The sequence below is a fragment of the Aulonocara sp. 'chitande type north' Nkhata Bay genome, linkage group LG1 (genome assembly GCF_057382095.1).
Source record: "Aulonocara sp. 'chitande type north' Nkhata Bay isolate Kocher_YH1m ecotype deep benthic linkage group LG1, A_spYH_male_GT1.1, whole genome shotgun sequence".
NCBI classification, from domain to species: domain Eukaryota; kingdom Metazoa; phylum Chordata; class Actinopteri; order Cichliformes; family Cichlidae; genus Aulonocara; species Aulonocara sp. 'chitande type north' Nkhata Bay.
The window spans coordinates 7,182,393-7,433,041 of NC_141344.1; the positions used below are offsets into that span (position 1 = coordinate 7,182,393).

The following is a 250,649-nucleotide window of genomic DNA, read 5'->3' on the forward strand; positions in this document are numbered from 1 at the left end:
TCGAGGTTTTGATCCAGTTTCCAGACTTTTAAGACAGAACATCCTTAAGATATCCTGAAGCAAGTGTGATCTACTGACGCCCAACAAAGGAACCTAAAGAATGCGCTGCCAGTGTCCTAAAAGCCACAGGACACCCTCAGAGGTCATGTGTCTTTTAAAGATGTTCAAACAATTTTCATTTAATCTCACAATGTTTGGTACGATGCTGCATATGATAATCCATCAAAATTTCTAATTTTGTAATTATTCCTCCAGCAAATTTTATGTAGGAGGAAAACTTTTCATTTAAGTTGATATTATAAAGAAATGCAGATAATACTTCCATACTTTGACTTCTTTGCTGCCTTCTTCAGATAAAAAAAGTTAACTCTCTGGTTTTTAAACTATGTATATGTAAGTTGCATATTTGGGTATGGGCGGTTGTATAATAGAGAATTTTTTTTTCTAAATTGTTATGTTGAATTAAAGCTTCACAAACCAAAAGCCAAAACACACCGAGTCAAGCTGGAAAAACTTCCAAGAAGGCTTTTATAATGAATGCTCCAATGTCTGGGTTGTAGTATGATGAGTCAGTGGAGACGGAAGGAGCAGAATGAGATGTTTGGCAAAGCTAGAGCTGAGGGAGCAGGAAGACGACGGACTGATGTCTGAGGCTTGGCTAATGTGGAGTGAAACCAGAGTGAAAGCAGGTAGGCAGGTGGAAGTTACAGTAGTGGAACTGGAATGGGAACGCAGAGCTAGGCTGGCAGGTGATGTCATTAAGAAGCCTAAAAGCAAGAAAGCAGAATTAGACAGAATTAGATGCACATACACACCCACACACACATGCACAAAACTGACTGAACTGAGTATCTCTTTTAGCCTACAGTAGTTGGCAGAACAATCTGGTGGGAATGACTGTAGAGCCATGATAGATCTCCTGTGGGGTGGTGATTAATGGGCTACAGGTGTGTATGCTGATCGAAGCAAAGCAAGAAATGCAGAAACACACTTTTTTAAAAATTCCTCAGTTTGTACATTCTTAATATCTTTCCTCAGTTCTTCTCTTCATATCTTTTTCCTCTTAGACCAACAGGAGAGGCAGAGGGAGAGACATGATGGAAAAGGAGTTCAGGGTAGGAGTATAATGTAATATTCTTGCTTCTGTGGTGTGGTAAGTTTATCTATAATAATAATAATAATAATACATATACATATACATATACATATATACATACATACTTTCATGCATTTGATGTGAAATGAAGACAAACAAGGGCTAACAATAAAGCAAATCTATAAAGATTAGTTTTCAACAGCCACTTGAAACAAAGCACTAATTCTGCCAGCTTTACAGGCTGAATGAGGCTCTTCCAAAGTTCCAAAGAGCTACAATCTTAAAAGCATTGTTGCCTCTGGATTTCAAATCCAGATAAGATGATTGGAAAGGTTCACCATTTGAATAAGGTCTCAGCAGCCCTGACATATATAATATAGGTGCCTGACCATATGTAATTAGCTTATGTGGTTAGGCTTAACACAAATGTACAGCTGTGTATCATCAGCATAGTAATGATAGGATTGCTATGCTATGGTTTAAGTTGTTACTTAGATTACATTTGGTCCAAGGACTGAACCTCGGTGGACCCCGAGGGAAGGAGGAGCAGATTTAGACATAGCTATTAATATGAATTCAGAATTGTCTGTCAGATATGATGAAACCCATGTGAGAGTAGTGCCAGAGATGTGACACATGTAAATAATTTGTCAGTTACAATGTCATGACCATTGGTGCCAAAGGCTGCAGAGAAGCAAAACTAAAATTAAATATTATAATTGAATAGGAAAATCATTGGTAATGTTTTGATGCGTGCTCAATCATCCAGGTAAGTAAATCTCCAAAGGTTGATTCTGTTCATCTGGACGTAGCGTTTTCAGTGGGAGAAACGTTTCATCACTCATCCGAGTGACTTCTTCACTCTCAGCTGACTGCAGGTTTCCCCAATCTTATAAACAGTGCATTTGCATAATGACTGAAAATAGCACTGCTGGAGGAACAATGGGCTGGGAGGTCAATTCCTTCATCATAATTATACAAATTCTCATGACCGTTGATCAACAACCACTGATCAAAGGCCACTTATCAATGGCCATGTATACCATTCACAGAGAGTTTGGGAATGGCTGCAATCACAGCATTGTAAGATGGTGACAGATGTACCCTTAGGCCCCCTCCTCGATTCAGAGATGGTCTTTCCCTTTTCACGTAAATGACCTCCTTGACTCCGCGCTCAAACCAGCATTCCTCCCTGTTGAGGATGTGCACATCCTCATCACTGAAAGAGTGTCCACTGGCCTGTAGGTGTAAATAGACTGCAAAGTCCTGGCCTGACGAGGTAGCTCTTCTGTGTTGTGCCATCCGCTTCGCCACAGGTTGTTTGGTTTCCCCGATGTATAAATCCTGGCAATTCTCCTGACACTTAACAGTGTTAAGTGTCTGTTTGTGTTGGGAGACCCGATCCTAGGGGTGGACAAATTTTTGGTGCAGCGTGTTTTGGGGTTTAAAAGCCACAGAGACACAGTGTTTAGAAAAAATGCGTGTCAGCTGTTCTGATACTCCTGACACACACGGGATCACAGGTTTTCGCTTAGGAACAGAATCAATCTTTGGAGATGTAATGTTTAAAAAATATGGCATCATCTGTCAGTTGTTTTGTTAGCTCAATCCCTGCTGTATTTGGTTTTTTTTTGTTTTTGTTTTTGTTTTTTTTAGATGCCATATTAAGGAAACAATAGTCATTACACTAAAACATGCTGGGTATATTATTAAATTAAATTCACATCATAGCAGAATGTAATAAGATACATATACTGTATTTTTAAATCACACTGGTATACACATGGACAGTGAAAGGCAGAAAGTTCCTTTTCAGCCATGCAGCTGATCATCTTGAAAAACTGAAACTTGCTCATAGAAAGGAACATCTAGGTAGAGTTCTCCTCTTGCCATGGTTTGTATATTCCAACAGTGTTTCACACCTCTCCTTGATTATAGCTCCTTCAGAATGTTTCCTATCTCCTTTCTTCTCTCTCCTCCAGATGCAGTTTAAGAATCCTTCAACCTGGCATAACTGAGATTGATTTCCGGGTCACAGACAGGAGTACGACGGCTGAGAGGAGAGACAAAAAACAGAGAAAAAACAAAAGCCCACAGAAGGGGGCTACAAGACAGACATTGAATTTACAGGGAGAAAAAGAGTTCAGTGAGAAAACAAAGTGAGAGGTACAGGGCTAAAAATGAAATCCGATTTCTAGTGTCAAATTCTGCATCACTCCAAACTGTAAAGCTCAAATATACAGTTAAATTAGCAATAAAGCACAAATCATTATTTGAGTATATACTCAAGGTAGAGATTCTGTTTAATTATTCTTATACAATTTGTTTACCTAAGGGGTAATTGTTTCAACCTGCAGTATTTTCCAATAATGTGGCTCTAGTGGCTCTGTGAATCTTCAACTGGGAAAAGCTATCAAGCTGGATATTTCAGGAGACTACATTCTGTGTTTACCTTTAGTCAGACACAAAAGCAAATGTTTAAAATGGAAAATCAGAGAGCTGTCACTACTTGCCCAGCTGCTGATACTGTTTTGTCTGAGTCATAGTTTCTTTCTCTTGCTAGTATGAGCTATAGAGCCATAGTGGGCGCGTGGATGGAAAACAGCCATGTTGAAATTATCCTTCAAAGTCACTCAGTGACTCGTTTGGGATGTTTGAGCTTCACTGTGCAGAATGATGTACTGCAGAGTTTGACACTCAAATGCTCTTTTTTACATCCGTCGGCTGAAAGTGGAAAGTTTCTCCTAAGTTCACCTAAAATGTGACTTTTGGTGAACTTTTAATGCCTGAAGGAGTTCAGCTTGACTGATGAATGCTTGCATATTCATAGGTTCTGAATTTTTTAGTCAGGTGGAGGTGTAAATGCCATTTTAAAAATTTCTAACTAGCTATGTGAAGATTTTTAATGTAAAAATATCCGACAAAAATGACCATTTTAAGTGCATTGGGTGTTCTTATACAGGTAATCCTCAGTAGCTTCTTGGGGGAAATGTTTTGGGAATTCTTCCAACAAGTGGGTCTAATCTTATCTCACGAATAAAAAAGATAACATAAAATAACAATAAATAATTTATCTATCAATCCTCCAGTAAAATCTCTTGCAATTTTTTTGGACAGAATCAGCTTATCGCCCCTGCATTTTTACTTTTTAAATCTTATATCAGGCTACATGTTGCTCTGTAGTCCTGCAATCCTTGTATAGTGCAGTTGTAATCACTGTTGATTGCATGCAGTTTCTGCAGGTGTCAGTATGACTGTAGCCGGTAGGAGGGACTTGATGCTCCAACTTCTCATTTTGTGTCTCTCTGCTCTCTAGCCAGTCGTCCTGGTCCTGCTTGGAGAGAGGCGACGACGACATCAGAAGCACGGCATTAAGGGGAACACCATGCATCGTGTGCTGTCAAGACGAGTGGACGCTCACATTTTTTCGCTTTGTTGTTTTTGATTTGCGTTATTTTTGTTGCGTCTTTTCTTTCTTTCCTCCCCTCCTCCTCCTTTTCACCCAATCTCTGACGCGCAAGGACACTACAGCATCCATCCACGGCAGAAACGCTCGCATAGAGCATCCTCTGTATAGACGCACCAACCATCCTCCTCCTTCCTTCCTCCCACTCTCCTGCTCTTCTCTTTTGTCGTTCTGTTCTAACCCAGAGGACATCGGGACCTCTTCTATTTCCCCACTTTGCCCGGAGACATGGATCTATGGTTTCATTCGATCCGGATTTGCTGGTGGAGGGTTTTGTTTCTGATGAGCATTTTCCAGGACTATCTGAGCTCCATGCTGGACTGCCCGCCGACCTGCAGCTGCTCTCAAACAGAGATCTTTTGCAATAAGTCCGACAACGGCAGGTTTTTCCCTTTACTCGCCCTGCAAGATACTGGGAGCAATGGGACCAGCGTTGACATAGCGGAGTTATTCAAAAACATCACCTCTATGTAAGTACATTGTACGGATTGTGCCGTGCGTTTCGGAATCATTGATTGATCCCATTCCCTGTATGTTGCTTTCTTTGCATTGATCCGACTTGTTGGCTGATATTTTTTTTAATTCTTAGACTTTTTACACTTCTATTGGTCTCCTTAATGCCCAAAGATCCCCAAGCCATATTTGATAAATGGTCTTGAATGGAGGGTAAATGCGCTTGTTTTCCCTCACGTGCCCAATTAGTCAAATCACTTGCAGCTTAGCAATAAATTGCTCGGTCTTGAACCTGGGCAATGAATGTCGAATGTGTCTCTCCCCCCATCCCTAGTGTGTCCCCATAAAGTTGCTCCTCCGCAGCGGCACCGCAGGCCTACACGTCCAAATGACAGAAGGATGTTGCGGAGAACCTCACATCACCCATCCGCTTGATTTCCGTCGTCATGTACAGCAACTGTTCTGACAGATTGTGCTAAATGAAACAGAAGTAAATGGCGCAGTAAGGTCAACCAGTTACATTTTGAGCCCGCATCCTCTGAGAACGACGCGACCTGACAAACTTTATTGTGTCCAGATTATGCGGAGCGGATTGGGATGTGAAAACGTCACTTGTGGCTTTTTCTCTCCTTTCCACAGAGATGGACATGCAGAAATATTGGTTTCATAAAGGCTTTGCTCAAAACAGAGGCGCTATGTATGATGACGGCAGACTACCCCCCTCCTCCTCCCTCTCCTCCACCACCACCCACCCACACACCCCCAGAAGTACATTCTCATTCTGCATCCTACACCCCCTCGCTCTCCTCTCTCTCCCTCTTTCTCTCTCGCTCTCTTTCCCTGGCATCGATCCTCCCTGCTAACATCAAAGCTTTCTTTCTTGAAAAGTCAGGGGAGGAAGAAAAAAAAGCAGAGCTCGGGCCTTAAATAAGACCTCTGGTGTCGATGAAGCTGATTTGCATATAAAGTAAACATCTCCCGTTAACGCACTGGAATTCCCCGCACGGTTTCCTCCGCGTCGTCTTACGCCACAAAGGACTTTTGCTGTCATCAGTTTTGGTATCCCGTTTACCCTTTATCCGTCTGAGGCAGACAACTTATTTTGTGACACGGTTCATCGCTTCCCCGTGCCGCTAGAGGGTAGCCTGGTACCCTCTATAATCTGGGAATCAAGTGCTGTCTTTACAACACAGGAGTCATTTACGTGACTGTTTTATCGGGGGTACTTTTTCTGTAAGGAATAAGCACAGGTTTAAAGCTCGGCTGTATTAAAAGGAAAGGAAGGAAGAAAGGGTCAGAGTTCACGGCGCACTAGTGATTAGTGTGACCCTCGAGTGACCCTCGTATAAAGATTTCCTTGCCGTGAAACCTGCTCGTTTCACATTTATCTCTCCTCTCATCCACTGAAGTCAACAACCTCTTAGATTGCCAGTTAAAAATGCCAAATATTCAGTTCATACCAAGCACAAAGTCACGCATTGATCGCCTTTTTTGCCTTTGAGAAAACCTAATGCAACTGACCCAGGACTAATTGTGCATTTCATGGCCCCTGGCCAGCTGGCGGCTTTTTTTTTTTTTTTTTTTTTTGGCTGCTCAGTATGGATGGCAACCTCCACTAGCACCAGCAGCAGCTCAGTAACAGCATATCAGCATATACTGCCCAGTGTCACATGAGCTAACACGTCTGATTTAGCTGTGCATTCACACCACGCAGCAACAATAATTAGCTATTTAATATATAGTAATTACTTTGTATTCAAAGATTGTAATCATTTATGTTAAAATGCTACAGCACAATCATTTATAGCATCTCTACAAACATGTATTACCATAAATGATGTTCAAAGCTCAATGCTAATTTATTATCTGGCCAGAAGGTGTGACCTTAAAAAATAGTAACTGGTGCATTGTAATAAAGAGCACTCAGAGACTGGGGCCACATAAAATCCACGATCCCTTCTCTTTGCAAGTGGGGAGATACATGTGTTTTGATGACATGAATTCTATTTCATTCATCTCAGGAAATATTCAGAGGTGAGGGGACAATTTATGGAGATAGAAAGCTAGAGTGAGGGCTCCTAGCTGGAACTGTGGAGGGGATGGGTGGGTGATTGGCCAGCCAAAGAAAACTGCCAAGTCCAGATAATAGTTTTCCCAGTTCTCGCACATTAGAAATTCATCACAAGAGGCATCACTGCTTGAAGTGGATAAGATAAGGCCTTGCTGTTATGCTTGAGGGGGAAAAATGGTTCTCTGAGAGCAGCTGAAGCATTTGACGGGTTTGTGTAAGTGTGGCTCTGAGCACAGGTGCGTATTTGTTTTCAAAATCCAATCAGCTTTTCCACCTCGAGTGATGACATTTGGTCTCATTTTGTTTTGTTTGTTTCTTCTTTTTTTCTTTCTTTTTTTGCTGAAAGTGTGGTTTGTAAAGGAGAGGCTAAAGTGTCGGACCAATCTCTATGGTCATTACTGCGCTGTCAAACTGCTAAACGTCTCCAATGTATACTTGGAGAAAAATCACCCTTGCAACCTCCCCATCTCTTGCGTACTTAAGCTGATCCTTAAATTCAACAATGCATCCATGCAATCACTGTCATTACTGGAGTTGTTGCAAAGCGCTGAACTAAAGCCGTATTTCACGGCAGACATTTTGGCTTGTAATTGCAGGAAAAGCACAGACTTCAGTTATATTAATGATGCGTGCATTGCACTTAGAGATGATCCTGGTATTGTGCATGCTGGCTGACTAGGACAGCTTATAGGAACCTGTATTGTAAATGGATAATTAACGATGTCTTTAATTCCATGGACGCTTGTCCTGCTGTGGCACAAAATGTCTGTTGTGAAAAAAAGCTTTCAATCAGTTTGCCACTGTGAAGGTAAAAGTGTGAAAGGTCCATCTTTGATTGTGTGATAGTAATCAACCTATGATCTTGCTGCAGTTTCAATGGTAGTAGAAACGTATTCCCAGTCTTAGTTACAAACAGTTCATTAAGATATGAAAATGATATGAAAATGAAAACCGCAAAGCCCTAAAGTGCTGAAATGTGATGTCTGCTGTGCACAAGATAAAAGCACATCATCTGAAGATTTTTTTTGAAGCATCCGCTTTAACGAAACCGTTGGTATGATCTGAAATTTTACAGATAATTACCAAGTTCCCTATATCTGTTTGCAGTGTTCAAGTGTAGCATTTTACAATTTTCTACTTCACTTACTTAAACATGAGGGGAGAAAGGTAATGTTTTCCAGATTCTCAAAATGTAGTTTAAAGTTGAACTGCTTTTATATGGGTTTATGGCACTGTACTGTATTTTGCATGTCTTAATCCTGTACGGGTTTAGTATTTGTCCAATTCAAACATCTTTAAAGACATATAGCACATGTAGATTAAATAAGACGGCTCTGGTGTGTAGAAAAAACCTACAAAAAGATTTTTTTAAAAACCAATTTGACTCTTTCTCCTCTGTTAAAACAAAACTCTGCATATTTTTGTATTTTTGGCTTAAAAACTGTATAAATAGAGGTACTTCATTGAAACTTCAATTGTCAGTGAATAGTGATGAGCAATTTTAAAGTCAACCACCTAATTCTGTTTTAGTTCTCCTTTAGCTCATCTTTAGACACCTTCAAGTACAACCAAGACCTTTGTGTGTCCTGTGGTACCTGATACTGGGATCCTGGCAGCAAATAATTTCCCATGGGGTGAAACCCAGCAATTAAGATGTGGTTAAAATACAATCTTTCGACTTGATAGAGTTTTACAAAAATATTCCACGAACTGTGTAGGAATTAAAAAAAATTTATGCACACGGCCTCATTTTCAGATGCTCAAGTATAATTGACAAACTAGCTAAATCTCGTTTCTTCCCATGAAATACTCTGCCAGGCCATTACTGTGGCCACATTCAGTTGCTGCCTTTTGGTGGGTCTCTCTGTGTTTAGTTTGGCATGTTTGGGTTGAGATCTGGTGTGTGACTTGGTCTTTGGAGAAGATCCCATTTCTTTGCCTTTAGAAACTCTTCGAGTGCTTTTGCAGTATGCTTTGAATCATTATCCATTTGTACTGTGAAGCACTTTCCAATCAGTTTTGCAGCATTTGACTGATTCCGAGAAGAGAGGATAGCCCTGTACATTTCAGAAATCAACTGTTTTCTTTAATATGCAATAAACACTATTGACCTCCACTGCCAGGCCTCCACACTCCACTCGCTGTACTTTTCTCTTTAGTATTTAGTATTTATTTATTTATTGTCATTGTCAAGAACAATGAAATTGCGTTTGGGGCTTCCATACAACCCAAAAAAAAGAAGAAAATAATAAATACCCCTTAAAACCCAAGTGTACATATTTAACCCAGTGTGACTCCAATGCAATAAGACAATCCTTAGCAATAATGTTCGTAGAAATTCAGACAAAGACCTGAGAAACATGACAAAATACAACAATGCAACCCATTCAGTATTATTGTACTGTGAGATATGATATCAGATATGATAGTTATCTATTTAAGAAAGAGGGGGGGGGGGGGCAGGAGGGGGAAGAGAATAAAGATATGATGCACCAATGCAGACCAGTTCATTACTATTAAGAAGTTGGATATGGTTATTGTCCGTGAGAGGGGGGCAGAGAGTTCAGGAGCCTCACAGCCTGTGGATACAGGCTGTTGGCCAGTCTGGATGTTCTGGCCTGTATAGACCTGTACCTTCTCCCTGAGGGCAGCAGGCGCGCAGGGTGATGTTGGTCCCGCAGGATACTGTGCACCCTCCTCAGACAGCGAGTGGGGAAGATATTACTGATCTCTGGCAGACTTGTTCCAATAATTCTGCCAGCTTCTTTCACCACCCGCTGGAGTGCTTGCTGATCGGCCTTGGTGCAGCTGGGGAACCACACTAGAAATCCATACGTCAGAACGCTGCTGATGGCACAGTTGTAGAAGTTCAACATCAGAGATCTGGGAATGTGTGCGCTCCGCAGTCTCCTCAGGTAGTAGAGGCGCTGTTGGGCCTTCCGTACAACTGAGGTGATATGGTTGCCCCAGGACAGGTCCTCGGTCACAGTTACCCCCAAGAATTTAAAACTGCTCACCCTCTCCACCGCCTCACTGCCAATGAAGAGAGGCAGATGGTTGTTATGGCCCCTCTTCCGGAAATCTACAATGATCTCCTTGGTCTTTTTGGTGTTTAAGACCAAGTTATTGTCGTGGCACCATGACTCTAGTTGTTGCACCTCTGTCCTATAGTTTGTCTCATCATTGTTGGATATAAGTCCGAGCACTGTAGTGTCATCTGCAAACTTAACAATGAGATTGGACGCGCAGGAGGAAATACAGTCATGGGTGAAGAGAGTGTATAGCAGAGGGCTCAGAACACACCCCTGAGGGGCACCGGTGTTGACCACAAGGGTGGAAGAGGTGTTCTTACCCACTCTGACACTCTGTCTACGGTTAGTGAGGAAGTCCACAATCCAGTTGCACAGAGAGGAGTTAAGTCCCAGTTGGTGGAGTTTGGGACGGAGTTTGTATGGCCGGATGGTATTAAAAGCCGAGCTGTAGTCTACAAAGAGGAGCCGTGCATAGGTGTTCCTGTGTTCCAAGTGCTTCAGTAATGTGTGCAGCACTGTGGCGATCGCATCCTCGGTTGACCGGTTCTCCCTGTATGCAAACTGGTGCGAGTCCAGGGATGGTGGAAAAGCAGCTCTGATGTGTTTAATGACCAGTCTCTCCAGGCAGTGGAAACAGTCCTGAAGCATCGGAATAGCGTCCTGCGGCCATGTTCTCACGGTTTTGGTTGTAATCCCAGTGCTCTTGATCTTTTGTGTGTATATTGGGTGTAGCAGAAGGGAGAGATGGTCTGACAGACCCAGGTGGGGATAAGCCTGGGCTCTGTACGCATTCGTCATGTTGGTGTACACCTGGTCCAACGTTCTATCTCCTCTGGTAGCACACTTCACATTACGGTGGAAATTGTGAAGTACAGATTTCAGGTCCGCGTGGTTAAAATCCCCAGCCGCAATAAAGACACTGTCCGGGTGTGCTACCAGGCTGTTATTGATGCTGCTGCTCAATTGTGCTAACGCTAGCTTAGCATTAGCATCTGGTGGAATGTAAACAGCGCAGATGTAAACGGCAGAAAATTCCCGAGGGAGATAGAATGGACGGCACTTTAACACCAACAGTTCTACCTCTGTACTGCACAGTTTTTCCGTTACCGTGACGTTCGTGCACCAAAGGTTGTTAATATAGATGCACAGCCCCCCGCCAGTCTTCTTACCCGAGTCCGCAGACCTGTCGGCTCGATAGGCGGTGCGGCCTGCTAGATCGATAGCCGCATCGGGAATGGCGCTGTCCAGCCAGGTTTCAGTGAAAATCATGCACGAACAGTTATTAAAAGTCCGTCGAGTGGCGATCTGCAGTCGTATTTCATCCAGTTTGTAACGGATTGAACGGGCGTTGGAGAGGAATATGATCGGGAGTGGTGGTTTAAACGGACTAGTCTTTAGCCGTGCCCACAGGCCTCCCCGCTTGCCTCTCTTCTGCCTCCGCTCGCAACGTCTCCTCCTGCGGCTTGCTGTTGCGGGTAGCCCCAATCATTCTGGTACAAGCCAATCTTGGTTGTCCAACAATTTTCTTGGACACGTTTTCCTGGTGAAGTCTAATCTGGCCTTCATGTTCTTGGGTGTAACCAGTGGTTTCATCTTTGTTGTAAGCCTTTTGTATTTCTATTCATGAAGACTGTCCTGATTGTAGACTTTGACCCTTGAGCATGTCCTTGATTTGGCTATCTCATCCACTTGAGTTATCTTATGGTCTTTTGGATTTGTTGGTTTTGCAGAGCTGGCCAGTGCAATGGAAAATGGCCTGTATTTGTATAGCGCTTTTACTAGTCCCCCCTAGGGACCCCAAAGCACTTTACACACCCAGTCATCCACCCATTCACACACACATTCACACACTGGTGGAGGCAAGCTACAGTTGCTTCTTTTTAAGAATGTACCAGATTGTTGATTTGATCTCTCCTAACCTTTTTGCTATCTCTCTGGTAGGCTTCTTTTGGTTTTTCAGTAAATGATGGCTTCCTTGCCTTGTATTGACAGTTTTTTGGACCTGATATTGAGAGTTCCAGTGAAAAACGAAATGCAAGTTCAACACTCGAAATCAATTCTACATCTCTTATCTCCTTAACTATTCCTGGATTTGTAAGAGAACAGGCCACACCTGGCCTTCATGGTTTTTTTATTTTATTTATTCAGTTACTTATCTTAGTATCTTAACAGATCTCATTTTAAGTAGTGTAGAGGCCTGGTTATTGTCGTGGTTGATTTGTGTGCCTAGAACTGTTCCTGAACAGTTTTTTCAATGTGTTGGGGTGCATCGTCTACCTTGGCAGACTATTGACTTGTAGTGTTGTAGTGTACCATTAACTGGCTGGGACCCACCCAAGGGTCCTAAATAGAACATATCTTTGTAATTGTGGGATTTTTCTTTTTTCTTTTTTTTTTTTTTTTGAGATTGCAATTTTCCATTAGAAGCTGCATATTACGCAGTGAACGCGTTCCTATGGCACAATTGTGATACCATTTTTATTGGAGGTCGAGACTATAAAGCTGATAAACTGTGTATAATTGAATTTCTTCACAAAATAGCAGCAAAAATCCCTTCAGTTTTTCATGGATAGGTTTCAAACATCCACACGGAGATTTAAAACGTGTAATATTTGTTTTAATGTCACACCATATCATGATGTCTTATGATGTCATTCAAATGCACATTTTATGATGGGTTTTTGTTTTTATTGCTGGCAGTCATGTTGTCTCGTGTGAACGTAAAAAATCCAACATCCTCTATTTGCCTTTGAAATGAGAAGCCTCTTCCACAAGTATTATAGCATCAGCTTCTTTAATGTCAGCTCTTTCTTCAATCAAAGAGATTTATGTGGATTGTAAAATTGCCATCTGTTTATCTGCAAACAAACAGAGTCCCGCACTCTTAAATGATTTACTGTTTATCTGCTTTGCAAAATGCAGCTTGAAGTTTATCGTTTAATATCTCTGAAATCTATAGGAATGTGTGTAGTCTCATTTTCAAAGTCGAAAGCCCTTCCATCATAATGTTGTGTTTATCTTTATTAATCTCGTTACTTGCAGCAGGGGTCACTTTTAAATGTAATAAGCTGCCATCTCCAGTATTTATTTAAAAACTTTATGTGGATACTGCCTTCTTACTTTTTCAGTTTTTAAAACAGCACGGCTCAGCTTTAAACTATCGATCTTTGGACAACTTCAAGTACACATTTTCTATGAAACCAGCTTACAGATGCTGCCAAAGAAACCTGAATTACACAGCAAGGTCTGCTCAGGTGGCTTGTGTAGGCTGCAAGTGTCCCCTGGTTCAGACACTGTGTGTTACTGCATTACATAAACTCAGCGTTTTCTCTACCTCTTGTAGCTCATGTGCAGCCCACAGACTGTGTAACTGTAGCCAATAGCAACTTCAGTCCAGATATATCCGCTACAGAGATCTTGTGTAAGGCTTCTGAATGGGAATTTGATAAGTGAACATTTGTAGATTTTTATTGAAATCGTTACAAGTGGAGTATGTTCTGTTCAGCTGAGCTTTTGGAGTATCAGTTGAACCCATATTGAAAAAGATCTTGTACATTGAATCACCTGTTTTGAGGGGCACTCCAGCATTTTAGGGTTTGGCTTTCCATTATGTTGGAGGACTTAAAGAATGATTAAAATCAAAATCATAAGCAACGATCTACTAAATTTTAGCTTGTACTACTAGTTTAGCTCCAGAAATAGTAGAACATCCGTTTCCCATATTACAATTTCCTATTATGTTAGTATTTAGTATTTAGTATTTATTTATTTATTGTCATTGTCAAGAACAATGAAATTGCGTTTGGGGCTTCCATACAACCCAAAAAAAAGAAGAAAATAATAAATACCCCTTAAAACCCAAGTGTACATATTTAACCCAGTGTGACTCCAATGCAATAAGACAATCCTTAGCAATAATGTTCGTAGAAATTCAGACAAAGACCTGAGAAACATGACAAAATACAACAATGCAACCCATTCAATATTATTGTACTGTGAGATGTGATATCAGATATGATAGTTATCTATTTAAGAAAGAGGGGGGGGGGGGGGGGCAGGAGGGGGAAGAGAGTAAAGATATGATGCACCAATGCAGACCAGTTCATTGCTATTAAGAAGTTGGATATGGTTATTGTCCGTGAGAGGGGGGCAGAGAGTTCAGGAGCCTCACAGCCTGTGGATACAGGCTGTTGGCCAGTCTGGATGTTCTGGCCTGTTTCATTAGACCTTTGCTAAATGTCGTGTCTCTGCTTCCAGACTTACTGACATTTAATATTTGTCTCAACATTATTATATCAGCTTTCACATTCTGCTTATATCTCGTTGTGAGGAGTAAAGTAATTTTTAAAAAATGGATAGAAAAGAATGTTTTTATAAAGTTTGCATTTTTTTGTCATGGTCAGTGCATTAGGACTAAACGTTTAAAGCAATTTGTCCCAAATCATTTGGTACAAGACATCAGTTGTTTATCACCTGTGAGCTGCTAATACTATAGACGCTTGTAGGTGCTCAAAAAAGGTAAATGCTCAGCACCCACACCCAAAAACCACAATCTGCATCACTAGGTAATATAAACATTTGAAACAAAAAAGAAGGTGTACATCTTAGCAACATAAGAAATTTACAGGAAAGATCAACACATGCACACTACAGATTGTTCTCAAGTTAGCGCAAGCCTGAAATTGATCTGTTTACAGGATATGATAGGGCAGTTTGTATGAGTTTCACTACTTTGGTGGTTCCAAAGTTTTCACCCTGCCACATTCACAGAACTGCAACCTGTAGCTATTAGGGTTATGTTATGCTGATTTTAAGAAAAAATGTATAATTTCCTTAATTTTATATTTTAATATTTAACTGGATTAACTATTACAGTAATAATAGTTAATAATTAGTTAGTAATATTTTTTTACTTTAGTGATATATACCACAAGTTTATTTTTCAGCCTTGCAGCTCAATTTAAAGAAGTAGCATTAGTAAAAGATAAGAACAATATCCATGATGGGAAACATGAGAACTAACAGGAAATCAAATGACGTTTTAGACATTTTATAATGTTGTCTGCTTTATTTTATAAAAGCACCCTTGAATACTACAGTTGATGAGTTTCAGATGTTTTAAAAATTACTTTATATTTATGTCTGTTTGGAAAATGGTAGATGACTACCTGTTTCCAAGATGCAGTAAGCTGGAACAAATGTCATAGGGGTTTATAACTCCCTGTAATACGGAATGTCAGATGTATGCAGTGGCGTAGAACGGTACACACCTTCCTTCTCACTGAGAAACTCCTACCTTCCTTCCCCTCCTTAATTCTGTCATATTTATTCATTACCTTTGGACGTTACTCCTCTTTACCCACTTCTTTCTCTTTGTTTTCTTTGTGTTGTGATGTTTTGATGTCTGTTTTTCTGATGCCCAGTTCACCTGACTCTGGTTGTAATTTTGATTTATTTTTCTTTGTCATGATCATATTTCACTTTGAGGTTTCCATAATATTGATTTTGTTTTATTATTTAGGACCGAGAATCATTTTACAAGCTTGCTGAGGCTTCTCTTTGTGATCTGTGTTGGTATAATTTGAACACACAGTTAAATTCTGCCTAAACTTCTGTTATTAGCATATGAAGAACAATGAGCAGAGATTTACACCTGACACCAGCCTTGGAAATCTACTCAGCAAATATCACACTGTATTATATTACCGCACCATTTCTGCACCGTTACTCCCGATTTCTTCGCAAAGTGGTTGATTCATTGACTCATGATTCAACAGTTGATTTTTAAAATATACATATTAACATGTATTCTTTAGGCTTACTACTTATTCCCAAACCTTCCTTTCTCCAACCTTTGTTTTATATTACATAAATTAGGCAAAATTATATGAATTTAAAATATTATATGAATTGTTAAATATACTGCGTACATTGTTTATTTAAATACAATAAATAAAATAAAATAAATAAACTGTGCAGTATGGAGAAGAGAAGACAGAAATGTGATATCTGAGTCTTAAAAAAAGTAAAGCAAAAGTACTCTTACGTCATTTTCAGTAATATTAACTACACTTTTTTTTTATTACCATTTGAAAATAACCATGACGATTTAATTAATCACTACAGGGGTCTCGCTTAATACAGTTCCTGGCCACACTCTAGACACAAAATTTCACAATTACAAGGATCAAAGTATAAGTACAAAATAACAGAAACAATGATCACAAAAACTACTAAATTAAGCTCTTACAGTATAACAGTGTGCTTGCTGTTGTAGAGGTGTATAATATTGCTGGCAATGTTCTAAATGGCTTTAATTCCCCACTGCAAAACAAGGCTGTGCACGTCCAAGACTAGTTTGTTTTCAGTTAAGATAACTGCTATCACCTGAATAAGAATCTATCATGGATTTTTTTTATCAAGTCTCTTTAAAAATAAAGTCACGTGACTGCTGATGATCCTCTGCAGTGTTTGTTTGTTTGTTTGTTTGTTTTGTTTTTGCAAGCAACATTAAGAAGATTGCAATATACCTTCAATTGGGTTTGGGGCTGACACTATCCCAGCTGACACTGATCAAGAGTCTTGGGTCCAGTCTGGACACATTGTCATCTCACCCTTCATGCTCAAATCCACACCTGCACCCATTTTTTTCAACATGCATATCTTTGCACTTTGGGAGCAAACTGGACAACCCAGAGAAAACCCACACAGACGGAGGACGAACATGCTAACTTCATACACGTAGGCCCGAGGCATGTTAGGACCCTGAGCTAAACCATTGCAAATGGTCAATATAGAGATTTGCTTTTTGGTGTTTAAAACAGACGCACAAAAAACGGTGCATAATAAGTGGCCTGGTGTTTGATTTAAGAGGCTGCAATCTGCCCACTCAGCTACAAAAATAACTTCAGTATTTTAAAAGCAATTGCTGCAGTGGCTGCAGCACTCGGTGAAAGTACAGTAGCTGCAGCATAGATGCAACAAGGAGGACATTTTGTCTTCTTTTCACAAGGGGCCCATTCAGATTATTGCTCTGTCATCAGCTATGAAATGTCAAATGAAGCTGTTTGCTTTGGGGGTTTAGGTGATCTGACAACCTTTAAAAAATATTTTTATACCTTCAGGCCTGCTGTATGATCATCAGCGTCATTACCATTGATGCTGTTTAACCACCCAGGGCAGAGTTGCTAACACACGTCCTGCCAATTGGTCCTTACGATACAGACCCCCTGCTGCCTCCGCATTGCGAGGCTCACCTCAGGCAGTGCACGACAGGCTCCTCTGTTATAAGCATATCATCAAGTTTGCATGAGCCTGTCTTTGTGGAAAGTAGGTCACGGCTGCCATCTGAGAATTGGGAGGAGAGAGCGGCGCTTTCGTTCAGATCCTCTGCATGCAGAGTTTCTGTGAGAAGACCCGGCCATGTGGCTGACCCAGCTTCTCCCACGCCCCCACCACCTCAACTCCGGCATCTGCAGGCAGCCCTTGCGCCTTAAAAGATGCATACTAATGAAGCACCTTCCCCCGCTTTAACAATCAAAAGATGCATTGAGGATAGAGGGGTGAAAAAATACTGAAGGCTCTGCTGTTTTAGCCAGGATTAGAAAAACCCTTTAAAGCCTTGCAGCAGCGTTCCAGAGGCTTTCTGTTGACATTTAGTTGAGCTTCTGTTTTCTATACAGCAGATTATGATTCAGTGTCACCACTGTGTGCAACAGTTTATGATGTCAAACTTGTGAGATCATCTCTCTACCTATTTAAACTGAAATTTGTTCCAAAGTGGTATTTTTCCCCCCTTTTTTTTTAAATCAGTTTACATGCACTGCTTTTTGCTGTTTTATTTATTCCTAAGGTTGCTTTGTGAATGATCACTTGTAAGGAACGCTTATCAAGCACCTGCTCCTCTCAGATATCTACTTATGAACACAAGACAAGTCAGTTTTATGTCTAATTAGGTAACATGAGCTTTACTGAAGCTTTATTACAGTTAATCATGTTTAAACATGGTATCTGCAGGCTTAGTGAAGCTACATTGAAAGCAGCATTACTGCTAATTCCTTCTTCTGCGTGATATTGATGGATGATTCATAGTGTGGGGAGTTTGTGTGATGGTGGCGGCTTGGAAACTGTCTTCTTTACTCTCTGTCTCTCTCCTCTCTCCTTGGTACTTCTCTAACCAAAACACCACACACACACACACACACACACACACACACACACACACACACACACACACACACACACACACACACACCATTCATTTCCTTAGAGATAACCTCCTCCCAGGTGAGGATGTATGTCTGACCCTCGCAGTGTCCATCACAATGTGTCGGCTCCTGTAGAAATGCCACCTTCCTTCCTTTTCTCCCGGAACCCTAATAAGGCTTCTGCTTGTTATTCATGTGGGATGTTTAGTGTTTCAAAAAACATCAATCATGTATTATCAAGTAGGATGAGTCACCCCACTGTCCTCCATGTCAGCGATGACTGGCAGAGCTGTGTGAATAATGCAGCTGTCTCGATTCTCACTGAGCTTCAGCCATGTTGTCCTACATGGTGCGCATGTTGATGGGTGCTATTCAACACCATTCTCTCTCCTCTTTTGTGAAAAGGGAAACACTTATTATTACAAAGTTCTACTTTTAAAACAACTTCTTCATCTAAGTCCATATTTTATTCATCTGCTGTCCTATATCGTTTGAAATTTCACCCAGATGTGTCTAAGGAGATTCACTTGGAGGTTCGAGCTCATCTCAGCTTAATACTAGAGTAATCCTTATTTTAGTTATGTTTATTTTTTTGGCATTTTTAAGGCCACGGCATTTTGGTAAGCTCTAAATGGGCAAAATAGTTTTTTATTTTCATTACTTGTTGAGGACTTGTTGGCTCTTTTTTCCTGACAAAGCACACCAGTATATTACCGAGATAAGCGTGCAGTGAGGCGCCCTTTCCTGCCCGCATCTGTCCATCAGTTTTCTCTCTGCACAAAACAGTGAGATGTGTTGAAGGCAATATGTGTGCTAATGTTTGGTTGGTAAACACTCATAATGAATTATTGGCGCTGCAATCTCGGCTGTTTAGCTTTGACTACCAACGTCATTGGCGGTAAGGACATAATAAAACACAGCAGCACAGATGTTCCCTCATATTTCCCACAGAGCAGAAGCATGCACCACAGCGGCTTCTTTTTATCGATCGCCTAAGATGGTCTGATATCTGTATTTGCTCTGTTCTGTAGAGTATCGGTATTGCACTATATCAAACTATTATGGACCTGGCACACCATTCCGCCATGCTCACCAGTTATTCTCAGTGAGCTGAAGGCTCGGTAGCCACCCAGGAGTTGAGTACCAAGAGGGTTTTTTTTAAGACCCCTGACAGTGCTTTGTGTGGAGGCTGATGAGAACACATTAAAAGTAAATGGCCCACTGAGACTCAGCTCTTCCTCCTCCTGGCTCCCTGTTGCTGGAATGACCTTGTTACTCCAATCAGAATATCACAGTCACTCTCCATCTTCTCTCTTGGACTTAAAAAACTCATCGTTTTAAGAAGCTCCTGACATCACCCTCTCTTAGTGCTGAATCACATTTCCTCTCTCATATTTATCTCCCTTCTCCAATATGCTCTCTTTTTGAAGCATAAAAACCCATAGCCGTTATTTTTGATATTCAGCTCCTTCAGTGGTTCCTGTCCCACACATACGCCAGTGTGACAAAAACTCTACAAATTAATAGAAGTTTGTGGATTTTGTTAAATTCAAGTGGAGCCAAGCTAGCTTGTATGCATAACTAATCTAGGTAGCTACTTGCACCTTCATCTCTATCAAATATGTCAGAATGTTATCTGTAATTCTCTGCAAGAAAGAAAACAAGTTTCTTTACTGTTAATCCTACCAAATTAATATATTATATATAGATAGATAAAAGTCAGACTCTGAATTATGCTAAGCTACATTAGCCTGCTATTTCACTTGTAATAGTCATCAAATGTAGCGTAACCAATGTTATTGTGGCTCTATATAATTTTTTTAATCTAATTTTATTTTATTATTTTGATAAAAATAATTAAGACGTAGCCAAGCTTGTCTTCTCCTGTTAAGTTTAAGTTAAGTTAATTAAATCACACAAAGACAGAAAACAAGACACTTTCCTGTTAATAAGTAAATATTTTTTTCTTGGATAAAATGTGGCTTTCTTTTGTGAAAATGCTTCTAGAGATTACTTCATGTAAAAGACATCTTTTCCTTCAGGCTTTCTAAAACTGTTATGTTGATTTTTTTTTAAATTGCACTGTAAAAAGATAATTTAAGGTTCTTTTATTTATTTATTTTTTGTTTATGTTTGTTTTTTATTTTAATACGATGAAATGTCACTAAAATGGAAAGTAAAAAGAATGATAGGGGATTTATTCAGGAAACTGCATCTCTCAAACTTGCCCTTTGTTATTTGCTTAGTAATCCGGATTATAGTTATTCAGTTGCATACCAAAATTATGAAATGAATTGGGAGGGAGAGCATTGCATTGTTGAAGGAGCTGAATGGACATATTTTTGCTGCTGCTATGACTCGGATTTTCTTTAGAGATGAAGAAGAATGTGAAAGCAGAGACTTCTGCATAAGGATGTCTGCTGAAAATTGTCTTGCACGTGATTAATAATCTGGGACATGGGGTATCTGAATTAACAAACAACCTTGTAAGTGCAAATCCACTTATTATGTTATTTACTAGATGCCATTTATGCCAGATGATGCATGAACTTAATGTGGTGCAAAATGAACTATTATCAAGTGTATTTAAGATTTATTAGCGTGCATTTTTTTCCAAACAGTTGTCATTGATTATAGTGCAGAGCAGAATTGTGCATTGCTAAGTCAGTAACAGACAAACATTTAACAAATTTTGACCTCACGCAGCCATAATCAGGACACAAGAGATTTCAACAAATTTCATCATCCTGTATTTTATGCACTTCATGAAACACAGAGTCTGGTGTATAATTAATGAAAAATGCTGGGCTCCACATTATACAAGTCAATGTCAGTGGAGTCAACGGGGCTAAACAACAACAACAACAACAGCCGAGAATGCATACATTACCAGCAGCAGTGGCACCTGTGGGAATTGGATTAATTTAGGACTTTGGCAAAAAGCTAGCCTCCATGTGTAAAACTCGTGTCTTTTCTTTGATGAGACGTTGATGGAGGAACTGGACGGCACATCACTCCAGAGAAGTACCTTGCGTCTGCAGCTATCTGTGTTTGACATTGTGAACTGTAGCTGCTCTTTTTTTTTTTTTTTTTTCCCAGACGAAGTCATCACCTGTCAAGCATCACTAATGTGTTTATTGTTGCTGGAGAGATTGTCTCGGCTCCACAGAGAAACAGATTGTCAGCATTGTGCAGATTTCTGTTTCTGTGCATTGTTTTATTTTCTTACATATTTTTTCTACTTTTAATACAGTATAATATATAGGTGGACTGAAATATATATTAAAAATGCCAGAAAACCAGACTGCGTGACTTCCTTGTCATTTGGAGTTCATTTTGTTTTTCAGTTTTTCTGTCAACTTTCTGAAATGGTATTGCATCTTATTTGGAGTCGCTTTGCTTTTTCTTTGTTATTATGATCTATTTTTTTCAGTTGTTTTGTAGTAATGTGTGAGTTTTTTGTGTATTTCTATGATAATTCTACATTTTTTGTGGGTGTTTTGAGCCTTATTTGCAGTCACCTCACATATCTTGTTTTTTTTTTTTTTTGTGTTTGCTTGTTTGTTTTGTGACTTTACACCTAGAAGTTTAACATTCATAGACTCTGAATTGGGCTCCCCTGACACATTGTCCCCTGTTCAGTAATACATGCATTTGTATCACTCATGGCATGTTCAGTACCAGTTGTAAAACAAGCACACAGAGGTGACAGGAGACTGCCAAGGCTTCATGTCTGGAGGTAGACTGATGAAACGAGTCCTTAAGTTACCTTGTCTGGGTGGACAGATTAGAATTGGGCTCACGAACCCTCATTTTGATAAAATACTAAGTGTGTATTTTTGTAAAACAGTATGTGTACGCATGTGTCCGTGTGTGTGTGTGTGTGTGTGTGTGTGTGAGGGAGAGAGAGAGAGAGAGATTTCGTCTTAAAAGGAAGCAGGAAGGAAAATAGCAAACAAATCAAATATTCAACAACCTTGAGCCTCGTCTCTCCTTAGTTCCATCTCTTCTTCTAGAGGTAATTGGCTGACATTGCAGACTTGTGAGAGATTTGTAGTATGTGAGGACTAGATGTTATCACACTTCACATCTCAGTCAGAAAACAAGAAGACAAATTTGGGAGAAAGTTAACAAGAAACCTCTAAGACTTCCCTTTGTACTCAGATTTCACTAAAGCTGAAAAAGGTGATGTTTATTGATTCACCCAGAGAGTTGAAATTGTATAGGTGTTGCTTTTTTTTTTTTTTTATTCATTGTGTATTGGGTGATAATGATGGAATTCTTCAGTCAAACATCAACAGTGTCAAGCACATCTATTTTGTAGTTCAGTTTGAGATATTAAGACGGAGCCTGTGCATGTGTCAGCCTCAATGATAAGTGCTAAGGATTACTGGGGCAGTTCTGAGAGATTTGATATATTATTGTTGCACACCAATAAATGTTTTTTAAAGTTCTGATTAAAAAAACAAGCATTTTGGTTTAAATTTAAATTGAAAAAAATTATCCATTATTTTTATTTTTACAATTTTTTTAGAAGCATGATTCACAGTTCAAAATAGGAATTGAGATTGTGCAGCCCCCCAGTTCTAACACTTAATGAAACAAGACATGAAACTAGCGCCCTTCCTCTTTTCTTTAAGCAAACCTTCTGATTGCCTGCTCCCTTGCAAAGAAGAGATTTAATCTGTGGAAAGGCGGAGCATCTTGAGCTGAGATTAGCAAAATACATGTGCATATGGCGACCTCATAATTTGAAACATCATCAATGTTTAAAATGAATACCCAGCATTGTAGCAATATACATGACGTGAATATAAATGAAACACCTTCCTGTTGTTGAAGAAATGGATCTTTGCTTTGTGGATTAAAAACCACTCTTGCACCTGTAATAATAGACAGTTTCTTTTAGATGTACACATTTCCCCTTGATTCCACTCTTTTTTTCACTAAGCTAATTAACTCATGGCTCTACTGCCACCAGTCAATTATAGAGTAGACAATAATTTCAGCATTTTTTCTTTCTTTTTTGCTACAAGCCTGCAATTAATTTAAAAGTACATTACTTAATAATTTGTTCCATTTTTGGACTGCCAAACTGCTTCTAAGGCTGGTGGAAATTGTATTGTTGATCTTTCAGTCTGCTGTGCATGCAACTTTAACTGTTTTTGAAGGGAAATAATCTTTTTCAACATTACCAGAATCAAAATCAATAATAAAAAAGACACAAAAATCTGTAATAGAATATTGATGGCAGTTTTATAGTATTAGTGATCTGTATGAACTTTTATGGTAGTATAGGACCCATTGCAGGAACATTTAGTGATTAAGGAGCAGCTTATCCATTGTTTAATGTAAACATATGTTATATGAATTGGCCATACTGAAACAGACTACTTTTTGGGGAAAAAAGAATTGGTCTGATCAAATCTGGATGGACCTCTAATCTTGATAATCTCTTTTTAAGGTGAAACTTTAAATAACCCAAACCTTTGAATACAAAAAAATCGTTGATCTTCTTTTTTAAGTTTAGGTGATGATTGCACTGTGCTGCCTCTCTTCCTACACTTCCTTGTCCTTTTATTCACTAAAACAAGACACCTTCCCTCATTCTGGGCCCAGTTAACCAGTTGCTATGTGTAGAAACAGGGTTGTTATTTTGACACCTGGCTAAATATCACCATAGCTCAGTCTAATTCCAGCTGTGAGCGTCGCTTCTTTGCTGCAGGTGTGAAGTCCTCCCATCACAGTCCTTCGTCAACATGGAAATGCTAATCTATCTGGAGCTCTAATTAGCAGAAGGACTCAGGTGGAGAAGTGTCACACACATGATTCAACTTAACCTTTTGCTTTGATTTCCCTCAGGCTTGATTCCTGGTATTTGCAGGAAACAACTCTGTTTGGCCCTGTGGCTTCTAACACTGTTATATGGTCTTGTGCCATTTTCAAATTGGTGTCCAATTTTATGCACTTCAGTTGATATTGTCATGGTCGGCTGTGTGGCAGGCAGGCAGGAGTGGTGGACCCAAAATGCAGGATTCTCAGGACACGAGGTTTAGACAGAAAATGCAGCTTTATTGCTGGAGCAGAACATCAAGATAAAATAAAACTCACAAAAGCAAACAAAACTCTAAACAGAGATGCAGGAGGACTGGAAATCCTAAACACGCAGCAAGTGAGGGTGAACAGACGTTAACGATGCGACACCGAGTAGGGGAAGACACAGACACTAAATACAAGAGGTGAACGGAGCAAAGAGGAAACAGCTGGGAGACACGGCTGACGTTGATTACACTGACGAGACAGGGAGAGCACAAAGCTGAACGCACTGACAAAGGACACAGACCTACAAAATAAGACAGGAAGCACACGCCAGACAGAGACAGACTCGTAAACAGGCATAATGACGTCATGGACAAACAGAGGGACATACGGGCAGAGAAGACCAAGCACAGGCAACCTAAACCAAACATAAGGGCAAGATAACAAAACCTAAACCAGACATAATCATCATCGTCATCAACATCATCATCATCAGATAACTAAAGAATCAGAATATAATTGTAATCAAAACAGTATCACCAGAGAATAACCAATCCATAATGCAAAAATAAACCAAAACATAAGAAACTCAAAATGCTGGGTCGACCCGACCCAGGACCGTGACAGATATACACCCATATGCTGTGTTTATGCTGAAATCTTTGTTGTATTATTGTGATTATAGTCCGGTCATTTCTCAGAATTACTCTGACTTTCATTCCTTGTACTTTGTGCCTAATTCAGTATAATGTAATTCTCTAATGTAGTTTTAGACAGCATATTTTTCTCAATATGTTACAGTATAGAGTTGTCAAAAACTCGAGTTGACTGAAGAGACACCCAGTCACAGTTTGGCTTCTTTTACAATGTGACGTCACCAAAAAGAGTCTAGGAGTTAAACAATTGGAGACAAGAAAGAATGGCTGTTAACACTCCTTTGGGCAGCATTGTAGATGGGTCCACAGATTTCAACACTTGTCACAGAAAATTGTGGGTCCATCCATGGGGCAAACCAGCAGAGTCTTTCATTTGACCAGTGCAGGGAAGCACTCTGTCAATCAGACATTGTGTAAGTTGTCATTTAGGACAGGAGAAGTACTTCATCCAAATCTTTTGGATGAAATACTGCAAAAATCAAAACATTTTATAATTATTACTTGTGTGCAGTGTGCTTTGGTGTCTTTTCAGCAAGTTGTATACATCTGAAATCTTATAACTTGGCATGGGCTGAGAGTCAAATATACAAAATAGATGCCCTGATGTCACAAATGTGTGTGCAGCTCCATCTCTACAGGCATCGCTATCATCCAATTTTTATATATGGTAAGAGCTTGTGGGGAGAGATTGCTACAACAACTGGAAAAGATGAAGCTTTCTGTGGATAAATGTGAAAAAACACAATTATTTGTGTTTCAATGAGGTATGTCCTGTGCTATGCTCCTACTTTTTGTATGTCCTGTCCATTGGTGTGTATTTCTCACCAGTAACACCTATAATTCAAGAGGGCTAAGGCATGCCTTAGGCACGAGTACAACAATTTTTTTTAAAAATGTGCTTAAGCTTAAGATGCTGAACTGGTAAAGCAATTATTGTACCTGATGCCCATTTTCAGTGCTGACACCATATACCTTTCAGGTCATGTTATTTTGCAGTCAGAACCTGGCATAAAATTAACCCTTCAGACTTCTTTCTTCTATCAGCATTTCATCTTCTATCGCTCTACCCTCATGTTTTTTTTTAAAGAAAAAATTAATAAACAAAGCAGTAACTGATGATGATGCTGATGACTGATGTGGGATTTTATGCACAATGCACCAAAATGAGTGAAGATCAGTTTCAGAGGAAAAGGGTAAGAAAAGAGTAAAAGCTCAGTTTTTGGTAAATTATTTTTTCAGGTTTCTGAAAAAACTAAATAGGTGCACAAAAACCTTCGAGTTTGATGTGTTTAAAAAAAATCTCCCTGAAGCTCACATGTTGGGTTGATCATGTCACTTCTTAGCAAAAGGGAAAAGTATCAAAAGCAAGAGCTGACACCAACATGTTTCACCATGACAACAGTAGTAGACTGGCATAGCAAGTACATTTCTGAAAACTCCGTAAGGACTGACTCTTGACAGCAGTAATGTGAATGCACAGACTGAGAGATATGAAGGATTTTTACTTACAATATAATTAAACTAAACGCCATGATTATGTTGAAGAAATTACATGACTTGCATTGTGTAGGTTGAAAGTGAGAGTTTACAGAGTTTCTACACTGAAATTTGCATTTAATGCAATGGATCATACAGTTTTGGCAGCTTGCGGTTTGTCAGTGCTCATGTTGTATGTATGCACATCATTCTGCTTAAATAGCTATCACAATACTGCCAGTCTTTCAGTAAGACGTTGTAGTTGTAGAAAATACCACTGCTGTAGTGCTGAAAATATAGATTCATGAGATGTGAAGAAACTCCTCGACACACGTGGGTTGAGCAGACTAGTATCTATAATGCAGAAACATATATTACCTTTATTGTTCACTATTTATGGGTGTAGGGCTCTTTGGGAGATAGATTGCACCTGCAGTGGGCGTAAAATTCCTCTTATAAATATTCAGATTCCAACCGCTTTTCGACAATTCTGGCAAATTCTCGTAGCACTTCAGTGCCTTGATCATAAGAGGTATATACTCTTCTCTTACTTACTAAACATTTGCTGTTTAGTAAGTAAGGGATAAAATGAGCAGAAGTCATTTCTATTGTGTGTTAAACTTCTTGGCAGTCTCAGTCAAAATGCTGAAATTTGCATTTAATGATAGCTTTGAGTTTACTGCTAGATTGTTCCATGTCAGCGCTGTTGCTGGAAGTATGTGGTAATGTTGTCAGACTTACCACCACCCATAAGGCATGCAAAAGTTGGTCCAATAATTTATTTTTTTGTGCTCAAGTTTTCTTCTAGAAAGAGGTGTGTGTGTGTGTGTGTGTGTGTGTGTGTGTGTGTGGTGGTTTGGGGGTGGGGATGGGGTATGATTTTGCTGGAATGCGTTACCCTTATCTCCTATTTTAACATTAACCCACAGTTCTAATTGGCACTTTATGCATATAGCTGCTATTTCATTCTTTATGCATTGAACAATTAAAGAAGGATTATTTTTCAAATCACAAATGTAACAGTCAATCACGAACAGGACAACATCAGCAATAGGTGGTCACCGACTAAAGATAAAAGAACTGCAAGATAAAGAAAGGAAAATGAACAGAGAAGTGAAAGGATATTTTTACTGTAAACTATAAACTGGAAGATAGAGAGAGGCTGTGATGGAGTGCAGTGAAGTGTGTCTCAACTCAAATTATAGTTTTTTTCCCCAGCTGATGGGGACTGCTTGGATAATGCAGGTGAGACTCTGTTCATAGCTTTCAAGTCCCTAAATGCCCAGAATTTACCAAAATGGGGCTTTTGCATTTAAGAACTAATGGATAAAGTTGTGGAATGTTGAAGAATACTTTAATTTTAGCTGTGCAGCAAAGCTTTAAGTAACAGATAATGGTAATGGCTTGAATGCATTTGGGAATTTGATTTTCTCTGCAATCCGACTGTGATTTCTTTGTGAACAATGCAAAAAAGTCTGCAAATCTAGGTATTAGATATTGCTTATGAATGACATACTATGCTGTGTAGAAGCGAATGGATATCACAAGAGTGAAAGACAGACACATTTAACCCAGTTAATTTCTCTGTTTCATAATTATCATAATGGTCGCACCTTTGTCACGTAATGTCGTTATAGAGATTCTTATCAGATCCTATTTAAGCTAATTATCCTATTTATAACCACACAATTAGGTACATCCTTGAGACTCACTTTCACAACTGCAAACTGATCTCAACTTTCGATGGAGAATGTAGACATGAGCAGAATGTATAGATGAAACCAGGATACAGGGATGGGTCATCACAAAAGGGAAACATTTCAGGGCTGTGACTTAAGGCAGATATTTATTTAGTAGCCGTTAATATGAAATATTCATAGATACATTTTATTTGCATAGACTGGAATCAGAGACAGATCATTCAGGCTACTTTAAACTAATAATTGTGAGGCTTTTCAAGTCTAGCTCGAATTGGAGAGGATCATAAAGTTCCCTCGAAAGTTATCTCAACATGTTGGCAGGTGTCTGGAGTAAGCAGAGACTTCAGTCCTCCATCCACAAGCTTTACTCATATTTCAGTCCATTTCTAAATTTCGAACCTCTCCCCTCCACAATGACACCAAGCCTTTTTTTCTGAATTGCTTTAAGACGAGGATGAACTCTGAGCTCAGCTAGTCAAATCAATCTAGTCACGGTGGAGAAACGGAGCGGTTCATTACTGGGAGGGCTGAGGAGCTCTCCACTCAGCTCTCTAATATCGCTGTGATCCTCTTCTCTTTTCTTACCTAATTGAATTCTCCAGGAGAGATGCCCCTCAGCTGCAGATTTATCATATCCTGAAATTGGAGGAGTCTAGCTCCATGAAGGACGTGTGCAGAACATTTAATCCACTCCTCATGCTGTAAGCCCAGCACCATCAACTCTATGCCAGGGCTAGAGTTATCCCACAGTGGCCTTCAGAGAGGTGTCTGTATTCATTGTTGCCTGAGGTGAACAGGAGCAGCAACAGGAGGTGCACACAGCTGATATCAAATATGCTGCCTATCATGTACAGTGTGACCAGCATTCTGAACAGATGGCATCATAATCTATAATCAAAGCCCCTTAAATGCAGCTCAGCACACAATATGTCTGCACTCACTTTCTCTCCACCTCTAAATTTTCCTTCCCTGTAATGTTGCGTCTTTCCTTTGCCTTCCTTTGCTTTCGTCTCCATATTGTAGTAATGAATGGGTTTGACATAGAAGATAAGATAACCGGGAGAATTGTTTTTCAAAGCCACTTCATCAGAAAGGTTGTCGAAAGTAGGACAGGGTGTCTTGTTAACATGAAGATGGAGTGCAGATAAGTAGGTGAATTATAAAGAGGAGACAGTTGTAGAGGGCAGAAATCTACAGGGTGGAATTTAAAATGTTTAGCTTTATGTTACAGTGGCAGGATCACATGTCTGTTTATTTTTCTTTATGACACTGAAATCTTGCCCTGCCCTGTCTTTTTTGATCCCAGTTCTTACTCCTGTATCTGTATCTTTTCCTTCCTTATCTTTTTAAAAGCTTATTAAGTCCTTCATTATGTACTAACCTGGTCTATAGTCTTTAATCTGTTCTGTATCCAGTATACTTTCCTATTCCATCTTTGAGTTGGAATCTTAATCTCCCTAGTCTTCCCTTTCACTTGGATTTCCAGTTTCTCCAGCTCATTTTACAACAACAAAACAATCGTGTCAAACTCAAGGCACCGGAGCTTTAGCACATGTGAGTCACATCCAAGCCTTTTTTCAAGATCGTTTTCAGCGCCAGAGATAATTAAACTTTTTCATCAATGCTAAAAATCTTAGTAGTCTTGCTTTTTCAAACAGAAAATTGATCGGGAATCAATAAGAGAATCAATAAAGAAACTGACCTATAAGTAGAATAGATAATTGGTAGTTACCAGGGTGTTATCAATATCAGTCCTTAATCATCGGGATTAGATTTCATTATCTTATTCTGTCTTTAAATTCTATCAAATTTCTTACTCTATATTATTATCTAGCCTGTAACATTTCTTATCTTAACAATATCATCTACTCTGTATCAAATCCTATGTTATAGTCTTATCTTTTATGGGATCATATACTTTTCTACGACATTCTATTTTCTGTTAAAATATCATGTCGTATCCCACACAGTATTTTGTCCTCCCCTTTCTGTGCCTGTTTCCTATATCATGACCTATATTTTACTTTGACCAGCATACTGATAATGAATAAAGTATGTTTTTCTTACCTTTTATCGGTCTTATTTTGTCTTGTATTCTTACATCTCTCCTATCAGCTTATGTCCTACATCTTATCTACATTACTATTTTCTCGTCCATTCTGTGTCCTATCCTACTGTGCTTTTCCATCTGTACTAGGTCCTATCTGTTATCATTTTGCATATATTGTGTACTTACCTACCTTTTTTACTATCCATATTATTTCTCATTATGGCATAGCTTTTCATATTTTATCTTGTCTTTATAATCCAAACTCGTAAACATGTATGGCCTCTTCTTTCATTTTATCCTACTACCCTAGTGCAGCCTAGTGTAGCCTAGCCCTATCTGACCTGCTGTCCTGTCCTTTGTTTTATTCCTATTTGCATGTATTCCATTATCCTATATCCTATTGTTTTGCATCCTATTCCATTAAATCCTGCCCTGCTCTTTTGTATTTTTTCTAAATTATAATCTGTCCTATTTTGATATATTCTGTACTATATCCTTTATTTCTAATTACATATATTCTGTCCTGTTTTATCCCGCCTTTACCTGCTTTTCTTGTGTGCAATTATTCCATAGGAACTTATGTATTATATTATATATTAGTCTCCCACAGTCAGACTATTTAAGATTTTATCTAAGTCTGCAGATGGCAATTTTAAATAAAACCTAATAAATCTCCTTCCTATAATTATGCCTGTGCATCCAGATGGGATGTTCTTTAAGCAAACTGCATGTCTCTCTGCTAAAGGTCTGCCACATTTGCATGCAGTATGGGCTTTCTGGATAAAATCCAGCACTATACAATCACTTATTTGATTAAACATTATCGTAATCAGCAGGACATTGGGGGTGCTGAGAAACGCTAAACTATATCTGCTGACAACAGCAAGTCTTATGTATCATGCAAAGGTTGTGCTGTGGTCATGAACGGAAAGATTGGCCTCCACGATCTAGTTTTATATACACAGTAGGCTTGAACTTTGTAAAACATACCTGTGATTAGAGCCAGTGTGATTGATTTTGTAGGTTTAAAGAGATTTCCTGTCTCTATTTAAATTTTAAATGCTCTCTTCTCTTTTAATGTTTTGTTGATTTATTTATGCGCAGCATTCTTTCAAGCTTCCCTTTCCTGTCTAACACATGCAATCCTTAAAAAGAAAAAAAAAAAGCGCTTTGGATTTTTCTCATCTATTATTCTCCTTGTTCACACCGGTAACAGACGGTCTCTGTAATCGATCACATTATTTTATTTTGACTCAAGTGTTTCAGAAACTCTGCTGTGGAATTTCCTCAATCAGTTCTGAAATTAGATTTCTACTGAAGGAAAAACTGAATAACAGCAGGAGTTTTTTTTGTATTCTTCTACCTGGAAAAGCTGTTAACTTAAAGATCAATGTTTTTGTATTAAGAATGGCTTTTAGAAAATGGGCCTTGATTGTGACGAGCATGAATCAAATTACCACCCAACACTGCAGTTCCCTTCAGGGTTAGAGAGAATGATACCATTTTTTAGCTGTTATTATCTTTTTCTCCATTTACCTTTAATGTTGTGATTCACTGTGACTTTTAGGACCACTGAAATGAAGGCCCAAGCTGAAACATGTTGATATAGCCAAAATGTTGTAGACATTTCCAAGTACCACACGCGCTGCTAGCGCTTTGACCTTTTAAGACTTTTTCCTCTCCTCAAAGCACCTTAGAGGTAGCTTTAAAGTTATGTCAAAAAACACTCCTTTTCCTTAACAATGTTTTGATTAATTCTCACCATTCTCACCACTTTTATTGTTGGAAATAAAACCTGCAATACTGGGTGGCTAAACTGCAAAAAGGCAGAGTTTAACTGTTATGAGTGAGATTTGATATGAGCTTTTGGAAACACCAAACAGAACTTTAATGGGGGGTAAATGGAAAAATTTTTAGCTGGGTGCCTCAAATAGGATACTGCAACACATTTTTTCTGTAGTTTTTGGAATATGTTGCTGGACAGTAATTTCTCTCTTTTTTTCATTCAGATGAATATGATTCAGTTTATGCATCAAAAAAACTACTTAATTACATTTGAGAAATGAAACTACCCAGTCTGGCTGTAAAATAGCTGAGATACATCTAGATAAAGATCATAGTTTGGGTTAAATGGCTGTCAGTTTTTCACATTTTCACGTTTTGAGGAATCCCTCTGAGGAGTCTCATTCTCTACACTGGTTTCAAAGATCAAGTCTTTTCTTTGCACTACTTCTAAGAACTTTGCAACTTGTTCTCTAATGTGTGCCTTTTTATTTTTGTGTATATGACTCTTGATTGTATATATTTCTCCCTTATGCTATTTATTTATTATTCCTGCTTTCTAGTATTTATATTTTATTCCGGCACAATTGGTGTGGCGCATCCACAATTTTCTTGTACATGTACAATGAACATAAAGTGCTATTCTATTCTATTTGTTGTTTCTAACAAAAAAATTAGAAATGAACAATTCATGTCTATGAAAATGAAGAAATTAAATTCGTTTTTGTTTGCCTTGACCAGACTGGAGTCCCGGTTTCTATAGTGCTCCTCTCTAAAAAGTGTTAAATTGTCAGTGTTTTGTTTGCACTTTGTTCTGCTGCTGCTAAGTGACCCAAGTCTGTGCTTATTGCTATGAAAACAAAGCAGTCTGACTTCTCTAAATGATTTTAGGATTATTTGAATGGTGCACTGAAAGGGCACTGCTGCACTTTGAAAATGGTCTGTGTTTTAGATTGAAGGAATTTAATGGTGCAATAACTGTGACTTGACAGTGTTAATGTACTCTGCTTATTAACCCGCACAGATGGAGGTATACAGTGTTGAATGTGACATTCGTTGATGTGCAGATCCATTGCCTTCTGAGTTACTGCTGAGTAACTCCAGTATGGAGCTGAATCCGGAGAGGATCATAGCCTGATGACACTTGGCAAAATGGCATGCTAATTATAGTCATTTTCATTTTGGGCAGAAATGCTTGAGCTTAGTCATGTGCGAAGCGTTGATACCTCTCAGAGCACGGACCAATGCTCCCACGACGTTTAGCCCTGCCAAATCTCTGCTGCAGATTGGCTGAGCCTGTAGCGAGCAGTGACACTCAGAGGCTTAGGTAGCTTCCACCCAGGGCCGGATGGGCAAACTGGTGACACGGAACAGTCTGGGGGCAGCCTTGGGACAGCATCCTGGCTGGGAATATTAGCAATGTTAAAATACTCTGAGCTGATGGCCCTGGCATGGCATCAGAACAGCACAGCCCTCACCCAGAGAAAAAGCAACAGAATGGTAAACAGTTATTTTCACTCAACATAGAGGTGTACTTTTAGAAACTAAGTGGAAATAATTCAGTCTCCAGAGCAAATTAATAATGACCATGGTTTCACAAATCATTGTTTTTACATAAGAGTCAAGGTACTATACTTTGGATGAATGAATCTCTCAATAAGTTCCTAATGTATAATAGGCTGCAACAAAAGCCCAAGGCTGGAGTTGTACTTGTAATATGCAAAAACCCTTAAACAAATAGAACAGTCAAACATTGTAACTGTGATTTCGGGTATATCCATATGGCTTAGCATATTGAATTAACGATCAGAGAGATTAATAGTCTAAAAATATTATTTCTTTAATTCTCTGTCTGATTCAAGAAATATTTATTTGTGTAACACTTTGCATAGTCAGTGGTTACAAAGGGCCTTACAAAAATGAGTATCAGACAAAAATAGATTAAGAGTAAGAGAGAAAATATGTCTTAGGACTTATATGGTGATCCCAAGACTGCAAAACGATTAACTCTAAATGATAGAAGTTTTAATTTGAAGACTGTGCACATATACATAGATGCACACAAACTCAAACACACACACAGTATGCAGTGGGAGAGGTAAAGGAGGCTGTCTAGGCCCGATTACTATGATCGATATGCAGCATCAAACCATTGTTAGTGTCCTTTTTAAAAAGCACTGAAGTTTTGTAGCCTAAATAATCGGCAGGTCCATGGAGACGAGCACTTAGTAGAGGCAACTGTTTGGCTGATCGGACCATAGTTCAGGCCGATCCTTGCCCCTGAGGAGCACTCCCCGGGAAACCACTGATAACAATCAATGGGAATTTCATCCTTGGGTTGTTTTTTTTTCAGTGTGTTTCGTTTTACTTTTTATTGAACCAAAGTCCCTTTGTGAGACCCCTCTCAATCGCTCTCTCCCTCCAGTTGTCTTGTCCAATGGATTTTCAGATGCAGTTTCTGGGAAAATCGGGCTTTATCTTTAGTGCTGAATCCATCGTTTCTATGCAGGGGGAATCATTTTTAATATAACTGTAATTTGGTCAATTTTGCCTGTCACTTTTATATCGGTATCATATTCTCGAGCTCACACTCTCTGCAGTTAATGTAATTGAGACAAATTGTCACAATTTGCGAGCGTTTTTATATTTTTTCCAGTAAAAACTGTGGCGGGGAAAAGTACCAGAGCCCTTGTTTTTATGACGTTTCAGTCTGTCATATGCACACTCAAACATTTTTGTTTCAATTTTAACATTTATTTTACAAATATTTTAACGTTAATAATTAATGTGATCGTTTAGTGGATAACAATGTTGCTTCACAACAAGAATGTCTTGGGTTTGGGTCCACTGAGGTCTTTTTATAGTTTCCCCATGCCTCTCTGGGTTTCCCCCCACAGTCCAAAGACATACATAGGGTTAGGTTAAGTGGCAATTCTTAATTAACCATAGGTGTGAATGCAAGCATGGCTTGTCATCTGTCTGTCTGTGTTAGCCTTGTGATAGATTGGTGACCTGTCCAGTGCGTACCCCGCCTCTCATTCTATGACAGCTGGGATAAGCTCCAGAACCCCCACAACCCTCACTTGGATGAGCAGAAGAAAATGATGAATGGAATAACATTTATTAATGGATGGCTCCCTGTGCATGAATGCTCATTTCATTTCGTATGACTACCACAGAGATGAAATGAGTGGGGGAACATCAGGTTGTGCATTTCAAACCAATCTGTAATTATTCCCTAGCGCTAACCACCTAGCTTTTTTTATTTAACAGGTAGATTGGTGCATATACCAAACTAAGCAACATGCAAAAGTCAAACTCCACATGAATGTTCAGTTTACACGAACGGTGTCATGGTTAAAAGCTCAATAAATAACACCTTTGAGATCCTCCCTGCCTTATTATGCAGACATTTGTTGCTGCTTTTAGCTCATGTATCACAAGGCTCTGGTAACAACTGATTTTGGTTACTCACAAGTGTCAGTATAAAAGTCTGACAGTGTGTTTCAGGTGGAATGATTGATGGGTATGTCAAAGATAACAGCTGCATATGTTGAGTACTCGGGTGTTACAAAACTTCCAAGGGTTTAAAAAAGATTTTCTACTGAAAATTTTCAGCAATTTAATCTTTGCTCTTATAAAATTCCCATAGATTTTCAGCTCAAGAACTGTACATTCACTAGACTTTTATATTATTTGTTCTCATAATAAAAGGACAGAATTCCTTTAACTGAACTGGTAGCGACCTTGATTTTCCGTGCTGCCTGTCGGGGTGTTAAAAATGAGAATGTAATCATGGCTTAAAGTAGCCATGTTTATTTAAAGCTTGTGAAGTTGTGAAATCCTCAAGTATTTACTCCATTTTTCATTTCACCATAGTATCACAGGTGACTGAAAGTTTTTTGTGCTTTTATTCTATGTAGACTATGTAGACTCTTTCCCTCTGGTGATGCTAATACTGTATTGCTGAAGTTGTTTCCCTGCCCGGTGTGAGTCCAAACTGCAGTCTGGTTAATCCTGATCCCAGAAAGAACAAATAGTGCTGGATGACAGATACCTGCTGGTGTGCCTTTTAAGATATTGCTTTTGGTGGATAGTTTTTCATTCACTGTAAACTGACAACAAACATTATTTATGTGCTTTTGATTCTGACTAAAGATAACAATGTCCACATTAGATCATCAGTAAGAAATTTTATTAAATATTAATGTTTTGGGCCATATAATAACCAATCAAGCTTTTATTTTAGAACCCAAGCTTCCCTATTTACATCCAAATATGTTCACTCTGGCGCCAGAAAACCACACGGCTACAACCCTAAAACCAGACTCGAGGCTTCAGAACCTATAGGTGACATCATTTAGGGGTCAGTCTGGAGTGTAATAAATTGTATTGGCATAAAAAGCACGCTGAAAGGGTTTTGATAATTAAATTTCTTTAGTTCTTATAAAAATCATCATTTTATAAGAGCCCTTTGGTGTATTTTAGTATTTTTCAATCAGCAAACACCCCCAGAGCTTTTTCCCTGATCTTCACTGACCCTAGAACTGACTCTGACTCTGAACATGAAACAACAATGCTCTCTGGAGAAACAAAGGTGGAAAAAGTACACGGTATGCTCCAGTTGGCTTTGCCGATTAATATTGTTGTTGGAGGCCATTTTATAATTCAGACTCCGACCAACAGATGGAAGGTGGATGCAATTTCATAGGCTCATACATTAGGAGGGAAGCCGGTGCATCTGTCTGCCTGTGCATGTGATTGCATTTGCATAGAGTTAACAGGCGTGGGTTTGTCTCAGCGAGCGAAACTGGAGAGATTGTAATACTTGATTCCCATTTACAAGCCTTGAATGCCAAATGTCCCTCATGATTGGTTTGGAGAATGACTTGTTCCTAGCGCCCCCCCCCCCTCCACTTGCAGTAAATGTTGAGGGAAATAGCTTCTTTCTTCTGTTTTTTTCATCACCACTACTTCCTCCGCATCCTTTTCATGTGTCTCTTGCCTTTACAATGCAGAAACAGTTATGAGTCAGGCATAAAAAAATAATAAATAAACATAAACATAAAAAAAATGTTATCTGATTAATGTTAGGCGAGTGCTTTAATCTAGAGGAGTGCTACTTCACCACTGCATCACCTCGCTGAAGTGTTTGGGCTGCAGAAGAGTGCCTCTTTGCCTCTATGAAAACAGAGAGGGAGGCTGAATGTAGATCAATACCAGAGGAACACACCAGAGACATTCTATTTTATTAAACGTTTTCCCATTAAGGCTGTGGCGCGAGCATTGTAGATCATCCCGACGAAGTTGTAAATCAAAGACAGACAGCAGTATTGGAAACAATAGGCAGAATCAGAGGAGATTACCAAGGAACAGGAGCCATTTGGTGTTTGTGCCACAGGGAACCTCATGCATCTTGTTTTTTCATTACCACACATCTCAGGTGTGCTCGAGTCATAGTGTAGCATCAAAATGATATTGCATTCAAACATTTCACAACACACATATTGGTGTGACAGCCGTGACATAGCACAGCCCAGGAGCTAATGACCTTTGTCTCATCTTATTGACTCACAAAGACTGACTGACACACACAGACGGATGACAAATTAAAGGAAAAATCAACAGCGATCCTTTTGTGAAGGCAATCCATGCACTCACCTACTTGTCAAGAATGTAGTGACAGATGACTCATCCGAGTATGATGCATCTCTGTACATCATTACCTGTGGTTTCTTTTGAGGGGTTTTATGGGCCGCAACCCTACTAAAATTTCTCTTTTTGCACATCATTGTCTTGCAGTGGAATTCTGAGCCACCTGAGGAATGGTTGCTTCTTTTTTACCTTTACATGCTGTACTAATGCTGGAGCATTGCCTGCAAATGTGCATTGTGTATTACAAACCATATTTATTGATGTCTTTCCCCTGAATCTGAATGCAGATTTAACTGTAGTTCATCTCTGTGATTAAATCTCCTGATAACTGTGAACCAAGAATGGCCCATTTTTTCCCTGTTATTAAATCTACAATAGTTAGTTAGCCATCCAATCCTTTTCAGTCTACTGTTTTTACTTAAGTTTTTAAATGGGAAAAAAAGACCTACTTTGCTTCGGTCCACTATTTTTTTTCTCTCGATTTGATAATGCTTGAGTGAGAGGCTTGTCTTTCCTTGGTGTGTGTCTTTCTCTCTCTCATCATCCACTGAGACTAAATCTCAATTACTGGGCTTGCTTAACATTATACATACTGCAGACCATGATTAAAAACAGCAACATTGCTACCCCCCACTACTAGTCAGAAACAAAATGTGGGTATGAGACAGACTACCAGATGGTGAGATTGTTTCCATTTCACACTCTCTCTCACAAACCAGAAACTATTAATCAAAGTATTGCGACGACAAAACAATTTAATTTGTCTTTGTTTTGTTTTTTAAATATGTTGAATTTTGATTGAAAACATCTGCCTTTATTTAGTGTCTTTGGTTATTTCTTTTAAACTGTCACTTGCTTGTATTTCACATTGTTACCCCAAAATATTGTAAATGTGGTAATACATGTGTTAGTCAGATAGAAATAGTTTGAGGGGACTTTATTAATTACATTAAAAAGATGCATTCGTTCCATGGTAATTTTCCAAGAACATTACTCTACAAGACACCACACCACCAGCTGGTCAGTTTGTAGTCTACAGTTACATTATGTTACTAATGATGATCATCAGTTATCATTCATCATTTTTGTGAGGTGTTTGTGCTAGAAGAGAGCATAAAAGAACACACAGAAAGTTAAAACAGACCTCTGTCCTCCTCGTGTCACCCTGCGTCATGTCAATTTACAATTTAGTCTGTATATATACACAGAGATACGATGTAGCAATATAAAATGTCAAATATACAAAACTAAAGATTTGAGAAACTGCTTACAAAGATGAAAACCACAGTCTGGCATTCAGCAGAAGGCAACAATCATTTTCCTCCGATATCAGTTCCAAGAAACTGGAGTTCTGCATGCAGTGGGTGTGCACCTACAAAGAGCCAAAACTAGAAACGAAGCACATGCTGCTCATTGCTCAAAATTATTCCTCACAGTTATCTTACACAATTTGTTATGCAATTAAAAAAAACTGTTCCTTAGAAGTCAAGGTAATTACAACTCAAATAAGTTCTAAATTGTTTTGTCATTAATAAACTTCCATACATCAGTAGCAACAGCTTAATAAAAGCAGCTGATGTCTAATTATTTCAATGTTAGCATTGTTTCCTTCCCCTTTCAGTGTAATTTCTTGTGTTTAACCTATTGAGAAAAATTTTTCTTGATATTTTTTTTCTGGTGCTCATATTCACAGAAGCCCAGGACAAGATAGCAGGTAGGGGTTCAGTGCGCAGCCCAGGGCCACTTCAACACAACAGATGGCTGTTGCTGAGATCGAATCTGTTACTGTTTGGTTCCAGGGTGTTCTCCTCAAGCACCAAACAGCCCTGCCACCCAGTTCAGATTGTACTTTGTTGGAGGCCATTTTCTAAAGCAGATGGAAGGTGGCTGTAATTTTAGAGGCTTGTATGTTAGAGAGCAAGCTGGTAGTGTCTGCCTCTGCTGTTTGTTCTGATAGTATCCAGCTCATTTCCTTTGTACTCAGCAGTTGTTATTCAGGTCATGTCACCTCAAGTTTATATAGAGAGCCTTTTAACAAAACAGGATAAAACATTGTGCAGAGAACAAATAATTTAAGGACTGATAAAAAGGGAAGAAACAGAAATAAGAGACAGGCCTTTTGCTCAAATCTCCTTTCTTCTTTATAATATTCATTTTGACAAAGTAGCAATCATTGCACTCTGTGTCATTCTAAGTCAGGATCAGAGAGTCTACTTGAATGTCTGAAATGTAAAACACTAGTATCTCCATTACTTTTTGAACTATGCTGGTTTTACTTTTGCACCATTTCCTTTGACCATAATCAGAGCATCTATGAATAACAGAACAGAGATTGCATGCTCCCGTGTCGTCAAAGCATCTTTGTTATTCATACCATAGTTTCACAGCAGCCTAATCCACTTGCATATTCAGCACGGCGTGGACAATCAGGGGTTCTGAGCAGACATCGTGCTCAGGTCCACAGGGAGGTGTTGCCTGTATCCTCTGTGCTGTTTGTCGACAGCCATGTGAATGTGAATAGTGCAAAATTATATGGGAACCATAGAGCCCAACTGCAAATAAAAACATTTGATGTTACTTAAATTGCACTTTTTTCCCCATATAGAAATATTACATCAATGCTTTACAATATAATACTGCTGAAATCATGTGCCTGTGATGCAGGCTACTGTGCATTTAATCAATGTAATGCTGAATTCCAGAACCAACTTACATACAAATATTCTTTAAGTGCCAAACTTTTTCAAATTAGACTAAACAAATCAGCTGGTTTGCTTTTGTGTAGAATAATTATAATCTTCAGCTTTGCTTGAGCATTTTGCAATCTTACATTCATCTTTATTAAAGCTAATTCACTAATCAGCAAGGTACACGATAAGCAAGACTAGTGGTTTTCAATAACACAACTGCAGTTGCTAAGTGGCTTAATTTATTACAGAAGTTTCTTATATTTTCTTTGTCTTTCTAAAATCAGTGTTTATTTCAATGAACATTGGCCACTTCACTGAATGTGTCTATCTGTTAATACGAAACCTTGGCTGCAATAAACTGTTTGTTTGATGGTTACTGTTATATACAGTTAGATCCTTAACTCACATCATAAATCCAACTAGTTTAATGTTAATCTTGGAATTATAGAGAAGTTTAATGATGTATAAATGTTTTAAAAACTACAAAGACTAACACTTATCCAGCTGATTCTGAGCCAATTTGTGACACTCAACATAATAAGTCCTTTGTACGAAAGGTACATTTTTCCACTGAAGCAGCATTCGGATAACATTCAGGTGTATTGGATGATCAGAGACTTGCTCGTCGATGTAATCCACTTACAGTCATTGTTTTGTTATAAATATGGATGCGCCCAAACGTTTCTGAGACCACTGGGATAGCGAACGTGGCATCGGAACTAATTGAAAGTTTCAGAAGTTAAGCTTTTGTAAAATTATTCAGATTGATTACTGTCAAATTATTGCTGGCCTGAAGCTTTTCTCTGATAACCTGAATTCATCAGGCTTTCTTCACTGAGGCAAAGAAAAGCAACTTCATCATCAGAGACATAACATTTCTTAAGAAAAACCTGCCAGACTAATGGGTGTCAAGGGGAAACAACAGGAAACACTTGGAATGAGATAATAGATGCCAGCATTTTACAGTACAAATGGAAAACCACCCTGAAAAATCCATGTTTGACAACTGCATTGAAGTGACTGCACCCTGACCAAGGAGAGGTAGCAATTCAACCAGTGGCAACTAACCCGACCCCAGCCCCAATCGACATTTATGGAAATTACGGAAGATCAAATGCTTAACATTCCTAACGTCACATCAGCGTCTTTATAAGATGTCCAGATCACGCTATAATATCATTTAGTTAAAAAAAAATACTTGCACTGAATATTTTTTGGAAGACCCCCACCAAATATCACAGGAGAGCACATTATTTGTACTTACCTCCCTCCAAACCTGCTCTCTGATCCTGTCTCTGGGGTAACACAGCAGTACTGCGACCATGCAAAGCCTTGCGAGGGGAATCCATCTCTGCTGCTTGCAGGTCACATTAATGAGTCAGCTCTCTGCCTTTAGAATCAGCTGCCCCCAGTTCAGCGCTAATCTGAACATCAACAGCGTGACTCTGCCGGCGTGAAGCACTTACAGCTGCCACACGTTTTCAGCAGTGCTGTCACATTTACACTCAGTGGTCAGCTTTCAGTGCCTCGACAGCTATATTATGAATGTCTACATGATAGTATCTATGAATAAGTGACGATGTATAATATCAGTATGCCTACATAACACATCAATACCGACTGTGTCTGTTAGCACCCTCTACTGCACTCTAATGCTGTCAGACTATTAATGTTGTCTCCTTTCTTTATATAGTGCTGTTTGGTTTCCCGTTTACATTGTTTTAAATGTAATGAATTTATGCTTTCAAGACAGATTGAAAGCCAGCTGTAGACACATGTTCTGGCCAGATGCTGGAAAAGAATAATTAATTAGCCCTGCAATTATGTGGATATTAACCATTGTTCTCTTCTTCCTTCAGTAATTCCGGCACATTCACAGAGGAGCTCCAATGACTTTTTAGCATTTATCTGATCAGTATAACATAATTATCTGTGTGGATAAAAGAGGAGAATGAAAGACAGCATTTGATGAGTTTGTAAAAAAATGTATCCATGTTTGTGTTAGTTTACTGATACTAGTTAGCCTGCTAGCTATTATTGCTAGTAGGATATCAAAGAGAAGCGGATAGATTGATCAATGATCACTCCCATTGAGGGACTGGACTATAGAAAATGTATATTAATTCAATATTAATTCCATAGAACCCAGTTGTGTAAGAACAAATTCTGATAACTGAAAACGTTATTATGCAAGTTTGAGTAAAAAATAAATAATTTTTACAATTTTACAGTTGCTCTTCCAGTGATGGATGATTAGCACAGCTGTGTCTCATGATTAATGCTACAGTTTAGCAGTAATTATTATTTCATTTTATTAGTGGTTATTGGACAATTTAAGTACCATCTTATTATTACCACATTACGGAGTGAATTAGACCTAACCATGTGTCAAGTATATGTATTTTTCTGGCTGTACAATGTGGATCAGAACAGCAGGAGCCTAGTGTGACAACATGTAGATATGACAGAGTGAACTTGTCCATTTAACCAGTTTGCATTAATATCTGAAATTTCCTATCTCCTCTTTGATATTCCTTGCCTCATTCTGTATTAACATCAGAATGATACATATTCTGTCTGTAATATAAACGCTCATTTACTGTAAAAATATCACACAACAGTGTCACTCGTGATCTCATTGCCTACTGCTCCCATCTGGCAGCCAAAAAAAAAAAAGCTGGCAACCCAGTTAGCCATCAATAAAGTCATGCACAGCAGGGTACCAGCAGTGCTGGTTGCATTTGGCAGGTCTGTATCCTCCCCGCCACAAAAATCAGGTGGTGCACCCCGGAGCACAGGGCTCAAATAAACAGAATGTCTTAGATGCTGCTTCATAATTGTACACCAGATGCACAAGACCCACAAGATATACTGAAGCTCAGGTTTTGCCAAAAAACAATTGCAGGAATGTTATTTTCCTGCTGTTGTCATAAAATACAAGCTGCTATGTGATCACACAACTCTTGGGCTTAGACTGCATGATTGTGTTGTGCTTCAATGTTAATGGATTTGTGTTTTTTAACACAACTCCATGTGTCTGAACTGTATATGGACGTAGGTCAAGCCAGTTGTCATATTTTCACCACTTCTTTAGCTTAAATGTCAAATTTCAAATCTGTGACATTAACCAAAGTTCCCATGAGCTTCCAATCTTATTTTCTTTACTCTGACACAAAGCAATAAAACCTTTGCCATGTCCTCTCCTTCATCTCCTCATTTCCCCCAGCTCAATTGAAACCCTAACAAACAAATCATTTATAAATGCAGTTTTTTTTTCCTGAAGCTAATTTAAAGCCACCAGCTTCTCCTTTTATCCCACCACATAGACATCCCCTGGGACTGTGATAGTATTAGCAGAAGTAAAGTCATCTGCTGTGTTTATTTGCTGTGTCCCCCTCACACTTCCCCTCGCAGAGATTAAGGTTCAGAAGCTGCCTCCTGGCAATTAAATCTATCAGAGGGCAGCAGAGAGCGCTCTGTCAGAACTGTTCCAATAATTGCAGTTTAAATGAATATGGATTCAGAAAACTTTTGACAATACACAGCTTGTTAATTTGCAACTTGCGACTATAAAAAAAAAAGTTTTCTTCTGTCATGTGTCCTGGTTTGTTTTTCTTTTCTTCTAGGATGAACCGGAATATCTCATTTACAATTCTCTTTCTCACTGTTTACAGACATATAGAGAACTGGACAGGATTGCAGACTCTGAGAGACGTCGATATGGAGCTCTACACTGGACTACAGAAGCTGTGAGTGTTGATGCTGTTATCTGTGGTGGTGGTTGTGACAGTGGGGTGAGAGACACTTCAATGTATTTTAGTCCTGCTGTGTTGCAGATCTGGAAAAGCACAGTAGAAACTGTACCACTGTTAATCCCTGTTTTCCATCAGGTTGCCCGCCTGCTACTGCAGAGAGGCCGCGGTTTCCTCCTAGCGATCAGTGCAGTAATTCACCTCAGATCCCAAGTTGCAGCATCTGGATTAAATGTCACATACTTCTTTGGGGGCAGAGTGTTAGAGAGAAGCATGGGTGAGGGGTGTCTTCCGTATCCTAACACTAGCTGATGCTTAAACAAGCTTTTAATTCTTGACAGTCACACGCTGGTGGAACATCCCCTTCGCTTTGCTTAGCCACTGATCAAATAATGCTAAAAAGCAGCAGGGAAAATTGAATTAGGAGTCCCTGCTGTAGCATTGTGGGTTTTTTTTATTCTCATCTCTTCACATATTAAAGCAATGTTACGCTCTTTTCCTGCTTTGCAACCATGCACTATGAGGCCACATCCTTTAATTTCTCTCACCTCTTCCACTCCCCAGCCTCCTATTCCTCTTCATTTTTCCCCCCACTCTACAGAGAATCACATTCTCCTTTGCCCTCCAAAGTCAGAGCTGGCCTCTCCCCTGATCCCCTTGATCCCTTATCAGGGAGGCCAAGTGCAATATCTCCACGGCTAAATTAGCATTTTTCTCATTACCACTGCTTCTCTCCTGCTGCCTTGTCTAGGGACACTGGCTCCTCCCCACCTGGAGTTGAGTCTTCACAGGGAAAGCTGTCGCGATGCTGCCTTAAGGGGCTGTTAATGGTGTGCGGGATAAGAAGGGAAAAAGTCACTATGGCATACCTTCCATCATCTTATTTTGCATGTGACCTCATCATCACCATCTTTATTTGAATAAAATGAAAAAAAAAACTTCTCTGTCTAAAGCACAGGAAGCTGCTTGAATTCCTCAGCACAGTTATATTCAATATATATACATTTATATTCTTACATTTACTTACCTATAAATAAACTAAAAGTAGACTACAGAGTAGATTAAAATAACTGAAATGAGTTTTGTTGTAGCACAGTGAACACTGTAGTTTCGTGTAATTGACTGGATTCATTTACTTTATAAGGCTTTTGACATTCATTATTCAATAATTTCTGAAACAGCAGGAACTGTAGCTTTTAGCAAGTACTTCTCGTATATGGAGCTAATTTCCTGCCAAAACAAACAAAACATTTTATAGATGCCTGACTATTCACTAACAAACCCAAAGTGGTCTTCAAAATGAAAGCAGCATTAACAAATGAGTGCTATTCATTTTGCACGTACTGTACAAAATGTCCCTATCGAACCAATGCACACCATATTTCAAAGAAACCACACTTCAGAAACAAGCTTATCTTACAGGTACGACAAATATCATACAAAGGAAAAACAAGTATTGTGGATTTTAACGTAATCTTTCTGCTGTCTTATGTTGAGGATTTGTTCGAAACAATTCACTCTCCACAGCAGCAGCTATGTTTTTAAGTGTTATTAAATGTTGTGAGGGCAGAATATTATCCAAATAATGTAATTTTATATTTAGTGCAGCTGAGTGGGTGAACTTTTTTGAAAGGCTGACGTCAAAATACTTTATAGAAGCCTTCTGCCAACTTTTCATTTTGTTAACCAGCCTCGTGAGCTCACCTGTGTTATTTTTCTGCCCACATATGCAAATCTGTTGTTGGCTGCTTTTTAATCTCCAGTCCACCTCACCTCAGACTATCTCAGTTGAGCTCCTATGCTTCATGGTGGGAAGGACCTGATGGTTTTGACCTAAAAGTCTTAAATTTGGACTCGTAGCACATCATTATATACCAGCTAGCCCAACTTCAGTAACCCTACAAACGGCACTGCTGTTTAGTTTTCTGTCTTCATTTATGCTGGAAGTGATAGCAGAGCTGTACGTTTGAATTTGTTTCCAAAACCCCGCAGTCAGGACATGCTATATTGTATTTAGATAGAAGCTAGCGAGCTAACTCCCTGCTAACTTCTAACTCCGTTAAATGTCATAAATTCGGTTTTCATGGATGCCTGGATGTTAAACTCAATTGTTACACCTGGTAGAGCAGAACACTGATCATTTTATTAAAGATGAAAGACTTTAGACAGTTTTTCAACTCTCAGTAATGCCATAGTGATCGTTTGATATATGGACCTGCAGCGGAGTTTAGACCCAGACACGGCTAGTGACGTCAGACTGAACAACCGGATAGTAAACGTTTGACCTCTGTTATTGTCAACAAAGGTTATGTTACAAAGTATTGAGTTGTATTTTTGTTATTGACCAAATACCGTATTTCCCGGACTACAAAGCGCACCTGAATATTAGCCGCACAAGCTAAAATCAGGGGAAAATCCTGTTTTGTACATACATTAGCCGCACCTGACCAAAAGCCGCAGGTGTTTCAATGTTGACTTATCATATGTAAGAGAATGTGCACAAAGGGAATTGTCAGGAAAGAGATGGCTGTTTGGAGACACACCCCTTTTATTAATATTTTGAAAAACAAGTTATGGGTACATATTTGCATAACTTTTTAGGTATATGTACAAGTAGCGGTAATTACAAGTACGAAACATGTACTGTGCTTCATAAATGAGTAACGAATGTAGTACATAACAATAACCTACAGCACACCAGAAAAATAGATTCAGACTACCTTTTAGGCTCAGGTGCAGTGACACGGCTTTAACAAGAAGAAAAGTCAGTCATTCACCACCATCTTCCTGCGCACTAAAACCACCAAAGTCCTCTTCTCCAGTGTCGGATACGAACAGGCTCAGGATGGCTACGTCATCCACTCTCAGCTCCTTTCCTTCGTTGTCACTTACAAAACCAAAGAAATCCTCGTTGTCAGTGTCAGAGTCAAACACCCTCAGAAGGGCCGTGGCGGTGTCCTCCTCTCCATCATGCAGCAGTGCAGCCCTTCAAAATCCGTTGGTGATCGTGGATGTTTTCACACTTTTCCACGCTGTCAGGTTCCACCGGTGGAGTTGAGCATAACTTGCTTTTCGCAAGTTTATCGCCGCTCGTCATCCACGACTCCCGCTGAACGCGTAGCGTTAATTTGAAGTTTGTTTTTCGCGCTACTTGTACGGCACTATGTTGCCTGGCGGATGGACACGTGACCAACATACCACTCTTGAACCCAGATACTGTGTGTCTGATCACATGCCCTTCCGCCAGGCAACGTAGTGCCGTACAACAGCGGAACAAACAAAACAAATCGTCTTACGATATGACAAAAATCATGGACAATCCATAGAAAAGCCGCACCTGACTAAAAGCCGCAGGGTTCAAAGCTTGTGCAAAAAGTAGCGGCTTATAGCCCGACAATTACGGTACTCGTTTTCCACCCTGATTTACGAATAAATTCTTTACAAATCCTACCATGTGGATTCATGGATATTTTTTTTTTCACATTCTGTCTCTCACAGTTGAAGTGTACCTCTGGTGCAAATTACTGACCTCTGTCATCATTTTAGGTGGGGGAGCTTGCACAATCGGTGGCTGACTAAATACTTTTTTGCCCCACTGTATATTGACATTACATAATAATAGTCTGTTTGCTTTCACTAAGTTCAGGTGTTGGATGTAATATGGATTAGTAAAGTGTCTGAATGCAGTTATTGGCTGTATGCCGACACATTGTCAGCACACCATAAACTGAAGAAACTTCACCATTTAACTTTTAACAAGACTCGCTTTATATTGAAAATCATTTCAGGTGATGAGTTAATGATGCTGGTTAAGATGCTGTCAATAGAATCTGAAAAGAATCAGGAAGAATCTGAAAAATAAACCATGCTTTACTTTGTTTGCACTTTTTCATTATTTAGCTACCATAGTGTTAGCCTCAGTATAATCCGGATTATTCTGCAATGTAGCAAATATGATAAAAACAGCACTGGTGTAATGTTTACTGCATTTACCAGACTCTGCAAATGCAGTTGTTACTTTGCATCTTCCACAGGCATCTACACCTTACAGTAGATTTCTTGCTGCCTCATCAATGTCACAAAGGAAGCGTTGTTGACAGTTACATGTTCAAGATAGGTTTAAAGCACCCATAATTTATACACTTCATGGAAAAAAAAGCATGCTTTTTAATTTTTTAATTCAGGTGACATCAGTCCCATTGCCACAAGTATACAAAATCCAGCACTTAGCTATGCAGTCTGCTTAAGGCTTTGTGAAAGAATGGATCATTCTAAAGAGCTTAATGAATTCAAGCGTAGTACTGTAATGCCATCATTGCACCAAGTCTGTTTGTGAAATGTCTTCCCCTATTACACAATAGGTTGTAAGTAGTAATTTTGTAAAGTGGATGCATTTAGGAAACACCTAACTAAGCCACAAAGCCACATAAAGTTACACAATGGGGTTGCTGTTTACTGAAGTGAATAGTGTGAAAAAGTAACTAACGCTGTACTTACAGATCTCCTCTGCCATAAACATCAGCAAAAAAATGTGTGTGCTGAGAACTTCATGGTATAGGTTTCTTTGGCTGAGCAGCTTCTGCTGGTGTAATGTCGAGGTGGTCCAGTACTCTTGCCCATATAGGTTAAATGTTTTGGTCAGCTCTTACTGCCTTTCATTTAGTTTGGTTTTATTTAATTAAGTGATAAAATAAAATAAAAAATATAATAAATGAAAACAAAAATGATCCTGCGGCATTATTTTTCATGTAATGAAATGTTTTAGTGTGCTGAAAGCTGAAAATTTCAAATCTAGCAAACATTAAGGGGACACACATGCTTTAGATTACACTGGTTACTTTGGATGTTTTCTTCCCATCCACATTCACTACTCAAAGGCATAGAATAAAGCACTGAACAGGTGAATGTGGCTCGTAGTAAAAAGTGCTCTGAGTGCTCAGTGAGAGTAGAAAAGTGCTATACGAGTGCCAGTCCATTTACTATATCTTTGGTGAAAGATTCGCTGGAAAATTGTGGGTTTTTCCCCTTAAAAATATGTGAAATTTTTTGTGTTCCATAATTTTCGATCATACTATCTCAAAATTATTTTCTTCATACTTTGAGCCACAAATCACCACTTCAGTGACACACGTGCAAACCCAGCTTTCCAGTTGTATTTCTGTGTATGCAGGTTAATGGAGATATTATTAAATTAATGTTAAATGTATGTCTAGTTACATGGTGAAAATCTGCTTTTTCTGCCTTTTGATAGTGACACCCCAAAATTTACTTTGTAGAAACCTTTAGATCAAACTTTATCTCATTTACAGATTTCCATTCTGCAAGAAATATGTAATCAGTTTTAGATAATATCTTGTTTGCATATTTAAACATAGATTCTTTTCTGAATGTATTTAATACAAAACATCATTTTCACCTAAGCAATCGACTGGGGAAGTTTCCTGGTGATATCCATTAGGTAAATGTTTACCCCATTCACCTGTAATGTCTCCATTTAATTCACTGCTGTTTAAGGAGATAATTGTGTTGAGTATAAATGCCTTTGCTCCAGTCATTACTGCTGGGAGAACAAAAGCAAAAGCAGTACAGTCATCTGTGTATATGGTTGTGCTAATTTAATGGATATGAAATAGAAGTCGAAATATTGCTGTTCATTTTTTGTGAGGGAATCTATTTGTAAGGAATTCCCCTAAACTCTTTGAAGGACCCTTTGAGGTCCCAGAGCCCCTCTTTGGGAACTTGTGGGCAATGAATCACCGCATCCTCGCCAAACACCACAGAGGCATGATCAAGCTTGTAGAAGGTAATTGGCGCCAACAGCTGGATGTAATCAGCACACAGCGTTATGAGGCGCTCACTGAAGACGTCAGTGACGTCTTTGGAAAGAGACATCTGTGATCACAAGATTAGAAGTCATTACCATTGTAGCCCAGAACAGTGGTTTCCAAACTGGGACGCTGGGAATTCTTGGAGTCGTCGTGAAGAATCCACTGGGTCCGCAGCAAAATGAGTATTAGTTTAATTTGACTGTTAACACAAGGAGGGAATGCATGTTCTAACCAGAGGTTTCAGTCATTTCAAAGTAAAGACACACAAATTCACAAATCTTTCATCAAATGGCGCATCAAAGTGAATTTTCATTTGGCTGTCAGCTCTGCGGGGTGTGCCAGAATACAGATAAATGTTTAAATATGAAAAACTGGAAAAGCTAGAACCCTTCTTGTTACAGTGCACTGCAATGGTAAAACAAACATGCAAAATGACTTGAAATGGACTGCATACAGTCGCATGTGAGCATACTAGGAAAAAACAAATGTCTTTTTTCGCAGGTTTCCACACAGTCTGATCTGTATTTGATCTCTTTTCATTTCAGAACTATCATGAATTGTAACCTGAAGTCTATCCAGCCTCGAGCGTTTGCTCAGAACCCGCACCTAAGCACCATGTGAGTAAACACTCCATCTTTGAGACCATGTTTCCTGTGCCATGAAAAGATTTATTATGTTATGTGACGTTTGACAGCTTGTAGTCGGCTGTATGGCTGTAGATGACTTAGTGTTAAACAGCAGATGATGCAATTGATAGAGGTTGGCTTCAGGAAAATTGTGGCATTGCCATTACTGTCGCAACTGCTGCACATCTTAAATGAGACATCCATTATTTGCTTTGGATAATTGGATTCCTATCTGCCCCGGGTTCTTTGTGCTTCGGTAGAGCAGCATGCCGAAGACGCAGTTCCATTTAGTCTGCACTCGCCAAATGGACAATTTGTCCAGGAGGCCGAGCATCAGAGAGCTGGGCAAAGTAATTTCTTTAACAAAGGCTGATGTGTCACCATATGACAGCCTGTTATTCCCCAATTTTCCAGGAGTAAACACGTTGAGGAACTCACTCACAGTATTTTACCTGAACACGCTGCCATTTGCAATTTCCAGTCATCGACTGATAGGCAGCTTGGTCTCTTTTCTACTGCAGATGACTGCTGTTAGGCTTAAATCTGTGTGTGTGGGAGAGAGAGAGAGAGACAGCAAGTAGCAGTTCATAATATGGAAACTAAAAATGCAGCATTTTTCATTTGAGAACTTAATCATACCTGTTACTGAGGCGGAAAAATACTGGTTGGACTATGCTGTCATACAAGCTGACTTTTTGGCATCTGAGTATGTGTGTGAGTTCCTGGGTGCACACACTTTTGTCTTTTTAGTGTGTAGACTGCTTTAAAAAATGTTGACATTACTGGTGTCTTTATCTAGTTAGGTGTTTGGTTGAGCTAATCGAGCCCATCAACATTTAATGAAAGTTATTTAAATCCTGCCTTCACTTTAATTTTCTTTCGAGAAGATGGATTTGCTTACACAAGACCGAAAACAAATAAATGATTGTAACCTTCTCACCTCTTCCTCCATTTCTCCCGCTAAAAATAATTGCTGTGCAGTGGTACGGGACTAAAAAAAGATAGAAGAGGTGTAGAACACATAAAAGAAGAACAGGTGAATGAATATTCATGCTTCTTTCCCTTTTATTCTCACTTATGGTGTAATATAAATAAATGAGTGTGAGGTTCAGACCCACAGTGATAATTAAGATGCAAACAATTTGAGCTAACATCAAAATCTCACCAGAGATGTGTTAATTAATGTGTGTCTTGAAAAAGCCTGTCCCAAATATATTTTGAAATTCTATTACGTTTCCAATCCAACAATCTATAAAATGTTGTTTGACAAGTTTTTTTTTTTTAAAAAACCCAAAAAAGCAAGTGTTGATCATGTTATTTTAGCCTCCGGTACATTCCTACTGTTCCTACATGGAGGCATTTGGATTCCAACCACTGAACACCCCCACTTCAGGCAGTCCATGACAGGCCTCTATTGTGCTCTTGTTAATGCAGGTGGACAGTTGCTAGGTGACTCTGAGGATGATGATGTCAAAGAAGATTAATTATTATGCCTGTGCTTAGCCTCAGAAGACCGACCTCATTGATGTCTGTGTCAGACAGGTCTGCTCAAAGCCCAAGCCATCAGACACTCAACTGGTTGCTGCTTTGTGAGGAGAATTGAAGCTATTGTCTTCATCACATGTTCAGGCCAAAACAGGCTCAATTAGTCACAGCGAAGATATCATTAATCCCGTGTGCTACAAACGTGATGACTGTAATTAAAACCCACCCTAGTTATGTTCTCTTTTCAATCAGTATTCTTCTGCTCTGTTTTTGAAGACGTGTAGCGTCCATTATTTTGCATGTATTACAGTATGTCTTGGTGAAAACGAGCACATCAATACAAAGAGGTGGGATCGTGTTTACTTTTTTAACCATACCAAATCCAAACAAGATACACGATAGAAGTGACATGGGTTGCACTGGTTTAGTACCTTTGCTTCACAGCAAGATGGTTCTTGCTTCAAACCCGCTGGCTAGGGCTAGGGAGTTTCTATGTTCTCTCCTTGTGCCTGTGTGGGTTCTCCCTCTTCCCATAGTCCTAAGACATGCATGTTAGGTTAAGTGAGCGTGAATGTGAGCATGAATGATGCTTCTTGGTCTAAGCCTTGTGAAACCGGCGACATGTCCAGAGCATACCTTACCTATCGCCCAATGATAGCTGAGATAAGCTCTAGCTTGTACAATTTAGTTGATCATGAATTGTAAAAGTGCTTCACAAAACAGATGGAAAAAACAGAAATAACAGAAATTGAAGGAATTGATAGCACACTGGATATATCTGCTGAAGTGGATCCTCCAAACATTCCCATGTGTAGCGAAGTTATAAACTAGCTTATTATGTGCATTTATAACAGATCGGCGCATCAAACACCTTCCACATTTGCTTTAACTTAGTAAGGTCTGATACCTGTGGCTGTAAAAAGAAGTCTATATGTATAATAAATCATCTTAGTACTCCCTTGATTTTTGACCTAAGTAAACACATTTTCTTATGAGTTTTTGTGTCAAACTCTAATTTAATGGTTCATTTAATAAACATGTCTTGTTTTTAACAAATGGTTACATCTAGATTAAAATCAGCAATAAAGCAGGGTACTTTAGGACAGGGCTACTTTGTAGTTGACAAGACACTGCTGTATGAGCATGCAGTGTCTTATATGAAGTGAAAAATGCTGCTGAAAACACCCCACAGCAACAGCGATCTTTATAACAGCTAGTAAAAGTATAATACAGCTTTAAACCATGCTGGTCTGAACTGTGTCCACCTCTTTCAGTAGAAATGAATTTAGCTATATTTAAAATCCTTTCCTGTGGCATTGTTTATTTTCCTAACAGCACTTGTCAAAGCATCAGTGTTGTCATCGTGAGATGACCTCTGTGGGCCCTCTATATTTTATGTGAGCCCAAAATAAACCTAATTACAATATACCATAGCCTGTGAGAGTGCTTTATTCTCATCAGTGGGATTCTGCAATTCATAACAGAGGTCCAAGAGATTTTATCCATGAGCAACCAATGCATTCAGTAGCCCTGCAGATTACTGATGTGTCCTTGGGCAACACATGCAGTCCTTAATTTCTGCTAAGACGATTAAGACGAGCGCTTCAACTGAGCGACATGTAGGTAAATATAAACTGTGCAAGGCTCCAGAATGTGATTAACTCTCCAGTATTAAATATGTGTAACATCGACAAATATTTGTGCAGCACTTTGAATTAATGTGCTTACAAGACATAAACATGAAATCAACAAACTGTCATAACATTTACATTTTAAACATCAAGCTGATGCTGGAAAAATTTACAATTAGTGGTACAGTTAAAAAAAAAAAAAAAAAAAAAAAAAAAGATTTCCAATTGAACATTGCATAAGTACACTAAATGTGACCCAAAAATTATACAGCATGGCGGGGTGGTGATGAGACAAAATATTTAATCAATGTATTACTGACACTTACAGTGCTTAACAAATTTAACCACCTGCCATAAAAACAAGACAGAAGAAAAATATAGAAATAAAATATAGGAAAACTATAGAAAAACTAGAAATCTATAAAAACTAAAAGTGATATTATTTATTAGGAAAGTTCAAACTTGTGAGTCAGAAATGAATCAAGCATAACAGTCAAACACTAAAACATGTTTTTTCTGTTCATCACTGTAAATAAATAACTAATATGGCATCTTAATCAAAACATAATAATGTGCTTTACTGTTTTTTTCTTTTAAAAAAACACTATATTTGAAAAAATAGTAGATAACAATTAGGGGATAACAATAATAATTACATATCACAATATATCATATCATAATATGATTTTGATTAAAGTGCTTGGGCATATGATGGGTTAACCATTACAGAAACATAAAAAAAATTATTTTAGTAATTACCAGTACTGTTAATTGCAGCTGTGGCATAAACCTTACACTGAGTAGTGATCTTGCGTTTCCACTCTGTGGTCTTGAACACTACTTCGCAGGCAGAAATCGTATCTCTTCAGCTGCACTCAATTCATTTAACTCAAATTTCAAAACCCGCTCAATTCTAATTACTCCTGGAGTGCCCCAGGGATCTGCCCTGGGGCCTCTTTTATTTATCATCTATATACTTTATCTTGGTCATGTCATAGATAAATTAATTCTTACTTTCCATTGTTGTGCTGATGGTATCCAGCTCTACCTGTCTACTAAACCTACTACCACTATCACACCTGCTCTCATCTTCTCAAATAGCCTTATCGATAAAACGGTAGTTCTCCTCATTGGCATCAAATCCAACTTGTCTAAATGTAACAGTTTTTCACTCCCCATTGCCATCCTTGCTCACACCTTGGTTATGTCCAACACTGACTACTGTAACTCTCTTCTTATTGGTCTTCCTCTCCTATTGTTATTTATTTAATTCTTTCTTTGTTTGGTGAGTGAAACTTTTAAGTAAGCCTCATATTCTAGCCTCTGAGGTCAGTGAGGTCAGATTTATGATTACACCTCCCTTCATCTTAAAATAAACTATCTTCTGTTTTCCAGAAAATACAGTGGCTTGCAAAAGTATTCGGCCCCCTTGAACCTTTCCACATTTTGTCACATTACAGTCACAAACATGAATCAATTTTATTGGAATTCCACGTGAAAGACCAACACAAAGTGGTGTACAGGTGAGAAGTGGAACGAAAATCATACATGATTCCAAACATTTTTTACAAATAAATAACTGCAAAGTGGGGTGTGCGTAATTATTCAGCCCCCTTTGGTCTGAGTGCAGTCAGTTGCCCATAGACATTGCCTGATGAGTGCTAATGACTAAATAGAGTGCACCTGTGTGTAATCTAATGTCAGTACAAATGCAGCTGCTCTGTGACGGCCTCAGAGGTTGTCTAAGAGAATATTGGGAGCAACAACACCATGAAGTCCAAAGAACACACCAGACAGCTCAGGGATAAAGTTATTGAGAAATTTAAAGCAGGCTTAGGCTACAAAAAGATTTCCCAAGCCTTGAACATCCCACGGAGCACTGTTCAAGCAATCATTCAGAAATGGAAGGAGTATGGCACAACTGTAAACCTACCAAGACAAGGCCGTCCACCTAAACTCACAGGCCGAACAAGGAGAGCGCTGATCAGAAATGCAGCCAAGGGGCCCATGGTGACTCTGGACGAGCTGCAGAGATCTACAGCTCAGGTGGGGGAATCTGTCCATAGGACAACTATTAGTCGTGCACTGCACAAAGTTGGCCTTTATGGAAGAGTGACAAGAAGAAAGCCATTGTTAACAGAAAACCATAAGCAGTCCCGTTTGCAGTTTGCTACAAGCCACGTGGGGAACACAGCAAACATGTGCAAGAAGGTGCTCTGGTCAGATGAGACCAAAATGGAACTTTTTGGTCTAAATGCAAAACGCTATGTGTGGCGGAAAACTAACACTGCACATCACTCTGAACACACCATCCCCACTGTCAAATATGGTGGTGGCAGCATCATGCTCTGGGGGTGCTTCTCTTCAGCAGGGACAGGGAAGCTGGTCAGAGTTGATGGGAAGATGGATGGAGCCAAATACAGGGCGATCTTGGAAGAAAACCTCTTGGAGTCTGCAAAAGACTTGAGACTGGGGCGGAGTTTCACTTTCCAGCAGGGCAACGACCCTAAACATAAAGCCAGGGCAACAATGGAATGGTTTAAAACAAAACATATCCATGTGTTAGAATGGCCCAGTCAAAGTCCAGATCTAAATCCAATCGAGAATCTGTGGCAAGATCTGAAAACTGCTGTTCACAAACGCTGTCCATCTAATCTGACTGAGCTGGAGCTGTTTTGCAAAGAAGAATGGGCAAGGATTTCAGTCTGTAGATCTGCAAAGCTGGTAGAGACATACCCTAAAAGACTGTATGCAGCAAAAGGTGGTTCTACAAAGTATTGACTCAGGGGGCTGAATAATTACGCACACCCCACTTTGCAGTTATTTATTTGTAAAAAATGTTTGGAATCATGTATGATTTTCGTTCCACTTCTCACGTGTACACCAGTTTGTATTGGTCTTTAACGAGGAATTCCAATAAAATGGATTCATGTTTGTGACTGTAATGTGACAAAATGTGGGAAAGTTCAAGGGGGCCGAATACTTTTGCAAACCACTGTAGTTAATATCTGAGAGGAGCTTACAAAGCTTTTCCCCTCCCCCACCTCGGCGCCTCAGACCACATCACTGTCATGCTAATGCCTGCTTACAGACCGCTCGTTAAAGCCACCAAACCGGTTCGTAAGCAGATACAAGTGTGGCCAGAAGGGTCTTCAGAGGCTTTACAGGACTGCTTTAACACCACAGACTGGAACATGTTTAAGCAGGCTGCCACCTACAACAACACCACTGACCTCCAGGAGTACGCAGAGACTGTTACAGCCTACATCAACAAGTGCATTGAGGATGTAACAGTCACGAAAACCATAACTGTCCGGGCCAATCAAAAACCATGGATGACAGGAGAGGTCTACAGGCTGCTGAAAGCTCGGAATGTTGCCTTCAGAGATGGAGACGAGGCAAGCCTGAGGACAGCTAGGGCCAACCTTTCCCGTGGCATCAGAGAGGCTAAGAGACAGTACTCCAGGAAAATATCCCATCACTTCAAAGACAGCAGAGACTCACGGAGCCTGTGGCGGGGCATTCAGACCATCACAGATTACAAGCCCCCACCACAGACTTGTGACAGTACTATCCCCCTGCTGAACGAGCTGAACACTTTCTTTGCTCGCTTTGAAGTCCGAAACAGCACCACTGCACAGAAGACCCCACCCCCTCCTGGTGACCAGGTGATGACTCTGTCCCCGGACAGCGTGAGGAGATCCCTCAGCAGGATCAATGCACGTAAAGCTCCGGGTCCTGACAACATTCCTGGTCGTGCACTGAGAGACTGTGCAGTGGAACTCACTGATGTCTTCACAGACATCTTCAACATATCACTCATCCAGGCTGTCGTCCCCACATGTTTTAAAGCCACCACAATCATTCCGGTTCCAAAAAAGTCATCTCCCTCCTGCTTTAATGACTACCGTCCTGTTGCACTTACTCCCATCCTGATGAAGTGCTTCGAACGACTAGTCATGCAACACATCAGGACTGTCCTGCCCCCCTCCCTGGATCCCTTCCAGTTTGCGTATCGGCCCAATCGCTCAACCGATGATGCCATCTCCACTCCACTCAGCACTCACACACCTGGACAAAAAAGATTCATATGTTCGAATGCTGTTCATAGACTTCAGTTCAGCATTCAACACTATAATCCCCCAACAGCTCACTCAAAAACTGGTCCAGCTGGGGCTCAACACCTCACTGTGCAACTGGCTGTTGGATTTCCTCACCGGAAGACCTCAAGCAGTACGGGTCGGCAGTAATACATCCAGCACCATCATTTTAAACACGGGGGCCCCGCAGGGATGTGTGCTGAGCCCCCTCCTCTTCACTCTGCTGACCCATGACTGCACTCCATCACACAGCTCCAACCTCTTCATCAAGTTTGCGGACGACACAACGGTGGTGGGTCTCATTAGCAACAGGGATGAGACCGACTACAGAAGTGAGGTGAGACGCCTGGCCACGTGGTGTGCTGACAACAATCTCTCTCTGAATGTGGAGAAGACGAAGGAGATTGTTGTGGACTTCAGGAGAATGCACACCCAACATGCTCCTCTGACCATTGACGGAGCGTCTGTGGAGAGAGTGAGCAGCACCAAGTTCTTGGGTGTGCACATCACAGAGGATCTCTCCTGGACGTACAACACCACAGCACTGGCCAAGAAATCACAGCAGCGTCTCTTCTTTCTCCGCAAACTAAGAAGAGCAGGAGCTCCAGCCCCCATCATGTACACTTTCTACAGAGGCACCATCGAGAGCATCCTGTCGAGCTGCATCACTGTGTGGTTTGGAGCCTGCAATGCGTCCTGCCATAGAACCCTCCAACGCATAGTGAGAGCTGCAGAGAGGATCATTGGTGTCTCTCTCCCCTCCCTCCAGGACATTTACAGCACCCGTCTCACTAAAAAAGCCCTTTGCATAGCGGCTGATCCCACGCACCCAATGCAAAGCTTCTTCAAGCTGCTGCCGTCAGGGAGGAGACTGCGGAGTCTCCAGGCCAGGACCAGCAGACTGAAGGACAGCTTCATCCATCAGGCTGTCAGGAAGCTAAACTCCCTCCCGATTCTGCCCCCCTCTCCCCTCTTCTCCACCACGGTCTCACTGAACTCTGTCACACACACTCACTCTCTGACGCACTCACTGGCCTGCTCCAGTCACTTTGTGAAGCATTGGACTGCTTAAGCATTGGACCTCATAAGACTTTGTTGTTACACTATCTCTTACCGTACACTACTAAATCTCCATTTGCACTATTTGCCTATTTTGCACCACTATGCCTTCTTACTTGAATATTGTATATTGCATAGCTTTTTTTGTTATACGTAAAATTGTATTGTATTTATTTAAATTTTTACTTTTTAATTATTTTATTTGCATTTTTCTAATCACTAGGGTTTGAGAGTAATGCAATTTCTATTCTGTGTATGTCCTGTACATGTGGCAGAATTGACAAATAAAGTTGACTTGACTTGACTTGATAACCTAATTCAATGATGCTGAGTTCAGAGATACCAATAAAAAATTCAGTCACATACACTTTTATTACAAAATGCAAATGACTTTTTTTTTCATTGTATTTCAGTTTCCTTAACACAATTTGCATGTTTTCAGAGGTTTCTTTTAAATGGACAGAATGACCAATCAGTAATTGCTGCCATCCCAAAGTGGATAGCATTTTAGGCTGGCTTTTGAGTTGTCAATGAACAACCTCCACTCATCTGCATCATACTCACAACCTATTGCTCTCAAAAGATTTTCATAATCCCCACTATAGACAAAGTCATCATCAATTTCAAAGAATGGAATAAGATCCTTCTCACGATGCCTATAAAGAGAAAATTTAGATGCTAGAGCAAGGAGGTTTTTCCTCGCTGAGGCTAGACCCAAGCGACTCAGTTGCTTCCTTTGGCAGATCAAAATCTCGTACTAAATCATTTAGCTCTGAGAGATGAGGTACTAGAAGACAACTTTTTCAAATCTTCATCACTTTGCATCTGGAGACAAAACATCATCATACTCATCTCACTCCTCATCTAAGCCAGTAACAATGGGAGGTGGTATTTCATTTAAATGTGTTACTGGTCTCATTGCTGATGGCAGGTTAGGGTAAGTAAGAGATTATTTGGTTTTGGAATGGTATCCAGAAATATTGACTAAATAGAAGTAGCAGTCATCAAAGTGTTTCAGTGGCTCCCTTTATTCCATTGGAATATGAAACCCAAGCTTTTGAGTTCGGCTTGTCTTGGTCGACCACAAATATGCCAAGCAAAAAAAAAAAAAAAAGAAAAAAAAAAGCTGCCAAAAAAACATCTGGATCACACTTGCAAGTGCTAATAGTGAAACATGCTATGTGCAAAATAGAACAAAATAGATATTATTGTTGAAATCAGCAAACCAAAATTAGGGAAAAGAGTAATCAAGCGTTAAATTTCATATAGCAAATGTGATTTAGGGCAGTGGAGAAAATCACACATCAGCATCACCTGATAAGGATTTTAAAGTTCCTTTTGCAAAGGATTTTTAGGTTGTAATCCTGCAAAATGACTCACTGGTTGTGCTGGTGCATTCGGAACAAAAAACAGCAGGGATGCTTCTTGAAGTTGCAGTAAAAGTAGAACAGAAGATGATCAAACTAATCAGCATTCTACACCAACAGCACAACCTCTCGTTTAAAGTGGCTCGATTGTTTTGTTTTGATGGTGATCTGACAGATGTTAAAGTACCACCCATGAGTGTAACATCAGTTTTTAAAGCTGACCAGACAGGACTTCTGTCATTAGTGGATGAGAGAGGACATGGACCAGAATGCGATTTTGCTAATTGTTCAACTGTGTGCACTTAGAGGACTTTAGCACTTCAGTGTGCAACGCTGTTGTATTAAATGCTTGTAAGTATTCTTTCTGTCATATGGCAAAAGCAAAACCATAGGAACTATAAAGGAACAAATACACCAAAACAGTTTTAAAATATTTACATTTTTTATTAGGCTTCTTTGATTATTATATAAAAACAATAAAACCATTCTCCAGTTTATTCACTTAAAGTCACAGTTCTTAGGTGGTTGCTTCAGCTTAGAAAATAGGCCTTAAACATGAATGCGTGTTAGTCTGCTACTTTTGGAACGCAATACTCCTACCAGCACATCTAACTTTATTTACTATGTTCTGATATTTCAAACTTAGAAACAAAAGCAATAATAAAGGAGTAACAGAATGCATTAATAATTGATGGGCACTTTGTTAACTTGTGGCTATGGTTTGCATACAATATTACTACATGCAGTTTTTAATTAGTCAATATTCAAGTTGAGGTATACAGTTCTGTAATTTCTAAAGGCTTTGAGTGTAATGGGCTTTTTTCCAGAAGTCTCAGCCCAATCAGTTCAGGAAAATGTGCTGATTGTGCAAATTATTGGAACAAGTTTCTATTTTATTTAGATAAACATAAAAACTTTCCTCTGGTGAAGCAGTTTAAGAATATCTCTATGGGATATCTGTCTTCAAAAAGACAACTCATCAAGTAAACATATTACTGTGTTTGTCTCAGTGGCACCAGTGACGCAGCAGCAAATCCCATCTCACCAATTGTTGTGGCTGGAGAAACTCATGAAACGGCCTCAATCCTCTTAAGTACCACAAAGGGACATTAAAGGAACAATCAGTAATATTTTGCACTGTTGTTGCAGATAATGACAATTTCCGGTGCCAGCAAGTCAATGGTTATCAATGCCTGCTGATATTCTGAGCTTCATAAACAAGCAGTCACGTCTTGACTCCATATTTCATCACATGCATGTCCAGCATTTGCTCCCCTGATGACCCTTGACGTGTGTTACCACACTTAGCTCAGTTTCATTCACCAATGTATGGATAAATATGCAACAACCATACACCAAAAGAAGTTAATTTGCTTGGCAGTTTCTCCTCTTAATTTTACACCACATAGGATTGTTTTGATGTTTCTAGGCAGCCACTTATTCTATAAATAATGTATGAATGACACATTATCACATTATCATAGCTGACTTTTTATTCATCTTCTACTTCACTTCACGCCATGAACAATACTCACCTGTAACCGCAGCTTTTGAGTGTGTCAGTAAATACTGTAAAATGATGTGGGGAAGTCTAAAACGCATAGACATGACATACAAAATTTTACTTAGTAAATCACTGAATATAGGCATTTGTTACACTACCCATTTCATTATTTTTATCTTAACTTATAACGCCGCTTGAGGTGCACTCTTATATAATTACCATGTAACGACATCTAATATATCTATATTTGTAATGGTATATATACTTTAGGCTACAGTCCCACACACCAATACAAAGATAATGAGCACACAAACACGATATTTCAACTGTGACTCTACTGTAGATGTTCAAGAAGAATTCTGTTTCTGTTACCTGTTGAAGATCGGGTTCTTGTTGCTTTGCTGGGGTCAGCAGATATTCAGCTGTTGCAACATTCACAGTCTTTTCTTCTAGGTTTGTGTTAGCATGCTGCAAGATTGTGTTTTCTTATCAGCAATAGATAGTTGTTTCTATCCAGGATGCATTTTGCACTTTACTGTAACTTTCTTCTTCTGGTTTGTGACCCCCCCTGGTAACCACTGTTTGCTAGAGAAAACTGTGTATTCCCTAACCTGTTAACAAGTGCTTTGCAGGAGTTTCCAACAGCAGCGCACAACTTTTACTTTAAAAGCAAACATTCTCGACTTTGACAAAATGCACAATTTTCCCTATTGACTGGAGATCCCCTGGGAAACATGATACATGGTGACCTGTGTAACTGATGCCTTAGTCAGAAGCATTAGGCTAATGAAGAATGCATGCTTGCATGTGTTGTAGTTTTCATAACATGTATGACACTTAGCTAAAAAAAAATCCATGGGCCTGTTGTTGAGGGTGACATGTACTGCAGCATATACAGTTAAACAACAAGAGGAAAATATTCCACATAGTCTTGGGTTTATTTGAAATGGATACACTGGTCATGTCTGTTGTGATTGCTGCAGTGGCCTGTATTAGTTTTAGAAAAATAAATAAATTTGAGTAGTCAGAGTAGGCATGCTATGTCACTAACATGGCTGTTTTTCATGAAACACAAGGATTATGGTTACTTCCTTTCCTTTTAGTGCATTTGTGTTTAATGGGCTTGACTGATATAGTAGGAAAAAAACAGGCTTTTGAAATATACTGCTCACTGACATTATCAAATGGCATATTCAAAAGTAAATTGAAAGAAAGGATAAAAATAAAAGATACAAAAGATATAGTATATGATACAGTATAGTATAATATAAATAAATGTATAAACAAGTACCGGTACAGACAGGTTTAAATCAGGAAGCATGAATAATTAAATGATAAAATAATAATGCTAAATTCCTTGTTTTGTTTTCTGGTTAAAAACAAATGATTTACTGGCTATCCAGAGTTGTTGTTTTTTTTTTATGCATATTTTATGCATATTTTATATGAGCTGACAGTTTTTGAAGGCGATAGGAATTTAGGAGGCTTGTTTCACAGCTTAGCTTAGTTTTGATCCTGTGAACACTAACCAAACCTGTTCCAGATAACCCAAGGGGTCTGAATGGTTCAAAAAGACTGTTCAGTGCTTTATAAACAAGTAATAGGATTTTAAAATCCATCCTTTGACACACAAGAAGTTAATGCAGTGATTTAAGATCTGGTCTAGCTAGGCCACTCTATCGGTGTTGGTGAAGACTTGCAACAACATTGTGGGGGGGTTTTTTTGTGCTTTTATCTCTGGCCAACTAAAGATAAAAGTGCAAACATGTTTTTACATCCCTTGTTTAGAGAGACATCCTTTACCTCTTGTTATTTTTTATGGTGATGAAATAGGCATTGATGTGCTTTCAGTGAAAAAAGTAAAAACTAAATGGTTTATACTTTATAATTTGGATAATATCCCATCCATTTGAATAATCTACAAACCTGGTGATGATCGGCTCACTGAACAGAAATCAGTTAACTTCCCAGTGCCTGGTCTGTTTATTTCAAGCACAATTAAAAGTTAAAACAGTCACACTCACTATTGTGTTAAATAAATTAGTAACAGAAAAGCAGGGTGTCTGGGAATTTACTCTAACTAGGAACCCTAAAAGTCCCCTTCAGCAACTCCTTTGTGAGTCTTCAAAACACATAAAGTGATATAAAATGATTGTGCAGGTCGTAGACCTCACTGACTATACTGTGTAAGGACTTGTCAGAAAGCAAACTCCCCAGAGCTTTCTGTGGAAACACTCCACATTACACAAGAATATCAACAGTGCACTTTTAGATATTAAAAAAGTGAAAAATAATAAATCACAATGCTAAAGAATTTTTAAAGCAGTTCCCTGGACAATAGATTAATAAAAATGGTTTAATTTGGATATTTTGACATATTTTACCACTTTTAGCTCAAATATTACAATTATTCAATATTTTTTCTATATCTATTCAATATGAATTACTAACGGATATGCTTTGTGGTGTTATTTGCATTCTACTTCAAACAGAATCAGATATATAGAAAATTATGGCATAGCTGAATAAAGGATACACCTAACTAAGTGTACAAAATCACTTAAACAGACTTTAGTCTTCAATGTCCACACTTACTTCAGAGGCACATGAGGGAATTAATTCCATAGGTTCTGTGTATATGCTGTGAGATTTACCCTGCTTTTAAAACTAATGACAATTTTCATTGTCTTTCTCAGGTAGTGTGACCAAAGCAATGAAGCAATGTGAGGAAACGTCTCATAACTCAGATATTCAAAACTTATATAAACGTAAAATTTGCAAGTGAATCAGGGCCTCTACTGTATGAGTAATGTTGTTAGAGTGCTTTATTGCCTCTTTGGTTCACTTAACATATCAAGTAGCCCAGCAGAAACTCTGCAGTGAAGCAAGGTGATTGAAAACTACTTTTACTGAAGCCACAAATCACTGTGGAGCTTGATGCTTGATCGAGACCCCGTGACATCACATTAGCTCACCATCCATCCATCCGTCCATCCATCCATCCATCCATCCATCCATCCATCCATCCATCCATCCACCTCCACCAGCTGTCAAAGGATGAGAGACAGTGTACACAAATACACTGTTAACCCCTCTCGCTTAACAAGAAACAAACCTGTCCACGATTTTTTGGTTAATACACATTCTTCAGTGGTAGCAACCAGAGTAATGTGTTACCTGTAACGCGTTACTGTAATCCGATTACTTTTTTCAAGTAACGAGTAAAGTAAGGGATTACTATTGCAAAAACAGTAATTAGATTACCGTTACTTTCCCGTAAGCATGCTGCGTTACTGCGTTACTAAAACCGTGATTTTTTTTTTTGCCAGAATGTCTCATGACAGTGACGTAAGCGAGTGCGACGTTCATGACAACAGCTGTGTGCAGATCAACAATGGATAAAATATCGAGTCCGGGAGAGAGTATGAGCGTGTAGCGTTTAAAGCGTGGAAGTACTGACCTTACTTTGAGTTTGATTCCATAAAAAGTGACAAAAACATTAGCGTCTGTTGTGCGTGGGAAGAAAACTTCTTTTTACATCGAAAAAAACCCCCTAAACTTCCAAGCAAGCACCGAGTGCGCTACGACGTAATGGGAAATTCACAGAAACCTCCGCCTACCCAACTCCTGCTTTACAGGTGAAAATAGAGCAACAGGGCCGCTAGTCTTTGATTTTATTTATTTTCTGCTGTGTTTTACTTGCATCTAGTGCGTGTAAACACAAAAAAATATTTTATTTTATGTGCTGGAATGTACAGACGCTTTAATCTCCTTCAGAATGTTCATTTCTGAGTTACATTACATTGCAAAGCGGTCACAGTGAAGGACATCATTTGGTGCCATGCAGTTATATTTTAAAGAAGGTAATTCCGTTAACACAAAATGTCAGTGGGACTGTACAGTGTTAGCATTGTTATTTTTAAATCGTAGTTGTTTATTGCCCGCGATAGCTCATTCCACCCACTTCCACACTTGCACATTTCGAAGTGCCAAAAAACTGGTGATGTGACCCTGCTTTATTTGTACCCAGAATAGAAACACCACTTTTTCTTCTGCTGAACTGGACCAGTTGTACTTGCTGCATGTTTGTGGTTTGACCTGAATGTCAGAGGACACTGATTAAGAGTATATGCAGTGATCAGCTACAACATTAAAACCATTAATAGGTGATGTGTTGTTACAATCCAGTATTCTTTTGGGGAAAACTTGTGTCCTGGCATTCTTCTTCAATGAGAACTGACACATATGCCCTTCCCTTTCCAATAGCACAGTGTGCTCTGCTGCAGTGTAGAAACTTCTCAGGAATGGCCCAAGATGCTGAACTTGCCTAATGTGATTAAAGATATGCTTTGTGAGCAAATCACAGAAGGCCCCAAATTGCAACCCGCAGGATCCACAGTATCCTATGGCAGTATCCTGGTGCCAGACACAATAGGACATCCAGAGGTCTTGTGCTTCCATGCCTTGATGAGCAAGAGGAGCTTTTGTAGCATGAGGGTGACCTGCACATTATCAGGCAGGTGAATGATTATCCTGTTGGAGAAGCCTTTAATGAACCACTGTGTTATTGTTGAAGCCTTCCTCCTTAAAACAAAAATGTTTAGCATTTTTTTATCAAACCTCTGTTATTAGCTTTGTTATAGTATACTGCACACACGTATTTTTCCCTTGTCAACAATAATTCTTGACTGAAAAATGTTCTGAATCTTTACTAAATATGAATATGTTCTTTTTGTTATTTATTACTTTATTTTCCAGCAAAACACAAAACACAAGTCATGAAGCAGTTATGGGTTAAACTGTGCTAACTGAACACTTATTAGGATGATTAAGACAGATAATGAATGGATTTTACCCTAGCAACATTGGCTCTACAAACGGCCCACACAGCAACACGCTGTGTAGGAGTTGGTGTTATGCAATGGTCACACTACAAAGTGACATTCGCTTTTCGCCTTCTCAAGAGAGCCCTCTGATCACTCTGATTTCATTGAAGTCACTTGATTTAGCTGTGAAATTAAGCTGAAAAGTCCTGGCGTCTTTTGTATCAGTTCTAAAGTATCTCCAATCAAAATTATTACTTGCTATTGTGAACACATAATAGTCTAATCATCAAATATAATGTAATCTACAAAACCAGTTTTCTCATACTCACATTTCATTTTTTTTTTTTTTTTTTTTTTTTTTTTAAATGACATCAGAAACAGCAGTATGCGACATTACGTGATGGCAGAGCTTCAGTTCATCCTTTGTCATTTTTTTTTTTTTTTTTTTTTTTTTTTATAAATAGGACAGGGGGAATGAATGAGAGAAAGAGGGGGAGAGAAAGAAAGAAAACCAAAGGGGAGAAGAGACGGTGAGAGGGGGGGGGAAGAGAGAGAGAAAAAAAAAAAAAAAGAACTCCTGGGTCACCTGTATGGAGAAAAAAAAAAAAAACCAAACAAAAAAAACAAACAGAGGAGACAGCAAACAACAAAGAGCAACATAATAATAGAGAAAACAAAGCACCATCACAATAAACTAGCTAGTCATAGATATCAATATTTACTAAATAATAAACGATATTGTGCAGCACGCAAGATAGACAGCGCACAGTGTGCTTTGAGGCAGCAGCCAAGAAAGCTTTAGTCCGCGTCTGTGAATACCCATGTGTGCATACCTGTGTGGATCAGCATGCTTGCATTCCAAAGGTTTCTCCATGTAATGATCTGCTAGGGAGTGTGGGGGGGCCACAGCCCCGTCCTCCAGGGTGTGAAGCGTGTATGGAGGAGATCAAAACTCCAGACATCCAGAGGCCCCCAGAACACAAGAGACCAAGGAAGACCAACAGAGGGGCAGCCGTGCCACTGTTCCAGTAAGAGCTGAGGAGAGTCCCAGATGAGGGCTCGCCCAGCAGCCGCGGAGCAGAAGTCAGGGGGAGTTGCAGTGACGCGCCCGTGAGCTCCGCCGGCCCCCAGCTGTGCCTGAGTGACCGAGCCCCAGGCCGAGAGGCCGGGGGCACCCCACCTCCAAAGGGGCCCGAGCGAGCCCCAGGCCCCAGGCCCCAGGCCCCGACAAGCGGCCGCCAAGGAGTGAGCCGGTGTGTACCCGGACGCCCACCCCCAGACACAAAGAACCACCAACACACCGACACCTGAGGGAGTCTGCCACCAGCAGGGGAAGTGGTGGTGGGTGGAGATAGGCCTCCAAACCTTGGAGGGCCTGAGGTGTCCCCAGAGAGGTGGCGTCTGATACCCAACCTGACATATAGACACAAACATCCATTCCCACCCTCATGCTCTCATATGCACTCACTCCACACTCAACCAACGTGGAGACAGACATAAAGAGACGCTGTACACATAATCACACTCCCCAAGCGTACTCTACAAACCGGGTCTAGGTACCCTTGCCCCTGGAGGGGGGAATTGCACCCAGACCCAGGTGGTGTTACCCTTTTCCCTGCGGTGGGGAGAGGCAGACCACCCCGACTCCGCAGCAGCAGGGAGGCCCCACACCCCAGACCGCAGTCGGACGGCCAACTCCTCCTACTAGCCCTCCCGCTCCAGCAGGCCGCAGAGAATGGGAGTGGGAGAAGACTCCAAACCTCCCTCCACCCGCTCATTGTAGTGTTGATGCATATGTGTTCTAAGGTGTAATTAAAACCCAGGAGGGCATGGAGCTACCTGCCAAGGAGCAGCAGGTAAGCGCATAGTCCCTCCTGCTAGCCCTCAATGACTAAGTGTATTTAAAATTGAGAGGTGGGCAACGACGTCAGGGGTGAGGTATACACCCTGATGGTAATTTGGACTCCGTGATTGTGCCCACCCCCAAGATCCTATATGTATGTGTAATGAGAGTGTGAATAATGTGAATGTCTAAGTTGTGGGATAAAATTGAGGCAGAGGCAGCCAGAAGGGGACGGGGGGGTAGCCTCCTCTGCACCCTGGTGACATACCCCCACTCCAAGGCCCTGCATGTGTGGGTAAGACATGCTGTGGAAGAGAGCCAGAGGTTAATAGCAGATATGATTCAATGCAGAGAGGTCTGTTAATACATAGTGAGTGAGAAAGGTGACTGGAAAGGAAAAACTCAATGCATCATGGGAATCCCCGGCAGCCTACGTCTATTGCAGCATAACTAAGGGAGGATTCAGGGTCACCTGGTCCAGCCCTAACTATATGCTTTAGCAAAAAGGAAAGTTTTAAGCCTAATCTTACTCACATTTCATACCTTTAGCTATAAATCTTGGGCAGGATATGCCAAGATTGGCAGAAGGAACAAAACTCTGTCCTCCTTCTTTGAACTGCTCCCTTTAGGGGCTGCCAGGGCAGATCATAACCCTATCTCTAGCATCGTCATTTATCTCACACCAGTCCTCTGCATGCTCTCCTTGTCCGCAGTTAAAAACAACAAAAAAACAAAACACCTAGTAGCGTTTTTAAAGCTCACAAAATCCATTCTGCATTTCTTGCCCAGGAGCCCCTTGAGGTTGCTCAGTGAGCTGTAGAGTTGGTGCTGGGTGCATTTTTTTCTGTTTGCCTTTATTCATGCTAAGACAAGCTAACTGGCTGCTGGCTTTGGCTCCATATTGACTGTACATAAATAAAACTGCTATTCATGCTGTCATTTCATTTCAAGAAACCAAATAAGCTCATGTCCTAAAATAATGCACTTTTCCTTTCAAATTTGTCACCTAGGTGTAAAACAAGGAAGCCATAATCTGTACTGCTAATTAATACTCTAAAACAATAGCTGGCTACTAGTTAGGTGAACACCCATGAGTGTCATTCCAGCAGCTGTTCTTTTTGGTCCCTCTATGTGTGTGGGTGTGAATAACCTACGACTTTCATCTTACGCATGTTTATCCTGCACGCTTAGCACCAGGTGGAAATGAAGGCAATCAGGAAAGGTGCCACTACAAGGTCTTGGGTTTTCAAATCATCGCTGCCACTGCTGAGTCTAGTTTTCTCTTTGATGCTGCTGGTCAGCCAGGCATTGCACGCCATGCTTGTCCACACCTGTGTCAAATTAAAGGTCAGCGTCTGGATAGGGAGGCGACTCTTCTCTTTATTCCAGTGCAGTCAAGGGAGAGGCCCGGTAAATCTGGAGGGAACGTTGTCACCTGGGAGTTGGAAAGGTCACTCCCCACAGGGAGAGGGAAGTGGAGAGACTCGCTCTCATTAAATCTTCTTGGCTATGTCTTTTTTCCCCCTAAATGTCACTTTCATACTCGGGTCATCTGGCCAGCTAGCCTGAGACCACCTTTAATTAGAAGTCTGATTATTCTCTGTTTATTTTGTCAAGGCTTTTAAACTCTCTGCTTTCTCTTCAACATTCCTTAAAATAGACTTCCTTTGCTTCCTCCGTGTCTTTTAGAAAGAGTTACTTGTTCAGGTTTTTCAGCTAGCTTGTTCACCTCAGGCGGTGGCTGAGTTAGATGAAATGATTACCCAGATGACACCTGCAGTCTCTGTTGTATTGTGCCTGGCTCCTCCATGGACTTATAGAGGGGTGATCTGAAAGTTACAAATGAATGCTAAACCATGAGTCACTGTCTGTGTCAAGCAGCTTTACATTCCCACTCAAGGCAGTTAGCCACCGCTCTTACCAAGAGAAAGCTGGTGGGCTTCAGTGCAACACTGGAGGTCATTGTGACTAAATGTGGTGCTGTCATGACTCATATGCTGTTGAAGGGATTGAGCTTGTGACCTTTTTTAGTGAGGTGAGTTCTGCAGCCATAATGCTAGAATGACTAGACAGGTGAATTTTGAAATATGCATGGAATCTGTGCCTTTTAGCTGGTCTCCAAGCCAAGAAAAGATGCTTTACACATGTCAGATTTGTGTAAGGAAAGTTGCTGATGAAAGGTAAACTATCATTTATCTTGTCATTTGGAAACCTGAACATAATGACGAAAGGTATGAGGAAGTATTGAGACAGATTTTCTCTTAATGTACACAAATACTTCAATAGAGACACCAAGTTGTACTGGAGAGCTCACAGGGTGAGTTTATGTATGTAACAGTATGAATCTCAAGTGGGGTGCTGTGAAGAAGCGGCTTCCATGCTGAGCGCATGTTTGCAAAAAAAACCAAATTAGTTCTCTGGTAAAGCTAGTGATGGCTTTAGATGGTTTATTAACAAGTAATGCACCTGCTATTGCAGCAGCTGTTTCGATCTGTCACTGAGTCTCTGTCACTGGAGCATGTCATTTCATTCGTTTTCAGTGATTATTGAACAAAGCCTCATTATGCCATTTTATGATAAAACAGCTTTTGTATTCTAAAGAAGGAAAACGTTTGAAGAAGGTAGCTACAGTTGCTGCAATTACAGTGTATTAATATGTTTTGCAATGCATTTTATATCCCTTATTTATTCAAGTAAAATTATTGTTGAGATTAAAAATCTTTTTTTTTTCAAGAGTCACCGACTAGAAAAGAATTAAAATGCATCTGCGTTGATTGTTACTACAATAAGAAATCTACTACTCGTCTCCCATGTGATACGTTTAAATAACCGTTCAGCCATGTTTGCAAAGCTGTAAAAGTGAGTTCAGGATTGCGGGATACTTTAAATGTTTTGCTTCTGTGGGAGTGATCATATGACTTTTGATCCTTTAAGAAATGTAGAACTGCTGTTTTTCTGTCCTTTTTCAATTTAGCATCACTCTAGAGGAGGAGTTCCTCCTACACTCAGGCTGAACCTTTTGAAGGCTAACACTGTTCATTCTAGCGGGCTTTCATTTCCATCAGGATATGTATGCATTATTAAGTTGGGTGTGTGAAACATATGCACCGGATGCACATGCTTTTATTGTACTGCACTGCAGAACTCATCCTTGAATCAACAGTAATTTAGAAAAGATCCCTCTCTAACGGACCCTGTCCACTGTGCTCTGTGTGGGCGAGTTTCTGCTTTCCGAGTGTGTTAAATTGGAAGTTGGCGTTGCTCTGTGGGTAAAAGTTGCGTGGACCTGATTTCCTCCCACAGGCCGCCCTGCCGCTTCACTCTGCCAGGGCTGACGCCATGTGACTGTTGGAGATAACTAATGGGGAGGTGAAGAGTACTTCAGGATCTCCCTCTAACAGTAGACTTCATAGTAGACCACCCCCGCCATTTGTCAAAACCTCACCACCCACAATGCACCACATGAAATCACTCTCCAGTGTGGACATGTTGTTGCTTTGCCTGTGGGTGAACTGAACTGGTGTTTGATAATGTTGGTTGCCTGGATCTCTGGTTGGTAATTGTCAGTGGGGGTAATGGATTTTTCCAATAGAAAACTTGGGGACTTTTCAAGAAAACAAATTGCAAACTCAGTGTCAGAAACCCACACATTAGATTCGCCAACTAAACAGGGCATATAGCAAGGCTTATTTCCCAAATGTGGAGGTTAGAGAGAGCAAACAAGCAGTTCAAATTGAATCAGCACATTCATAAATTCATACCGAGTTCAAATTTACATTCCATCCTCATGCTCTGGTGCTCGTGTGTGTGTGTGTGTGTGTGTGTGTGTGTGTGTGTGTGTGTGTGTGTGTGTGCGTGTGTGTGTGTGTGTGTGTGTGTGTGTGTCTCTAATCTCACTGTAAACACAAACACGGAGGCTTACCACCCTCTGATAGTGGTATCATGGAGCATGGTATCTGCTGGCTGTGTGGGCTGCAGGGAGAAATGCTCCACTGCTCACCTACCAACTGTCTGCTATGGCTTGACCAGTGGGATGCTTGCTGGTTGTGAATGGAGTTCATGCTTTAGGTCTATAGTGAGTACATTTATAGTCTCTATAGAAGAAGCTTCGCAACAGGCAGAGATTGCACTGAGCTTAGACATACACAGCTCAGAGTGCAACATGGTGTTGTCTGAAATAGGAAGTGTTGTTCTACTCCAACCAGCAGTGCCGTGTGGTTCAGCCGGTTAGAAGGTTAGAAGGTCAGGGTCTTGATAAATATTTTGCTCACTGCTAGCAAACCAACTGAGGAAATCAAATCCAGCAATTAAATAATAAATTCATTTGGATTACTAAAAAGCTTTGCTTGTTGTTCTCCAAAAAGGGTTAAAAAACAAACACAAAACAACTGTATGTCACTGAGCTATACCTAGAAAACTTCATTATGAGTCCTTAATATTTAATACTTACTAGAGATTTAATCTTTAAGGTATTTAAAATCTATCTTTACTGTGAGTATCAAGAGCAGTTTAGAAGTTGACTTGTTAGTCTTTCAGTATTTCTTTATTCTTTGCATCTGAATGTTTTGCAGTAAGTTTTCCTTTTTGTGCACATAGTTTTTCTATTCCCTTCTTTTCATTAAGACATTGTCACTATTTGTTTCATGGCTATTCCAGACAGAATAGGCGTGAAACAAATAGAAACATGGTTACAGGGTTGCAGTTTGCCAGTCACACAGTAGACCAGCCCTTAGGCATGCTTTTTTCACTCTCACGGACACCTTAATTCACCAAATAAATATATTGCAGTAGATACGAAATAAGCGATTCAGATCACAAATTCTCAGGAAAGTCGAGTTCTATGACAAGCAACTAAGGGCTATACATCCCCATGGATCAGTTGGACTTTGGATGTTTTAATCACAGAAGTCACCACCCCCATTAGAAAATAATAGACATCTAATGGATTTCACTTCTTGGAGATGGAAACTATACCAAACTATCTACCATCTCTTATATAGGTTTACAACTAAAGCCACTATGACCTCATCTGTTTCTACTTTATTGTATTTACATCTCTGAATAAATATCTAATGATGATTAGATGATCTCCAAAACAAGAAAAATAAGAAATTAAAACCTAAATGACTTGCATGTTTTGTTTTCTTTAGGTCATTTTTGAATCTTATTACTTCCTGTTAGTTCAAAATCATTTAATGCATCTTTAAGGCAGATACCTATCATTGTGTGTTTAAGTGTGTGTGTGTGTGTGTGTGTGTGTGTGTGTGTGTGTGTGTGTGTGTGTGTGTGTGTGTGTGTGTGTGTGTGTGTGTGTGTGTGTGTGTGTGTGTGTGTGTTTAGAGTCCTAATTACTTTCTTTGCTTCACTCCATCAACGTCTGGACAAATTGATGTGGGGTGATGCATGACTGTGAAATGCCCCGGCATATTTTGCATGCAATAATCCATTGCTCATAAAGCATTGTTCTCTGATTTGACAGATGGTCATTTGACACTAAATCAGACTTTGATACGAGATCACAGGGCCGTGTTAGTGACAGAGAATCACAGAAAGAGGAAATGTGATCAAAAACAGACAGGAGACAGAAAAACTGGCTTAAACCAAGCCTGAAAGCTGAGTGAAAAAGAGAGAAATTGGGTGTGAAAGAAGGCAGTAGATGGAAAGAGAGATTTTGAAAGAGAAACTGTAGATAACGACAGGGAGACCGAAGAAGAGACGGAGAAATTATGCATGAAAGCACTACTAAGGGACAAGGAGCTCTTCACCTCGAGGCCCATCCAGAGAGACATAGTAGCCAGACTGTGCGGGAGACTTTACATCCATAATCACAGCACTCTCACAGAGTCTAATGCTTTATGACGGCTGTGCTGGTCCTGAGATGGCAGCGGGTGGTTGTGGGTCGTGGTGAGCCACAGGAATAATGGCTTGAGTTAATCTGAAATACACAACATTTAGACTGGGCGCTCTCCATGTCAGCTGATGTGACTGGATCGATAGAATTTCTAACGCCACACTTTTTCCTACCTTAAACTCAGACCTCCCACCAACACTCCACTGTTCCCCCATCTTGCTGTTTTTCTGATGTCGCTTTTGATCTCTTGTGTGTTGAACAACCAGAGGGGTTAAAAAAATGATCAAGCTGTCAGAGGAGCTAAAAATACTTGCTTTCATCTCTGTAAAGTGGTGGTTTTAGGTGGTGTGCTAGAGCTTGTGTACGGCCCTGCGTTCTCTCAGCCAAGGATCTGGAGTCCCTTCAAGTCACGGGGCAGGGGTCGAACATGCAGTGTCATCATGCTCCACTCTCACAGTGTTGGCTTGATGGGTGTCTGTCAACGCCTGAGACTAAAAGCTGAAGCAGTAGTCGCGGCAGCAGCAGCTCTTCTCAGAGGCAGCCAAATCCCACAGGCCAGATGAGGCTCTGATTCCTGAGGCAGCAGTTTGCCCCAGCCTCCCTCCTCAGCTCACTCCCAACCACTTCCATCCCCCCACATCACTCACCACTCACTCAGCAACCCGTGCACTGACAGACAGTCGTCTGGCTGGGGCCTGACATTCGGTGTACACAGCGCCAAGCCCTCCGACACAGGAGCTGTCAGTCAAACGACACTGGCAGGGAACCCTTGGATGTGTTTGGACAAGAGGATGAGGATTTCAGCAGTGCAGATAGCTATTTGCCATGCCGTCGGGGGTGGGGGTTGGAGTTGGGGGCCAGGGCCGAGGCTTTCTCCCCAGCCTTGTGGCTTCACTACATGGCCTCTGGATGGAGCCTCCGGCCTCTTATATGCCGCTGCGGTGCAGTGCCGTGACAGTGTGGCAGTGGCAGTGGGCTGATTTCACAGTGACGGAGACAGATAGCGGAGACTGACTTTGATAATGTGAAAAAGGAAATAAGCTTTTTTTTTTCTTCTGTGTATCCAGGGAGGCTGATAAGATTGCTGCTCTGAGTGCTGGAGTTACAGTCTGGTTCCATCTCCACAGCTCTCTGCTTAAGAAGATTCACATAATCATAGATTTCAGTTTTAATAACACTTTGTGGGAAAACATCATTTTTGTTTTCAAAATGCAATCATGAATAACAGCTGCAATCTATGAGCATGGTTTTGGCCCAAATCGTCTTATTTGTGCTCAGCTTGAGCGACGCATTGTTTTTAAGTCAAACTTTGAAAGAGTGTAATGTCAAAGCACTCGACAGCTACTGTTAATTTCAGGGGCTATAATGGCAACTTTTGCCATTAATTCACTCAGCTGTAGTTAATTTATGCTCATTCTGTGATTTGGCAAAACAACATAAACAAAACTGTTCGACTGTCTACTGGCTAATATTCTTTCTGCATCAAGTATCTGAGCTGTTATATTTAGTCAAGTAAGGTTTCCTGATAAAAGAAACACTGTTTATCATCATAATCTGAATCTGCAGCTACCACACAAATCTTTTAAGTGTTTCTGTGAACTGGACCTAACATGCTGTTACAATGGTAGATGTTCATAATTAACATGGCCATAGCTGGAAATAATCAGGTCAGCATATGCACAATTAATCCCCATAAGCCGTCTATTTTGCTCTTGGGTCTGGTTGATATCAACAGGTCATCTCAGGCCACATGTGTTCATTTCAGGCAAACTATAATGGAAGCGCTAAAGCTACTATCATTTCCCACAATAAGAAGGTGATAATTGTCATTTTTAACCAAGAGATCTCTTTCAAAGATAAATTAATTTCCAACCAAGAACCAGAGATTCTGATTTTTCATGTCGGGTCAGTTTATTTTAAGAACAGAGGCAGTGAGTCAGTGCTAGCTAGGTGAGGGTAAGCCAATCAGATAAAAAGTGAGATTGTATGAAGGAAGGCCTTAAAAAAGACTAAAATGACATGTTCAAATCAAATCAAAATTTATTTATATAGCACATTTAAAAACAACAATGTCGATCAAAGTGCTTCACAAATTAGGAAATAAATAAAACAAGACAAATTTGCCAAACAGCAACACAAGACAAGACAAACTTAGAAGCCAGCCGAATGATAGACAAACTAACTTAAGTCAGAGCCAAGGTAAAAAGATGAGTCTTTAAGCAAAATTTAAAAGACTGAATAGACTCAGAAGTGCGAATGGCAATGGGGAGATTGTTCCATAGTCTAGGTGCTGCGAGGTGCTGCTCCCAGTGCTGCGAGCCTGGACCTAGGTTGCATTAAGAGCATCTGGTTTGAAGATCTCAGTGCTTTTTTTTAGGATTGTACAAATGGAGAAGTTCTGTTAAATAGCTAGGCGCGGTATTGTTTAAGATTTTATAAGTGAGTAAAAGAATTTTAAAATCAATGCGAAATTTCACAGGAAGCTAGTATCCATTGGATGAAGTGAGGAGCTGCATCAAGGGTCAATAAAAGATAAATAGGAATGATTTTAATTGTAAATCATGGATGCCCAGTCTAGTGCCAGAATAAAAAACGTGGAGCTGTAAATGAGTATAATAACCTACCAACAGTTATTATTAATATTATAAACCATGTATCTACTTTAAATACATGTAATCCCACTGTGTTGATGTTTGATGCAGTTGCACCAAATTATATTAAGACATTACATTAGTTGTGTACTTATAAAATAAAATATAAGATAAGAGAACCTTTATTAGTCGCAAACGTGGGAAATTTGTTTTATATAAAAATAAATAATAAAAATAAAAGCAAGACAATGCCATGATGCATTCTCAATAATCTAGGAAAGAAAGTTAGAGGGCTAATTGTGTTTGTTTCGCTTTTACCACAGAGATGATTCTGCTCATCTGGACGCAACGTTTTCGGTTAGAGAAGCATTTCATCACGCATCCAAGTGACTTCTTCAGTCTTGAGACTGAAAAGTCACTTGGGGGGATGATGAAACGTGATGAAACGTTTCTCCCGCTGAAAACTCTGTGTCCAGAGGTACCGAATGAACTTTGTGGTAAAAGCGAGACAAACACAATTAGCCCAGAGAGATCAACATCATTAATTTATGTCAACAGAGTGTCAGCTTATCCGGTTTCCGTTTCCAGTACATTCGATTTTATTTAAATATCTGTAAAGCTGGTTAGACAAATTCCAATAAGGCATTTTCAAATATTATAGAGCAACATCACTGCAATGTGAGCGAGTAAAATGCTTGAGATGGCCAACTACAGTGTATATATATTTGATTGATTGATTGATTGAATCTTTATTTTGAACATGTTGAAAAAGTATAAAAAAAAAAAAATAGAATTAAAAGAGACAAATGAACAAAGCAAACAAAAGGAAAACGAGCAACCACAACTCCAAATAACGTCCATGTTCAAAAAGGAGCAGGAAGAAGCATAAGCTTATTTAATCCCACCCCTTTTCCACTATCTAGTATCAATAGACTACAGAAATACCTCCTTGTAATTACATTATATGTTATGTGTAATTTTTTTTTTTTTTTTTTTTTTTTTTTAATATATACACATATATGTTTCTATCTATCCATACCTACGTATATACACACATACGCACATATACACATTTTCAATGACCCCATTAACACCTGAAGGATACACAACCTACAATTTTATATATATTTAATATATATATATATATATATATATATATATATATATATATATATATATATATATATATATACACACATACACATATATATACATACATATATACCCATACCAACAAACCCGTGCATGCGCACACACATGAAAATATTAGACAAGAACACCCTATCAAATCTCTACCTTTTCCCTGTACCCTGTAAAAACCATATCCTTAAACCGCTTTTTAAACTGCGCCATGCTTGGACATTGCTTCATATCTTTACTTAGTCTGTTCCACAGCTTCACTCCACACACAGAGATGCAAAAACTTTTTAATGTTGTACGGATACGAGGATGTTTTAAATTTAATTCCCCCCTCAAATTGTATCCCCGTTCCCTTTTAGAAAACATTTTTAGAATATTGTCAGGAAGCAGGTTATTTATTGCTTTATATATAATTTGTGCTGTGAGAAAATGAACCAGATCTGTGAATTTTAGAATTTTTGATTTTAAGAATAGTGGATTTGTATGATCTCTGTAACCAGTTTTATGGATTATCCTTATGGCCCTTTTTTGTAATATAAAGATTGATGATAGCGAACATTTGTAAGTATTGCCCCAAACCTCTGCACAGTAATTCAAATACGGTGCAATCAGGGAACAATAGAGAATGTGGAGTGATTTGTGGTCCAGAATGTGTTTTACTTTACTCAAGATTGAGACACTTCTTGAAATTTTGTTATGTATATGATTTATATGAGACTTCCAGTTTAATTTATCATCTATAATCACACCAAGAAACTTATGTTCAAGTACTCTTTCAATTTCCACACCATCTACATGAATCTGCACTTGTGCATTTCTAAGGGAATTCCCAAATAAGATAATTTTAGTTTTACTTAGATTTAGCGATAGTTTGTTCCTGTTAAACCATTTTTTAATTTTGCACATTTCTGAAGTAATTGTATCCAGCAGCTCCTTTAGATTCCCCCCAGAACAAAAAATATTTGTGTCATCTGCAAATAATACTAATTTTAATATATCAGATGCCTTACAAATATCATTTATATAAATAATAAATAATTTTGGACCCAGTACAGAGCCTTGTGGAACACCACAAGCAATGTCCAAGCATGATGAGGAATGGACACCCAGCTTCACAAATTGTTTCCGGTCACTTAAATAATTTTTCACCCATTGCAGTACAACCCCCCTAATCCCATACCGTTCCAGTTTATTAATTAATATGTCATGATTGATTGTGTCGAATGCTTTCTTGAGATCCAGAAATACTCCAGCTGCATACTGTTTCTGATCTATAGCATTCGTAATCTCCTCAATTGATTCGATTAATGCCAGAGATGTTGATCTTTTTGATCTGAATCCATATTGACTGTCAGAGAGTAATTTATATTTATCTAAGAATTTGTCTAATCGTTTATTAAACAGGTTTTCTAGGATTTTGGAGAATTGTGGTAGTAAAGAAACAGGCCTGTAATTTGTGAAGTGGCGTCTATCCCCGGTTTTATACAGTGGCACAACTTTAGCTATTTTCATTTTGTTTGGCACTTTTCCCGTCTGAAATGATAAGTTGCAAATATATGTTAGAGGTCCTACAATTCCTTCAATGACCTTCTTGACGATTTTCATGTCAATATCATTACAATCATTATTTGAGGTTCAGATCCCATCTACAGTGATGAGACTGCTAGAGTGAGTGATAATTTTCAGAGGTGCTAACTCCCTGCCTCTCTCCAAATGTCTAAAAGACTCTGAAGTGATGTTAGCAATCACAGCTTAAGACTCGCTGAACCCTCTGATAATCACTAGAGCCTTCTCTCATAAATGTCAGCATGAGCGTAGTGTGCTGCACACACTCACAATGTGCTGTCATTATCACTGTCCACATTTTAATTTCATTTCCTTTACTTGTGATTTCTGCTCTTTTTACATCCACTTTCTGGTGGTGGGTGTGTTCCCTGTTCACATTTAGCGCTGATCTAGATTTACACACTCAATTTAAAAAAAAAAAAAAAAAAAAAAATTATAGTTAATGCTCTGACAATAAAAGTCATTGTGATTCCGAGCTGATTTGATTAATTCAGTTAATCTGCAATTAGTATTTTATATTTATTTCTATTTTACTGGATAATGCAAGTGTGACTGTCAATCAGTTATTCGTTTGTTCAGAAAATCACAGTCCCATGTCAGATTTTTCATTTAGTTTATATTAATCGAATAGGAAAACAATAACAAATTTGATATGAAGTAGGATTGGGATTTTTCCCATATTTTTTTGCTACAGGAGGTGTCACTCTTGCTGGCCATTAGGCAGAATTAGAATGAAGGCATAAAGCTTTCACACTTCCTGCATTTTTTCAGACCCAGAAGACCCCGCAGAGTAATCTGGCATTTGTTTCAGCACATTTTATTAGTGTATTGAATTCACATTCACATTGTAAAGCTGGTGTATCTACTAAATACACTTATATGCATTGTGTAATTAATTGCCATTGCCACAAAATGCATTTCACACAGAGATGTTTCTGCAGCTTCCCCATGTCATTATGAAGGAATCTGAGCAAACCACATCCAGGAGACAGCAGTGCTCTGAGTGGACCTGTACAATACTGATTCAGGATTTATTTGAAGATCTTGTGTTAAAGGTTTTATATGTAATAAACACATTTATCAAATGCTCAGAAGTTGGGGCACATCTGTGGTTTGGGTCTGTCTGTTCAAACCTGAGTTGTTTTCTGATACAAATCAATTTGATGCCACGTTGTTTTAACTGAACTGTGCAAATTTGTTTGTAATGTTCATGCATGCGTGTGTTATTTGGCAGCTGCAGATAACCTCAGTCAAAACTAAAGTGTGAGGAGTCTAATGTACCTGCTCCTCTCAGCAAACTCCATCCTTGTTGGGTTTTTGATATTCGACCAAATTTTCCAGGTGCAGGTTTAATGCAAACCATTCAGCTCTGGCTGTAATTAAATCTGTTCTGCTAATGATCCAATTAAGTGAGAATAAGTTAAAGAAAGGCTATGGCACTTTAATTAAGTCATGTCAGCGGAGAGTAAAACATTGGCATAGCCTTCCCCGGCTTCACAGTTGGCTTACTGGCTATCTGGCGAGGATTGCTCTGGCCTCTGGTTTGAATGGTGTTTTTGTGTGATAATATACTCCAGCTTCACAGTGCCTCCTGCACAGCTTGAGGCCTCTTGCTTCTCTGCTCTTTCTACTAATCCTATAGATGCTCAATACTTAATCCTTTTTTCTTTTTTTTTTTAAACTTTCCACCCCAAGCAAAAGATGCTAAGAAAAGCAAAGCATAGCATGATATATGGATCAGTAGGTCACTGAATCATGTGATTCAGGTGTGTTGACCCAAGGTGAGATCTAAAACCTGCAGGGACACCGGCCCTCGTGGACTGGGATTGCCCACCCCTGGACTAGATGGATTTATATTTCAAGTGTGCATTTCTACTTGTTCAAAGCAGATTTACTAGTTTTATTAAAAAAGCAATGAAAATATATGCAGCATTAGTGGAGTTTTATGCAATTTTAAATTCATAGTTACCAGAGGATGAATTCCAATTGCTTGGGGATCCCTTTGCCAGTAAGTGTAGAAGCAAATGCAGCTCCCATTGATAATTTATACAGTACTTGAACATGGTATAAAATAAGCGGTATCTCAGTATCCAGATGTTAGCACTGGCATTGTGTTTCCATTAGCATTTACTTCAAATTATCATTATTATTATTATCATTATTATTATTATTTGTACTCTGCCACAGTGGATTTTAAATCAAACATTCAAGATGTGATTGGCATGCAGTCTTTCTGCTTTAATTCAAAGGGATTTAACAGAAAGAAATTCTATTAGCTGTTTAAGAATGAAAGGCATTTTTAAAGACTACATTGTCCTCCATTTTCAGAGGCTTAAAAGTGATTGGAACTAATGTAATTTTAAGTATGAGGATTGTTTTTAATACTTTGGATGAACCTCCTTTGCAGTCAATGACTGCCTGATGTCTAGAACCCATGGGCATCACCAAATGCCAGGCCTGCAGCTGCCATCAGTTGGTACTTAATTGTGGGTCTTTCTGCCTTCAATTTTGTCTTCAGTAGTTGGAGAGGATGCTCTGTTGAGTTGAAGTCAGGGGACTCACTTAGCCACTGAAGAATATCCCATTTCTTTGCAATGAGGCTTCTGTCACTAACATGACATCTCTTTGGACTCAGTGAAAAGTTAACAAATTCCAGTTCCGGATTTTTTACCTGCTTAATTTGTCATGGAATAAAAAGGGGACAGACTTCAGCATGAAACTGTTTGTCAGTGAATTGTCTTTCTTTTGAACCTTTGAAGGCATCAGTGAATAAACAAAACATAGCTGTTCCCGAACACACTGCAATACTTTTGTTAAACTCTTCGGATTAAAGCTGAGGGTCTGCACTTACTGATTGCATGATGAATTACAAAAAGTGGGTCATTGTCCAAAAACTGACAGGCAGTATTTTCTTTGTATTCCTAATTATTTTGGTTGTCTGGATTTCCATCCAAATATAGTACAAATTTCAACTAAATTCAAAAATAAATCTGCTGAAGAAATTGAAATAATGCTCACATTTATCCACCAGTGTTGTGTTACTGTTACTAGTGGCAGTTCCTCCATAGTCAGGTCCCAGTGAACTGCAGCAGAAAATGAGATTACAATGAGATAATTGAAACAGCAACAGGGAAACCTCATAAAGTGAATCTAGCAACTGAAACATTTGGCTCACATGCTTTGTTTTCATAAAGTATGTTGGATTCGGATGTTGCTTCATTATTATTATTATTTGGATTTAATTGCTTGAACAATTTACTGATTTCCTTATGTTGTCCTTGTCCCCTAAATACTTGTCAGAAAATGGATGGATGAAAACTTTTAGAGCAAGGGTTTTTATGTGCAAACTGAAAATGCAAATACTCATAAAAATAGGTAATAATAATAATAGTAATACTCTCAGCAGCTATCCTCATTTCTTTTTAGTTTAAGGTTCAGCAGTATGTTATTACATCTTTCTCCCTCGTTCTCACTGTTTCTTGATCAAAAATCTCATTAGTATGCACATAGACATCACATTCTTGCATTTAGAGGCACAGAAATTGAGCCTAGCCCAAACTTACAAAATTAGGCTTAATTGGGTGTTTGGCAGAGTGTTAGCCAATGACCTAGGGGCTGATGGAAGGCTGCGATGTTTGAGCTGTCTTCACCAAGGCCTAGATCTGCGTGGCCTGCAGCCCTGTCTCCAGTGGGGTGATGGGAATTAAGATCTGGCAGCCCCAGCTGGGTCAAGGTGGCTTCCTGCTGTCTGAGACTTACAGGGATACCCGGCTTGATGCCAGCCACGTCACCCCTGCCAGTTTAACAGCACCATCTGCCCCAGCTCCTCCTTCCGCTCAGCAAGGCTCGTCAAAACAAGTCAAGATGGCAGCCCCAGGTGGCTGTGTATGACAGCTACGGCAGAGGGGATGCTGAGTGCTGCTGTGTGGTTGTGGCAATCATCCAGGCAAGCCTGGGCTGGTCTTATATCATATAACTACCTCAACACCTTCTCAGCTGTGAGACAGCCATGTAGCAACCTGCTGCCCGCTTCACCAGACAGACTGCTGGTCAGGGATTACAATTTAGCTTTGGATCAGCTCAGGGCTATGGCAGCCTTCCTGCACTCTGTGACATGGGAGCTATAGCGGTTGGATATGTAAGCTGCAGTTTCTAGTGTTCAAGTCCTGGAAAAATTTGTGATTTCAGATATTAAACTGGAGCAAGGGCTGCAAGTTTCATGAGATGATACGGAAGATATTTTGAAACTGGTACAGAATCTGGCAGGTTGTTTAAAATATTTGAACTGTTTGAAACTATATTTATGATCCAGAGTTCAAATACATACCTCAAAAAATTAAAATAACTCAATAACTGTCATATAGCGGCATCTCTTAGCTATGGAAAACCAAAACTGCTGTTTAAACTAGTTAATATTCTATGTGTTGCTTTTAGATGGCTTATTGCTCCCAGTGGAGAGTATTTAATAAGTGGCATGCTAAATATTTATATCACACTTTACAGAGTATAGCTGGCTTCAGCTGAACTGTAGATTTCCTAATGCCCTATGCACAAATTATGTTAAATGTCTATTTGAATATATGTTTAATTACATCCCAGACATATTACATTTATATTTAAAAATAAATCTGACTAATATAGTTCAATCAAAGTAGCAAGTCATTTGTTATACAAGTATTAAGTCACAAAATCAAATATTTAGTTTATATTGAAGTTCTATAATTTTTGTTTGCATTATATGTTTTAAAAAAAACCCACTTTTTTGTCTGAACACAAGTTACTTGCATCAACTCCACAAATCAAACCCAGTTCAGCACTTATTCTTTCGCAAAAGACAGCGCTTGTTATTAAGACTAAGCGATTCTCACTCATTCTAGTTGGGCTAAAAGCACTCAGATATTTACTTCTGGAATTGTAGTGACCAACAAAAAAGCAAAGATAGTAATTATTTGTCTTTGTCAAAGGAAGTGTGATGCCAAAAAAGCTGGCTCCAGTGCCCAAAATAATTGCTTATCCCATGTTTCGATGATGAAATTTAAATTTAGGCCTAGCTTAATTAAAAGTTAACTGAGATCAGTTAAGTTAGGTGTGAAACTTGATTTATTTTCTCCATCATGGTAGTGTTTTAGCAACTGCTTTGTTAATGATGTGTGCTACAGATGATCCTCTGCAGCACAGCATAAAAAAATCAAAGCTGAATGCTTTCTTAGGAATTTTTTTTTTTTAATTGTTGGATTTTGACAGCAATTCATGTTAAATATTTAAGTAAATTGGCACAGCTGGTCAAATGACAATAAATATATGGAGTTTTTTTTATTAAACTGTTTATTGGGTTGAGACTGGGAATACTGCCCAGTGTTAATTTAATTAACCCTACGCCTAACATACTGCAAAATTCCAAATTAAAGCTAACACACTAACACAGTCACGTTAATAGCAGTTTGACAGACCATGTGTTATGCAATAACTGATTTTAAAAAAAGAAACTGAAAATAAAGCTGGAAACATGAGGGTTGCTTTGTGTGCTCACACTGCTCAGAAAAGACGTGTACAGATATCTGCATACAAATTTGAATAAAGGCCTCACTGTAAAAAGGAAAACAAGGTGTCATTTCCAACAATGCTACATTAAGTACAGGTTAGTTCTGCTCTGTTTCAATAAAATTCTAGTCTTATTGCAGAATAGGAATATGCAGGGCTTTGCTATAATCATTTAGAGTGAGGACTGAGTAAAGAGCAATAAGGCAAAATCAAAGTTTTGGCACTATGCTCACAGCTTTAAGCCATCCAGCTGTGCCAATTACCCACTTGTTCTGATAACATCTCCCCCTCTCATTCCAAATAAATAAACACTCAGAGCAGCAACTGTCACACATATATTGGGCTCAAAATAAGGCTTCCATTTTGGTGTTAAATTCAGCACAGTTTACAGTAAATAGTCTCCAACTGTTCTTAGTAATTTAGTAACCTTAGTAAAGATTTCAGGTTTCATGGTTTCATTATTTGATGCAGAAGATGAGACCAACTTTGACAATGGCAAGGTCTCAGTAACATGTCTGCATTTATAAACTTCCTAGTGACCAAAAGTGGTTCAGGGTGCTGCAAGTGCTTGCAATTGGTCCCAGACAGCAAAAGATTCAATTCAATTCAATTTTATTTATATAGCGCCAAATCACAACAAAAGTCGCCTCAAGGCGCTTCATAGATACAGAGAAAAACCCAACAATCAAATGACCCCCTATGAGCAAGCACTCTGGCGACAGTGGGAAGGAAAAACTCCATTTTAACAGGAAGAAACCTCCAGCAGAACCAGGCTCAGGGAGGGGCGGGGCCATCTGCTGCGACCGGTTGGGGTGAGAGAAGGAAGACAGGATAAAGACATGCTGTGGAAGAGAGCCAGAGGTTAATAGCAGATATGATTCAATGCAGAGAGGTCTGTTAATACATAGTGAGTGAGAAAGGTGACTGGAAAGGAAAAACTCAATGCATCATGGGAATCCCCGGCAGCCTACGTCTATTGCAGCATAACTAAGGGAGGATTCAGGGTCACCTGGTCCAGCCCTAACTATATGCTTTAGCAAAAAGGAAAGTTTTAAGCCTAATCTTAAAAGTAGAGATAGTGTCTGTCTCCCAAATCCAAACTGGAAGCTGGTTCCACAGAAGAGGGGCCTGAAAACTGAAGGCTCTGCCTCCCATTCTACTTTTAAATACTCTAGGAACAACAAGTAAGCCTGCAGTGCAAGAGCGAAGTGCTCTAATAGGGTGATGTGGTACTACAAGGTCATTAATATAAGGTGGGGCCTGATTATTTAAGACCTTGTATGTGAGGAGCAGGATTTAGAATTAAATTCTGGATTTAACAGGAAGCCAATGAAGGGAAGCCAAAACAGGAGAAATATGCTCTCTCTTTCTAGTCCCTGTCAGTACTCTTGCTGCAGCATTTTGGATTAGCTGAAGGCTTTTCAGTGAGTTTTTTGGACATCCTGATAATAATGAATTACAGTCGTCCAGCCTGGAAGTAATAAATGCATGAACTAGTTTTTCAGCGTCACTCTGAGACAGGATATTTCTAACTTTAGAGATGTTGCACAAATGGAAGAACGCAGTCTTACATATTTGTTTAATATGTGCGTTGAAGGACATATCCTTGTCAAAAATAACTCCAAGGTTCCTCACAGCGTTACTGGAGGCCAAGGTAATGCCATCCAGAGTAAGAATCTGGTTAGACACCATATTTCTAAGATTTTCAGGGCCGAGTACAATAACCTCAGTTTTATCTGAATTAAGAAGCAGAAAGTTAGAGGCCATCCAGGTCTTTATGTCTTTAAGACATTCCTGCAGTTTAACTAATTGGTGTGTGTTATCTGGCTTCATGGATAGATAGAGCTGGGTGTCATCTGCATAGCAGTGGAAATGTATGCTATGTCTTCTAATGATGCTGCCTAGGGGAAGCATGTATAATGTAAACAGAATTGGTCCTAGCACTGAACCCTGTGGAACTCCATAATTAACCTTAGTGGGTGAAGAGGACTCAACATTTACATGTACAAATTGGAGTATATTAGATAGATATGATACAAACCACTGCAGTGAAGTACCTGTAATACCTACAGCATGTTCTAATCGCTCTAATAGGATATTATGGTCAACAGTATCGAACGCTGCACTAAGGTCTAGCACAGGGGTGTCAAACTCAAATACACAGTGGGCCAAAATTCAAAACTGGAACAAAGTCGCGGGCTAACATTAATATTTATTGAAATATATTTATTCCTCCAGATATGAGAATGAATCTTTTCTTATGGACTCAAACAAGTTTTGCTGAAAAACTGAATATGGAACAAGCAAAGCTTAATACTAAACAATATATATATATATATATATATATATTAGCTGTATAATACCAGTAGGCCAGCTCTAATAGTAATTTGTTATGGCTTTGCGGGCCAAATGTAATTAGGCTGCGGGCCAAATTTGGCCTGCGGGCCAGAGTTTGACACCTATGGTCTAGCAGGACAAGCACAGAGATGAGTCCACTGTCAGAGGCCATAAGAAGATCATTTGTAACCTTCACTAAAGCTGTTTCTGTGCTGTGATGAGCTCTGAAACCTGACTGAAACTCTTCAAATAAACCATTCCTCTGCAGATGATCTGTTAGCTGTTTGACAACTACTCTTTCAAGGATTTTTGATATGAAAGGAAGGTTGGAGATTGGCCTATAATTAAGACAGCTGGGTCTAGAGATGGCTTTTTGAGTAAAGGTTTAACTACAGCCAGCTTGAAGGCCTGTGGTACATAGCCGATTGTTAGAGATAGGTTGATCATATTTAAGATCGAAGCATTACTTAATGGCAGGACTTCTTTGAGCAGTTTTGTAGGAATGGGGTCTAAAAGAAACGTTGATGGTTTGGAGGAAGTAATTATTGAAGTTAACTCAGAAAGACCAATTGGAGAATAAGAGTCTAACTTAACATCAATGGTACTAAAAGTAGCTGTAGATAATATTACATCTGTGGGATGATTATTGGTAATTTTTTCTCTAATGATAAAAATTTTATTTGTGAAGAAGTTCACGAAGTCATTACTAGTTAACGTTAAAGGGATGGTTGGCTCAAAAGAGCTCTGACTTTTCGATGTAATCATTCACCAGCAATCAGTTTTCATGGACACAGAGGTTGCTTTCCTATTTTTACCTATTTAGTGTGACCGAGGTCTTTAACTAAAACTAGCCATAACTATCTGGGTTTTACCTTAATGTAGTGTAGGTTTTTGTGTTTTATGACAAATTATTGTGTCCTGGCCTGGGCACAGCCAAATCAGTTATTGCCAGAGATGTTGAGTGTTGGTTTTTAATATAATAAGACTGATGTCAAAAAGTGAGATTCAACTCATTCAGATGTGAGATAAAAAAGCTGCTGCCATAAGTGCATAATTTACTCACAGGTGATGCCATCATCATCTACTTTTTTCATCTCACATCCCTCTATCTTTATCTCTTCTCTCCTAACATCTTGCTCAGGAGGAGTTCAAACCCAGCACACCTAAGAGGACGTAATTAGCTTTATTTTCCTTCTTCTTTAAACCATCACTCATTACTGGAAGTGCTAAAGATACGCCTCTTGGCCAAAGCCACCCTGATGTGTGACGCACGGCAAGGTGATGGTGTTAGTTTTGCAGGAGTGCAGTGTGATGAAAGGATAAATGGATCCTCCAGGCTAATGGAGGGAGGCGGCTCAACCTGCAGCCCACTGAGTGGAGCCAGCTGTAACCGAGCTAGGAACGACTCTCTCTGGCTGGGCGGCAGAGCTGTTTTTCATGTTCTGAATGTCGCCGTTCTTATTTCTGCTGCTGAGAGCAGGGAGGATTTGGATGTCACCTGCTAGGGTTATGTTTCTGAAACACGAGGTCTGTCCACCTAAATTCATCATTGTCATTCAGCTCACCGCCCCGGTGCCTCGCTCCTTCTGCAGAGAGGCTGCCAGCTATGCAGATGTTAGACATGACAACTCGGGTAGAGCTGACAAACAGCTGCTGTTCACTAAACCCCTGTTTGTATTTATTGACCATTAAGGAGGAGGCATTTTTTTTACAGAATGAATTTGCTGACTGTAGCAAGGAGGTGTTTGATGGTAGTATTACCTGCCATTCCCCCCCCCCCCCACCCCACCCCCCCCCACCCCCCACCCCCCAATACCTTCTAACTCTGTACTATTGAACACCTTTAAAGACCTCTTAATTATATTTCTTTTGGCATCAGGCAGGCTGTGACTTGATTTGAATGCAAAGTTGTTTCTAACACTTCAATCTGCTTTTATTATTCTTTTATGAGCAATTTTCAGCATTATTGTGGGAGTTGGTCAAGTAATTACTTCCAATTCACTGCCTCTGGAATGTTATTCAGTTTGATGCAGTTCCTTTAGAAAATGCCTCCTGTTGGATTAATTTGATTATTTCTTTGAAATAATTTTCCTGAAGTGCTTTCTTGCTAGAAATAATTCACAGTAGCACATTTGAGGCCAGCTGGATTTTCGTACAAATGGCAAAGCTGTCTACAACAACTGCTACCTATCACAGCTTGTAGGATAAAGTTTCATTTAATCAGTGAGATTGCTTAATAATTTGCTTACAAGTTATAGCGCTTATTTTAATTCAGTCAGTAGCAGCAATGACGTAAATCTTTTTTTAGTTAGCTATGTGTTTGTCTAGCAATGGTTTTAAACCATCACACATAAAACTAAATTATGCTTTGTGGCTTTTTATATGTAAACTGTGCTAACTTGGCAGACTGCCATTTGGGCCTAGTGTATGATTTTGTTACCAAAGAAAATGCCAAACAAAACTGTGCTGGCCTTGTGTGGCTGCCTCCCTAGTGAAAGTTAAATTTTCAGATGAGCAGTGTCAGAAATAAAATATGCTTATTATTATACTTTAAATCATGTTTTTTATGCTCTTTGGATAACATGAATAACACTTTTTAAGGCAACTGATTTGAATGTAAAAAAGTAAATGTAAATCCCATTCAAGTAAATAAAACTAAGAAATCATATGTTGCAGAAACTTTGACATTAGCTCTTTAAAATAGTGAATAGTCTTTACTAACTCATTAGTATATCTGCCTTAAAATATTAAGTACTTGGTACAGTTTTTTTAATGTATTTATATACATTTCTTTGAATATTAAAACTACGTTAAAAAATATAGATCATTTTAAGAATAAAGTGGAAATGTGGAGATTAAAGGCCTCTGCAAAATTTCTTACCCAGATCAGTTTATGATATTGTACATAAATTGTAAATTTATTCTCTCTTAGCACATAAACACAGTGTGGTGTCGGTGTCAGTGAGAATTATTAGAAACATTTTTATATATATTTATATATCCTGTAGCTCTTTTTTTAGTAATAAACAAAAAAACCAAACAAAAAACAATCTCTTCATTAGAATATGTATGTATTTGTTAAATGTATCCAGGACTACGGGGTTTAGAAACTGGTGAAGTCCAGAGCTTTTCTCTTAATGTATCATAATTAAGGTGCAGCACAATCAACAGCAGAAATTTTTAAAACTGTACTTTTTTGCAGCTTCCTTCTTTTGCAGAAGCAACTGTATATAGATGAATGTTGAGTTTATAAAACAATGACAAAAAAATGGTAAATGGACTGATTCTTATATAGGGCTTTTCTACTCTCCCAGAGCACTCAAAGCACTTAATAAAACACAATCACACAAGTACTTTCTCTCATGCTCCATACACAGATCAATCCACCAACCTTCCAAATGACCTGCTCTAACTCCTGAGCTACAGCCACCCCCAAAACCAAACAACAAAATACAGAATTATTCCTTCACTTTAAATTAAACTAGCAGAAGGGAAAAAGTTATTTATCACTTGGTTCACTTCCTTGCCTAAACCAACCAATCATCATTCTTAGTGATGGACCCAACTCCCTCAACAGAGTCCAGTCAGAGGCAGTGTACAGTGGGCTTTAATCTTGTAGAATTTCTATAAAATCGTTTCAAAGTAAAAGCAATCTACAGCATCACACACCGATTTATGCCAATTTGTACTGGCTTGAAAAACAATTACCAAGGTCTAGACTTTGGTGACCTATGGATGTATCCCTTCTTGCGTCACTTCATTTGTTCTTTGTTCCCTGTACTGTCTAAAGTTTCTAAACTGTCTGTATGACATATGCACTGTACTTTTTATTTTATTTAAAAAGGCTAAAATCCGTACACACTCTCACAGCAAAAGAGTCCATTATTTCAAAACTAATTTCTTTCATTTTCGGTGACCTTCAACCCAAAGCTTACAGAGCTTCCTAACCTAACCTGAGCTTCGTGTTATGTATATGCAGTAGCTGTCAAAGTGTGGGTGGCAGGCCATCATTTTAAGATAACAGCACATTATCTGAAGATGCTTTGACAGTAAATCTTCATTCCCCACACCCTTACCTTAAATTTACATAAATTTGCATCAGTGTTTTGTTTTAGTAAGTGGGGCATTGGAACTTGAGTGTCCTTGAGGCTAGTGTGTTTGAGCTGTCAAGGAGAAACTTCTCTTCATATTCAATTGGCTTTTTTCTTTTATGCATTTTTTTATTTATTTGTTATGAGCAGGAAGGAGGGCAGGCCATCCTCATTTCCTCAGTCTGATTGTTGAATACTTGACGTCTGTAAAGCATACTCAATTGGCATCCTGTGTGACGCTTTTCCTAGCTGCCTTGCTCTTGAATGTTATATGTGGTTAACAAGCTGTTTGGGTGTGTTATAGCAAGTGTTCATTGAGCGTGTGGTTTCATGACACACACTGTATACACTGAGGGCCATCACTATAGAAACAATCTCATCCTGGATAGGAGATCACTACCTTGCATGCAGCATTCTTCATGAGCCTTCATTTGAAGAGCAACGTCTTATTTATATTAAGTCTGTCTGTCTCAGTCAGAACTCCATGTCTTGTCTCCTGCTTTGACAAATTTAATTAAAAGACTGTGTATCTCAGTGTTTGCTACATTTGGTGTCCTGGTTTCCACAGTAACCAGTGCACAGAAGTGTTTTGAGATGAGAAGCTAAGATACTCTACAGCCACAGAAGGAATGTTTTCCTTTGAAATGAATAAAAGCATCTCCATTACTACAAAGTGCTGGCAGTATGCTATGTTGGCAATGTGTTACATTGTTGCAGCATTGGCAATACATTCCTAATAGAAAAATAAGCTTCAGTGATTGATGCCTGCATTCATTTGCTTTTATTGCTTTTCAATAACTACAGATAAGCTTGCGGTTAGTATATTGATGATGTAAACAAATCATAAAATGAGCTTTAATCCACGTAGGCTTTGATGCCCAATTTACGGAAGGTGGCATTTTTTTTTTCAAAATAACAAATCTGCAGAAGATCGACTTTGTAGCCTAGTCTTGGATAATATCTAGAAGAAACTGGTGAACATGTAGAATATGCTAACTGTTATGGAAGAAGATAGAGTTTATGGTCATGAATGCAGCAGGGACAAAATATAGCAATACAGTTTCTCTGGAGATTTTACTTGAATTGCCTTATTGTGCTACATTATGCCTCTAATACTTTATTAGAAAGAAAATCGAGTGCACTTAGAGTATTCACAGTGTTCGCTTCCACAGTTTGCCATGTTAAACTCTTATTGCAACATGGATGAAATTTATTTTTAAAAGTTTTTTTACACAATAGCCTGCAATGGCTAAATGTAAAGCACATGTCTGAATCTCTTGTTAATTTATTTATTTCTTTTTTAAAATATATATAACATGTGCACATTTAATCACAGCTGTTGCTCAGTGCTTTTTGAAGCACTCTTGGTAGAAATTAAACCCTCAAGTCTTTTCGAGTATGATGTTGGCACACCTATTTGTGGGCAGTTTCTCACATTTTTCCCCACCTTCACCAGACAGGATAGGGGACATCATTACACAGCCATTTTCAGGTCTCTCCAGAGATGTTTAATCATGTTCAACTTTGGGCTCTGGCTGGGCCACAGGATATTGACAGAGTGGTCCCGAAGCGACTCCTTTGTCATCTTGGCTGCTGAAGGTCATTGTCTTGTTGGTTGTCTTTATACGAGGTTCTCCTCTCTCCATAGAGCAACACTGGAGCTCTTTCACAGTGACCATTGGGTTCTTGGTCACATTGCCAAGACCCTTCTAACCCCGTCACTCAGACTGGCCATTCTTCTACCAGGACTCTTCCTAGAAACTTCTTCCATTTACAGATGATGAGGTCCACTGTGCTCACTGGAGCCTTCAATGCTGCAGAAATTTTTCTGTACACTTACCCAGGTCTGTGTGTCACTACCATCCTGTCTCAACAGTCTACAGACAAATCCTTGGCTCAGTCTGTGCTCTGGCATACTCTGTCAACTATGGGACCTTATACAGTGTAGACGGATTTGTACCTTTCCAAATCATGCCCAATCAACTCAGGTTTGCACAGGTGGACTCCAATCAAATTGGAGACACATCTAACAGATGATAATTGGAAACAGGAGGACTTGAGCTTAATTTGGAGGCTGTGTACTTATGTTATATACTTTTGTTTTTTAATAAATTTACAAGAATTTCAAGCAAACATTTGTCAGCCTTTAGTCTTTATGGGGTATTGTACATAGACCTTTGGGGTGACAAATGTATTAAATCCATTTTGGAACAAGACTGTAACATGACAAAATGTGAACACTTTCATTTTTTTATTCTTTATTATAAATAAAACATAATTGTAGTTGAAAGGTCAATGATTTATAAAGTACTAGAATTAGAGTAAAATGCGAGCTGTCAGTGGAATAATATCTGAGGATATGTCATAATGTTTATAAGGCTTAGGTCCGTTATTGCTTTCCTGAATGAATTATTTGATGAATGTGGTTTGCAGTAAAAATCTCTTTTTCACTGTTGGATGGATTTCCTTGTAACCAGGTAGCGACACAGTTGCGTCAAGGTGAGTTTTAGCACCTTGTAGTTATCCCATCATCTAATCAAACTATGTTTGTATTTAGTATAATAGTTAAAATAGTATAACAGGAAACTAGTAAATGTGTTATGTTGCATTTAGTTCTAAGGTATTCTGATACAGATTCTTTTAGTCCTGAAAGGGTACTATACTGTGTATAGTACAGTACTTTCACAGAGTGGTAGTTGTTATTTTACTTGAGTAAAGAATCTCAGTAGGGTCTTTGTCTAGAGTGACAGCTACAGTTAACTCATGCATCAAAATTGAATTTGACAAATGCAAAAACCCACAGTTCAGATGAACTGAACTATTTAAAGATACTTAATACTTCTCATTTTATGAAGTGGTTGCCAAACATTTTCAATAAAACACAAATGTTTCCAAGCTTTAATTCTTGATTAGTAATCTTCTAGTATAGCTTCTAGAGAGAGAAAAATGGGTTCGGGGTGAGGGTGTTGTATAATGAATCTTATAAAGATTTAGACCATAATAGACACCTTAGGGTACTCCCAGTAACATCTGCAATAAAAACTTCCTTAAAGAGTTCAACCTGCAGCTTCTGACGACAACACAGGACTCCCCTGCTCCACATCTAGATGATAAGAATTTTGATTGCACAACCCTTCAGTGCTATAAAGAGATGTGTACATTTTCTTGTAGCTCCCATGGCTATTATTGTCTCTGTTATTGGTTGGGAGAAGCAACCATTGTGTCAAAGACAGAGTAGAGGTGGGCTCGTGGCTCAGTGGTAATGTTTTAATTAACTAAAGGAATGTTTAATCCAGTCCTTGGGTCAGGGGAAGAAGAAATGGGCACAGCTGCTGCCCAGTGTTTCACTCTGGTCTGGCTTACTGCTCTGGGCTGCTGTGGATTTGGAAGCAGGCTCCAGTTCTTAGGAATGCCTCAGTTACCTCTGAAACATCTGAATTTTAAATAGAATTAAGCTCACTGTAAGGGACTTATGGCACTCTCTTTGGGAAAATATGCTAAGTCACCCTCAATGTGTCCTACTGACTACCCTGGTGAAGCTAGCTCAGTAACTAGTAAGCTAGTAAGTAAATAACTGTTAGCAGCGTCTGAACACATAGAAAACCGATGTTCTGTTAAAGACAGCAGGGTTTTACATTTCAGAAAACAAACAGAAATATGCATTGTACTCGCTATACTCATGCTGACTTGCTTGCTTTCTATTAGGGCAACTGAAGAAACAAGACCAGAAGAGAGGCTGAAATGTTTCTTGTCGTCTGGAGAAAAATACTCCTGGGTGTCTTTATTGGTGTTTTAATCAACTCTAACATTTTATTGATTTCAGCAAGAGGCATTTCATAAAGCAGCAGGCCAGAGCAGGTTGGCAGTATGTACCTTCAGCTGAGCAAGCAGCAAACTTTTCTCCATGGGAATCCTGAGGCCCTGGTTTCCTGTCATAAAAACTCCTACATCTCTCCCCGCTGTTTGTCTCTTAGCACAAAGACGTTTTTGGATTGCATTTTGTTTCAGGCGATGTACATATTTCATTGCAATAATTAACAAACACTATCAGAATTATGTCTAAAAGCTTTGAGTCTACCTGTGGCAGTGCTGTCAACCCGCTGGTGGTTCTGTCTCTGCTTGTCTCATTAGATTGATGACAGTTTTCATTACATTACGCAGTCTATATTAACATCTCCTACCCTATCTGGAAAAATAATCAGAATCATGGCTTAAAGGCTTCTTTCTCTTGTGTCTTGGAACGCTGATTCACATCTCTCCCCTGCAATCAGCAGCTTAGATGGATGACTGTGCACAATATTGTCTTGCAATAATTACTGAAAACCCTAAATCTCAACTGATATTGCAGTTTTTCAATGCCTTTACCATAATAGACCTAACCTAACTTAATGGCTTGTTTGGATGCCTTTCATATCCCCTGTTACGTCATATCCTTGTTCATTTACCTGGCTACACATTCACATCAACTAATGTAGAAATGGCACAAAAAAAGTGCTGTTTAGAGATTAGAATCAGTCAAACAATCTGCGTATTCACAGACTAATTTGTTGGTGTTATTATGTTGATAACGGGACTCATAAAAAGCTAGTGAAAAGGCAGGATTAAGCCCTTATTAAAAGTAATCATTCCTCGTCATTCGCAGCTGTTGCTGGAATAAAAGTAACAGATACAGCGGGCTGTTATTAATGTTATGAGTCACCATAAGGCTTTTGTTTGCTGAATAGTTACTGAGCTAAAGATAAGCTCGGCTATTCTCAAATACTGATTTTTCTAGGTAGCAATTTTCCCCATATAAAGGGACAGTTTTTGGGGTTTTTTTCCATGAAAGAACTTGTGTGGATATGATTTTCAGCCAGTCTACGTGGTGGACCCAAGGGAATTTCAGACATCTTTAAACAGATGTGTCTCAAAAGTTAACGACTGGCATGAAATTTTATAAGGACAGCTTTTCAGAGAGGATAAAGCTTGCTGACTTTGGTAAACCACCAAATCAAGCATCATATTAAATTAGAGGAAAAGACTAATAGCACTACTCACATCTGAACATTAAATGAAGGTCCGGTCAGCCAGTTGACGTAAAGCAGAAGAAAACAGTTATTTGTACAATAACTCAATCCAAAACCCAATTTTGACTACATACACCTCTTTAATTATCTTTAAATAACATATTCTGTCTTGTTGTTCAAAGTCAAAGTTAATTAACTTTTTCATTTTAAGCTTGAGTGTTTCTTGCTTTGGAGCAATAACTTACTTGTGTGCGTTATAATCATCAAACAACCTTGGTGAAGTATTACCATACATTAAGGCAGAGCCTCGCTCCATTTCTAGCCTTATTGCCAAGCTAACTGTTTTTGGGTGTGTAGACATGATAGTTGAGTCTGTGTTCTCATCCACAAATAATCCCAAGCCAGAAAGCATTGATTAAACCAATATAAAATAAATGCAGTCACTTTTTATTTTGTACTTGTGGTTAGAATATGTTAGCATGGCAACTGAAAGACTAACAATTGCTTTTTTCCCCCTTTTTTCTTTCAGCACAGTGTTTGTTTGTTGGGTTCAGTGATATCCAGAATATCTGCAGTTGTGTTGTGATTACCTGAAACTAGCTGATTGCTGCTTACCTGCTAGACCTATGGTGCACAAAATGTTCCCGCAAGCGTTTTTTTCTGTATTAATATGATGGCTAGCTGCAGGCTGATTTTTCTGCACCACTCTATTTCACATTAGATTGCATATATCTGCTGAAGAGGCTGCCCAGTACAGCCTTAATACAGACTCTGAGCTGCTATTATACATTTGACAAACGGTTGGACTTACTAAAACAGCTGAGAGTTACGTACCTTGTTGAGGGATACATTAATAGTTGTCTCAGTTTGACGTTATTTAACCGGGTCAGATGTGGAGGAGGAATAAACAGGTTTAAAAGCAGATGAGAGGAGCAGTGCAGTGCGATTAGTGCAACACATGCACACATATACCCCAACCAGAGGATTTTTCTGAGATTAAAGAATCAACTATTTTTATCCCTCTTCCCCAGAGCCATCCTTACCTATGTTTGATGCAGATTTGGGGTGAATAATATTCTCGATTATAATGAAGTGGTGGCTGTTTGAAGTTTCTCTCTGGCTGTTTTGATGAAATGAATTCCATACGGTACCTCCAACACATTTTATGGGACTCACTCCCTTGCTTTGTATTTTCAATGATTGAACTGCCTAAGGAGGGAGATTTTAAGCCCATTCATTCTGCTTCTTTTATCAGTAATGCTATACAAGTGCTGTCTCACTGAAGCACAGGCGACACTACATCATGGAATGAATTCTTCTTTTTCATGAATGATTTACAGGAACTTCATGCTAGATTGGTAGTAGACCACTCTGTGATGTTTTGAAAATACAGAAAATTTATACCAAGACTAAGATTTTACCTGATACTTTTGGAAATATCATAAGCTAGAGTAGCTCAAAAGAGGATAGCCAGTACATAAAACTTTTACCAGCTATGACAGGTGAATGTTTTCTTCTGAGTTTGCCCCCAAAAGCTTCTCTGGGGACTCTGAACTGTGGCTGCACTCTGCTGCTTCTAGTGCAAAGACTATACTACACGAACTGAATGTTTGTGTGTATGCATGTGTGTGTACATCTTCGTGAGGACACAAAATTGGCATTCTACTATACTTGTGGGGACCAACACTCACTTATAGGACAAAATGCCCATCTCCACCAGCTTTGAAGGTGTTTTTCAGGCTCAAAATGTGGTTTTAGTGTCAGGGTTACAATTAGGTTATGGTTAGGTTTAGGTGTTTTTGATGGGTGGGGTTGAGGTAAGCTGGTGTGCCCTATTGTGTTAAATAGATGTCCTCACTAAGATATTAAAACAAGTATATTTTCTGTGTGTGTGTGTGTGTGTGTGTGTGTGTGTGTGTGTGTGTGTGTGTGTGTGTGTGTGTGTGGAGACAGGATGGAGAGGCAGGGTGGGATTCAGAGGGCTGGGGTAAAAAAACAGACCGCATTAGCGTTGTGCAAATGATTCTATTTTAATTACATCCCACATTTTGGCATTAATAAATCATTACCTCATTGATTTTGGGACATTTGGGTAATTACTGTAAACAAATGAGACAGTCACTGAGTAGCCTGTCAGCTTCTGCATTGCTTTTTACAATGACATGTTGAGTCAAAAAGCAAACAAAGTTAAAGGTTTATTTAAAGGGTAAAAGAACATTTTAGGGAACTTTAGGGAAATCAAAAAAAAAAAACAAAAAAAAAAAAAAAACAAATGAGCGTCCTCCTTTCTTTACATTATTGTTTACAATAATGTTACCACTGTATGGTAAACCAGTGTTTTTAAAAAAATACCACACTTTTCTGATGTCTACAAAATTCAGCTATTAAGGTATTCAAGCATCTCTAATTTTAAGCATTTGGGATTTGGGTCTTGCTGGATCAAGATTTAAATACACAAATATTTATGTAGCTTTTTTCTTGGTCACTCTCTTATCCGCAAGAGGTCACCACAGCAGATGGATCCCCATATTTAATGTGGCATAGATTTTTGTGCCGGATGTCCTTTCTGATGCAAACCTCCCCAGGGATTTATTTCTCTTCCAACCCGGGGATCTTTTGGATATTAAGTATGAAAATAGTCTTTTATAAAGTCAGCGAGGATGAAGACTACTGTTTCTTGTCTTGTCTCCTATGCTCCCCCATTTCTCTTTCCCCTCACTCTCTCAGCCATTTGTCTGGGATGACTGCCTAAGCCTCCCTGTTTCTTCCTGTTAAAAGGGTGTTTGTCCTCCCCACTTTTGACTGGTGCTTGCCCGAAGATAATCATCTGATTTTTGAGGGTTTTCTGAATTGAATTGAATTTAAAATGCAAGTCAAATATAACCAGCAGAGAAGAATTTAAAAAATTAATTTGAAAAAAATATTTTATTAATCACTGAGTCATGAAAAGTATTTGCATGAGTATGCTGCATTCAGTCTGGGTCAAGTGATTTTCACAGTTTACTAAGAATCACAGCAGCTCATTTGACTAGTAAAACCTGCATTCACTGCTGTTTTTCTCTGTGTGTGTGTGTGTGTGTGTGTGTGTGTGCGTGCGTGCGTGCGTGCGTGCGTGCGTGCGTGCGCGCGCGTTACTTCGGTCAAGATAGCAATCTGTTTATCAGATTGTGGTGGGCTGAACCATGTTTAAGAGTTACTAAATGGGTTTTATACTTAGCGATAAATCTGCAGTGCACCTTAAAGGTGTGATGTCAGTGCGCCCCAGGGTGGCTGTGGCTACAATGTAGCTTGCCATCACCAGTGTGTGAATGTGTGCGTGAATGGGTGGATGACTGGATATGTAAAGCGCTTTGGGGTCCTTAGGGACTAGTAAAGCGCTATATAAATACAGGCCATTTACCATTTACCATTTAGTATCATTTATATCCTTTTAACATGTCTAATCTTATTTATTGTACTATTTAGTCTCCATTTTGTACAAACGCCGCATTTTGTTTTTCTAATCTCAGCAACACCTTTGTAAGTGTGACCATCATCAATGATGTGACCTTTTATTTTGTAGAGGTTTTATCACAGATGTGTCTGAAAAGGTTCTTTGAAGAACTGTTGCTCTCAAAGAGTCTGCAAGAAAACTCATCTTCATGTGGTACTTCAAGGCGTACATATGCAACATGCATTCATATGAGAACATGAGTTCTTTGAAATATCGACACTCCTAAAAGCATAAGCAGGAAGGTTTTCTGTTGAGGTGAGCTGAAGCCTTGGAGTGATGGTTTCACTGAAATTGTCCAAGGACTGCATGTACAAGTGGGGGGGGGAACATTTTCTAGGAGGAACTCTGGGAAAAAGAAAAGAATGAGGAGAGAAATCTCACATATTTTGGTACTATCTTCATATTCTGAATTTGTGGGGCATTTTGGCAATATAATTTGTAATTTTACATCAGATTTACTTGTTTCTCTTGGATATAAAACCACAGTTGCCCCCAGCTGCAAGTGACCACCAGCCTGTGATGCTCAAAGACAATAAGTATCAACTAGTAAGTGATTACAGATAGAACAGGCACAGAGGCAAGCCTGCTCACATTAAACCATAGCTGCCACGACTTGACAGATTAGTTGCACTTTTAAAACTAGGTGCACAGTTTGCTGCACCTTGATCAGACTGAGCCATGTTCCAGTCAGTCATGGTACTGTGCTGGATGAAGAATGAGGACTGGAGCACAGAACGGGACCGCTGGTCCGATCTATGAGGATGACAAGCTACATGGCAGATGAGCATGGCATAAAACAGAGTCAAATTAGGATAACAAGGAAAAAGGGGGGTATGTGGTTGCTATGAGCTGATACAGTAACATATAAACCACAATAGAAACCAGGACCACAGCCATGTTCTTGTATTCCAACAAAACCCTACGGGCACCCACACAGGGACTCTCTCAAAGGGTCATAAATGTTCTTCTTGTAATGGCCTGCCTTTCTAGCAGCTTCTCATGGCTAGTTAGCTATGTGCTCACCCACCCACTCCTGTGCTGCCTTTTTAAAATATCTCAGGAGGGAAGCTTGTAGCAGATTTTGAGAATGTAGTTAAACAGACAGTATGGCAGTGTGAAGGTAGAGTAAAGGGCCATCACATCACAAGGGAAGCCAGGAATAAAATATTCACTCTGTGCATTGGAAATTCATTGTTCCAGCTGGTAGATTCAACCATTATAAAACAACATTATGTGATTTAATCTTGTAAGAGACAAACTGTAGCCACAGAGATGAAGGGGAGAGATGGGTGGGGGAAGTTAGACACAAAACATACTGATTTCATTCATTGTGACTTCCATTTAGGGCTCATAATCTGTGATATTAACCACTTTCATTTGCACAAAAATCTAATGAAAAAATCTAATTATGATGGTGCAATAACAACACTGTAAACAGGATCCATCCATCCATCCATTTTCTTAACTACTGATTAAGTTCAGGGTCGTGGCAGCTCCGGAAACCTGTTTGAGTTTTCATATGACTTCAGCATACACCCTGAACAGAATGGATATAAATATAGGAATTAAAGAAGTGCCAACAGATTTACATTAGAGTAGCACATTTAAAGCTTTTTATCCCAAAAATGTGCTGTTTAAAGATAAAAAAGCTTGTTAGAGATTGGAGTCTTATTGTAAAACTGCTACACATATGACCCAGTGTATTAGTTGATGCTTGTTTCCAGTCGACCACAACACCAAAAACATTACACTTTCAGACAGAAGTACAAATTGCTAATGAGCTGATTTAAAAAATAATAATAAAAAGTAGAAGGAATAGCATAAAAATTATCGATCCGTGATCGTCTAGTCAATGAGCAGGCAGTTCTGACTACAGTATTACAGTGATGGGGGTAAATAATAACTGGATAATAACAAAAGCACAAAATTCCAGCCTGAATGTAGATAAGAATGTAGCTTAATATAGCTAAGATACATAATATATGCTATGGTGGGACATGCATATAAACCTATATTAAGTACCCCATTACAGGATGCATTCAGCGAGACTGCATGTAGTATATTTAAACTGGGATGAACCTGTGGATCGTGAAATGCATAGTGTTACACCAAGTGACCTGAAAGACGTGAAATATGTTCTGAGCATTATCAGGTGGAGGCATGCACCTGGCTGGAAAGGCGTAGATTTATGCACAGTTTATAAAGTTGTCTGTTCCTCTGTGGAGCTGACTTTTTATCAGTGACCTTCCAGATATAGGATATTGTTTGGGGTTGCAGTAAGTTGAACATTAGCAAACTAGGGAAATTATTTACTTCAAGGAGTAGCTCAAGTGATGTGCAGAAATGAATTCTTAGGCAGTGGATCAACATAGGAAATACAGCAGAATAATGAAGGTGTCTCCAGGTAAAGAGGGTGTTTTGTCCTGGATTAAATAAAAGTTAAAGTGGAACAGGTTTGAATTGATGTATTTCATGTAATGTTGTAGTTGCCTTTTAAGTAATCTGGAGGCTAATGTTCTGATACTGTAGCAAACACTTCAGAGAAGAGATAACCTAGGTTAAAATGCTTCCACCTTTACATTTTTCACTTTCATAAACTACATATGGCTGCTGTCAAACTTAGTCCGCTTTTTTCTTTTGCTTTTTTCCTAAAATGTCAGCATCTCAGCACTGAGGAAAACTACTTGTCTTTAAGATTGACACCCATGATATTTCAAAGCTAGACATCAAATTTTGGAAAGTGTTTTTTTTTTTTTTTTTTTTTTTGCAATTACAGTCATTAGTCATAAAATAAAGAGCTCTCAGACATTTTAAGAAAATATTGAAAATATTTTTATGATTAACATAATGCTGTAAAAAGGAACAGTTGCAAAAGGAAGCAATTAGTATGTTTTGCTGTAGCAAAAATTAGCAGCTTCTCTTCAGCGTGACAGATGATGACTAGATTCCATCATGTCCGTTCTGCTGATCCATTGCGACATCTCGCTCAGTAGCTGTCTGGTTCTCCTCCGCGTGGTCCTGAATGTCAATCCACTGAGCTCCCCCACACTCAGACAGTAGCTACCAGTAATGCCGCACTAATTAGCCAACCCTCTCAAGTGGCCAAGCCCTCCCAGTGGCATCCATGCCAAACAGAATTATTAAAGAAGAGGGAGGAGGAGCTGCATCTCCTCTGCAGAGGAGCAAAACATCCAGTTTTAGTTTAGCATTCACTTCGTCACCCTGTGGCTGGGTGAGCCAAGGCTGTCATCAATATTAACACCTAGATACATCCGTCGCTGTAATACATTTTTTTTTCTCCTTTACCCCAACCTAATGAAAATTTCATGTGAATCACATAATTATAATTCCTTATTCAAATGAGCGCTGTCTAAGTAGTGGAGATGATTTGTGGCTCAGTGACTAAAAGCTGTTGTGTGGATGCTGATGCTGTTTTACAGTTTAGTCAGTGCAAGTCTGCGTGCATGTGAGTGTATAGTATATACTGTGTATGTGGTTGTGTGTGTTGGGAGGTGGTATGGTATAGCCTTCTAGGCCTGGTAACTAAGCTGCTTAGTTTATAAATAGATTAATTTTCTACATCGCTAATTTTTTAATTTAATAATCACTCCCTCCTCCACTCTGCAGCTCTTGGCCTTCCTCACCTCCTGTCTTTTGGCATTCCCTTGTCTTTGATGGCTTCTTTTCTGATTTGTTTATATATTTATTAATTCATTTACTACCCCCTCCCAATCCAATTTTAGCTGACATTTCTTGTCGAGATGCGAAGGATGACCTTTGAAAACAGAACACTTCCTGGCGGAGATGTGAAGGAGGTCTCACTCTGTGCTCAGAAGGCACTCCTCCTCTCCTCCTTTCTACTTAATGTATGCAAGCATAGAACAACTAAAACATATTTGTCACTTAATTGAAAGGCTCATGAGTATTAATAGTTAAAACATGAGTTGCTTTCCACTGATTATTTAGTTGTCACATTGTAGTTCCATATATAAAAATAAATGAATAAATTGCATCTCCGCTCACACTTTGTCATTATGAATTACATTTTAATCAAAGAAGAGTAATGGTGACAAATAATTTAATTTCTTTGCTGCGAGTCTGTTAAATATACACCTACATGGAGATATTTATCTTAGCTTAAAATAAAGACTGCAAACAGGGAAACATTTAGTCTGGCTCACCCACAAAACAGAAAGAAAAAGCACCCTACCAGCGCCACTAAAGCCTTCCAATCTTCTCACATTCTTACACTTGTTTATCTAAGCTAACAGTCAAGCATATACAGTGGGGCAAAAAAGTATTTAGTCAGCCACCGATTGTGCAAGTTCCCCCACCTAAAATGATGACAGAGGTCAGTAATTTGCACCAGAGGTACACTTCAACTGTGAGAGACAGAATGTGAAAGAAAAATCCATGAATCCACATGGTAGGATTTGTAAAGAATTTATTCGTAAATCAGGGTGGAAAATAAGTATTTGGTCAATAACAAAAATACAACTCAATACTTTGTAACATAACCTTTGTTGGCAATAACAGAGGTCAAACGTTTACTATAGGTCTTTACCAGGTTTGCACACACAGTAGCTGGTATTTTGGCCCATTCCTCCATGCAGATCTTCTCGAGAGCAGTGATGTTTTGGGGCTGTCGCCGAGCAACACGGACTTTCAACTCCCGCCACAGATTTTCTATGGGGTTGAGGTCTGGAGACTGGCTAGGCCACTCCAGGACTTTCAAATGCTTCTTACGGAGCCACTCCTTTGTTGCCCGGGCGGTGTGTTTTGGATCATTGTCATGTTGGAAGACCCAGCCTCGTTTCATCTTCAAAGTTCTCACTGATGGAAGGAGGTTTTGGCTCAAAATCTCACGATACATGGCCCCATTCATTCTGTCCTTAACACGGATCAGTCGTCCTGTCCCCTTGGCAGAAAAACAGCCCCATAGCATGATGTTTCCACCCCCATGCTTCACAGTAGGTATGGTGTTCTTGGGATGCAACTCAGTATTCTTCTTCCTCCAAACACGACGAGTTGAGTTTATACCAAAAAGTTCTACTTTGGTTTCATCTGACCACATGACATTCTCCCAATCCTCTGCTGTATCATCCATGTGCTCTCTGGCAAACTTCAGACGGGCCTGGACATGCACTGGCTTCAGCAGCGGAACACGTCTGGCACTGCGGGATTTGATTCCCTGCCGTTGTAGTGTGTTACTGATGGTGACCTTTGTTACTTTGGTCCCAGCTCTCTGCAGGTCATTCACCAGGTCCCCCCGTGTGGTTCTGGGATCTTTGCTCACCGTTCTCATGATCATTTTGACCCCACGGGATGAGATCTTGCGTGGAGCCCCAGATCGTGGGAGATTATCAGTGGTCTTGTATGTCTTCCATTTTCTGATGATTGCTCCCACAGTTGATTTTTTCACACCAAGCTGCTTGCCTATTGTAGATTCACTCTTCCCAGTCTGGTGCACGTCTACAATACTTTTCCTGGTGTCCTTCGAAAGCTCTTTGGTCTTGGCCATGGCGGAGTTTGGAGTCTGACTGTTTGAGGCTGTGGACAGGTGTCTTTTATACAGATGATGAGTTCAAACAGGTGCCATTCATACAGGTAACGAGTGGGGGACAGAAAAGCGTCTTACAGAAGACGTTACAGGTCTGTGAGAGCCAGAGATTTTCCATGTTTGAGGTGACCAAATACTTATTTTCCACCCTGATTTACGAATAAATTCTTTACAAATCCTACCATGTGAATTCATGGATTTTTTTTTCACATTCTGTCTCTCACAGTTGAAGTGTACCTCTGGTGCAAATTACTGACCTCTGTCATCATTTTAAGTGGGGGAACTTGCACAATCGGTGGCTGACTAAATACTTTTTTGCCCCACTGTAGACTTACCACACAGTTCTGTCAATATCTCAAAAAAACCTCGTCAAAAATAACTTTACTTTCATAGCTTAATAGCTTCAGTCTTGTTTCTGTATATCTAAATGAACTATCCATGTGGTGGTTAGTGGTGGTGAACACCATGGAGCTGAATCAGAGAAGCTGCTCAGCTGCCTGACCAGTAAATGGTGCCACAGAAGGTGGTCAAGATTATCCAAAAAAAAAAAGACAAAACTTTGGTGCCTTCAAAAGTGTCGAGTTGGCAGCCAATCACAGAGTCAGTCTACTCTCCCTGTGGAACACAGCAAAGTACATTATGTTCCCCACAACTGAGTGATAGAAAATCTCCACCACTAAAGAAATGGAGCCTGCTCATCCTGTTCTTATACACAGCCTCTGTGTTGGTCTTCCAGTTTAACTTGTTGTCAATATCCTGTCCCAGAATGGACGCGTGTAGCCATCCTTTTCCACCTGAAGTTAGTAATGGAAGTAAAAAAATAAGGTTTAAAGACATCCATATATTATGACTTAAACTGCTGTTTATAATAGAGTATAATAGAGTTATGAGCAAAAACATACCTGAGGTTTTAAATTGTAGAAGTCATAAATGGCCCAACATTGTCATTGTAGTTAGTAAAATAATTTATTCACTGGGTTGATATTACTAAACAAAGAAAATGCAGCTTTTCATAGCATATTACTGTAACAAAATTCTGCAAATGGAGCAATTTTATATATTTTTAGAAAAATATTTTTCAAAAATTTAATGCATGAAATTGGATCTTTGCTAGTGCTGTCTGCCCTCTAGGGCTAAGGGTGGGTATTTCATGACATGTTGCATTACAATGATTAATTTTTCCATTTAGGGTAGCATATAAAATAAGCAACAAAATCTTATACTGTGCTTTGGTGTAGGTCTATTTTGAGTCTGAAATCTTTGCTTGTTTGGAGCTCTCAGGTCTAATGTATTTAGATTATAAGGCCTTTGTATGTATGGCTGATGTAGTTTGTCAATTGACATGTACCTTTTTGGAGATCTGTGGTCTAAACATGTGTCTATTTCGGGATGTGTGATTTGATGCTGGTGTTGAGCAGCCCTGCTCTGCATCAACTAATGAGCTGCTGTTTGCTCGCCCACCTTTTGCCTCTCTCTCCCTGTCTGTCTCTCTCCCCCTCTCTCTCTTTCTCATTCTCCCATAATGTATTCTTTCAGTGCATAATACAACCCCTTTGGGAACACAGGTTTCCTTTTGGAGATGAAATTTCATGCAGCATCTTTACATATTCTGCCACACATCTCCTCGATTTAGAGCATTCACATCAGCGTACATTTCAAGTGTGTTTAACCAATACGTGTGAGTGTGTTTATGCAGATGTAAAAATTTCTTAAATCTGCAAGTGTGTGTGTTTGCATGTGTGATTGCATGTGTGATATCACAGGAAATAAGTCAGACCTGCAACATCCTTAGCTCCCTGTTGCTATAGCGACACGTCTGGATACAGGAGCATCAAATGTCTTCCATACAAATTAACATATTAGACTGTGTGTGAGTGTGTATGTGTGTGTGTGAGAGAGAGGGTCAGGTCAAGGTCAAGGTCAGGTTTATTTATATAGCACATTTCCAACAGCCGATGCTGCACAAAGTGCTTAACAATAACAATAAAATTAAAAACTACAGTGTAATACAATAATAACAATAGAAACAATAGAGAGAGAGAGAGAGAGAATATTAAAACTGCATACTCTATTGTGTGTATTTGGCACTTTTTATTTATTATTTTATTTGTTTTATTATGTTATTTAAATTATATATCACACTGTTTATACAATTTCCATGTTTTTTAGACACATTCTAATAATGGTCTTATGCTCTGTAATACAATCCTGATGTTACTGATATATGTAGAAAACTGTTCATTTTAAAATTTTTACTAATTAGGTATCCATATTTTGATAAACAACCTGTTATCTATTTGCTGAATTATATTTTGAGTTGCTCCTTTAAGGTTCAGTATATGTATCATAAATTACATCATGTCATTTCCTGTGACTGAATAAATCATTTCTTCCTCCTCTTATAGATGCTCTTACTTTTATATCAGTTCAAAGCAGCAATAATGTGCAGAATATATGAGTCACTGAGCGAGTGTTGCTCTGAAACTACAGCAAAGAAAACAATGATCAGATAAAATGATTCTCTCATGATGTAATAGAGCACTTTGATGCTTCATATACAGCTAATAGGATTCAATGTTGTACACTGCTTTATGATAAACGGCTATTTTAAAACCCTTACAGAGAGGTTATATGATTTAATAAATGTATTCATAGATGCCTGATGTTCATATTTAAACTAATTCAAGGTTCTGGTCAAATCACTTGTAAGTCTCTGGTTGTTTGCTATTGAATTTAATGGCTTCCTAAGCCGGAGGGTTTCCTTAAGTCAATTGAATTATTTGACTTGAAAGCGGTCAACTTACTTTTATTGAGTTGGCTGAGCCCTGAAGCTCCACTCAGCCAGGGCTGGTCCCTTTTCTTTGTCAATAGTACTTTGCCTTATTTTCATCCATTAATACAGGCATGTGGATTCTCATTGCAATTAGGCTGTTTAATTTTTTTCTTACTAAAATGTGGCTTTGTTATTTAAAGAAAATACTCCGACCTCTTTGGTTCTTTGGACACTTGCAGATCCATTTTTAAATGAATAAATGTGTTTTCCCCATTAATACACTCAGCAACCTGTAATGACAAAGTGAAAATGTGTTTTGTTTGGGTTTTTGTTTTTGTTTTTTGTACATTTATACTTACTGAAAACTTCTCATATTCAGTATTTAGCACTTCAGTTTGTAATAAGGTGAACTGGAAATCAGACCTCAAAGCGCTGTATCTGGTGAACGCCTTATCATCTAGCTAATACAATTCTAATGGTAAAGTATGGCAGTTGCTGTTTTAGTTGGGGGTTGCTGTTGGGGTGCCTCTCAGAACCAGGAACAGGGAGTTGGTCAGAACTGTAGAAGATGAATACCCCTTCAGACTGAAATTGATTGACACTGTCCACCCCCAAAATAACACACACACATCATTTGCTCTAGCTGTTTTTATACTCTATAGTTATGTGTCAAAGCAACTTTTAGAAATGGGTTCTCCCATAAACTTGACAAAATTGTGTAAGTTGAATTTTGTGGGCGATCGTGGCTCGTGGCTCAAGAGTTGGGAGTTCGCCTTGTAATTGGAAGGTTGCCGGTTCGAGCCCCGGCTTGGACAGTCTCGGTCGTTGTGTCCTTGGGCAAGACACTTCACCCGTTGCCTACTGGTGGTGGTCAGAGGGCCCGGTGGCGCCAGTGTCCGGCAGCCTCGCCTCTGTCAGTGCGCCCCAGGGTGGCTGTGGCTACAATGTAGCTTGCCGTGAATGTGTGGGTGAATGACTGGATGTGTAAAGCGCTTTGAGGTCTTTAGGGACTAGTAAAAGTGCTATACAAATACAGGCCATTTGCCATTTTGTAACTTGTTTTGACATTGCAAAACATTTTATTTACCGTAATTGTCGGGCTATAAGCCGCTACTTTTTGCACAAGCTTTGAACCCTGCGGCTTTTAGTCAGGTGCGGCTTTTCTATGGATTGTCCATGATTTTTGTCATATCGTAAGACGATTTGTTTTGTGTGTTCCGCTGTTGTACGGCACTACGTTGCCTGGCGGAAGGATCGGGGTTCAAGAGTGGTATGTTAGTCACATGTCCGTCCGCCAGGCAACGTAGTGCCGTACGAAGTAGCGCGAAAAACAAACTTCAAAGTAGCGCTACGCGTTCAGCGGGAGTCGTGGATGATGAGCGGTGATAAACTTGCAAGTTATGCCCAAAAAAGCAAGTTATGCCCAACTCCACCGGTGGATTCTGACAGCGTGGAAAAGTGTGAAAACATCCACGATCACCAACGGATTTTGAAGGGCTGCACTGCTGCATGATGGAGAGGAGGACACCGCCACGGCCCTTCTGAGGGTGTTCGACTCTGACACTGACAATGAGGATTTCTTTGGTTTTGAAAGTGACAACGAAGGAGAGAAGCGGAGAGTGGATGACGAAGCCATCCTGAGCCTGTTTGTATCCGACACTGGAGAAGAGGACTTTGGTGGTTTTAGTGCGCAGGAAGAAGAGAAAGATGGTGAACGACTGACTTTTCTTCTTGTTAAAGCTGTGTCACTGCACCTGAGCCTAAAAGGTAGTCCGAATCTATTTTTCTGGTGTGCTGTAGGCTACTGTTATGTACTACATGTGCAAATATGTACCCATAACTTGTTTTTCAAAATATTAATAAAAGTGATGTCTCCAAACAGCCATCTCTTTCCTGACAATTCCCTTTGTGCATATTCTCTTACATATGATAAGTCAACATTGAAACACCTGCGGCTTTTAGTCAGGTGCGGCTAATGTATGTACAAAACAGGATTTTCCCCTGATTTTAGCTTGTGCAGCTAATATTTAGGTGCGCTTTGTAGTCCGGGAAATACGGTATATAGAAACAAAAAAAAAAAAGCATTCTGTTTTTTCCTAACATTAACTGAATCCAAAGCCTGTAGAGTCATTGCTGCCACTATGTCTCCTTCTGTGTATTCAGGTAAGGTTCTGAATGTTTAAATAAGGGATTTAAACATTTCGGTCTTAAATTATAAATTTGCAAACATCTATAAAGGCATAAACTTGTGCTTATAGTTCATTTCTTCTAGATTGATGGGGAAATGCCAGTTTTATCTGTTTAAAAATAAATCTAGAACATTGCAAAAAAAAAAAAAAACCCAAAGAGACTAAAAGTTTCCCTTTAGCTTAAAAGGGGGAGAAAAATGTCAAAATGACCCCACAAAGCTTTGCCATTGGGTTTCTGGAACTAAAAGACCTCGGAAATGGAACAGAAGAAATTGTACAAAAGCAGAACAAACATGACATCAAGGAAGGGACCTAAAATAATTCACATAAAATAACTCGATTTAACATTCCTTTTGTTTTTCTTTCTTCCACAGAAACTTGTCAAAGAATCCTCTCACCACTCTGTCATGGCAGCTCTTCCAGCACCTCCAACTCCAAGAGCTGTAAGTCTCGTCTGATCTGTCTCGCTGCCTTTTGTTTGTATTTTATTACAGCACTTTATCACTGCTCCCTACGTACTATCAGCCTCAATACAAATTGTCTTCACCGCATACCATTATAATTCCTGTCTTTGTTGTACAAAACCTCTAATTTGTCGGAGCGCATGCAGAAGACTGGCCCTATAGGCACTATAGTGGCACTGTGATCTTATAAGTCATTTGTTGACTTAATTAACGTGCACAAAGGAAATTTAATGGCCTGGTAGGAGAAGGGAATCTCACCCCGTTTCCTTGTTTGTTATGAATATTTTAGTGATCATTGTGTTTATGAAATGAGTTTGCTCTTTCACCACCAGGGAGAACATTGCGATGTGGACCCGCTTGTAATTTACACATCATTACGCCTGTCAGCGCTGTCCATCATATGAACCTTAGCTGCTCCCCGAACGCTTGCGCTCCTCATATGCGCCTCCTGGCATATAAAACTGTGGTATAGCAGGATGTGATACAAGGCTATTTCAAGCAGGCCTCCTTATTGTGCTATTTTCAGAGGTAGAAGCAGAGCAGGCCCACAGAGAGCACGACACAATGCTGATCTCTGGTCGTACACTGCAAACAGCAGAGCAGAGGGATAACCCTACAAACATGTTGTAGGCTTGCATTTTGGACATTTAGCTTCAAACGTAACCCTCACACTTGCAGGACTCACCAATATTACGGAGAGATGTTTTTTGTTCTGTGTAGGAAGCAGCTCACACCATACCCTATAACAGAGCTACACAAGTGTCGTCTCACTGTGGGCCCGCATTGGAGGCAGATGGGTCTCTGAATCCCTCTTTGTGCCTGTTATTGGGTTGTGAATTTTATTCCTGACTGAAAATGGCAATTCTTCACATTTGTTGTCTTACCAGCTGTCCAGTTCTCAATCTAGTTTGGCATTTGGCTCATCTTATTATTCATACAGGGTCTAACTTATATATAAAATATCTTTTCCAAAGTTTTTTCACAATTTTCCTCTTCCAGATCACAGCGTAAAATATAGCTTTACAAATGATTATTAAAGGCCTTGAAAGCCTGGGATCCCACATGAGCAGTATTTTTTGTCTTTTTCACAAGAGATTTCTCTATTTGTGTTTTTCTCTCTATGTCAACTCATCATTTTTTAACCTTGGCTTTATTTATTCATGAATGCATTATGTTCTAAAGAAATCCTTAAAAAGCAAAGTTAAGTCAAAATCTCTGGGGCTTTAAGTAAGCATATTCAATAACTGGAATAGCCCTTTTTTAAGAAGTTGCATACTATTGTAAATCTGTAGCATTGTTCTGCCAGAAAAGGTTGGCTGAGATTAAGTTATTTGGCGCCGTCTGGTTGAGGTGTTTCTGGCATGTCCAATTAGGGTCACAATCAAGAGATTACATCTCTTGGCTGGCTTGGGAACGCTGTGGTGTGGCCAGTGAGTGGGGAAACGGTCCGGGCATCTCTTATTAGACGCTGCCCCTCCGACCCAGACCCAGATATGCATGCATGCACGGCTGCATGGATGGATGCATGAATTATGAGAGATTTTCACTGAAAAATCTTTTCTCCAGTCGCACAGGCTGCAAAAAAATTTAACAACACATAGTTTAACTAGACCAATACTGAATATATAGAAACATGCATAAGATTCATCTGCAAAGAAACTAATAGCCAAAACTGCAGAATAAATCTTATTTCTCTTTTTGCCATAAATAACAAACAGCAGCACAGCAACAGCACATAATGCATTTTTTGTATTAATACATTGTAGCTTTAATTTCACACACAAGATCCAGAACTTTTTCCCTAAGTAAACACTGAAGGCTGCAGTGTAATTCAACAATTAAATGACCTGAAATCACAATGTAAATCACACAAAGCAGAGTAAAATAGTAAGCTCAGTTTCTTCCTGAACCAAATCACTGTTACAGCTCACAGGGCACGATTTGCTCTGATGTGCAATCCTATTTCTTCTTAAGCAACCATTCTAGATGCGTACAAATGGTGCCTTTGTTTTCCTACATGAAAAGCAGGGCCAGGGTGATGCCCGTGTTTCTACTGAATGCTGATGAGGAGTGAGGGCTTATGTCTATTCCATTTTGTGTGTTTAGTTAAGAGGTGTCAGTCGAAGTGGCGTGGCGGCACAGACGTGGGTCGAGGCGTTATGCAAAAAGGAAACCATGTGGAATCAGGCCTTGCTAATAGGAAATGAGTCACTCTATCATGAGCTGGCGACGTGTCCCTGACATCATTACTCTCTTTACCGTGTCTGTATGGTCACCCGAAACCAAATTGGCTTGGAAAGTGCCAATCATTCAATCATGCCAAATGAATCCTGCTCACCGGACAGCTATTGCCTTTAATTATTAGAATATTTCAAAATGCAGTATCAATGATAAATGCCCACCCGTGTTGCTCAACCACACTGATATTATGTAAATAGAGGAAGATCAAACCGGCTGAAATAATTTCCGTTTTATGTGACGAAAGGAGAGCGTGGCCCTTTGCCACGACGGTGTCGCTAAACCGTGTTATCTCAGTCACTCTAGGCACTGTTATTGTAATTATATTTCATTCTTTTTTTAACAATGAAAGTGAACCAATTTCAAAGCTGCAACACAGTGGTGACAGTGACCTGCAATGAATAGGAAATGTGCAAATGGTTTAATTTAAGCCTGGAAGTCCTTTAAATAACAGCGTCTCTGTTGGTTAATTCATTGTATGTATCATTACTGCTACTTAAAGCATTGCTCTAATTGCTTTCACAAGTTGTTGTGAATGAGAATAAAGGGGGGAAATGATGCGTACCACATGGCACGTGCAAATAACAGTTTTTAAAAAAAAGAATTTAATTAATACAGATCAAACGCTGACCAGGAAGATGATACAAAAAAAACGATAAAAGTACTCACTGACAACACCATTAAGCAACACACAGTTTCATCAAAGGAGCACTGATTGGTCAAGTTTGGAATTAAACGCTGCATTTCCTGCTTCTGAGTGCTGCTTTACACATACCGGTAATTAAACTGGTGTAAAGCATGTTTCCGTCAGTAGAAAGTGGTGCGCAACAGCTGCTTTAACATGGAGGCATGACTCCTGTTAACCTCAAACACCCTCTACATTTTCAGTAGCTTGCTGTGGTTCAGATACGTTGAACCTGCACCTCATTCACCAAATATTACAGTGGATCCATTACAACGAGACAACATTGAAGAGGGTGAAGGAGTTGTTATCATTCAATGTGTTTACTCTTATCAAACACTTCTTATCAAGCCCACTAACGTGTAACTCTAAAACAGTTACTTTGTTTTGCAGGTTGGTTGCACAGATATTTCACACTCCTTGCAATATCTTAATATCAGTAACAATGGCAATACTATCAGGGAAATCTCAATAATCTCAAGTCTTTTGTGACTCCTGTGAAAGGCTTCAACATCACATTGAAGCCATACAATGGATGTCTGCTGTGTGCTGCCTCTGGATGAGACACAGATAATCGGCTCTGCCTTTTTGTCTGTGTGCCCTTTAGCCAAAGGACTGGAGCTACTGCGATGTGGTGCAAACCCAGCCAATCATAAGCCATACAACGGCTGCAAATATTCTTCTTCTTTAGCAACTGACGCGATCTGCCTGAGGCAACGCGCCTCTCGAATCCCTTTATTCTGTTAGCGGCTCTTTAATCCCAACTCTCAGGGAAGCAGCGGCCGACGCAAAGTCAAACATTCAAACCTCTCGCTGCAAAATGGAATTTTCTTTGAGTATGTGTGAAGTATGAATGGATCAAACTGGTAATCTTGTGATATGGCTGCCAGGTGATTAGGAAGAATTAAATGCCGAATTTCCAAGAGCAGCATGACAGGTAAATTGCTAAAGTTTAACCTTCGTTTTATTAGGACCTAGTTGCACTCAGGACAGACTTACTTAAATGCATGACATTTACATGGACTTTTCAGAAACATCAAAGACTGACTCACATGAGGGTAAAGGAGTATTAAAATGTTAAATGTGGTGGAAAAGACTTGACTGGGGGCAGCAGTGGCCTAGACTTTCAAGAGGTCACCACATGCTCTGAAACTCAGACTGCTGGGTACAATCTGTGCAGAGGGAAGAAAACGTGTCAAGTTGTCAACACAGATCTTTGTGAAAGCAGCCACGAGTAAAAATTTTAAATACAAGGCCTTTCCCTTTTAAAACAATACCTCTGAACTACTGGTGGGGCATAGAGACACTTAACACTTGGCTGAAAAAGCTCTGTCACACCAGATGATGTCTTTACTGTTGTAGGGTCATCTTTTAGTTTGGCTTAATCTCTTAGTTTGACACAGGACAGCTGGAGGAAATTTACTGTATCGCCTGTAGCACGCTTTGTATGCTTACATACATCAAAACCAGTTTAGGTTCTGTGGATCTATTGTGCTTTTTCCGTATTTTCCATCATATTCTGTTACAATGGCCAAAGTTTAAAAAATGAGAAGAGCATATGTACAAGTTATGCCTGTGAGCCAAATCTCCTTTTTCATACTATAATAACTTGGTTTCTGAGATTTATTTTTTCTACGCTTGGCTCTGTGTGATGTTATTGAGAGGGGATATCAGGTACACCAATCTGGCTTTGAGCAGCAAGCCCTACACTAGTCAACCTCCTGTTAGGGAGAAGCAGCCAATCTCAAGATAGTTGGCTTAACCAACTATCTTGCCGATTTGCAACAGTTAAAAACTAACAACCTGATTACCCCACATACATATTTTATGAGTTTTTTTTACTCAGAAGTAACACTGCAGGACTTGGTTGTGCATTAGCAACAAAAAGTTTCATTTGAGCCTGAGAGGGTTAAAGGCAGGTTGGCCTTAAAGGGAAGGAAACTAAAATGATTAACGTTGTTTCAGATGGTGCAGTTCCTCAATTCAACCAATCAATTCCCAGTATGTTAATAAAATGATGAATAAAAGTGAAAAATATGAATTATTTTGAGCTGTGAAATATGCAAATCTCCTCTAGTAAAGTCCAAGAATAAAAAATATGGATCTGAATGAGCATAACTGGCCCGCTTAAACATTTAAACAGTCATACCAAGCTCACGAGTGTGCGTTTACACCTGTGTAATAATTACCCTGCCCCACATACAGTGAAGAAAACTGTCAGATACATGAATACCTAAAAACTGAAAGCCCAACCGCTTTTACATGGCATAGAATTTATACAATTAAAATGTGAGTAATTGTAATGGTATACAGGAAACAATCCCATGGCAGCATGACAGAAGCTCTCACTTGACGCAATTGCTCTGACTTTAGGTATGACTGTGTGATAGATTCATATAAAATGCACTTTGCATTTGTGGTAGTATAAATAGTTGTTTCAATGTATACTGATTATCTGTATGTTTACTTTCCACCATATCTGTGATGATGCACTTAAGGTATTTAGAGAAGTTTGATTAAAGCCAGTAAGTTAAAATTGAATTAAAAGCTAAATACATAATATTAAAGGTTCCCATCAGATGTTTGGTAATAGATGAACATGTTCTGCTTTGAATCATATTTTGTGATATAAGTTAAAATTGTTTAGATGGATTCACCCTCAGTGAAACATCTGTGTATCAGTACACAAATATGAAAATATACATGGTGCAATTTTTAATATTAGAGTTGGGAAAGTTCTGAGGATATCTGAATAAGGCATGATGTCACAAATCGTGTTTTCAGGGTCACACCTCAAGCTCAGGTTTTAAGAGAATCATGTAAAGATTTTCAGTTGAGGAATCTGAAAACAGCTAGTATCAAAGTCTGCTCATTCACCAGTCTGTGTGTCTAAAAAATTCACAAGAAGCAGAAAAGACCAAAACCTGTTTCTGAATTTCAGGAGAATGTAACAAACAGCAAAATAGTAGAGCCCAAACCAAACCCCTTAAAACTGGTGCTGCTAAATTGAGGTGCTGTATTTTTAGAGTCATCAGCCTATTTTCAATGAAATTTGAAAAATCAGATATTCCTTGAAATGATAAAGCATCGTGATTCAAGGGGTATAAACTATTCCAGGATACCAGTAACTCTGCAACAATAGTTCCTTAATTATAATCAAATGTGCACAAAAATAAAACAATCATTTCCTGCCTTTTCACCATAGGGGCACGCACTTGTTAAATCACAGTTTTCACTTTAAACTGAGTCAAACAAACAAAATGCTTCTAAGCTTTTAGTCGTTTTTAGTAACATTGAGGTTCAATGTTAAGGGTTTAATTTATTTCTGATGTTTTCCCTTTCAGTTTCCATTCTCTTCCCAAACAGTGTTTTTGTGCCCTGTAAACAACACTTTTACAAAATGGCCTGCCATGTGTTAATTTGAAAATTAAATGGCTTGGTTGTGTTTTTCCAAATAGTGAGTGTCTAGGAGGGATTGGGTGGTATTAAAGTAAAAATAAGCTAATAATTAGCTTATTTTATCAGTTGTTCACTGGCATAATAAGCAACAGATTTGTTGTTAATGATTTATATTTAGATTTGTCATTCAATTTTTTTCTCTGAGCATTAAGTGTCAATATTTTGTTATTAATTTGCATTCTCTGATGTCAAAATTGTTACACATTGGTAAAGCTACGAAATTCTAATTTATTCCATCAGACTTTCTCACTTTGTGCCAGATGTTGGGTGTAAGTTTTGTGGGTTGCTAAAATGAGAGAAAGAAAATATCAATTTTCCTGTTGATGTCAGAACATGCTTAATCTGACCGAGGGGGAGGAGCTAAAACTCCATGTCGAGTGACAGAGCTACACCAAAGCTCAGTATAAACTAAATGAGGAGCGTCTGAACTGTGACTCATGTAAGGCTACTCTAATAGAACCCAAGAATGAAAATGTGCTGTGTGAAATGAGCAGAGTAATTTCCCTGTTTATTATGATGACTTAAAGCAGATAGTGTAATTATATGATACAGTAAAGTTGTAAGCAATATAGTTGCCTATTTACTCATTTGGTTGATACTTTGAAGTACTTCATTTGTTACACCAGTGAACCACTGAAGATCTTTATTACTAAAAACAGCTGGAAATAATATAAAAATGAAAATATACATTTGCTGTGGGTTGACAAAGCAGTCTCTGTCTGGTTGCTCTTTAAGCACAGTAGGCGAAGCAAGTGCAAAGAAGGCATGGATTCTGGCAGTCAAAACAACATTATTTTAAGAGGGTGTACTGGAATAGTAAGCATAGAAGTGTTCAGGCTACAGGTAGTAAAATAAGAGCTATCCATTAAAGCAAATTACAGTAATGACAGTACTATATAGATGCCAGCCTATAAAGGGGTATTGCATACATCTTTCACCACAAATACTACAATCATAAAAGCGTTTCATGAAAACAGCAGCTGAAGAATAAAAAGAATCCCAACTGAAACTGAAACTGGGAAAAACACCTTAAGCTCTTGCTCACTTGGTCCATTTTTCCTACGTGTAGCCTTCCCTGACATGTCTCTGGTGTCCCCACTCCTCTCCACGATTGCTGTGCAGGAGCTGTTGTCGATAAGCCAAAATCAGGTTTGTCTCTTGAGACAAATTATCTCTTAGTGGCTTGAAAAAGAAAATAAAAGAGTAAGGCAACGAGAGAAAAGCTGCAGGGACACTGACTGACCAGAACAGTGCAACTTTAAAGAAAAGCAATGACGAGACAAAACAGTGATTTATTTATTTGCAGCATGCCACTTTATCCATGACATAAGCAAAAGATGCAGCGTGAGAGTGATGGAAGCGGTCCAGCAGCAAACAGGAGTGTGAAGAAACGATGATGCACACTTAGCAGAGTGTGCTAAAAGCAAGTGTTCAGGGGAAAATGCTTGTTGTAAATCTGACTTTGTTTGAGTCGACTGTTCATTTTTTCGTTTTTTGACATTTATTCTCCCTGAATACTTTATACTACCCTGTGTCAAGACTTTATCCACTTTCTGCTACACAACAAGACATTTTTGCTGAGGTCAACAAACAGTGCGCTGCTGATTTGAGACCAGTTCATACAACATCTATTTACTGAACCCAATACTTTTGAATAGACGTCTGTTTGTCAGTCAACTTCTTCAAGACTATCCAATCCAATCTGATGGCATGACAGCTCGATTATCTCTTTTCCATGCTGTAATAATAACAATAATAATGACAATACTCACCACACAGTTTGATTGACAAGTGATCTATGTGAAGTGATGTGCAGAAAAACAACAGCAAAGAATGCTCTGCATGAAAATTGGAGACAAAAAATCAGAATAATGTTACCGAAAATCAATAAATAAAGGCCATTTATTATATAATAAAAGCAAAAAGCCTGCCAAACTTTTGCTTCTAGTACAGTACATGATACCATGATAACCAGGAGATTTAAAACTTAAAGCAAGTTTAATGTGTGTTTAATGCATGAAAGCTTAATTCATTCTAGCAGACTGTAGCTTAAGCTACATGTTGCATCCTTGTTGTTAATCCATGCAAAAGAGCATCTGTGTTGAAATCCAGTCTCATTCCACTGCTATTCTTGGCACAGCATCGTAAACATGTCAAGCACTCTTGTTTTCCTCCCTGCACTCTTTACGCATAGTTTTGCTCTACGTGAATGTCTCTGAAGTGTGAAAAATGGCAATGTATAAGAATTATCTGAGAACTGCTAAGAGCTGCTTCTCAAGTAAATTATACATACAGTTGCTTTGGTTGATTTGCTGGATACTGAGCCAAAACCCCCCCCCCAAAAAACCAACAATACTGCATAATAACATTCACACAGCTTATGAAAAATGCTTTTCTGAGGTAACCTAGCATACTTACAGCTACTTCTATGGAAATAAAAGTAACACTCCATCTCATATTAGATACTTCATTTAGTATACTCTAGATTCAGTATACTATGCTGTAAATTATAATGTAATTTTTCTGATATCTGGCAAAAATCACTTGAAATGACTCAAAAACTGCGTAGCTACATTTCACTAGATTCCTTAAATGAATCAACACCACCATCTTGCACACGCACCAAACAATACCAAAATGCAGTACATGAACAATACAAGGCCTTGTTAACAAAACAAACAAACAAGAAAACAAGCTTTGAGTGGCATCAACATGTTATCTTCCTCCTACTGACCAAATACTTTTTGTCGCTTGTTTTCTACTATGTAGCCAAGATACTAACCACTGAGGAGTACAGTGTTCTGTACTCGAGTGTTTGGAGGTGATGGTTACACTGCACTGTATGCAGCAGTACTCACGGTGACTTGAGATATAACAGAGCTAGGTATGTTAGTCCTACATGTTTGCGTCCTTCCAAAGACAAAAAAAGTTTTATGGTCATTGTTTGGCATGTCTTGTAACAGTTTACCTTTTTATGGTAAAAAGGCATCCAAATGGCAATAACTGTTACCGTAAATACCCTCATACTATCCTCCACTCAGCCATTTTATTTTGTTATCAGTAAAGTGGTTTAGCTAGAAGTCAGCTAAATATTTCATTTCTTCTTGGAGACATTAACATCTGTAGCTGAAGTAAGCAAAAGCCAGTTAAACCGGTAACCCGAGCATTTATAGACTAACATCTTTGTACTGAATTGCCACAAAGCCAGGAACAACAACACCTAGTCAACCCCGGCAGCTCAGCACTGTGGTAAAAATAAGCCAAATAAGGCGATTTATTAAACACATAGGATTTAAAAACTTAAAATAATTCCTCCAGTAAAAGGAGAGGAAGCAGTGCATTCAAGCTGAGATCAAAGCATGCGAACAACAATGAAGTATATGGCTTATCATTGCTTGTGATCCACGGCTCCTCAGCTAAAGCACCTGTGTGTACATTTCCCACAAAAACAGCCTCCGGTGGTGATCATTACCTCCTCTCTGGAGTAGCAGGGTGGATCGTTAGCCAGCTTGAAGGAAACGCCATGCTGTTAGCTCTCTATATCTGGGGTCACACTGCTGTTTGCTTTTGTTCTTTTCTAAGTCTAATCTGCTCTCCTTCAGACATGTATCAGCTTCCAGCTGTCAGTTTGCTTTCTTTTTTTTTCCTGTTGTCTTATTGCTTGTTTAGATGGGAGCACTCTAAACTCAAATGGTTCTTTGTTACTGTAGTGCACAGGCTGGGCACACATTTGAAATGCCGGGTTTCTGCTTTCCCATTTAGGTTTGACATCCCTCATTTTTCAGCTGTATCTGTACAGGCGCCGATCAGCTTTACCCAGAGGAATAGTGGGTAATGTATTGAGGTGGTGGTTCTTGTTAATAATGACCATAATTACAGTACAAGAGGGAAAGCCTCAGCCGCCCTACTCTGGTGAGCTTTGATCCCTTGTGGTTCAGCTTGCTCAGCGTTAAATGAAAACCTTTAACCTTGAAATTCTCTTCAGCACCATGATGTGGGGAGGTACCTGTCTTTCCCTAAATGTGTCCTGAAAAGAAATCCGAGCTATGGTTTGTATTACAGTTCGAATTGTGATTCTGAGGCGGTTATTGTCCTTAGAGTTTAGAATTGCCTTTATAAGCTGTTGAATTTTTCTAAAGTAATTTTGTTGGAAGAAAAGCACCATTAAATAAAACATCTTACAGTAAACGAAGATAAACATCTAAGTGAATACAATCAATTTAATTTTATTTATAATCTTCTTGGCATCTTAGTTTGAGTACTTTGTCTTATCGCTTCAGTAAGAAAGATAGATTTTCTGCTCGAGATGTTACCTGAGAGCAAACCTGCAGTGGTAAAATGTATGAATATCCTATAAGTTCCTTTTTATTGCAGTTTTTCATGTTGGAAGGGAACCAGATGAAGGCTCTTTCATAAGCATCGCAGTTTTCCAGAATGAATATATATTTGGTACTATTTTTTTTATTTTTTTTAGCTGAATATATAAGTGATAAAAATCCTGCAACTTAATCTTCCCTTCAAACGTTCCACATAGAAATTGAATCAAGAAAAGACAAAAAAGGTACACCTGCAATGGTAAATGTAACCAGCAGCCATCCGTGGTAGTAGCAGGTAAATCGTAACATGTTATTAAACACCTCAACAGTGGTATTTTATAAAATACACTAAAATATTGATTTGAAATATCAGTTAATAATCAAATTAATAACTGTAATGAAAGTGACATTATTAGTTAGTAAATTTTAAGTATTTGACTTTTCTCAACAACAAAGCTTGGCAGCATTGTACAGTATTAACCTGTGGCCTTTCTCACTCTTACTTTATCACACATTGGGGAAAAATAGCCCGTCTAGCATTTTTTTTTTTATAGGTGAAAGTATAATGATAAAAATGTCAAATATAATTATATATGTTTACTGCTAATAAGTGTTAATATTTTGAATAGGTTTTCTGCTGCTGTAATTAAAGGGAAATTGAGTTTACAGTTGGCTGGTGCGGTGGAAGGACCAGTGGGCTCAGTGAGTTAGCTGTCACATAGTGACATATAGTGATACAGTATAAGATCCAGTGGGCAGGTGATAATAACTGAGATCCACCTGTGGGAATCTATTCTCATTACTTTATACTGAGTGGTAGACATAGTCCATACATTATTCATGCTTTCTGCAATATCTTATTGACCTTTGTCAAGGGCATTTGGACAGGCATTCATCTTGACTAAATTGACCAATCACAGCTTCCAAATTGGACATATGCAAAATGCAGAGGTGGCATACTGTGTTGAATAATGTGGCCCTTTGGTGCACCCGTCTGTGAGACTGAAACGTATGCACAGTGGAACCTCGTGATACCTGTCTGACGCTAATGCAGCCTGAGACTGATAGCCGGAACACTGCTCTGACCTTTGACCTCCTCACATTTGAATCCTTCAGTACAGCCATTCGTTGTTTTTCCTCTTGTCTGCTGACTCAAATTAATTTGACTTTTACAAAACATTAGAAAAGGTACATCTGTGGTGGATATTGTTTGATCAGTCGCTATCAATTGATCTGTGATTGATGTTAATTTGCTCGCTGATTAGATTGAGATTGTGGTAAAAATGCTCCTCTCGTTTTCCTTGCATGCAGTTGTATTGCCTCAAGCCTTGTTGCTCATGCAGAGCTTGGCAGTAATGCATTTTACCTCCGGTGACAGGAACTGAAGGTTTACCATTGATTTTTAAAATGATTACTTTCTGGGATATGTATAACCCTTTCCTGCCCTACATAGATTTTTTTTTTACTATAACCCACAAGCACAAATAATGACTGCTAAAATTATAGTAATTCAAGTTCTCTTATGATTTTGTAGTATTTGTTTTTGGCTGCTAGTGTTTCATATCGCATGTGCAAACTTCTATCTTTATTGAATGATTTTAAAATATGTGCAACATTTGGGCTTCCTGTGCTTGCACTGCCTGACTAAAACACCTTAAACACCTCTGGTTTGTTCACACTTCTAAAAATATTTAACTTCACTCCTGAGCAGCAGGCTACCATTTTAGCACGAAGCCACTGCAGATAATTCAGTTGTACTGCTGTGATAATTACATTTGTCTGTCTGTGAGTGTCATAGTTGTAAAGTTGTGTAAGGATACATCTGTGTTTCTGTGAACTACACTTGGTGTATTTTAATATATTGGGAAGATGCATGCTATATATTCTTTGTTTCTGGTACTGCTGCTATTTTCAGTGGAAATCACATGTGAAAAAACATTAGCAACATTAGCTGCTATTTGTGTAATAATACATTTTTTGCTTTCATGTTGTTGTTAAGGCTCTTTATGTTGTTGTAATATTGCTGTAACTGCTCACCGTGTGTTTTATTCCGTCTGTTACTGATATTAATTATGCTTATTTTTAAGGCGTCTGGATGGTGTGGTGTTCGACTGCGGCTGTGACATCCGTTGGATCCAGTTGTGGCATCAAAGAGGAGAAGCAAAGCTTAACACACAGCAGTTGTACTGCAGGAATGGAGCCTCCAAGATACGACTGGAGAACATGTACATCCACAACTGTGGTAAGTGTAAGAGGAGGAGGGAAAGGTGAGATCTGTGATTAGAAAGGAGAAAAAAAAATAAAAAAGAAAGAAGAAGCAGCAGAGGAGGGGTGGTAAGAAGAGGAGTAAGGCAGAAAAAAGAAGATTGGCTGACAACAAAGCAACACGAAAGCAGGGGAAGGAAGGGAGGGGTTAAAGGTGAATTAGAGGAATGAGAAGAGAAGCAAGGAGAGTAGTTGAGACAGGAAAGGGAGGAGGTGTGACAGAGTTCAGAGGGTGAATCTGATGTGAGGAGCAGTGTGTTGATTCTGACAGAGGCTGGAGTCTCTGCAGTATTATCTCCTGGCGGTGACTCATCCCTGTGACACTGTGCAAGCGTGTGAGTGTTTGTATCTGGATGTGTGTCCCGCTGCTTCCTTTGTACTAATTTTATTACATTAATGAAAAGTGATTAATTGATTTGGTGTGAAAGTATGTAGACACCGATGGCGACAGGTGTGCAGTAACGTGTGTATACGTGTATGTTTTCAGACTTACCAGAGATCAGTGTAAGCCACAGCAGTGTTTTGGTGATGGAGGGTGACAATGTGACGGTGAGCTGTAACGGATCCGGATCACCGCTGCCTGAAGTAGACTGGACTGTCAGCGGCCTGCATTCCATCAACACACATCTGGTTAGACATGCATATATACTAAAAACAGCAAACATATTAAAGATTTTTTTTAAATTAATTACATTGCCTTACACCAACAAATGTTTTTCTTTTCGCCTGCTTTTCAAACATTGCTTCAGGCTAATATACAGTTATTAAGCTGAAATAATCCTGTTAATTCTCATTATGATAACTTAATTCTTTGAGCACAATCTAATGATTGATTTCTCCTTCACTGCTACACCTCATATTTTGTTTTGCATTGCACTAAACTGTGTTTTTACATTTTCTATACTTTAATTATTTGTGCTTGTATTGTATTTTATGCACATCGGAGCTTCAGATTCATTAATTACTTGTAACACAAAATTAGTTCAGGTATGTAGTTCACCTTGAAAGGCCTCAGTGGTAAATTGAGGTGTCAGTAAGCGCACACTCTTGTAGGATTAAGCTCTAAGACTCATTGCCCTGACAGAAGTTTCAGATAAATTTTAAGCAAATGCTGAAGAACCAAAAAAATAGGCTAAAGATAAATCATCTACAATTTTCTATATATTCTGTGTATAACAAAGAAACCGGAACAAGTCTGATTGGTTCACTGCTAATAATGTCTTTGCATTTAGATGATGTTGACAGGGAAACCTAAAACTGTTTACTATGTGGATAGACTTTTTGTTTTTACCAGGTCCAAGATTAACCTATGATTCTGTGATTAGATGTGCAGTAAAGGTTATCAGATTTGGGGGGGAAAAAAATCAAAATTGCTCAAAACAAACAACTTTTTTGTGACAGAGAGGCCTGGGTTGAACCCACGGTGAGCCTGTTAACCGACTAATCTCGCTCCCCGAGAAAGGCCCCAGGGAAGAAAAGAACAGGAGTCTCTGAAATTGCTGTGTGACTGTATTTGTCATCTGTGTCTTTAATGCTTGCAGTGACTTTACAGATGAAAGCTACTTCAGCCTCAGGCTTGATGTTTTAGGGTAGAAGGATGCTGTTTCGGGATGAGTGAAGTGTTTGGGAGTAAGAGCCTGAACAACTAAAAGCAAGAAAGGAAGCATGATTGCTTTTCACCATTAGATTCCTAATGGTGAAAAGCAGGGTGGTAATTAGTCCAGGTACTGCAAAATTTGATAATATTGCTCTTTACATTCTTCCTGCCATGCTAGATCTATGCCAGTGAAATCAGACAGGGAAGTGATTAATTCCCACAGGTATCAAGTAGTTCTTGACTTTATTACGTTTCCTTCCACAGGAATTTAACTAATGAATAATTAACTTTCATTTTAATTAAGTAATTAAAGATTTAAAACCCACTGGTATAATGGTATTTGCTGTACAGTATATCCTTCAGGTACCTAAATGCCTCTGTTTTCTCTGTGCCTCTCATACTTTTCCCTTAGTCAAACGTATATTGGCCCAACATCCACTCTATCAACCTCACTCTTTTCAACATCAGCCGAGATGACAACAACTTCCAGCTGACCTGCATCGCAGAGAACGTGGTGGGGATGACCAATTCTTCCATCCAGCTCAATGTACAGTGTAAGTTGGACGCTTCCTGTGATTTAAATACTATTGAAACTCCGTCCAGGCACTGTAGCAGGAGATTTTTAGCCCCACTGTAAACACACTGACACATTAATTTATGCACATTTGCATTATTGCATAAAGAGAAAATTATTGCCTTAGTACTTTGCCATTCATGGTCTATATTAATGCTGCCCATATTAAGTGAAGGTAAGTATGTTGTAATAAAATAGTTGCCTATTATGACTAATTAGTTTGACTAATATCATAATCTGCATGGCTGTTTATGTTTAATATCATCGAGGTTAATGGTGGGACATTAAGAATCACAACTGCATTCAGTTTTTATTTAAAAAAGATGAATATACTGTGTGCACACTGTGGAAAAATATTACCAGTAAACAATGACAACAAGAACATAGAGCAATTAACAAAAAAAGAAGCATAAGGGCTGTTTTAATTCTTTTTTAAGCCTTTGCTTTCAATTTGCAGTGATTTTATGTCAAATGTTAAGGAAAATGTGTTGCTACAGTGAAAAGACATGCTGATTTTCTTTTACGCTGACTAATTTTCATTTTCAGTTATTAAGATCTGTAGCCAGATCATTTAACTGAAACAAATGCTAAAGGCTTGAAGTTTTGTCCAAAAATTGGAGGTGTTCAGGTTCTCACTGTGTTCGGATCTAAGCCAAATGTAGAAGTATTCTGTAAAGCATGGCCTCTTCTCTTAGGAAATCAAATCTACCCTGTAAGTTGACAGGTCACCTAACTCTGCCAGAATTTCTGCCTGATTGGTTATTGTTTTCACTACAGTTTAAATGGGGTCACAACATCTGATTAACTCCTGATCCAATCAATGATCTGCCTCCCATATTTCGCATATTAGGAACGACACATGCATGGGGTAACAGGCAGTGCTGCTATAATCTTTCTTTGGGCAAATCTTAATACAACACTGCAACAAACCCATTCTGTACACCTGCGAGAGACAGCGGTGCAATCTCAATAAGCAGATATCTGCATATGAATATACAGAATCTGTAGGCAAGGTGTAAAAAATAGTACCTTAAGCTTCCTTGTTTATGTTTTTAGTCCACTAGTCTGAGTAATTTTGACCAATAACACTTGAGTAGAGGGTTTGTATGCCGTTAAACAGTCTGTGTGGAGAGCAGAAGAGGAATTGCATTTGCGGGAAAAAAATAGTCTAACCATAATCAGCTTTATGCTTTTTCAGAAATGCATATGGTTGTAAATATCAAGGATTAGCAGATAATTAAAATCCGTAAAGTCAGTCAACATACAGAATATAAGTTGTAATGCAAAGAACCATGAATCAAATGCTGGAATCCAGATAATTTCTCTACATAGAGATAACATGTCAGTACTAGATGAAAACATGGTATAAGAGCCTTCAACCTTTTTGGCAGCTAACTTTAACCTGCTAAAGTTTTGACAGCGTTTCACAGTTTTTGATTGTTTTTGTTACTGTGGCAGCATGCTAACTTTCCATAATCAGCTGTCAAGACAAAGAGCGTCCGATGAGAATGGGGATGTTGAAAAGCAAACTAAAATGGAAAAAATTTGTTATATGATCTTCAGGGGAACATGAATGTCAGTTGTCAGTTTCTAAGAAATCAGAATGTAAGTTCCATCTGAAGATTGCAGAAGATGAAAGATTTGGGAAATATCATATTCAGCAGTACTCTTTTTGTACAAAAAATTATTATCATCCCTCCAGCAGTCAATGAGATATTTTCGTGTGGACACAAGTGGTGAGCCCAAAGCCATGCTGCTAGCATGGCTGAAAAAAATGTTAATCTATCATGTTGTTTGCTCAGTTAGAGGGAAACAACCCCAATTAACCCAGCTATAACAGGAATACTTAACACTTGACTGAAGTCACCATAACATTTGTATTGTGTCCCTCAGTAGTTGTTTCTTGGTTATTAAATCTTATTTCCTCACTTGTCATGGATCTTCTAACCAAGACTCAGATGCTTAAAATTTGGAATTATGTTGCTCTGTTGTTGAAGACATTAATCAGTAAAGCCTGCTGGTTTAGTGATTACTTGGAATGAAATCTTGTTACCTACCACTGTGCAAGTGGTTTATCTACACTGGAGGCCATCAGCTTGTCTGGGGACTGTCATGGTTTGGTAAAAATCTGCGAGATTTGGTGCAATTAATAATCCAGTTTACTAAAAGATTGAAAATTTCAAAGTATCAGCGATAAAATGGCATTTGAACTGTTTGCAGCTTTATTGCAGAAACTTTATAGCACATAATAGTCGATGTGATAGTAAATTCTGTGCCAGTCCTAAAATTGTAGCGACTAATAAGTGTATAGCACATAATACTGCTCTTGTTATCTTTTTTAAGACATAATGAATAAATGTAAGCATTAAATGTATATGTATGCAGTAAATGTATGTAATATGAGCCTATACATTTTGAAAAAGGAGTTCCTTAGCCGAACACTGTGGATTAATAAAAATGCAAAGATATGTGGAATTGTTCTGATGCTCAATCAGCCAAAACGCAAAAATATAATAAGTTGCTCTATAAAATACCTCATTTTAATTAAAACTTTAAATCAAGTGTGGGCAGTATGAATGCTTGGAGCCAAGAATTCTTGGTGGTTTTTTTGTGCATAAAATGTCTTTCATGGCAGCTTTGATGGGCTTATGTTGGGGACAGAATATATCATGTATTAATGACACTGACTGTCTGAGAGAATAATTTAAAACAGGGGGGAAAAAAACTTCTTTATCAAGCAGAACAGCCAAATTATGCAGGTACATTTAGAATGCAATGAGGTGTTGCACAGCTACAAACCAAGTGAAATTGATGTAGCTAATTAGCAAGAATGTACCCTCCAGCCCACATGAAAGCTCTGCCTTGATCTGAGTGGAAAGAAAAGGAGAAAGGAGTCTCACCCTCAGCTATGATAAAGCAATGATTTGGTAACCACTCCAACGTATTTCTAATATCCCAACCACGAGTTACAGTATATACTTGAGCTCTTACATAAGTTTACCCAGTGGATTGGCCCCAGGCAGATTTGGGACAGTGTATTCAAAGCCAGTATTAATCAAAGGTGCCTGACATCCTTCTCTTTGTAGCAAGCCTCCTCTTGTAGAACTCAATCTATTGTAGCTGTTTGCGATGCATCATGCTACAGGACAGGGGAGATTTGTCACCAATTCAAACACTCCCTACTGGAGCAGAGCTTGCTAAGGACCATGCTAGAATGACAGATTGACTTTGTACCATGTAGTCTTCAGGGTTTCCTCCACATGGACAGTCTATGGATGTACATCCCCAGGCTTTTTTTTTTCTCTCCTGTTGACACTCTGCTGGTGCTGCAAATTAACTTATTAATTTTTCACCACATGCTCTGATGGTAATTACATTTCCTCCCCTGTGCAGCCTATTGTCTCTGGAAATGTCATAAAATAGCTTAAACTGCTTCTCTGATTAGGGAGTAATCTGATTGACAGCGAAATTACCAGCCGTCAAGTGACATTCTCTGCATTCAAAGATGAGTTCCCTATTTTAGTGAAACCGTAATTAAACACAATGCAAATTCTGCAGGCACATTGTTCTTTTGCTGTGTGGAACAATAGCTGCTCTACAGCAGCGTGGACTCACATGTTTTCCTCCTTTAGTGCCGTAGCCAAAGTGTAGCTCTCTATTAAGAGTATGGCACTAATTTACACCTGTATTAGTAGCTCTGCTCCCTCATTAGCTGTACAGGTAGAGCAGGGCGTAATCTCTAATTAAGGATAATTAATGGGGAAATTATGTGATTGAATCCCTGCTGTGACTCTACATGTACAGGTGCTGCTTCTAACAGGTTAAACTTAATCGCAATGGGCTTTAGCCCCGGGGAATATGAAGCAATATCTGTCCCACGAAGCTGTTGCCTCCCCTGTCACCGCCAGCCACGATGTCGTATCTGTAGTTAGGCTGGAACATGGCATTTGAAATACACCACCAGTGTTACCACTAGATAACATTACAACTAGCCTTGTATTCAATGTTCTTGCTGATCAAACGCATGTAGTTATCAAAGCTTGTCATCTGTATGAGCACCACGAGGACACCATGTAGTTATAGACTGCTATGTGGCACAGTAATGACTTATATTGTATTGACCGAGACTGAGCTGACAGCCGAGCTGAGGGGAAAATGGATCAGTCACTAACTGTCCATCAACAAGAAAATTTCTTTTTCTTCCTCTCTGTCTGTTTTTTTCTCTCTTTAGGCTGTATAGTTCTATAGACACCCTCACTCCTTCCTCCTCCTCCTCCTCTGTTTCTTTACTGTCATCTGTTCTCTTTTCTTGTTGCACTCAAAATCACAGCTCTGCACACGCCCCCACACCATCCCATTCGCACATACACAAGCCGTAGCCTTTAGTTCAGTTGAATGACTTCATTGTCACTATTGTCTGTCACCAAAGCAATTTTTTTTAAATGACGGCTTTCACACACCAATAAATAGTTTGTTCAAGTCTTTAAAGGGCGATCATTTGGATTGAAAACATGAGCTATCAGTGACAGAGCTGAAAGTGACAGTAACTTTTATTATCAGCTTATCTGGCAGGCATTTCAAATTAATTAGTCACAGTGTATTACTGCTAATAATTAAGCATGATTGCAGTGTTTACAATTACAGCTGTGTTACGCTCAAATGCGTTTTTAGCTCTTCCAAAATCATCACTGGATGGCCAACCATCACAGAGATGCAGACAAAGTATTACTACGTGGATATAGATAAGACTCAGTCTCTCTTGGAACGGATCCATAGTGTTGACCTCAGTGTTGCACATGAAAAATAGCAGAAATGATTGTGTAAGAAATAAGAAAGAGAGAAAAGTTTCAACCCATGCCTACTTTCTCACCTTCGCACAGCTGGCCAGTCAAGACATGAAGTGGGTGTGAAAGCCAGATTGACCGCCTTAGAAAGCTACAAGAATTGACGCTATTTCTGACACCAGGAGAGTGTCGGGGTAGGGAATTTCTGGAACATGTTGACAATCTGACAAGCAGCTCTCTTTTGCAATCACTTTCTTTGATCGCAGTGACAAACTGCTCACTCTCGGTTGTGAAACTGCAGGTGGAGACTCACTGGTGAGGCTGAATGACCGCGTTAAATCATACCTGCAACCCTGATCTAATTGAATAAATAGGTTTATCAATGATATCACGAACGCGTGTGCGTATGAGCGGTGGAGGTGACAGAGAGGCACTGCCAGGTAATACTGACTGCCAAATATTTCCTTTTAATTCTGTAGTAGCAAAATTCACTCATTACGTAGACAAATCAGTGGGTGAATTGTTTATGAAATGTATCTGATGATATTAAAGTGACAAAGTGCCTCTCAGCTTGGCGGCATTGTTGATTCAGAGGTGTGTTGCTGCATGTCAGGAAAGAGGAGCTCTGTGCTTGTTTAAGCAGAGGAAATTTTTCAGTTTATATCAAGCCCGAAGAGACCTTCTATATATTTCGTTCTTCACCCAATCCAATGTACTTCTGCAACATGCAGCACCCAGTAAAAGGCTCATTGCCACTCCCAGGAAAGAAACCTGCCTGTAAATGTCATTGTTCCCCAGAACAAGCCTGCGCTGTTTGGTATGCTGCTGTATTTTTTTACGGTTATTCAGAGAATTAGTACAGGTTTTCACCACCCCAAGGGCTGTGGAAATTTCTCAGCACATAGGGCTTGTATTATGTCAAACACCAAACAGGCAGACTGATGAGGATTTTAATAAGCAAATAACTTTTGATCTGCTCCTTCATGTGTGAATGTGTAGGTATGCGTTCATTGTTTCAAATGTCTCCTTTCCCACTGCAGTTCCTCCAGTCATCCTGAGTCTGGCTGCGCCTGAGCAGCGGCTTGATACCTGCATTGAATTCACGGTTCGGGGTTACCCCCAGCCCCAGCTGCGCTGGTTCCACAAACAGAAGGAAATTATTAAAAATGACTACATCCGGACTGAAATGGACTTCTACCAGGACTATCTCGAGGGCTGTCTGACCTTCCAGAACCCAACTCACATCAACAATGGCAACTATACCCTGGAGGCCAGCAACGCTCTGGGAACGGTCACCAAGACGGTGTATGGTCACTTCCTCGAGAACCCCGATGAGCCAGGTGAATGGATAACAACTTTTTATAGACATTTCATTCTAGGTGGCAAGTGATGTGCATTTGGCAGCACTGATAGTGAACGCATGGGAAAAAGGCCTTTATACAAATGATAGTAGCGCTCAGTGTTTGTGCATTGCCTTTCTTCATTCCTCTGCATTTAAATAAGAATCAAAGAGGAAAGAATAAAATGCTGCCAAGTAACTCTCTGATTCCCATAAGAGCTGGCTCGGCCCACTTTTTGGGAGTGAGCATCACTGTTGGATTGCTTTTCTTTTTTAACTACCTGTTGTATGACTCACAGGTTGCGTCGCTGAAATTCTGTCGGGAGCATTTACTTTTTATTAAAATCTTCCTTCACAGGGCACAGGTTGCACGGTTGATCCCTGCTGGTTTTACAGCCGCCAGGGTTCATCCACAGTTCAGTCAGGTAGATTGTTCACTTGCGGTTCGTGCTGAGTTCACAGGGAGGGGGCCTAAGCCCACAAAGACTGGCAAATTTCTCCTTATGGTCAATATTGCAAGGTTAATACCTTGTGTCAATTTATTGACATAGCGTGACTTTTTCTGTCTTCTCTTTTGCAGACCTGGTGGAAGAAGGTGAGTGTGTCTATTTTCAAATGTAAGCCTGTCAAATTTTTGTTCAGCTTTGTTTTTTTCCTGTTTGTTTGGTAAATGTGCGCACACACACACACTACTTGTGTTTGACGAGCACAACTGACTCGGTAACAGTGGAGAAATTTGTTCACTTTGTGTTGCTATTCAGTTTTCTGATTGTGTTGTTAATGTCAGATGGCATTATCATCTTCCTTATTTAAATCATGGATCCCAGACAAAAAAAATCCAATTTCATTTTACATGGTTAATGATCACTCTATACACTAAACAAATACGTTATTCTTTACATACCCATGTCTTATGTTACTGTTAGTTGGGTCTCTAAACCAGGACAGCTGTCTCTCAGTGGTTCATGCCATCAAATTTCAGCAGACACTTCTCTGCCTTTTTTTATTACAGGAAATTGGGAATGTAGGAGAAAAACCAAAGCTTCCTCTGAAATATCAAATTTCCAAACATTACATGCACTGTCATAGTGAGTTTTTCTGCTCATTGGGGCCAGATTTACCACTTTATCAGTAGGAAATGCTGCAAAACTTATGAAAACAGAGTTAAAAGTCCAAAATCTATACCCTCCTTCACATTTTTCAAAGCTGTCCAGTGGACCGGATTGGAGTCTCTAGCAGGCTGATTCTGGCCCACAAGCCTTATGTTTGATAACCCTGTTCTAGACCTTTCCTCCCATAGTAGAAAACAGTTTGGGGCATGAAAACCAGAAAATAACAATAAAAACATTTGTAATAGGCACACTTCAGTAAGTAAAAAAAGGAGAGTCTTATAGATAATTCAGTTTTTAAAAAATAACCAGCAACAGTGTAAGCAGGTGAATTTCCAACCCTGTTAGCTGTTGATGTGCGATTGTTTGGGAAGCAGTGTAGTGTAAATGCAGTCATATTGCTGGAACAATGGTTTCGGCCCACTCTCGCTGCATCATAAATCTCCGATGTGCGATGTGCTGCCTGGCCTCAGGCTGTTGTGGCCGTCTCACTGTTAAACAAAGTGGGCTCGCCTGATCTCTGACCTTCATCAGCATCTTCTTCCATCTCCATATGAGGCCATTCTTTCTAATCAGGAATGTATTATAAAGCTGCAGCATGGCCAGAGATGGAGACGGATGGATGCTGACCCTGCGGCGAGCTGCATGAGGCAGGCGGCGACATCACGTTGCTATACATGCACACAGTCACGCAGCTTCTGGGAGTGAGGCAGGTGAGGGAGAGGTGTTTAGAGTGTGAAACATTATGGCAGCAGAGCGCGAGGGAGTTCAGCCATACAAGAGAGACTGACAGGCTGGCTGATACTAACAGTGATGAGGAGAGAGGAGGGCAGAGGGAGGAGAGGAGAGAGGGATGAAGGCTTGGAGGGAGATGGTAGTTAGGACACACACACTCGCACTTCAGTGTGTCTGAGCCAGTAGCAGCCAGTCTACCATGTGGCCATTAATTTGCCCACAATTACTCTCTGATGTCCTGGCTGGAAGCCTCAGACTAGAGCACAAGTTCATTTCATTTCATGGCTCTGTCTCATGACACTCTCTATGCCAAACTCTTGTGTGTATAGGTGCAACATCTAGTATTTAAACATGAAGAAATTAGTCCTGCTGACCGCGGATTTCTGCAGCTTGAGCTGAGTACAACAGAAAATTGACGTCCTGTGCAGCTATATAATTTTTGTGCCTTTTTCAGCTGATTTCATTTTACCTGATTTAATATTTGTCAGTCAATATTGTGTTACCTTCTTTTGATTTTTTTCTGCTTGTATAATTGTGTATAATTGCTAAGCAGCTTGTTGTAATTATTCTGTCTTTCGTATGTGCAAGCACGACCATGTCTTTGTTCAACTGTTCTAAAAACTCACAATGTCTTTTTGTTACTTTTTATGTGAGACTTGAGTCTGACTGGATGGCAAATTTCAGGCTTTGGTAGGAAACTTGTGACAGGTGTCAGATTTGAATATGCATTTGTTCCTCTACAGACTTTTAACTCAACACCACAAAATTTATATTAAAAAAAACCACACACACACTCTGGTCGCCGACATTGTCTCTAGCAATGTTTGATGGATCAAACAAGTGAAGGCGACACGCTTCATGCTTGTGTCAAAATGCTTCTAAAAGAAGGGCAAAGTCTGTTTATGTTTTGAGGCACAACATTTGTACACTATTTATTTCCAGCAGCTTATGTTAAACACACACACAAATGAGAAAACTGCAAATGGATATTTTCAGCTGGCAGTGAGACCCATCTGAAAACATTAATCACACCATTTGGCTTCATGGAGATACTGAAAATATGCTCTCAATTATATATACTAGAGAGCACATCAGGTCACCTAATTCGAGTCTGTTAGGCTGTGCTTTAACCCGTGTAAATGTTTCGCCTATTTAGTGTGATAACGGGTGCATAAACAGGTTCATGCAGTGGAATAACACCACTGCAGATTAGAAAAAAATGCTTATTCTTTTTTATCCGCTGTTTTGTACTTTTTTTCCCTGAGAATACACAGTATGAAGTGTAAAATCATTATACATATTTACTTTAAAAGGACTGTTGCAGTAAACTGCAGTCATTAGAGTGTTTTTTTCCTACCACAGCCACTGATGTCTGCTTTTGTGCTTCTGTGTTGCAGTTACGCCGCCACATCCAAGACCACCAGAAGAAGATACATTTGGGGTGAGTTTTCTCCTTAATGATGTTGATGAAACAGCTGCTAAAGATGGGGCCCCTGGTCTCAGCAGAAAGCTGATGTGTGTTTCAACACAAGCATAAACTACTTTTTATTTGTCAAAGACCCCTTGCAGGGCTATTTGCTTGCCTTGACATGCAGCGCTGAGCTTCAAAGGCTACAACACAGCAAACAATGTTACAGTCAGAGTTATATGTTTGGACTTTAATGATGCTGATGATGGTATCCTGCAGTGGATGATGCTGTTTTGAAATGTTATTTAACGTGGGGGATTTTGTACAGTTTCTGAAACCAGTGCTGGTGAGTTATTCCACTGGATTTCAATAATGTGCTTTTAATAGACTTTTTTAATAGCACACATGTTGACATGTGCTAGCAGAAACTCCAATAACATCAATAATGGCTGCTGTTATTGAGGTGGAAAGTTTCCGGGACTTGTACATCCATGCTTCCCTGTCATATCCTAATGGAAGCGACACACTGTTAGCGGTAATTATGCCCGTGCTTTTCCTACAATGGCCAGCTCAAATATCTGTAATCAAAAAAACCCTGCAGTAACATCACTGCGTCTCTGCTGCTACATCTGCTTGCTGCCAAATTTGCCACTGATGGTGTTTTAGAATTTTTGCTTAGGGAAAATTAATAAAACTAGAAAAATATGTGGTCCCTAGCTTTAGTCCTAATGTTACAGTTATAGCTTTACTACAGAGGCTGTTAAAAAAAACACATACCATCCACAGAAATACCCTCTGATTTTTTTTTTTTTTGCTCTACTTGCTTAAGTTGCTCTTTCATTAAATATAAATACAAGACAGAATTGCAATTCCTACAACTTTACAGCTATCAACAGTTTTGGTCACTGTAGATAGTTTCTTCTGTCATAACAACTACATGGGGGTGAAATTTGTTATAGCTCGCCCTTTCACATTTTAGTAATATTTTTTATTCAGATTATTGTCATTATTGTTCTTTTTAGTAATTTTCATTAAAGCTTGACGTTATGCATATTGATGATGAGACTACTTTGAGTGACAGGTGGGTGCCAACTAAGCCACTAGTTATAGGCAGCGCCTCCGCTAGTGTTTGTGGCGTTGCTCCCTTTACGAGTATTTGTATTGCATATTGTTGTCTGACAGACATAATGGCTTGGAACACAGTTAATTGTACTAAAAGCCCGTCTATGCTCCAGTTTTGATGAGTGAAATTACAGCATTCTCTTTGCATATTAATATGTACTAATTAGAATGTATCCGTGTGATGTACCCAGAAATACTATGGATGCACCAGGCTACCAAGCTTACCCATACTGGGCAATAGTTTATCATATCACTCTCACCTATGTGGTCACTTCTGGCCAAAGGGTTTCATAGCCAAACAGTGTTGCACACTGGCACACAGTTTCCGTACTTAAATTATCCAACAGTGTTCAGATAAATACATATTTATATGCAGTATAACATGAGTTTCATTTTGGTTCTGTGTCAGTGTCGCTATATACCTTTTGTCTACCTAATAACATTATATTGGATTCAACACAACTCTTTGTGGGATTATTTTGACTACAGATAACAGTGTTGGGCTACCTCAATATTGAAATTGCCATACAAAAACTACAGTATCTGTATGTGCATTTTAATTAACAAATTATTAAGTTTCAAAAATTCTAGTTCTGTTTAAAATGGCATAATATGAATAAACATGGATTAATTGACCTTGAGTTAAATTGCTTAACCAGACTGTAAACTGTGAGTAATGTCAGATTTTCACTGTAAAATACAAAATGCAATCATCAAACAATTACTTTTTTAAAAAAATGAAAGATCCAGAGCAGCAAAAATCAAATATTGTGTGTGGTTCTCATCATCACCTGTAGGTGACGATAAACCCATAAAAAGAAGTTGTGTGCTGCATTTTTAAACATCCTGGTTTATTCAGTTTAAATCAAAAATAACAGGTTTTGATGAGGAGGATAAGCAGGATTTTCCAAAGCAGCAGCAGTCACTTAGAGTCACATCATACAGTAAGTCTGGCTGTAGATGAGAATCGTATTTAAATTACATTCTGTCAACCAGAACACATCACAAACAGGACAGATTTTAACTTTCTTCCACACTGGTGTAATCTACAAGAAAGCAGTTGTCAAAATCTAGTCCCTTAAACTCTGCTTAAGGTGATCAGAAATTTGGAAGGGATTATGATGTGAACACATTCCTCTGATGGCTGCGTGAATCTGACACAGCATCTCATTTCTGCAGGTTTCCATTGCTGTGGGTTTGGCGGGCTTTGCTTGCGTCCTCCTCCTAGTCCTTTTTGTTCTCATCAACAAATACGGCCGGCGCTCCAAATTCGGTATGAAAGGTAAGTCTACACAGATAGTGAGACAAGCAGATCGTCAGGCAGACAGTTAGCTTTGTTTTTCGCCTTTCTGGCAGTTGCATCATTGTGCAGAATCCATTCCTCCAGCTAATCTTCTCTTCAGTATGTTTGTTCGCTAGAAAATGTACATGTGCGGCTACTGTAGAAGTCCTACTTTTTACTGCATGTTTACTGAACCACTGCTGCTCTTTAGTCATATCCTCAAGAGAACTCAATTAGAATAATAATGCTTTTTTGTCCCTTTGGAATCGGATATAAATTGTCTTTGTGACTGTTTTGTGTTGCTGTATGCAACATGTAACTGGGTGCTATCCATAAATGTCTGTGCACAAAGACAAATCAATATCTGTGCTAGAGGAGAGTACACTTGCCATCGTGATACTGTGCATAGGCCTTATACAAATAGGTGAAAAATTAAAAAACAAAAACAAACATGAATCGTCTTAATAAAGTGCTGCCAGAACAGCTTCAGTGCTTCTCCTGATTGAGCCTTCAGGACTATACTGGAGGGACTGAACATAATTCTTCTGAAAGGATATCCTCTCATTTGGTGTTTTGATGACAGTAGAGGAGAGAGCCGTCTAACACATGGTCCAGAATCTCCCACAGGAGTTCAGCTGGGTTGAGGTCTCGTGACAGGGAATGCTGTAGCGTATGAGTCACATCATTTTCATCAACAGCATTGTCATCCTGGAAAAGACCTCTCCCATTAGAATAGAAATGTTTCATCACCCTGAACAACTTTGTAATGACCCTTCCTTCTAACAAGACAAGTGGGCCCAGGGCATGCAACCAAAATGCCCCCATGGAAACCACCACAGGGCTCAAGCATTTGAGTTTTTCCCATAATTTGAGACCCGTCTGTATATTCGCTGCATGCTATGTAGGGCGATCACAGAAGGGATCATGAATTAATTAATGGACTTGGGGCTGTCGATCATGATGAGGAATTCAATAGGATTAATGTGGCTTTTGTGCATGCTGAGCTTTCACTTTGGTTCAGCTCCAGGTTTGCTTATCTCTTCAGCGTTGGCGTCGTAGAAGAGGAAAAAGGCGCCTTAGTGATGATCTAGGCGTATAGAGCAGTTCGGAGAGGAGAGGAGGGGGCGGCAGTGGCTCAGGTCCCGCTGGTCCAGGTTCAAGCGTTGACATGCCCAGGAGCCAACCACATCTCCTGACCAGTTTATGGGCTGAGCATTTGCATGTGTTTGGTGGTTTGTGGTGGGTTGTTTTTGTGGATGACTCAGAACAGACACAATTCCTGAGTCACTTTATGACAAGGTGTGCAGATTCTATATCCAGATTTTTTTCGTTTCTGTCAGCTTCTAGCACTTGTCCCTTTTCCTTCTTTAATCCAAATATTTTCTAATTGCATACAATCATGACCCGCACCTCAGACCATGCATGTTCTTCATATGCACTGTAAGTACAGTGTATAGTGTAAGTAGCATTAGCTACTTCCACCTTTTAATTAAGCACTTTACAGGATTAGAGTTCGTTACCTACCTCGGTAAAGAACTCTCTGCTGCAATTATTTGGAGGATGCCAATTATTGCACTGGCCTAAAGCTGGCTCTAATCAAGGATGAGTCTCAGAGTTAATGAGGCTTTATAGACATGTTTGTAATGTCATAGGGACTTTTTATTTTTATTTCTAGCTTTCCTAACAAATAGGTTTATGGAATAAAAGCAAAAGCAATAGTTTTTTTTTATGCAGCATGACAGCAGTTGGACCTTCTGCATTTGTCTATACGAGATAAGATTTCATTGACGCTACAGCTGCTTGTTAAAGAAGCTTCTGCTTTACTATAAGTTTCTCATGTCTTTATTCAGTAGGTGGAAATGTATTTTACACCCAGCAGACCTGTGTGATATTTATTTACGCCCCCAAGTATGAGTTGCTATTGTCATTTTTTATTTGATTCACAACTTAATATATGCAGCATCAGAAAATCAATATAAATCTGAGTGGAGAACTCACTGCCAGAGATCTGGTTTCCAATGTTACCTTTATTTTATACCTACTATCTATTGAAAGGAGAGGCAGTGCTTCATGTTGTTGTCAACACTTAGAGGTTAGTGTGTCTCGATGCTCAACTCTTTGCAAAAGGTTGCTCAAATTCAGTTTTAGTCCTTTCCAAGGAGAAGCGGAAAGGTAATTCTTGATGGGAAGGTACAACTTCAGCTCAGGGGTTGTTTTTTTTTCTTTAAATCACTAAGTGCCATGCAGTTCTCCATCAACACTTACTGCTTCATGCCTTATGTTAAGATTCCCCGCTTTGCTCCAAGACACATTTCTCAACAATTTCTGTTCAGACACTTGAAAAGCATTTCTCATAGATTTTTCTCTTGTCAGAATGTTTCCTAGAGTAATTTAAGTTTAGCTGCCTCATTCAAGATAACAAATAGTTTTATAAATGACTGTAATAGTGAGGGGAAAATGAGCACTTTGAAGCTTGAGCAAATCACCAAGTTGAACCATTAGCATTGCTGAAATATACTAGTCTCTTGCATAAATGTCAGCACCATGTAAGGATGTGTAGATGTCAGTTCCTGTACCTGGTACTGTGCTGTACCGTGCTCATTTGTTTGTTCTTATATTTACTTTCGTTTCACTTTAAAACATTAACTGGCTACCTGGTGGGGCAGGTAGGTGGACAAGGCGCAGTATTGTGGAAATATGTGTATGTGTATTTATGTAAGATATCTGAAAACACAGCAGGCGTGCAATGAAACAGTAGTTACCAGCTTTGCAGCCAATACTGCAGAGATAAGAGAAAATGTCTAGAGACAACCCAGTGCTGCTTTTCCACAGTGCCATTTGTAGATGATTCAGGATTCTGTTGCCTTGTCAGCATATTGGAGCCATAATGGAGATTCCCAGTCATCAACACATCACAGAAAGAGGACTAACAAAGCTGTAAAACTGACAAAAGCTCATAAACATTACAAGTGACATAGCAATGCCAGCCAAGTCTCTCTTATCAGCTTAGCTATGCAGTGTATTGATGAGGACTTCAGGGTTCAGCAGGTGAGTTTGATGATGTGCTTCAGCACCGAAAACATTCAAGGTCATGAGTGTGAATGCAATAGCAAAATTGTGCATATTTATTTTGCTACAGTCAGGAAGTGAGGAAAAACCGATGAAATATCTGTGGAAAAAAAGCTTTTGATAAAATAGCAGTGCAGCGCAACAGAGAAAAAAGCTTTTTGCCACCTGCATTTTTTTCCACAGTTAATTTGAGCATTCACTATAACTCCAACATATATATACGCAACGTTGATGTAGTTCAGTGGAAATAAGAGATACTACTATACTGTACGACTTAAAGATAGGTGATGTCAGTGTGGACTCTTTCAAGACGTCATGCTGCTTTGTAATAAAGCCCCTGATGTGACCACATTGTGTGTATTTTCCCCTCCCACACTTGTTCTGAAGAATCAGCTGGAAGGCTTGAAGAAGTCATTACCTTTGGATGGAGCCATAATGGATTTTAGCTCCACTAAATCACTGTGGCTCTTTTGGTAGTTGGAGTTTGATCACTGACCGTTTCTGGGCATCCAATAAAAAAGTTTATTTTTTTCCTTTTTATTTGTTTTGTGTGTGTGTGTGTGTGTGTGTGTGTGTGTGTGTGTGTGTGTGTGAACTGCAGTCAGTTGATTTGCTGGTATGTCAAGGTTTAACGCCAGATCAGTCCCCTGGCTGCCCTGCATTTACAGCTCTGACTGATACACAGCTGTTTGGTTTATGTGGTTGTAATCGTGGTTATATGAAAGATACTTTACACACGTGTGTGTGTGTGTGCGTGCGTGCATATCTACTCATACTGTAGATAACCTGTTGCTTTAATCAATATGTTGTCAACTCACCTCCCAGCTAAAACATCTTGCAGCCTAAGCATCAGCCTCATCTTTCAAATTGTGACTCACACCAGTGGGCTTTGAAGTGTCTTTCACGCAGATTTTTGTCAGCAGGGAATCAATAATGCTTCTTTAGAAAAAGACACTCAGCATGTCAGTAATAAGTATTGAGCTCCCCTGTCATCTTTTCTTATGTTCTGGGGGGAATTACCCCACCCCTGCTGCTGGAAATGCAGCCAATATACAACAAAATGTATATCATTTTGTCACCTTCCCAGTCTTTTCAATAAAACCTTGTGAGTCGTAAAGGAGGAATGCAGTAGACTGGCCCTGTTAAACTGGCTGCAGAACCATGAAACTTTGCAAATTAAACTCAAGTAAAAATATTTTTGCATCTAACATTGATCCCAGTAGTTAAACCTGGGTTGGGGATTCGTTAACAAGGTTAAAAATTCTAAAAATCCATTATTGTGAATAGCCTTCATATGCTCCTTCTTGTGTTCTCACTCAAATTTTTTGTCGTCATTACAACATATCCAGTTTTGAATTTTCTAAATCAAGTAGATTCAAGCCAATTCCGAGGGTCCCGGCGGACTTTGGGAATCGATGCCTCATTCTGCTGCACATATCCGAGCTCATCCACAATAGCTGCTGGCAGTTGCTATGTGTTTACACAATGAGAAAATGATACAGGCACTATTTCTGGCCGCATTTCACTACAGAGTTTTGATTGGAAATATACAGTGAAGGAACAAACATGTCAGGGGAAAGTGACAAATGATGAGTGAGGTGTTTATACATCAGCACTGCAGAGACTAATGTTTCATAATAAACTATGAGAAACTTGTTCAGTCTGCTATTTTTAGTTTATCACCTACAGTGCACTCACATAGCTTTATATACACCTTTTTGTTATTTGTCATATCGACAGAACAAAGTGATTTTCGTTTTGTTTACCACTCACAACCATCTTGTTTTCCTGTTTCACCTTACAGGTTCAAAATTTCTACTACAACACAGTCACTTTATGCTTTTATTTAGTTTTTATTGTACAGTAACTTTTATTTTTAGCAATTAGGTCCATTTGATGTTGGGCATCTCTGTCGCGCTGACCTAGTAGGTGTGGCTGTTATTCCTCTTTTCCTCCTCCTGCCCTCTACCTGTTCGGTGCTGCTGCTTACCCATGGCCGCTGATTAGACCTTGGGTGCAATCAACAACTAAGCACGGCCTGGTGTGCGCCGCCCTGCCAGGTGAGCCACATTAGAGCAATCAAGGGTGGGCGTGCCGAGTAAACCTTTAAATGCATGCAGCAGTCATTTGACCCGGGTGCAACATACTGAGAGGACGGCAAACAAAGCACTTTTCCACTGTGAGGAAGACTTTGAACAAGACAGGCTATCGGTAAGCTCTTGAGTTCACATTTTGCTTTTGCAGATGTATCTGGGACTATGGAAGCTCAGTTGTGCAAATGTTTTACGCTTAGGGAAATAGTTGCTGCATTTAAGTTTAATTATATTGACAAAAATGAATGTTTAAGTTTGAATAAATTGTTTGTGCAGTTAGTGTTCCCACATATTTATGTTAATTAATATTAAAAATAGTTACCCCAAATCCTTGGGTGGATCGTAAAACTAGTGAATAAATGTTTGGTTTTGATTTAAAGAAAATAATTCTTTGTAAAGAAAATCCTTAGTTAAAGTCTATTAAAATGTTTGTGAACTCTAAAATGTATACTTTAAAATACAATTGTTTATAAAAAAGTGTTAATGCAAAGAAGACACATTTTGTATATTTAAGAACCACAGTTAAATTAACACAGTTAACCACATGGTAAATGGCTTTACTGAAGTGTATTTTGTTATTTCATCTGTCTTCTGTGTAATGCATGTAATTTATCTGAATGGTTAATGGAATGTTCTTTTTTGTGTTGAAAGGTTTTTTACCTGCTGCTACCTACCAGCTATCAAACTAGTTGGTCTAAATAAAGTTGAGTGAAATTCAAAGTCTGGTCTTTTTCAAGTGTGGACACCTCACAGTCAGAGGAACACTTGACAATCTCAATTTAACACTTAACATACTAGAGCATATAGTATATTTAAATTTTAGGAAAAGCTTCATTATTATTATTATTATTATTATTATTATTATTATTATTATTGTAATTTAATTGAAACATGTAGACTTCAGTTATTCTATATTGATTATACATAAATTATATCCAAGATATAAATGGAGTCTGAAGGAAGAGTGAAGAGATACACAATCCAAGGTGCTTAAGGTCCAGTCTGAAGTTTCTGTAGTCTGTGACAATTTGAGGTGCCATCTGCTGGTGTTGTTGGTGGTGGGTCCGCTGTGTTTTATCAAGCCCAGAGTCAACAGAGCTATCTCACAGGAGAGGCAGGTTTGGATGCTTCATGCAGATTTACTTTTCCAACAGGACTTAGCACCTGCCCACCGCGCCTAAACTACTACCTAATGGTTTGCTCACTATATCATTACTGTGCATGACTAGCCAGGCAACTCGTCTGGCCTTAACCCTACAGAGAATCTATGGGCTATTGTCAAAGCGAAGATGAGACACACCTGATCCAAAACACCACTGTGAACACAACCTGGGCTTCAACACCTCAGGAGTATCAGAATGTGATTGCCTTCGTGTCACAAAACTGATGCAGTAACTGCCAGTAAAGAAGCCCCAATCAAGTATTAACTATGTGAAATGAATACTTTTAAGAAGCTAGAGTTTCTATGCTGCAAATCCTTTTTGAAATATCCTAATCAGAGATACTGAACTTTACATTTTTATTAGCTATAATCCAAAGCAAAAATATTTGCCTTTATAGTTGAGGAATAGATTTATCTGAAAGTTTACCTTTTGAATAAAAAAAATACAATATTCAGATTCTTTACTGGTATATTGCACATTTAGTAAAAAGCAAAGAAGTTTGAGAAACACAGCAGCTTTAAAGCACTATAGGTACACATCAACACCCTGGTTAAGAAAGCCCGTCAGCGTCTCTTCTTCCTCAGAAGACTTAGAGACTTCCATCTGCCACTGAAGGTGCTCAAGAACTTCTACTCCTGCACCATCGAGAGCGTCCTGACGTCAAACATCTGCACCTGGTTTGGGAACAGCACCAAGCAGGACAGACGAGATCTGCAAAGGGTGGTGCGCTCGGCAGAACGCATCATTCAATCAGAGCTCCCTGACCTGCTGTCCATCTACACCAAGCGGTGCAAGTCCAAAGCTAGGAAGATTATGATGGACCTCTCCCATCCCAACAATGGACTCTTCTCACTGTTGAGGTCTGGGAAGCGCTTCCGCTCCCTTAAGGCCAAAACAGAGAGAATGAAGAGGAGCTTCTTCCCCCAGGCTATTCGGGCCCTGAACCAGGTGTAGGACTGGACTCTCCCAAACACGTCACTATAAGACTGGACTCTCACACACGTCACCACACGCACCACCACACATTTCCTATAATCCTATAATTCCTAAAATTTATAATCCTTATCTTTATAATCTCTTCTGCTATTTGCACATTCTTTACTGTAAATTCCTAAGTTAATTTGTAAATTTTTGTAGTAAATTGTAAATATTGTAAAACTTTTCTTCTGTCATTTAATGGTCGGGCATTGTACAGCTACAAGCATTTCACCCCCATGTCATACTGTGTATGGTTGTGTGTGTGTGTGACAAATAAAATTTGAATTTGAAAGGTACGTGCACCAGTACTAGTTTATGTTGCTGAACTTGTAGACTTTTCTCTGTCCATAATTCAACAAAGTAACCTTGAAGCCATGAATTCACACTGCTCTGGCCCCTTGTCGTGGTCATCAGAAACATTGAGAAGTTGATTTTGGCTTTTGCAAATTCTATGTAAATAACCTTTGGTTTGCACTGGACCTGGTTTGACGCCCAGAGTTGCAGCGTATTGGCAGCACCATCTTAGATTGAAGTGATCAGGAGCAACTTCGGTTTCCGTTTCTTGGCTAAGTGCATTTCAGCACATAGTGAGGCTGGAGCTTGAATAGGGATTGAACATCCTGCAATTAGTGGACAGCTAGATCTATTACTCGAGCCATGATTGCCTTCACATAGGTGTGGCATAAATGGCGCTAACAAGGAAGGTAAATTAAATTTACTATACAGTGACAGCATCCTGTTAGGGTCTTATTAATGTAACTCCCTAACCACAAACACAGTGGAGCTACGTGTGTGGGGAAGGTCACTGTCTATTCCTTTCACAGAAGCTGCAAAGGTTCAAGACAGAGGCTCAGGAGAGCAGCAGGCAAGCTAACCATCAATCATGGCTGTCAATCATTGCAATCATCAACCACTGGCTTCAGCCTCCAGCTATGGAAGATGCCACTTGGTATAGATACTAAAACGAGACTTGAATATGTAACTATAGTTGTGTGAATTGTGACTGTCAGATGTTATGTCGAGACATCAAAATGATCAGTGGTGTGGGTGGTCAGGGATGGGATGTTGCTGATGTTGGCTGTCAGGAAATGTTTTTTCTGAATCTGTGAAGCATGCATATTCTAAAAAAATCATGGTGTTAATTTGACCTCCACAAACTGGATGAATTCCAGGTCACACCATACATCAGCATGACTGACCCGCCAATTCACTCCCCCGCTGGCATGCTGTCATGCTGAGCTTAATGTTTCAGTTTGCACACCTTACTTTACTCTGCTGCTCTTCTTTCTGTTTTAAGGAGCGTGTTAACTCCTTCCTTTCTCTCTTACACCCACACTTTATCGTGATGACAACGTATGTTCCTGGCAACTAATTTGCTAGTTGCTTAAACAAGAGAAAAAATGAGACTAGTCGACTTGTCTAAAGGACAAAAAACCCTCCGAAATCTTTTAAAACTGAGACTTTAAATAGATGAAATTAAACATAAAATGCAATCAAATTAATATTTGTGTGTATTTTATGAACTATATAAAACCGTCAGTAATGTTTTAAATGATGCAAGACTGTGCTGCACTTTCCACTGTTTATAATGTTGCAAATGCACACGGTGTCAGATTAGTTTGCAGAGTTTTCCTAACATTAGCAACAGCTCCAGAGAACATGTATGCGGTTGTATATTAATATAAGAAGAATAATGCATTCAGAACATTTCTGGCACCAACTAGCAAAGGCAGCAACATGTGAACGTTTAGTCGACTAGTCATGCATATTCCTAACGACAACTGGACTGAAGACTTCATGTGTATATTTAATTTTAGCCTATTTTACAAATGCATTTATCAGTGATTTACGGTCATGCTGCTGATGTTATGAAAGCGTCCAGTGCTTGGGCACAGTTAGTGATCACACCAGATGCTAGTTATCCTCAAATTCTCAGCCATGCCTGAACATGACACACAGAGATCACAGCAGTCAAAAGAGCTGGACTTGGTAAACTCTGAGAGATATTTTATTTTGGTTGCATGAGATTATTTGCTCTTTTCTAAAGCTTGTGGGATCATATTGATTTTTTAAACTGCCTCCAAAATGAATGTTTTGGGTTCAGACATTCAGACAAAACAAGCAATAAATCTCTTGGAAACTGTGATTTCTCACAGTTTACTGATATTTGTTTAGCCAGAGGTTCATTGATAAGTTGACAAAGTGACTCCGATCTAGAGTAAAAGCAGGTGGTAATTACAGAATTTTTGGTTTTGGTTTTTAGTAACTGTCCTCTTTCATTCAAAGTTATATGATTAACACAAGGCCAGCCACTTAAGACGAGCAACATACTACAGTTTCTGGATAAACTACCTCTGTTAATATAAAGCTATTGTAAATGATGTCCTAAACGAATGACTGTCCCATCAATGCTGAAAAAACAAGACGTCCGAGTGACATGAAGCATAACTAGTGGGAACGGGCAGCTTGCTGCCTCTGAATCAGTCAGTAACAGTCTCCGCATGTAAGCAAATTTAACTGTTCAGTTAGCACTGCTACTCACAGTGTTCAGATAGTATTTCAGTCATTATCTCATTGTGGAAACTAAACCTGTGACATTTTTCAGACTTTTTACCCGTCCGCTCTCTAAACAGTTTTCAGGGTTTTTAGATGGGCAGATAGACAAGTACATAAATCACAGAGACGCCCGCGAACTCACTGACTTGCATACCGACACTGAAGTACACACATTCACACACAAACCATACCCCGCGGCCTGCCAGCCTCTGTGATCCACACGTGTGTGTCAGGGTGACTTACCCTCCTCTCCGCTACATTACCTGAACCAGGCCTGGGGATGATCAACCCACCCACCCACACACACACACACACACACACATAGATAGAGAAGTATTTACTGCATCACTGCCTCACTCGGCCTCCAGTGACCAGATTGAGCTCTGCTGCTAAGCACTGAGACATGCCCGTCTAAAGACAGATAGACACTCTGTGTGTCTGTGAGGAAAACAACTTTCAATTAAAAGTTCTTTACTTGTCTTCCTAAACATTAAAGGGACTTAAATGGACCATTTTTCTTTCAAATTTAATGAACAGCACTGCAAAGTAGCTACATACATTTACTCCAGCAAACTTTATTCCTGCATTTGCTTTGTAGTTTCAATCTTCTCTTAATTTCAGAGGGATTTTTTTTCTTTAGTCCATTTCATGGCCAGCTATTCATCAGATAAAAATTTAAAGAGATTAAAATCTTTTACATAGAGAGATCAAATGTTTCATCACTTTAATACACAAGTCAAATCTGATAATGTGTGATCATATAAATATACTAACAAACTTACACTAACAAAAAAAACATTTTTTTGTTAATGTATTTGTTGAAGTATCACACTAATGGAACTATAAGGTTAAAAAAAAAACACCATGCTGTATGGATAAGTTTACAAACAATTACGGGAAAATGATTTTCAATATTAATTATGTAACTTGGCTTATTTCATGTTTAGTGTTGGAAGCTAATATTAGAAATCAATAGAATGTGCATGGAGTCACTTTAATTAAAGGTCAGAAAATAGAGCAAGGGCAATCATATAAATATATTGCGACCATAATCAATGAAAAACTGAATTTTGATGAGAATTGCAAATCGGTCTACAAAGGGTCACCAGCTCCTTTACTGCCTTAGGAAACTTGTTCTTTCCCACACTGACCGTTTGTCTGTTTTATCTTTTTGTTTAGTGGAGTGGTTCGGTCAGACCTCTATCACAGAGAAAAACTCACGAAATCAGATACTGGGATGGTCCAGTCATCTGATAGGTGAGTCACAGTCCTGTTTAGCCTCCCTGTACTCTAAACAGGTACAAAGGTTTATTCATTCTTAATTATGGTTCCCATCCTCTACGGGGTCAATTTCAGCTTCTTCCTCGGGATGGAGGTTTCTAGTTCCAAGATGCAGAAGAAAGTGTTATAAAAAACAGCTTTGTTCCTGCTGCCGTCACTAAACTTAATAAGAACTGCTTTTTGATTTGATTCATCTTATCTAATTACCAAATATGTGTCGTCGCGTTTAAATAGGTGTGTGTGTGTGTTTTGTAAAGGGATGCCAAATGCAATCCTTTCTCTGTAAAGCAAATTTACCTACGCGTATAAAATAAAGAAACCTTGAACCTTAAGTTTAAAACATTTTAAACGATTTTAACCTTTATGTATGCTACTCCCAGCAGGTCTCAACACCAACTTCCATAAACTGATGGATGCAGCTGAAGGGCTTTTACACAGGGCTTTTGCAGCTGGAGAATCCCATATTTTAGGGGCTAAATCACTATTTACAGGTTGATTTAGTTTGTCCATGGTTGCTGTACATCTGAAAACCACTTTGGACCCCTGCCTCTACCCAAGCATATCATTTCAGGCTCCTTCTGACTAAATCACTGTCACGTCTATTGTCAATTATGCTGGCTCCGTTCTGTGCTCAGATCTTTCTTCTCTTTTTCCTGCAATATGATACCCAAGTGAAAGAGAGGATAGAAAGCCCCTAAAACAGAGCAATACTGTCAAATATAAATTACTGCAGATGGAAATGACAATATTTTTGTTATTTATTCTTTGTGTCTGTTGTACACGTTGCATTGGAAATGTTTTTGCAGATTGACTATAGTAGCAAGTATAAGCAGTGTGAAATCCATAGGAACAGTTTCTGTGCATATCTTCCATCTTCATTTAGGTTTTCACATTTAAGACATCAAGTCACATATAAAAAGAAACCTCAGCATCATCTACCAAACACAATGAAACGGATCACTAACCGCGTGTCTGCTGCACAAACTGTGTTTACCCTTTGCTCAGTTGGTACAGCACCGTCATCCTAATTGGCTGTAATTCATTCTTGTGAACACATGCGACAGATGGGGACTGCTAAGAAAATAACAACAGACCCACCAGGAAGAGCTCCTTTCCCTCATTTTCTTCCTTTTATACATCTCGTCCTAGAAAAGAAGGACATTTTTAGGAAGTAACGTTAATCTCACCGTCATCTCTGCCGTCATATTGTTGCTGCTGATGCATGCCACAGATTGCCAGAGCTTTTAGTTAAACCCTAAAAGGAATTGGATGCTGCCTGCCACCTCTCAGCCACAGCATGATCTCACATGTCCTTCTTTAGTTCTTTTTGCACCTTGAATGGAAAATGAAAAACAAAAGGGCTGTTTATTTATTTATTTCATTTAAAAGTTGCATGAGAGCCTTCCTAAGGAGTTTGGCTGTGGTTCTGTGGATATTGAGTGCCAGGGTGGCCCGAGGTTGTTGCTGCGGAAATGCTGTTCCTCATACAAATAGGATTTCTATTTTTTGCAGGGTTATTTATTTTGGATTTTCAGCACTAGACTTCTAATAGCTAAGTGCCTCATGTCCTTATGATGTCTTTCTGTGGAGATGGTCACTGCTTTGCTGTGCCATGCATTATAACCCCAAGTAAAAGGCAAGGCTTGCAGAGTGGTCTCGTTGAATGCTTTCATTGGGTGTTTGGAAGCTTCTTCCCTTTTAAGTCTTTGCCATCAATAGTTCAGAAGGCTGTCTTCAGTCTTCTGAGTTTAACAGTAGCTTAATATAGCATTTTTAAAATGTCAGAGTATTGCAGAATACAGCTGTAGGAGTAGAAGAAAGGCTTTCTGAATTGCTGCACCAATTTAGATTGATCCCCAAGAGGAATTGTTCCATAAATGTCATGTTTGCGCCTCTTTTTCAGCCACATGATGGTAGAAGAACTAACTGTGTATGAGGTTAAAGCGTTTTGCTTTACAAAAGAATGAAAATTTGCGAGTTACAGTAAAAAGCGAGCTGTCGGTCTTTTCTCGATAACTTGTATTGATTGAAAAAAAGTTCCAAAATAAAGGTAATCCAGTGATGTAACAACAGCACGTGCTGGACATTGTTTTTGGGTGAAGGACGTCCTTCTTGGTTTTCCAGCAAGGTAAATTTGTGTACAACAGTTAGTAACAAAATACAGGTTAATGGTGAAAGAAAAACAAAATGTAATAATAAAAATTATTATATTTATTATAATAAAAATCACAGGCATGTGTGCACACGCTTGTGCACACGCAAAAGCGCACCAAAACAAATACTATTCATTGACAGATACATCAGCCTGTAGATGATAGTCCATATGACGTGTGAGTCTGCAGGAACAGGACACCTTTCAATTCTTCTCTGAGGACCCCCATAAAAAAACAAAAAAGAAATTGTCACAGACAATTGACCTCGAACTCTGGAGGCCATTTCTTCTTACTGACCTAACTTATCAACACTCTATGGGCAGCAATACACGTGGGTAATGGTGACACTGCTAGCAAGAGAGGCTATGGGAGTGAGATAATTAAATCCACTGTGCAACAAATGAGACCAAATGTACACACACACACACACACATTAAGAGTTATGTTTAAATAATGAGTAACTGGTAATTGTGTAGCAGACATTGTGTGGCTGTCTGTTCACATCCATTTGTTGTCATTACTGCAATAATGTGTCTTGCTTTGTAAGAGAACTTCTGAGTGGACTAGACAGTATTTTTTAGTGTTTTTTCTCAAAATGAGACATTTAGTGTCAGTCTAAACAGTGCACATCAACAGTGCTTTTGTTCCAATATCAATTAAGTAATTTGTCTTTATGTCAATAGAATGCCAAATAGTCTTTTAATTTTCACACCTTTTTTTTTAAACCTGGGCTTAGCGTCACATTTCTATAAATGCATCCCGCTCAGCACACCCACATCCTGTTCTCAGCCATTTCCCGTTGGCCCTATTTCCTTTTAGGGTTTTTATTTGTAAGAGAATTCTGATCGTATAACAAGTAACCATAAATACATTTATTTCTGCTTTGAACTTTAATTCAACCTCCCAAACATACAGCACATCCCTCATCCTGGAAGGCTCTGCTGATGATTAGTGTGCTCATTTTTTTCTGCAGTTTACATGAGGCCTTAAAATAGACTCTTGCGGTATTGTGCTGATGAGTTTCTTCCAAGATAATGAACATTAAGGGACTGATTCTCACTAGACAACCCTCTTGGAGTACAGCAAAGTCAGCTTGGACAGCATTTTCCATGTCTTATAACTCAGAACAGACTGTTCCCTGTTGACTGCAAAGTGTTGGTAAGGGTTATTTCAAAGTGCTGCCCTTATTGTTACCATTAAAAAAGACAGGTTACTGGCAGTTTCCAGCTAACGTTATATATGATAGCCTAGCCCAAATTTTAGCGTGTTCCCTTCAATGCAGCAAGTTGGAACAACAGCTCAGCTACAAACAGAATGGAGAGACTGTAACCTGTGGTGTAACCTGCAGTGTAAAACTATCCCAAACAGCAGGCTGAATGAAGAGGTGTTGCTCAGTCATAAACCTCCAGCCAGTGGAGCTCAGCATCCCAGCCCTTTGTTCCCCTCGGGAAACCTTTAGCATGACTCCAGTTTGGATTTTCTACATACGGATGCTTTTCTCATTATACTGCACAAGAGAGCATCCACTCAAAGGTGGGAAGGTGATTTAAGGGGTCTGCATGGATATTCCTGCCTAATTTTTTAAAAAAGAAAGAAAGAAAAGCAAAATCAAAAGCAGGGTCACAGTACTGAAGAAGAGAAAGCGGCTGTGAAGGTTTTTAGCCCCCACTGTAAGCAATAGTTAATTCAGTGTGAATTTTAGCCACCGGCCCAGGAAACAGATCATATTATGTAACAACCAAATGTAGGGTGCCGCATGCTCACTCCCACGCTGGACAGGATTGTGAGTCTTATATTCTGACAAATATAAAATAGCAGCTCTTGGATGGCAATTAATTTCTTTGCTAAAATAAAGATGATGTGACAATATGTGACAGCTTTATATAGTTAAATAGGTAAGAGTGACAAAACATGTAAATATTGCACTCTTGGTTTGGTATACTGAGAAGAGAAGACCTATTATTTAAACTTAAATTCCTAGTATATGCGTTTAATGGTGTAATATGTATTATCTAGGGGTATAAATGTCCTAAATATAACAGCCTTATGCACACTATTCTTGACAGTATAAATAAAGTCAATATCTTTGTTCTGTTACAGAGAACTGTAAATTTATATGTAAGCTTTAGCAAAAGAACATGTCTGTGAAAGTTCATTTCTAAACTGTGATCTGAACTTTTGTCTTCTCAAAGGTCTGTGACATATGAGTGAGAGCTGTGTGACTGCGTTTAAAGTCAGAGCATTTCAAGTTTTACAACATTGTTAAATAATCAGTTTTTCTAAATAAGGATTAACGCTGTCTTACCTCATCTACAGTCCCAGACTGATCCAAAAATGAAATCATGGTTACCTCTCCTTACTTAATCGGGAATTCAACGTATGATGTGTGGACTGGGAAAAAAAATTATGGCTTAAGATCAGCTTGTCAGGAAAGGCAACTAAAGCTCCCATCGTTACCTTCTCTAGTTGTTCTGCTGTTATATTTGTGTTATAGTTGCAGACATTTTGCCAAGTGGCAACAATGATGAACTGTATATTTTAATTACTCAAAAAATATTTTTCACTTAAAAACCATCACATTTGCAATTAAGAAGCTTCAAAAGGAAAAAACGTTGTCCTGTCCTATACAAGACTCTGAGGATTGTATGTCCATTATTGAGCTCCTTGTACTGTATAATTTTCTATTCATAAGACTCAGCTTGCAACACATACTTAAAAATTAAGTATTAATCCATTTGGGTGCAGAAAGGGTCACTTTCACAACTAATTCATAGAGTGGGATGAGCACAGATGCCTTTTCAATTCAATTTAAAACTCAGTGAAATCACTTCATTGTGTGAGCTTTGAAAAGGAGTTTCCTCACCTTAAATCCTTTAACATACAGTGCATGCTCTACACTAGTGGAGAGCAGTAAATAAATTAGGTTTGCACTAAACACACACTAAGAAAGGTCAATTAAAAAAATTCAATAGATCAATTAAAAGATAGAAATCCCCCTCCAGATGGTGTTGACAAGCCTACAGTACTGTAACCCTATCCACTGTGCTCCTCCGAACTATCGAACTCAAAGAAGTTATTCTCCCCTTTCCCCTCATGTGTTCTTTGCAACATTTTTATCACAGCAGCATCTGTTGTGTAAATTGTGGGACCAAACTACTTATACTTAATCTATAGGCATTAGCCATGAGTAACAATGTCCAGTCTTTTAATTTGGCCACACTTGAAGGAGAAATAAGAAACATATTAAGAATAATGGCACAAAACGATTTACTTGGTATCCATTTGGAGTGCCAGAGCAATGGGTCTCAGTACTTGTAAATCACATTTTTCTGTTTTGTGGAGTACTGTCTGTAGATTAGTGGGCAAAACAGCCATCAATGTAAAATGAAATCTACAACAAAATTAATGATATAGAAAGACAGTTGGTCTGAAGCAGCTGTATATAAAGAAAGCCGTAATTTCCGTAATTATTCCATGTCCTCTTAGTGCCTTGCCTGCAAGCTTATCAGCATAAAAAGCCAAATATTTGTATGCCTTTGATTGTTTCATCTTTCTTTATCAGACCAAATAAAACTGACAGGTAGTACTATTGAGAGCTAAAGAAAGCCTTCTCTTTTTTTTGCTTTCTGTTTCAGGCCACTCATATATGCAAGACAACACTTTGTGCATGTCACGCTCTTACCTTGAGTAAACAACATCACTGGCATACAACTCATCCAGCACCTCCGTTAGCCTGGAGTCATCCCGGTCATGCTGCCTTCCTCATGTTAAATATAGCCCTGTCTTTCCATCAGTTGCTCTTTCACTATCCCTATATATTCCATCAGGACTTGTTCCCATTAGCCTCTCATAGTTTGCATTAACACACCTTTGGGACTGCCAGACCTGCGTGTTATAGATAGAAAACAAGGCTCCATCTTTTATAAGGGTGGTTAAAGTTTTAGGTCTGGAGAGTAATTGTTGTGTAATCATGAGTAATAATTCATAGAAGCATGCAGACACACACACACCTACACATGCAGATACACACAGCGAATCTCCTCCAATCTCTGTCTGCGTCTCACTGTCTCTGTGTCTTCTTGCTCTCTTTTTCCTCTATTTGCATCTCTCTCCCTGCACTTTTCTCTCCGTATGTCTCTCTATCTCCTTCTCTCTTTCCTCACTAATGGAGTTAGTGGGCGCCGAGGATTTAAACAATTAAAACAAAATTCATTTGAATGAATTGAAGAGCAGGGAGCTGCAGCAGTAGACACTTCTGAGGCAAGACGAATTACCTTGCATGGCTGGTTTAGCAGCATTTTACTGTGGCCCTGTCCTTCCTCATTTACCCGAGTATTAACCCGTGGAAAAGCATTGTTAGTACACAGTGATGCAAAATAGATAGAGGTGCATGTAAGGGAGGAAACTGTAACTTTTCTGAATGGGTAGCATAAAGCTGTAACCCATTAGCCTGCAAAGACCGAAGAATGCATTACCTTCTTGCATCTCCTTGCTTTTCCCAGTCTAGTTCGAGCAACAGGAGATGCACAACATTTGCAGCCTGGGTTACGAAAGACTTCAGATGCTGTTAAGGAAATGCCAAGGCCATCTCAGCTTCTCTGAGAGAGTGTGAAATGAAGATGGAGAGTGTGTCACTCTGCGATGAGAGGTCATTACCTGCTTCTCAAAGGCAGCAGATTATGTCAATTTTACAGGTCACAGTCTTCTGGGCCACAGCATTTTTTTTACCCCCTTTGTCTCTGTGACACCTTAACGCCTGGTAATGAGTCCAGAAGTGTCTGGAGTTGAAATGTGCATTAAGGGCTGTGATGCTCAGGAAAAGCAGATAAATGGGTGTTGCCGGCAATGATTAGGTGTAGCCAGATGGCATCGGGATGAAGCTTCTTGTGCTCAGAGTAACTATTACAATGGCAATGTCTCCCCTGGCAGACAGTCGCTTTATTTGTTTAGAGGTGCAATAATGACTGAATACGCTGTCGGTTGTACATCTTGATAGCTCAGTATCATGATTTGCTGATTCCCAACACCTGACCTCTAGTGTACTGAGCTCATGTATTCTGGTGCAACTGAGCCACGTAATCGTACAGTGAGTTAGCCAGTTAGTCCTTTGACAGGATTCAAGTGAACTCACTGAGATTTTTACATTTTGTGCAATTACTAAGCTGAAAGAAATTTAGCAATTTAGTCAGTCTCAAAGGTGAGGGGCTTCTCAGAGGTTTCTGTTGACACAAAAAGAAAATCTGTTTTTGGAGCGCAATTGTGACTTTGTTTCTGTGTGGCATAACCTCCATTATATATAAAGAAATTGCACAAAAATTTTGATTTTCAAAAACCAACATAGCCTTGTCCAAAATGTCTATAGCCTTTTTCAGAAATGCTTCATTCTGGCAGATTGTTGTTCAAAGCATCCTTAATAAAAAATTTTCTAATGCAAGTAGCATATCCTGTCCTGGATGAGTAGTTCGTTTTTGCAGTTTAATCTGCTACTGTTTGTGGAACGTGTTATTATCATTTTCCATTTACTTTTTGATGTCGCTCTTTGTTTGGGCTTCGTGGCAGTTAACTGGCAGGATGGCAGAGAGATAAACTCCATGTAGCCCATGGGAGCACAGTGATGATGAGCTAAACAAACAAGCTAACAAGCTAACAGTGCTACAGCACAAAGGAGTCAGTTGAACACAGCATGTTCTTTAACCATGGGGAGGAAAGAGAGATGAAGGAGGAGGAAAAATGTTGAACAAAGCACGGGAAACAGGGAGGTGAGAGTGAGGGGAGGGAGGTGTTAAGGGATTTCTGACAGGCTGGCTCAGCTGTGTTTTAGCTAATGGGTGAACTGGCTACTCTGCTGACTCTCCTCTGTGACTGTGGAGATCAACATTTCACTGTAGTAGGTTCAATTATTTTTACCCAGAGGCAGCTGAGTTGTCTCTAAAACAAATCTCCACAGTCCCGACAGATGTAAGGTCAACTCTGGGTTTAAACAGCCAAGAACATTATGAATATCATTACAAAAATATACGAGCAAGGAAAATTGAGTTTAAGGTAAGAACAGCATGAGTCTAGCTTTATTGTCTCACTATAGTAACAATGAAAGTGACATCATATCAAAGGCATAATGTGCTGATATGCTCATTTATTCATATTATGTCTAAAGAATGATACATATGGTCTGTTTCAGTGTAAAGATTTGTTGAGGAGCGTGTGTGTGTGTGTGTGTGTACTGGTGAGCACTTGATTTATTACCACCTCCAATGACTGCATGCTGATTTAAGAGCATCTTCATTGCAATAGGCACTTTCTGGGTCATGTGAGAGTTGGCATCCTTTAGATTTATATATCAACCCGTCACACACCATATACACACCCGTGTGAGCACATTTGTATGGAAAAGCGTAATATACATGAGGACACAAAAAGAGAAAAGAAGGATATAGGAGGTAGTTTGTATGTGTTTGCTTGTGTGTGTGTTTTGCCTACCTTTGTGCTGTCAACAGTAAAGCCCAGTTGAAGCCTATTTCCACTGAGAGAAGGCCAGCAATATGTTTTGGACCAATGCTGCAGCTAAGATAAGATCCACGGTACTGCAGTCACAATCTGATCCTGCTGCTGTGCCAGAGGGCAAAATCCAATTTCCTCCACGCTGCAGGGGGAAAAAAGCAAAACGAGAAAAGCAAAAACAGTTTTTTAATCAATGATTAATATTTTGCAGGAGAATACTACTTAACTTTTACATATTGTAGTAACACAACGTACAGCAGCTAATATTTTGTGTACTCTCAGTGGGGTTTGTTTTTTTTTTTTTTTTTTAGAAGAATAATTGTCTGGCACATCTTTAACCTGAGCCTTTGTCTCTCCCTGGCCTTCTTCCACCAGGCCATGTTTGCCTTCTCGCAACATGACATTTGGAGCGCAAATTGTCTGGCCTTTCAGAAGGCTGGACTGTCTAGCTCATACTGACAAGACACACAAAACAGTCTCTCAGATAACTGCTCCGTCCTCAATTATTAGGCTTCTTTGAACTGATTGTTCCCTGCACTGCACGTCTGTCATCTGCAGGAGATAAGCAGCGCAACTCACAGCGCAGCTACAACTTGGCTTGTTGATTTGCCACCAGACTTTGTCACTGTGTCACTCTGGGTGGTGAGAAACACTTGCTCATAGGTCAGCATGAGACCGTCAGACCCAAGCATCAGAACGTATTCAGGTCACGTAGGCACGACGGTGTTGTTAGGCTTGGGACTCTTCTGCAAATGTCTGCATGAGGTGGTAGTGAAACCAAAACAGAAGAATGCAAGAGCAGTAGTGTAAAGAATAAATTCAAATGTGTTTGTCTTGCCTAATTATAGAATGTCCAACTTTCCAACCTGGGGGCTTTTCATGCTTCATGTTGATTGATTTTCGGAGGAGGCCCCGCCCCCCTGTCCGTGCACCATGTCTGATTAAAGGTGAGCCAGTGGGTGTAGTGCAGCAATATACTGTAAATATCTGGTTCTTGTGAGAAGTTACATTTTTACAGAAATGCACGTGCTGTGTAAAAAAAGGCAAATGAAGGCATTTTAATTTTAAGAAAGATGGGAAGATTTAATGTAGACATAACACTTCAGTGTTTTCTTTTGTTGAGTCAGTGCTTTCATTTTCTATGATTTGCTGGTTTGGTAGTCTTAAGGCTTTTGCACACAGAGTACGCTATAAACAAATAACGCAATATCCAAAAATGTTCAAATCCAAACTTGTTTCATTTATATACACACCAAAAGTATTGCGTTTTGCAAAATATTTGTCACTACACACTAGGGGAAAAAAAAGAAGTCGACCTCAGCTTGTCCTGATGTTTTCAAACAAGAAGAGGAAGAAACAGATTCTGGGTTCATCCAAATCTCAAGAGAATTTTATGGTTCGGTTCAGTAGTTGAAGCTGGATTATACTCACTTATGTACATATTTTGGGATGTCAGTGGGGCAGTTTGAGCTCTTGTTGGCAGAGCTGAGACCACATCTGAGGAGGCAGAGAAATTATTTCAGGGACCCAGTTAACCCACGGCACTGTCTAGCTGTGTGTCTGTGGTAAAATAATTGTTCTTCTATTTTCATGTCATTGTATAGTCAGTACCAGTGCACGTTTTGAGCTACAAGTGCGCTTGTTGCCAAATACGGTGGTGTGATTGGTCAGTTTATTAGTGAAAAATTGAGCTCTAGTGGGAAAAATGCTGCAAATTCATTCTGCGAAATTAAAAGTCCAAAAGTTATTTTTATCACACAAATTTTAAATGTCCAAACTAGAAAAACTGTTAAAGTAAGATTAGTGATGTCCCCCTTTGTGGCATTCAGCATCAGTCTGAAGTGAGTGTCCTTTCAAGCACGCAATCTATAATTTTGGATGCTCAGGAAAATCAGGGAGTGTACTGCTGATTTGGGAAATCAGCAGTTTCCGACAGTCCAGTGTCCAGTGTGCATTATACAATGCCCCATATGTATGTGTAAAACCTAACTCTGTGTTTTGGACTACTTGAGGACATTAAAGTTTTACCCTGCTCTTCATTATTTTGTGGTGTTACTGATTATGTTAAGATTGCCTGTATCTTGTGTGTACTTTCTTCCCAGTGTGTGGTGCCGTTCCAAGATGCTTTAAGCCAATGTTCTGACTTATTTGATTTAGTGAAGTTTGTATTCCAGTAACCTCTTCCAAACTTCTTACCCCCAGTGGTGTTATGTTCGCTAAACAGTAGTAGTTTTCTGTTTTTACACTGAACATTAAACATGCAGTTTGGAAATACAAAGAAGACAACATAACTAATCTGTGTGTGTTTTTGTAAGCCACACACATGTGATACTTTTATTTAATTATGTCATTTTTTTGTTTGGTTGGTTGGGGATTTTGTTTTGATGTTTTGTTTTTTTTGTTTGTTTGTTTGTTTGTTTACCATCTGGGCAGTTTACACTGATGGGCTTGTAGTTCTAAACCCATGTCCAGCATCATTAATTAACTTGGAATCCACAACATTTTTGAAACCAATCTATACGAACACAGAAAGAGATCACGGAAATATTTGCATTTAGTCATGAAGACGAGATAAAGATGACCTGCTGTAGTTCATACCAAGAATCAGAACGTGGAAAAAAAGATGTAAATGATTTTGGACATGGCAGGGTGGATGGGCTGCTGTGAGTAATTCAGAAACTGCTGATCTACTTCAGCAGTTCAACAGCAGATCTTTCCAAACAACCATTTCTAAAGTTTGTGGAAAATAATCTGAAAACGAGAAAATATCCAGGGAGTGGACTGGACTGGGTTTTGTTCTGTTTTATAAAGCTTGTGTTTTCTTTAGTTTGATACAGTATTTGTAACTGTTGTTTACCTTTGTGTACCCTCAGTTAGGGCTGCTCGATTATGGCAAAAATGATAATCACGATTATTTTCACTGAAATTGAGATCTCAATTATTTGACGATATTTATTTAACAATGTATTGAATAATGACTTTAAAGATTGTCAAAAAATAATATAAAATAGTGTGCAAATACTGATAACAGTGCAAATGTTTGCAATATAAAAAATAAATGAAAAATGTAAACATCTATGTTTAGTGAACTTTGCAGTGTTGCTCTGTGGTGCAGCTACGACACCGTAGCAAAGTTTACACACTATGTCTGCTTGATCCACGTCTGACTCCGCGAACCCATAATGTTTCCACACCACTGAAGTTTGTTTTACCTCTCTTTTCAACCAACGGCAGTCACTCTCCTCTCCAAATAACTTCTGCTTAGCTTTCCGAGCTTCCCTCGGGTCCTCTTAATCAACGGTCCCCAACTCGCGGGCCTCGGACTGGCACCGGTCCGTGAGTTGTTTGGTACCGGGCCGCGAGAGTTGAGGCTCAGGTGTTTTCAGGGGTTTTATCGGTTTTCAGCGTTATTTTGTTATCGTTTTTATCGTTTACTCGGTTTTCCTTGGTCTTTTCACATGTGTTATGAATAAATCATCTTTTTTTTCGGTACTGGTACTAGTTTTATTTTGTTGTATTTATCCGTGACACCTTAAAGGCCGGTCCATGAAAATATTGTCGGGCATAAACTGCCAGGTCCGTGGCGCAAAAAAGGTTGGGGACCGCTGCTCTTAATTGTTGTGACACGTGTTCAAAATGCAGAGAGGTGCTCTCGATTTGCCACACGGAGCAGCGCGAGAGTAAAGCATGAGGGAGGGGCTAATAATCGGCTCAGTCAGTTTATGAGATATTTGCATCACAACGCAAAAATGATCTATTCATGTCATATTCTTACCTTCCATGCTAACCTACTGCTGATGTCTCAGTCTTGTGTAAAACCCACAATTGTGGCCGGTAGTTTTAAAGCTAAGTGATATAAGCTGCTTCTGCTTACGTCTATCTTACAACAAGTGCAAAATCTTCAACTGATGTCAATAATTTGTGCAGCTTGACAGGCTGTTTGAATCCAGAGTGACAGAGCAAGTTATCAAATATTCTGCAGGCTATAGTTTCATGTTAAGGTAGATTAGACAAACTTGGTCGGCTCACTTGTTTCTGTATTATTTGTTGCCAGATACTCTGCAAACAATTCCACATAAATTAAATGAAGAAAAAAACTAATGAGAATTTATATGGTTTCTTGAGGACACAGCCAAGGTGCATCAGTAGTTCATCTAGCATGTGGCCCAGAGAGGCAGCGCTACAGTAGCACCATCTGTATGTAATCCTCTGTTGATTAGCATGTAGCGCTACCGTATTTCTCAGCTAGCCAGCTCCTCTTGTTGCCCCCAGAGTCTTAATCCTTCCTCCGCCTGTTGTGTTTCTGCTCCACTGGGGACCAATCGCGCCAATTCCACTCATCGAGCTTGATAATTAGCGACAATTGTAAAAGTAATTTACAAACTCAAGCGATGCCATTGAGCAAATGGTGCCAATTAACTAGAGATGCTAATGTGGGCAGAAATGCGGAAAAGCAGCATCCGACCTCCATTACAGTGAGAGGAAGAGGGCCAGGAAGCTGTCCTCTGCGTGTCAGGGAGAATTGTCCAGGGAGTAGAGGGGAGGCATTGCACATTGTTCAGCTGGGCTTGTCACTACACTGCAGATTAATCCCACAGTACAAGTATCGTGACCAGGGCAACAACATTTTAATTTACATTTCAGACTATTAGCCGATGCCCTCTTTTAGAGTCGCACTAATATGTTTCAACTCCTACGCTGAAAACATCTCAAGTTGGACTTTTTTTATTTTATTTAAACACAGTTCTTGTCAGTTTAAATTAAAAGACTGTGTGCAGCGGAAAAAAAGCAATATTCACAAAGCTAGCTGAGATACTAGACATCAATACTAATTCTTAGCAGTTAACAGTTCAACATGACTTTACACAAGAGCTTATAAAGTGATCACGTTCAGAAGAGTTTGCCCATAAAGTAGCTGGTTCACACTCGGTGAGTTGATTTATAGAATGTGAAAATGTTTATTTATTTTTAACTGTGAACTAATTATTACCTACAGCCTGCAGGTGTGCTCCATTTATTTAATTGAGTAAAATACAAAAACAGGATTGTTTGGCTCAGGTTTCGCAAATTGGTTATTAAGCATGATTAAATCTCCAACAAGAGAATGTGATATCAAGTTTGCAAAACTGGCCAAGTTGAACCCACAACAGAATTGTTATGTGATTACACAATCTTTTAGGGAGGCAGTCTGCTCTTTACTAAATTTAGTAGTGCTGGAATAGTCTGTACTGTCTGTGAAGGTTCTCAGTCATCCAGGTCATCGTAGTCAAAGGAGCTTGCAAAGAAAAGCGTCTGGACTTCTTTAAGTTGCTTGAAGACGTTTCACCTCTCATCCGAGAAGGTTCTTCAGTTCTAGGGTCAAATGGTGGGGAGTCCCAGATTTAAACCTAGTGGGAGTATCCCATTCCATCTATAATCCAGTTTTGAGTTCCCTCCCCAGACGCCTTAACTAACGCCCACTCACATCCTGGGCCATCTGACCTCAGGAATTCGCATGATAAGGCGGGGCCAGGTTTCACAACGAGCTCATCCGAAACCCTGGCTGATTGGGACCCACATCCAGTTTCACACCTTGGCTCAGGCGATTAGAGGATCATCAGGGGGTCCTTTTGTCCCTCTGCGGGGGGATACTCCCACTAGGTTTAAATCTGGAACACCCCACCATTTGACATTAGAACTGAAGAAGCTTTTCGGATGAGAGGTGAAACGTCTTCAAGCAACTTAAAGAAGTCCAGACGCTTTTCTTTGCAAGCTCCTTTGAATAGTCTATACTGTCACCCCAGATATGAAGAAATGTGCACTGGGTAGTGAAGACATGCAATGCAGACAACATAGACAAGCTACATTGTTCATCCTTCTTTGTTTTACTAAAATGAATCTCCAATTATTTGAACTGAAACTCCCGCTGTCTTGCTACGAGTAGTGTTACTATGATTCAGTTCAATGCATCCACCTTTTTCAGAGCTGGAAAACAATCAGTAATTTGACTAATCCAGTGTAAGCAGGAGGGAGGTTTCTGTTTAATGGTACAGTTTGCCTTTTATTGTGGAAATATCTCCTTTTCCTTCCTCTCCTCCTTCCCTTTGTCTTTCCCCCTTCTCCGGGATTAAAACAGGAGGTGTATTCCCATTCTGTCACTCACATTCAGTCAGCCTCCGAGGCCTCAGCCTCTATCAGTGTAAACAGAAGAGGGGGAACAGTGTTTGGTGTTTTCTACTGTCTAAAAACCTCCTTTTGGTGTCTCTTTGATCCTGGGTGCTGGAATAGTAATTGCTATCACTTATGAAACAAAATGACAAGCGCTGCCAACAGCTTAGCAGTGCAAATACAAAAGAGGAGAGAAGGCAGCAGAGATAGAGGTCTGTGAAGAAGAGTTAGCTCGGGCTGTGTCAAGGTCTGCAGATTGCAGCTGATGCTTCTGATTGCAATTGGAAAGGCTGTGAGAAAAAGCAATTCTTTTTATATTTATACACATAATCTTAAAAAATGATGATCCACAGGAACCATCCTTCTGTCACAGCTGTTTTTTTCTTGCATTATTTCAAAGCAGAGCCATAGGCAACTCTAGATGCTTTGTTTGTTCGAGGGATATATAGCATCCTCACACATAATGCGTCTAAGCGCTTCACTTTCCTGTTGAAAAGCCTTTTGGAATCACAATTAACCAAGAATCAAGCACAGCACTGATAATGCAAGGGAACAGAAAAAATGTCTATATGAGAAACCTTTCCAGGAAAGCAGGGAGCCAGCCCTACCAGGAGCTGAGTCCTGGCCTTTCTGGCTTACATAAAGTGGACGCAGCCAAAGCCAAAGCAGCAATGGCCGGTTGCTGATTATTTCAAACAGCATACAGACAGACAGAAATGAAGGAACTGGATGGCTCCTCTTCCCTCTTTAAAGCTGGTGGAAGTGGATAAGCCCCTGGTGTTATTCACAGTCTCCCTCTGACATCTTCTGTTGATGTTTATTTAAATGGCGCTCAGATCTGTGTGGAAATTGTCCCATTGCGAATGCCCAGCAGGACGCAAAACAGCTGGGCTCTGGAAGGGAAACAGAGAAAGCCAGAGAGAGGGAGAGAGAGAGAGGAGAATTTCTGAAAGGACAGAGGGAGGAAAAAAGAAGAAGAGAGGCAGAAAACTTGAGGGTTTTATGTAAAGGAAGGGATCTGTGTGAAATGTATTTTGTGTAATGAGACGCCCCAATTCTGCTCTTTCAAACAGCGTTACCTGGAGCTGGAAAATAAAAATCTCTTCTCCTGCCCGTCCCCCGTGGAGACGGCTGTACTCGGCTTAGAGCGAGCCTATCCTCCATTTCACAAAAACACTCCGACTCTGTATTTTGTCAGATTTAGACATTGGGCTGGTCGTCAAGAGGGGGTGTCATTTCAGAGCTCCTGCTAAAAGATGGCTGTGTCTTTTAGGACATACTGACACGGAGCGTTAATAATGTAGCTCTGCTTTCCTCAGACACAACCAACCGGCAATCAAAAGAAATGTCCCTTCACTCAATAACCGGCTGCTCTCTTTTGTGCTGTATTATGTTTCCAGACTCAGTGGGGTTTGTTCCTTCTGCATGAAGGTGTGGGACACCCATTTCGCTCTTATAACATGGCAACACTGTTGTCTCTATGTGATGAGCATCGTTTGACAGTCCCCTGCCTCAGCATCCTCAGCATCCAAGTCCATTTACAGCCAGCTCATTCACTTTATTGCCATCCGCTGATGGCAGCACTTTGAAGTGTGCGCTAAAGAAGGGTGGAGTGGGGGTGGAGGAGGTTTAATTGGCTGTATTAGTTGATTTGCTTCTCTTTCTTGTTCTATGTACCCCCCAGTCACAGTGAGTCAGATTAGGCGACCTACATTTTATTTCTTCTTTTTTTTCCCGCTCACATCTTGATTTGGAGCTTCAAGTTTGTCTTTCTTAGGTTCCTTTAACGGATCCTAGTTTATCTCCAAAAGATCCTCTCAAAATAGGTTTTACTAGATTGATTTGTGTGAATAAAAATCTGATAATAAGACCCTGCTGGTGCCCAAGTCCATGGTCTTCTGTGTTTCCTCTGACATGTGTTAATGCGGGCAACAGGGAAAGTTAAATAAAGTTAAACTTCATCTTTATGCACATGACAATGATTGACAGCTCGCTGTGGGTAATGATGTGTTCCGTTTCACAACATGTCTCCCGCAGCAGTTGCCCTCGGAGAGGTTTTGATGTTTGTTTTGTTTGAAATGCCTATATGCTCTAGCGTAGCATCTCCTGCTGTATGTTTGGACCAGATGAAGCATCTGTGTGGGGAACGACAGTCAACGCAATCACTTTAAAGAGTTTAAAGAGAATTTATGGGGGAACAAAGTGTCTATGTGTAATTTGTTACCCACTTTCTGCCTATGCAACCCTGTGATACTACAAAGTCTTATTTATAATATTTCCGCAATGAAAGCTTGATATTTAGTATTTTGTTGAAAAAGTGTAACACTTTTAGATTTTGGTCATTTAATTTTATTAGTATTAATAATATACACACTAGTAATTAATCTACAGAAATTATTGTGTCATTTTAGGAATGTTAAATATTCGATGGACATTATTACTGTCATCTTTCTTCCAGGGTAGAAGGCGCACTGCCAGAAAAACAAAAACAAAACATGAGTGATACAAAAGTGAAGCGTTAAACATGAATAACATTAGAATTGAAACCATATTTTTAACTGAAAGAAGTCATATTTGTATTAAACCAAATTATTTTTATTAGACCAAATGAACACTTTATTTAGTCATACTCAAAATAAAGTCAGTTTTAGTTTACTAGTCAAACTAGGACTGAAATCGGTGTAATGACAGTGAGTTTCCTTCCTTTGACTTAAAAACTTCTCCTAAAGGAATATTTAATGTAATCATTTTAATTGTAGCGTGTCACACATGCCGTAATATCAAACAGAAACTGATCCGTTTCGGCTTAATTTAACAGCTTAGAAAACTCTTAACATAAAAAAAGCTAAGAACCACACAGAGTACTTAATTCAGGATTTGCCAGCCTCATATTAAATTTGAAGCATTATGTGATGTGGAACTCTGACCTGAACTAAGGAAATTGTGAAGTACAGCTCTCCTTTCTGTGTATGCAGTAGTACAGCGTTCAGGTTCAAATGTAGGGAGGTTGATGTTACAGCTAACCTTGGCTATGCGCCCTGCATGGCTGCCCCTGTAAGCTATCAGTCTGCTGGGAGTCTGACTGAAATATTAAAGAGCCTGCTTGTTCGCCTACTGTTGGGCCTCAGCATGAAGCAACCAGGCTGTAGAGAGTAGTATATGTCACAGGTACAGTAGAGCTGTAACGGATGGAGACCAAGGTGAAACAAAAGCGCAAGATTATTCTCAGAGTAATGGACATATTACCATCAATCCTTTGATATATTTACCCATCTATCTATACATTTGTGACTGACAGGACCTCCCTTCAGTGTGTCATGTTTGCTGCTGAGGAAGGAGGACTAAAGTAAAATACTGCCAGGGTATAAATACATCCTGCTATTATAAAAAGCAATGCCCTTGCAGCGGTGAAAAGAAGTTGGAAGTCACCTCTTCCTGTCATACATCACTGTACAGCACACCGGGCCTCATAATGTAATAAAACACTTCAGCACAGTTATCCATATTTGTCCAATGCCAATGTTCAGTGCCAGTGCAACAAGTACCGTGCCCTTCATGTAGCTATGTAGAAAAATGTAAGTAAGATATCAAGGTCCGACATTCTATTTATTTCTTGTCTGATTTTTCCAAGGAAAAAAACTTGCATTTTTGCAAGTCTTTTCCAACATTTAAGCAATGTTCAGTTTTTTGAAGAAAAGCAATGAAAGAAAGCCCCCGACTTTGTCATCATGTAGATATAAAAACCTCAATGTGTTGCTTTTTTAATATGGGCTTGACAAAAATCTTTGCAATGCACTAACATTGGAACAACAAAATCGTAACCTTTCAGTAAGTTTTAGGTCATTAGGAGGTCATCCTTATAAACAAAGGTTATGTGTTATTTCTCAGGAGAGAGGACCTAAACACAGGAGACTGGGAAAATGTATGAAATCCAAATGTTGATGTTATTTGAGCATTTTCCTGGATGATCTTGTGTTACCTTTTCTGGACCCCATCATCACTGGTGCCCTCGTTACAACAGCAGATTGTATCTATTCAAATGAGTAAGAGGACTTCAGTGTTAAAGCATTGTGGCCAGGGTTAAGTCAAAGTATTGTGTGTTCAGTATCAGCACTTTGTGATATACCTTTACAATGGTAACTTATTTATGTGGATAGAAAACATACCGCAGACAGCCTTACATTTCTTTCATAATGAATTGATGCAGTCACTTTTCAGGAATGGAGGGGAATGGGTGGGGGAAGTGTGAAGGTTGATTTGCATTCATGTGTCATGGTTAGATTTGCGATTAGAATGACTCCCCTCCCTTCCCCACTGTGCACATAAACACACTTCCCTGCCTCCTCCTCCTCTTCCCCCTCTTTCTCCTATGCCTTCACCTCCCGGGCTAACAAATCTGTTTGGTCCTGAACCCTCCATTGGAGGGATGCAGTTGTGAAAGAACCGAGGCAGGAATCAAGACCCCTGAGACTAGAACCATGAACAAGGAAAAAAGAGGCAGGGACAGACAGAGAGGGAGAGAGAGAGGAAATAAATGATGTGAGTCTTTTTAAAAACTGCTTTTAAGTTATGATGAAACAGCAGTTGCTCGGGTAAAACATGCTGATAGAGGAATTTAGGTTTTGATCTATTGCTTTGGCTGTCATTCTGAAGGCATTCTATGTCCTTATCAGTATTCATATGGTTGCACAGATAAACTTCGGCAACATGTTTAACATCCTGACAACAGGCTATTGAGTGCAGAGGAAGTAATCAGGAAAATTGTGTAAAGAAAACAAAGAGCAGCGAGTGCATGAGAAGAAGAGCGGGTGGAGAGAAAACAGAGAATATTAACACTTGACTGATATTTCTTAGTAGGATAGGGATTTGATTAAATGTGTATAACGAAGTTTGGGTAAAGGCTAGAGAAATGGGGTCTGATGCCACAAAGTGCAGAAAGCGTGGTTAACAATGACCTTAATGTGCTGCTTCCAATTAATTTTAAACTGCTGTTAGAGCGTTTGCTTCATTACCTTAACCAGCTGGAAAAACCTTTTGGTGCTTTTCTAAGCTTGCGCCACGTTGTTCTGTTCAGCATCAAGGTCTAAAATGTCTTTGTCTGTCGTGAAATATGTGAGCAGCTACTTAATGGAGACAATTCTCTGAGGATGAATGTCCTCAACTTTGGAGAACCCCTGACTTTATTTTTTCCAAGCCACTGTTCCTCAGTGGATAAATCCCTAAAGAGTTTAACTTGTCCTCATTTGTTTTTCTAATCTGCTTCACTTCATAACAAGGTTTACATTTCTAAATAATTGGCCTGAGTACTTACCCTCGACTTCTCATCACATTTATAGTCCTGACAATCATTTTATTTTAATTTAAAATAATTTTTTAACATGAATTGGCATGATACATCATACACAAGATTGAAGTAGTATTTCACCCAAACCAAAATGTATCAAGACAAATATTAATAATAAGTAATAAGTCAGAGTGAAGTACAAATAGTGATGTTTTTTCAGTCAGTTTGCTTCAGTCGGGCAAAAATGTTACATTTTGCATTTTCTGTTTGCTTTTGAAAAAAGAAAGAGGAAGCTGCAGAATGGTTGTGGGGAAAAAGCAGTATGAATGCAGGATATAAACCATTCATATCATTCAAATCAACTTCTGTTGAACTTTGTGTTTAGTTAAATGTTAGCACAAGAAGACAGTAAACTAAGGTGGTAAATGGTTTAGGCACAATGCGTCCTGTACCTCAGTGTTGTAGAGATGTCAAGCATGAGTCTGGTCCACCATCATGTGGTCGCCCCATCGCCAACAACAACTACTACCTGTTTGATTGCTTAGAAGCCAGTATACTTAAATCCCTGTGCCCCAAAGGATGATGTCACCTTTTTCAAACATTCACTTAAACTGATATTCACAATTCTCAGCATTTTTATGACGGCGCATTAAAATGAAAAACAAACTAAACAGTGTGTTCGCAAGGCTGCATGGAGCAGTACACCATTTGTAGAAATGTCATCAACCTGTAGTATCAGGTATGATAGGGCAGTGGTTTTCAAACCTTTTGTGGTTAAGGTGCACATCTATTCATATCTGCATAAAATAAAAAGGCTATCTGCCATCTGACAAAGCACCAATCCTTCTGTTGATTGTATTGTCAGATGAAACCAATTCTAACCTATGATACTTGCAATTTTGTGCTCTGAAGTAAACTCCGCTAGCATATGACTTGTTGCCATAACCTTATCAGATATTTTCCCACAGTCCAGATGACTCATTTTTATGTGGATATTTGTTTTCCCATTCCTTCTTTAGGTTGTGGGTCACACTAGGGATTATTTGGTTTTCTCCTCTCTAGATAGTGATCTGTTTTCCACCCTCTGAAATTTTGTTAGCCTCCTTGCTATCATTGGGGGCCTTTGATGTGTTATACTGAAATAACATCCACCACATGGCAGCTGCGCAAGTGTCGCAGAAGATTTTTCTTTTTCTAGTGAGAAACAAATACCTCCAAAGCAGACTATTATACTTAACTAAACTAAATTAAAACTATGTGTTAAAAAATGCCAACAAAACCCGCCTGAAGACACTTTGGTGCATGCTGTAAGTTGTCTATTTGTCCTTTCATATTTCTTTTGAAGTTCCTACATTTTGCCTTGACAAATGCTCCCAAAGTATAATAAAAACAAATAAAACTGAAAGTAATAAAAACTTAAATAAAACTTTTTTTAAGAACCCAAGAACGAAAGTTGGTTTTCTTTTGTTTGTTTGCTTCTGTTTTTGTTTTGGGGTTTTGTGGAATAGTATAATAATAGTAAATCTGTCATTATTTTATGCAGTTATAATGATGTATTGTTGATCCCACAGCACACCTAGATTTGCCTTACAACACACCACTGGGGGGGAAAACAGCATTACACTGTACACTGTTATTCTTTTTTCTTTTTCTTTTTTTTTGTTCAATTTGCTGGGTGGTGTCCTGAGACTTCTAGCTACCGTTTCAGCTACCGTACTCAGATATACACACGTTTCTACTACATTGTACTGTCTACAGTGTATGTGCAGTGAACGGTTCATGTTCCATGTTTCAGGCAGTTTTTTTTCCTCTTGGGAGCACAGTCTTGCTACCTATGCAGTTATAAATATCAATAAATCAGAAATCATTTTGGTTCAATACTGCATTTGAACTGATTCATTTACTTTTATTTCTGTATGTCTGCTAAGAAAACCGCTAGCCAAGTTTTCACTACATTTCCCCACATTTAACAGAGTAAAGAAACTATAATCCTGTCAGCCCCTGAAACTAATAATTTACCTCTGCGCTAATCCCTTCACCCCTGAAACACTTGTTAGCTATAGAGCGACATTTGCATGCAGAGGCTGATGTACACTATCATCAAGCAGTTTTGTGGCCCGCAGTAGCTGAATGTGGCTTTCCATCTCGTTTGTGATTTACATGCAAACTCTGCCAGATGCTCAACGCCGGAGAATCGTTTTATATTCTATTGCCACGACAAGAAATATATCCATCTAGTGCCGGGTTGCTGCTCTGCATATGTTTGTACTGTATGTGTGTGCTGTTGCCTTTACTTTACTGCCGAGTTTATGATGCAAACTGGTCCCTGTAACAATGCCACCAGAAGCTTTTCATTTCTTTCTGATTACATTGCAATGAGAGAAGAATGAAACCCCACACCGAGTGGCTCTGAATATCTCCCCAGATTACAGCATGTTTGGTTTTCAATTTGAGTTTGGGTGCATAACGTGTACTAAAATGTAGGTCTGGGGTTATGGTAAAGATCCAGCCTCTGTCATGGTCATAAATCAATGAAACAGACTCTGGACAGCTCGGTTACTGGATGATGTCATTTTCCATCACTTTTCAGACTTGTGCAAAATTGCTTTGTCTGTCTTCAGGGAGCTTACAGGGTAATGTGTTGTCAAAGATATAAAAGCTGATAGTGCACTGTGGGAACAGAGTCAGTATAGCAATCTCAGTGTTTTCTTTTATTATCATTCTGAGCATCAAGACCACATATATACAGCAACACAAACTGTAATTGCTTCACTGCTGTGTCATTGCAGATAATGTTTGGTGTGGTGTAGACCGATTGATTCCAGAGGACATGCGTACGAGTGGCTTCAGATGCGATGACTGATAGGTTTACAGCAGATTTCCAATGAGTGTTTATTTCTGTCTCGACTCAGACGTCCTTCCCCTCAGCGTTTGCCGTTGTTTATACCACAATAAAGAGAGAGTACGTCGAGCTGTGTGAGGTGACTGTAAATTGTCGGTAGCCCATAAATTTCAGAGTCCTAGCACTCGGCCACAGCTGGTCACCATCAGCTGAAGAAGCAGTGCTTTTCCTACTATGGAGGCTGCTACTTTGTGAGAAATGGGGTTACCCCGAGTTTGTCTCCGCTGTACGGCTGTCACGTGCCCACCATGCTTGAGTGGGAGGCTGAGTGAGCAGGTTGAGGCTGTTTGTCAGAAGAGCTATTTAAATGTCTTCTTCAGTGCAGCAAGGGGAGTTGTCATTTGAGTTTTGCACATAACTGCAAGGCTTCTTCACACATTGGTGACATTTGGCGATTAACTGACCTTTTCGTAAATCTTATGCTACACTCACTGTGTTGTGATTTCCTCATTTGGCTGATACTAAGCCAGCAGCTGCAACATCATAACAGTAGCCGGTGGTAGTCCTGTTTGGCTTACACTGAGTCCACTTAGACGCTGTAATTAAGAATGTGTTAAGACATTTGCTGGTTGTACTGAGAGCAATATATCAGAAAATTAACCTGCCGTATAGTCATAGTGCTGAATAGCAAATGACCAGCTTTGATGGATTCATGAAAAAAAGCTTTGAGCACCATGGCAGCCAATATTTATGTCCTGCAAACTCACAAGTTTGCCTTGATTTCACACTTTTCAACCCTTCACACGTATGTATTTAATTTGCTTCAAATCCATTGTTAACTAAAAGTGAACCCTTGCCTCAGTAAGTTATCCTTCCTGTGTTCTCTTGTTCATTTTACATGTCCTCAAGTTAATTCCAGTCCTAATTAACTACCTTTGAAAGGAATCTGTGCGATAATTACCACAAGGAGGTGGAACGGAAGCAATCACACTCTGCACAATTTATTCCCCACCACAGGGAAAACCCCGCAGAGTCACCTGCTGCCTTTTTTTTTTTTTTGCTTGTCCTGAGAATCACCTTCAGTTCTCACTTTTGTTTTTAGGGAAACAGAGACACAAACAAATGGGGAGGGGGGGCTCCTGCTGGTTTTTACTCTGGTCTGGTATATTTGCAGAAATAATTGCTACATTAAACACAGAGTGAAATCACAAGTTGCAAGTGGAATAAAAGCACTGAGAAGGTAAAACCAGAAAAAACTCAGAGGATGTTTTAAAGACTAGATCAGACAGGGGAGAAAGAAAAGGATTAATAGGAGGTTGACATGTTAATGACATCTTAAGACACCAGAGGGGAGGATGGTACCAACCTGGTCACTGTGGACAAGTTGAGTACAGAGACACACTAGCAGCCAAGCCTTCTGTGCACAGGTAAAAAGCAAATAACAACAGTAGTTTATAGGATAAGGCTGGTGGCATTTTACATTTAAACCCCCTGAAAACGCCACTACCAGCGGTGTGTTTGTCTCACTACTGTCTGAGGTCTCTCCCCAGTCTACATCACTCTCGCCTAAATGCACTTGTTGCACCTGAAGAAGCAATCTTTTTTTAAATTCGGTCCCTAATGTTGATTAATTGTTAATTGTTTTAAAAGTCATTGTCAACAATAGAACGGCCCTACGCTGTAGCAAAAGTGAGTTGGTTTAGCATTACAGGCCACAGAACAGTGTATGTGGGATGGACTTATCATTACTGTGTGTGTCCATAGTAGTGATGGAGCATATCGACCTGTGCAAAGGTTGGTGTGTTTTTAGATTTTGGATTTTGTGACACAGACAGAGGAGCTACATTAAGTGATTGCTAAATTACAGACAGAGCTTGTTATTGTTGTTGCCCTTGTGTTTCCATTGGATTTAAGAATTGTACGATTTTATTTTATTTTTTTAAACAAATTTTAAAAAGGTTACAGGTAAGGGGAGAAATATCATTTTTAATTCTGATACTTTTGCCAAGAGTGTTTTTCTTGTATGCAGCTGTGATTTGTATAGCGTGTGGTTGGGGCTTCATATTTTCCTTTGAATCCAGCAAAATGTCACACATATTTTTCCGCTCAATACTCTGAACAGACTTCACACCGCTGTGGGTAAGAGCAAGGCTTTTTTTCTGTTGGAAGAATATCTCTCCTCCTCCTGAATTTTCTCAGCTCAGAGTGAATTAAGTATTTTTGAGGAAATGGAAGAAAACAATGTTTTTGCCAATCTGATGGAAACATGATGAAACAAAATTTTTAATCTAGAGTATTTGCTAATATGACAAAGAAAAGAAGCTGGATGAATACTTATGAACTCATTTTTCCTGTTGTAATTTCAGCTACACATAGTTATTCCCATTCTCAGTGACAGTCCAAGCCAAATATGTGTTTTTACATTATTGTTCAGTATGCTGGAAAAGCTTTTAGAGCTTGGTTTTTGGAAAGTACAAGGTAAGTTAAAGTCAAATAGCTCTGCTGGGTAAAAAAATGAAAGTGTAACATCATAAGTTATAATCACAAATGATGTTTTCTGTTGAGTTGTTTTGCTTTATTATAATATATAAAGAGATAACAGAAAATTATCTTGAACAAAAAGTTTCTCTTACTAAAAAAATTTAGATAACGTCCATGATGTGGGTTCAACTTTGTCACGATTTGCAAAGGCGAATCGTGGGGAGAGCGTGAGGAGTCGACCCAAATGCAGGCAAACGGAGAGGAAGGTGGAGGATAACAGAAAGAGAGCCTTTATTTATGGCTGAACAAAAAAATCAACAGCTGGAGCAGAGAAAACGAGCCAAAACCTAAACTGGGAAAACTAAGCGTAAAATAACACAAACCTGAAACAAGAAACTAGAAGAAGAAACCCTAACCCTGGAAATGCGAGGAGCGGAGAGCAGAGGTTACACTGGGGATGACAAGCAGACGCACCGATGAAGAGCAAATGACAACACGCGCCATAAATACACAACAGGTAACGAGGGGGGATGCACAACAGGAGGGAGACACGGCTCGGATAAATCTGACATAGCGAGACACAGGGAGTAAAGGACCACAACTATCAAGGTAAAACAGGAAGCACACAGGCTGAACTCAAGACACGTAAGCTAAACACAACGGCCCTTCCCATGAACAAAGAGGAGGCACAGAAACAGAAGAGAAACCTAAAACTCAGCTATTATAAACGTAATACAAACAGAAAACCATAACTCACAGAGTAAAACTTAAACCAAAAACACAAAACACTGGGTCGCAGACCCAGGACTGTGACAAAATTTTTATTTATCGATTTTAGTCATGTTTTCTGGCGACCTACTGTTTTAATCTTCTAACTTTTTTTCAGTGATAAACCACTCAAAAAACCCCAAAAAAACCCCCCACACAAACACACAGCACAGCGAGGAACAGCTGTTATTTTTTGCCATTAGGTGGCTATACATTTCTTTCCCTGTAGCTGTTGCTCACTAGCATATATGTAATGACTGAATGGCTCCCCCTTGTACCCAACCTCTGCCCTGCTAAATGTGTGGATACGAGTTTGTGAGGCTTCATAAGGCCATGAGGTGGAACGAAAAAGCTTTCACACCATCAGCGATCTTTTTTGGTCGTGTTAAAAAAGGTTGGGGTTCAGTGTGATTATTCTTGCAAGGTGACAAAAGCCTGGAGATGGAAGCCGACTTGTGTTTGAACATTTACAAGTTCAAAGGTGCGAGTATGCTTTTGATTCATCGCTGACGCCCAGCACTTGGACAATGCCTTAATTTACGAGTCCATTTCAAAACCCGGGAGGACTAGGCTGTGCTGTCTCTGCTCGAGTAGAGTAAATCAGATTGGCTTCTAAACTCTGAGAAACAGATGATGCAAATGTCACACTTGATCAATTGATTTGACTGAATTAGCTAATGTACCTGCAAACCGCACGTGAACATAAAACATCTGCTGTACCGCCACAAGCTGGGATTGTGGGATGTTACTGCGAAGGAACATTGAGTAATGTAGACCTGAGTGACATGTCTTCTGCAGGGACACATTTTAGAGAAAAGAGAAGGATATTGGCTGGAGAAACATATTGGCTGGAAAAAGCTCGAAGGATGTGAGCAATGAGATTTATCTAATCTTCAAACCGCGGCATGCCACAGTGATCTAAGACTTTTCCAGAAGGAGTCCCATGACAAACTGATATCTGTTACTCTGAACGTGTTAAATTTATTTTATTTTTTTTTTGCCACCAGTACCATGTCCTTTGATGATCAGTTGCATTCTTGCCGACTTGTGTGTCAGAGGCTCCATAGCTATAGAGTGATTTGCAAGTCTTAGATTCTTCTCCATCGTGAAAATTTTTTAGCATCGGGCCTTTTGGAGGGTGTCTCATCGGCCATAAGGAACTGTCTTCAGAGACAAGAAGAGCAAAAAGTCCTGCAACAGATGGTGTGTTCCCTGCAGAGCCCTGATCTCATCATCATAGAGTCAGTCTGGGAATACATGAAAAGGAGGAAGAGACAGAGGGAAGTTCTCTGAGCTCATTGAGAAAAAAAAAACCTTGAAAAACTGTGCGCAAATATAGCGAAGAGAACAACTGCATGGTTTTGGAAAGTATCCTCATTACTAACGCACCACATATGAACATAACTCACCACATATATGTGTATATAAATATGAGCTATCGATGGTAATTAATTTTTTTACAGATACGTTTTATACATTCTTAAACATCTTACACTTAATTATTTTCGTTCTTGCTAGATCTTCTTGAGGGGAATAAACACATCAGTGCTCTTAAGTTGATGCAGTAAATCTCAAATCACTATTACAGTGGAACCCCGACTTACAAATACCCCATTTAACGAAAAATTCAAGTTACCAAGGCACTTAACGGCAATATTTCTGCCCGTGTTACGGCAAAATGCCCGCGTAACGAAATCCGCTGGCTGTGCCCAGAATGCCCACAATGCCTTCTGAATCATGTGACAACCCCTTGGCTTTTGTACTTGCGCTTCGCTGTTCCACTTGAACGACGTATTGTTGTTGCAGTTAGCAATTAGCCTATAGCCTATCGTTTACTCAAAAGGCGCGATGGGTGCTTCGACTTACGAAAATTTTCGACTTACGAAAGACCCTCGGGAACGAATTAATTTCATAAGTCGGAGTTCCACTGTATTTTTTTAATTATTTTTTTAGCTTAGCATAAAGCCTGTGAGCATAAGGAACAAAATCCATCCTAACATTTTATTATGCTTTGGTTTTTGGAAGGTTTACAGAAGCAAAATATTTTATGTTACTCTTTTTCAAGGAGGTGGTACAGGTAAAAAACCCTGGACAGCTATTTCTGCTTGCAGTAGAAACTCTATTACTATTCTATTAGTAATAGAGTACACACCTTTGTCATCAGTATTGGATATTCCTGTTAGGTCTTGAGTTTTGTTGTGCTACTGTTTTTAATCCTTAGTTTATATGTTTTAAGTTAAGTTTCTATATAGCATTTTCGGTACATTATTTATATCTAATTCCTTCTATTTACGGTAGTTTTTTTTTCCCCCTCTTGTGTTTAGTTACTTTTACTTCCTGTTTTAATTTTTATTTTGTGTCTGTATCTTCAGCTTTACTTCAGTGTATTGTTGCGTTCTTGGTCTAGGAGTGCATTGAACGCAACAAGAAACTTGGCCTCCACTCACGCACCACCCAAGAAAGAGCTAAACAGAAAACACAAAATTTCTAAGCAGCCATTTATTTACGTCAACAGTGAGTAAAAATAACAAACAAAACTCCCTAACGGTCCCCACACTTCCCAGTACAAAAAAAAACAACCAACAGACAATTCGCTTACCTAAAGTGAAAAACAGGAGAAAACTGAATTAACAGAAAAGGCTTCTCACCACTACCACGCTGCTGTAGTGAACAATATATAAGATTAGATAAGATAAGATAAGGTAACCTTTAATATTCCCTCGCGTGGGAAATTTGTTTAAAAAAAATACGCAATGAAAGAGGTACAACAAACTACTTTAGCTACTTTACAAATCTATTTACAGCTATTTACAACAGCAATGCTCTAGTGCCAGACACACACATGCTAATCAGTTAACTAAGTTTTTAGGCAAAAACACTCTAAGTAACAACAATCAGAAAACACAGGCTATCTGTGGGGTGGTGGAGAGGGGACCAGGTGGTTGTCATCTGGTGGTTAAGTACTCGGGTAATCAACCAAGTATCCAATCCCAGAACACCCAACTATTCAGCAGGCACTGGACTTCAATAAGACACACCCAGGTGTCCACACCTGAGAGAAAAGAAAAAAAAAAAAACACAGCCAACCTCTGGTGGGAGGAGTCACACATAAATCAAACAATTACAACACTGAATCATAACAGTATGATTACCATGATTATGTTCAGTCATTTCTCGTTTCCCGCCTGTTTCCACTTCCCTGATTATCCTTGTGTATATATTGTCCAGTCCTTCCCTTTTGTCTTAGCATCTGTTTATCCACTGCATGTGTTCCCTGCCTGTTTCTGGATTCTTTTGCGTTTTTCCTTCAGAACTGTTGTGTTTTTTCTACACTGACATCAACCTGATAAGATTTGCATATTTGTTTACAACTAGTTACTACTGTTTCCATGTGCTGTATTTGGGTTATTTAACAATTACAGGCCCCAGTTTGTTAGTTAATTCCCTAATGTATTTACAACCTGGTTGTATGTCAGTAATTATGTTATTGTGCGATTTCACTGGTAGTCGCTGTAGTCAGTTGAGAATAGTTTAACTCTGGTTTTACTCTGGACCCAGCTCTCTTGAAGTTACTGAATGTCGTAGACTTTCTGTTGTTCCCAAGTCACTCACTTTTTTTTGTACTCGTAATGTGTTTATACGCCAATCTGCAGTTAATCATTAGTTAATATTAATTCCAGCTCTTTTCCATGCTGTCTCTTTTGTTCTGTCTCCCTCCCTAACAATGTGTCAGTGTAACATGTCATTTACGACAGAATATGCAGACGTTATTTTGAATAAGTTCAGAATTTCCCATTTTCTATACAAGACAATACTGTCCTGTGAAATTAACACAGCGCACAGCTATGTAGTACTGTGCTAACATGAATCCATCCATATATCCAATGTTTCAAACTGGATGATTAAACATGGTAAAGTCATTGGTTTTACAGTTCCACACATCCCATCAAAGGCTTCAAAAACAAGATTTCAAAAACCAGCTATGTCCACCTTTTATACTGTCTATGATCTGCACAACAACCATAACAGGACCAGAGAAGCAGGATCCTCATCTTTCAAGCTCTAGTTACTCTGGTCATGACTGCACAAAAATTACAGGCATTGAGTTGTAACATTCAGCTGGAGAGAAAAAGCTCATACTGCTGCATCATAATTACCACACTAACTGAAACAGAGTGGTTATTTATTTTCTCATCTACCTATATTTTACATCTTTAAATTGATACAAGTATCCGACTAATTTCAGGCTTGAGATACACACAGACAAATGATTGCATTAACTTGAGGAACAGGGCCTGAAAATCTGACCTTCAGAGCCAGTGAGATACTGCGAAAAAGATGAGACATGCAAAAGAATGGAAAAAATAGCTGAAAGTTGGCTCATTTCATTTTCCAGTTCTCCTGAATAAATCAAAGTTGGTTTAATAGAGAGGAACCTTGCTCTCAGATAGACATTTCAGGGGAAGATGTCCAGTGCCGAATTCCATTCTGTGCACAGGCAACGTCTCAGATGATAAAACCCCTCTCGGATGCCGTTGGGCCTTTTCATCACTCAGGTAACATAAATGCAATTTTTAGGGTGTTCTCAAGTCAAGAAGTTCAATTTCCCCCTCACTCCTCAGAAAACCTTCATCTAGCAAGAAATGGTGGTTTGGACTGAGGCCAGGCTTTCCCCGAGGCCTCATCGATCTGGCACCAGACTCTGATCAGATGGGTTTTCATTCCATTTCATATTGTATTAAAAAGCAGAACATAATCCAGGGATCCTTTTGAGGCATCTTCTTTCATTTTTAAAGATTTAAACATGAATCATAACGATTTTCTAGGTAATGATTTTATTTCAAGTGTAGTGATGTTTAAAGCGGTATACTGCACATATATCTTTGTGCCTGTGCCGTGTAACAGAGGGTCAGAGGCATCAACTGAGATTTAGTGTGCCACCTGTTCCCAGTGGTTGGGTGGGCAGTTGCTGGCGAAGACCTGTGCTCTGCTGTGCACATCTCTGTAATAAAGCAGGCACTCAGGTATGAAATCTCTGCAATGAGAATAAATGTTGTGAATAAATTGTTGCTCGCATGTGTCACTTCATCACATGCCACCTCAACCCCATCTTCCTTCCACTCAGGGTCTATAATTTGATATGCCTGGGTCTTGATTACTATTTACAGTGTTGTCAAGGTGAGCAAAAGACTCAACATGGAGTGTAAACAGATTCACTGTCACTGCTTCTCTGAATCAGCTGCTGTTGACTTTATTTCCACTCACTGTTTCCTTCGCTCCCTTCATTCCCTCCCTCCTCCTTTCCTCATTCCCCACTGAAGATTGCAGTTGTCAGAGCTCCGCATTGCTTTCGGCATAGCAGTGATCGAACAGCAAACTACATCACATTGGCTTACAGTAAATCATGTCAGAGTCTTTCTATGAATTTTGATTAAAGAAAGGGAATTATGCTTGGTATTGACAGGAGTGTGTTGTATGACAACATAAATTCTAAATTCAGACGGCGTCGGTAGTCGGGCACTACCTGTGTTGATAGTCATTTCTTTCTTTCTTTTTTATGCATTTTCTGTCTCCATTTATCAAAAATCTTCACACGGTCAGTATGACAGAAGTCAGTGAGGGATATGTTGTGCATCATGTTCCACGGCTTTGACTTTTCTTCAACTTTCTTTCACATTCAACTAAACTGCAATTAAATTTTAAAGGAAACATAACTGCATCCACAGGGAAATATTCACAAATTTGAAATGTTGCGAATATGTTACTGCCAAACCTTTTGTTTACTAGCAAATATAATAGTTTCATACAATGTCCTCTAATTCAATAGCATTAATTAATGGTTATGCTTAGCCACAAATCACAGACTCTAAAAAGAAATTGTTGTCCTCTTAAATATGATAATAGATCTCAATAATTTTGAACTGAAGATGTTTGGGAGGAAAAACTCCATTTTTTTCTAGCACCCAAACCACTGAAAAGAACAGTTCACATGACTCTGTGATACTGAGATGCATTATACATAAAATGTTGCTGGACATTACCTCATGTTTGCTGTCTTTTCAATGTGTTTCATATCACTTAGAAGATTGATAATCTAAAAGAATATGGAAACTAAAGAGGTGGCTGGCTTTGATTGTCTTTGGCTTCACACTTGAACCCAGCGGTCCCAAACCCCCGGGCCGGTCCATGAGTTGTTTGGCACCGGGCCGCGAGAGTTGAGACTCAGGTGTGAAAATTATGATTTTCATGGTCTTTATCGTTATTTTTTATCGTTAACTCGGTGTCCCTGGGTCTTTTCCTGTGAGTTATGAATAAATCTTTTTTTTTTTTTTATTGGTACCGGTACTGGGTTTTTATTGTGGTATTTATCCACAACACCTTAAAGGCCGGTCCGTGAAAATATTGTCGGGCATAAACCGGTCCATGGTGCAAAAAAGGTTCGGGACCGCTGCTTTAACCCATAAAAAGAAATTCGAACATGTTAGTTTTGGGTATTCAGCCGTGATTGAAACCCATCCAGGCCTGCCATAACAGGCTAATATTTAGTTTTTGGATATTAAGTCCTTTGTGTCTTTGGATTGCCCATAAATCACCAACAAAACCCTGCACTCTGTACTATGTTATGCATTTCAGACACACGTTTTTTTAGTGCTATTGTCAAAATGGCTCATTTTACATTTGAATGCACAACACAAAATGACTGCGACTACACACAGTCTTTTTCAGGGGTCACCATAAATGCTTGAATTGAAGGGTTCTGGACTTAGATAAGTCACTGGATGTGAAGTGAAATGTCTTCAAGAAAGAAAGAAGTTCAGTCGTCTGAGAACCTACACGACACTATTTCAGGGGTCACGTTTTCATCCAATTTATTTTTCATCTCTCAACTCTATATAGAAACTTTTTTTCCCCTCCTGGAAGTGGAAAGTTTTCTGAGCACATCTAAATAAGATCGCTGAGATGGCCCAGGAAGTAAAAAAAAAAAATCCCAACTATATTGCAAGAGAGGACATGTGTGGGGTGAAATACTGAAGATCTGACATCTGTAGGTTATCTTTGCAGGCATGAATGAACCTGTTACCTGTCACTGAGAGAGAAAGTTTTCAGGTTGAGAGATAAATGCCGTCAGTGTTCTAGTCTGAGAGCTGTGAGATGCTGAGATGTGTAGGAAGTGTTGCTGTTGAGCTTTGGATGTAAGGATAAAATGCTGGTTAGAAAACGTGAAGTCTACACATCAACTATTTAAAAACACTGTAAATGTGTGTTTTGGGCAGATTTTGATCAATTAATGTTGAATTGATAGTTTTCCAATGATGGATATGAGTGACCAGCTGAAAATCCAAAACTGGATTTTGACATATATGCTAGCAGCTTCAGGAAATAAAACACCAGCAAAACGCACCTGTTTTATATGTAAGTTAAACAGGTAAGCTAATTTTTGAAGGAGGAATAAATAAACTGAGTTTCTTTTTCTCATTACAGAAGATTTTTTCATTTGAGCCCTTAACTAAAATTTAAACAAATCCCCAAACAATTTAGTTTTTACCCATTTCCAGCTGTCTAAATGTCAGAATTGCTTCTTATCTAGCGTTAGTCATTTGGAGTATATACTGGGTATAAACCATTTCTCTATAACAAAACATAAATAGATTTTTTTTCTGTTCATTTATTTTGTTTTGAATTAGTTAGAAAAAACAACTTTAATTTGTTTGTATCTATGTCGCTGCTCCACACTGGGGTAATTGTGGGTACATGCCAATAAAAATATGAAGTCATGTTTACTGCAACTGCTCTTATTTTCCCTGGCTGTGCCTGGACATAAAAACAAACCTCCCACTTTGAAAATGTTACTTTATAACTGTGACTCTAGTAAAGGATAATTTACTGTACATGCATACTGTGTACTTCATTACCATATCTAAGAAACAACAACTGCAGCAACTCAGTCTCCACCCAGAATTATTATTATTATTGTTATTTATTTATTTATTTTTAAATAGAATACCTTAGGAAATTGTATTTGTGTCTCACCAAGTATATTCACAGTTTTAAAAAAATGTGTTTTGGAAGTAAGTTTTTCTTTTGTCTCTTCCCAGGACCAGTAGCTGTAATCAGTGGTGAGGAAGACTCTGCTAGCCCTCTTCACCATGTCAACCACGGGATTATTACCCCCTGTACTCTGGATGCGAGTCCTGATGCGGTTGTCATAGGGATGACTCGTATTCCTGTAGTGGAGAACCCTCAGTACTTTAGACATGGACACAACTGCAACAAGCCAGCCACCCGTAAGTCCTTCCAGTGTATCTGACAGCAGTTTAAAGTGCCAGTATCGCCTCTGAAAAAATCTTCTGCTCAATCTTCTGTAAAAGTCACAACATCAGCATCGAAGCAATGCTACTTTTTACATGGAGTCTGAATGAGTGCAGTCATATTGAGGAATAGATATGAACAAGGTTATAACATTCTGAGGAGATTTTTATGTGTAGCATTGGCTAATTACCATAAAAGGCTAGGACACAATACTTATTTATGTTCAGCCTAACCTGACACTTCATTCAGAAGCAGCAGGTTTGTTTGAAAAGAGAAACTGTGCTGGATTTTTGGATAACATCACAAGCAGAATAAAAATCTGAGCTCACAGAGCTGCATTGCATTCACACCGAAGATAAGATAAACCAGGCAACCGAAGAGGGACGTGAGGGTCTAATTCACATGTGCATCATACGCAGCTAGAGTCTCGCAGTTTATTTTAGATTCTTTTTAAACTAGTGCTGACAGGCCTTAAACAAGGCCTGACAGCATCCACACGGCCACCATTATGGTGATTCATGCGGCACATGTTTATAGTTGTTCCAAATGGCCAACCATGCAGCACTGTAGTGCAAAGGTAAAAACTGTCACCTCACGCGTTCTGGTTTGAATCTGGGGGCCACCTGCGGCCTTTCTGTGTGAAGTTTGCATGTTCTGCCTGTGCGTAGGTTGCTTTTCTCCTTGTACTTCAGCTTGCTCCCACAATCCAGAGATATGCATGTTAGGTTGACTGGTGAGTCCAAATTTGCAGTGTGTTCACACCTCTAATAGACAATGTTTAACCCACATGCTGTGGGCACAGGTGACATGTGGGTTAAGGTTCTTTGCTTCTCTGAGTAAGAAACATCATTTTGGCATATTCCTCTATCATAGTGCTATCCCTCATTACTACCGGCTACCATTATTACAAATTATATTGCAGCGTTTTTCTAGGATCTGGCTAATTAAACTAAAACTGCAGGGCACGTATGAAGCAGACAGAGTGCCACAGCATGTTATGTAGTGTAAAGAAAAGAGCAGCATCTGGTCAGAGAGCCAGATATCAAACACCACATTTTTATGAGGCTCTATGAGGCTGTTGTACCTCCATTATAATTAGCTGTGTATCTTTTCAATGAGAATTGCTGAGGCCCTCGGGGCAAAGGTATAATTTAGATTCATCTAGAGAGTCGGCGTGATCATATGGTGTTTGCATCAGGTGGCATGGTGCCCGGCTTTTCATATAGGGCCTGTTTAGCAAAAGCCTCCTTCTGTATATCAGTGACTGCCGTTCCAATACCCTGAAAAAAAATATCACATGCTTTCCCTCGGGAGTCATGTTCCAGGTTGGAGAAAGACAACAGTACTTTAAGGCCTAATTACTCACAATTACATTGATTGCTCAAGAGAATCAGCAGAAAACTACTGTGCCAACAGCGAGCCTCGGCCTAACGCCTGCTGCTTTTATTTGAAATGATACCATTTTATTTGAAGTCAAACCAACCAGATTTAGTTAGGAAGCAGGAGCTCTTCCTGTCTGACAGTCCCGTTCAGCACAGATTTACGTCATTTACAACTTGGTTCAAAATGGCTGCTGGACAGGCTAACAGAAGTTGACTTCTGACTTGCAGCCAATGAGAATGAAGGAAATCCCATTTAGAGGTGATAAATAAATGACTGGTCTTATGTATTATGAATTGCATGAATTGTTAATGTCTAGCCAGTGACTGATTTATAACATCTCACGCCTTGCACAGGAGAGCTGATCGGGAGCTAATGAATAAATGACAGTGGGCACAAATGAAACTTTCTCTCAATCACCGTGCACCTGGAATTGAAAGTCGCACCATGAATGAGCGCCATGACAGCTTCGACTTAGTCTTTACTGAATGTTCTTCCTCTCAGTGCGCAGTTCCCTTTGTTCTTTTTTCTTTTCTTTTTTTTTTAATTTAATTCTGTGTGCATGCGTTAAAAAATAAAAAAGAAACCGTAGGAAATGAACCCTGAATTCATCACAAGGTCATAATGGCCGCTGCTTCCTGCCATCGGCTACAAAAACAAAATGGATCCAAACGGTTTCTGCCTCCGCCGATCATTCGCTGAATATGAATGCATTCTTTACCCTGAGGACACAGGGAGGGGAAATGTCTCTGTGTATCCATGTCTATATTTGCAGCTAGTGTGTGTGTAGGTCTATGGGAGTGAAAATTAATGCATGGATCTGAATGTACGCATACTCCTAGTGTGGTTTTTATGTACCAGGAATTTGCCGCATGTCACCTTCGTTTTCTACTTTCATCTGTATAATTGATGATTGATAAGCATCCCAAGTCAAGGGTCCCTTAGGTGCCCCCAAGGGCCTCCCAGGTCCAAATTGTCTACCTGGCCTCCTACCGACTTATTGTTTTGCACCTTCACTTGCCAACACAAGAGCTGCACTCAGCTCAGATACAGCATAGCTGCTTTCTGGTACTCGGCCACTAATCCATAATGTATTCATTCATTTACTTGAAAGCTTCTTATCCAGGAGAATAGCTTGCTGCCTGGGTGTCTCTGTCTGTCTGTCTCTCTCTCTTTCTGTCTTTCACACATACACACACATACATCCATAGTTCAGTCTAGCAATAGAGACGCTACCTAACACATACATAAATTTAACACACCCATACTTCTCCTTACCTGTGCCCATCAAGAGTACACTAATGTGCTGGTCAGTCCCAGCCTGCTTCTGCTACCTCTGGGTGATTTATAGCGTCCCTTGCTGTCATGCTGTGTGCATTTTGAAATCAGCTCCAGCGATAACAATGAGGGGGAGGAACCGTATTTAGCTGTTGTTCTGGCTGCTGTGTGCCATTCTGGCTCCTGTTAAAACAGCTGCATTGAAGGGAAACTGCCTGCTGCAAAGCTTACACCAATGATTCCAGTGTGCCCTTACCAAATGTATTATTCATGAGTGTTTGATCTACAAGTCAAACCTGCCAAAAGAATATAAATATTGGCACCAATGGTTAAATAGTTCCAGTCACACTAAATAGAGCGCACCGTATCTTGGCTGTTTAGGCTGTGCCACCTGAGATCAGTGCTGCAATCAGTCCCTCGCTGCGGGAGGGAATTTGAAAAATGAACATTAACTTCATCACATTATAGTTGCCCTCTAGTTGAACCATCAACCTGTACACATGTAGAATTAAACACGCTGGAAAACACAGCTGTCATTCTCACACCAATTTAGAAACACGCTGCAGCATCAAAGCAGTTGGTTTATATTCCGGTTGAACTGGTGGCCTCTAGTTTTGCTGTGTTAAATGCGTGAGCCGTGACTGATGATGACGTTTGTTGAGATGAGCTTTTTTAGGGGGGGTTTCCACTGAAAAAGGCCAATCCTGGGGAAATGTAGCCGCATTAGGGAGATAAAGGCAGGAAAGGCAAAGGACAATTCTTTAGCCTAATGACAGATCTATATCTATCCAGATCCGCTGTCTCCCAGCAAGTGGCTTTGTTTTATCACCGAGCTTGCTATTTTAATTACAGATTTGTCACATCCCGCTGGCCAAAATTAGACAATAGCTTTTGATGTTGGAGAAGCATATAGCCTTTCATTATAACCATGTTATTAGGGATAGTACTTCTGGGCAGGTTTCGGACAAACCCTCACTCTGCCCCCTCTACATTTGTGCAGCAGAGACAAAGTAATGCTCAAGGTGCTGTTTTTGAAGATCAAAATGTTTCCAGCAGGGACAAGGAGTGACTAATTTGGCAACTTGAAAGCGAAGCAAATGAATGGAAATGCAGCGCAGATTGATTGAAAGGCAGTTATCATGTTCCAAGGCTGCAATTCTATGAATTATAGTTTGAAACAGAACAGACCCACAGGCTAGACAGTTGTGAATTCAAACAACCTATTTAAGTGTCGTCGTCGTCCCAAAAGAAAAGTTCAAGATGATTTCCTTTCAGCTTCAACCTGGAAGGTTCTTTGCTGAACAAAATCTGAAATGATGCTTCTTCATGTCTGATAAAATTGAGTGAAAACTGTCTCCTGAAAGACAAAAACCTACAAGTAGATTTGCTGAAGATCTCACAAGGTTTTCGATTGAGAAAACCAGAAAGAAATCTAAAACACACTTAAAATACAGAAATATTTATCCAGTTCTTTTTTTACTCCTGTTATTATAAATTGAAATTAATTGCTCGCAGCATTATAACTTGGGACATATACTGGAGTGTGAGAGTATTAAAGTACACCAACACTGATTTGTTTTCTGTATTAACACAGGAACATACAGCTGTGCATTTGAATTTAAATAACACATTCTTGTCAGTGTTGACAGGTCAGCACCATAATGAATAATTAATTCCCATCACAGAGGACCCAGCCCACAGCATTTCAGCTACAGAATAATACAAATCTAAATAACACCAATTTTCCCAAGCAAAGTTACATAAACGCGCTTTTCTGCTTTTATAATATAAACACAATTTATACTGTATCTATGGGGACTAACAGCTAAGGGTGGGTAACATGCCTCATCTCCTTCAGGATGTCAACTATAACTAGTTAAGACTTTTAAAGAAACTCCCATGAGCCGCAAGTGTTAAGAACTTAGTGCTTAAGTGCTTAAAGCGTAACGTTTAATTCAGCAATAACAATAAGGCTGTGCTTAGGGAGAAGTTATTGTCAAAAGGAAATCAATCAGAATAAGCGTTATAGTATGGCACCACTGTTAAATATTAAATATGTAAATATATGCAGTATATCTATTAGTATATAAATAAGAATTTGTGTTAATTGTGTGATACCTGCAAACAACAGCCATTTCCTTCTTTTGTGACTGTATTTTCATATATGAGTTAAATTAGGATTCATTTTTATTTCATTCTGGCCATATTGTATAAAACACTGGACCTTTGTTACCAATGTCCAGCTTCACTGTGTTTCTTTTTCCTGCTTTTTAATAAAACTCAACAACTCCTTCAGTATCACACTTAGCCTGTGAGTGTGTGAGCAGGTTCTGTGGTTCACACAGCACAGAAACAACCACAGTAGCTAGAAGAGTGACAGCACAATATGAGAAAAGATTACATAAAAGATGGCTATTGAATAACAGCATGGTTACTAAAGCCAGGTTTAAAACACTAAATTTAGCATAGATATACACATATGCACAGACACATACACACAGTGGCACACACACATAGAAAATGTGTCATTCAGCAAAGGTGGAGCATGGACAGGCTCTTGCTAACTGCATTTAACTACACAGCAAGCCATCTTTTTTGTCATTTAATGCCATTAAAATGCTCGATCTCCAAGGAGTCGAGAGGTCCGGCTAAGTGACTTGAATCAACTATTAGCTAAAGCTACCTGTGTTGCCATCCACCTGTCACTCACGACAAGTAATGCAAACTGTAGCCCTTAAAAAGATTTGAATGACTAAGTTATAACAGATTCACACTCCATTAGTTGTTATGCAAGGAGAAATCAGCCATGGAGAAAACATTTTCATTTCTGTGGGGATTCACTCAGTTTTTGAGCCAGCCTCATGTGGCCACATGAGGAATTGCAGGTTGTTGGCACTTTGGGGTTGGTTTCGTTTTATTTGCTATCTTCTAATTTTGATTAATATGCCAAGATCCAGTCTCAGTCCCCTATCGATTTTTCATCCAGTCACATTGAAAGCCTGTCTTCAGCAAGCTCAGCACCTGCTGCCACACCAAAAACAGTTCCTAGGTTCCAGTGAAACTAGGCTAGCAGTGATCTTGCCAGTATTTGATATGATTCAATCCAAAGTATTTGTCAAATAGCCCAAAAATTCCCATCACTCTTGCCCACTTTCCACAGCAATTAGCCAGGTGTATGGAGGTCTTTCATTCTTTGCACATCTACTTCTGTTATTTTTGAGTGAAGCCTTGCTCAAGGGGGCCTGTGTGCTCTTGGCTGACATGCTATTGGATGAAAAGGTGAGGGGGCGGCGGCTGCTTTATTATGCTCTTTCATAACCGTCATTGAGAAATAAAAGTGACACTGGAAAAATACCATTATGAAACATAAACACATTTTTGAAAGAGGGCATGTGAAAAAATGTCTAATGAAATGAAAAGGTGCCCCAGTAAAACCTTGCTACTGTGAAAATAAGAATGATAAAATAACCTTTAAAAGAAAAAAATGCCAGCTTATTCCACGTGCTTGCTTCTAATCATTTCTGAACAAAGCTGGTGTCATCAGGATGATGTTATGGGTGATGCATTCTTTATTTTTGTCATGTGTAGGTGTTATTTCACATAAGCCAGAGTTTTCACTAATGCCAGGCAGCAGCGGTAGCAGCAGCAAACACATAGGCCGGCAGTAAGCCAGCCACAGCAGGTTAGGAGTAGATACCCACAGAGAGTCAACAGTAAATGCGGGTGTTCATGTCACTGTTGCCCAACGATGCCAGCAGACACAGCCCCTATGCTGCAGTGAATTTAATGGCGTGAGCTTTTTGTATGCTATTAGCTGCTGGATGAGTGCCTCTCTTCTGACTGTTCACATCCTGCGGTGCACTTTTTGTAGGCAGACTGAACTACAGGTAAATTACAGTGGTCTCAGTGAAATGATCTCTACATTTATATTGTGATAAAATCTAGGAGGGCAGTAAATGAACAGAGGGGGATTTTTTTTCCAAGTGAGTGTGTTTGTGATAATATTTGTTTTTTATGCTAATGATTTGGACTGCAGTACTTATCAGAATATCGTAAAACATTTGCTTTTTATACATTTGAATTTAAATTTAAATTAATAGTGGTTGAACCCTATTATAGTTCCCATTTAGTTTTCTATAAGAAAAAGTTTTTATGAGTGGCAAAATCTCCTTAAAAGTAGCTTTATAGACAAAATAAATGAATGTGAAGCTGATGCCCGAAATGAGAATTTGTGTGGACGTTCTCAGCATTTTTAATTAGGCCACCACTTCTCAATATTAGAAGCAGTCACTCTGCAGAGGATAGATTGTCAATGTCCAGTAGATGCACACTGATCAACCCACCGCACACTCAGGGACGCTAGTGAGATACAAAGAAATACTCAGTCTCCTGTGAGGCATAAACAGCCACATCAGTGCACAATGTTGGCAGTTGGAGACAAACACACACGCACATACTGACACTGGAGAAAGTTGGCAGGTAGCTGTGGTGAAATGCATGCATGCACACAGACACACATGTGGGTACAGAACAAAGCCCTCCAAACGTCTGTGCTCCTCCAGCAGCCTGACCTGACTAGCTGAGTAAATCTCAGCGCTGCATTGCCTCTCGGCCTCCAGGGAGAATGTTTGCTGGCGCTGAGGCCTCAGGTGAGCCAGGACAAATGAATGATGCTGAGCTGCAGGATGGAGATTTAATCTCAGGGCTTTTCAGCGTGCCACTCTGGGTAAATAGGCTGCAGGATGCAGCCCGAGTCCGCCTGCAGAGGAAACTGAAGGTTAAAGTAACTTGTCCTTGCCACTATCAATAGGTGCACTCCATAATGGCACCTTCATTCCCATCAGTGGAGAGGAATGAGGTGGCTGGTAGCTATTTAGCGGCTGAGCAAAACAAACCAGATGAAATATTCACACCCAGGAAATAAGGAAGCAGGGACAACTATACAAATGAGGTGTTGTAGTATTTACTTTATTAATTTGTGCAGTTTTGTACACAGTCAGTTATCACAGTTCAGTGTGTGTACAAATCTAAAGTGAAAAGTTATTATTTTAAAGTTAAGTTAAACACAAAACAATAACAATTATATTGAAAGCGGCCTCCATCAATTACATATCATTATTTGGTATGGTGAGATAGAGGCAGATGACTCACTATGGAAACCCCTAAAGCAACGGTCCCCAACCTTTTTTGTGCCACGGACCAGTTTAATGTCAGACAATATTTTCATGGACCGGCCTTTAAGGTGTCGCAGATAAATACAACAAAATAAAATGATACGACCAAGACAAAAACTGTGGTATTTTTTAAATGTAATAATAAATATTTACAAAATTAAAAGTTTACACAACTTTTAATTGTGTAAAAGTTACAGAATTACATTCACTGTGTAATTGTGTAACTTTATTAGCAGCATCCTCCTGAAATGCACCAACAACATTGAGAGTAACATTCTACTTTCTGCCCGTTAATGCGCTCTGGTCGCGACCAGACGGTTTCTTTGTGTTTCTTTATTTGTTTTTTATTGATACATTGTGGCACATTTTCAGTTCATTCTAGCAAAATATAACAACCCAATTATTTTGAGCAGCTTTAGATGCATGACTAGGTAAAACAGTTGTTAGTTTGACAATTAATGAGCTCTGGTTTAGTTAATTTGCATAATGACAGATATAGATATTAAGGTGATAAAACCGATAAAATAATATGAAAATGTTTCCAGTTTACACATGTGAGATATTATTTAATCATCTCACATCACAGCAAGTGATAAAATAAATAAAAAGATACAGTAACAATCTAACACAGTCTTCAGTGTGCTTTAGCTGCTTTAAAAAGGAAGACGAGGGAGACTATTTTAGTCTGGTATTATGTGGTTAAAAAACTTTCTAAGCCTACACCTGCTGATTGATGACAACCTTCAAATTTTTACATTTATGGCATTTCACCAACTACCTCATCCAAAGAAGCTTAATGACGGGTGCAACAAGAGAATAAGCTTCAATAACTGGATGATGGCAGCGATGTGACAGGCATCTGGTAGTAAAGCCAACACTGATCCTCGAATGATCCTGTGTGACGGAAAAGTGCAAGTAAAAGAAAAATGAATATTAGGTATAAGACAAGCAGTTTTTATAATGCTTAAAGTTTCTGTGATATTTATGATATTTACACAAGTGCATGTCTGAAGCCAAAAATATAATCTACCTTTTCCTACCTTTCCATTGGTCTGGCTTTTCTAATATGGCCCCAATGAACTGCTAAAAGGGTCTAAGACCTCTCTGGCTCTGATTTTTTTTTTCTCCTTGTTTTAGTCTGACATGCTTGTGCACCTGAATGCCATATATAACTCCTTTAATAAAAGCGGAAGTGAGAAAGGGAGATATCAATCAGTATGAAATACATGTGGGGTGAGTCGAGAAACCCTTCAGACCTTTATCAGATGGTGAAGTGTCAGAGACATTTGGCCTATCAAATCCCGTCAAAATACATTTTGAATTAAAATGTATGTGTATCGACTTCAGGATGTTTTTCTCCACTCTTGGAAAGCAGCCTTTTACAGGGTGAGGCAGTGACAGCAGTGATGTGTTGGTGTCCCTAGTGGGGCTCTCACCCTGCAAACTGGCTGCCAGTTTCTGCACACACTTCTGTTCTGATCTACTTTAAAACTGGGACATTTTTTCTTATTTAACAGCGATTTCAAAAATAGTAGTTATGATACCAACTGATGGAAACACCAGAGGAACAGGTGACTTTTTTTATGAATCACCTACACAAGATGTTCACGGCCAGATGGTTATGGAGAAAAAAGAAACCCAGAGGAACGGTCAGACTAAGCTAGTAATCTGTGTCTTTGAATGAGGAAATATTTGAGAGAACTGGTGAAGCATCTGGTGAACTCCTTTTGGGCAAAGCCACATTGTGATAAGGCTCTCTTTTTATTTGAAATTTGTTTGAACATGGGAAGAAAATGAACATTCAAGCTGTAATAACTTGGTATAAATCTAACTATGCAATGTTAGCTTTGTGGTCCTGCAGAGGTAAGTACTCTTGTATGTTCTAGAAATATAATAGCCCTATGCTGTGAGAACTACCTTTAGCCACTGCTTCCTATTAACTTTCTTTCATAAGTAGTAAATTAAGCTACATAATTGGGATCCTTGAATGTAGAGTATGCAAATTGAACTGACCTTTTAGAGTTTAAAGTCAGGAAGAACAATGCTTGGAAGAGTTTTGGTGGTAACCTATTTTCGCTACCTCCACACTTACATGGGTATTTGTGAAAACTGAGATTTTTTGTTTTTAAAAAACATCCTGTCCACACATTAAAAAGCAAAGTCAAACACTGTCAAGAACATGCCAAATCCTAACCGTGTAGAAATGTTGGCAAATCAGAAGTCTAGAAGCCTGGGAGGGAAACGCTAAACAGGGTTTTGTGCCCTCACAAAACCTTAAGTACTTCTGAAAAGTTTGTATTACTTTTCAAGTGCCTTTTTCAAGTGCCTTCATCATTTCAAATGTTATTCAAAACCAACATAGGGATTTGGGTTGTGAGAATGATTGTGTGGAATGTAGCCACGTCCGAAGTTCACTCTGACGCCTCTGTCTTTCTAAATGGAGGCACAGTAACTGCGTGTGCATATGTCAGCATGTAAAAACTGCAGATAGTAAGATTAACAGCAACAGTATTTTGTCGAAATCCACCGTTGTAGAAAAAACACTAACGTGGCACACAGCATGACGTCAAAAACGGCGCACACCTTTGACGTTGCGTCACTCAATCTCTATTTTCCTCGTTCACACCTAAAAGCACAAATAGTTTTCGAAAATCTTCACCCTGGCAGAATTTTTTCAAAATCTGTTTTCAGTGACCCAAAATGCTGTTTATGTGTGGATGAAAGGCCCAAACGCATAGAAAAAGCTGCGTTTTCAAAAATACCCCTGTATGTGTGGACGTAGCCTTTGTCTTAAAAACAAACAAAAAAAACTGTTGATGTAAGCTTAAAACCCTCACAATGTTCTGGTAAGGTCCAAGACATACAGGGGTAGAGACCATCTGGAAACCACCAATCTCAAGGAGAAACTGTATCTTCCCTGACTGGTTTGCAAATGGCTGCAAGAAGTTTTGGTTGATAGCAAGCTCCAGCATTTGGCTATAGCTTGTATGGAAGACTTACCTGCAAACATTACACCTTTTTTTGCAACATATGAATATGACAGTGCAGTTTAGATGTTTAAGTTTGGTCTTGTTTTTCCAGCTATGTTAGTTTATTTTATAGAATGTTACAGTTAATTTTTTAGACACAGAGCTGATGGGTGAGGGCCAGAACTGTTAAGGATTCTTTTCCACGGAGCATGAGGTAAAATGCTGCCGAACACTTGTAAGGGTACTGGTTGAAGGTCTCTAGCAGGGAGGTGACGGTGGCTCCAATAATCTTTCATACTGTTCTTGCAACTCCCACAAGAGCGTGAATCAGACTGGGATGCAGTAGGTAAGAATGCTTTCATTGGTGGCCTTGTATAAGGTGTTGAGGGCTGAGAAGATTAGAATGACATGCCAGTGCCTCTGTAGGGGGCGGAGCTGGAACTCTGCCTTCATCGTGATGGCCATGGTGTTGGTGGATCAAGTCAGGTCATCACCACCAAGGAACTTGATGGAGCTGACCCTCTCCACAGCCTCCTCCCCTATGGTCAGATGGCCTTCCTAAAGTCAATGACCATTTCTCCAGTCTTGTTGACTTTCAGGAAGAGGCTGTGTGCCCCTAGCTACTCCGCCTCTATCTCAGTCGGTCCTTGCTGTTGATTGTTGGATCAGTGAGATTTTCACTTTACCTTTACCTTACAGTATAACGTTCCTCACATTGACTATTATTGTCAACTGGCACTATAAGCAAAATTTACTTGAATTTAATAGTGGACGCTCTTGGATATTTTCCCAACCAATGTCAGTTTGTAGTATTCTTAACTCCCATTGGTAGCTGCCTCAAATCGCCTCAACTCAGTAACCACCTCACATCACCAGTGGTGATTTCTCGTGGTATCATCATCAAAGTCACAAGTTTTTGAGTTTACCAGCCCACGGACAGTAACTACAAGAGGCAGAGCTCTGGAAATTGTAGACTTAATTAACCTCTTCATTTAGAGAAAGAGATCCAGCAGTCTTAGGAGAACAGATGCAATAGCTTATTCTCTATCTGCAGACATAAGTGTTTCTTTACATATAACCTTGTGCAATTGAGTCCTCAGAGACATACTTTCCCCCGTATAACCATCAAGTGCGATTCAAACGAAGAACACAGATGGAGGGTGGATTCAATTCCAGGAAGTCTACTTGTCCACTGAGGACATATTAGACTCTGTGATTTATCCAACAAGAATAAATAGGAAGGCTGAAAATGTACTTTGAGAATACTGCGTCAGTCCCACAAGCATCATGGTCTATTATTATTGCACATACCGGAACATGACTGTCCAAGGACCGTTAATACCTGCAAATATACAGACTCTGTTACAGAAGGTAAAAGATAAAACACAAGCCTTATGGTAACCATTCATTCATTGTCTACAGAGCAAACATGTAGTGCAACATTCCACTCAAAACAAGCATTCATTTGTACATAAAGATTAGTACATAACAATTAGTATTGGTAGTGGTATTTGATTAGTATTTTAAATCTTGTATAGTAATTCCTGGAAAACACCATTTGCACGTTGTTAGTTGTTATCTGATTTTGGTGTTCACCTCTAATTTTTTTTTTGCGCATTCATCTGTGGTACTGTTTTTGCTGTGCAGGACCACCACCTGTCTTTTTTTGCTCTGCCCTTTTCTTGGTTGCTGTTATGAACAAATAAACAGAATATTTCAGGGTTTCTTTGCAAGAGACTAAAAGCAATATAAGTGATAAATATTACCATTCTGTAGAATATTCTTATATTTCACTTTTACTTGTTCCCATGTTCTAGTGGGTCCTGTTGTGGCTCTAATGTGAAAGGGGATATAATATAACATAATATAATATAATGTAATATAATATTGGATAATATAGTGTGATATGATAAATCTACCCTACCGCCTACTGGTGTTGGCCAGAGGGGCCGATGGCGCGATATGACAGCCTGGCTTCTGTCAGTCTGCCCCAGGGCAGCTGTGGCTACACCTGTAGCTGCCTCCACCAGTGTGTGAATGTGAGAGTGAATGAATAGTGGCATTGTCATGCGCTTTGGGTGCCTTGAAAAGCGCTATATCAATCCACTCCATTATTATTATTAAATTACTTACGAGTTTAATTTGTCAGCAACTTTCTGCCAGCCCTCTCTCCTTGCTTTTGCAGCCTTTGCAGTGTTCCCTTGCGTTTTAATTAAACTCTGAAACTCCTGAAATCCCTCACTCAAGAGTTCTTGCTCTGCTGCCGAAAAATACCGAGCGCGCTCCTTCGACATTTTCGCCGACCAATCAGAGGGTTGCCGATCAATGTTTCTACTATCGATGCGTAGCCCCTTTTACGACACCCAGTGATCTCACATTACTTCATCCAGCTGTACTAATCGTCAACAGCAGGTGTGTTCGGAGAACCGGATTAGCGAGCTCACGGTTAGCGCGATGATTTGGTCTTGGATGTAGTAAGCGACGTACGAAGAACGGGCCCCTGAATGAGGTTCAATTTGCCATGTTGCAAGGAGAGCTTAACTTCTGTCTTGCTAGCTTGCCCTGCGCTCTTCCTTCTGGCAATGCTGTCTGTGTTGAACGCTCAGCGGATCTGCGCTTGACAGTGCAGCCTAGGCGGAGTAGTCGAACGCAGATTCACTGAGCGCTCAACACAGACAGCATTGTCAGAAGGAAAGTTGATAAAATAAATTACAAATTTTGTATTTTTCGATACATATGCGTACCGAACCGAAAGCACTGTATCGAACGGTTCAACATCGATACGAGTATCGTTGCACCCCTAATATATATATATATATATATATATATATATATATATTTTTTTTTTTTTTTTTTTTTTTTTTTTTTTTTAAATCTGTTGTGAAACTGTGTGATCAGTATTTGTACTGAGGCACATCGAGAAGCCAGCAACTCCTACGCCTCACCAGCTCTTTCATACAGAGCTTTCTGTCGTGCTATTTCTACCTTTTCCTGTATCTCCTTTTGAGTTATTCAGCCTGTTATTTTGCGGACAAAAGTCAAGATCCACCCGTTTTCCACCAGGCCAATCAATAGAAGAATAAGCCTCCATTCTAGGTTCACAAATATTGCAAGCAATTGCAAAAAGGGGTGAAAATGATCTAAGGTCACACGCTCAACAGAAAAATATACCGACTTTACTACCTCGTAACTCTAAAGATATCCCTCTAAAGTAAGTTATTACAGGTAACAGAAAAAGACAAAGACGTTGCTTTCTCCCGCTCTGCTCAGCCAGTTGTTTTATGTTCCTCAAAGAGTAAAATTTTACAATTCTGTTCTCATTAGAAAATGTCCTCCTGTGGCGTTTCAGTGGCGACAGTAAAACCGAGGAATCCAGATAAGAGATTTATAGCTCAGCAGGTCCAGTGTCACCTGGCAGTTTATTTGCACTTCTAAGATTTAAAACCACTTGAACTGTAATGCTCCAAGTGTTCTTTGAGTAGCTCCAAAGTTAGATAAAACATTTTTCCTTGCAGTTTGACACTATCATACATCTTGTTGGAGGTGGATCACACTTGGAGAAAAATATTGAAATATTCAGTATATTTTTTAATGCTTTCACCATTACAGAAAACACTGGTTTTAAGATGTCTGGTGCCAGTTTTTGTAAACACCACCCTGTGGGTCAGCACGAATATTTCTGTAGAAATCTTGCCAACTTGTCTGGAATTTAAAATACTGCAATATAGCTGCATGTCCAGCTTCCAGTGCAGTAATACTGTTTATGTTCTGTCTCCCCTTCTCTGCCTTACAACTTCCTTCCTTTTTAGTTTAGTTATTGGTAACATTTTGATTTGATAAAAGCATTTCACTGCCAATGTAACACGTTTTCTGTGCGATTAAACACATAAAAATGTCTGAAAGTCTAACTGAAATTCTCAAAAAAGTTATTGTTTTTTTAAAATCTGTCATCATTTCTTCTTCTTTGGTTTTAGTTGTCCAGCATATAAAGCGGAGAGACATCATCCTGAAAAGAGAGCTGGGCGAGGGAGCCTTCGGTAAAGTCTTCTTGGCAGAATGTTACAACCTCAGTCCCACTAAGGACAAGATGCTGGTGGCCGTTAAGGTACGTTTTAAGTGGTTAGCTGTGTGTCTGAGTGTTACAAAGAGGATTGCAGTAATGGCTGAACATTGTGTGAGATTCTTATTTTTGTAAATATGAACCTTTCAGCAGCTGCTGGTTAGTGTAAAACATACTTAAAAGACTGGAGGTAGCTTCTGAAAGTGAAAACCAAAGCAAGTGTGGAATTTTCATTTGCCACCAGACAGTGACTGCTCTAGCTTCTATGAGCCTACCTCAGTAAAAAATATTCAAATTAGGTAATCCATCACTGATTTAATTTTTAATACAATACAAAATGTTTTTCTTTGCATTTCGTAATCTAATGGGCGAGGAAAATGCCCCAAATTCAAAACTGATGACTTCTAAACTCAAGTGGCTATGATGACCTCTTTTGAGCCGAGTTTATGGTTGTTTCCTGTGCTATTTGTAAGGTCCCCACAGCCCCGTACCCATTCAGCATTGCCCATTCTGCACTGAAGACTTGCAGATCTCTTTGCCTGAACAATGGGTGTTGCCATTCCCCTGCATCAGCACTGGTACAGGGGTACCTTTACAAAGTTATTAAAGTTCAAGTTCAAATTTTATTCGCCACATGCAGTGGCAGGTTGCCCTGCAGTGGAATGAACCCGCCCCTCGACCATACACACACAACACAGACATCACATGGGGATACAAGTCAGAGAGCGGTTGCATTACAGAAAAAACACTGAAATGTACACTACAATGGGAAAGTACAAGAGGAAAAAAAGAGACCTCTACTCATGCTGGGCTATAGGAGGACAGCATGAGAACAGGAAACAAAAAAACTCCTCTGCACAGAAAGCACATAAATGTCCACAGCACAACATTAGGGGATAAGGAGTAATCCCAGGCAACACAGCAGCCATCCTGCCACTGCGCCAACTCTCTAGCGCAGGCCAGACCCGCCTCGTGTTCCCAGGAGGCAACAAGCATCGAAGGCATTGGAAGCGGAAGGGGGATGTGCGAGTGCTTATCAGTGTAAATGTATGTGTGTGCGTGTCCATAGTTCAGCTGAGACAGTGTCCTCTGCCCTATCAGGCTAAGTAAACAGTCTACCAGCCAACCCAGGTGGCCTTGCATAGAGTGGGAAGAACAGTCATGAGAATTTCAAAGCTGCTCTTTAACACTCCGACACTGGTCTCTCAATCTCCCGTTGGAGAACCGCGAGCTTCTCCATGATGTTATCAAACTTGCGCTCCGTGGTCTTGTCATTCTTGTGCTCAGAGAGCTGATTCTGAGAACTCACGACTGCAGTGAGTTATTCCACGATGTAATCCAACTTTCGTTCAGAGATGTTATTCTGAGCGGCCTTTTCCTTGATGTAACCCAATATACGCTCAGAGGTCTTATTCTGAGTATTCACGGCAGCTGTAAGCGTCTCCAAGGTCTTCAGTGAGCCCATTCTGAGAAGTTGCACCTCGTCCCATCGTTTCAATCCCAGCGGGCAGCCTTGGGGGGGTTTTGAACAGCCAGTTCCGCTTTCTTAATTCTCCGATATGCCAGGGCTAAGCCAGCTCCGATCAGCAAGAACCCTGGTATCATGGTTCCGAATAGATAGATATCTTCAGCGTCCTCGATCGACAGTCCCGCCAGGCACACGATCCTCCATTTCTGCCACCCGTCCATCGTGTATCCGGCAGGGAAAGTCCCTCCAGGGCACTCGGGCTCTCCCGAGCCCAGACTTCTCGTTGAGAAAAGGGTGTCAATAGCATTCAGAGACCAGTTGATCAAATCCATAATTCTCTTTTAGGTTTTAGAGAACAGACTGTGAGAGAGTGTTCCAGGGAAAGTAATACACACGAGACAAGACAAGGACACAAGAGGCTAAGCATTGAAGATAAGGGGAAGGAGGAGAGGAGAAAAGTGCGACTGCCTTCACCGAGAGCCAAACGAGTTCTAGTTCCCTCTAGAAAGTCTCATCTTTTCAAATTATTGCACTATCTTCCGCTTTGCCATTTGATAAACTCTGACCTCTTGTAGGGATGCTTCAATGGCATGATAATAAAAATTACAAAAATCTAGAGATGCACAACCAAAGTGTAGTGCACACACCAACAGTTGTGATGTCGCATTGGGCTCATACTGCCATTCTCACGAGGGTCAACAAGCATCTCTGAAGCTTATTAAATAAGCTCACCTGTGCAACTCCCTGTTGCACTGGGAAGAAAAATAAAGCCAAAATGGAAACAAATAAATTTATCCAACAACATAAAGATTGCGAGCTGCTCACTAAACACAATAAATCAACAAAAGTATTAAACTTGAAATTCAGGTGTTTCTTTTTTCAGTCCTGTTGCCACAGGTGCACAAAATTAAGCACCCTTTCATGCAATCCTTTGAAAACATTTGTGGGAGAATGGGTCATTCTTTCACTGAATTTGAATGTGTTACAGTAACAGGATGCCAATGTTGCAACAAGTGATGTGATTGATTGAATGATTGATGTGACTGATAATATTTCTTTCACCATCGGCTGTAAGGTGTATTATTACTAAGTGGAATCGTTCAGCAACCGCAGTAACTCAGCCACACAGAAAGGCACACTGCACAGACTTACTGCACAGAGCAGGATAGCCGAGTGCTGAGGCACGTAGTGTGTAAAAGTCAGTGAGGCTCTGCTGACTCACTAACTGCAGAATTCCAAGCCTCCTCTGGCATTAACATCAGCACAAAAACTGTGCACCGTGATGGTTCATGGAATGATCAAGCAGCTCCTGTAGGTGTAAACTGTAGGTGACCCACTACTTTTGTCCATATGGTGTATCACAGCCCAGTGCACAAACTGACTGCACTTAATTACACAGCCATAGTGGACACCATTCCAGTAAGAACCTTGATATCGGTACTCAGAAAGTAGGATAGCTGATGATATCATTAGGGAATATGAGTTCCTGGGTTGCACAACCGTAACAAGTTCTTTAAGTGTTTAAACCCAGTTGTGGTTTCAGAGAGAGTCTATTTATTTACTGGGTGGTCTATCTTCCTGGTATGTCACCAGTTTTCTGGCAAAGTTACAGGCAAAGTTAAAGTCAAATGCACCAAAAATAACTGTTTATTTTCCTTATATTACAAACATGACACAAGGTACAGCACACAACAGTTCCTCTAAGGAAGTCACTATCTTAACTGTGAGTGCTGGTTACACGATTATCCTTTTCTTTATTGCTTATGCTAAGTTTCCATGTACCTGGCATAGGTGCATATTCTGACACAGTCTTAGGCAAAGCCGAATGAATATGCTGATATTGAATCTGGTGTCTGTCTGCTGGAGTTCTAGTCTTTGTTCCCATCTGGAACCTGCCTTACTTTTTTTTTTTTTTTTTTTTTGCATGTCCCGTTTGGCTCTTTTGCCATCAGAATTGTTGTCTAAAGGCAAAGAAAGATGCCCAACGGATTTACTTTACCAAACTGACCATCCCAGCCTTGCCGTAATGGTCCATTTGATTCACCTTTTATTGTTTATTTTATTTTCACTTACTGAATACGGGACAGACTTGACTGGGGGAGAGAAGGGGAGAAAGAAAGAGGGAAAGAGAAACAGCTGAGAAGAGGGACGGGGGAGAAGGGCAAAAGACAAAAACCAACAGAACGGGCAGGGAAAAAAAATGCATATATCAATCACCTGGATCACCTGCTGAGAAAGAAAAAAGAAAGCAAGCAGAAGAAAACAAGAGTAATAGAATAAACAACATCACAATGATATATGGGAATATGACAGTAAATACTAAATATTAAACATTATTGTGCAGCACATAAGATCAACAGAACACAGTGTGCTTTGAGGTAGGAGCCAAAAAGGGTGTAGTTTGTGGGTGTGATCACCCGTGTGTACACCTGTGAGCATGGACGCGCTTGTTTTTTGTTTTTTAAAAGGTTCCTTCATGTAATAATCTGCTAGAGGGTGTGGGGGGGCCACAGCCCCGTCCTCCAGGGCGTGAAGCAGGTGTGGAGGAGATCAAAACTCCAGACATCCAGAGGCCCCCAGAACACAAGAGACCAAGGAAGACCAACAGAGGGGCAGCTGCGCCACTGTCCCGGAAAGAGCTGACGAGAGTCCCAGATGAGGGCTCACTCAGCAGCCGCGGAGCAGAAGCCAGGGGGGGTTGCAGTGACGCGCCCGTGAGCTCCGCCGGCAGCCAGCTGCGCCTGAGTGACCGAGCCCCAGGCCGAGAGGCCGGGGGCACCCCACCTCCGAAGTGGCCCGAGCGAGCCCCAGGCTCCAGGCCCCGATAAGCGGCCGCCAAGGAGTGTCCAGGCCCCAATAAGCGGCCGCCAAGGAGTGAGCCGGTGTGTACCTGGACGCCCATCCCCGGACACAAAGAACCACCAACGCACCGATGTCTGAGGGGGTCCGCCACTGGCAGGGGAAGTGGTGGTAGGGGGAGATAGGCCTCCAAACCTTGGAGGGCCTGAGATGTCCCCAGAGAGGTGGCGCCTGACACCCAACCTGACATATAGACACAGACATACAGGCACACACAGATACAAACATCCATTCCCACCCTCATGCTCTCATATGCACTTACTCCACACTCAACCAACGTGGAGACAGACATAAAGAGACGTTGTACACACGATCACACTCCCCAAGCGTACTCTACAAACCGGGTCTAGGTGCCCCCGCCCCTGGAGGGGGGAACTGCACCCAGACCCAGGTGGTGTTTCCCTTTTCCCTGCGGTGGGGGGAGGCAGACCGCCCCGACTCCACACTCCAGACCGCAGTCGGACAGCCAACTCCTCCTCCTAGTCCTAGCCCCCCTGCTCCAGCAGGTCGCAGAGAATGGGGGTGAGAGAAGACTCCAAACCTCCCTCCACCCGCTCATTGTAATGTTGATGCATGTGTGTTCTAAGGTGCATTTAAAACCCAGGAGGGCATGGAGCTACCTGCCAGAGAGCAGCAGGTAAGCGCATGGTCCCTCCTGCTAGCCCTCAATGTCTACGTGTATTTAAAATTGAGAGGTGGGCAACGATGCCAGGGGTGGGGTGTACACCCTGATGGTACTTTGGACTCCGTGTATCGTGCCCACCCCCAAGATCCTATATGTATGTGTAATGAGAGTGTGAGTAATGTGAATGTCTAAGTTGTGGGATAAAATTGAGGCAGAGGCAGCCAGAAGGGGACGGGGGGGGACGGGGGGGGGGTAGCCTCCTCTGCACCCTGGTGACATACCCCTACTCCAAGGCCCTGCATGTGTGGGTGGTTGTGGAACCTGCCTTACTAACAGTCAGGGGACCAGCGGCATCTGTCAAAATGGAAGAACGAGCGGAGCAAAGTTAATACCCCTGTGAATTTAATGATTTGTTTTAAAGAGATTGAAGCATTTCAAACCATTGTCCCTGTGTGCCATCACAAAGCTTAATATTAAGTTGTGCTTGGCAGCACCCAGGGTGAATATAAAGAGTTGTCTGAATGGAAAACATGTGAATAAGAGGTTGTGGACTCAGTAAAACTACCTAAAGGGGGGGGGGGGGAGAAAACCACCCTGACCTTGACAACAGAGAAGTGAAATAGTACAGATGAAGGTGATGGAGTATCTGCCTGTAACTTTCTTTTCTCCCTCTTATAGAATTAGCAAATGAGTTTGTGAGTAAACCTTGACCTCCTTAAAACAGAATACTATGTGGATTTTCATCTGAACATTCTCCTGCCTGTGAGAAAGCAGGAACCAGCTCTCTGAATTCTCTTAAAGGTCAACAAAGGGAAAATTCATTGCAGCGCTTTGCCTCAATTTATCGTGTTCAAGCACTTTGGAGGTATTGTTTTGGAGGAATGCCCAGACAAGAAACATTTCCTTAAGAGTGCGGTTTGATTTGGTAATAGAATTTTATGGCCATTTTACCTACTCTGCTGTACATCTCAACCACCTCTAGCATTTCACTGCAAGAAGAGCACATATGAGTAAATGCATTTCCATGCCAAGGTCATTCCATCTGTAATAATGTCAGCAGCAGGCTGGGAAAACAGGAACCAATGCTAAAGAGACTAGGATAATCAACACTCCCTATTTTTCTGTTGCTGATGAACTGCCAAAAGTCTTTTTTTCTCCTCCAGCAGACGCACCAGTAATATATTATTGCATTTATTTGATATTTGTGAAACAAGTACGATTTAGAAAATTATGTGGTCTAGACTTTAAATGAGTTCAGTTTGATCTTACTTCCAGTCAAATCAATTAATGTGTACATCGAGTTCATCTCTACTCCTCAGACAGCTGTAATTGTTTGTAGAAAGATGTATTGTGAGCAGTACAGCTATCTGGCAGCAGCATATTAACAGCAGATCCTTTAAGTCTTGAAAGTTTTAAGTTGGAGGCAGACCAGGACATGCATCAACACCATCTGTCTCCGGTCATGGTTTGTTCTTCATTAATAATTTTCTGTTTTATTTTCAAAATACTAATATTATTTAGAAGTGCCATTGTATGTAATGCTTACTCCATTTGCTTGACTCTCAGGATGTACAGAACCAAGGACATTTCATACTGAATGTTCCTTACTAAATGGTCCAGAGGCAAATACAGATTCCGTCTGTAGTTATAGGAATACCCCTGAAGTCTTCCTTTTTCTCTCTGAACATTTTGTCCACCCATACTGCAACAATGCAAAAGCTTTACCTTGATAATAACAAAAAATTCTGTCCAATATAGAAGGCACATCAATTTGTTGTAAGAAACTATGCTTCCTTGCTTTTACAGGGAGTGCAGAATTATTAGGCAAGTTGTATTTTTGAGGAATAATTTTATTATTGAACAACAACCATGTTCTCAATGAACCCAAAAAACTCATTAATATCAAAGCTGAATGTTTTTGGAAGTAGTTTTTAGTTTTAGCTATTTTAGGGGGATATCTGTGTGTGCAGGTGACTATTACTGTGCATAATTATTAGGCAACTTAACAAAAAACAAATATATACCCATTTCAATTATTTATTTTTACCAGTGACACCAATATAACATCTCCACATTCACAAATATACATTTCTGACATTCAAAAACAAAACAAAAACAAATCAGCGACCAATATAGCCACCTTTCTTTGCAAGGACACTCAAAAGCCTGCCATCCATGGATTCTGTCAGTGTTTTGATCAGTTCACCATCAACATTGCGTGCAGCAGCAACCACAGCCTCCCAGACACTGTTCAGAGAGGTGTACTGTTTTCCCTCCTTGTAAATCTCACATTTGATGATGGACCACAGGTTCTCAATGGGGTTCAGATCAGGTGAACAAGGTGGCCATGTCATTAGTTTTTCTTCTTTTATACCCTTTCTTGCCAGCCACGCTGTGGAGTACTTGGACGCGTGTGATGGAGCATTGTCCTGCATGAAGATCATGTTTTTCTTGAAGGATGCAGACTTCTTCCTGTACCACTGCTTGAAGAAGGTGTCTTCCAGAAACTGGCAGTAGGACTGGGAGTTGAGCTTGACTCCATCCTCAACCCGAAAAGGCCCCACAAGCTCATCTTTGATGATACCAGCCCAAACCAGTACTCCACCTCCACCTTGCTGGCGTCTGAGTCGGACTGGAGCTCTCTGCCCTTTACCAATCCAGCCACGGGCCCATCCATCTGGCCCATCAAGACTCACTCTCATTTCATCAGTCCATAAAACCTTAGAAAAACCAGTCTTGAGATATTTCTTGGCCCAGTCTTGACGTTTCAGCTTGTGTGTCTTGTTCAGTGGTGGTCGTCTTTCAGCCTTTCTTACCTTGGCCATGTCTCTGAGTATTGCACACCTTGTGCTTTTGGGCACTCCAGTGATGTTGCAGCTCTGAAATATGGCCAAACTGGTGGCAAGTGGCATCTTGGCAGCTGCACGCTTGGCTTTTCTCAGTTCATGGGCAGTTATTTTGCGCCTTGGTTTTTCCACACGCTTCTTGCGACCCTGTTGACTATTTTGAATGAAACGCTTGATTGGTCGATGATCACGCTTCAGAAGCTTTGCAATTTTGAGACTGCTGCATCCCTCTGCAAGATATCTCACTATTTTTGACTTTTCTGAGCCTGTCAAGTCCTTCTTTTGACCCATTTTGCCAAAGGAAAGGAACGTTGCCTAATAATTATGCACACCTGATATAGGGTGTTGATGTCATTAGACCACACCCCTTCTCATTACAGAGATGCACATCACCTAATATGCTTAATTGGTAGTAGGCTTTCGAGCCTATACAGCTTGGAGTAAGACAACATGCATGAAGAGGATGATGTGGACAAAATACTCATTTGCCTAATAATTCTGCACTCCCTGTATGGCATCTCAGTGCTGATTTCCTAAAAGTACGGCGCTTAAAGTGAGCAAATAAATTCTTAAATTACTGTAGTGACAAATTAACAGTGACAAAAAGTGAACTTCCATCCATCTCTATTTAGGAACAAAAATATTTGTGCATCAGTAAAAGTTCAGTGGAAACAAATAATAACTCCTGGCATACATGAAGCATGTGACCACTTGGATTAAATATCATATTTTCAACATGTATTTTACACCTATATCAGGTCGGGCTAGTAGTATTTTACACACATCATCTCATTGTGCCCTTGTTCGTTTGGTAAATTGAAACTTAACAGCCTCCAGCTTTTCATTTCTGCTGCATAAGAAAAAGGAAATGAAAAAAAAAAACATGCTGATGTTTAGAAAATAACATTTGGCTTGTTCTCTAGTTGAGTTTATCTCGCTAACCCTTGCTGATTAGCATAATTATTATTTATTTATTTATTTATTTATTTTATTGGGAACCTTGAAGGTTCTTATGTCCTCAGATTTCATGGTAATCCACGCAGGCAATTTCTCTCAAAACCTGGGTTGTCAAGGTCATGGTGGCATGTGAGGGTGAATCAAGGACTAACTAAAACTGTCAGATAGTCTAGCATACTAAGTGGATGATTCTCATTTGGAAGACAGAAGCCAACCTGAATCAATCAGGGCAAGAAAAAGTTGTATCCTCTAAAAGCTGAAGCGAGCTTTCTCTGATGTTGTTGTTGAAGTGGTTGCCTTATTTTGCTGGCAGAGCTAAACATGTAGCAATTAATGCACCACACTGTAGATCATTTTAAAGTGTTAATAAAAATGTATCTGTCAGTGCCTGATACCAGGAAAAGCAGCAATTTTCTATTGATTGATCACTCAAATTTAGCAGATTTAGCAGATCTTTTTCAGAACCATGAAACCGTTCACTGGTAAAGTAAATAGTAAGTATCAACAGGATGCAAAGGATGATTGATTCCCCAATGGCACGTAAATGAAGACTTCATGATTTTTTTTAGATCCTGGATAACAAACCAGTGTAGTTTTCAAAATATGTAAATCTGACTTTTTTATTTCTCCTTTCAGACTCTTAAAGATCCCAACCTGTCAGCCAGGAAGGACTTCCAGAGAGAGGCCGAGCTGCTGACCAACCTGCAGCATGACCACATTGTTAAGTTTTATGGCGTGTGCGTAGATGGAGACCCTCTCATTATGGTGTTCGAATACATGAAACATGGAGACCTCAACAAATTCCTCAGGTAAAGTTTTTATTATTGAAAATTTAACATTTCTTGAAATTAGGAGGTTAACTTAACAATGCAAATATGTGCGAGTATGTTGGAACTACGCACCGGCTCATTCACAATACGTACAGTAAATGAAAGTAAGACTAAAAACCTGAAATTCTTTTGTGAAATAGCTGCCGCAAATATCCGGCTTGCTTCACAGCTTTGTGCGTTAGCAAACACGAGTGCTTTAGTGCTTTTGTTCCATAATGTCAGACTGTACCAAGGGAAGTGACCTCTGATAAGCTTCAACAAAAGTGACACGATGCCGGTACAGCAAGCTCTTTGGTAATGGGAAGCTTCACTGGAGTTGATGTCAGTGTGCAAAGAAGGAATCTGGGAAAGAAGTCTGCTATTTCAAGAGTGTACACAGCAGCAGCAGTGTGTATGCACGTGCACGTGTGTGTGTGTGTGTGGTCGATCTTGTTTTTGAAATTTCAGCAATAGTTGAAAAGATGACATGTTACGATGGAGTGTGAGTGTGAATGTCTGTGTGCATTCAAGAGTGCGTGAAGACTTTCTGTTGGGAAATCATTCCTGAAATGAAAGGCAATGTCGCGAATGATGAAATTCTTTCATGCAAGGTGCAAGACGCAGCTGATTCTTGGTCTGTTGGTCCTGTTGGTCACATTTAAGAGATGAGATGTGCAGGGAATCAATAGGAGTGAATACAAGATCTAACGTGCAGGTCCAAATTCAACCTTCAGATAAGCAGCAGGGCACCCTGCTCTTATTCACCTATTACTGTATGTCTGTGAAGTATAATAAGAAGCAGAAAGGCGAAAGAAAAAGTACTACTAATCCGCCAACAGCAGAGTGAAATTATAACAGACACACTAAAAACAAGAGGAAAATTGAGCTGCAATAAAATTCTGACTTGGGGATGGAAAAACAGGCCGAGAGAGTGAGAGAGCGGTAGTCCTCCCTGCATGACACCTGGTCTGTAATCAAAGTGACGAGAAGGTGATGAGAACAGCAGGAAGTCTTCACAGGAAATGAGTTCTTCATCGTCACCCAGAAACCTGCAGTCAACCTGTTCTGGTAAATGTACAGTCCTGTGATGAAAATCCAGAGACTTGGTTAAAATTCCTGACAAGTTGGCTTACATGAAACTTTTGCCAAAGAAAAAAATCTCTAAGCTCACAGCTTACGACCACAGAATTAAAAACAACAGACACATAACAGTTTATCGCTGCCAGTAAAGCAGTGCTTGCAGAGTATAGTTCATTTGTTAATATTTCTAACAGTCTCGCTTTATTATGGTAATTATCCTCAATAGGTACAAAGAGGCACATATATTGCCAGGATAAGGGTTTATTAGTAGTATAAGGAGCTTTGGATTACTTCTTAAAGAGGCAGGCTCGTTCAACATGTAGAATGTTCTCTAAAGGGTCCTATAGCCAGTAATTAAAGTGTAGCTATGAAACTTACAGTAGGAGAGAAGAAATAACAGAGTTCACTTTCTAATGAATAATAAGTTGGTTTCATAAGACAAGGCTGGAGAATGGCTTGGGCATTAGACTGTTGTGCTTTAAACCTGCATTCTTTCAAATGGCCAGCAGGGGGTGACTCCTCTGGAGCAAAAAGAAGTCTGGTTGTGTACAAGTCTGTGAGAAAAGAACCCTTCAGCTGCCTTAATCTATGCTCAGTAAACACCTTCCCGATGAGTTTTTGGTCTTAATTGCATCCTTCAAATTTGACTGGACACAACATGATAATTCAAGTCTAACTGTAAAATAATACCACAGAGCTCAAGTCAGCATTATCCAGAATCCACCAATATAAATACAAGTACATCAAATCATCATCCACTATTCTTTGTAATACAGAGCCCACGGCCCAGATGCCATGATCCTGGTAGATGGCCAGCCACTGCAGTCCAACGGAGAGCTGGGCCTTTCCCAGATGCTGCACATTGCCACCCAGATTGCCTCAGGCATGGTTTACCTGGCCTCCCAGCACTTTGTGCACAGAGATCTGGCTACCCGCAACTGCCTGGTGGGCAACGGCCTGCTGGTGAAGATTGGAGACTTCGGCATGTCCAGGGACATCTACAGCAGTGACTACTACAGGGTAAGCGTCAGCCGGTATTGTTTGGTTCGCTTGTTATTTTTGATTAAAAGAAAGAGCTGTTTGCAAGCGTGAGTGAGGCCGAAACGATTTAAACTTTTTCCACACCTCAGACAATTCTGCCATATTCACTTGGCCTCTTCTCTATGTTATCTTGTAATAAAGCCTTTGTAGTTCTTAGTAAGAAACATATTTCTAATGGGTGAAGGGTGTTACTCTGCTGCGTCATTTTATTAAATTTTTCTTTTCTGAGGAGAGTTATCAGCTCTCCCATCCATAATACAGCCCCAGGACTGCACAGCCAGCTATACATGCAGGCAAGGATGGAGCTGTTTAGCAGCATGGTATGAGATGAGATGAGCCTGCTGAGCCTCTAGCCTAATGCTTAAAGGCTTGTTTATATAGCGTCCAATTCATGTCTTCTCTACTGTTTAACACGATTAGCGACGATGAATGCCAGGCGGCAACTACTTTGCTGAAGAATTTAGCATTTTTGCTGAACAAATATGTGGAGTGATGGCTGCTACAGATCTGGCTGCTTTAAAAAGCCTGGGCCTGTGAAATGACTTTAGGTGCGCCTGATTCTGTTTTCCCAGCGTGACAGCTGGGACAGTTCGGACATTGCTTGGGGCAACGCCAGCAGTTATGAAGTACTTGCCTGCTGGGTAAGCAGCTCTGCACGCATGAAATAATGTCTGAGGAAATTTGAGGGGAGATGCTTTTAGCAGTTGGTGCATGGGTCCATGTCCATCCACAATCTGTGTAACGGACATAAGAGCGATTAAGCTTATTTGTTCTTCTTATGAAGTAATTATTGCCAGATTCTGTGTGTACTTTTCAATGGCTGGGCTCTCATTGGGCAAAAGGGTTTCATAAAGTTAAGCTGAGGAAAAGTGTTGAGAAGACCACTGTAAAATTTAAAACACAAACATATATGTTTTCATTTCAAGTGTGACTTCAAACTCAGTCATTTTAAGCATATTTGATGTTTTTGTGCACATGAAGCTACTTAATCTTTAGAATATTAAAGACTTCTCTAATATTCAGTGATATAGTTTGATGACATGTTCATTTGTCAGCCACACTTCTGAAATATATTATTCAATGCTATCAATAAGCTTACCATCAATAATTTATAAAGTGGAAGACTGAAAATAGTAGTAGATTTAAAAAGTGGTAGTGTTGTTACCTTTGTTATGGAAAAAAATATATATTGTTGATCATTTTGAGAATAGTGTCGAAATTTCGAGATTAAAGTCCAAAATCTATTTTGAGAAAAAAGTCGAAATGTGGAGATTTCATTGTTGTTTCAAGTACTCTATATCCTGCTACACCTTCTCCAAAATGCCTTGTTTGTAGGGCTGAACGATTATGGAAAATAATCTAATTGCGATTTTTTGCCCCAATATTGCGATTGCGATGCGATATGCGATTATTTTTTAAGGTCTTTGTCTTCTGTATTATTAAACAAAGACAAGCAATACATCATATAGTATGGCCAATACTATATTACATTAATTTTAAACTGTTCTTTCCTGGAAGACAGACCTCTGTTATGATGACATGAGGTGATGCATGAATTGATGACTGACATTTTTATTTAACTTCTTCAATCACAACAGTATATTTGAACATACACAATAGTTTATTTTTAGCTTACAAACATCTGAGCATAAAGTGCTGACAAGCAACCCTGGTGTAAACATGAAAATGAAAGTCAGTACAATGTGCAGATTGCAGAAATATACATAAACAAAATCAGTGGCTTTACCACACTCAGTTTTTCGACATCTGTGAACTACTAGACAGTCATTCAATTAAAAAATAATATTAAATAAATAAAACTAATAAATAAAAAATACACACAGCTTACTGATCTCTGCAGTCAGTAACATTACACATAAAGTGCAAACATAATAGCAATTGTATAAACACACACACAAACACGCCTTTAAAGTTTAAAGGCGTGAAATTGGACGGTCTAGCCTTCTGATTAGCGTCACCGCTGTCTCGGTGGAGTTTAATAAACTCGGCCGTCTGCTTCTTGCTATCTAAAATATAACCAGACACTGGTGTAAATTCTCGACTGTCTCATACTTCTGTTTAATAAGTTTTCTGTTTGACGTTTAGTCAGCTGTGTGAAAACCAAGGAGGAACCCACCCGGGGGATTAATAAAGTTTTATTTTATCTAATCTAATAACTTTAATCTCAGCCAAACCGATTTACTCACGAACAAACAAAACACTGAAAAAAGCCCAACAATGACATTTTTAGGTTGTCTAAGTGACTTATATATTACGTTTAACCCGAGCAGCGAAACTCCGCGGTGATCTGAAAATGATGTGCCGGGAGTTGTGCCGTTCTCGGCCGCATCAGTAACCCTCGAGCTCCCGGCTAGCTGTCGAGCTGGTGGGTAGCAGACGCCTCTGAAAACGTCGAAGCACTTTTGCAAATATGGGATATCTTGATAAACCGAGCAGATATTTGATGTTTACAAAGCTACTTTCTCGCCTGAAAATATGTTAAAAGTTTATTTTGTGACCCAGAAAGATTAGTATGAGTAATTTTAAAACTTAGTAGCGGCCGCCATTGCTGGAAACTGGAGTTTGGCTGGGCCGCGCTATGAATTCTGGGATATGGTAGTAATTTGGACAGCCTTCGGCGCGTCGCTGTGACGTAATCGGTCTACAAATGCGGCCTCAGGAGGATGCAGCCCATGAATTTGGACATGTCCAGAGTATAATCGCAGCCTTTGCGGTTAGAAAATTGCACTTGATCATGTCGCGATATTATCGCAAATGCGATATATCGTTCAGCCCTACTTGTTTGGATGAGTTAGTGAAATAAATTGATCAGCTGTCTCGTGAAACAACATCCATCCTCTTTATTGGACGAGGGTGTAACCATCGATAACCTTGCATCTGTCCATTACCAGCCATTTCATGTTCTATGAATCTACTCTTCTGAGTTTGTGTGTTTTTCCATCTGACCAGATGCATGTTTCTGCACCATCTTTTCAACATCCTTATACTGATAACCACACTGTGTTTATGTGCTAAAAGAGAAATCATTTCCTTCCTTGTTACTTAAACCAATTCTGAAGTGTGATTTAGGGTACTTCAGGGTACAGCAGCTGTGCCAGTTTGTCTTGAAACAACAAATGTAATCTCCACATTTTGAATCATTCTCAAAATGATCAATAAGATATATTTTTTCTTACTTTGGCCCTAATACTCAGCAACAGAACAACAAACACTGTCATAAACATAAACAGACAAATGAAACTATTACAATCTACAACTGATTGAACACAACATTTAAGAGCAGCTACACTGACAAACTTTTAAAATGAAATCTCTCCACTACAGCCCGAATCAGTTTGAGATGCTTCCAGTAGAAAGTAGTGGCATATTTGTTAAATAAGTGTGGTTTGCAGAGACGCAAATCTGATCTCCTGTACTAGATATGATGCACTCATTTAAAAAAAAAAAAAACTAAAAAAAAAACCTTAATCTAACAAATGTAAAATAGTTAGCTTGTATATAATCAGCATTTGTGAGCTGGAGATAGAAAAAAAAAAAAAAAGATTTTGACCTAGAGGTCACAAGAAAAAGAGAAAGAGAAAAAAAACCAAGAGCTTTGCAAACAAGATTTTCAATGTTTGATACAGTTCAGGTAATAACACCTAAAACCTTAGTACAAGTTTGACCATTTCAGCGTCATCTGAGCAATATGTCTGTCCGGGTCATCGTAGTCTAACTGTCAGAACTGAAGAAGCTTCTCGGATGAGAGGTGAAACGTCTTCAAGCAACTTAAAGAAGTCCAGACGCTTTTCTTTCCAAGCTCCTTAGTCATCTGAGCAGTTTTACTTGAGCATCTCAGATCTTAGAGAAAGTAGAGGGTCATTTGCATTTAACACAGACTAAGTGGAGTAAAATGGGACTGTACAATATCCTAGATCATTTGTACATATGTAGGTTACATGTGTAGTAATCCCATCATGGAAATAATCCATTGAATGCAGGAAAGAAGGGTGATTAAGATCCAGAAAAATTATGCTGTCTCAATAATAATTAAATTGAAAACAAATTTGCAGCATGGCCCAGAGACTGTAGAGTCCATCCACAAAGGTGGCTTGGTCAGCTGTGCCCAAGCCCTTGGACAAATTACAAGGTATTGTGCTAGGTTATTTTCTAGTGCTGACTTTATATTATGATTGAATATTAGAATTTAGAATGATAAACAGCTAAATGACACATTGGAGAAAATTCTCTTCCCTTTAACTGTGAGCCCCTTCATGGAGCTCATGGTTGGATAATAGCTCTTGGTAGCTGTAGTGGTTCTTTGTGGACAAGTAAAGTTTAAAACAGACTGTTTCTTCATTTTAGTTAAGAACCCATTTTATTTTCTCAGTCACAACCGATTTAGCAGCAGATACCAATCAGCTGGAAGATTAAATGGTTCAGTTGTCTGTTGCTGTTTTAACAATTATAAGCTTAATATATCAGTACTGTGAGTTATTGGCTTGGTCTCAAAAGAAAGTAATTTCAAGAAGATTTAACAGATATAAAGCCAAATTGGGCAACCAGGGGATGTTTGACATGTTTTGTAAGCATTTAAGATTTTGTTTGTGTGAGTGAAACATGCAGTATAATATATTTAAGGGAGTGGGAAGCTGGGATCATGGGGGACCATTTCCTTGATATGTTCTGCTGGTTGTATGGGGTGTCCGTGCAGAGCAGGTTGGACATGAGGGTGATAAGGTGAGTCTCCAAGCACACCTTATCACCCTGACTACCACCAGCAGAGGTCTCAGGTGGGGGTGATGAGCTCAGTCTCCAAACATGGTATGCTCCCCATTGACAGATGAAAACAAGCAGATGGTTGTTCTTGTGTAGTTATGCTCTGCGTAGGCTAACAAAGGGGCTAGGGGTAAACGCACACACGCACACACACACACACAGTGGGACAGTGAAAAAAAAGGCCTTGCAGGAACAGCTGGGTGGGAGTCAGTCTGAGTAACTTTTCCAGTTGAACGTTAGCTTCAAACTCTGTGGTGAATTTATTGGAGAAATTTTAGATGGTTGAATAATTTATTGAATAATTTACTGAATCAGCACACACACACACAGTCTCTGCAGTGAGGAATGGAAATATTTTTTAAATCACTATGTTGGGTTAGACAGAAACCAGAGAAATGGTTTGTAGAAGAAGAAAAAGGGAACCAGTCTTAGTTTGAATTTATCGTGTATTTGTGTGCATTTGGATGTGTGTGGCCTGAATTGCAGTGAAGCTGCTGTTTGGTGCGATGGGATAGCATCAGTGCCCACCTACACATAGGAATATTGACAGAGCCCGGAGATAAGGCGCTCCTAACAGTATTGGACACTTTCCCTGTGTTGAGTGATTATAAATAGCAGCGTCCTGCCAAGAGTACAATACTGCCATAGCTGACTAGTCGTATCCATGCTCGTTGCCCAAAAGACACTTTGCAGCAGGAGGGAGCAACTTCAAGAAAAAGACAAATATTGTCCTAAATCACTTCCATCTGTCACATCCTCACACTGTAGGCACATACCTTTGTGTTGTTTCAAAGGAGACAACTGCATGAGCTAGTGCAGGCCGACGGCAGCACCCGAGCCTGCTCTGAAGTTGTTTTATACCAGTACCTCGCGATATATCAGGAAATGTTTTTCCTGGGCTCGGAGAGTGAGGCACTGAATTATACATGGTTAGGTGGGCAAAATGACAGGTGGCTAGGCATTAAAGCTGCAAGAATGAAAAGCAAGTCATTGCTGTTTTTGTTTTTCTGTTGTTGTTTTCGGAAGTTTCAGAAGCATCTGCAGGATAGATGAAGGGGCTCATGCAGGTTGTCTAAGAGTGTTATGTTGAATGTTCTGTCTAATCAGGAGTCCAAGGCAGCTTCTGATTTGTAAGAGTAATTAACAGCAATTTTGCAATTAGTGTCATATTCTGCTCCCAAGGCATGGAAAAGTGAAAAGTTTTCAGTCTGGTTACTTGAAAGCTGCAGTCAGACTGTAATGCTGTGCACCAATTCTTCTAGTTTAAATAGAGGGTTGGACTCATTTTATTAACACGGACATAGAGGTTCTTCTCAGATGATAATACGTAAAGGCTTACTTTCTTTTTACTTTTTCAACAGTTCTTATTAAAATTATCCAGGATTTTTACCTTCAGTGTTTTCATTTAGCAAAGTTTGCGTTGTTTCTCATTTCTGTGAGCGCTGTGGGAAGTGGTGCTTGTGTGAAATGTGATTATGTACTCATGATTTTATATTTTCATTGTAAGTGTGGAAGATTAGGAAACTTAAACTTAAGTGATTTTATCTAGAGTGCTGAGGTGGGGAAGACTGGAGGCAGGACAGTTGAAGGGGGTGGTACAATGGGCGGGACACCGAACCCATAAGATTTTGTTGACTTCCGGTTGTGAGCCAGACCTCGCTAGACGTAGCGGAAGTAGGCTAGTTAGCTAGGTCTCCGGATGCATCTGTATTTTATTGTGAAGTGCAAAGAAAGACGTCTGATTTTGGAAATAAAAGTCTCCGCCCGATCGCTACCATCAAAAAGAATCCGTGAAGTCGACGTACTTAAACAGCGCAAAACTGTCTAAATGTAAAGCTGATAATTAACAAGGATCAAAAATATGTGTCCGGTAAACCTTGCTTGGGTAAATAAGGAGAACAAAAATCCATATCTTACACTTAGTATTTCTTAGGAAAATTGAAATGATTTTAGAGACACTGACTCATGGATATGGACTATGGGATATCGAACACTGTTACAATCTAATGACTCATTTTCAAGGACTTGTTCTTAGTGTCTCTGCCAGAAAGCCCGTGCTTACCTGCACTGCCTTTCTTTGAAGAAAAATGGTCACCAGGTTTCTCTTATTTTTCAAGGATCAAAGAAACGCTCCTCTGCTGCATTATTTATCAAGCACAAGCTCCGCAAAATTGTGTGCAGCTTGGTGCTAATGAGTACACAGGCCATATTTATTATTTCTGCATGGAGGGATAAAAAAAGTCTGTTCTACCATTCCCCTTAGGTTTCTTTTGTTTTGTTCTTGTCTCTTTGCCTAGAACACAGCTGTCTTATATGATGGCTGCCGTATGGAGTAATAAATTTAGAAAATGTTTTTGCTTTCTTGTTGCGACGTAAATGGAGAGATTGATGGCACTCTTATACCTCTATGGGATATTTAAAGATAAAGCCAGCATCTGGTTAGCGTAACCTGACACAAAGATTGGAAATCATTAAAAAAAACAAATATTTGTTTCTTTTTTCAGTCCAAACAAGTTCCAAGCTATTTTTTTAAAATACTGTATGAGCCATTTTTCAATCTAAGAGATGTTTGCATGGAGTACAATCAGCAACTGTAGAGGGACTTTGGCAGTGACCCTGTGGACTAATGTCAAAGGGGTCCTTGTCCTGTTAGGATGAATCAGGATGTGCAGAGCCACAAACATGTCAGGCTCTCATATTGTTTTGTACCATCACTTTATCATCAATACTGCTTCTTTTATTATACAATTATATTGTAAATCGTATAATCTTGACACTGATCACTGGTTTGCACTTTACATTTAACCCACTGTATTTGTTCTATTGAAGTGTCCAGACATTTCCAAACCCAGCTGTATCTAAATAATTCATATTCAAGATGCAGTTCAAAGTCAGCAACAACAATGAGGCCCTACCTTTCTCCTCATTGTAGTATCAGCCTGGCGAGCTAGATACAGAAAATAAAGTACAATTGCATGATAGCTATAGTGAAGTGTGTGTGTGTGTGTGTGTGTGTGTGTGTGTGCGCGCGCGCGCGCCTGTTTAAAAAAATAAATACCTTCAGAAAGTTTCACCACCCACTGGCGTGCAGTAGATACCACTTTATCTCCACTTGGCAGCAGCGCAGCAGGTAGAAACCTAATGGACATCATAGCCTCTAAAAGTGAACTTGTGTTCGTTGCTGTTTGAGCTGGGAGAGCAGAGATAGCAACACGGTTAAAGCAGGGAGAGAGAGTGTCTCAAGATGGTTATCGGGGCCCTTTAAGATGTCTGGGGCCTCCTAGGGCTCCCTACAGGCCACGGTGCGCCCATCGAAGAGCCCGACTGGGGCAGTAATCTATCCCCCTGCCATGCTGCTGTGCTCTCCACGCCGTTAATCCAATCACTCCCCTGCTACGGTGGGACAGGCAGAGCACTAATCCAGTTTACACAGCAACAAAAAAAGCCCCAGACTCATTCCTCACTCCCCGCAGAGCATTGCCAGCTTCTTGATGTGACATTGAGTGAGAAAGATGAGGATAATTACAGGGGCAATTATTTTATTTTTATTATGTGTTCAGCTTTTTTTTTCCTTTTCCCCCATGTTCCAAGCTAATTACCATGGCCTTGTCACAAAAACCCAAGGTGATGGCATGCAATCATTTGGGAAGCAGCGAGTCAGCCACTTTTAATGCCCCTCGCCACGGCGGCTCCGGTTAAATCATTAGTATGCATCTGATGAGGCTGGGCCTTGCATGCAGTGGGCAGGGAGGACCTCAGATAAGTCATTTAGACTAACGGGAACTTAATTAATTTTGTTTAATCTTTATAAAGCTCCACAGAGGGACAGATTGGTATACAGCCCCTCGCCAACTTCTTCACCTCACACTCGGCCCACCTAGCTTACCTCGACCCAGAGGTTTTGCATAATAGGGGCGACTGGTCTCTGCATCAATATTGGCTTAATGTTGTGTACAATGTTAAACTGTGCCATGTGTAATGAGACCAGGTAGAGTCTAAGTCTGTGTTCATTTGGCCCTTAGCTTGAAGTGAAACCCTAAAGAATGAGTTTAAGGGTGTGTGGAAGAGAGAACTACTGCCAGTGGCATTGTCAATAAGTGTGTTAATTCAGGATGTGGAGAAAGGGCACCTTATTTGGAACGCTTCATGAATTTATGTTTATCTTAATTACTGTTTTATATGTCCTACCACTGAAGGAAGGAAAAACAGCAGCTTTGATTATCTTCCAAGGTGGTGACGGATCATAATTGTTTAGGCAGGGAGATGGCGGAGCAAGCCTCAAGAAATTAAGAGGTAAAGGATGCATCTGTGTAACACCTCAGATGCCCTTGAGCAACTTATAGAGAAGCACAACCGGGGTTCTATAGGATTCAGGAGAATGATACATTGATTCTTTGTACTTTACAACTCGACAGTGAGACACGGTCGAGCACAGCACTTAACCCCTGGCGGGTTCAGTGAAAGACTGTGGTTGTACTGGGCTGCTCTGAGGTATAAACATGTGTCAATGTAAAGCAGGAGAATGGAGGTAAAACTCTGCAAATCCTCCTGATAAAAAGAGGGAAAAGTTTTTAAAGCATAAAGCTCTGAATAGTAGAAAGACTTAACATCGCTACACTTGACAGAAATGCAAATGTCTGTCATAACAAATAGAAATTCAAAATCCACATTATCTGTGAAGTATACTTTTAGCGATCTATGTTTCCAAACTGCTTTTGGAGACTGTTTTTATATATTTCAGCCATTATGTTAAGATAAGATAAGATAAGATAAGATAACCTTTATTAGTCCCACACGTGGGAAATTTGTTTTGTCACAGCAGGAAGTGGACAGTGCAAAAGTTATGACGCAAAAATTAGAATACAATAAGAATAAATACAGTACACAGCTGTACAGAATAGAATAAAATAATATACTATATACAGTAGAATAAAATAGAATAAAAATATACAATAAGATAAAAATAGAATACGAATGCTATATACAACTGAGTAAAAATACGATGCCAGAAAAGATTATTGCACTTAGTGTTATTGCACATGTGTGGATGTGTGTGTTTGTTCAGTTAAAGTCTTTGTTGTGGAGTCTGACAGCAGTGGGGAGGAAAGACCTGCGAAATCTCTCCGTCCCACACCGTGGGTGCCGCAGTCTCCCACTGAAGGAGCTGCTCAGTGCTGTCACAGTCTGCTGCATGGGGTGGGAGATGTTGTCCAACAGGGATGACAGCTTAGCCGCCGTTCTCCTGTCACTCACCACCTCCACTGGGTCCAGAGGGCATCCTAGAACAGAGCTGGCCCTTCGGATCACCCTGTTCAGTCTCTTCCTGTCCCCAGCAGAGATGTTGAAATGATTCATACTTAATTATTATTATTACATTTTTGTGAGAAAATGTGACAGTGGCCATTTTGATGAGTAAATCTTACAGGATACATCAGATATATTAAGCATCTCCCATCCATATGGAAGTGAATGGATTTGAAGAATAATGAAAGTGTGTTCAGTAAAGAAGAAACGTCCTCCAGTGTCCTCCAGTTTGACATGCTGGAGGTTAATGGAGTGTGATTCTGATTCTCAGTCAGCATATAGGTGTTGGTAAAGAATAGTGTCTCTATTGGTCTTGTTGACCTGCAGGCCCTGTGTACAAATATTGATTTGTATTCAGTCCGAGAAAAGCATACAACTTTGGGATAACACTTTCAGGTAAACACTCTGCACACCAGATATCGACTTAGTCAAGACACCTGAGACAAGGAGCTACAATCAGGAGTTCAATAAACGAGGACACAAAAACACCTTGGGGTTCTTCTTTCTTGTATGATGATAGGTTACCATTGTATATCTCATAACAAGGCTTACAAACCATTCACCAGGTAGTTCTACTAGGCACCTTCATGAGTTGTTTTTTTTTCCACTGAACATTTTGGTTCACTTGTGTGTACAAAATTGTATGTGTGACTTTCAGTCATCAAAATTAACCTTTTCAAAAAAGGTTGTGTTTCTCTTTTAAATGTTAGTCTCACTTACAGGTTCAAATTTAGCCAATTAAAATATCTAACAACTTTTAAAAATGGAACTTGACACCTTTTTATCACTAAAATTAAACAGCTTGAACCCAACAAGTCATTTCTGAGTCATAACTATTTTCAACCTACTATCTGCCTGGTATAGCTGAACTTAGGGAAAATGCTAATGTTGGCTTGTTAATACAGGATGACTCATTTAGAGCATGAAATATACATGAGCGACCTGTGGCTTTTTTGAAAAGCTTAGTTAATATGTTCTAAAAGCTACCATTTGAGTAGTGCTACAGTCACACTTGAAGATTGTGCGGTAAGCATGATATCTTGTTGCCTTTGAAATGGTTCTTTCTGTCTGTGACCACTCACAGTCAGCTGCCATCTTCAAAGTGACTTTGGTGCGTGAAGGCCGAGATAACACGAGACCAGTCAGTCTGCTGTTAGGTTGTGATTGAATGGAGTCAAGTTTGCAATTATACAAAATCGGTTTGTGATAATACGGTCATTAACTGTGACAAATCAGCAGAAATAGAGCACTTAAAACTGAAATTCATAAATTCAATTCCACAAATAATGACGCAGTTGCTGTCAGTTGCAATTTAGCTTCAAAATTACATAAAGCTCACATAAATGCTCAGTAACCTTGTTGTTATGTACGAATATAACCAGAATACAACCAGTTGTCCCTCTACTGCAAAGAGATGCGTCTCAAACGAGTCCACTCTCATTCTGTCTGGGTTTATAGATTAATTTTATAAATGCATTAAACAGTCTTACAAATAATTATAAATAGTAATGGACGGTAACATATATATAAAAATACAAAATGTTATAAATTGATAGCTTTTATGTAAAAATTAGAGACTGTTCATTTCTTTGTAAGTGGGCAAGTGGTGAATGGTGCAAATGTATAAATGTTTTCTTTATGTATCTAATTCAGTCTAAACATAGAATTAAGCTGTTAATTCTCTAAAGTGATTTACATCTCTCCTTTATTAGACTATGGATGGTAATATCTAATATTTACATTTATACAGTTTAAAGTTACCTAGTTCTACAGTGCAGGCCTCATATTAGATGCAGTACCAAGAATGCATCCAGCATTAAAATTATTAATTAGAATTAAAATGTTGATTTTTTTTACCGTGTGCTAAATCCAAGGATTAACGGTTTTCTGCATCATATTATCTCAAATTATTCCAACCTCTTAGCCAGGTTTGTGTTCCTGGTTATATTTTTTTTAACTGTTGTATGTTTCTGTTTATAGATTTTTTTTCACGATTGAATCACTGTTAGCTGATAACAGCTCTGATGGGAGGTGGTGGCACTCATAGTGGAAGAGTCATAGGGCACATGAAACGTACTTTTTTGATTGACTGCACACACAGCCTGAAGCAGAGAGCCCAGCTCAACACAGAAACCTGAAACATGTGAACTAGCTAGCAATGCTAGCAAGCCCAGTTAACGAGGTGTGATTGCCATCCAGCCCAAGCAAAGATATGATTATACTTACCAAAACTGAAGCAAAAGCTTCTTGGATGCGCTGCACTTCACAGCAAGACAGGTAATTCTATTAAAAGGGACCAACACCACATTCCTGGTCCATTTTTTGAGGCGAGCTTCATTTTTCAACCCTGGAGGTTGCTGCTTGATCTGCACTATATGCCTGTAAGGGCAGCCAGTGTTGTCATTGATACTTTTGGGTATATTTTCTGAGACTGTGTCGTATAGTTTCCAAGACTGTCTTGTGTAGTTTTACAAAAGACTAATTTGAAAGTAGCTAATAGTCAGTAGTGACAGAGCTAACACATAAACTTGGTGCATTTAATAGATATTCGAGAAGGTTGCAGATGAAGGACATATAGAGGAAAACAAACAGAGGCCTTTAACTCGGCAACTAAATTTGATGAAGTGTACAAACTAAAGGACGCTCTGAATAAATGCCCAGGAAGGAGTAGACTTTTGGCAAACTGACAAATCTTATGTCTCTTTGAAAACATCCACCAAGATTCATCTGCTACGTCAAGCTGACACACGGAGATTGTGTTTGACTTTCAAAGGAAATGTGCAATGAGCGCGCTACGGAACTAGGAGGTAATTAGTAAGACTTGAGCTGAGTGTTTTTTTCTCGATACTTAAAATGCCACGCAGCACTCACAGCTGAAGGCACACAGATGTTGGAGCTGGTAAATGGAGTTGGGAAAAGAGCTTATTATGATTAAATGAATCTGATTGTGTTGTAACCCAGAGGTACAGATAGGAGGAACCATATGAGGATGAATGCAGCTACAAGCTAAGAGGTTTTCCTAATGATGATTTCAGAGCCTATGGCACGTCTGACTGTGGATTTTATTTTGTCCTAAGCACAGAAAATGAGCCCAAAAGAGTAGTTGACTGGCTAGCTTGCTGGCCTACTTGCTGGCCTGCTTGCTTGCTGGATGGATGGATGGATGGATAGATCAGTGAATGCATGGATGGATGGGTGGTTTTGATGATGGACAGATGATAGATGTGTGTCTGATATGCTGCAGGAGTGCTTTCACTGACTTAGAGATAAAAACCTCAAAGAGGCTTAGAATCCATCGTATTTTATCTCAACGGAACTGTCAAGATAAAAACAGCAAAGGCCAAAAACTGAACCAGATAATACAAATAAATGACAGCAGGAAGTGATAGGGCAACAGAATGCTTAGAATTAGTATTGTAAGTAGTCATTTGTATTAGAATGTTACAAATGAATGGTGATTAAGTAGTATTAGGACATAAACTAGAACTATGTAGACTGCTGTCTGCTTAGTTCTATATGGCAACAAACACACTAAGTGTCTATTAAAGGCTATTAGATGTTTACTCTTGGGAGTTAATTAGTAATCATAATCCTACTATCTTAAACCTTTGTTTGGAAATGTTGAGAGTAACCTTTATCTCAGTAAAAAGTAAAGAAAAACATGTACTCATCATCCAAATATATTTGTGCAGCTTTCACCACATTTGTTGTCTCATGAAATCAGCACATGGCCTGAGTATTGAACTTTAATCATGTGTTGACATGTATGTGGTTATGACAGCTATTTAAGTGCTTTAAGCTATTTTCTGATTGCCAGTAAACTTTTCTGGCAATCAGAAAATAGCACTAAAAATTTCTCCTGCAAAGGTCAGACCACCTGCATGTTTAAAACAAAAATCTGTTTCTAATACACTTAAAGCGTTCACTGTAATCACCGTACACTGTAATCACACTCATATTCTGAGCTGAAACTTGCAATACTTTGCAGCTCATTCCCACATCGGTCTTATTCAACCCGACACGGCCATGATTAAAACACAGTCACTGACACGAATGGGAAATAGATCTTAAAACAATGCCTGCTAATGGAAGCTGATGATTAATGGGTGATTGTCTAATCGATTAATATCCACCCTGAAAGGAGTTACAGCAAGGGGAGACTTCATTTCATGTGCTGCTGGTTTACAGACACCAAACTGCTTCAAGCTGATATGTGCTATTCTTCAACTGTCCCTGCCGTGTGCAGATCTTAGAAACGCATGTTTGCATGCCGCTATGTTGAATTTAATCACATTCCTTAGAAGCCACATGAACGTCTTTACCATGATGGCGCATAAGTGTGTATTCAGCAGCTCTCTTATCCCCTTGGTTGATTTATTTAAAAACTGATTAAATTCCACATTCAGCTCCATGCTGTGAGACTTTGATCCTCTGCTTAATGCCTGTACCTCTGCAGAGAAAGGATTGCTGTTTTACTTAAGAACAAAGGGGCCATTTTATACGATAACCTAAAGTATTTCTGTTGCTTCAATGCATACAGAGCTGTCAGCATTTTTCTATATTGCATCAGTGTCAACATTCAGCAGTGCAGCTGGCATTCATGAAATGTTAAGCCCAGAGTATCAGTTACATGTATGGACAGTTAATCCCCAGACACCAGGGAGTTGTGTTGATGACTGAGTCTTCTTATCTCTGTCTTAGCTGCAACATTTCTGTTTGCAATAAAGATCTCCTCTCCCCGCTCCTCTACTCTCCTCTCAGGTTGGAGGACACACCATGCTACCTATTCGCTGGATGCCCCCAGAGAGCATCATGTACAGGAAGTTCTCCACGGAAAGCGATGTCTGGAGCTTTGGAGTCATTCTGTGGGAGATCTTTACCTATGGGAAGCAGCCTTGGTTTCAGCTGGGTAACAACGAGGTAAAAAGCGCCTGAAGCACGATAGATAAACCTTCACAAGATATAGCACACACACATATTATCAAAGGCTGAATTGCAGAATCTCATGCACACACTGGAAATTATAGCTCCAGGTCATCTAGTGGTAAATGTGAAAGTCTACTTTTCCATTTCCAAACATCAAGTAGGGCAGCTTATTGCAAAGCACATCAAAATCTTTCCCCTTATGTCGTCAGCGAGGGGGAAAGGCTGAAATCCCGAGCTTGCTAATAGCAGATTTAAATGACCACTGCTATTCTGGATCTTAATCTACTGCCTCGTGTTGTTTCTTCACTCTTTGGTGAGGTGATAAATTGATGCCCATGCCCACATTACATAACGCCCGTGAGCGGTCTGTTTTTTCATTGAAGTCTTTGCTTTAAATCAATAAAATTCAATTAGGATTACGCTTGTAGGGTAAGCCCAGGCATTACAATAGAATGGAAATATCAATAGAAGTGTCAATGTGCTTTTGGGCTTTATACAAATGTGATATTTTCATATTTTTCTGCATCTTGCGCAGAAGAAGTTTTTAGGCATGCTAAATGAAACACTCGGCTGATTAAACTGTGATGAGATGAGTGCTTTATTATATCACAGCCAAAGAAGGTAAATTGTTTTCCAAATGTAATTTTGTACATACAGATAGTACAGATGAAATTCTTGTACTTGTTATTCACTTATTCACATGCCTATTATTCAGTTGTTGTCATTGTTTAAGTCGTTGAAAAATTACTGCAATAATTATAAATGAGCATTAGTGACTCAGTGACAGTGGGTACTGTAGGAACATGTTTCAAACAGGCATCACACTTCTGGGCTCCACTGGCTCCACTATCATCCTCTACGGAGCTACACCGACCAGCTTATCTGCTTTTTTTTGTTTGATTGGTTGGTTTTTTGGTATCTCTAAATACAGCAAAGAGTAATATATGTACTCTATACAGAGAAATACATTCTTTAGCAGAGAGTGTGATGCATTTTCTGTGGCAGACATGTCTCAAACATTTATTCTGCTTAGTGCCCGTTAACCAAGACCCCTGTTTTAGTTTTATATGTGATAGCAAAATGGAATAGCAGGTTACCCCATGGTGTCATGGTCTGTGTCCTCAGAGGTCAGTGTGCCATATGTTTGCATTAGCAATAAATTTAATAACGCTCTATATTAACAGTTACACACTATATAGAACCACTTTATAGAATTATATTTGTTTGCAGATGTTGGCAGCTATCAGCGAATAGTTATCAGCTATTTTGAAACAAAAAAAGACACGTTTTATCCATAACAAGAACTCCATAACAGCAAATGGACTGTACAACAGAAAATACAAATGCTATTTATGGTCTCCTCACAAGAATGATAAGAAAAATAAACTAAGCCAATATGGCACGTCTGTTAATACAGAGACACACGAAAATAAACTCCACCTAAACTTGGTTTATATCTGACCCAGATAGACTGCAGGTCATAACTTCTTACCTGAAGTTCAGTTCACCTGACGCTCGGACCGGCGGCCGCCTCGGGTCTCTCCTCGTCCTGCCTCCGATCTCCCTCATCCACGTGCTGGCCTCCATCACTTGTTCATTTTACTGAATCTGTGGAAGCTCCGCGATGCCACCACCAAACAACTGAGTTATTTTTACACACCGGCCAACATCTGGCCAATCCAACACCTTTCATTGTTTATACCGTTACAAAAAATAAATAAATAAATAAATAATCGGGCCACCAAGCAAATGCCCGGTATGCCCGATGGCCAGTCCAGCTATGGCTGTGCCATCAGTTAACCCTTGGCACGTGTGCCTAGTGTAAAGTTATCGTGACCCACAGTAGATACATTATTGGAAAATAAACCATAATTCTCATTTAATCTGCTATGCAGAAAGCAAAAGGTGAAAACTACACTGCGTGCTAAATTGATGGTCAAGGATATTATAGCCAACCTGCTCTGTTTCATGCAGCCCCTCTTGCCTTGGCCTATTAGCAGCAGCTGATCCCAGTCCAGCCTTATTACATCTGCCCTCACGCTGCTGCTTATCTGTCCTCTCAAGTTGCTTATTATGTGAGGGGGTTGGAGTTATGCTTTGTACTGCGATCAGAGACCCCAACTGTGATCATAGAACTAGGGTGACTAATCACACCCTTGTTTTCACTTTCACTTGTCTATTAGTACATGTTATCATATTTGCAAGTATATGATGTATGTACGAAGGACGCGTGCTACAATCTGAATCTCAGATGGGAAGTGAGACTACTCTAGGCTCTAATTGAGTCCAAGTACTATGTCAAGGAAAAATAAAGGTTGTAAATCACCAAAGCCCTGCAGAATACATATTATCTATATTATCTAGCTTCACTCACCTGAACTGTAACAATAAGTGGTCACACAAAAGTAGGCGTCAGCATAATAAGTCACATGAAAGGGTGCAAATAACCAACCAGAAACACTGACAGGTCTACTTACAACAGAGCAGCTGACTTGACAAACAAAGATAAAACTATACTATGGGAAGAGTTTAAACACTTAATACAGGCTGAAAACAACACAGCTGCTACAGCCAAAGCAGCAGATTGTGAATGTGTGTGGTCAGTAAGACTGGAGAAGACCTGATATATTAATAAAGTCTCGCTTATTTGAAGCCAGAGGGAAGCTGAGAAAAATGCTGACTGTGTAAGTTAACAGATTTATCGATATCACAGCTCTATCATTACGACGCAGAGGAACCTGATGGATTACAATTGTTATTCCATTAAATTAATGTAGCCCCCATGATGTTTAATAACATCAAACACGAGCTTAGTCTCTGTGCAAATTTAATAATAATAACTTTATGTGCATAGCGCTTTTAAAGCACACTTTTACAAAGTGCTTTATTTGAAATAAAAGCCGACACATGCAGACACATAGTTAAACATATGGTCTCAGTGTCATCACAGTATATACTTGCATGCATTTATGTAAACTGTGGCCCAAATTAGTGGGCAAAATCCTTTTTTTCAGCAGATTTAGGCGACCTAATACGCTGAGGAGGACTGTTCCAAAGTTTAAGTGGTTGTGGTTTTAAAATAGTTTGGATCAATAAAACAATCCTCATTTTTCTTTATCATTAACAACAAAAAACAGGGGGGAAAAATAAAATCCAAATGCTAATAAAAAGGATAAGATAGACGGAGGGAAAAGGAGGGAAAGGAACAAAATCAGAAATTAAAACCAAGAGACTAAACATGAGAAAACTAAATAAAAGAGGAAGTAAAACAACAGAGAGACAAAACAGACTGAGGGTGTACTCACACTAAGCATGGTTGCCTCGTACCAACACCAAGTGTGTTTGTCCCATCTTCCCACAGCCTCGCTGTCCTGTGCTCAAACTGCTCTTTACATGCAGACCCAAGTACACTTCACTTTGTTTCAACATCTCAACTTCGCTTCAGAGAGCACAATGAGCTTCATGATTTTATGCATTTTGTAGCTTAATTGGAAGCGGTGACACACTGGCCTCTCACATGCGTTACAGATTTGCTATTTACATAACACAGTGATTTTTACAGGGCCAGTCACTGTCACTGAGGAAGCATTCGAACACACTACTTGTGTACCGTGCTTGGGTCTAACTGAGCAAGGCTCATGTCTTCAGTTGGACCAGAGCACAGTTCACTTGACTGCAGCCGTGCACACACCAATCACATTACTGTTAGAAGTAGAACTGGTTTTGGGGATTAAACACGTTTACAGTGCGCCATAAAACTAAATATAACTGAGAGAAAAGAGAAAACCAGGAACGCAAAGAAAAAAAACTGTACCAACAAACAAATTAAGGACCCCAAAAACATGACATTCCCCCACCCCCTGCAGTGGCGCTATGCACCACAGTTAGAGAAGCACTGGGTGGATTTTCCAAAGCTACTGCTTGATTGTAGCGCTTGCGATTGTGGAATTATGCATAAAGGCTCCAGTCAGTCTTAAAGGTAGCCCGTCCGCATTTTAGAGACTCTTATCATCTGGGGATGAGACATGACAGACGGAATATAACAGAAAGTAAACAAACGGTAGAACAATAGATCAAGTGTGTCCCTCCTGTTTTGTTCTAATAACGTGTACTGCTGTCTTGAGTAAAGTAAAGTCACATTTATTTAAACACAGATCAAGTTTGTCAGACGTTCCTTCCAGAAAATTAGGCTTTAGATATCAGTAGATTATCAAATCCTTTGTTCTGACACTGTTGTTATGCTGCAGACTTGCAAGAGCGTGAAATTGCATGACACCATAATATGCCTTATGGGGAAAGTTTCTGTTTTCCCTCTTCAGCTGTGTTGTTAATTTCTACGCCTTGAAAAGTGAAAACTTAAAAAAAGATGTTTGAGATAGTTTTGATTAGTACACAAGTGTGAAGTGTAAATAATGTTAAGAAATCACAGTTTTTCCATAACATGACCCCCCCCTCCCCCAATTGTTTCACACAAATAGATTGCTATCCATTCTTTTAAAGTACAGTGCCCTGGAAAATGAAGCCAAATTATCACGACAGCAGTGAGTCATCTGGCTAATTAGTGCGCAAGCACAATAGAGAAAAGATCAATCAGCCTTTTAACAACATCTAAAACATCCCAGCCCCACCAAATAGTCAGTATTGTTAGTTTGTGCTGTGGGACAGGAAAAAAAAGTCTTGTTTCCCTTTTATTATTGCCCAAATTTAGGATTGAATGTGTTCTGTTTATTTCTTTCATCTCAGTTTCATTAGTTCAAACCTCAAAGGACATTTCTGCTCAGTGTCACCGCTTTCTCATTATGAACAAACCAAAGCAATCAGTGAGTGAGAATCTCCTGTTTCACTCCACTGCCCTGTCTCCTCTGCAGGTCATTGAGTGCATAACCCAGGGTCGGGTTCTGGAGAGGCCACGGATTTGTCCTAAGGAGGTTTATGACATCATGCTAGGCTGCTGGCAGCGGGAACCACAGCAGCGACTGAACATTAAGGACATTCAGAAGGTCCTGTTCGCCATGGGAAAAGCCACGCCGGTCTACCTGGACATCCTGGGCTAGCAGCGGCCCGTGAGTGGCCTCGCCAGATGCAAAGATCGACAGAGACATACAGACAGAACGACCCACATGGATCCAGGAATAACCAAACCAACCTACTTCACTGTCGAAAAAACACCTGCATTGTTTGGGAAGGACTTAAGTGCCTGCAACACTTTTGGATATAGTGGATAAAACGTATTCAAAAAAACACGCACTTTTACATTTTGTTTACTTGTGTATAAGATGTACAGGTTTGAAGAAGACTTTTTTTTTTGGTTTTTCCTTGAAAAACTGCAAAAATACACAAAAATGGAGACCGAAAGGAAAGTGGACTGGCAGTAGGAAGGGGCCGCAATTTGATTATATTATGGAGAGAAGACATCAGAGTTCAAATCTATCCTAGGTTTGGTTTTATGAATATATATAGAAATATTACATATATTTTATATTTATTTCTTTTTGTCAAGGTGTTGAAGGGTCTCCCATGTGTGTTGCTAAGGGCTTGGCCCTGTCTGAAGACGCCACCGACAAACTATTGGCAGGGACTTGACGTTGGAAGCCTTACTTGCACTCTGATTGGCTGGCTCTGAGCTCATAAAGGGAGCTCTTTGGAATAACACTGGATGGTTGGAAAATAGCAGCGCTCTGTAGAGGACCTACCCAATCAGACAACTGACAAATCTATTTTAATTTAAAGATAATGTACATATTGTAAAATTCTATGTGTCAGAATTATGTTAACTTATTTTTTCCGATGTTACTTTGATTCCTTTTCTGACTGTGATCTGGGTGGCTAAAGTATAAAGCTATGGTATTTGTTTTCATCCTAATCCAGAGGAGATTTCCTTGGGAATTACTCGTGTCAGTGCTGGTTGTCTAATGTGGTGAAGGTGAATGCCAGTGAATACAATGCGAAAAGCCCACTGACACCGAATCAAAGAGACTTTGGCGAACGTGGGATGACTCAGAGCCATGGTTCAACATGACACTTTCCAAAGAGGTGATGAAACCTCGGATTCACGTTCCTTTTCATTTGCTTTTTATGGCAAGAATTATAAGTTGGTTAGTAATATCTCACGCCTCAGCCCTCAAATACACATACACACGCTTTGTCATATTCAAGCTTTTTGATGTAAAACTGCTTAAAAAAAACAGCGTTTTTGTAGCTTTGAGTGTATTCATCATTTGTGAGTCGCAGGGTTGTTGTCTTGAATTAAACAGCCTATTGTATGTGTTAAAGGAACTATTTGACATTTTGACCAATATGATTGCTTTCTTGCTGAGAGTTATAACAAATGCAGCTTTTATATCTTATTTTTTAATATGTGGCTACAGGTTTCAGCACATAGTCAGCTCAGCTTAGTAAAAAAAGCATCAGCTAGTTAAGCTTTTTTTTTTTTTTTAAACTTGTTGAAAAGCACATTGACATTTTAACTAACACGTATATTTATCCTGATAGAGCTTATATGTAGCTTTGTGAATAATAAGTAATGTTTTAACTGAAAAATAATTATATAAAAAGCTTTTTCTTTTAAATCGAATATTATTAATTCAGTTTCTGTTCTGCTCTGAATTTTATTGTTAGGCCTATTTCAGATTTTTTTTTATTCAATCATGAAATTGTAATGGAAAACCTGCCAAGTAATTTTTATGTCCCAATTTAAGCCGAATATACCCAAAACTGCTACTGATTTACGAAAAGGAAAAAACTGCTAGAGTGAGTAGCCAATAAGAAACGATTAAAACGGTGAACCCCAAACGTCAGACCACTCACACTCAGATTAAAATGTTAAAATCTTATGCATGATCACATCTCTGGTCATTACACAAGTAGAACATTCAACATTTCATTTCCATTTTCATGGATAACTTTTGATATTTGTTGAACGTTATTCTCCATAAACAGCTTCATTTTCAAAATTAAGTTCTTTCAACTAATAAGATATAAGAAGCATCCAGGATTAGAAAGAGGTCAGAAATGAAGAATAATAGCAAACCCAAGTTTTAAAAAAATCCTTAACAAATTCAAAAGAAAAACTTTAATAGAAAAATCAACTTGAGTTTGTAACCAATCCCTTAGATTAAAACCAGAAGGATTATTATTTGAGTTAGCCTATATAACAGCACTTTATCGGATAAGTTTATAGAGTAGGATTAAGTACTTTGTCCACATATAAACACCCTGGAAGCTGTTTTTCACAAACTCAATTCTCCTAAAATTGCCATTTAGAAAACACTTGTGGCCTCCAGTGTCTTTACGGTCGACACTTTGTGAATCCGGTGATTAGACCTATTTTTTATGCTTTTAACGATAAATTTAGTTGTTTAGCTTATTTACATATTAACATATTAAGTATGTTCAACATTCATGTTATAGCTGCAAAAACAGATTTTTTTAAAGAGTCAGTTAAAGCCATAGCTAGAGTTTTGATTGATAAACATCAGTACTTTTGAAGACTTTACAAACTTGAAAATGTAAGTAATAGCCATGCTGCTTTGCTAGTAAATTTCTGTAGACTGTAGCAATGTTCCTTACATTGTAACAAATTTTAAAATTTAAGCTCAAAAGGTTTTAACATATAATGTGTCATAAAATGTGACACATTTCTCAAAAATACAGTTCGGTGGAATAAGCTAATTGGGTAAGCTACACTGGACATGGAGGGTTAGCTAGCTTTGGTTTCTTATGTCTTGATTGTGTTAAACTGAGGTTACTGGCCAACTTTCTTTCTCCCCACACTGAAGTGCATTTTCAGATGTTGGGAAGCTAATTTTGTTGCAAACAGCTATTCCCTATTTCCAGCGTTTGAGCCAGGCGAAACTCACAAGCTGTTGGTGCTAGCTATACATTGTCAATGCCGATATGAGAGCTGCATTGATCTTATCATCTAACGCTCAGCAAGAAAGCAAAATAGGATATTTTCCCCAATGTAGACCTCTTATTTTAAAGTATTATAGGTTGATGTCCTCAGGATCCTATCACTATACACGCTGTTAAAAGAAACACATTGCATTTTTATTACTATTATCATGATTTCTCTTCCATCAGCTGCACAAGAATGATGTTGGCTGATTAGAAAAACACTCCTGTTACAATTACAGAGACGTGGCTGCAGCAGGCGGATACTTGTCTTAATTTTTGGGCTGTACACAAAAAATAATAACCACTGAAGTGGGTCAGCTAATTGTGTGGTATCATTGCAGTTTTTAAAAATAATTACAGTATTAACTTAAAGAGAAATATGAAGAGTTTTGTTCTAAAATCCAATTCGACTCAAAACCTACAACCAAATAGATATTACTTTTGAAAAATCTCATAATTAAGTGCTCAGTTGACAAAATGAGTTATTTCTTTCAGAGTGGATCCTGAAGCATTCTCACACACTGAATGATAAACCTCAGGCAACTATTTTATTTCATGTTGTATCTGGATATAGAGTGGTTTACAAAGGAGCTCTTCACATCTCTTCCTTATTATCTTGACATGAATTCTCACAGTATCACAATGTTGTCTCTGTTTCCCTTGGGACTGTGTAAATCATTAATGAGCATTTGGTTATTTCGAGTATTTTGTATGAAAGGCGAGATCCAGTCCATTGAGTTACCCAAAGCATTGAGTTTTTGTGTATTCTCTTGTGGTAAAGATAAACGCTTAAAGACATTATGACACAGACCGTGAGCGTTTGCAGGGTATTGTAATCCTTTCATGGTGAGTTGAATATTCTTTAAAAAGTCTTTTTTTTTTTCTTGGATGAACTAACTGAACACTTTTTGAAGCAAAGTTGGCATATTACCATGTACACATGTTACAGAATATTAAAATGTGGTATAACATCTACAGTATATAAAATACTGGTATTCCATGATAGATCTTTGTATTAATGTGACTCTCTTAAGAAAATGTCTTCAAACAATCAGACGATCTCTTTTTCCATTTTGTCCTGTCTTATAAAGATGTGTGAATTTGACTAAATCTTGTCTTCATCTAAATCTCTCACAAAGCTGAACAGCATGGGTTCAGTGTGTGTCTGTGTTGTCTTCTCCTCTTCTATCCATTGTTGATGTGATAGAAGTGATAGAAATATGTCTTTTTCTCAGGTAGTTTGGTATTTCTAAAGGTACATAGTTTATATCCTTGGATACTACAGGACGAGTCCAAGGGGAAACCTATTCTTCTGAAAAATGAAGCCAATGCTGTTTATCTAAGGCCCACTGAGGCTTTTCCATAGACTCCCATGTTAAAATGTCCAACTTTACAACAGGAAAAAAACCCCACATGTTTACAGCCTGGTACAAAAATCAGTTTTTTATTTATTGAGTTTATTTTCCTTTTTGTGACAACTTAACAGGAGGTACATTTCATTTCATATATTTTATTTTGCGCTACAACATCGTAGGGATAACCAAAATTATTGCAACTGTGTGCAATGAACTTGGGAATTGATTGCCTTTGAAATAGTGGCTCCAAAGATAGGGACCAGGTCTGCAACCACTCGCAGTCAGTTGCTGTCAGAGCAACTCTGATGTGTCAAGAGGATAGTAAAAAGACAGAGTCAGTCTGTAATCAGTCAACTAGATTCCACTGAATAAAACCAGGCAATTACATACAATCTGACAATTAACTGACAAACTAGTAAAAATCACAAATTCTTTTCCCATCTGTTGTAAACCAGTTTCAATCTACATACACAAACATTCATATTAAACAGTAATTCACATTAAAGACTTAGTGTACATTCAGCCAGATTGACATCGATTTGAAACAGGGACTCAGAAATACCTCCACAACATATTTGCTGCAGGACTGCAATTTCACTGCAAAATAACACAGGCCTTGGCAACCTTGCTTTTATATAGGAATATAATTAGAATCTAACCAGTTGACAACCTGACAGTTATTTGCAGACAAGTTGTGCTCATTGATCAGCTCTGATTGATTCCAGCATATTGGCAATCAGGTTTGTAAATTAGATGGCATTTATTTCAGTCACCTTAAATACTTGCAATCAGTTGCCAAATGAGAAAAGAAATTCAATGCAGTCACCAGGCAACCATCAGTTAGTTGCAAGGAGGTTGGCATCCTATTTTAACTCTGGTGTGACTGAGCATTTTATAATTATTTAATAATTAAACTTAATAATAATTTAATGATTTTCTGAATCAACGTGAACGTGATCAACATGAGCACAAACATTATGGATAGTAAGAAAATTTTCATCAAAATATGCACCAACAGAGCCAAACTTAAGTTTAAGCCTTAACTTATATTAAGGTTAGAGGTCACCATAGAGACCAGCCTGCAAGCATATTAATCCCTCAGCTTGGACGTTTTAACAGGGAGTCTATGAGGATTGACTAATTTGGGGGTTAGCTTAGTTTTTCTGCTGATTGCTCTAAATGAACCTGGTTACGTGGTTAATGTGATGGGTTATTAAGAGCATGGCTGCTTTGAGTGACAAGTAGGTCCTAACACCAACACTAGCTGTCTGCTAAGCTTTACCTTCACTAATTCCAGTCACTGAATTAGACCTCTCAACATTTGGTATGTTTGTTAAGATAAGATAAGATAAGATAAGATAAGATAACCTTTATTAGTCCCACACGTGGGAAATTTGTTTTGTCACAGCAGGAAGTGGACAGTCCAAAAGTTATGAGGCAAAAATTAGAATACAATAAGAATAAATACAGTACACAACTGTACAGAATAGAATAAAATACTATATACAGTAGAATACAATAAAATAAATATACAATAAGATAAAAATAGAATACAAATATAAATGCTATATACAACTGAGTAAAAATACAACGATGACAGAAAAGATTATTGCACTTAGTATTATTGCATATGTATGGATGTGTGTGCTTGATCAGTTAAAGTCTTTATTATGGAGTCTGACAGCAGTGGGGAGGAAAGACCTGCGAAATCTCTCCGTCCCACACCGTGGGTGCCGCAGTCTCCCACTGAAGGAGCTGCTCAGTGCTGTCACAGTCTGCTGCATGGGGTGGGAGATGTTGTCCAACAGGGATGACAGCTTAGCCGCCATTCTCCTGTCACTCACCACCTCCACTGGGTCCAGAGGGCATCCTAGAACAGAGCTGGCCCTTCGGATCACCCTGTTCAGTCTCTTCCTGTCCCCAGCAGAGATGCTGCCGCCCCAGCAGACCACACCATAAAAGATAGCAGAAGCCACAACAGAGTCATAGAAGGTCTTCAGGAGTGGGCCCTCCACTCCAAACGATGATACCCTGCAAACGATGTTGGTGACTTTTGGAATATTTTAATGCAATTATCTAGGATTACACTATTATTAATTATACTAACAGCCTCTCCAAGAATTCTGTGCTCTAGTTTTGGTGAGAAATGGGAATTCACAAAATGACACAAAGGTTGAAAATATGTAGACTTCATTGTCAATTCTAAAGCTGTGTTGGTTTACACAGTAACCAGTAACCCTATAAAATATCTTAGTGTAAGTACATACATATATATATAGAGAGAGATAGATATAGATAGATACACACACACACACACACACACACACACACACACACACACACACACACACACACACACACAAGCACGTTTAAAAGAAGCTGGTGGTGCGCTGGGCCATAAACTGCTTCTTTCTTTTCCTCCATTCATTTCAGCACTTTGCAAGATGTTGATCTTCACCGCTCTCTAGAAGTCTGAAAGTCTCTTTCTTTATTTGTGAGTTCTCAATTTATTGATGTTTATCAGAGTTTGCATCTTGTACTGAGTCCTTGGAGGTTCCACTCATGAAATCTTGACAGTTCACAGGGAAACATTTTTGCCAGTAACCTGGAGAGCTTTGATAGCTGGCTATTCACTTGTATAGGTTTTGGGGGTTTTTTTTCTCTTGAACATTTCAGATGATTTTGAACCTATTCTTGTCTTCAAGCTTGTTTTCCATTTTCTGCATTTTTCTTAGATTATTTTTTAAAATGAGCCGAAATGTTGCTACTTTTGACAACACTCTAAAATTTTTGAGCCCCATAATTTCTTTCTTCTTGTGTGGTCAACTTATGTAAGCTTTAAATTATGAGCTGATGGCAGATTCCAATTAGCAAGGGCTTGAAAGAGCCACACCTCCCACACAGTTCTTTCACCCTACTCAAAACAAAGGTGAGATCTGGCAATCTAGCATCATTTTACTTTAAAATTAAGCGACCTGAAGCACTGCCTGACTCATGGCTCTGAGGTCATGATGAGCTAAAACTGTTAATCTCAAACATATTTAGTTCCTCCCTTCTTCATCAGGTCAACCTTACATGTAGAGAAGAACATTTAAGACACTGATGCCAAAAGCTATGACCCCTTTCAACTTTTCAATCTTATCCTACAGCACAGATATGCCACAACTCTAAATAAACAGGTGAAGTGAATAAGTGAATAATATTGATCATATATTTCAATGCAATCTGTTTCTGGAAAGCAACAGATGCAAGCAGTCAAATTAATATTACCATCCACATGAATATTGCTGCAGATCTGCACACATGGAAAAACTTCCGTTTCCTAGTGGTTTTAAACCTCGAGTCTCTGTTGGCAAGTGTCCACATTAAATGACAGTGGTTTCCAGTATTGTTTTAGCCATATGTGTGCAAACAAGAAGAAAGCTGAGACACAGGCAGCGCCGAGGGATTTGAGGTCAGTAAGCAGTGTGTTATGACGATGGTGCTATAATTGTGTATTGATTTACAATTACAAAGTGTTTTGTGTGCTAGGATTCAGTGTGTGTGTGCATGTGTACTCATACTGAGGTTTGGGTTTTCTGGCTGTTGCCCAACATCAGCTTGAGGAAAAGTACCACAAGTATGACACAGTACATTTTTCTTAGTAATTAAGTTTAGAAGAGTTGAATGTTTTTCTAAGTTTTAGATAACTGTGTTAGATTTCAACTGAGAGCAAGAGCATAAGTGTCAGTTAACTTGCTGGACAAAGGTCCATTACAGGTTGTCTGCAGCTTTAATGCTGGAAATATAAAAACACCTGCATGAAAATATTGCTCTTGTAAATGTAGATGATGGAAGTTTAATTTTATTTCATCTGGCAGCTCTTGAACTATGACACCAAAACTGTGTTTTCAAATGTTTAGTGTCAAACAGCTAGCGGGGTTACATAAAGGAAGCATTATCTGTACACATGCTGATAAGAATTTTATTTTCCTGCTCAGTGAAAAAAGCCTAACAATATGAGTCACATATACAGAGAGCGAACAGTTGAATGCATGGCACACCTTTAGAATTATTCACAGTAATGATATTAATGCTATAGCTATGTAAAATAATAATAACAATACTAATTACACTGATAACAATAATATTATCAGTAACATTACTGTAGTAAGGTAGTAAGGGAGTCTGTAACCATAAATGTAGAGAAGCAATAACAAAATAACAATTACACGGTTATTTTGATCACATTTACATTATTGAATGATTGATCTGTTGTTATAGATCAACTTAGATTTCATATAGAAATATAAAAGAAAACAATATAGCTTTAATCGGTGTCAATACATGAATACTGAAGATAAGCCTTTAGTTGATGCAAAAATTTATTTCAATTTAACTGTTAAAAACCTTAAAAACACCAACCGAATGAGTAAAAGAGGAGAACCCACTCAGATGCTTCCTAGGCAAAATCACTGTCTGTTTTACTGCAACCCAATCAGGTCTTGCTTTTTTATGGACATATGTACTATACATGTGCATATTTACAATTAATATTTCAGCTCACTAAATGCAAATGAACTTTTCCTTTATTATATGCTATCAATTTAAAAGCAAGTAAAGTCTGGAGAAGGAAATTATTCTTCTAATAATAATGAATATAATTGATAAAGAAATATAACATTCTTTAAAACCTTTAGTGCCTAATCACTTCAATTTGGATTCAATTTTTTTTAATTCACACATTTCTATTCAGCTCTATGTAGACATGTTTAAAAGAGCTGAAGAAGACTTTCAGATTAGGGTGAAATATTTTGAAGAATCTAAACAAGCCCAGTTGCCTTTTTCTCAAGCACTTTAAACCACCAAGAATTGGATGAGAAGGAACGTCTGCAGACATAAGCAAACACACACAAACAAAAATGTATTACTGTTTGAATAATCTTGCATAAAACAGAGACACTGCTTTTGTCTCCACAATTTCTCATAGAATCAATTCTATGTTAAGTATTTTGTTAAGTATTATATAAAAGTGATGACAGATATCATGTTACGTTCATTGGTAGATTAAAATATGAATTACTGAGATTGCATTTTGCATTCTTTTTATTATTGCGAGTGTGGTAACATGTCAACAAATACAGGATAATTTGTCAAGCTCAAGATGCAGCCCACAGTTAACTGACTCCTGCAGCCTGGAGGATAATGTTAAATGTGAACATGCAGACACGATGCATATTTTTAGATTCACTGTGACTCACACTCTCCAAAGATAGATAAACCAGACGGTCTTTGCGTGAATACGCACTGGATTAAAAAAAATTGTAATGGTTAATTCATTCGCTATTTTTTGAGTAAAATGTAATGTAAACAGGATGATGTAAAAACCCCAGCCTAAATAAGCAGTGGTTGCTTTAATCCTCTTCAGGAATTGACAACTGCTAATATTTTTTCAGGTGAGGTGAGGCATGTATTAGATTATAGTCAGCAATGTGTAGGGTAACTTAGCTGAACCAATGAGAGCAGGCTTTAAAAATCCAAACACAAAATGTCACTTACATGCATAGGATACCAGTGCCTTTATTGAGGCAGTATACAGGGAGTGCAGAATTATTAGGCAAATGAGTATTTTGTCCACATCATCCTCTTCATGCATGTTGTCTTACTCCAAGCTGTATAGGCTCGAAAGCCTACTACCAATTAAGCATATTAGGTGATGTGCATCTCTGTAATGAGAAGGGGTGTGGTCTAATGACATCAACACCCTATATCAGGTGTGCATAATTATTAGGCAACGTCCTTTCCTTTGGCGAAATGGGTCAAAAGAAGGACTTGACAGGCTCAGAAAAGTCAAAAATAGTGAGATATCTTGCAGAGGGATGCAGCAGTCTCAAAATTGCAAAGCTTCTGAAGCGTGATCATCGACCAATCAAGCGTTTCATTCAAAATAGTCAACAGGGTCGCAAGAAGCGTGTGGAAAAACCAAGGTGCAAAATAACTGCCCATGAACTGAGAAAAGTCAAGCGTGCAGCTGCCAGGATGCCACTTGCCACCAGTTTGGCCATATTTCAGAGCTGCAACATCACTGGAGTGCCCAAAAGCACAAGGTGTGCAATACTCAGAGACATGGCCAAGGTAAGAAAGGCTGAAAGACGACCACCACTGAACAAGGCACACAAGCTGAAACGTCAAGACTGGGCCAAGAAATATCTCAAGACTGATTTTTCTACGGTTTTATGGACTGATGAAATGAGAGTGAGTCTTGATGGGCCAGATGGATGGGCCCGTGGCTGGATTGGTAAAGGGCAGAGAGCTCCAGTCCGACTCAGATGCCAGCAAGGTGGATGTGGAGTACTGGTTTGGGCTGGTATCATCAAAGATGAGCTTGTGGGGCCTTTTCGGGTTGAGGATGGAGTCAAGCTCAACTCCCAGTCCTACTGCCAGTTTCTGGAAGACCCCTTCTTCAAGCAGTGGTACAGGAAGAAGTCTGCATCCTTCAAGAAAAACATGATTTTCATGCAGGACAATGCTCCATCACACACGTCCAAGTACTCCACAGCGTGGCTGGCAAGAACGGGTATAAAAGAAGAAAAACTAATGACATGGCCACCTTGTTCACCTGATCTGAACCCCATTGAGAACCTGTGGTCCATCATCAAATGTGAGATTTACAAGGAGGGAAAACAGTACACATCTCTGAACAGTGTCTGGGAGGCTGTGGTTGCTGCTGCACGCAATGTTGATGGTGAACAGATCAAAACACTGGCAGAATCCATGGATGGCAGGCTTTTGAGTGTCCTTGCAAAGGAAGGTGGCTATATTGGTCGCTGATTTGTTTTTGTTTTGTTTTTGAATGTTAGAAATGTATATTTGTGAATGTGGAGATGTTATATTGGTTTCACTGGTAAAAATAAATAATTGAAATGGGTATATATTTGTTTTTTGGTAAGTTGCCTAATAATTATGCACAGTAATAGTCACCTGCACACACAGATATCCCCCTAAAATAGCTAAAACTAAAAACTACTTCCAAAAACATTCAGCTTTGATATTAATGAGTTTTTTGGGTTCATTGAGAACATGGTTGTTGTTCAATAATAAAATTATTCCTCAAAAATACAACTTGCCTAATAATTCTGCACTCCCTGTACAAACTGACAGAATCTAAACTCAGAGGTGCGGTGTTGGTTTGAATCACTCATCACTTTTGGCCAGGAGATACATTGATTTTTTGGTTAGGTTTAACTTAACAACATCAACCAGAAGTTAGAAGAACCTTCTCCCATCAGCAAAAAGCTCCTTCTTCATTTCTTTGCTACCTAACACTGCGATGAGTCATCCTTTTCTAAAGAGGTTGCCTATTGAAACTCATTATAATCTACTTCAAAAATCCATTACTATTGTTGTTAGGGGCTTTATTTTATATAGTTTGACTGGACATTTGAGAGATTAAGGTCACCAGTGTGAGGAAAATCAATACATTACTCGGGTACAGAACAGTATTTATTTGCCAGTCCATATACACCAGCTAGCTGGCTGATTGCTCCCCTGTGACATGAAAGCTTTAAATATGGTGAGAGCGTATTCAGAGTGAATATGCTGTATTGTTGCATGTTTCAGGAAGATTGCTTCTCTCTATTTAAGTATTGCTTGTCAGCATGAAGTGCTGCAACACAGCCGAGCAATTTGAGAGGCAATCCAAGCATATAGAGGGAAAAGATTCGCTCCCAAATTGCTTTTAAAAGAGACCTCACCTTGATTCATCTGCATTTTTTTTTAACGCAAAACGACTACAGGGAAATGATTCACCTTCCACACTGGAGATGGTCTGTCTTCTTTTGTCAAAATAATCCTGAAGTTAATACAGCTGTGTCAGCTCACCGTGGATAAGCTTGTATTGGACTTCATTGATAACTGTGGCAGCTTTATAGCAAACACAAGCACAGGAAATGGGGGCTGAGGGCTCTTTGCATCTGGTCTTTGGTGCAAAGAGGAGGCGAGCTAGTTTGTGAAACAAAAAAGCGAAGCTGCGTTTATGCTCATTATATTATCCTGCACCTTGTTCTCTTACCTGCAGACTCACAGGCAAATATACTGGCCTTGAATGCAAAATTGCCTGCTGCTGTTTGATCAAAAGCAGTTTCTTCCATAAGATAAGTTGGGAAATCCTAATCTTCTGTTCTGCCTCAAAGCAGTCTCTGGTGCTATCTCACTGCAAACAGTGTTTTTGTTGAGTACCTGAACCCAGAGCAGCCACTTCACCACCCAGGGAGAATGCCTTTGACTAATCCCTACGGCTTTCTTATCAAGTATGATTGAATAGTGCCCTCAGTCCCCAGAAGACAGGCTAACCTTTATCTTTTTATTTTCTATTCTTGCGTCTTTCTTTTCCCTCCCAAAAAGTTGTTTGTGGGGAAAGGAGGCCTATTAACTGTTTACTCCCTCCAGTATGCGCATCTTTTCCCCAGTAGGTGTGCGTTTAAAACATAAAAGGCTCAGAACAAAATAGGAAATTTCCACTCCATTTGCCATGCAGCCAATCAGTGCGCAGTGACCCAGATAAGGAGTGTGATATTGATAATGACAGCAATAAAGATGTATTTTCACCACAAGCCTTCCTTCTAATTAGGTTGATGTGTGAAGAAAATAAATTAATTTTGACAAAAAGCAAAAGAAAAAAGAAAAAATGTGCCCAGAGGATTAGACAGGCAAGTGTGACAGAAGAGGAGAGGGTGAGATTCTGGAGGTTTCTGGGGGTTAAGTGACTCCACTGTTGGGGAATGGGTGACAATTACCAGTGAAATGAGATTTTGTGGCTTCAGGTGCCTTCCAAATATGGTGTTTGGTCAGAGTAATTGTTCAGGGTCAAGTGGGTGATACTCACTGATGATGCTGTGGCTGTTTTTGCATCTCTTAATGAGCCCTTCCAGAACAGAAAAATATAAGGGTATTAAGAAGAATATAGGGTAGTGACTGTCTTGAGAACTTATTGTTGTTATAATACCAGGCTGGCTTTAACAGTTTGGCAGTTGGGAAGCTCTGCCTTCACTCAGTCAACACACTTTCTTTGTCTTTCTTTTTTTAAGGTACTATTTTTTTTTCTGTCATTTAAAAACTCTTTAAAAGTTACTCCCTGTAAGGAAGAAGGCAGCAATTAAGCCACAATTTGCTAAAAGGGGCCTGTAATTTTCAAGTAATTTCACATGCTCTCTTTCAGCAAAGCATTTTTGTTTCATTATGTGTTTTACTTTAAATGTGCCAGCTGACACAAAATGAACATTATTTTTAAAAATCTGTCCATGGGAAATAATTACATTGAGCGCATTCATGAGAGTGTCATTGAAATTATTTTAAAATATATATTTTATTAAATGGAATTATAGTTTTAACACCTTTCAGAATGCCATCAAGTTCATTATAGCAAGTCATTTATTTTTAGATTGTAGATTCTGGCTGACTAATGCTGTGAATTAGAAGGAAATAGTTCAAATATGATTCATGATTTTTTTTCTTAGAAAGTTTTACAAAACTAAAAAAATATGTTTGTAAAAATTTCATGCTATCTTGTTTCAGCTTTCTTGTGCATTAAAATAAATAGGTAAATAAATAATAAAAATTGCAAAAGTTCTTTCATTTGTAGGACTTAAATGTGTAATTTCAAACTAGGGCTATTAGATAACCAGCCAGTCAAATTATCTGATTATCTGAAACCAAGCAATTTAATAAAATTCCACAACTCTGATCAGATTTGAGAGTGTACAGGAAGTTGGTAAATTCTGCTAAACTAGACTAGTTAGCTTTTAAATCATGTGAGGTGCAAAGTGTAGGTACACTGGGAATATTTTTTAAGAATTAAAAATAAAAAGGATACAATTGTTAATTAACTGTGTAACCCACTACAGTTTGAACATGAAAGTTGAACATGCCAACAAGCCACGTAATATATATATATATATATATATATATATATATATATATATATATATATATATATATATATATATATATATACACACACACATATATATATATATATATATATATATATATATATATATATATATATATATATATATATATATATATATATATATACATACATATACAGACGGACAAAATGGTGGTGGCTAACCAACCGGACATAGTGGTGGTAGACAAACAGAAGAAGACGGCCGTAGTGATCGATGTAGCGGTTCCGAATGACAGCAATTTCAGGAAGAAGGAACACGAGAAATACCAAGGGCTCAGAGAAGAGCTCGAGAGGATGTGGAGGGTGAAGGTAACGGTGGTCCCCGTGGTAATCGGAGCACTAGGTGTGTGTGTGTATATATATATATATATATATATATATAAAAACACCCAGCACGCCCCTGCGGGCGGTTTATCCTTCAAGCTCGGGTCCTCTACCAGAGGCCTGGGAGCTTGAGGGTCCTGCGCAGTATCTTAGCTGTTCCCAGGACTGCGCTCTTCTGGACAGAGATCTCCGATGTTATTCCCGGGATCTGCTGGAGCCACTCGCCTAGCTTGGGAGTCACCGCACCTAGTGCTCCGATTACCACGGGGACCACCGACCATCGAAATCCACCGAGCAGTAATTTTTTTTAAGCTTCAACAGCCCGCGCCATCATGTCCACTGATCACTGCATTCCTTCACACAACTGTTTCTGTACAGAAAACATGTCCTCAGCCCACGGGAAACATGGGACTACAGACCCTATAGAAGCAGTATTAAAAAAATTATAATGAGTGTAAGTTTGACTTGAAAAGACGTCCAAGACAACCATTTGGACGATAAATTGCCCGTACACAGAGATCCTATGGACATCAACACTAAACGTTCACATGTCACCTGGTGTTACAAAACAACCCAAAGACATCACTCCAATGTCACTTTGAGCAGTGGATAATTTTACTGTTAAATCTATACTGTTTGTAAAAGAGGGTTCATTCCACCATTTGTTTCTGGACTCCACATTGGGAAGACTCAAATTGAGCATTTTGGCTGACAACATGTTTGGCACCATTCACTTGTCTGCTCTCACATGCATATGAATTCGAGGGACATCTGCTTCCTATTCCATAGAGTTTAATATGATATGAGCCCACCCTTTGCAGCTACACCAGCTTCAAGTCTTCTGAGAAGGCTTTCCACAGGGTTTAGAAGTGTGTGCATAGGAATTTTTATCTATTCTTCAAAAAGTGCATTTGTGAAGTCAGATACTGATGTTGGATGAGAAGACTGGTTTGCAGTCTCTGCTCTAACATCTAAAGGTGTTTTATTGAGTTGAGGTCAGAACTCTGTCAAATCCTTCAACACCATTCATCCATGTCTTTATGGACCTTGTTTTGTGCATTGATGTGCAGTCATGTTGGAATAGGTAGGGGAAATCCCAGACGGTTTCCAAAACGTTGGCATGAATGTCTTGTCCAAAATATCTTGCTAATGTAAGCATTAAGAGTTCTTTCACAAATGCTTGCGGAAGCAGTCTCCATGTCTAGGTTCTTGATTTTATACACCTGTGGGCATGGAAGTGATTGGAACTGAATGCAAAGAACTATATAAGTCAATTACAATTACTGCATTTCCACAATGAAAATATTGTTTTCACACTGTTTTATCCTCTTTTTCACAAGTTTTTATTTATGTTATATTTCCATAATCATGTTATCATTATATCATCAATGAGTTAATAGAAAGAGTTACACAATGAACTACAGGCTGTGAGAATGTTGCTTTCTCCAAGCCACCTAAAATAAATATCCTGCATTCAAGCCCATATGAGAATATCATAGAGGAGTATGGGAGTGTGGCTAGAGTGGATAGGAAGCAATCAAGCAAGCACGTAAGGAGGTCAGCAGCCAACACTGCCAGGAGGAACCGTCATGCATGGCAGAACAGAAATGCCAATCCCTACACTTCCCACTAGAGGAAGAGGAGGAATCAGCTGCTGTGTTAAGCTTCTACAGCATAGGGGATGTCACCCCACAGCAATATGCTGCAGACTCAGCAGGTGTTGACATCTAGATTAACCTTGGACTGCTGTGAGCACAACTCCTCTGGAAGTGCCGACCTGTTCTCATTTCCATGGCATCAAATACTGCCTTTCAGTCAAAGCCGCTGGCATCTCGGAGATATACATATATATAAGTTGTTCAACACCCTTTGGTGCCATGACACATCAGTCACAGCAATATTGGACTTGGAAAGCAAACCCTCTGGTTTGAAAGAGTGACAAAGTTTGTGTCCAGTGTGGAGGCCTTGTTTTTACTTGCTGTGTACGTTTTGTTTTCACTTACTGTTGAGTTTGAAATTTTACACACCAAAATAATAATTAACAGTACACCCCTTTACAAAATTAGCTATACAGAGTGAAAAAATAGGCTTTTAAAATACCCAATATTTTAAAATTTGATGCCAAAGGGTTGTGGCCAGGTTTAGGATGTGACAAGCTGGCAGTGAGGCTCAGAAAGCAGGGTCTTATTAGAATGCACACAGAGAGCTTGTACCCAGTCCCCGAGGCTTTCAGGTACTGCCCCTCATTTGCTGACCTGTCAGTCAAATCATCAGAGAGCACTGCTGCAGGGACATGGCAAACTTGGCTGGGACTTTTAACCCAACAATGCTTGCCCTAATTCATATTACTCTGGCTGCTCCTGGTGCTTATCAGGTTCATTCATATGGGGCCAACATCAAAAGGTAAATTCTGTATCAAATGTACAACTTAACCCTTAAAGTGGGTGTATTATGCTCATTTCCAGCTCCGTATTTTTATTCTGAAACTCCAGAGAGATGTTCTGCATAATTCATAGTTTTAAAAAAAATCCTTGTTTATCTTATGATTGCTGTGGCTGCAGTTCCTCATTTTGTTCACTGTCTAACACAAGCTCCTTTCCTTTTAAGCCTATCCTCGTTTTAAACTAATTTAAACTTCTTTTTTTTTTTTTATCTTTTCACCATATTTCACCAAAATTTTATATTGGTAAATTGCCTGTCTACAAACATTGCACCGACATAACAAAAAAAGGAGATCCACACAGCAATTTAGTCAAAAACTATTGAAAAGTGTATTAAAGATGAACCGAATAGAGCAGCTGATAACCCAAAACAGCTTGTTGCTTGAACTGGTTACAAAACTAGTGATAACTCCAAAGCATTCAATGCAAAGAAAATGTAAACCAAGCCTTTCAAGAGAGAGAGAACTACTGGGGGAGGAAACTGACATACGCAAACTCCTAACTATGAAAACCTATTGATCGGGACCTGAAAAAGTGAAAGCAAGAGAAGCAAAATTAAGAGTAACGTCTGAGGCATTGTTTATAGCAACATCATTTAAATATGACATTGGACACACCTGCATTGTTAATTGTTTTGTCAGAGCTTGACAGCTGCTGTTATTTCTGATAGCTGGTGTAATAGTTCTTGTGACTTCTTTTATATTTACAGATACAGATACCTTTAATTAAATTCATAACCTGTTAGAATGTGGCAAGATATAGAAAATAGTGAAAGGCAGCACATTTAAACATAATAATAACAAATGAATACATGTGAAGTTTTGTTCACACAGTCCTCCTCCTGTTTGGTTTATGTATTCCAGCTGTGGACCATGACGCTTTAAACACTGAAGGTAAAAAACACAGGTAACACCTACTGTATAAGCTCCTCCAACAAGCCTCCTCTTCCCTCTGTCTTGTGTCCTCCAGATGCATTTTAGGAACAGAGACATCCTTCAGCACTGAGACTGATTTCTGGGTCACGGGCAGCAGGATGGAGGACAGAGTAGACAAGGGAGCACAAATTAGAGAAATGAGAAAACACCTACCATGAGGCCTGGGGCTGTCACAATATGTTGTACAGTGATATACTTTGGCTGCTCTAACACCTCAGAGATGATTCAAACAAATTAGTCAGCACAATATCAAATCAGAGCAATTTCCTTGTGGTGTTGTCGTCGCAACACCGTTGCAATCTAGCATTTTGAAGTCAAGTTTGAATCTGGTGAACTTGTTACATTTGTTTTGCATCACACCTTTAAGACCACTGACAGGTGAAATGATTTACTATCACAGACCGCTTTATTAGTTACACCTGGCTAGTACCAGACTGGACACAGATTCTTTGTTGCAAAGATTCAACAAGGTGCTAGAAACATTCTTCAGAGATTTTAGTCTGTATGGACAAAATAGCATAAACGATTCTTTATTGTCATTCTTTATGAAAGAAAAATGAATGAAGAATAAAAGATAGTTACCTAGATCTTGCGGTTGATGTAGATTTGTCAGGAGCACATCTATGTATACAACACATTGTATAGGTGCGCTATGGAGTTGAGATCTGATGACTGTGGAAGCCATTTGCATGTGGAGAACTCACTGTTATGTTCAACAAAACAGCACAATATCCTACTGAAAGCAGCCATCAGTATACTGACAGAGTGTGGTCTTTCACTGCTGTAGCCCACCTGCTTCAAGGTTCAATGTGTTGTGTGTTCAGAGATGCTGTTGCGCATACCTTGGTTGTAATGAGTAGATGACTTTCATTGCCCCTGTTGTCATTTGTGCCCTTGATGTTGGAATGCTTTCAGACATGTTTTGTTGGATGCGCTAACAAATTGATTGAGTGATTGATTGTTTGAGTGATATATCAACTAGGTCGTATGTTGAGTGTCTGTATGGGGCCTTAGTCCTGGATTGCTTGGGTGTATCTACGGTATGAGAATACTGTATTTTATATGTATTTCTATCTTTTATATCCTATCATTATAGTTTTTAAGTATTTAATTATAGTTTTTAAGTATTTATCTTTTGTGATGTTGCACTGACCAGAGACATCTTTCAATTTCATTGTACCTGTGACAATGACAATAAAGAATATTCATTCATTCATTATTTGGGTTACCGTTGTCTTCCTTTCAGCTTAAAGAGGTCTGGACATCATTCTCGGAACTCTCGCATAAACCAGGCTTTGTCACCCAGAGACAGTGGATATTTTCTTTTTCTGTAAACCCTTGAGATGGTTGTGCAGGAAAATTCCAGCCATTCAACAGTTTCTGAAATGCTCTGTGTGGCATCACAAACACGCCACATTCAAAGTCGCTTAAATCTCCTTTCATCCCCCGTTTTGATCCTTTGTTTGAACTCCAGCAGTCATTTGTCCATGTCTACGTGCCTAAATGCACTGAGGTGCTGCCATGTGACTGGCTGATTAGATGTTTGCTTTATTGAGCAGTTCAGCAGTGTATCTAATGAAAAGGCTGGTGAAGTTATCCCCTGAGAATCACACGAGAGGAGGGAACAAAACAAGTCCATCAAACTACAAAGACGTGTAGTACAGCACGCTTACATAAAATAGCTAATAATGAGACGGTGTGGATGTGGGTTTAAAATAAAGATTACTTTATTAATTCATCTCAAAAAGACTAATTCAAAAATACATTATGTTTCAATACATGTGATTACAGGTTACTGTATAGGCAAAAAAAATCAGGAATCTAGTATCTGAAATTATTAGAATAAGTAATTTTAAGTTTGAGTAAATTATTGCAAACAGTATAAATGCTGCATACTTCTCAGTTGAGTTCATTACACGCAACTTTGTGTCGAAGACAATGCAGTTGTCTAGAGGAGGACAATCATAAAACATGGCAACTAATGACATGCTGGTTGAGATGAATTGTAATTCTTCCATCATTTCATCACCACTGCTCCTGAGCAAAAGCCATGTAAATACTAATTACATATATTTACTAATTAACCCATACACTGTGAATGAAATGTAATCACTCCACAGTGGAGAACATGAATATCAGCTGGCAACACTGAATTAATATTCTCTGCTATGCGTAAAATCCATAGTGGAAGTCACACAACCTGTTGTCAGAGCAACTCTGAGAAAGAACAATATTTCAGATGGGGTTGTCGGTCAGTTCGGACAAAAATGGAAAACAATGTAGATTCTGTCCTTCTGCTTGAGGATGAATAAAAGATGGCAAAACTAATATATTTTCCTAAACCAATACAGCACATTGCAATGAAAGTGGGTGGTGTAGCTCCAGTAACTGAATTTTAAAGTAGAACAATGTTTCTTGTGAGGAGATGCTGGTGACCCCATTTTTGCCAAGTGGGAATAACAGTGTTTATGATCTCCTGTGAAACGCACAATAATCTAAGCAGCTCTCGACCTAATCCACTGGCAGTTTTCACCATTAAATGCCAAAGCAGCAGAAAAAGTGTTTTTGGCACATTTTAGTTGTTTGTCTCAGTCATATAAAGAAACAGGCTCTTAAAGGCATACGATTCTGTATTTTTCAGTTAGCCCTTAACCTATCTGGTTTC

The 250,649-nt window shown here is 39.4% G+C and overlaps 1 protein-coding gene across 3 annotated transcripts; it reads left to right on the top strand.

Annotated features, from left to right (window-relative positions):
- The first annotated feature begins 4,441 nt into the window (after positions 1 to 4,441).
- ntrk3b (neurotrophic tyrosine kinase, receptor, type 3b) lies at positions 4,442 to 234,072 on the top strand. 3 transcript variants are annotated; one of them, XM_086311146.1, is made up of 17 exons: positions 4,442 to 5,032; positions 44,048 to 44,122; positions 50,499 to 50,570; positions 110,907 to 110,975; positions 123,779 to 123,933; positions 124,444 to 124,586; positions 125,966 to 126,107; positions 131,952 to 132,251; positions 132,831 to 132,845; positions 135,492 to 135,535; positions 137,804 to 137,906; positions 183,316 to 183,504; positions 198,305 to 198,435; positions 207,782 to 207,954; positions 209,811 to 210,054; positions 224,920 to 225,078; positions 229,953 to 234,072. In XM_086311146.1, exons 1-17 carry the CDS (start codon positions 4,791 to 4,793, stop codon positions 230,136 to 230,138), a joined length of 2,442 nt encoding a protein of 813 aa, XP_086167272.1. In that variant the 5' UTR covers positions 4,442 to 4,790; the 3' UTR covers positions 230,139 to 234,072. The 3 variants fall into 3 exon arrangements, with proteins under 3 accessions (XP_086167272.1, XP_086167352.1, XP_086167440.1); XM_086311226.1 differs by having other exon boundaries at positions 137,804 to 137,897; XM_086311314.1 differs by lacking the exon at positions 132,831 to 132,845.
- The last annotated feature ends 16,577 nt before the right edge of the window (positions 234,073 to 250,649 follow it).

Bases quoted from the DNA above. Each gene is read 5' to 3' on its own strand.
- ntrk3b (XM_086311146.1), top strand. From the start codon at position 4,791: ATGGATCTATGGTTTCATTCGATCCGGATTTGCTGGTGGAGGGTTTTG. The intron at 207,955-209,810 runs GTAAAGTTTTTA...TTTGTAATACAG, and splicing joins GACCTCAACAAATTCCTCAG to AGCCCACGGCCCAGATGCCA. The intron at 225,079-229,952 runs GTAAAAAGCGCC...TCTCCTCTGCAG, and splicing joins TTCAGCTGGGTAACAACGAG to GTCATTGAGTGCATAACCCA.